At 36.3% G+C, this 269,057-nt stretch overlaps 12 protein-coding genes and 2 long non-coding RNA genes across 31 annotated transcripts; 6 read left to right on the top strand and 8 right to left on the bottom strand.

Annotated features, from left to right (window-relative positions):
* Positions 1-7,109: 7,109 nt before the first annotated feature.
* On the top strand, positions 7,110-21,286 carry lmbrd2a (LMBR1 domain containing 2a). The gene is made up of 18 exons (XM_051894785.1): positions 7,110-7,276; positions 8,567-8,812; positions 9,354-9,457; positions 9,629-9,727; positions 11,152-11,319; positions 11,437-11,647; positions 11,733-11,807; positions 11,886-11,999; positions 12,079-12,262; positions 14,470-14,651; positions 15,995-16,128; positions 16,225-16,330; positions 17,226-17,323; positions 17,425-17,528; positions 17,637-17,683; positions 17,810-17,918; positions 18,017-18,116; positions 18,911-21,286. Exons 2-18 carry the CDS (start codon positions 8,639-8,641, stop codon positions 18,972-18,974), a joined length of 2,073 nt encoding a protein of 690 aa, XP_051750745.1. The 5' UTR covers positions 7,110-7,276; positions 8,567-8,638; the 3' UTR covers positions 18,975-21,286.
* A 950-nt stretch (positions 21,287-22,236) lies between these two features.
* Positions 22,237-38,904, top strand: fam111.1 (family with sequence similarity 111.1). Of its 6 annotated transcripts, none has more exons than XM_051895280.1 (7): positions 22,244-22,430; positions 23,771-23,854; positions 24,032-24,094; positions 24,567-24,623; positions 26,827-26,883; positions 27,129-27,194; positions 36,878-38,904. In XM_051895280.1, the coding sequence occupies exons 2-7, from the start codon at positions 23,822-23,824 to the stop codon at positions 38,672-38,674; spliced, it is 2,073 nt and encodes a 690-aa protein (XP_051751240.1). In that variant the 5' UTR covers positions 22,244-22,430; positions 23,771-23,821; the 3' UTR covers positions 38,675-38,904. The 6 variants fall into 6 exon arrangements, with proteins under 6 accessions (XP_051751243.1, XP_051751242.1, XP_051751240.1 ...); XM_051895281.1 differs by lacking the exon at positions 36,878-38,904 and adding an exon at positions 27,533-30,990 and having other exon boundaries at positions 22,306-22,430; XM_051895283.1 differs by lacking the exon at positions 26,827-26,883 and having other exon boundaries at positions 22,237-22,430.
* Positions 38,905-41,130: 2,226 nt separating this feature from the next.
* LOC127513184 (uncharacterized) lies at positions 41,131-43,316 on the top strand. The gene is made up of 4 exons (XR_007930358.1): positions 41,131-41,365; positions 41,631-41,720; positions 42,335-42,400; positions 42,496-43,316. It is a non-coding gene; the product is annotated as an uncharacterized LOC127513184 (long non-coding RNA).
* A 12,436-nt stretch (positions 43,317-55,752) lies between these two features.
* LOC127513626 (uncharacterized) lies at positions 55,753-60,436 on the top strand. Of its 3 annotated transcripts, none has more exons than XR_007930442.1 (5): positions 55,753-56,826; positions 57,881-58,047; positions 58,149-58,397; positions 59,402-60,152; positions 60,238-60,436. It is a non-coding gene; the product is annotated as an uncharacterized LOC127513626 (long non-coding RNA). The 3 variants fall into 3 exon arrangements; XR_007930440.1 differs by having other exon boundaries at positions 55,753-56,840; XR_007930441.1 differs by having other exon boundaries at positions 55,754-56,840; positions 60,241-60,436.
* Positions 60,437-63,690: 3,254 nt separating this feature from the next.
* On the top strand, positions 63,691-66,044 carry LOC127513570 (serine protease FAM111A). Its single transcript, XM_051895473.1, has 2 exons — positions 63,691-64,120; positions 64,234-66,044. Exons 1-2 carry the CDS (start codon positions 64,061-64,063, stop codon positions 66,040-66,042), a joined length of 1,869 nt encoding a protein of 622 aa, XP_051751433.1. The 5' UTR covers positions 63,691-64,060; the 3' UTR covers positions 66,043-66,044.
* An 885-nt stretch (positions 66,045-66,929) lies between these two features.
* On the bottom strand, positions 66,930-92,197 carry spef2 (sperm flagellar 2). 2 transcript variants are annotated; one of them, XM_051895470.1, is made up of 36 exons: positions 92,027-92,197; positions 91,771-91,873; positions 90,918-91,170; positions 89,754-89,924; positions 89,400-89,540; positions 88,339-88,418; positions 87,978-88,146; positions 87,031-87,219; positions 86,733-86,920; positions 85,132-85,300; positions 84,679-84,898; positions 84,458-84,561; positions 84,166-84,253; positions 83,330-83,382; positions 83,124-83,227; positions 81,868-82,112; positions 81,612-81,750; positions 80,552-80,706; positions 78,520-78,662; positions 76,204-76,331; positions 75,975-76,113; positions 74,967-75,104; positions 74,709-74,866; positions 74,234-74,317; positions 74,026-74,146; positions 72,797-72,920; positions 72,602-72,727; positions 72,313-72,451; positions 71,082-71,311; positions 70,805-70,911; positions 69,679-69,861; positions 69,340-69,432; positions 68,718-68,888; positions 67,900-68,094; positions 67,405-67,527; positions 66,930-67,090 (listed from the first exon to the last, which is right to left on the bottom strand). In XM_051895470.1, exons 1-36 carry the CDS (start codon positions 92,082-92,084, stop codon positions 67,031-67,033), a joined length of 5,091 nt encoding a protein of 1,696 aa, XP_051751430.1. In that variant the 5' UTR covers positions 92,085-92,197; the 3' UTR covers positions 66,930-67,030. The 2 variants fall into 2 exon arrangements, with proteins under 2 accessions (XP_051751430.1, XP_051751432.1); XM_051895472.1 differs by having other exon boundaries at positions 67,900-68,076.
* A 1,344-nt stretch (positions 92,198-93,541) lies between these two features.
* lifra (LIF receptor subunit alpha a) lies at positions 93,542-125,291 on the bottom strand. 2 transcript variants are annotated; one of them, XM_051895801.1, is made up of 18 exons: positions 125,273-125,291; positions 115,184-115,323; positions 113,412-113,554; positions 109,819-109,972; positions 108,981-109,253; positions 107,610-107,739; positions 106,753-106,886; positions 106,481-106,626; positions 104,260-104,413; positions 103,942-104,006; positions 103,598-103,817; positions 102,433-102,615; positions 100,732-100,833; positions 100,093-100,239; positions 99,590-99,727; positions 99,312-99,408; positions 98,911-98,977; positions 93,542-97,291 (listed from the first exon to the last, which is right to left on the bottom strand). In XM_051895801.1, the coding sequence occupies exons 2-18, from the start codon at positions 115,248-115,250 to the stop codon at positions 96,704-96,706; spliced, it is 2,808 nt and encodes a 935-aa protein (XP_051751761.1). In that variant the 5' UTR covers positions 115,251-115,323; positions 125,273-125,291; the 3' UTR covers positions 93,542-96,703. The 2 variants fall into 2 exon arrangements, with proteins under 2 accessions (XP_051751761.1, XP_051751760.1); XM_051895800.1 differs by lacking the exon at positions 125,273-125,291 and adding an exon at positions 124,640-124,847.
* Positions 125,292-125,355: 64 nt separating this feature from the next.
* On the top strand, positions 125,356-142,839 carry osmr (oncostatin M receptor). 4 transcript variants are annotated; one of them, XM_051895803.1, is made up of 18 exons: positions 125,356-125,449; positions 126,178-126,340; positions 126,475-126,620; positions 126,708-126,858; positions 128,812-129,072; positions 129,492-129,618; positions 130,396-130,550; positions 130,847-130,980; positions 131,406-131,556; positions 133,343-133,419; positions 133,640-133,838; positions 133,910-134,092; positions 136,141-136,242; positions 136,438-136,596; positions 137,279-137,431; positions 138,772-138,853; positions 138,939-139,014; positions 140,777-142,839. In XM_051895803.1, exons 2-18 carry the CDS (start codon positions 126,265-126,267, stop codon positions 141,116-141,118), a joined length of 2,574 nt encoding a protein of 857 aa, XP_051751763.1. In that variant the 5' UTR covers positions 125,356-125,449; positions 126,178-126,264; the 3' UTR covers positions 141,119-142,839. The 4 variants fall into 4 exon arrangements, with proteins under 4 accessions (XP_051751763.1, XP_051751764.1, XP_051751766.1 ...); XM_051895804.1 differs by having other exon boundaries at positions 125,435-125,449; positions 126,174-126,340; XM_051895806.1 differs by lacking the exon at positions 125,356-125,449 and having other exon boundaries at positions 126,156-126,340; positions 130,883-130,980.
* A 319-nt stretch (positions 142,840-143,158) lies between these two features.
* Positions 143,159-180,638, bottom strand: rictora (RPTOR independent companion of MTOR, complex 2 a). 2 transcript variants are annotated; one of them, XM_051895798.1, is made up of 38 exons: positions 180,569-180,638; positions 180,385-180,432; positions 179,415-179,512; positions 175,821-175,885; positions 175,547-175,678; positions 175,242-175,305; positions 175,012-175,138; positions 173,748-173,917; positions 173,558-173,625; positions 172,958-173,025; positions 172,790-172,872; positions 171,921-172,008; positions 171,696-171,786; positions 171,547-171,613; positions 171,367-171,447; positions 170,147-170,247; positions 169,870-170,035; positions 167,260-167,361; positions 166,419-166,465; positions 166,173-166,308; positions 164,860-165,059; positions 164,287-164,413; positions 161,136-161,300; positions 160,816-160,892; positions 160,045-160,123; positions 159,834-159,943; positions 159,161-159,248; positions 158,981-159,073; positions 158,762-158,868; positions 157,112-157,341; positions 154,901-155,897; positions 151,388-151,595; positions 150,104-150,188; positions 149,315-149,527; positions 148,912-149,067; positions 147,768-147,891; positions 147,544-147,682; positions 143,159-146,189 (listed from the first exon to the last, which is right to left on the bottom strand). In XM_051895798.1, the coding sequence occupies exons 1-38, from the start codon at positions 180,636-180,638 to the stop codon at positions 146,118-146,120; spliced, it is 5,142 nt and encodes a 1,713-aa protein (XP_051751758.1). In that variant the 3' UTR covers positions 143,159-146,117. The 2 variants fall into 2 exon arrangements, with proteins under 2 accessions (XP_051751758.1, XP_051751759.1); XM_051895799.1 differs by having other exon boundaries at positions 151,388-151,565.
* Positions 180,639-181,233: 595 nt separating this feature from the next.
* On the bottom strand, positions 181,234-202,656 carry LOC127512242 (FYN-binding protein 1). The gene is made up of 17 exons (XM_051892964.1): positions 202,038-202,656; positions 195,612-196,170; positions 194,093-194,240; positions 193,320-193,390; positions 193,046-193,068; positions 192,751-192,791; positions 191,304-191,463; positions 187,243-187,402; positions 186,993-187,094; positions 186,670-186,733; positions 185,300-185,337; positions 184,927-184,993; positions 182,201-182,300; positions 181,951-182,113; positions 181,826-181,856; positions 181,626-181,657; positions 181,234-181,527 (listed from the first exon to the last, which is right to left on the bottom strand). Exons 1-17 carry the CDS (start codon positions 202,038-202,040, stop codon positions 181,505-181,507), a joined length of 1,785 nt encoding a protein of 594 aa, XP_051748924.1. The 5' UTR covers positions 202,041-202,656; the 3' UTR covers positions 181,234-181,504.
* Positions 202,657-203,149: 493 nt separating this feature from the next.
* c5h5orf34 (chromosome 5 C5orf34 homolog) lies at positions 203,150-212,678 on the bottom strand. Of its 5 annotated transcripts, XM_051892960.1 has the most exons (14): positions 212,396-212,678; positions 211,660-211,693; positions 210,375-210,508; positions 210,153-210,242; positions 209,442-210,040; positions 209,192-209,290; positions 207,826-207,946; positions 207,579-207,670; positions 206,684-206,753; positions 206,448-206,606; positions 205,133-205,254; positions 204,926-205,048; positions 204,545-204,585; positions 203,151-203,974 (listed from the first exon to the last, which is right to left on the bottom strand). In XM_051892960.1, the coding sequence occupies exons 3-14, from the start codon at positions 210,465-210,467 to the stop codon at positions 203,805-203,807; spliced, it is 1,779 nt and encodes a 592-aa protein (XP_051748920.1). In that variant the 5' UTR covers positions 210,468-210,508; positions 211,660-211,693; positions 212,396-212,678; the 3' UTR covers positions 203,151-203,804. The 5 variants fall into 5 exon arrangements, with proteins under 5 accessions (XP_051748919.1, XP_051748920.1, XP_051748922.1 ...); XM_051892962.1 differs by lacking the exon at positions 211,660-211,693; XM_051892959.1 differs by lacking the exons at positions 211,660-211,693; positions 212,396-212,678 and having other exon boundaries at positions 203,150-203,974; positions 209,442-210,037; positions 210,375-211,619.
* A 147-nt stretch (positions 212,679-212,825) lies between these two features.
* paip1 (poly(A) binding protein interacting protein 1) lies at positions 212,826-225,886 on the bottom strand. Its single transcript, XM_051892963.1, has 12 exons — positions 225,787-225,886; positions 225,487-225,722; positions 223,780-223,910; positions 222,691-222,888; positions 222,173-222,285; positions 221,372-221,483; positions 219,971-220,096; positions 219,595-219,701; positions 219,120-219,237; positions 218,699-218,753; positions 217,858-217,936; positions 212,826-213,722 (listed from the first exon to the last, which is right to left on the bottom strand). The coding sequence occupies exons 2-12, from the start codon at positions 225,620-225,622 to the stop codon at positions 213,638-213,640; spliced, it is 1,260 nt and encodes a 419-aa protein (XP_051748923.1). The 5' UTR covers positions 225,623-225,722; positions 225,787-225,886; the 3' UTR covers positions 212,826-213,637.
* A 2,063-nt stretch (positions 225,887-227,949) lies between these two features.
* mybbp1a (MYB binding protein (P160) 1a) lies at positions 227,950-246,899 on the bottom strand. The gene is made up of 26 exons (XM_051892956.1): positions 246,641-246,899; positions 245,085-245,180; positions 244,739-244,996; positions 244,492-244,599; positions 243,242-243,432; positions 242,869-243,036; positions 242,423-242,540; positions 240,750-241,039; positions 239,287-239,397; positions 239,068-239,193; positions 238,284-238,490; positions 237,208-237,316; positions 236,339-236,426; positions 235,993-236,156; positions 234,854-234,970; positions 234,599-234,748; positions 234,112-234,285; positions 233,133-233,290; positions 232,527-232,661; positions 232,328-232,400; positions 232,115-232,246; positions 231,821-231,889; positions 230,807-230,920; positions 230,154-230,252; positions 229,936-230,060; positions 227,950-228,568 (listed from the first exon to the last, which is right to left on the bottom strand). The coding sequence occupies exons 1-26, from the start codon at positions 246,833-246,835 to the stop codon at positions 228,238-228,240; spliced, it is 3,906 nt and encodes a 1,301-aa protein (XP_051748916.1). The 5' UTR covers positions 246,836-246,899; the 3' UTR covers positions 227,950-228,237.
* A 3,732-nt stretch (positions 246,900-250,631) lies between these two features.
* Positions 250,632-267,960, bottom strand: fgf10b (fibroblast growth factor 10b). The gene is made up of 3 exons (XM_051895607.1): positions 267,442-267,960; positions 252,706-252,809; positions 250,632-251,367 (listed from the first exon to the last, which is right to left on the bottom strand). The coding sequence occupies exons 1-3, from the start codon at positions 267,740-267,742 to the stop codon at positions 251,176-251,178; spliced, it is 597 nt and encodes a 198-aa protein (XP_051751567.1). The 5' UTR covers positions 267,743-267,960; the 3' UTR covers positions 250,632-251,175.
* Between the last annotated feature and the right edge of the window lie 1,097 nt (positions 267,961-269,057).

Below are 269,057 nucleotides of genomic sequence, written 5' to 3'. Positions count from 1 at the left end.
CTTCATTTGCTTTACCAAGATGAAAGAAAGTCTTACGGGTTTGGAATGACATGAGAGTGAGTAATTAAAGGGTTAGTTCACCCAAAAATGAAAATAATGTCATTAATGACTCACCCTCGTGTTGTTCTACACCCGTAAGACCTTCTTTCAACTTTGGAACACAAATTAAGATATTTTTGATGAAATCTGATGGCTCAGTGAGGCCTCTATTGAGAGCAAAGCCACTGAACCTCTCAAGATCCATAAAGGTACTAAAAACATATTTAAATCAGTTCATGTGAGTTCAGTGGTTCAACCTTAATATTATAAAGCGACAAGAATACTTTTTGTGCGCCAAAAAAACAAAATAATGACTTTTCAACAATATTTAGTGATGGCCGATTTCAAAACACTGCTTCAGAGCTTTATGAATCGAATCAGTGGTTCAGAGCCCCAAAGTCACATGATTTCAGCAGTTTAGCCATTTGATAGGAGAGCCGAATCACTAATTCGAAACAAAAGATTCGTTAAGCTCAGAAGCAGTGGCCATCAAGAGACATTGTTGAAAAGTCATTATTTTGTTTTTTTGCCTGACAGAAAGTATTCTCGTCGCTTTATAATATTAAGGTTGAACCACTGAACTCACATGAACTGTTTTAAATATGTTTTTAGTACCTTTATGGATCTTGAGAGGTTCAGTGGCTTTGCTCTCAATAGAGGCCTCACTGAGCCATCGGATTTCATCAAAAATATCTTAATTTGTGTTCCGAAGATGAACGAAGGTCTTACAGGTGTAGAACGACATGAGGGTGAGTAATAAATGACACTGTTTTCATTTTTGGGTGAACTATCCCTTTAAATAAACGTGATGATGTGCATCCTGGGATGCTTTTTAAACTCTACTCAAGGAGCAACATGTATGATTCACACTTGTTGGCTGCTTTCTGGAACAAATCATCAATTTCTAATATTGTTATTTAAAGTCTTAGTTTTCTAACGAAATTTATATAAGCACGGTTTATGTTTATCTATAAAGCTAATTTCAAACATTTTGGCATTGACTGTAAATCAGATGTTCGAAGATGATGAGAAACATGAAACTTTGGCCAACCAAACTGACTAGCTGAAGACGTTACTGTAGTTTTACCCATTAATAGACACTGTACTACCATGAAAATATATTCCAGCACAGTGCTACAACAACCATAATGAAATGAGCCTTCACAATAGAGAATGCTTTACAATAAACTCTGTTAGAGAGCTACATATGACAATTTAGCTGTTCAATAAAATACCTTACTCACCTGTTGAGTAATAATAACGCCATCTCCACGTCGCGTTTACAACATCAAATCCCTCAATTTTAGCCATTTGATGTTGATCCAATGTTGATTCTTGTTTTATTACGAGCTCTGTCGTGTTCTCCTTTTGCCAGCAGATTCTCTATTCAGCGTTTTTTTATAAAATTTATTTCCCCGGAGGTTCTAGATTTAGCTGCTCCATTTCAACCTTTCTCGCTTGTTTTGACAGCTAACCTAGGCCACTCCCACACCATGATACAAGCATCAATGTAGGAGCAACTTTTCTCCATTTATGGATATGATTACACAAAACACACGGCGAGTGGTGTATGTAAGCAATTTCCCGCGAAAACCGTCCCGACAGGTCTAAAATATGAAAGGCTTGTTCGAGATGCATCGGCGCTGCGCCGACTGATCGGCGTATTACATCAAAGTACCGCGAGAGCGATTCAAAAGCATAAGGAGTCGTTTGCTCTCCAATCGGTCTCGCGGTACTTTGATGTCACACGCCGATTGGTCTGCGCAGCGCCGATGCATCTCGAACAAGCCTAAACATTCACAACAGGCTTCAGAATCTTTAAAATGAAATGTTGCTTGGCAACTAACTAAGCTGAAGTACGAAAAGTATTAAGTAATGAATAAAAACTAAAACTGAATTAAAAATAAATTACACCTCAATAGTAATATTTAATAAAATAACAAAAACTAATAAAAATGACAAGCTAAATTAAAGTAAATTTGAAATTGTAATTAAAAATTAAAATCTAATTCAAAATATTAATAAAAATGAAAATGAGGAATGTTGCCTTGTCAACTATTTAAGTTGAAGCACTAACTGGAAATAAATAAAAACTAAAAACGGACTAAAACTGAAATAAAGCTAAAATATTTAATATATAACTATATATATTTAATACATAATATAAACTAATAAAAAATGACAAAAAGCACAAAACAAAATAAAAATAAAAAATAAAATAAAACTGAAAATGTATAAATAAAAACTAATTCAAAGTATTATTAAAAGCTATAATAATATAAATAAAACTAAAATAATACTGAACTGAACAATTTGCATGCAAATTCATTTAGAACAGCTGGAGATGTTTATAAGTTAAACTTAATAAGGTCTAAAATAGTTAAAAATAACTTGAGTAAAGCAGTGATCCGGCTGGGTTTGGGTGGTTATTGTGTGGTTTGCTCTACAGCGGTTTATAAGGAACTGCTCAGACTTTGTGATCAGCCTGGCTGGAGCCAAGGGAAGAATAAGGATCGGTTTGCCACAGCTTTTGTGCGCCGCATGTTTTAGGTTTCTCTCTATAACAAGAGTGCAATAGCGGCTTCCTTCATTCTTAAATTATGTGGTTTGACGTATTTAATAAGCCAAGATTAACAATAGCAGTTCATAATGGAGAGAATATAAAAGGCTGCTAGTGTAACAATAGCACTTTATGGATCTTCTCAGGCATCTGATTTCTTTGTCATTCATCAGAGTACAGCATGAGACGGCCTGAAATCCAGCCGTGGGAAGGACAAAACCAACTACATGGGTGATTTGTTTACAAAGTCACTGTTGAGTTTTAACATGAAACAAATTACTTTTTAAAATAAAAACAAACATGCAACTTAATTGAATTGTGCACGTTCAATTGGGACGAGAGCAAAATGCTAAAAGGCGCCACCTGGTGGACAAAGCAGACATTCGCGTCCAAACTTTATCGATGAAATGCAATATTATATTTAGTCCAAATATCGCCGCCTAGTGGATAAAGAACACTGTACCAGCAGAAAAAGTATTTATTATTTGGAATGGTCAAGGAAAATCAGCCAATAAATGTTAATTTCATCCTTCAGTAGTGATTAAAAAGCATTCCAGAATGGACCTCATGAAATGGTTTAAAGAATATTATATATAATGTATAATATATATTATATTATATATAATTAAATAGAATTTATTTAATTTTGTATATATTAAAATATTTAATAAATAAAATGACTATATATAAATAAATTATATATATATTATATATACAAATACATACATACATACATACATACATATATATATATATATATATATATATATATATATATATATATATACAGTTGTGGTCAGAATTATTGGCACCCTTTGTAAATATGATCAAAGATGATTGTAAAAATAAATGGGTGGGGGGAAAATCACATCATGAAATAAATGTTTTTCTCCAAAACACGTTACAATTATTGGCACCCCTAGAATTTTTTATGAGTAAAATATATATATTCCCATTCATATTTACATTTTTTGTTTTTTTTAGCACACCAGGGTGATTATGAACATGAAATTGTCCAGCCATGACTTTCTGTTCCACAGAAGTATAAACATGAGGAAACACAAAGGCCAAATTCCCTTAATCATTCATCACAATGAGTAAAACCAAAAAATATAGTTCTGATGTGCAGCAAAAGATTGTTGAGCTTCACAAAATAGAAAGTGGCTGTAAGAAAATAGCTAAAGCATTTAAATAATAATTAAGAAGTTCCAATCAACTAAAGATGTTACAAAATCATCCTAATGCGCGTTGAGGAGGAAAGTTTGAGTGACCAAAGACTCTCCAAGAATCACAGCTGGAGAACTGCAGAGATTAGCTACTTGAGTCTCAGAAAGCCTAAAAAAAAAGCATATTCAGTTGTCAGACACAACTGGAACTTCAAACGGGACCGGCTTCTATGTTCAAAGAGCTTTTTGGCAGCAAACCCACCAGATGGGTTTGGTGCACACATGGATAAAAAGTACCCCATGCCCACGGTTAAATATACTGCTGGATCTTTAATGTTGTGGGCCTGTTTTTCTGCTGGAGGCCCTGGACATCTTGTTCAGATACATGGCATCATGGATTCTATCAAATACCAACAGATAAAAAATCAAAACCTGACCGTTTCTGCTAGAAATCCAATAATGGGCCGTGGTTGGATCTTCCATCAGAACAATGATCCAAAACAAACATCAAAACCAACACAAAAATGTGTCACTGAGCACAAAATAAAGCTTCTGCCATGGCCGTCCCAGTCCCCTGACCTGAACCCTAAAGAAAATGAGTGGAGTGAACTGAAGAGAAGAAGCACCAACATGGAGCTGGGAATCAGAAGGATCTGGAGAGATTCTGCATGAAGGAATGGTCTCTGATCTCTTGTCAGTGTTCTCCAAACTCATCAGGCATTATAGGTGAAGACTCAGAGCTGTTATCTTGGCAAAAGGAGGTTGCAAAATGTATTGGATAAAAGGGTGCCAATAATTGTGGCCAACGTGTTTTGGAGAAAAACATTTATTTCATGATGTGATTTCTCCCCACTTTCAATTCTTTTCCTTCAGTGAAGGGTTAGATTTTTGCTAATTTTATTAATTAAAGATCAAAAGGATAAACAATGCAGATTTATTTTTACAATCATTTTTGATCATATTTACCAAGGGTGCCAATAATTCTGACCACAACTGTATATATATATATATATATATATATATATATCTGATTACTTTTGGATTACTTCAAGGTCATATATATACATTTTTAAATTTAATTGTAATTATTTCTTCAATTTCTGCAAGTTTTTAAATGTCACACGTTCCATACTTTTGAATGGGTCTCAACAATAAAAATATTTTACAAATCTGATAAATTATCTATTGCAATATTATCATCGTTGTTGTTGTTTAGAGCTTAAAAATATAAAAGTGACATCAGATCATAAACAAACTGAACAAGCTCGGATCAAACATTTCTGTTTATGTTTGTTCTGCTTTACTTTTAATGTTTAGCATTTTGGTTACTTTTAAAACCTATTAAAACTAATCATGTCTCATTTCCACAATTTGGGAATACACAGCCCTGAATATATATATATATGTAAAGGGCTATTCAGACATCTAGTGGCTACAGCATGGTATTGCAGATTATTTTTTAGTCCTTTGAAAAAGAAAGTGTTTTCGTAGCTGGAAGGCAGAGTTTGCACTGTACGACAATGTTGTTTGCATTTTCTTCTTGAAAACAAAATAGCAGCGAAATTTCCGTGAATTAAAAGCGTTTTTCCCCGCGGGCAGCATCGTTTCAACTAGCAGCCGTGATTCAATCTGCGTCTGAGGAGATTGTAGACGGATGTTATTTGCGCGTGCACCAGCGGGTGGCTCACGTGAGTCATCACTGGCAACAGAACCAGGAAATACTGTATAATCAAGCAGCGCTTAATATGTGTTATTATGGCAAAATAATGATTTATTTATTTTTAAATGAAACGATTGTAATCCTGATAGTATCCCTCCTTTTTTCAAAATGTACCTGTAATCTGATTACTACGTTTTTTGACGTAACTGTAACGAATTACAGTTACTGGACTTTTGTATCCTGATTACGTAACGCCGTTACATGTATTCCGTTACTCCCCAACCCTGTATATATATATATATATATATATATATATATATATATAAATTTAAAAAATATATATAAATGTTTTTTATTAAAACATTGTGGTTGTTCATGAGTGGCAACATTTAATATTTTATGTAGGGTGAATTGAGGTTGATTGGGACACTTTTTGCCATTGAGATGACTGGAAAACTGTGTCCCCCTATATATATTATCAATGTTTATTACATAATTTGTGAATTTACTATAATTCTAAATATTAATGCAGGGAAAACAAACTGCAAAATAGATAAAAATGGAAAACAATAAAATGCTGATAATATGCCTTTGCCATATTATATACATCATAATCCAGTAAGCGTTTCCGTGTTAAGGGGTTTAAGTTCAGAGGAGCAGATGGCTTTAGCATCCACACACCTGTTAACTGCGGCCACTGCAAATGCTGATCTGACTCTTTCCTTCCCGCTTGACAGTGCATGGACGTACTGAACATACATTATGAACATGAACGTTCAGGACTGGCTCCGGTCTGCTGACGTGATGGTCTCTCTGCTGCTGGACTCTCTGGGGAATACAGACTATATGGAGGACTGGGATCTGTGTCTGAGATTACTGGAGAACCTGAGTTTGGATCTGATCGGTCAAGTGCAGTGTTTGTTGGAAGATCGAGCAGTGTGTGCTCATTTTCTGGGCTCGCTGTGGGCAGATGATCTCTCGGCCTGGGCTTTTCTCTACATATAGACCTTCAAGTAACTTCTACAAAGCAACGGAGAACAATGTTCTAGAGGATTTCAATGCAGCAAAGCGTTCTGACTGACTCTTCTCTGATATTATCATATTCTGATTAACATCATTCACAAATATGGCCTAAAAGTCTCAAGAAAATTAACTTGTTTGCACTTGGACCATGTAGGCTATTTATTGGCATCTGATCTGATCAACTCTATATATACCATTTTTTTGATTAATGGTGACATTTAAATTTTTCTAACACTGTAATGGTTGTATATTCAATATAAACGCAGTAATATGAAATATAAATGAACTGAGGGACCTTTAATCTTCTCGTGTTTAGGCCTGTTGTTACTAAAACTAAAATACACTTCACAAAAATTGTAAACAAAAAATGTAATTCAGTATAACCGTAATATGAAATACAAATAAACTGAAGAACCTTTAATCGCCATGTTACTAAAACTAAATCTACTTAAAATTATATATAAAAAAGGAGCATATAAATAAACGGGATATTACATTTTCATGTTTCCATGTTATTAAAACAAAAATTTACATCACAAATTTATTTAAAAAAATGTAATTTAATGTAAACACGGTGATATTAAATACAAATAGACGGCGGGATCTAAAATTTACTTCACAAAATTATGTATAAACTTGTGAAAAACTACATTTCCCATGATGCATCACGCGAACAGGAAGCGCATCACTGCTCAGTTACGTGTCACGTCAAGAGGTTCTGTACACAAATATCACGGACAGCTTAATTTCTATCACGAGATGTGATCATTCACTCACAACGGACCTAAGCTCTTTCTTCAGATATCGTCCTGACAGTCTGTTAAACTCGTAAGTTATTGTCCAGGTATTTCTACAATGTTTTATTGACGGTCAGAGAATGAGTTGTGTCGGAAAAGTCCTCCGATAGATGTGACAGAACAGAAGCTCTTTGACTCTGTACTATTAATTGCGCAATGATTACGTGTCATGAAATAAATTTAGGGACCGGTATTTTTCGGTATTCAACCTTAACGAAATAATTTCAAACAAACGATATTACAGCGATAGTAATTTCAATAGTTTGACTCCGTTTTAACTTGTGTTTCTGGATACTTTCTTTTTCTTTGTATTAGCGTTTAGTTATTAATTTAGTGTAAACATTGATTATTATTTATTCATTAAAAGGACTTTTTTTGAATTATTATTCTTATTGTTTATATTATTTTAATAATCCATGTTTAATCATTAAGTTGATTTAACAGCAATAATTTTTATTCCAATACTTAAGTGTGTGTATATATATATATATATATATATATATAATACTTAAATTTTATATATATATATATATATATATATACACAGTCAAACCAAAAATTATTCAGACATTTTTGATATTTTTGATATATTTTTACTGGTGGGACACTATAGTTCATTTATGTAAGTGAGGATAGCAAAATAAAGTAAACTGTGACATATTATTCCCAAAAATTCTTCATACAGTGGACTACCAGTAAAACTGATAAAACTTTGGAACCAAAAATTATTTAGACACTTTGACCTGATCATGTTGTCTGACATAATTAAGATTATTTTTTTCTGACACAGTTTAACTCTGAGATCTTGTCATATTTTATTACCATTTTTTTAAACTATAGTGAATAAACTGAATGAATGAAGTTATGTATTGAAATAACTGATTTTTATTTTATAATTTTAATTTATTTCATATTTTATTTTAGAATATTTCAGTCATATTTCATTTGCTAAAAAGAACATTAATTTATATTCGTAACAATAAAGCATCCTAACTTCCTAATTCTCATTACTGAAATATAGGGTGAATTCAGGTTGATTGGGACACTTTTCCCAAGTCATCTCAATGGCAAAAAGTGTCCCAATCACCCTGAATTCACCCTATAAAAAAGTATGTATTACTATACATTTTAAAATGTAATATTTTATTTTCTTTTTTCTTTTGCTTTGGGGGTAAAATTTATCCTTGGAATTCCTTTGTGAGATTCACCCTGTTTGATTCATTGACAGACACATTCCAGCCATTATGGCTTAGATTAACTTGTTATTAATGTCAATATTAATAGATGTACGAATCTTGATGAAGTTGCTCTATCCAAACAGTGCTTGTGTCAATGGCCTGTCTTGTGCCAGTTTGACGGGTTACATGTGAGAGAGAGAGAGAGAGCAGTCAGGATGAGTGGCGTGGCGCTCGCGCTGGAGGTGGTGGTGGTGTTCTTCCTCGCACTCTTCCTGTTGCACCGCTATGGAGACTTTCGCAAGCAGCATCGGATGGTCCTGTTCGCCACCCTCCTTGCCTGGTTCCTGTGCTTCCTCATCGTCTTCATCCTCCCGCTGGACGTCAGCACGGTGAGAACTCCTGGATGCGTTCCTAAAAAGCAGTTACAGACCGTAGTTAGAGGTGTTGTGGATTAGTAGTTGGCAACTGAAAGGTTGCAGGTCCGTAAACAAAAGAAGTGTTCTCAGTATGTGTGAGCTAAATGCAGTCATGGGAAATCATTTAATTATTTTATTTTATTTATTTATTTTTTTGTGCAATCTTTATAAAATTGTATTAAAAATTATTATGCAGTATAACTGGGAATTTAATGGGAAAGTTATAGTAAATTCTCTTTACAACTCTGTAAATTACACATTTATATTGAGTACAGTTAAAATGGGCAATGATGTTTACATTTATAATTAAGACATTTAACATATGCTCTTATCTAGAGCCATTTACAAAGCATGCTTTAGTGTATGCATGACTGTCATGATCAACAGATGGCAAGCATGCAATTCAGAACATTTCCTGCGGGTAAAAGAAACACTTACTAAACACAATGAACACCTAAATCTGTTGTCTTATTCTCAACCATTGTGATGTTTTGTTTCCCTTGCGCATCTGCAGACCATATATAACCAGTGTGAGATTGATAATCGGGTCCACCTTGTGGCGAGCAACACTTTTATCCGTGATAATTCCTCCAACACTTCGGTATTTCCAACACAAAGGTAAAGAGGTTTGCTTTGGTCTAATGAATAGCTCTAGGAAGAAATAAAGCCTTGAAATTTGTTTAAACACTGTTGTACAAATAGTGCTAAGACTTTTTATGTTTAGTTAACACACTGAATATGGTTATACATTAACTTTATCAACATCACCCCACCTTCTCCTGATTATAGGGTCTCAAAGTCTTGCCATAAGCCTTGGAGTTACATCCCAGATGGAATTCTTCCCGTGTTTTGGAGGGTGGTGTACTGGACGTCACAGTTCCTGACATGGTGAGAGAGAAATTATGTCATTCCTGTGTTTCTTCACAATAAAGTGCAACAGTAGGGTTCTGGAAATAAACATCTTTTTGAGACAGATCTACTATGAGCTCTGATATTGTTAAATGTTTTAAGCTATAATGCAGTATTTTCACTCAAATAATAATAATAAAAAAGCTTAACCCTCTGGTGCTGTTCAGTCATTTTTGACTGAATTTTTGTTTTACGTTTTATTTTTCGTACCATTCCGCTGAATTTTTTTTACTTCAGTGGAATGGTACGAAACTTGGTAAAGGCTTTGGCACTTGCTATGTGAACACATAAAAAAAAAAATCATGGACATTATTCGAAAAGGTTAAATGGTCCTGAAAAAAAATAGTCACACGCATTGTTCATGGTCCAAAACGACTGCATTGGAAATGAATAGGAGGCGAATTTCATCTAGTGGAAGTGTTTGGTTCTGCGCCCAAACAAAATCTTACTGAAAGCTCATTTTTTGAGATATCAACCTCAAATTTGGAACACAGCTTGTTAAGTTTTATTGATGGAAAATATATATTGGAAAAAAAATGGAAAATATATATTTAATATAAAAATTGAAAATGGTATTTTTGTGCATTTTCTTAAAACTTTTTCTCACTTCAGCAGCTTCTGCAAAGTGTCATCTTTAAAAACAGACCAAACTGAAGTCTATACCCAAAGCATTAAAGATTTATGATCATTTAAGTTTGAAATTTAATTTTACGCTCAAAAAGTGAATGAATGGATTATAACTACTACATAAATATAATCCCCCATAACATACAAAATATTAAATAAAAAACATTGAACTAAAATATAGTACAATTATTTAATTGAAATATGCAGTCGAGTATACAACTTAATATATTTAAATATTAAATATAATATTAATAATTAGAATTGTAAAATAATTAATTATAAAATTAATTAATTATTAAATATTTAAATCTGAATAATTGCAAATATTGCAAAAAAAAAAACTTTTTATTTTATTTAATGACTACAGTCATTAATTTGTTTTTTGCAATGCTTCATTGAGTACTTCATGCCCACAAAAAAAAAAAAATATATATATATATATATATATTATTGTTTATTTTCAAGTACTTTGAATTAAAATGATTAATCTATGATTGATCAGCTAGTTAGTTTGGTTTAGAGTTTAGAACTTTTTACAAAAAAATTCTATTAAGAACACAAATGGGGAAAATAGTTCTGGAACTAAGGCTGCTGGAAAAATTGGGTTGCGCTCCATATAACAACCCTACTGACAGACCAGTTACAGTAGCATTAGTGACAATAAATCATTTCTATTTTATGGCACTTGTTTAATCACAAATTCAATGGCAGATTTTGCTCTTACTGAAGTATAAATGATTTGAAAATGTTCTATCGTCTTGTTCCCCTGTGCGCAGGCTCTTGATTCCATTTATGCAGTCGTATGCACGCTCAGGAGGATTCTCCATCTCAGGGAAAATAAAAACAGCCCTGATAGAAAACGCCATTTACTATGGAACATACCTGCTTATCTTCTGCTCCCTGCTCATCTACGTTGCCGTCACACCGAAGTGGCACCTCTCCTGGTCAGTGTTCCACCCTCTTCTTTCACCTTCAACCAATCACAATACTCCTTTCATTTGTAGACCAATGCACATCTCACTTACCTAACTGACATATTTTAACTAAATGCATTTTTAAAGGTCTGACTTGCGAACAATTGGCATTACCGCCGCCAACACCTGGGGGCTGTTCCTGCTGGTGTTGTTGCTCGGATACGGCCTGGTAGAAATCCCACGCTCCTATTGGAGGGCATCGTGCCACGGGCAGCTGCTGGCAAAGACGTACTTTAAAGCAGCAAAACTGATGACGGAAAAAGCAGATGCCGAAGAAAACCTGGAAGATGTTATGGAGGTGAGAGATTGTCATTTCTGTGATCAAAGTTCATGCATTATCTTATAAAAAATAAATGCATACTTAAATGTCCGCTCTTTTACAGGATGTCAGAACAGTTAACGAAACAATCAAATACAATCATCCTCTACGCAAATGCATTGACACTATTCTGAGAAAGGTAAGTTTCATGTAATCTTCATCCTACTGACTGTGCGTATTTAAATATGGAGCCTTAACACCCTCATGTCTTTCCCAGTGTCCTGTAGAATACCAGGAAAAGATGGGCAGAAACATGGATGATTATGAGGACTTTGATGACAAAGGAAACCCTTATCCTAGTAAAAAGAGTTTAGTCAAACTACATAAACAGGTAATAAAAACACTGCAGCTAAATATATATATAAATCTCATGATTGAGACTTATGCACTGTATTAATATTTCCTGTCAGGTGATCTATGCTGTTCAGAGGCATAACCGCACACAAGTTCAGTGGCAGATTCTATTGGACGAGGCTTTTCACTTAGAGGATGTGGCCAAAAATGAGACAAGCTCCACCCACCAGTTCATTCACAGCTTCCCCTCTGCAGAACCGCCTGGATGGATCAGCAAGTACCTGTACACGCCCACTGTGGGTGAGGAAACCTGTGAATACATTCACTCTCTTTTGTAATCGAAAATACCTTTCTGCTCTTACTACAATAACACCTTTATGAGAGATACAGAGATCTGTAATCCTTCAACAGAGTAAAGGCCCTTTCACAATGAGCATGCCTACAAAAAGACTTTAAAACAATGCATTCCTATTGACCTTTTAGCAATTTAAAATGTTTTTCACACTGACAATATATTCAGAAACACATCTGTATTCCAGCAGTTATGCATCATTAGTCATATGCATCTGTGCAACAAAACTAGATCCTGCCTATACTACCCCAAAAACAAATTCTGTGCAAGCATGTGTGAATGCAAACACTTCTTCAATTTCATATGCTGTTCCAAAAAGTAATGCGAAATGCAATTCATGATGTAATGCAAATGCACATTCTCAGTGTTGCCATAAGGGGTGCTATTACAGACTATCTTCTTCTCTTATTATCATGATGTCATTTGCAACATTTGACTTTTCCAGGCCTGTAAATTACAGTTTAGTTTTTCTTAATTTTTCCAGATATTTCATGAACTTTTCCTGAACCAGAGTTCTCATAAACGCATGCACAAACTTACAAACGTTACTAGAGTGATTAAAAAACATGGTTTAGCATTTCCATGTGATAATACAATAAAAAGATGGGACAACGCTTCTCCGCTTCCTTCCACTGTAGAAAAATGAAGCCAAAATATCCCAGTAATGGTGGTTGCTGATTACATTTTTCGGAGCCCGAGTCTGCGGAGTAGTGGAGCCGTGGCATCAAGGTCCCGCCCACACTCCTGCTCCCGCAGACTCAAATACAAGCACAGCTGTCAATCATGATGTTACACCTCGTTTTTATAGCATCAAATAACTAACTAAAACCAAACTTACTGGAAAAATTAACACTTGAACATACGTCTGCGTGATAAGAACTACATAAAATGACAAACGATCTTTGGGGAAAAAAAGTATTTGAAGTGTAATTGGATTTTTTTTAGTTTGGCTTGCGTCCTATTCGATTACATGGAGAGGGTGGGGTTTATGACCAATACTGCCGCCAGCCACGAGGGGGCGATTGAAATGCTTTGGCTTCACCTCAGGAGGACTTCTAAGCTGTCCTAGGTTTAGGAGCTTTAGTCTCAGCCTCAGACGTCACACCCACGGACCGTTGGCTGAACGTCTGATGCATATGGCACACTTATCTGGAAACACTTCAGGAGTTTTGAAGTCGTCATCTGATTGGTTGAATTCTACAGTACGTCAGGGAGACGTGTGTGTCTCATTTTTTTAACGGTCTGCCCAGAAACAAATGCTGTGATGCCAGACCCCCTCATGGAAGAAGAAAGCTGTCATGTTTACAACTGTGACAATAAATGCTTACCAGAATCAACTAAATGCTGGATTTTCAAAAGTATTTGTAATCTGTGGTTCCATTGTTGTGGTTAAACCTGCACAACGTTCTTGAATGAATAATTTATAGATGCTCGCCGGTCTGTTATTGCAGAGACATCGACTTTACATTTTCACACCCCTAAACATGACGTGGAACAAAACAAACTGTGATTACATTGCATTACATGTCAGTCAAACATGCTCTTGGGCCTGCAACTGTGTTTGCTCATCTGTTTCTTCAACGCAAGCTTTACCTGGGTGGTTTCTGCAGCTCTATATTTTAGGATTTCTCATAAAACCAGACTGTTCCACAAAAACACACAAGTTTAGCGAGACTGCAATATTTGCGAAACAGTCTTTTGGCAAATGCTGACAGAAATATCAATAGTTTTCTTATCAAATGTCAAGCTTCTTTGAAAAGACTCTTTATAGTATTTATGTTTGGAATGGTTGGCTCATTTCAGCACAAATATGACTATTGTCATCTACCCGTGACCAGGACAAAGAGAATTTCTGGCTGTTGATATGCGGTTAAGTTGTTCTCAGTGGCTCAGACCCCTTTGTCAATCTCAGGATTTTCGCCTGTTTTGTAATCCAAGTCTGATTGCTTATAGTAACAGAACACCTCTCATCACCATCCGCACAATTTGAGGTCTCATTCATGTCCGAAGCGCAAACATTGCACAGTCAAGTTTTATATTTAGGGTTAAGAATTTGTTTAAATCACTAACCTTAAGTAATGAATGTTATAAGCTATTGATTCAGAGAAGCAGTTTGTATAGGTAATAACCTCATGCATCTCTCTCTGTCCTGTAGAGTGGTACTGGGAGTGTGTTTTCCGGCGCTGGTGTTATCGCGTGCTGGCTGTGCTTTTATGCATGTTCTCTGCGGCAGTGGTCTGGTCTGAATGCACCTTCTTCAGCACACAGCCCGTTCTGTCTCTCTTCGCTGTCTTCATCCAGCTCGCAGAGAGAGACTACAACTATGTTTACATAGAGGTGAGGAACACAAGCACAATTACACAAATAATGGAGAAGGCTGTATACGGCCAATCAGAAAACTGCATACAGGCTCCAGCATGGCTGAGAAAATGAACTTTTTGCCACATGCATCAAATGTTTTGGCTATAAAACCATATTTTGCATTATTTTTATTAAAACAATGTTTGAGCCTATGACAGTGTGATTATTTAGCTGTTTTCAATTTCAAACTGTAACAATATAGAACAAGGTTTACTAAATTTTAGGCATGTACTTTTGATGCTAAATTATCCACTGAGGTAAAAGTTGCAATTATCAATTAATCATCTGATCGTATTTATTTGATTTAGTCGCAATTATTTGAGATAAGCGCAATAAATGCGCAGTTTAATTTTCAATCTCATTTTGCCATCCAAATTTAAGTGCTTAAAGAAATCCTTTCAAATGCATGACATGGGGTCTCCTTTTCCAGTATAGTTGGTCATAATCTGGCAGGGAGTAAAGAATAATGTTTTAAAGTACACAGAGATAGTCAGATGTCTTCCTTACTACGAATTAAAGGCTTGTGGGTTTAATCAGATTGCATTATATTATATTAAATTAGATTATAAATTATTAAATATTAAATAAATTAAATAATATTCATTAATTATAGCATTAAAGTAAATCAAATGGGCCTATTTTATTATAAATTATAAAAAGGATAGTTCTGGTCCTTGATTCTGATTGGTTGAGCCGTGTTTGAAGCCGTTGTAAATTACTCTACAAACATACACCTGTGACCTCATTATATCAGCATTACTTTGCCACTGCGTCTGTTTGTTTGGCAATCATTCCATTTCTGAAGAAGTACATTGGCTGAAGAATAATAGTTTTTATCAATAGCATTACATTTTATGTTTATTTTATGAAACCTTGCCAGGTATGTGGAATAAACTTTCAGTGTCGTGCCTAACAACGCTGTTCTAAATACACTGTAAACCATGGCTTCTTGGGGCTTATTTCTTAATTTTATTATATGTACGATTCCATGAAAAAAGAAAAAAAAAACATTTGGTTTACACTGTAAGTGACATGAACAAAACAGAATTAAATCATTAATCACAATTATTTGAATGACAATTAATTATCAGCACAAAATTCATGATTGTGACAGACAGGTCTACTTGGTGCTTTGCGAATATAAATTTTTGCACTTAAAGTCAAAATAAAATGACATTTGCAAGCCATTTTACTTGCATAATGTGACATTTATAATATGAATTAGAAAAAGAATTAAACAATAAGAAGACTTATTATTGGTGAAAAGTAGTTGGTACAAACTACAACCTGTACATTGTTATTTTGTCTTTGTCCTCTAGATGGCGTGTTTTGTCACCATATTCTTCTTGTGTTACTGCGTGTACTCCACTGTGTTCCGGATCCGAGTCTTTAACTACTATTACCTGGCCCCTCACCACCAGACGGACGCCTACAGCCTGCAGTTCAGCGGCATGTACGAAACACCATGTGACTGTTACAAAAACCATCTTGGGTTGTTTTGATGTGTTGCTGTATCAGTATTCAGTATATAATTCTGATTGATGCACAGGTTGTTTTGTCGTTTGACGCCTCCGCTGTGTCTGAACTTTCTGGGTGTGATTCACATGGATTCCACCATCTCCCATCAGCAGAGAGAGCAGACAGCGTACAATTCAGTGAGTCACACACCACTCACGGGAAAATATGATAACATATCTATACAACTAGCGTGTAAGACTTGGCTGGATTATATTACTATAATAATTATAATATTCATATTTTCATCCTTTTATTTAAAGTATATCTTCATGATTTTGCTGAAATAGCTTAAAATGGTGTTTATAAATGAGAACATAAATTAATAATATTTTTTAGATTAATTTAAATGTATGCATGTACGATACTTGGTAATAAACAACAATATTTACTTTATTTTACTACATTTAAATTAAACTTTAATTTACTAAAAATGCAATATGGTGACTTTGAACTAGAATTCTCAAACCACTATTTTTACTACTGACCTTCAAGTCAGAGACACTATTAAAATATCTTTGTCTTGCAAGTCTAATGTCTATATGTAAATTAATTGGCATATATTATATAAAGCATATTAAAATAACAGCATTCATTTGTGATTAACTTGTGAAATCAATAATAACGAATATTGTTTTTCTCATGCATTTATATGCCGTCGCTGCAAACAATTTATTATACAATGGTGTATGACTTGGAATATGATTATTTGCTAAAAATGCAATATGCAACTTCGTTAGCACTTTTAATTGATGATGCAAACAAAACAGAAAATATTTTGAATTGGAATCAGTATTCCATTATTCATTATTAATGCTTAATTTTGTTACTGTGCTTTAAATCAGAGGCACCATTAAAATATCTTTGTCTATTATGTCTATAGGAAAACTAATTGCCTATATGAAAAGCATATTAAAAAAGCATTAATGATGTTGCTTATGTCATATTTTATATCATATATATTCTGTATATTACCCAGCTGTATTAATATTTATGGCCACATCACTCCAAATTCTTTCTCTCTCTCTGTGATAGATAATGGGATCCATGCAGGTCCTGTCTTTCATCGCTAATGGATTTTATATTTATTATCCTATGCTCATCGTTCTGCTCTGCATTGCAACTTACTTCAGGTGAGATGTAATTCCAACAAAATATTTAGCTTTGAAATATTATAGAGATTGTTGTTGTTGGAAGGCTGTTAGCTCTTTGTTTTTCCTCTTGTTCTTTCTAGTCTGGGCACACGCTGTCTGAATTTGCTGGGCTTCCAGCAGTTTATGGGTGAGAATGATCTGACCTCTGACCTGGTGGATGAGGGGAAAGAACTCATTCGGAGAGGTACTATAGGCCAAATTTGTAAATTATACCAAATAAAAAAATATATATATATGTCCTCTTATAATTTCATTGTCTTTAAAATGCTCTAAAAGTTGCTCTGGTTTTCAGAAAGAAGAAAACGGCAGAGAACAGAGGATGGAGAGAACAGACGGAGAGTAAGTTTATTTCTGCCTCAGCTGCCTCACAATTGATGATGAGGGTACATTCCCTGGTAATCACTGATACTGTACTTGTCTGATTTATCAAACAAGTTTATGCCCTGTTTATCAAATCTCTATCAGGATTGGAGGGAACGCTACAGTGAACAGAGGGAAAGATATGGCGGGAGGAACAGAAGTGTGTACTCAGAGCTGAAGGAGACGGACGGCTCCAGCACAGACTCTGGCAGAGGTGAGGAGGATTCACTCTGTTAGTCTTACTGAAAAATACTTCTGCTTGAGTTCTTGGTCAGATGTGATCAAGAGCATTGGGTTTGTGTGTGTGTGCAGCTCAGTCTCGTAGAGATCGAAACGACAAGGTCGAATTACTACAAGACGTTGAACCGTTGGACTTCACTGGAGAAGAACCGCTGGAAACAGATAACAGGAGGTCTGTGTTACTATCTCACAATATAAACGCATACTGTCAGTTATGGGAACTAATAGCTTGAGAATACTGTTTTTCTCATGCATTTTTATGCTGTCACTCAGAACTCTTTTTTTCAAAAGACAATGCACGGTATATGGCATTGAATATATTTAAATTTAAATGTTTTATATATTTAAGGATTCTTAAATTTTTATTTTTTATACAACACTTTTTACCCATGTAAACCCACCAGTAAATAACCTACAGGAAATGCTTCTTTCTTTTGTTTGACTATTTTTATTTAATAATTCATTGTTTAACAGATCAGACTTTAAAGTTAAAGGTGAGAATATTAAGATAAATATTAATTGTTTATTCAACCATTTTTTTCTATATTTATATGTATATTAAGAGTGTGTGTGTGTGTGTGTAAAAAAAAAATATATAACAAATTATGTACTCATACTTATGTACTATATACTCATGTTTAATATTTAATGCATATTAACTCAGCTAAATACATTTTGTGATTAATTAATTGTGTGATCACGGCATCGTGTAAACGCAGTAGACATCCAGGGATTTCTACAGACATTGCTGATTTACATTTACTCACTGATGCTTTTACAGAAAGTGACTTAAAAATGGTGAACATCTCAAGCTATTTATCATGAGATCAATGATATTTGCTGCACACAATGACAATTTCAAGTATAAGATACAAGAAGAAACTGTTAGGAAATTAAGCATTTAAGTATTTCATTGAAGAACATGGAGTTTTCTCATTGTTAATGAACGTCATTGTCTCTCTGTAGGTACGCTGGAGGACATTACCTCTCGACCTCTGCATCTCGTAGCCGCATCTTTGATGATGTATGAGAACAAGGAAAACAATAAAGGGAAACTGTTTGCACTTTTTAATCTACACACTCTTCCTGAAGTGTCCAGTGAGGGACTGCAGCTTTAACACTTCTGTGTGTCTCTTTGTATGCGTTTTCTGTGTGTGTGTGTGTGTGTGTGTGTGTGTGTGTTGCTGTTACATCCCATTGTCCCTTTACTTCCAGATGAAGCCAAAATAGCAACAAACTGTAATGCACTGAAGGTACAGCATCTTCACAGCAGTGACGGTTGCTTTTCATGCAGAGGAACATTTAATATGTGGCTGAAAAGGGAAGAAAAAGTCTCACGTTTGTTCTCTATAGAATCTTAGTTTGAAGTTTAAAGATTCAGTTTTGACCTCTGACCTTTCACCATCAGGATGAGAACTTGTTTGACCAGTAAATGACCTACAGGCAGAGATGGGCACAAATACATCAAAAAGTATTTAGTTACAAATTATAAATACTTATTCATCAAATGTATTTAAATAAAATACAAAATACTGCTGTGAAAAAATTTATTTAATTAAAGTAATTTGTAATTTGAAAATACAAAAATACAAACAAAATTTACATGCAATCATTTGAAGTGAGAGATTAACAGTTGAGTTAGATACACGTAAGAGAGAGTTGCTCTCAGTTGTTATGTATAGCCAAAGCATTCAAAAAGCACTAACAACTATTTAACAGTAGAATTAAAGTAAGAAATTCACCCGCGGATATAACTGCGATCCGCGCATCACTAGACAGCGCACGTTATGCTTTAGCTAGCAAGTCAATTCATAAGTTCTAGCCATTTGCGTTAATCTTCTGTCCTATAATGACATTTAGTGAATAATATCTGATAGTATATTTTACTAGATACTTTACCTTAAAGCAGTTTGACTGAGCACAAAAGCAGCTTCTTTACCTGCTTCTGACCTTGCTATGCAAAGTAAGACAGACGTCGGTCATGAGCTCCGTAACTGAAACAGCAGCCGCCTTTTACGTTGCATTCACGCAGGCCGTCGGCGCTAATGCTTTTCTTTTACTTTGAATAGGTGATGTCATGTGTTGCCGAACTGAATTGTGGGTCGCTTGACTCACGTTGCTCGCGGCTGAAGTTGAAAATTTCTTAACTTTTCAAGCGCCAACGCAGGCGTCAGCCAATCAGATTGCCTTATGCAAATACCCTAGCACAGACGCTTGCCAATTGCATTCATGCAACACCGGAAAGTAATGCGATTGGCTGTTGTCACAATGACGGTTGCGTCAGCACCAAGCTTCAGACACACCCTCCATCAAGCATTGACGCCAATGCCCGTGTGAATGCACTGTTATAGTTCCTCCTGAACCAAAACAATGAGCTTATGCAGCGTTCATGCCGTAACTACCCGTGACGTTGTACTTGGGGTGGTTCGTGACTGCGTTTCAATGGCAACACTATCAATGCCGAAATGAATCTGCAGCAGTCAGGTGGTACAGGTCAGAGCTCTTTAAGTTGTTTATGTTCATTATTATTGTAATGTTATGTGCTTTGAGACGTAAGGTAGTTTAACACAGTCTCTCGTAATGCTTTTTTCCCCTGTTGTAAGCATTCATGTGTTTTGGAGGAGGCGTGGCTTTGGAGACGCTCTGAAGGGAGGGTGGGATTCTTATGCTTTCAAAGCTAGCTCGCTATTGCTAGCTTCTCCGAAAATGACCTACCCTACCCTTAAACACGGTGATGAAAGTTATTGTATGCAAGAATAAAATAATATATTTGAATGTATTTTAAATACAAAATACTTTCTCTCAAAGTATTTAATTACAAATTAAATTAGATTTTTTTCTTTTTTAAGGAAAATACAAATTACAAAATACTCAAAAGTAATTAAATGCGCATTTTAAATACATTTAATTAAAATACTGCCCATCTCTGCCTGCAGGAAATGCTTCTGTCTTTTGTTTGAGTATTTTGTTTAATAGTTCATTATTTAACAGATCACACTTTAAAGTTACTGATAAAAAATATGAAGAAAATATCTCATTTTGGTTATTCAGCTCATGTTTTGTACTGTAAACTTCAAATCTGTTTCATCAAAGAGTGAATGCATATAACAAGAATGCTGTTTTACTTTTTCAATTATGTTCTATTTATTATAAATGTCTCTGAATTAATATTAAATAACTGCTCAGAGCTACTGACATTTTGAAGGACAATTTGTGCTTTTTCTTTTTTTGATGTCACAAATCTGTATAGCAGCTATGTTTTGATTATTTTCTTTCTTTTATTTGTGTTCTTGTTTGTTTGCATTTCATCAATACCTCAAATAAATATTCCAGAGATCTTAATTACCTTTCTGTACAATTGTGTATAACTGAATGAGGAAAAAATGTCTTGATATTTTAATGCTGCTCAATGGAAGGTTTGAGTGTTTTTAAAGAACACAATAAATCTATGGTATCATCAGTCAGCTTGCACACACCATAATTCAGAGTCTGAGCTAAAAAGCATAGTTTTTTTTTTTTTTTTGCCATTTCTGTTTTTGTACTGCCTCTGCCTATAAAGTAGGCCTACTTGATAATTTGAATGTCATTCACACAAGACTGTAGCAAAATCCCTTTACCACCACATAGATCTTGTGTAAAATATTCAGATATAAAGCAATATATGGGTATTTATCTCATGTGTTATTTAGTCAACTGAATATGTTTCTCTACATGATCTATTATGAGCTCAACAAAACCTGACTACAGAAACCATTTACTCTTTTTGTTTTTATGTTTTTCATAAAATCAAAGTGGACTGTATTTATATATTGCCAGTCATCAACAAAAAAATATATTTCTTTGTTAAACAAAACGCATGTGAAGCATCTAGCATCCATTTTAATTACTATATTTCTGCTATATTTTATTCTATAAGGCCTGTACAAAAACAGATCTTAGTATTTTCATTCAAAATCGTTTGCATGTGTCTCATTGTTTCTGAGTTGTGAACTGCAATAAATAAAAATTAGCTTAAATTCTGCTGGATACCAGCACATATAGAGATGCAAGGAAATGGAATAGACAAAATAATAAAATATAGCATTGAAATAGAATTAAAAAATAGAGATTCCTCTTGGGAAAATGAAGGTAAATCACTAATTAAAAGCAACTTAGACAAAGAGGCAAAATAATCGAGGATAAAGGTAGAGAATAATACAATATATTTAAAAATCTATTAAAATTAAAACCTTTATAGGTAGAAATAGATGATTATTTCTACGTGAAACGGGTCTAGAGATCAATGAAGCGATGAAATTACCAAAGACTGTTCTTTGATTTTACTCACTCCAATATAGTAGATGGCGGTATGTAGCTTTTGCAATGGTCTGTAACCCGCGAAAACACAAGAAAAATTTGAAATCTTTTGCGCGCGCTCAGATCACGCACGCAAAGGAAAACAGACGACACTTTCTGCTGCTTCATTTAAACTGTTAACTCACATAAGGTAACTTTTTACAACAAAATATCATATTCAACAAAATATAATACTATTACACCAGGTGTTTACTACAACTTTTTATACATTTCTAGCATGAATGTTTTCTCGAATGATTTCAATTATCGCAATAATTTAAACCTAAATCACCTGCAAACACCTATAATATGTTTTCACTGATAATAAAACAAGCAAACGCTGTAAAGGATAAAATGCGCGTGTTGTGGCTTATTAGTGAAAGCTTACAATCCAAAAAGACTTACATTGTATATATGAACATAAAAGGTGTTTGGATTAGTGCTGTTTCATTCGTGAACAAATCGTAACAAATCAATATCATGGTCGTCTCTGTTGTGAGGAGCTTTTCCCCGCTGCTTTCAAAGACTGTGGGCCTCGAAGGGGAATATTAGTGGTTGGACTTTAATGAATGCGTCCTTCACCGAACAATGGGAAGCGGAGCGGAATGGCTTTGGTGAACGAGGATTTTCTGGACGAGACAAACGTGTCCTCAATCAAATGCCTACTAAATACTGTGTAGGCTTTGATTTGCCTCTTATTTTAAAAAATAGTAAGTGCAAACAGTAGGCACTAATCCAAAAGTACTTTTGTTACATAATCTCCTCGCGTTGCTTGATAATTCAGCAAATAATCCCGTTATCATCCCGGAAATAAATTTTTTTTTCTTGCGATCTAGTTGTGTGGAAAATGTGCATTTTATGCATAAATACACCAAATATATAAACTGGTGCATTATACATACTTCAAGGGTTAGTTCACCCAAAAATGAAAATTCTGTCATTTATTACTCACCCTCGTGCCGTTCCACACCCGTAAGACCTTTGTTGATCTTCGGAACACAAATTAAGATATTTTTGTTTAAATCCGATGGCTCTGTGAGGCCTACATAGGGAGCAATGTCATTTCCTCTCGACACGCTGATTCATAACGCTCCGAATCTTCCTGAAGCAGTGTTTTGAAATCGGCCATCACTAAATAAGTCGCTATTTTGTTTTTGTTGGCGCACCAAAAATATTCTCGTCGCTTTATAATATTAATATTGAGCCACTGTACTCACATGAACTGATTTAAATATGTTTTTAGTACCTTTATGGATCTTGAGAGAGGAAATGTCATTGCTCCATATGTAGGCCTCACGGAGCCATCGGATTTAAACAAAAATATCTTAATTTGTGTTCCGAAGATTAACGAAGGTCTTACGGGTGTGGAACGGCATGAGGGTGAGTAATAAATGACAGAATTTTCATTTTTGGTTGAACTAACCCTTTCAGTAATGTAGTATAATAGATTTCTTTGAGATAATTTGAGCTCATCATTTGTACTTTTCACAGAAACGCTGAATTGCCAACATCACCCTTTCTTGATCAATACCAGAGAAGAAAATGAGTAACAGAAGCATTCTGGATTTTTTTGCGGTGACAAAATGCTAAATATTATGCATCATATATCTGATTTATACATGATTTTCACATTTCTAAACTTGGCTATTGTCATTCTTTATGTTTTGTATTGAGCTAAACATTTCATTGTATTGAAATGTTTAGCCTAATTCTAAATGCTTACAGTGAAGATTGTGGAATGTCTATTTTTAGAAAAAGCAGACTGACAGCAACAGTGGAGCCAGAAGGGCATCCCAAACTGGTGAAAATGCACAGGTAAGATTATGATGATGATGATAATGATTCAGGTCTAAGAAATAAAGCTCCCTATCTTGCAGTCACGTTCGACATTATGTTGATGGCTGACAAATGTGGACTCACTTGGGAGCCCCAATCACCTCTGAATTTTATAAAAACGGCCAATGGAATTGGTGAGTAGAATTTGCATGCCAAGCCACTCCTCGGTACATACGGGTATATAAAGGGGCTTTCACACCAGAGGAACCATTTGAAATCAAATCAAATCAAAATAGGTCACCTACGAGATTCGCTGTCTACTTTCTCTGTATAACAGTTCTATCAGGACTGTTAGACAGATCATAAACTAATGAAGATGGAGAATAGGAGCGCTGTGTGCTCAGCAATATCATAACATTCAATGTATTTTGGTAATGTCCTAAATTCAACTGTGTTCAGTTATTTATAATAATAATATGCTATTTTATTGTTGCTTGTGAATTTTTTCTAGGAAAGAATAAATCTTAAGAGCAAGAAAAAAGGAAATAATGGCCATGATCCTCTAAAGGTTTGTTGCATAGTGACATATCTGTATCATTGGATGAAGATTATTTAAGGGTCTTGTGAAAAATTGTGTGTGGAATTTCTCTAGACAAAACATTTTGAAAAAACAAAGCATGATAGCTGCTTTAAAAAAATCCATATCTTTTTACAGTGATCATTTTTTGCATTGCTTATAATTTACAATTTGATAGTAAACCCATGTGCACTAGTGGACTCACTAACAATGTTGACATTTACTCAGGAAAGGACAAACAAATTTGTCAAGGACACGGAAGACAGGCTCTAGCTTTCTCAGCGCAGTCAAAATAAAAGTCACAACAACAAGCATGGATTATGTCACTTCAGAGTTTACTACTGGCAGTGCTAATGTAACCAGGAAAATGGCCCTAGAGGAACATTTAGTTCTCAGGGAACCACCCTTGTGGATAGTTCCTATAACTAAGTTCCTAGAACTGCCCGGTGTGAAAGCCCCTTAAGATGGCGGCTCGCATCCACTCGTTGAGAAATTTGCTTCAGAGCCAAGTGATCACTCTTCCAGCGATCACTCTTTCAGCTTGGAAAAGAGTTGCAGTGTGGGAATCTCTCTGGACTGGTGAAGAGGGCACATTCAGTGGTGTTTTGCCAGTGCGCTGATAAGTGCAGCGATTCTCCCCTGGGTGCTTCAGTCAAAAAGCGCATTTTTTTTTCCTAAAAGAGCAAATCAGATGACAAGCATCTTTTTAAAGATCCCTTTCTGTCAATGTGTTTCTGGTTGTAGTAGTTTCTTGTCTTCATCTGACGGCCACGATCACGGTCTCACATGCCTGGTCCGAGAGCATACTGAGACAGCATTCGTGGACGGTTTATGTCCCCATTGTGTGAATATGACCATGTCGACACTGGTCGAGACTCATCTTCCTCGTAAAGGAACAAATCCCTTCTGCTGTTACCCAGAATGCTGCCTCTGCACAATGCAGAGCCACAGGCATGGTTAAAGGTGCAATGCGTAAGTTTTAGGAGGATCTATTGACAGAAATGCAATATAACTACTGTATGTTTTCAGTGGTGTATAAAGACCTTACATAATGAACAGTTATGTTTTTATTACCTTAGAATGAGCCATTTCTATCTACATACACCGCGGGTCCCCTTACATGTTAAGTCACCATTTTGCGCCGGCATGTTTCGACAGTAGCCCTAACCGGACAAACTGCTCTACAGAGTGCGTTTGATTGACTAGCTACTCTCTGCTGTCTCAGACGACGACATCTTTGTCCTGTGTTGGTCACCGTAGCTTCTCTATATTGCAATTGCCACCCTTACTGCTAGGTGCCGCTAAAATGTACACACTGCACCTTTAACACTTTGGGAGACCTGAGGGTTACAGTGGGAGAGCTTCCGCCAGGCCAGCCCCCACTGACCTCCCACTCCTCTACCATTTCATGTGCCATTGAACTGCCAGGTCCTTCTCATGGGGGACCCAGCATGTCATTCGGTGCTCCGGATGAAGATCGATGGCTGCATTGGAGAGCGGGCTAATGTCCTCTACAGAAGTTGATGCTGAGCTTCCCCCTTTCGGGTGAGTTCGCTCATGCTGAGTCAGATGCAGAAGTGACGGAGACCATCAAGCAAATCCTGCCCGGCGTGACACCTCTGCCACCAGGCCGCTGCGGGCTGCCCCCCAGTCTGCTCATTGTTGAGGGCATCCCCCTGCAGTGTCTACACCTGCTCCAGAGGGGCCGCAACGTTAAGCATCCTGCAGGAAGGCAACGCAGCCCTTCCCTCACACCGCTGCTAAGACTTCCAAGCATCCATCTAAGCGGCCTTGAGACGGGCAGCCCAGAGATGAGGGAAGCTGCTCTACAGGAGACATGAGAGCACGGCTCCTTTCCCTGGAGGAGGGCCGTATGGAAAATCTTTTGTTATCTCTAAAAGAGACAACTTCTGTCCCGCCTACTTTCACAATAAAAAAAGCAATTTCCTCATTGCATATCAGGTGCAGTTTGGCAGTGAGTGACGCTATGCTTCCTCACTCTCAGCCCCACCGTCCACATTCGCCACGTGCCAAAAAGTCACGGACTGAGGATGCATTGCTTCTCTGATTAATTTTGTGTAGCAATATCATAACATTCAATGTATTTTGGTAATGTCCTAAATTGTATTCAATTGTGTTCAGTTATTTATAATAATAATATGCTATTTTATTGTTGCTTGTGAATTTTTTCTAGGAAAGAATAAATCTTAAGAGCAAGAAAAAAGGAAATAATGGCCATGATCCTCTAAAGGTTTGTTGCATAGTGACATATCTGTATCATTGGATGAAGATTATTTAAGGGTCTTGTGAAAAAGTGTGTGTGGAATTTCTCTAGACAAAACATTTTGAAAAAACAAAGCATGATAGCTGCTTTAAAAAAATCCATATCTTTTTACAGTGATCATTTTTTGCATTGCTTATAATTTACAATTTGATAGTAAACCCATGTGCACTAGTGAACTCATTAACAATGCAGTTTTGTTGACATTTACTCAGGAAAGGACAAACAAATTTGTCAAGGAGAAAGTTAAAGAGGGTCCATCAAAAAGCCATGTGCAGCAGGTATGTGAATTTTAATGGTACTTGGTGCTTATCAACTGAAATGCCTTTACCTGTATTGATCCTCTTGTCCTGCAGATCACTGTTGAATCAGTGGGCTAGTCTTCTACTTCATGAAAAATACACCTAAATTAAAGAATTTTCAAAAAAAAAGTGCACATTATCAACTGTTGTGATCAGTGACTTGTGAGTCCAAATTAAATCTGGAAAATTGTGCAGATACGCATCCCTGCTATATATTATTTGTATATATTTTAATATTATGCAATATTGCTAATCATTTTATCGAAATCTTTTATTCATAAATGTTTTTTGTATTTTTGTACTTCTGAATTTAACAGTGCGATGAAGGGCAAAGCCACACTTTCAATTTCCGCTACAAATTCAAGAAACATGCCGTGGCGTGTGATACATCCAAGACTGTGCTTGATGCTCTTAATACAAACAAGATTTTCAAGAAGATTAAAAAAGAAAACATGGATAAAGAAATAGTCATCAAGAGATCCAAAGGAGAAGTTCCTAGAGCTGCTGTGAAGACGGATTTCCCCTGCCGTCTTATTGAAAAAGATGAGCTCTTAGATATATCCTTCATCAAAAATACTGGAAATGTTGATACAAAGAAAAAAACAACTGGAAGGCTTTCGTTCTCCAACGAATCAGAAAACTTGGTAATCTTTTACATTAAAACAAAAGGAGGAGTGAAAGTGAAACGCTTAACAAAAAACAATGAGCTGAGGAAGAAAGTTGACGATGTTTGTGTGTACGCGTTCAAAGAAGACAAACTGAAGGCTGCTCTTCAGCGTGACGGACGATTCATCAACGTCATATTCAAGAAACAGTGTGCACTCCGTGAGTTTGGGAGCGAGATAAACCATGTAATGTCAAGCACTGTAGAGCATCTTGATCGAAAGCATTTTGAGATCATTGTTATCAGTGACAAAAACCAGCCAGACAGCCAAGATGACTTCTTGAGTGATGTCAGCCCTGAAATGAATGAAGCTTCAGCTGCTGATTTGAAAGAAAATGTTGATCCTAACCAGCATCCCGTCAACAGTGAACAAGAAGAAACCAAAAAGGGAAACACAATGAAATCCACAAATACTTCAGCTAAATACTCTAAAGTAATTGACTCTGAAGAAATTCTGGGAATTCTGCGTTCTCAGTATAAAGATTTACTGGAGACGTTAAAGCAGCGAGAGAACCTAAAGAACAAGTCTCAGGTCCAAACATTCTTCAGAGCAGAATATGACAAAAGTGTTCAGAGTTTCTCTGAGGTGTATAAAATAAAGCAGCTCATGAGACTCTCTGACTCTGTGTGTCAGATTCGAGTGGAGGGATCCGCTAGAGGAACTGGTTTCCTACTCTTTGGGCAATTTATTCTCACTAATGCACATGTTGTTAGGGAATTTCTCGAGTCTCCAGACAAGTTTTATTCTACAAAGTCTTTAGAAGCCGCATTTGATTTTGAACGTCTGGACTCAAAAGTGAAGCTGGTGCCGTTCAAGAAACAGATTGCTGCTTACTGTTACATAACAGATACCAATAAAAGCCATCTTGACTTTGCTCTCCTTGAACTGGATGCTGTTGATGAAATCACAGACCGTCCTGAGTTGCTCAGACGTTTTAGTTCTGGCCCCCTTCCTAGTGGTGGGATCTGCATTGTGGGACATCCAGATGGTGGAATTAAGAAAATGGACCCCTGCTTCATCATTGAGAAAACAAAACTACAAGAGGCTGCAGATAAACACATATCTGAGAATATCAATTTCATTAATGTGATTACACAGAGGAGTTTTGAAGATAAATGGGACATTTATGAAAACCAGATTAATTATAATTCTTGTTTCTTTCACGGATCTTCTGGCTCTCCAGTTTTTGATGAAGACTGCTATCTGATTGGTGTGCACACTGGTGGATATGTGTACAAAGGAGAAAGAGGTAAAACTAGAAGCATTGTGGAATACGCCTATTCCATGCAGCCCATTCTGGATATGATCAGAGCACAGGCTAGGATAAAAGGTTTACATGAGATTGTCAATATCTTAGAAGCCTACAGCGATAAAAGCTATGAGTATGAAACTGCAGATCAAGAGAATCAGACTGACATTGAGATGGAAGATTGTGATTGAAGACATCCACACATCTCCATTTCTTTGGGAAAACATGACAACAAGCCTTCAATTCTGAGACATTATTCACTGTCATTATGGGGTTTCACTTTTCATATAATTCTTAGTGATGATTGTGTTCAAAAGCAGAAGTTACGCTTGGTTTCTCTTATTTTTGACAAGTATAAAGTCATGTATCTCACCTGCAGGTGATTGTGGGTCTGACTTGTGCAAAGACAGCAGAACAGTGAACATTATTCATTTGGCAGAGACTAAAATTACAGTTATTTTTTTTCTTTACAGTTTCTTTACATTGTTATTAATACAGACTTGTGTATTCATGTATCAATACATACTTATTTCACTCGTACAACAAATCATTCACTCATATATCTTTATATGCATTTTTCTTATATTCTTTTTACTTTTTATGTCTGTTGATGTATTATAGGGATTTTATATTGATTTATCTGAATGTTTTGTCTTTGTTGTAAGGGATCATGTTCAAGCTTTAACAGTCCTCTCTGAATCACAGATACACCAAATTAATTGATTTCACAATTGCTGTAATAAGAGACAACAATACACTATCAAATGTATCTCCACTAAAATAAATACATTTAGAATAACATCTTTGAGGGTTGAAATCAGGACTCATACAGCAAAACCTCAGATCATTTTATACCTACTTGATTAATGTAGATGTCAATTACAACAAATAAAACCATTTAATATAACAAATACAGCATTAATGATTATTCCACTTACATTTATTACGTGTACGTGTTGTTTTGATTGCTGGTCATGTTGAGAAGCTTTTTAGGATCTTCAGTTTGCTGGGTCTGAAAATAAGAAATAGGAAAGCATTGAATCTTTATAAATAATCTTGCTATTCAAACACTGAATGAATTGTAAAACAAATCATTTAATTTGTATTACACATAAAATACAATAAAAAAGCTTGATGAGCAGTTTTCTGTCTTGTGTTGATCTATTTCACAGTAAAACAGGAAGTTTTTCGATATATTGAAAGTTAATTAAAAATCATTCAACTTTGAGGAGTACACTAATATTTAAATGCATAGATTTAAAAAAAATTCCAGCATCTGGAGGTTTTTCCTGAAGACTATATTGAGCAGTTTAACTGCTCAGGATAAACAAGGAACTTACTATCAAAAAACATAAAACAGTTTTTAATCATCCAGGTAACAACACATCACGTTTGTTCTCTATAGAATCTTAATTTAAAGTTTAAAGATTCTGTTTTGACCTCTGACCTTTCACCACCAGGATGAAACACTTCTGTCTTTTGTTTGAGTATTTTGTTTTTATCGTTCATTATTTAACAGATAACACTTTAAAGTTACGGATAAAAAATATAAAGAAAATATCTCATTTTGGTTACTCAGATCTTGTTTTGTACTGTAAACTTAAAATTTCTTTGTGAATGCATATAACAGGAATGCTGTTTTACTTTTTCAATTATGTTCTATTTATTATAAATGTCTCTGAATTCATATTAAATAACTGCTCAGAGCTACTGACATTTTGAAGGAGAGTTTGTGCTTTTTCTTTTTTTGATGTCACAAATCTGTATAGCAGCTATGTTTTGATTATTTTCTTTCTTTTATTTGTGTTTTTGTTTGTTTGCATTTCATCAATACCTCAAATAAATATTCCTGAGATCTTAATTATCTTTCTGTACAATTATGTATAACTGAATGAGGAAAAAATGTCTTGACATTTTAATGCTGCTCATTGGCAGATTTGAGCGTTTTTAAAAAAACACAATAAATATATGGTCATCTATGGTGTCATCATGCAGCTCGCGCCCACCACAATATACCCTTTTCATGGACTGTAATGACGCATTTTAACGGTCATCAATATCGTAAATCCTGCAAAGTTTTTTATATTTTCATTTTTAAAAAAAAAACGTATGTATATTTAAAGAGTTTGGTTCCAAAACACTATAACTCCATTTTGATTAATTTGAGTAAAAAGGTGTTTTCTTTACCAAGAAAGTGGCAAGATGAAAACCACTATTTTCTGTTTCAAACTTTCACATAGCATAGGGAGCAATGACATTTCCTCTCTCAAGATCCATTAATGTACTAAAAACATATTTAAATCAGTTCATGTGAGTACAGTGGTTCAATATTAATATTATAAAGCGACGAGAATATTTTTGGTGCGCCAAAAAAAACAAAATAACGACTTATATAGTGATGGCTGATTTCAAAACACTGCTTCATGAAGCTTCGGAGCGTTATGAATCAGTGTATCAAATCATGATTCGGATCGCGTGTCAAACCGAACAGCTGATTCGACACGCTGATTCATAACGCTCCGAAGCTTCCTGAAGCAGTCTTTTGAAATCGGCCATCAATAAATAAGTCGTTATTCTGTTTTTTTTGGCACACCAAAAATATTCTCGTCGCTTTATAATATTAATATTGAACCACTATACTCACATGAACTGATTTAAATATGTTTTTAGTACATTAATTGATCTTGAGAGAGGAAATGTCATTGCTGGTTATGCAGGCCTCACTGAGCCATCGGTTTTCAACAAAAATATCTTAATTTGCGTTCCGAAGATTATTATTATTATTAAATGACATTATTTTCATTTTTGGGTGAACTAACCCTTTAAGCGATCTTGCGTCCTTGTGATCTCGCTCTACATCATCATCAACCGTTGAAGTTCAGTTCCAATACTCAAAGATCCGTTGAAGTTCAGTTCCAATACTCAAAGAACAGACTCGCGCTTTAGGACTGCACATGCGCATTGGCTCATCTAGCCTGAAAAATAAGCTTTTTAATGCTATTTGAGCACAAGAAACAACATTTATGGGACAGTCCATGTCAGATTTTGTTGCTGATTTGAAATATGTTATTTAATTGTGAGTTCGCCGAGCAGTTTTTGAGATGTCAGGATTCCACCATTCAAATAGATAGGACTTGTGCTGTATTCGAAATCGCCCCCTATACCCTCATTCACTATTCCCTACATTACTCCACTAATATAGTCCACTTGAAGGAGTGAATGAAACGAGTTAGTGAATTCGGACACTGAGTGAACCGGAAGGGCTGCCGATTTTGCATAGTTTGTGCTGCTGTTTAATAATCTTTTGAAATGTAGCAAACTGTGAGCTCCAGTAGTAATGAATATGTATGTTGAACTAGCATATTCAAACCTTTTAAATGATTTAATGATTAAGTAAAAAGGGATTTATACCTGTATGATAATGCTGGACCAGCGCGGTTTGGAAAACGAATGGATGATTGATTTAACTGCGGGCGCGAGGCGCGGGAATTCATTCAGCGCGCGACTCTCACAGTGCATTATGGGTATTCTCTAGCCGTTGAGCGTGCATCGGTTGTACACTCGTTATTGCGGTGCATTGTGGGATTGAATGAGTGCACTCAACATCGTCCACTATGGTTTCGGACACCACTACAAATGGCTGTCCCCTCAAATAGTGCCCTATTTAAGGGTATAGGGGGCGATTTCGGACACAGCCTTGGTCTTGGATGCCCGAAATAGCTGCTCGGAGGCGTTGCAAATATGGCCGCCGAGCTGACAGACTTTCCTTGAAAGGGACGTTGCATTTACTCACTCCAATATAGTAGGTGGCGGTAAGCAGCTTTTACAATGGTCTGTAACCCTCGAAAACACTAAAAGAAGAATTCGAAATCTTTTGCGCGCTGCATGAGATCAGATTACACTTCACACTTCACACACACAAAGGAAAGCAGATGATACGCACCTTCTCCTGCTTCATTTAAACTATTTTAACTCACATAAGGTAACTTTATAAAACAAAATATATTAAACGAAATATAATGTTACCCTAGAGGTTTACTACAACTTCTAAAAATACATTTTTCGCATGAATGATTTAGGTTATCTCAATAATATAAACCTAAATCACTGCAAACGCCTACTTCTCTGTTTTCACTGGTAATACGTGAACGAATCGTGACGGATCAGGCGCTTTGGCGGGGTATTCCCTGCTTTCAAACACTGCGGGCTGCGAAGGGGAATATAATTGGTTGGACTTTAATGAATGAATGCGTCCTTCACCGAACAATGGGAAGCGGAGCGGAATGGCTTTGGTGAACGAGGATTTGCTGGACGATGGACGAACGTGTATGCAAACAAATGCTTACTCAATACTGTGCAGTACAGGCTTTAATTTGCTTACTGTTTTCAAAAAAAATTAAGTGCAAACAGTAGGCACTAATCCAAAGGTAGTTTTCGTTATCATCTCAGAAATAAAAATTTGCTTGCAATCCAGTTGTGTGAAAAATGTATTAAAACACATATTGTAATTGTAACATTAGACTGTAAGCAAATTTTTATTTACCAAATATGTAAACTGTACATACTTCAGTAGTGTAGTATTATAGCTTTTTATCAGATTTTTTTTTAGATATCTTGAGCTCATCATTTGTCCTCTTCACAGAAACAATGAATTCCCAACATCACTCTTTGTCAACACTAGCGAAGAAAATGATGAACAGTAGCATTTTGGATTATTTTGAGGAGACAAAATATTATGCATCATAGATTTATAAATATTGATTTTCAAATTTCTAAGCTTGGCTGTTGCCATTCTTTATGTTGAACATTGTATTGAAATGTTTAGCCTTAAGGCCTGTGCACACCGAGTCCGAAACTTTCGTATGTGTTTTTTCGTATTTGTGATCCTAAAAATTCGTCACGCACAGAGACCTTGCACACTGAGTCCGATGCGTATTAATGAATCCGTTGCGAAAAAAAAAAAAAAATTGCAAAACAATACAAAATGGAGTCTTCAAGCAGTGAGTATGATTTAGTTGTCCTCTCTCTTCTTAAAAAGAGAAAAAGAAAGAGGAAATATTGGGTCCATCCAATCCCGAGATTGCGTAGAGAGGAAGGAGAGTTCACCTCATCAAGGAGCTGCGGGATTATCCCGAGCGTTTCAAAGTTTACTTCAGGATGTCAGTGCCTCAGTTTGATGCTTTGTTAGCGATACTGGCATGATCTGTCTTTATATTGTGTCTCTTTGTATTCCGCACTTTGTTTGTCATACAGTGCTACTGCTTTGTGCTGTAGACGATGTGGATCAACTTGTCAGATGGCATTCGGGATTTTGGCGTTCGCTTCAACGGTGGCTCTGAATTGTCAAAACGTCTCTCAAAATGCGTGCCACAGATACGAAAAACGCAGAAAATCGAACCTGATCTGAATTTTATTACGACAGACGAAAGTTTCGGAGGCAGTGTGTAAACATGATTGACACAACGTGAGGTCGTATTTATTTTTAAACGTGCGAAAATTTCAGACGCGAATTTCTGACTCAAGGCCTTTGCACACAGTCCGAAATGTTCGTATGCGTTTTTTCGTATTCGTGATCCTAAAACGCACACCTTCGTCACGCACAGAGACTTTGCACACTGAGTCCGATGCGTATTAATGAATCCGTTGCGAAACAATGAGCAAAATAATACAAAATGAAGTCTTCAAGCAGTGAGCATGATTTAGTTGTCCTCTCTCTTCTTAAAAAGACAAAAAGAAAGAGAAAATATTGGGTCCATCCGATCCTGAGATTGCGTAGAGAGGAAGGAGAGTTCCACCTCATCAAGGAGCTGCGGGATTATCCCGAGCGTTTCTACTTCACAGTGTCAGTGCCTCAGTTTGATGCTTTGCTAGCGATACTGGCACACTCTATCTTTATATTCTGTCTCTTTCCACACTTTGTTTGTCATACAGTGCTACTGCTTTGTGCTGTAGATGACGTGGATCAACTTGTCAGATGGCATTGGGGATTTTAGCGTTCGCGTACGGTGGCTCTGAATTGTCAAAACGTCTCTCAAAATGCATGCCACGGATGCGAAAAACGCAGAAAATCGAACCTGATCCGAATTTTTTTATGACTGACAAAAGTTTCGGAGGCAGTGTGCAAACGTGATTGACATAACGTGAGGTTGTATTTATTTTTTAACGTGCGAAAATTTCGGACTCAGTGTGCAAAGGCCTTCAGTGTGCGAAGACCTTTAGTCTAAATGGTTATGGTGAAGATTGTGGAATGTCTATTTCAGACTGACAGCAACAGTGGAGCCAGAAGGATGTCACAAACTGGTGAAAAGGTACAGGTAAATTCTTGATATCTCAATAATAAATATAGCTGCAAGCAGCGATGACGGGCCCAAGCCCCAGGTAAGGTCATGATATTTCATTAATTATAATGATTCAGGTCTAAGAAATAAAGTTTTAGGTCATTGCTTTGTCTCAGCCAATGAAGACATCAAGGTCAAGTGAATAATCAAGTGCAAATGAACCATACATTTGTAATTTATTAAAAAAATAAAAATGCTTTTTAAAGACCCATGTCTTTAATCATTAACACTGAGTTGCTCATAAAATAGCACCATAAAAGTAGTCTATATAGCTTGTGCACTATATTTCCAGGCTTCTGGATCTGTCACATGTGAGGAACAGACCAAAAAACGCCTTTATTCAAATAATTTTTTCAAATGATGATGTTTTTCCTTAGACTATTTTTGCTCCACATTTGTTTCTGGATATATTCAAAGAAAACAAATAAATACATTTTGGTCAGTTCCTTGAACAAAGCTACTCTATGGCTTTAGAAGGCTTGCAATATAGAAAGTTTTTAATGACCTACTCTTCTTCCCACTTTAAGATTTCATATTTTTAAATGGTGCACGTTAAAGAAACTAACAATCTTACATAATTTGAGTGCACTTTTCATTAATTCATGTGGCAATAACATAATTCAATCTAATTTTGGTAATGTCCTAAATTGTATTGGATTCAAATGTGTTCAATTAATAATATATACTATTTTTAATGTTGCTTATGCCATTGTTCTAGAAAAGAATAAATCTTTCAAGCAATAATAAAGGAAATAATGTCCATGATACTCTAAAGGTTTGTTGCATACTGACATATCTATATCATTGGATGAAGATTATTTAAGTCTTCTGAAAAAGTGTGTGTGGAATTTCTCTAGTCAAAACACTTTGGAAAGATGAAGCTTCTTGATAGCTGCTTTAAAAATCCATACCTTTTGAGAGTGACAATTTATTGCATTGCTTATGATTTACTATATGATGGTAAAACCATGTACACTGGTGAAGTTATATTAACAGTACTGTTGTGTTGACATTCACTCAGGAAAGGATGAACAATTCTTTAAAGAAGGAAGTTAAAGAGGGTCCATCAAAAAGCCATGTGCAGCAGGTATGTGAATTTTAATGGTACTTGGTGCTTATCAACTGAAATGCCTTTACCTGTATTGATCCTCTTGTTCTGCAGATCACTGTTGAATCAGTGGCTGATTTTCTACTTCATGAGTAATACAACTAAATTAAAGAATTAAAAAAAGGTGCGCATTATGAACTGTGATCAGTGACTTGTGGATCCAAATTAAATGTGAAAAATTGTGTGGATACCCATCCCTGCTATTTCTATAATATTAAGCAATATTGCTAAGCATTTTATGGAAATCTTTTATTCATACATGTTTAATGCTTTTTGTATTATTGTTCTTCTGAATTTAACAGTGCGATGAAGGGCAAAGCCACACTTTCAATTTCCGCTACAAATTCAACAAACATGCAGTGGCGTGTGATACATCCAAGACTGTGCTTGATGCTCTTAATACAAACCAGATTTTCAAAAAGATTAAAAAAGAAAACATGGATAAAGAAATAGTCATCAAGAGATCCAAAGCAGAAGTTTATAGACCTGCTGTGAAGACCGATTTCCCCTGCTGTCTTATTGAAAAAGATGAGCTCTTAGATATATCCTTCATCAAAAATACTGGAAATGTTGATACAAAGAAAAAAACAACTGGAAGGCTTTCGTTCTCCAACGAATCAGAAAACTTAGTAATCTTTTACATTAAAACAAAAGGAGGGGAGAAAGTGAAACACTTGATGAAAAACAATGAGCTGAGGAAGAAAGTTGACGATGTTTGTGTGTACGCGTTCAAAGAAGACAAACTGAAGGCTGCTCTTCAGCGTGACGGACGATTCATCAGCGTCATATTCAAGAAACAGTGTGCACTCCGTGAGTTTGGGAGTGAGATAAACCATGTAATGTCAAGCACTGTAGAGCATCTTGATCGAAAGCATTTTGAGATCATTGTTATCAGTGACAAAAACCAGCCAGACAGCCAAGATGACTTCTTGAGTGATGTCAGCCCTGAAATGAATGAAGCTTCAGCTGCTGATTTGGAAGAAAATGTTGATCCTAACCAGCATCCCGTCAACAGTGAACAAGAAGAAACCAAAAAGGGAAACACAATGAAATACAAAAATTCTTTAACTAATTTGTTTAAAATAATTCCTGACTCTGAAGAGATTTTGAGAATTCTGCGTGCTCAGTTTCCGTTTTTACTGGATATATTATTAAAGCGGCAAGAAAAACCGAGGAAAAAATCTGAGGCCCAAAGAGTCTGCAGAGCAGAATATGACAAAAGTGTTCAGAGTTTCTCTGAGGTGTATAAAATAAAGCAGCTCATGAGACTCTCTGACTCTGTGTGTCAGATTCGAGTGGAGGGATCCGCTAGAGGAACTGGTTTCCTACTCTTTGAGCAATTTATTCTCACTAACGCACATGTTGTTATGGAACTTCTCGAGTCTCCAGACAAGCTTTCTTCTACAAAGTCTTTAGAAGCCGCATTTGATTTTGAACGTCTGGACTCAAAGGTGAAGCTGGTGCCGTTCAAGAAACAGATTACTGCTTACTGTTACATAACAGATACCAATAAAAGCCGTCTTGACTTTGCTCTTCTTGAACTGGATGCTATTGATGAAATCACAGACTGTCCTGAGTTGCTCAGATATTACAGTCCTGGCCCCCCACCAAGCCGTGGTGGGATCTGCATTGTGGGACATCCAGAAGGTGGGATTAAGAGAACAGATCCCTGCTTCATCATTGGGAAAAATAAAACACAAGAGGCTGCAGATAAACACATATCTGAGAATATCAATTTCATTCATGTGATTACACAGAGGAGTTTGGAAGATAGATGGGACTTTTATGAAAACCAGATTAATTATAATTCTTGTTTCTTTCACGGATCTTCTGGCTCTCCAGTTTTTGATGAACACTGCAAACTGATTGGTGTGCACACTGGTGGATATGTCTACCCAGGAGAAAAGGGTAAAACTAGAAGCATTGTGGAATACGCCTATTCCATTCAGCCCATTCTGGATATGATCAGAGCACAGGCTAGGATAAGAGGTTTGCATGAGATTGTCAATATCTTAGAAGCCTACAGTGATAAAAGCTATGAGTATGAAACTGCAGATCAAGAGAATCAGACCGACATTGAGATGGAAGATTGTGATTGAAGACATCCACACATCTCCATTTCTTTGGGAAAACATGACAACAAGCCTTCAATTCTGAGACATTATTCACTGTCATTATGGGGTTTCACTTTTCATATAATTCTTAGTGATGATTGTGTTCAAAAGCAGAAGTTACGCTTGGTTTCTCTTATTTTTGACAAGTATAAAGTCATGTATCTCACCTGCAGGTGATTGTGGGTCTGACTTGTGCAAAGACAGCAGAACAGTGAACATTAAAATTACAGTTATTTTTTTCCTTTACATTGTTTTTCATACAGACTTGTGTATTCATGTATCCATTCATACTCATTTCACTCATACAACAAATTGTTCACTCATATATCTTTAAATGCATTTTTCTTTTAGTTTATATGTCTGTTGATGTATTAGGGATTTTACATTGATTTATCTGAATGTTTTGTCTTTGTTGTAAGGGATCATGTTCAAGCTTTAACAGTAACCCTCTGAATCACAAATACATCAAATTAATTGATTTGACAACTGGTAAAATAAGAGACAACAATACACTATCAAATGTAAATACATTTAGAATGACATCTTTGAGGGTTAAAATCAGGACTCATACAGCAAAACCTCAGATCACTGTTCTTTATACCTACTCAATGAATCTAGATGTCAATTACAACAAATAAAACCATTTAATATAATAAATACAGCATTAATGTTTATACTTTCATGTATTTTAGCGTGTACCTTGTGTGATTCATGTTGTTTTGATTGCTCATGTTGGGAAGCTTTTAGGATCTTCAGTTTGGGTCTGAAAAATGTTTTGAATGTCTTGTAAATATAAAATAAAATGAAAACGTTGAATTTAATAAATAATCTTGCTATTCATAAATAATATGAATAGCAATAAATAATCTTGCTATTCAAACACGAATGAATTGTAAAACAAAACATTTAATTTGTATTACACATTTTCTAAAAAATAAAAAACATGAAAAGGCTTGATGAGCAGTTTTCTGTCTTGTGTTGATCTATTTCCCAGTAAAACAGGAAGTTTAGGACATATTGAAAGTTAATGTTTTAAAAAAGTTATTTCATTCAACTTTGAGGAGTACACTAGAGCACGAAAGTTGTTCGGCCCAATGAGGTCTATATGTGTACCGAGTTTCATACAAATACGTGCAAGCGTGTTTGATATATGGACCGAGTTTTTAGACACCGTTCCAGGGGGCGCTGTCGAGCCCCACTGCCACGCCCGGGTACCAGCTTCAGCCCGGCTTGAGTTACTACAACTTAATGTTTCACTTAGCCAAGTGTTGCATGATTTAACGTGTTTCTAGTATGTTTGGTACTTTATTGAATATGTACATATACAAATACATATTGAATTGTGTTTCTGGGAGTGAATTAAAGTGTAAAGCATGCCATTTCCTGTTGCCAGCAGGTGGCACTATGACTAACTGAATATTGGCATATAGATGTCTTCAGGCCAGGACTCTTATCACACATGTGAAGTTTGGGGCAGATCGGACATTGTATGCCTGACTTACAACAGCTTCCTCTTTTATGGCGAAACATCAGACAGGCCGCCACGGAGTCATTTCAAAGTGCCACACTTCGCCCTTTGTGCTTGGGCCCTGATTAATTTGCATGCACTGCTATAAAGAGAGCCCACAATACAGGGTGAATTTACCTATTGGAAAAAACACATACCCTCAGAGACTGACCTGAGTGCCCTATATAGCCTATGACTAACGAGTAGAAAAGAAATTTCCACTTAAATACAGAGGACAGCCCTGCTCATGTATGATCGTCATACAGAGTACCCTGCTCCAGCACACCTGCCTGGAATTCTCAAATAATCCACCTTGGTTTGGTGGTTCAGGTGTGTTTGATCAGGGTTGGTGCTAACTTCCACTGAATTTGTGGATTCTCAGAATACATGGTTATATCTATTGACATGCATAGGTTTTGGAGTTTTTGTTGTTGTTTGTTCTATTCTATGGCAGTATGAGGAATTATGTTAGGCAAAAAGGGTGGGAAAAAAAAAACAGGTGAAATAAAATGTATAATAATGATAATAATAATAGGCTACATTATTTCCTTATTTCATTATGAATGTTTATTTATTTAAGCCTGTATTATTTAAGAATTTATTATTTAACTTTAAAAAATGTTATAATTGTAATAATTATGTCTAGAATAGATTATCTAAATCTGAATCCCTGTTAGGCCTACTTATGATGATCATGATCTTAACGGCGCCCATCCCTGTCACATAGTGGAGGTAAAAAGCGAGTGTTTCATAAAAATGTTTAATACTTTCGATTCCCGGTACTGGGCGTGGAATTACCAGAACGTCCCGTGATATCAGAATGATTTATTTACCAGGGCGTGAACCAGGCAGATTCTCTTTTGACTTGGAGAAGGTAGGCTACCTTTCCTGGTTTCCATTTTTTAACGTGAAGGTGAAGGATATCACTGTTTGGAATATAACTGTCTCTGACTCTGACTATACATTTGGCTACTAATTTATTTTTTATCTACGTAAATAAATTCTTGGCTTTGATAGTAAATCCAGCTTGTACACCATTAACCCTGGCACATTTCGCAGGTCTTCAGTGAGTTTCGATTCCCGGGCGTGGACGGATTAACGGATTGACAAGAGAAAGAAGTAAACTACGTACAAACACAGATTTATTTAATCGTGTAACAATAAACAAGGTAATCCTTTTCACAAACAATATAAAATATTATATTATCTATCGTTTTTGTCAGAAAATTACTTTTAAGACTCACCAAAGTAAAAATAAAGTGCAAATGATTTGACAGAAACAATTCATGTTAGCACGAGACAGTTTTAAGGTAATACTAATTTTAAGAATAATAGATGACTATCACTATTTTTAAGGTTACATTGCTAAAATAACGACCAAGTTATGAAAGTTAAAAATCTTTCTCAGCTCATTATCATTTGTCCTATTCAAAGATACACGGAACGGCCAAAAACATGCCTAATGTACCACCCAGTAAAAAACTGAAGCAGACGGACCTTTTGAGTTCCTTTCAACAGAGTCGTGTGGGTGACTGTTGTCTTTCTCATTCTCTCTGCTTAGGCTCCGTTTACACTAGTGCGTTTTCGTTTTAAAACGCATAACTTTTGCTACGGTTACGCCTGTCGTTTACACTACGCCGGCGTTTACGAACCTCGAAAACTGAGGCTTTCGAAAACGCTGCAGACGCCGTTTTAGTGTGAAAACGCCGGGGTTGCGTTTTAGTGTAAACGTACCCAAAACGGAGACTTTTAAAAACGATGGCGTGGCTTCCCCCGTTCGCTTTGAGTATCCTTGACGACCGTGTAAACAATAACATGTTTGCTGGCTTTGTTGTCATTTTTAGCAGCCATTGTGCAGTTAAACTCTGCATATTTTTAATACTGCAGTTGTCTACATGCGCAAGAGGCAATTATTTACACTTGTACGTGCATTAACAGTCATGTGACATGCGTCTTCGGCCGTGTAGTGTAGACGGAGATCGTTTCTGAAACGCTGTGGAAACACCAGTGTAGACGAGGATCGTTTTCGTTTTAAAACGCCGTTTTATAATGAAAACGCACTAGTGTAAACGGGGCCTTATTAGACACTGCATTGAGTTTAGGCTTCGTTCTAATGGAACTGTCGTCATCTCTTTCAGAAAAAGCAGACTACAACCAGAGACAGTGAATCTGGGGAGACGTCACAAGCTAGAGACAATGTTCAGGTAAGGTCATGATATTTCATATTTGATTTATAATGTTTTAGGCCCACTAAACAATAAGCTTTAGATAACTTATCACAATTTACTTTGTACTATAGTGCCTGAGGGCTATCAACATTCCAATATGAAATCACCAATTACTTACTAAAAATGTCACCAAATGTAACCAAATGTCACCATATGAAAGATTTTTGAAATTCTCAAAGCCACAAATAAAGAAAAAAGCCACATTATCTAGAGCACTTTAATGTCTTTTGTACAACAGCAAAATAATATAACAATGGCACAGTTTTAGCTTACAACAGGAAATAATGGTGGAATTGCAAAAATTTTTTTTTGTTTGTTTGTTTTTCAGCAGTGGCAATGACATCGAATTCGTTTTTTGATTTAATATTGAATTCGGAAAATGAAAAAACGGCACCTTTTTCGTTTTTCATTTTTTTCTAACAAAACGAAAAACAAGAATTTGGCTTGATTTTTCGTTCAGGGGTAGAAAATGAATAAACAACTTGAATATTTGATCTCAACATGTGGGCGGGAATGAAACACCCCTTTCCGCTGATTGGTCAACCAAACATTAAACGGTGCCGTCATCAGTTCTTCCGCAGTTCAGCGCAGCAGAATAACAGTCCTCCACTGCTATGGACTGCAACGTTTATTGCAACAGCATATAATCTCTTTTAAATTTACATTTAATCTTAATCTCTATCTCTTTCTCATCAAACAGCCAGACTAACGAATGACTTGACACATATGCTACCATATCGAGGCAGAGCCTAGAGGTTTTTCTTCTGTGTGTCTATAAATTCGGCAACTTACGCGTGTTTATCTCAGAAATATTATTATCATTATACTAGTTTATCTCAGAAATAACAATTTACTTAGCACCTGCTCTCACAACTACCTAATAGCCAACACCTTTGGCACACTGCCTGTTTTATTATTGCTGACCACCTATCAAAATCTGTGTGGCAATGCTGCGCGACTCACGGGACAGACAGAGATATAGTGAAGCCCAGACCAGTATCAATTTAAATCATCATACACAGAATTCATAACTTAATTCATAAATATTGTTTTAGGCAATACGCTGAGATTATTTAATTAATATTAAGTATTGGCCGGCTAACTGATGGCATACAGAACGGTTATTTTTTTCTGCCAACTAAACTTCCAAAGCAAATAAAGTCACAGAACCGTTGAGCGACTGACTCGCAGTTGGCACACAGAGTTGTTTCATTCCTGAATGAATAAGAATCTTTGAAGAACCCATTAATATAGACGATGATTCAATAACTAATTAATATAGACAGCCACTCGATTTTATTCCTGAATGAATCAGCGTTTTGAACGAATCGACAAATGAATAAATGACTCCTTCCTTAACACAATGATTACTTTCATAATCCAAGTATCATTTCATTTTGTCATTTCATATTTCTGAATAAAAATGTTGTTTAAAATATTAATCTCATTATATTATACAGTTATTGTGTAAATGTATTTACTGTAAGTAGCTACATCTGAAAGCAGTTGGTTGATACTGATTTAATTGATAACAGCCTATAGTGTCATATTATTGTAATTTATTTGACTACATTTAAGAATGTAACATTATAGATAGCATACGTATTTAATAAGATTAGGAAAGAAATGATACATAAAGGTAAAAAAAAAAAATACCCCTGAAAATCATTTGTCCCATATGGCAAAGTTAATTTCTGACACTGGTAGATGGCATTAAATATGAAAACACTTCATCTCTGGTTTATTGTACAAAGTCTTATTTCAGGTTCCATTCATATAACTCAAACAAGTTCACCTTAAATCATTATGTCAAATTCATATTTCACTAAAGTCAATCACTGAAACATTCTGTGGGATAACGGCATTATGATATCCATCTGTTGTATGAATAAAAATCATAATAGAACTATAATATATATATATATATATATATATATATATATATATATATATATATATAATATATGCTGTGAACATAAACTACGATACGATGTCATTTCATTTCATATCTGTCATATTATTTCAAGTTCCTCCATTATCCAAATCTCAAGAGTATTGCCTTAAAAAAAGTTATGAATTCTGTGTATGATGATTTAAATTGATACTGGTCTGGGCTTCACTATATCTCTGTCTGTCCCGTGAGTCGCGCAGCATTGCCACACAGATTTTGATAGGTGGTCAGCAATAATAAAACAGGCAGTGTGCCAAAGGTGTTGGCTATTAGGTAGTTGTGAGAGCAGGTGCTAAGTAAATTGTTATTTCTGAGATAAACTAGTATAATGATAATAATATTTCTGAGATAAACACGCATAAGTTGCCGAATTTATGGACAAGCCTTGTCTAGGCTCTGCCTCGATTTGTGTCTCAAGCCATTCATTAGTCTGGCTGTTTGATGAGAAAGAGATTAAATGTAACTGTTAGTTGCAATAAACGCGTTAAGAATCCATAGCAGTGGAGGACTGTTATTCTGCTGCACTGAACTGCGGAAGAACTGATGACGGCACCGTTTAATGTTTGGTTGACCAATCAGAGGAAAGGGGTGTTTCATTCCCGCCCACATGTTGAGATCAAATATTCAAGTTATTTATTCATTTTCTACCCCTGAACGAAAAATCAAGCCGAAATCTTGTTTTTCGTTTTGTTAGAAAAAAATTAAATACGAAAAAGATGCCGTTTTTTCATTTTCTGATTTCAATATTAAATCAAAAAACGAATGACCAAAAGATACACGGACCCTAACGCTTCATAATTCAGTTTTCAGACTGTACAATGCAAATGCAAAAATTTAAAATTGAAACCAGGCATTCATTTTTCTTGTTTTTCGGTTACATCGTCAATGGATATTTGACTTTAGAAACAATCATTTGAATAAATGAAATCTAACCGATTTTCTATTTTTCCATTTTTAGGGCCCGAGCACCGATGGTGTGAGGACCCTATTGTAATTGCTCGGTCAGTTATACTTCTTCTCTGAAATGAATCACATTTTTGAGGGCCTAAACATACTCAAACTGATGAAACTTTGCACATGCGTCAGAAGTAGTGAAAATTTACGTCTGATATGGGTTTTAGAATTAGGTGTGGCAAAATGGCTCGATAGCGCCACCTACAAAATTTCAATTAAGCGCCCTTTGCGCTACGTTACACGTACAGGTATGAAATTCAATAGACACATGTAACAGCCCAATATATACAAAAAAGTCCCTGGGTGCAAAATCTGTAAACCCAACAGGAAGTGAGATATTTTGAGTTTTCTCTGCAAAATATTTGCAGTTTTTGCCATTTCCAGACGTCGTACCTTAACGAACTCCTCCTAGAGCTTTAATCAGATCAACATCATATTTGGTCAGTCTAATCTAAAGGCCTTTGAGACGTTAAATTGCGAAGATCTTGAGTTTTCGCTGAAGGGCATGTCCGTGGTGGCCTGACAAATTCTGATGTTTCGCCACGAAAAAGGAAGTTGTTGTAACTCGGGCATACAATGTCCGATCTGCACCAAACTTCACATGTTGTATTAGAGTCCTGGCATTAAGACATCAACATGGCAATATTCAGTTACAGTCATAGCGCCACCTGCGGGCAACAGGAAATGTCATGTTTTACACTGTGATTAACTCCTCATAAACATTTAAACAGAACCACATCATATTTGGTCAGTCTAATCTTAAGGCCTTGTCGATGATAAATATCAAAGATCTTGAGTTTTCATTGAAGGGTGTGTCCGTGGCGGCCTGACAAAGTCTGATGTTTCGCCATTAAAGAGGAAGCTGTTGTAAGTCAGGTATACAATGTCCGATCAGCCCCAAACTTCACATGTGTGATAAGAGTCCTGGCCTGAAGACATCTACATGCCAATATTCAGTTAGTCATAGCGCCACCTGCTGGCAACAGGAAATGGCATGCTTTACACTGTAATTCACTCCCACGAAGTACCAAACATGCTAGAAGTAGTTTGAAGTAGTACTTTGCCAAAATTTTCCTGTATTTACTCACTTACATGCATGTCGCCCACTGTTCACTGTTTTCTTAAGGCCAACGGGTGGCGATGAGCCCGGGTGCGAGGGCCCTTTCATCGCTGCTTGTAGCTTTAATCTGTCTTGTAGTTTGCGCCGTGGGCTGTACCATTAGCACGAGGGTGTGGCCGTTGACTACTATCATTTCATTGATATAACTGGTTTATTTACACTGCATGCACGTTGAGGAGTAGTTTAAAAGACTGAACACAGAGGATGACCTTTTTCACCCGACCTTTTTCACGCTATGCTATCATTTTTATTATTAATATAATAACTGCTAAATATAAGGCAGTCTCGGACTGGCCATCGCGAGCAGCCGGGTAAAGTGAAATCCCGGTGGCCTGGCTGATTTGGCACATTGCCCAGCTTGTTTGTATTTATCTACTTATTCGTTATTACTTTATTTTATTAATATACTCTTGGTCAGGGGGATGCAGCCCAATTCATTTTCAGTGGGATAGGCAGCAGCAGACGGAGGGCAGCTCTGCCAAGATCCTTCACGTCAATATAGCATGAAAGATAAAAATACTACCAAGCGAAAATATACAAAAAATTAAAATTTTAAAATTAAAAAAAAAAAAAAAGTTAGGTTTTTAGCTCTCGTTTGTAGTAGCCTACAATATTTCATATAGCTACTTGCGCTACAAGTCAAAAGCACTATACGATTTATTTCGGTTCGTTATCGAATGTTGAATTCCCGCAGTAATCATTTGAGTACACTACAGGCATGGAATTAAATAAAGTAATAATGAATAAGTCAATAAATAACTACAAACAAGATGGGCAATGTGCCAAATCAAAGTAGGCCTATTTGTATTTATTTATTGAAATTAATAATTGAAAATAAATAATTCATAGTGCTCTTGACTTCCAGCACTTTAGATGTATCAGATTCGCCTCATCTCCTGCGAACCGCTTCTACTGTAATGAACAGAGTTAATAACTGTGCTAGATTTCTCCAATAGAATCTGTCTGTGGACTTCAAGAGGGGCGTAACAGAAAGGGGGCTTAACTTGTTGCAGGGGGCGTAACTTTAAGTTGTCAAAAATCAGACAGAACCACAGACGTCGTCAAAACGTGATGATATCGGCAAGACAAATCGTCACCATATGAGGGAGTATGACTGACTGACAACTCTTGAATCAGAATTGTACTACTTATAATTGTTTATCTTACATTATTTGTCTTACCGTGGTCAGTACCACCATATGTCGGCGTGACGTATTGCGATCTTCACTCCAATCCTATTGGCCGGCGACAGCCTATGACGTAATCATGGCGCGAACCCGGAAGTATAAAGGGGGTGCCCGAGGAAGCAGTCAACACCTACTCATCTTGAGGGACTGTCCAGCAGGCAGTCCGAAGCATGGCATGGCAACGCAGAGTCTCGTTCCCTGTTCTCAGGGAACCATGGTTACATACGTAACCTGAGACGTTCCCTTTCAAAAAGGAACTCAACTCTGTGTTTACCGCTATGGGGAACGATATACCCATGCCGCCATGCTAAGGAGAGTGCATGCCAAATGACTAGACAAACGTCCAGCAGTTTCCAGAGAAACGCCGGGAGCAACTCCCCCTCGGGTCACGCAAGGCTGTCAGTGACAGCATTCCCTACGGCCAACAGCCCAAGCTGAGCCTAAAAGAGGCCTTCCACAGAAAGCCTTCCAAGGCTGCTCAGGGCATCTGGGACCAGCATTCCATGGAAAGTGGTCCCTTAAAGGGAATGTGGCCAGGAAACCAAAGGGAACCCCAGCCAGTCACTAGAGGGGAACAAAGACACCCTCGACGCCACCAGGGAAGCCGTACTAACTTGGCAAAGGCCAAATTTAGTTTGGGCTAGGCCTGTCTGTTACACAGAATCTCCATAGCGCATTCTTCAGAGAAGAGAGCAAGTAAGAGTGACTGCGAGAGAGCAGTAAGCAACTCATACCCACGCGCAGAGATGGGCATCCCGGAGAGGAGAACTCAGCTGAGTGCTATAAACCGTTGTATTGAGGGGAGTAGAAACCCGCTCATCTTGGGATCTACTCAGTGTCTGACAAATGCACCTGAGGAGGCTGTGTGCTAGAGCACAAACCAGCCTGGGGGCTGGTCTCAGCGGGAGACTTCATAGAAGTCTACAACCAATGACCAGCTTAGGGAGCTAAGCACAATTACAAAGTCAACCCAAAGGGAAGTACGAAGCTCAACCTAACAGATAGACCATACTGTAGGCACATAATTATGGAGGCCGGAAGAAGAGCCTACAACATAACTGAAGTTCTAAAGAAGAACTAGAATCACACCAGAGACATAAATCGGATGGTGGTATTTCAGGGTGGCAAAGAAGCCACTCGCCTAAAACAAACGTGCTGCAGCGCACGACCAACCCTGCAATAAAGCTACTGTGGGTGCCCACAAACAGTCCATCCCAACACAATCCAGCGAGCAGTGTACTCAGTAAAGAACCTTTTACTCTTTAAGCAAGAGGAGTATAGCGTACGCCACCATGCGCTAAAGAAGGCCCCATGGGCCTATAACCTCAGCAGACACGTGGCATCAGCTCGTGGCAGTGTTATCAAGCTCCAGGCAAAACAAACCAACTACAAAGGAGGTTAATGAGTCAGCCGGAGCCCTGGCCAGCCAGTGACATAAATCCCTTTTACTGTTTTCAGTAAAAATATTAAAGAAAACAAAAAAAGGTATAAGCCAGCATGTTCCTAAAGGAGGCCCCGAGGGCCTCCCCGTCACACGCGGTGTCAGCTAGCGGCCACTAAAGTTCTAGGAGCAAAAATAGAACCAAGTAAACAACAAGGTAACTACTTAGCTCTACTAGAGCTAAAGGAGACCAAACTCAAGAAAGTAAATGCATAAAACCACACAAATAGCTGGTTTTAAAACAAGAACTTACCCTGAGAGGCAAGCCACTCAGAAAAAGTACTCAGTAAAAGCACCTTTTACTCTCTAAGCGAGAGGAGTACATAGCCAAGCTCCAACATGATACATAGGAGGCCTAAAAAGGCCTACGACTCGTAAACACGTGGCGTCAGCTAGTGGCAATCAAGACCCATCCATGGTGATGAGTCAAATAGAAACCAATGCAAACTGAGCCAACATGCAAAAAGGGAGGCCCTACTGGGGCCTACAACCTTATGAACACATTGAACCAGCCAATGGTAACTTAGTGACTAAACCAGCCAGCAGGCCAAGTACTCGCAAACAAATAAGACTTGGAAGAGTACACACACACAGCACTTAAGAGAGGCCCGACCTAGGGCCTACTCTTACAGAGGTGGGCGTGGCCGATGGTGGTGTAAGTCAGAAAAAATCAAGACTCAACCATGGAATGAGTGCAAACATAACCAACTCAACCGTGCCAACATGAAGATTAAAAAGGAGACCTGGAAGGGCCTACTACTTTTAACACCATGTGGCGCCAGCCAGTGGTCATAAATAGGGACCAAGCTCAAAGGGGACCAGCTCTAGACCCAACAAGCTAGTTGTGGGTAACTAGCTACACAACCTAAGCCTAAGCTAAGCCTACACATTCCAACAGGCGAAAGTACATGGTACAAAAAACATATGCTACCATGGTTTAAGGGAGGCCCACAAGGCCTACCACCTTAAACGACATGCGCATAAGCCTGAGGCAGTGCTAAGATACGTGAGCAAACTCGTGATCGTACTTGGAAGAGAGGCTACTAACAAAAGAGCTAACAATCTACAGAAAATGTAAAACAGTTGCTGTGGTCAGGATCAATCGGGAGTGAACAAAGACCATATCTATTCTAAGCAGAATAAGACTGTCTACACTCAACCTGAGTGTGCAATCCAACAGGTGATGCACTCAGTGAAGCACAAACCCTAACCGGGGAGTACAATAAACACCACGCACTTAGATAGAGGCTAACCCAAGCCTACAATCCAGAGACAGGTGATAACCTGTGGCAGCACTAAAGTAAGCTCACATAATCGAAGATATGTAGGGCTGCGGCTTAGAACCCAAAGCAAAAAACATGCTTTGCAATACATGCCATCCAACAGGATAAATGTTTCACAGCCTTAAACAACAGAACTAAGATCTGTGATGAACCCTTGAGAACGAGAGCTAAAATCATTTAGCATCGTACACACAACTTGAATACAATATCAAGGGGCTCATGCGGAAACATATAAGCATGACAGGTTCTAAAAGTGGGGCCTAGCAACACTGCATAACTACCACCTGGGGGAACAACACCAGGAAGGCTAACAACAGCCTATAACCTTAGCTGTTAACCCTAGCCATAGCCTACATATATTGAAGGGGAAATGGGCATATGGCCAACATCTCCCTCGGGAGGCGGCCAGAACTAGGAATTATACACCCTGAAAAAAGGGGGTAACAAAATAAGGGTGATGTAACAAACAAACACCTAACCTAGCTCTAGCCTAGCTACTAGCTAAGGCCTAGCAGGCTTGTGCTTCACTTTGCAACCTTCAAATATGAAGGGAAAAATGAAGCACTACAAGCCAACAGTGTCAGGCGGCCGAAACAGGCCGACCTGCATACATATAACTGAAATAATGAGTGCAAACTCAAACAAGACTATAATATAGCTGAGAAGCTGCACTTAACACAGGGGGCTAAACCTAGCGGCCAAAACACGGCCTGCAAGAAACTAGCCAGCCTAGTGATTCAGTTACTTTTGCCCAAAATAACCCCTTCACATTTACTGACTATATGCTCAGGAAAACTATACAGGAAAATAAGTTCTAAACTTTTTGAAATATAAAAATTAGACCCATCTTACCTCCTGCGGCTCGTGGAACGAAGATTTCCCTTCCTTTCTTTGTATGAAGAAGGATAAAATCCAAAGTTCTTTTAAGCCTAAAAGTACTTTTCACTATCAAGCCAGAAGGCGGGCCTTCAGAAAAATATTCATCATGGGCCCGACCGTCAGCCTGACTGTCAAAAGCCTGAGCACATAGATGTTTAAAATGCTCCCGGGAGGTGGAGGAAGAAGAAAGAGCGAGGGCAAGCAAAAATGCCCCACTGCTGGCGCCTACGATCGATCACCTCCCTCAGGTCCTGCTTCTTCCTCCTAGCATCCCGCCGTCTCTGCAACTTACTCCGAGGAGGAGGAGGCGCACGATCGGCGACACTGGATTTCTGGGCCTGTCTCTGAGCCTCGACTTGAGACGGGCCCGGACCTCCCGGCTGTTTGGGCCCAGAGCTGGATCTGAGCGGGATACAAGATCTAAATGCTGCAGAGCGCGCCCTCGCCTCCCTGAACTTTTCAACCACCGCCTCGACGGAGGTACCGAAAAGCTCAGTAGGCGATACCGGGGCACAGAGGAGAAAGTTCTTCTCTTTCTCCCCGATGTCCGCACAGTTCAACCACAGATGTCGCTCTGTAGCCACCATGGCCGCCATCGACCTGCCGATCGAGGTGGCCGTCTGCTTGGTGGCCCTCAGAGCAAGATCCGTGGTGCTGCGCAGCTCTGCCACCGCCTCAGGGGACAGACCCTGCCCCTGGTCCAGATCCTTAAGCAGGTCAGCCTGGTAGGCTTGCAGCACTGCCATCGTGTGCAATGCAGCCTGACCCGCAGCGGCGTAAGCCCTGCCATTCAAGCGTGATGTCATTTTCAGCACTTTGGATAGTTTGCAAACGTCTCATCAACAGGTGGCATCAACACGTACCCATGCTGGCCCAATCCCTCAACATCAGCGAAACTAGCCCGCTGATATCGATGAATTCGGGCCGAGTGCGGGTTCTTCTATGCCTTCTCGATCTCAGAATGTAGATCGGGAAGGAATGGAAGGCTCACTGGAGTTATAGGGTTATGGTCCGAAAGGAACCGTTCGTCAAGCCTGCCGCGAACAGGCTCCTTCCTAACGCGCTCCCAAGGCAGCTGCAGCCTGCCCGAGGCGCGCTCCATAACCTCCAATAACTCCATATATGCCGGGCAGGGCGGCCTGGAGGGAGCCGCGGGCTCGCCCGCTTCTTCCTCCTCGGCCATCTCCTGCTCTCTGGGGCTTGCAGCCAGAAGAGCACTCGCTCCTGGATCCGATGACGTCAAAGACAAGACGTCATCGTCATCCAGGAGCGCGTCCCGTCAGCCGCTTCGGATTGAGAAGGTTTACGCCCTTCTCAAATTTCTCAGCGAGCTCCACCTGTGAGCCCCATGATTTCAGCCGCCGCTCAGCCTCAGCACGAGCAGGGCCAGAACCACCGGGCAAAGGTGCCGACGCCTCTTCCCTCGAGAAGAGGGCCAGACAAAAACGGAGCATCCTCATTGGCAGACGCTCACAAGTAACGCAGACAGTGCCCTTGAGCACTGTCCGCGCATGCTCCTCGCCCAAACAAAAAACGCACAGGTCGTGTGAGTCCTCCGGTGTTAGAAACCTGGGACAGGGATCAGCACACTTCCTGAAACGTTTGTCAGACATGTTGCAGAGTAGGTCCTTACCGGAGATGAAAGCAATGGCATAGACAAGACAGTCCCGAAAGACGAGAAGATGTTGACTGCTTCCTCGGGCGCCCCCTTTATACTTCCGGGTTCGCGCCATGATTACGTCATAGGCTGTCGCCAGCCAATAGGATTGGAGTGGTGTGATTCTTTGGCATTTCAGACACCTGTCATGAGTGACCGTTCCCCATAGCGGTAAACGCAGAGTTGAGTTCCCTTTTGAAAGGGAAACATGTTCAAATATATTAGTCTGTATATAAACAAACATTAAACAATATATGCTGTAAAATTGACAGTTCATGTTAACTAATAAATTAACTATTGTTCATAAATGTCTCCTTATTCTAAGGCAGAGATGGGCAACTCTTTTCCTGGAGGGCTGATGCAGATTTTAGTCCAAACCTAATCAAAGAACAGCGAACAGAGTTGCCCAGCCCTGTTCTAAAAGTGTTACCAAAAACATGCAACAGTAAAACAGTAGGCCCTAACAATCAATTGTACAATGTTTACAAGTAGCTTAAAGTCCCCCTGTGGTGAAAATCAAGCTTTTTTAAAAGAGTCTCAAATCCGCGGTTTGAAATCTCTGGTGTTTCTGACATCACAAACTACCTTGTAACCAATTATGTCAACATGCCGGTGAGCTTTAGCATTTCATTAACAGGGGAGTCTCAAGAGGAGTCTCTATTTTTCTGTTGATATGAAAAATCAGGTACATTTAGTAATATATTAGTTGAATTATTATGTATTTGATGTTATGATGAACTATATGCCTTTCTCCACTGACGTTCTGAGTTAAAGCATTTGTAAGGATGCTGATTGTTAGAAGGCAGCGGTCTGACTCTGAGATGGCGTAAGGGAACATGGTGTGTGTAACATTAGCAACACATTATTGGCTGTTTGATAGCGTAGTCAAGCAAAAGGCCAATCATATTAATTACAGTTATGTGTGACTTTGTAAAAAGATGATAGTCTTAACCTCACCCTCAGACAGATGTTCGCAGCTCCATTATTGCAGTAAACTTGTGATTGTGATTGTGAACAAGAAAAATATCAAGATACATATTCAAAGAATTCTCTCATCAAAAAATACAGATGTAACAGCAAATCACCATCTTCCATCCCAATGCATAGACTGTAATAAGGGCATTTTTGCTGTTGGAAGAACTTCTGGATTTGGAAACAGACGCTGGAGGGTGCACAGACGCTGGAGGGTGCACAGACGCTGACGCTGGACGGTGAACAGACGCTGAAGCTGGAGGGTGCACAGACGCTGGAGGGTGCACAGACGCTGACACTGGAGGGTGAACAGACGTTGACGCTGGAGGGTGCACAGACGCTGACACTGGAGGGTGCACAGGCACTGAAGCTGGAGGGTGCACAGGCTCTGAAGCTGGAGGGTGCACAGGCGCTGAAGCTGGAGAGTGCACAGGTGCTGAAGCTGGAGGGTACACAGGCTCTGAAGCTGGAGGGTGCACAGGCGCTGAAGCTGGAGGGTGCACAGGCTCTGAAGCTGGAGGGTGCACAGACGCTGGAGGATGCACAGACGCTGACGCTGGAGGGTGAACAGACAATGACGCTGGAGGGTGCACAGACGCTGACGCTGGAGGGTGCACAGGCGCTGAAGCTGGAGGGTGCACAGGCTCTGAAGCTGGAGGGTGCACAGACGCTGACGCTGGAGGATGCACAGACGCTGACGCTGGAGGGTGAACAGACGTTGACGCTGGAGGGTGCACAGACGCTGACGCTGGAGGGTGCACAGGCGCTGAAGCTGGAGGGTGCACAGGCTCTGAAGCTGGAGGGTGCACAGGCGCTGAAGCTGGAGAGTGCACAGGCGCTGACGCTTGAGGGTGCACAGACGCTGACGCTGGAGGGTGCACAGGTGCTGAAGCTGGAGGGTGCACAGACGCTGACGCTGGAGGGTGCACAGGCGCTGACGCTGGAGGGTGCACAGGCGCTGAAGCTGGAGGGTGCACAGACGCTGAAGCTGGAGGGTGCACAGGCGCTGAAGCTGGAGGGTGCACAGGCGCTGAAGCTGGAGGGTGCACATACGCTGAAGCTGGAGGGTGCACAGGCTCTGAAGCTGGAGGGTGCACAGGCGCTGAAGCTGGAGGGTGCACAGACGCTGACGCTGGAGGGTGCACAGGCTCTGACGCTGGAGGGTGCACAGGCGCTGAAGCTGGAGAGTGCACAGGCGCTGAAGCTGGAGAGTGCACAGGCGCTGAAGCTGGAGAGTGCACAGGCGCTGACGCTTGAGGGTGCACAGACGCTGGAGGGTGCACAGACGCTGACGCTGGAGGGTGCACAGGCTCTGACGCTGGAGGGTGCACAGACGCTGACGCTGGAGGGTGTACAGACGCTGGAGGGTGCACAGACGCTGACGCTTAAGGGTGCACAGACGCTGACGCTGGAGGGTGCACAGGCACTGAAGCTGGAGGGTGCACAGACGCTGATGCTGGAGGGTGCACAGGCACTGAAGCTGGAGGGTGCACAGACGCTGACGCTTGAGGGTGCACAGACGCTGGAAGGTGCACAGACACTGACGCTGGAGGGTGCACAGACGCTGACGCTGGAGGGTGCACAGACGCTGACGCTGGAGGGTGCACAGGCACTGAAGCTGGAGGGTGCACAGACGCTGATGCTGGAGGGTGCACAGGCACTGAAGCTGGAGGTTGCACAGGCTCTGAAGCTGTAGAGTGCACAGATGCTGGTGGCTGCGGAGACACAGGTGGACACAGGTTCAAAAATAAATTTTGCTGAGTTATAATCCTTGCACAATGGCAGCAGTGATAATGATGGCTTTTTAAACATCCACCGTGGCATCTGTACATTTTATACAAAGAGAAATTCAGGTTTACAAAATACTCATACATACTTTAATTTTTAAAACTGTAGACAAATTAACATTGGAATAAATTGCATAACATTACTAGTGGATCTGCATAAGATCTGCAACATTTATTGAAACCTTTATTTATTGACAAATACCTCCGTGTTTAACAGCTGTCTTCTCATGGGTTTGCATATGTGCCACAACATATGTATACACTTGCTACAGAACTCACATTTGTAGTTTGGGCCTTCATAAATTGGATTTTGCAATATTCCTTCCCTAAAAACTGTTGGAAGCAAATTAATTAAGAATTTTATTATTTACACACATCAACATTTAATCAAAAACACTTTACAACACTTTCCAAAAGAGTCATGTTCTCTAAAGGTGTATTACACCCACATCATTTCAGTAAGCTCATTAAGTTCTCTATTCAGGCTGAAGTTGAAGAGTAAAACGGAGAAAAATTAATTCAATTTATATTAATTTAAATAAAGATGCATTTTCACATTTGTCTGGATTAATGTGGAAATGGCCTAAATTAACACGTCCAACAACGCAAACATTTTCATTATTTATGTGTGGGATATGTGGGGAAAAAGAATAATGTTACAAATTGCACGTTACAGATAGGGCTCCCAAATTATCCTATTGTTAATTAACCTTAACGTTAATTAATACGCCATATTGTAAACCTCAGTTCAGCCAGCCACTTATATTATTTCATCAGCTAACGCTAAACTAATTTATTCTACATTTCAGTTCGACATATATAAGTAAGCAAAGTTATTACCCCGCCAGAACGTAAAAATATTGCTTACTTAACAATGCTAAGAGAGGAAGTTTAAGTTTTAATAGATTATCAACTCCAGTAAACAATACCAATATGTCTTACTACTGTATGAAAATGATTTTTACACTTCAATTTAAACAGTTATCTCTGGAAAATATACGTACCGTTGTCTCTATGAGTAGCATCTGTCTGCACAACCGGAGGCTGCATTTTCAGGACCGCAGTTCTAGTACCGCATTTCTAGGACCTTAGATGTTTAGTGACAACGCCACCTACCGAATTACAGGACCAGTGACCACATGCTTTTCGGAAGAGATGGACGACATTCAGAGTTGAGTATCAAATGTAAATCAATTTTTATTTGTTTAACATTAAAAACTATTGTGATGCATTTAATTGCAAAGTGAAGTGATCGTGAGTTGCTAAATAGTCTTGAATGCACTTTATAGCCATCATATATTAGCTTCTAATGCTGTAAAACTAATTGTTAGCATATTCGTTTAATAAAACTGTAGCACGACTGGCAAGTGACTATGGTATGATTAATAATCCTAGGCAGTACAATAAACTGTAGCACTTCGTTGTAAAATCTTGTTAGTTACTCAATGTTTTTCCATTTTAAGTAAGTTAAAATAATCTTAATGTTTTAACTGTCACGTGCGTGCTCACTGTCAGCCTGCCCAGGTCAAAAAAATACTATAGTAAATACTATAGTGTTTTTGAACCATACTATAGTAAATTGTAGTAACTTATTACTGTATAAATAATAGTATTTACAACACTTTGTTAATGAATCCTTCAGCATACTGTAGTATACAGTGAACTGATAAATTGTAATAAATACTGTAGTATATTTTTTTACTACAGTAAACTGTAGTGTATTGTATATACCCTATAGTTGTAGAAAAGTACAGTATTGGGTAAAATAATTTGATTATATTACTATAGTTGTTATGTTACCACAGCAACTATAGAATTACCACAACAAATTAATTCAAGTACTTTACTATAGTATGGGTAAAAAAAACTATAGTATTTACTATAAATTACTATAGTATTTTTTTTTTACCTGGGCATGTTTACCCTACAATACATGTTATGAGCATGTCTCTTCATTTTGACATTGTTTTTGTAATGTTGATTGAGGCATTTGACAATTTTAATAGTCAGACATAGCAGAGAGGCCATCATAATAATAATACCACGTGTTAGATTGTGTCATGTACTGTGTACTCTATAAGTGATTTCAGTGCAGGCAATATATGACAAAAGAATAATAAATAAATTGGTCAAGTACTAGGCTTAGGCCTAATTCATGTCTATTTATTTATATGAAATGAACTTAAAATTTTTTATTTGACCAATTGGACTCTCTCTTTTTCAAGAAACACACAATCCAAGAAGGAAGATCCTTTCCTGGACTTAAGAGATGCACCACATGCTGCAAGGAGTTCCTCTGCCCGTTCTGCAGTTCTGCTTTGTTTCACCCAACAAAGTGGAGCAAAGTGAAATCCCATTTGGAGAGCCATTTCAAACGCAGTTCTCCATGAAGGTAACGTTTGCAAACATTCTTTTGGGAGATGCAATGTTATGATTAATTCAATTTGACCTCAATTCCTGTGTATATTTCAATGAACATTTTTCTTTTGATAGACCATCATATATGGCCTGGCTGGGCTGCAGAATTTCTCTGTGGGATGTTGAGAAGGCCTTCTTCTCTGGTCCGGATTATCATCACAGGCAGAGCCGTTGAAAAACAGAGTTGCGACACTCCCATAGACCTCCATAGGAACTTTGGAATGCGGAAGTAACGCGTGTCGTGGAGCAGCCGATAGTTCCAAACACTGATAGTTCCAGCACTGAACCCCATTCATTTTCAGTGACTCTGAAGTTCGCTCGCTGGTAAGTTGATGAAATTACTGCATTTTTGACATTTGAACGCATTACCTGACCTCATGAATCTAGTCAATAGTTGTATTTTATGTAACCAGCTTTAGTTAATGTTTATTGGAAGATAATAACGTTTGTTAGACTCTAATTGCAGCTAGCTTAAGTGACCAACACTTCACTAACTTTAGCTACCATAACCTGAAGTCAGTTGGGCTACATTCCTACGTACCTTTACAAGTTCGTTGTCAAACAACGTTTATCTTCGGTTATTAGATTTGTTGTTAATGTTAGCAACACTTAGTTGCCAGTTCATTAAAGTACCAGAGAATAACACCGTAAGAAGGCTGCATACACTTAGTGGCCACTATATTAGGAACACCTTTACAATCTAATGTAATTCAATACAACAGCTCTGCCAGGAATTCTACTTTAATGTTTATAATCAGCCAGAAATGTGTAAATTCAAAACTGAGGTCATAGTTAAAGGTGATGTTGCTCTACATTGTGTTCAGATGGGTTTCTTATTTACATACATGAGGTGGCCAGAATATTAAACACATCTGGATATGAAGCAACAAGTGCAAAAACACCCCCACAAACTATGACCTCAATGCTAAATCACCATTAAATTTACACCTCTATGACAGCATAAAAAAATTTATCTTTTCCCTTATTTGCATAACTTCTTGGATTAGCTAAATAATCACCCAGCTTCTTCCATAATGTTATTGTGTGGAAGAATAAATTGAATAACAATAGTGGTTTGTATATAGTTATATATATATATATATAGTTTTTTTTTTTTTTTTCTCATTTAATTTCAAAATCTGTACTGAAGTACAGAGCCAAAATAACAGAAATCATGACAAATGTCCAAATAGTTATGGACCTAACTGTAGGTGTGTGCTCTCACTTCTGTAATGTCAACCTCATGAAAATGTTTGGGAAAAGTGTATTTAATCTGTTCTTCAATGTATTAACCTTAATACTGTTTCCTCTTTCTTTACAACTCCCAGGTCTGTCCAGCAGCAACAGGCTTGACTCAACTCCAGACCCGGCCTCCTCTGGGCTCTGACACAGGCTGTTTCCACCTGAAGTTAACATGCATTTTGGTCGATCGGATCATAAGTGGACGACGGAGACACATACATGTTTACACCTGGTGTTTTAATCCATCTGTTTTGTCCTCTTTCAACCACTTCTGTCCTGATTTCTTTGAGGGGGTGGGTAAATGTATGGGTTTTTACAGATCTTTCAATCTAATGGACAAAATAAGCTTAAGCAGTTTACATATGAACGCACCCAGAGATGACAGGAAAACATATTGAGAGCATCAGTGTTCGCTTCTGCTCTGACAGCCGTGAGACCAGCCGAACGCTGTGAGTGTGTGTTAGAAATCAGGAATGGTGAGAGAACATTGTGCTTGGTACGTTTTTCATCTTTGAACCAAACTTTGGTCTTCAGCCAACAAAGTTTAAATCCTGTCTGGCTCGAGTGCTTCCCATAATGTTTACACATTAGGTCAGTAGATGGAGAGTAGAGTAAACATGAGCGTTTACACTACGAAAGCAGTCCGGTCGAATGCATTTGAGTCTGCTTCTGGAAGTGGTTGAAAGTGGATAAACTTAAACCGTTTTAGACCCTGTTTACACCTGTATTTAATGTTGTCCACTTGTGATCCGATCAGCCAAAACGCATCTTAATACCAGGTGGAAACAGGCCCACAGTCTGCTTCTGGCAGTGGAATGCTCTCACCCAAAAATTCAAGTATATAGCATTACTATAGTGTGGAGTTTGAATGCTTTTGTTATCAATGTATGGATAAGCATTTGACTGATTCTCAATTCACCAGCAGGTCTCCAGATCATCCTACAGCTGCGCTGGAAGAATGTAATGGATATTGTGAACACTTATATTCCTTTTCTGGCCTGCTTTCTGCCATCTTTCTCTCCCTGTAGGAAGTCAAATGAGTTTCTTTGAAGACAGAACATTCAAGGAAAATTTACCTACCCTCTCCCTGGATATAATATATAATTAAATGTTTTGTTGAATGCAATTGTTTGCCTTGTATATTTTTCACTGTTGACCAAACTTCTTTCTTGACTTAAACTGAGCAGCTTCATTCATTGATATTCACTTGTTGTGCATGTTCATTTGAATGTATCTTAACATAACACATTAGGATGTTAGTAATTATGACCTTAGAAGCACGAGAAAAATATATACAGTACATGCGGTAAATGTATACCTTATGGGAGCAGCCCCCCTTCCCTCTAAAATTAAACAAAAAATTAATTCAATTCAAAGGGCTTTATTTGCATGAGATATAAAACATACATACAAATGGTTTAGCCTATAGGGAAGGTCAGGATGAAGGGGTACATTAGCCATACTGAAATGAATCCAGTTAACAGAAATGTTAATGTTATGGATCGTATTTAGGAACATTGTTAATTCACTAAGTAACCATCTCTCCAGTTACCTGTACATTTTAACAGACCACACTGTTAACGATAATGCCGTCTCTCTATCACTCTCCAGATACAATACGCTACTGTAAGTGTACACAATGTAGTAATCAATTTTATTCAATATTTAATCAATATTATGCGTTAATATTTACCGAAAAAAATGCTACAAATACAAGTAGTTGCTGTATTTTACGTTATGGGAGCAGCCCCTCTTCCCTTCAAAATTAAACACAAAAACTGATTAATGCTGTGTTTCCGCCACTCCCCAGGAAAAAAAAGGCTATTATAGGTATGTAGTAAGTGTCAACGTAATAATCAATGTATATTATGCGTCAATATTTACCGATAATTGCTGCAAATATAGCTACAGCTGTCTGTCCCGCTTAAAACCCTTCAAACTGGTTGACAGCGCGGATTTGTTTGGAACTATTGAGAGCTACACGAACCACGTGACAGCGTTGCGGCGAGATCAAAGTGTGTCGCAACTCTCATATTTAACGGCTCTGATCACAGGTAAGAGTAGAAAATGTAATTTATTTTACACAGTGTCCAATGTATCATTTTTTAAGCATTAACAGTATTTATGTTAACCCAGCAGTGATTATGTTCTCCATTTACTATTTTAGTGAAGTGGAAGAAAAGAGGGGAGAGCATCCATTGGTAGGTAGTGCTGCTGCATACTTCACAATCTGTGCTTTAAATATTTAAAGGTCAGGAAAAGTCATGTCAATAACATGTTATTTCTATTCAGATTTCTTGCATCTCCCTCTATTATTATTATCTATAATGTGTGTGCTCTGTGGTCACTAAGATCTTTTAAATATGACATTTAAAATTAGAGAGTTGAACATGAGAGTTGTTCCTTATTTCATTCACTTCTCTCTCTCTCTCTCAGAAGTCAGTGAGGACGTTGTCGCTGAAGTTCTTTCTGTGTGGTTCACGTCATGAACAAATTTGTTTTTGTGTGTTCAACTGTTGTATTATTTTATAAAATATACACAATCTTAAATCTACCCCCAGAGTCATCCTTGTGTTTCCCCTCTGTACTTGGAAATGTGGTTCATGTAATGACTGAAAAGCTATACCATTGGGTGTTATAAACCTTTAAAAACCTCTAAAACTCTTAAGTAGTTAGAATTGGGCGGAAATACTGCCTTGGTGGCACTTTTTTCGGTCCTCCTAAACTAGGGTCCTGGAAACGCGGTCCTGGCACTGCGGTTCTCCGATTCGCTAGGTGGCACTGTCACAAAAAACTAGGGTCCTGGGAATGCGGTCCTGAAAGTGCAGCCTCCGGTTTTGCAGACGGATAATACTGGTCTCTATACGAGCTGCCATCTTGACGTTTTGACTTCTCAAGTGGTTCTGTGTGATTTGGAAAACTTCAAGTTATGCCCCCTGCAACAAGTTACGCCCCTTTCTTGTTACGCCCCTCTCTTGCAGCCCGCAGACAGACCCTTCTCGATTTAAGGGCATTTTAAGCGAACGAGAAGCGCGTGAGTGCGGAAGCTCAAGCGGATGCCGTGGTAACGAACAATGCCCGCTAGAGAAAACATCTGCATCTTTACTGTTAAATATTGTATTACAAACGAGAGCTAAAAACCTAACAAAATTAAAAAACAATTATGCTCAATTTTTTTGTATATTTTCGCTTGGTAGTCTTTTTATCTTTCATGCTAGATTTACGTGAAGGATCTTAGCAAGCGCTGCTGCTCGCGAGCCGCCCTTCCGAAAATGAACTGGGATCTCATGGTTGTACTGTACCGCGTAAATGCATCCCCCTGACCATAAGGTATATAAATAAAATAAAGTAATAATGAATAAGTAGGTAAATACAAACCAGCTGGGCAGGCCACTGGGATTTCACTTTACCCGGCTGCTTGCGATAGTCAGTCCGAGACTGCCTTATATTTAGCAGTTATTATATTAATAATAAAAATCTAAGGGTGAAAAAGGTCATCCTCTGTGTTCAGTCTTTTAAACTCCTCAACATGCATGCAGTGTAAATAAACCAGTTACATCAATGAAATGATAGTAGTCCACGGCCTACAGCCCACGGCGCAAATTACAAGACAAAAAAATGGAAAAATAGAAAATCGGTTAGATTTCATTTATTCAAATGATTGTTTCTAAAGTCATGATTTAGCAAAAGTATCTATTAAAGAAGTACACGAAAAATAAAAATGAACGTCTGGTTTCAATTTTTCATTTGCATTGTATGGTCTGCATCAAGTGATTTGAGCAGTGCTGTTGTGAGAAAGGTGTCATTTGATCTGAAGCAAGGTGCTCGTCTAAAAAAGCTGTGATCGAGAAGCGTCCCATGCTGCCTTAGAGTACAAGCTGCTCTAGATCAGGTGTTCTTAAACCTTCCATGTCCAGGAACCAAATATGTAATTCTGGATGCATCTGAAATTGCATACTATATACTAGGTACTACAATTGGCTTGAAAATTAATATGCGACCGTTAAAAAATTATGTACTTTATAGTGTGAATGTGTGGTATGAATGAAATTTGAACATACTACATCCGCCATATTGTCATTGTCATGTGACTTACACCATCAGTTACATTGCTTCACTTCAATTCACAAATCCTCTCCTGTGGCCTCATGGGATAGTAAAGTGTCCATCGAATGCACACTGCAGAATGTCACTAGAAGTAGTAGGTCATCCGGATACTATTCGCCTACTGTTATGAATACTATGAATTTGGACATACTACTTGGCTCACACACTATTTTTCACCTACTATATTGTATGGAAGTACATACAATTTACCTGGGACACACAGAAAAAATCATGCACTATACTATATCTGTTAATTTCTTAGGTTTTTATGACTAAATTTTTGATATTTTTATAAAAGTCTGTCTTCTATAAGAATAATTGTTCAACTCTCATTGTAGATATAAAGAAAAAAGTCACAGATGGAATGGTAACAAATCAATAATATTCCCTTTGAACTGTAATAAAATATCACTGATTCCGACTTAGAATGTTTGAATGTTCTGTAAACTGTTTTTGTTTTTATTTAGTTTTTTTTTTTTAGGTATATATTTGTTTCCCTCTCAGGGTGAAGACATTTGTTTTGCTGCATCATGTTTGGTGTGATAGGGTCGTAGCAGCGCACTTACCTGTCCTTTTCATTAATTAAATTATGGTAGAAAGATGTAGACATTGGAAAGCCTGCATTAATTTCCCAGAAAATGATGGCTCATTCATTTCAGAAAGAAGCTGAAGAGGAACCCTCAAAAGATCTGCAGCAGGTAGATCACTTACTGTAACACATATGTATAATAAATTATTCATTACAAACATTTCTTCAGTGGAATTCACTTGAATGTTTGTGTACATAAATAGTTTTTTCCAATTTTAACAGGAAATCGAAGAGAAAAAACATGCTTTCAAGTATTGTATAAACTCTAAGACATTTTCAGTGGCATGTAAAACATCCATGACTGTGCTTGAGGCTCTTAATACAAGCAAAAAATTCAGGAATGAAAAAAACAAAAAGAACACACAGAAAGAAATACTCATCCAGAGATCCAAAGGAGAACATCATGGAGCTGCTGTGAAGACAGATTTCCCCTGCTGTCTTATTGAAAAAGATGAAACCTTAGATATAACCTTCATTCAAAAGGATAGAAATAGTTCTACAAATCAACAAACAACTGCAGATCCTTCACTCCTCAGTAAAAGAAGTAAACCTGAAGCATTAGTCACCTTTTGGGTTAAAAAAGAAGGAGGACCAGGAGTGACATGTTTACTGAAGAGCAAAGCACTGAGGAAAAGGGTTCACTATGTTTGTGTGTTTGCATTCAAAGGAGATGAAGCCGAAACTGCTCTTAAACGTGATGGACGATTCAGCGATGTCATTTTCAGGAAACAATGTGGACTTTGTGAGATTGGTACAGAGACAATACATGAACTGTCAATACCAGTGGAGGATCTTGACAGAAAGCCTTTCCATGTAGTTGTTATCAGTGAGGATAATCTGCCAGACAGACAGGATGATGTGACTCATGTCAAAACTGAGCCTAATGTAGCTTCAGATGCGGCAGAAAATGCCAGCCCAAGCCAGAATCCCATCAACATTAAGCAAGAAAAAAAACAAGATGTAAACACAACAAAGTCAACCAATCCTTCAACTAAGCGGTATGTAGTTAAACCCATAGACAACTCTGAAGAGATTCTGGGAATTCTGCGTGATCAGTTTAAAGATTTACTGGAGACGTTAAAGCAGCGAGAGAACCTAAAGACCACGTCTGAGGTCCAAACGTTCCTCAGAGCAGAATATCATAAAAGTGTTGAGAATTTCTTGGAGGTGAAGAAAGTGAAGGAGCTCATGAGACTCTCTAACTCTGTGTGTCAGATTCGATTCAGGGGGTCTGCCATAGGAACCGGCTTCTTACTCTTCGATAAATTCATCCTCACTAATGCTCATGTTATTGGTAAATCGATTGACCTTACGACAGTTAACTTTGCAGAGTTCACCGCTGTATTTGATTATGAAGACCTGGATTCACAGATCAAGCGCATACCAGTTAAACAACACGCAGCTTACTCTTATGGGAATATTGAGAGTGGTAGGCATCTTGACTATGCTCTTCTTGAATTGGATGCTGTTGATGAAATTCCAGAGTATCCTGAATTGCTCAGTTGTTGCAGTCCAAACCATCTTATTAACAGTGGTCAGATCTGCATTGTGGGACATCCACATGAAGGAGTCAAGAAAATGGATCCGTGCTTCATCATTGAGAAAGAGAAACGACTGGAGGCTGAAAAAAAACATAAATCTGAGAATGACCATTTAATTCAAGTTATGACACAAAAGTCTGTGGAAGAGAAATGGGGCTTTTTTGACAACCAGATTACTTATGACTCTTGTTTCTTTCATGGATCTTCTGGCTCTCCAGTTTTTGATGTAGACTGCAATCTGATTGGCATCCACACTGGTGGCTATGAGTACAAAAAAACAAAAAAAACAACTTGGAGCGTTATGGAATATGGCTTTACTATGCAGCCCATCCTAGATCACATCAAAGCACAGGCTAAGATAAAAGGTTTGCATGATATTGTCAATATCTTAGAACCCTACACCAATAAAAGCAACATGTCTGGGGCTGCAGAGCAAGAGAATCAGACCGACTCTGTGATGGACGATGCCGAAGAGCCTGAAGAGTCTTGAATGAATCTGTCCACACGTCTATGCTGTTTTGTTTTGTTTTAGGAGGGCTGCAAAGTCTTCTATTCTGAGAGACCTAAAAATCAGACTGAAATTATTTACTGTCATTATGGGGTTTCACTTTTCATATCATTTTTAGAGATGATTGTGTTCTAAAGCATAAGTTACACCGTTTTCATTATTTTTGACAAATGTCATGTCATGTATCTCAGTGGTTCCCAAGCTTTTTTACGCCAAGGCCCCCCTCCTCTCCGAATCAATACTGCATGGCCCACCTCCCTCTTTTTTAATGTAACGTATTAATAATTAAATTAATGAATTATATTAATATATTTAAATTAATTTTAAGTTATCTCGCGGCCCCCTTGGAGGATCACTGAGGACCTCTAGTGGGCCGCGGCCCACAGGTTGAAAACCACTGATGTATCTCACCTGAAGGTGATTCTGTGTCCGACTTGTGCAAAGAGAGCAGAAAAGTGAACATTATTCATTTGGCAGAGACTAAAGATACATTTATAGTTCATTCTTTATTAGATTTTCTTTACATATTCATACATACTTGTGTATTTATATGCATTCATTAACATACATATAACAAATCTTTCACTTATATGTTCTATATATCTACTTTTTTATATTAATTTTTACTTTGCATTTGTGTTGAGGTTTTATGCTGATTTTACATTGATTTATCTGATTATTTTTCTTTTGTTGTAAGCGATCATGTTCAAGCTTCCACATCAGTCATCTCTGAATCACAAATACACCAGATTATTTGATTTGACAGAATCGCTGTAATATGAGACAGGAATACACAGCTACAATCAAATGTGTATCTCCACTACAGTAAATACATTTAGAAACATTTAGAAAACATTTTTAAAAAACATTTATTAAAGTGTAATTTCAGCAGATCACTGTTCTTCATGCTTTCATGATGAATTTAGCATTAGCATGTACCTTGTGTGATTCATGTGTTGGTGTGTGTTGATCATGTTGAGAAGCTTTGAGGATCTTCAGTTTGTTGGGTCTGGAAAATTCTGTGAATGTCCTATAAAGACATATAATCACAATTAATTAAAACACATTTATGTTTTAGTGAAAAAACTTGATGAGTGCATTTTTTCTGTCCAGTGTTGATGTATTTCCTATTGAAACAAAGTTTGCATGAAACATGGAATAAAAGTCACAAAACTTGCTTAAAATGTTTCAAATAGATGAATCCATTTAGTGCCTGAAATCTTTATGTTGAGATCATTCAATCACTAAAATAACATTTTTATATCTTAATTTGAACAGTATTTAGCTCTCACCACTGAGCTTTGCTGTAGTGTGTGTGAGATCACATGTTGGTGTGTTACTCACAGGAAGCAGATACTGTGAGGATCCTTCCATTAGATCCTGCAGAATGGGATGCTGGGAAAGTGTGGAGAAAGCAATCTTCTCCTCAGCCTTAAAACCCAACTCCATAAACACCTTCAGCAGCTCCTGAACACACAATAACACATTAAATACAATCCTGTAGAGACTCTGGATCATCTGCTGATCTACAGAACCACAGATTATGTTGCTCAAAATCTATTGAGATACTTTCCAGTGAACATCTACTGGACTCACAAAGATTTCACAAAATAGCTCTGACAATTATGAGAGTGACTAACACATGCACATTGTTGGTTATGGTTAATAATTGTTAGCTATGTTTATGATTTGTTAAGTATTTTTGTCATCTTGCTTGCTGTTTTAAATCCAAAAGTTTCTCATTTGTTTATATTTTAAATTAAAATAGCTCACATGAAATGGGGATGAGGTTGGGCTGATGGATCTTTTAAGTTTTGGATCAGAGCTGTTATATTGTACCTCTCTGAATTCATCTCTGCTCCTGCGGTTCGGCTGGAAGCGGTTCAGATGTGAAGAGACGTGATCATCTCCACGACTCAGAACTCTGAGCACATCATCAACTGACACGCCCTCTTCATCAGACTCCACCCCTCTCTCTTCTTCATCAGCAGCGTCACACTCCTCAACTCCAGCGCCCTCCATATACGGCACAGACTACAACAGAAACACAGCGGTTTGAACCAATACAGATAGATTATTTTTGCACATTACAGTAATGACAAGTAAAAAAACAATAAGCAAGAATAATATGCTTAATTGTCATTAAAATGTTATGATGCAAAAAGTCTTAATTGTCCTGAAAAGATGTAATTTTCTTTCTTTTGATATTGGTGTAAAATATGACCCCAACAAGTCAGGTTTTGTGAAATTCACCCACAAACTCAGCTCAGAAGAGTCTATTAAGTGTGCCATACTGTCTGTGTGTGTGTGTGTGTGTGTGTGTGTGTGTGTGTGTGTGTGTGCGCATGTTTTTGTGACACAAATTTGCATAATGACATAGGTATGACATAGGTATTACAAGGAGAGGGTGACTTACGAGGACATTACCCCATATCCCCATTTTTCAAAAGGCTTATAAATCATACAGAATGAGGTTTTTTTTGAGAAAGTAAAAATGTGCACCGTTTCCTGTGATGGGCAGGTTTAGGGGTAGGGTTGGTGTAGGGCGATGTGGTTTGTACAGAATAAAATGGTTTGTACAGTATAAACACCATTACGCCTATGGAATGTCCACACAATTCACAAAAACAAACGTGTGTGTGTGTGTGTGTGTGTACCTGTGTGAGGGGGCCGGTGCGTTTGAGGTGCAGTGTGTGTCCGATCACGAGGCCCAGCGCTCTGGTGAAGCCCTGAGACGGTTCAGGATGGCAGCAGAAATACAGCAGCATTCTCAGATAGTCCAGCATCAGCGGGGATGAGTGTGAGCTCACAAACAGACTGAAGAAAAACTATACATATAAAGAAGGAAAAAACATATGCATGTTCATACACAGATTATATGATCAGAACATCAGAGAAACATTAGAGTCTCAAAGTTTCAAAGCCATCAATATTAATGCATTTACTGTATTCAGTGATGTTTTACTGCTCAAAGCATTAAATGGGTCAAATCATGAGAAATCAACCTTCAGAACTTCAGAAGTGTTCTCCTCAAAAAGGCCATTTATTGAAACTGATCAGCAAAAATAACTCTTTCTGATCTTCAGCACTTCAGAAAGGTCCTAATGTTAGAAAGTCTATTTTAACAAGTTTATAACAGTTTGAGAGGCACATCAGTGGAGATTATTTTGTGAATTTTTCAATGCAATGTAAAAAATGCACAAAAAAGACAGTAAAAATAATAATATTAATAATAATATGACCCCCTTTTAAAGTTGTGAATCCTTCAGGTTTCATTACCTTCTTAAGGTTGGCTAGTCTGTCGTAGGGCAGAGGTTCAGATGGGTCATCCGGGACAGGAAGATCTCTTTCACTGGGAAACCACAATTCAACCTGATCACAGAACAAAACAGATGATAAACTGAACTGATGGACACATAGAAATGAAGAACAGTAATATATTTGAGGTTTGTTTTAATTAATTTTAATTGTAGAATAAAATGAACTGTGGAACCATATTTTCATTATAAAAAGGCAGTAAAAGTGAAATAATATGAACATTTTGTGTTTACAGATCCGATGTTGTTTAATATGACTATCGCAGTGATGTTCTGTGAAATGTGTGTGAGTGCAACAGACCTGTGTGTATTGTTGTTGTGTGATGAGTCCAGTTCCTGCAGTGTCGACGGCTCTGAAGCGCTGGAGGGTTTTTAACAGCTGAATCTGAGAGGGAAACGGCCACGGCAGAGCAGCACTGAGCAGGAACTGACGCCAGTCCAGCATCTCAGAGTCCTGAGCTAACACACACACCAGCTCTTCAACCTACACACACACATACACACACACACACACACAAAATAGCACATACATTATCATGTGAGTGCAAACAGGCTAGTCTGTCATTTGACATGATTTGTTTTTGTCAATTACGATGTCTTAACATTGGTGATCTCAAAATTGTGTATTCTTCACGTTTTGTCTTAGCTTGAAGCTCCACCAAACTAATTTTGAATTTATATTTTATCTTTAATTAACAATTTTCTGTGTATCATATTTGATAAATATATTGTGGATATTAGTAACTATAATTTGACATTTATCGTTATAATCAGATGAGATTAAGTCTAATTTATAGACCCTATGGAATTGCTTGACAAGCACAGTTTTTCTGTTTGGATGCATTTCCTATTGAAGCAGGAAGTTGAGGTGAAAAACATTAAAATAAGGCCCTTTTCACTTTTTTATATACCAAGCCAAAGCAATGAAAATACTTTCAAAATGAATAAATTCCAGCCACTTCCTTCTTAAAGTCACCATGTAAGCAAAACGCACAATTCATATTTTTTATGGAATATTGCAGAATTTATTATAAATTATTTATCTGTGCACATCATTTTTTAAATTCATGTGCCCTTATAATCTTTCTCTTGCAGCGACATCTCTTCTCTGATGATGTGTTTACTGGCATGAGGGCGGGGCAACCTGTCACTCACATTAGATCCACCAATAGCAAACCACAACCATTCAATAAATTCCTGATGAACAAAATTAATTTCCGCCCTACATATTTTTCTTGTTGGAGAAGCTGTTTCACTCAGATACACATTAGGGAAGAAAAGACGATCGCAACTTCTGTTTCGTGTCGACTTTAAGCAATGGTTCATTGGGAAAGATAATTAAGTATGAGTGTTTGCAACCAAAGACACACAACAAACCATAATTTGCTCTGCTAGTCAGAGACGGAGGTGTTTGAGTGAAGATGTACCTGTGAGGGAGTAATGTGCATCCAGGGCTCAGGTAGGACGTCACTACCCATGTGAGGAGAGGTTAATTCATGAAGAATTTCAGTCAACTCATTACTGCACAGCAGACCTAAACACACACAATAAAGTTACTAACTTCAACTCAAACATATTCAATTCATTTCAGTTCTGCTTAGTTATGTTTATCTCTCATTCTGTTCATTCAGTTTAGCACACAATATTAAGGGAATTGTTCACTCAAAAAATGACTAATGACAGAAATGTAATGCTGATTCTGACCAGTAGGGGCGGTCTTGCGCAGCTGAGCGCAGAGGATGTGCAGCTGTTGGACTGTGAGAGTGCTGTTCTTGGGCTTCTCCAGCAGGGATCGGCGTGGAGCGGATGCTGGACTCGCCACGACACATGTGTCTCCGTCCACACAGAAATCAGCGCTCTGCAGAACGAGCTCATGATGGATCTGAACTCCATTCTCAATGTGCTTCCGCACAAACTCTGTCAGCTGGTTGATACTGGAAACACATGCAAACATTTTATGCACGTATACATGTATACAGTATGATGAGAAGGACATATGGTATTTTGGGGTAAACAAAAGAATATGTCCGAGTAATATTTTTATAAAGAGTCAACTTATTTTGAACTGAATCAATCAATCAATCAATCAATCTGTCTGTCTGTCTGTCTGTCTGTCTGTCAAATATTTTTTAAGTGTTTCAATGAACAAAAGAAAATATATTTAAAATATTAAAAATACACTACTGGTCAAAAGTTGAATTAAATGTTTTTTAAAAGAAGTCTGGCTTCATTTAATGTATCAAAAATGAGTAAAACAGAAATATAGTGAAATATTACAATTTCTATTTTTTCTATATATATTTTAAATGTAATTTTCAGTGTCACATGATCCTTCAGAAATCATTCTAATATGCTGATTCGCTGCAGAAGAAACATTTCTTATAAAAGATCAGGTGACACTGAAGACTGGACTAATGGCTGCTTAAATTACATTTTAAAATATATTAAAATAGAAAAATTTGAATAAAATGACAATATTACTAATATTAATATTGTGATAAAAATCACAATATTACTGTTTTTACTGCATTTTTGATTAAATAAATGCAGACTTGGTGAGCATTAGAGACTTCTTGCAAAAACAAAAATAAAATAAAATAAAAAAGTATATTTAAAATAAGTTGCCTAAGAATTTATATTGCAAAACAAGATTTTATTCATTATAGTATTTGTTGTACTGAATTAATTTTATGCTAATCTTAATTTTAAAAAAATTGCAGTCAATTTATTTAGCAAAATATCATTTTTTGCTTTATATTGTGGTTTCGGGAGTGACATATGACCTGGCTATTTCTGATATTCAGCCTTTTAGAAGTATATTTATCATTTACATTCATCTCTGGAGCTAAATGGATTACAATCAAGAAAGTAGAGACAGCGTTCTCTTCCTCTCCTGATCTGCTGTCACGCGTCCGTCTCCCTCCTCTCCTCTCACCTGTTCATCTCAGACAGGAAGCGAGCTCCCAGCCACTCCTCCATGTTCCTGTAGCCCTGCTCCGCTCTCTGCTGCAGACTGCTCACGGTTCTCAGCGCATGAGCCTTCACCAGCTCCAGACGCAGCTTCACCGCATGTTCTGCACACGAACGCAGCACATTCTTACTGTTTATACATCTCACACACACACACAAACATCCTGAAGCTCTGCACTGTTTACACAATGATATACAACAGCACAATATAACAAGCACTATTAGACAATGTCAGACAAGAGCTCACGGCGTACCTTCACGTTTCAGTGCGGCTGTGAACTCCTGTTTGATTCTCTTCTTCTCTGCTCTCCTCTTGATCTCCTCGGGGTTCTTCACCACTGTGGGCAGAGGACTGGGCTCCTGAGGAGGGGTGGGAGCACCTAAAACACACAGACCCTTATGTCAACACATAACAGAGCTGAAACTCACACATGTGATTGAGTCTTCACCTTTCTTTTTCCCTGCTTTCTTATTGTCCGTAGCAGAGTTTGAAGTCTGCACTCTCTGTGTCTCCAACGGCTTCTGTTCTTCATCACCTTCCTCTTCTTCTCGCTGCTGCGTCTCTGCCAACACCTGACACACAGTTGTGTGCAAACACACGTGAAGACAGATGTGCCGGCACAGGGGAGTATTTCACCATTTTACAACTCATAGCTCATCCAAACAGAATTTTGAGTAGAAACTATCGTTTTTGTTAAAGAAATTATGAAATGTCTAAACATGGATAAAAAGATAAAAGAACCAACATTACAATGAAACATTAATGAAAAATACATTATCGTTCAGAAGTTTGGGACTGATTTTTTAATGTTTTTGAAAGAGTCTCTTCTGCTCACTAAGGCTGCATTTATTTGATCAAAAATACAGTAAAACAATATGTTTTGAAACATTATTGAACTTTAAAATAACTGTTTTCTATTTTAATATATATTTTAAAGTGTAAATTGTTCCTGTGATTTTCAGCATCATTAATCAAGTCTTCAGTGTCACATGATTCTTCAGAAATCATTCAAATATGCTGATTTGCTGCTCAAGAAACATTTCTGATTATTATCAATGTTGAAAATAGTTGTGCTGCTTCATATTTTTGTGGAAACCATCATCAGGATTCTTTGATGAATAGAAAGTTTAAAAGAACAGCATTTATCTGAAATATATATAAATTTTACTGACCCCAAACTTTTAAACGGTAGTGTTAATGAATAATTAATTCAAATTAGTAACCAACATTACAGAAAATACAAAATTAAAAATAGCTGTTTTTAATATGTGATTATGAAGTCATTGATGCAATTTTAATTTTCAAATTTTTAATTTGTCTTCTCTTTTACAGCATAATGTATGTATAAACCAATTTACACGGCATAAACTACTTTTTTTAATCAAATTATAGGTTATCTATTCATCTGCATTTTGACTCGATTTCTAAATCTTTACAGATTTGTTAATTGATTTCAGTTCCCAATAAGGGCATTTCAAGAATTTCCGTCTACAATGACACTACTTGAACATGATGTCGTTCAGAGGAATATTTCTTAACTGAAAGATGCTGCAAGTTTTTTAAAATAAAATTGCATTTGTGTATCAGTAACAGCAAATATGGCCCATATTTTTAAGCTAAACAACAAAAATGTTATTATACATTTCTTATAGCCAACACACAGATATAAACACACACCATGCTCCTGACGGTGGTGAGTGCTGTCTGGAAGAACTCCTGCAGTAGTTTCTCATCAGGATGGTGCAGAATCTGTCTGAGGAGCTCAGAAGTGGGAGATCTGCAGGAAACCAAAGGAAACCTGACAGCACAAACATATCCAGTTATTCAACAAACTTGCTCATCATTGTTATACACAACCAAAGACAAAAATTAAAAGCACACGTACACTTTAGTTTTCTTCTTATCCTCCATTTCAGATTCTTTTTCTTCAGCACTCTTTGCAGGTTTTTCTAACAGTGCAGGGCCAGAGCTGAAACATTAATGTATAATTTAACACATCAAACATCAAGAATCTCACTGTCTATCTAAACAACCGTCTATCTAAACAACCAGGTACTGTATCACCTCTGAAATCAAACTCTTGGCAGTATGATAAAAATGTTCATTCAGTTCATTTGTCACACTGGAAACTGAAGGAAAATAAGCGTACACTGCATACAATATTCCATACAATGACATATTGGCAAATAGGTGAAAATTTGCATGCAGACTGCAAAACTAGTATATGCCATTCTGAACACAGCCAAAGTCATACATTATGAGACATGCAGATGGACAACTACAGTAGCTCAGGAGAAGGTCTACAGTCCTGTAATGTCTGTGACACGATGATAAATCATGATATGTAATGCTTTTTTTACATTTTTGACTCCTCTTGCTCGACATGCTCATCTGCAGTGATGTCAAGCAATGGGATGCGAGTGAAGCCACGTGTGGATTCAGGAAATGCAGTTTTACACATCGCTGAATAGTAATCTCTTAGCAGACACAGGGAGTCTTGAAAGCGGCCCACTTCAATCTGTACACACACACACAAACAGAACCATTAGACTTCAAACTCATCCCAGGCGGTTTTGTGATGTGTAGGAGGAGTGTGTGTGTGTGTGTGTGTGTGTTACCTGCATTAATGCAGAATAATGGTTGATTAGTACAGCAGTGTGATCGTCTAACCAGCCATCATCAATGACACCCGCTCTCTCCTGCTCCGCCTCTTCCTTGCGCTTATCACAGATGTCCCACAGACGCTCACGCAAGTCCTGCACAAAATAAACACACACTGATTGGAATGAAAGTTTGAACACATAGTTTATTGCGAAATTTATTTATTTGTGGATAATTTGTGATAAACCTGCAGGAAAAAAAATGCTCACTAAAAATTGTTTTTAAAGAAATTGCACCAAAACTTTCGCAAATTTTTGACTTTTTTTTTTTTTTTTTTTTTTAAATCAAATTTTTATTGGGTTTTAACAATAAATAAAATGTAACATCAAAATTACTGAAATACTTGAAAAACATGAAACTCACACAGAAAAATAAATAAATAAATAAACATTTTATGCATTTCCTTGCTTTATTGCAAATATACTGCAAATATGTTTTAAGACCTTCTCCTAGTTTTTATTAATTTTTTGTCTTTTTGAAGTTAATAAACATTTAAAAATATCACACAAAACTAATTTGTTGTTTTGTGCATCTGTGTTTTCTGTGCTGAAATACAGCATGTTTTTGCCTGTAAAAATACAAACTTGCAGAAAGGTCTTACATTAGTTACACTACAAAAATGATTTTCTTACTCAGTATTTTAGTCTCGTCTTTCAGTGCACATTCTTAAATCAAGATACATTGACTTGATAATGGGTCTTCTGAAATATGTATCAAAATTAAGTGATTTTATACTCAATATGAGAAAGCATATCTGTCAATAGGGTAAAAAATAAATGTAATTCAAAGGGAAAACATGTTTATTTTTCTTACCTCACTTGTTTTAAACAAAGTCTTTATATCTGATGTCATTTTTCTTTTCAAATAAATGTATCTTGATTTAAGAATGTTTAGATATTTGTACTGAAAAACCCTAACCAATACTACAGAAAAAAATAATTTTTTGCAGTTCAGGTGTTTCTCACATCCAGCCTTTGATGGAGCTCTCCTTTAGTCTCCTCATCCTCTCTGATGTTGTCAGGAACGCTGTTGTAATCGCGCTGCCACACGCTTACAAACTCCTGCTTCAGATCCGGCTTCTGTAGGTACTGCCTGAAGTTCTCCCTGAAACATACAAACACACACATACGTTATACACTCACACACAGATTCACAGGCCCTCGCGTCACACACAGACGAGCGCTGTTCTCTCACCGGATGTTGTAGAGGTGGTGAATGATAAGCTCGCGTTCACTGCGGAGGTTCTGCATCACTGTTTTGACGTTAGTCACATATGAATTACAGACGTTCTCCCAGTACGGAACAAGATACTCTGGGATCTCCTGCAAAAAGATGAACATTAGAGAAAAACAAAAAAACTGACATGATATAAATGGATCATATAATACTTTTTTAATTGTATAAAAAACAATTGTGCCAAAAACCATTTTAGTTTAGTTGTTCACAACTATTTTATGCCCTTTTATGCATACAGTCTTATATGTTCTATATTCATTTTCTGTTTAAAATAAATGCTGTTTTTTTTTTTTAAAGTTCTATTTATCAAAGAATCCTGAAATAAATGTATCATGGTTTCTTCAAAAATATTAAGCAGCACAACTGTCTTCAAAATTGATAACAATAAAAAATGGTTCTTGAGCAGCAAATCAGCATATCAGAAGGATCATGTGACACTGAGACTGGAGTAATGATGCTGTAAATTCAGCTTTGATCACAGGAATATATATACATTTTAAAATATATTTCAATAGAAAACAGCTATTTTAAATTCACAATATTACTGTTTTTACTGTATTTTTCAAAAGCATTAAAAAACACTCCAAACTTTTGAACGGTAGTGTGCATCTGTTTGATATCAGAAAAGCAGTACAATTTTTTTTCTATCCTTAATTGCAATAAATTCTCTTTTTTGAATGTGGAGGATGTTTTGATGTCTGAAAGTTACTTTGTTGGTTTTGGTAGTGTGAACTACAGCAACATATGTTTTCATAGTACATCATACTCTTTTAAGATATTGTTTACTTTATAAGATAACTCCTTTATGAGCGGAAAAGGATTAGGGCCAAGCAAAAATAAAAAATTAAAACCATCTCGAGATCAAAGTCATTATAATGCGAGAAAAAAATGAAAATTCAGAGGAAAAAAAAACAAATACAATGTTGAGAATAAAATCATTACATTTCGAGAATTTTGTTTTGAGAAAAAAACATGTTAAATTTCAAGAAAAATGGCTAAATAAAATGTTGAGAATAAACTCTTTAAATTTTGAAAATAAAGTCGTAGTGTTTCGATAAAAAACTTGTTAAATTTAAAGGAAAAAAGCCTAAAATATAGCTTGTCTAAGTGATCTAACTCTGCCATGTCTTCTATTATGATGCAATGAACACTGATCGAATGCGTGTTTATTCTCGACATTTTATTTCGACTTTTTTCTCTAAATTTACCGAATTTTTTTCTCAAAACAGTGACTTTATTCTCGACATTTTATTTAGATTTTTTTCTCAAAATTTAACGAGTTTAATCTCGCATTATAATGACTTTTATCTCAAGATGGTTTTATTTTTTTACTATTACTTGGCCCTAATCCTCTCCCGTATTTAAGAGACATTAAGGGCCTTATTTTAATGATCTAAGCACATGGTCTGAAGCTCATGGCGCAGGTGCACTTAGGGCGTGTCCGAATCCACTTTTGCTAGTTTAACGATGCAAAAAATGGTTGGCGTGGTCCAAAAGGGTTGTACCTAGTCTCTTAATGATTCATGGGTGTGTTTTAAGCATAACGTGCAATAAACCAATCAGAGTGTCATCTCCCATTCCCTTTAAAAGCCAGGCGCACTTGCACCATGGTGGAATTTGCAAGTGGAAAGACTGAACACTTCTCCAGAGAGGAAACGGCTCTGCTTGTGAGCTATGTTAAAGTGTTGTAATCCTTTTAATTTTAATATTTGGCATGTTGTGTGCTGCTGGGCATCCCTGTGTGTGTAACAAGCAGAGTATACGCACGCGCGTTGCGCACCTGCCTATAGGCGCATATTACTAACACACCCTTTAAATAACAAAAAAAAAAAACTGCATTGACTTTAGACCAGGTTTTTGTTGGTCAATGGCGCAGTCGTTTTCAGTTGCCTCAAAATAGCAACACGCCACCAATGCGCCTGAACAAACCTCGTTTTCAGACCAGCACGCCCAAGGGCGAACAGATGGGCACGAGTGTATTTGCTATTTAAACAACGTGGTGCTGGACGTGAAAGTGATAACTGCGTCGGGCTGAAACGAGCAAAAAACACATGCGTCACGCCTGGCGTCGCATATGATAGAGCCCTAAGAGTCTTTGACATATAAATCTCATACCACCCTGAGTATCAAACTGATTAAAAAACAAACTAGATAAGTGTAATGGCTCTCCATCTCATATTCCAAATCACACAGACTCTTTGAACATCATTTTTCCATGTTTAATGGAAGCATCTGCCAGTCTTCTAAGAGAAGGTGTGTTGTGTGTGTATGTGCCTTGGGTAAGGGTTCATCTACGTAGACCCTTCCAGCAGATTTTGGGGTCGCTGGTGAAGACTTAGCAGAGCTGGCACTTTCTGGACGGCTGTATTCAGGTGAGGAGGATGTAGACATTTTCCTGGAGTGACCCAGAGCTGCTTCTGAGGGTCAGGACAGAGAGCACATTTCACCAGACAATATAGGTGCAAATGGACAATGTTAAAGTTGTAGGTAGAAAAATGGGAGATTATCAAACTTTCAAGTCTACAAATTGTTTGAATGAGTCAAGTTGAATTACACTTAGAACAGTAATTAGGTAGGCCTTTTAGTCTTATTATCTTAAGACATATTATTGAGAGATATAGAGTGACAACTGATATTTACATGTATTTTATGTAAGTAATCTGCTATACTGCTATAAAGATCTCACGTATCAAATACTTTACTCAACAAACACACACACACACACACACACACACACACACACACACATATATACAGGTGCTGGTCATATAATTAGAATATCGTGAACAAGTTCATTTTTTTATTGTAAATTATTTTAAAAAATGAAACTTTCATATATTCTAGATTCCCTACATGTAAAGTAAACATTTCAAAAGTTTTTTTTTTTAATTTGTTGATTAGAGCGTACAGCTAATGAAAGTCCAAAATCCAGTATCTCAAAATATTAGAATATTTACATTTGAGTTTCATTAAATGACCATCCCTACAGTATAAATTCCGGGTATCTCTTGTTCTTTGAAACCACACTAATGGGGAAGACTGCTGACTTGGCAATGGTCCAGGAGACAATCATTGACACCCTCCACAAAGAGAGTAAGTCACAGAAGGTCATTACTGAATGGGGTGGCTGTTTACAGAGTGATGTATCAAAGCATATTAAATGCAAAGTTGACTGGAAGGAAGAAATTGGGTAGGCAAAGGTGCACAAGCAACAGGGATGACCGCAAGCTTGAGAATACTGTCAAGTAAAGCCGATTCAAACACTTGGGAGAGCTTCACAATGAGTAGAATGAAGCTGGAGTCAGCGCATCAAGAGTCACCACATTCAGACATCTTCAGGAAAAGGACTACCAAGCCACTTCTGAACCAGAGACAACGTCAGAAGCATCTTACCTGGGCTAAGGAGAAAAAGAACTGGACAGTGAACAGTGGTCGAAAATCCTCTTTTCAGATAAAAGTAAATTTTGCATTTCATGTTGAAATCATGGTCCCAGAGTCTGAAGGAAGACTGGAGAGGCACAGAATCCAAGCTGCTTGAAGTCTAGTGTGAAGTTTCTGAAGTCAGTAATGATTTGGGGGGGCCGTGACGTCTGCTGGTGTTGGTCCATTGTGTTTTATCAAGTGCAAAGTCAATGCAGCCATCTTCCAGGAGATTTTGGAGCACTTTATGCTTCCATCTGCTGACAAGCTTTATGGAGATGCTGATTTCCTTTTCCAGCAGGACTTTAGCATCTGCCCACAGTGCAAAAACCACTTCCAAGTGATTTGCTGACCATGATATTACTGTGCTTTATTGGCCAGCCAATATGCCTGACCTGAATCTATGGGATATTTTCAAGAGAAAGATGAGAAACAGTCGATCCAACAATATACAGATGATCTGAAGGCTCAATAGTGCCTCAGCAGTGCCACAGGCTGATCACTTCCAGGCCACACTTCACTGATGCAGTAATTTGTGCTAGGAGCAAGTCATTTGCTGTAATATGTCCTGCCGATCAAGTATTGAGTGCACAAAAGAACATACTTTAAAGAACTTGAACTTTTCTGTTTTGCAAATCCATTTTTTGATTGATCTTAGGAAATATTCTAATATTTTGAAATACTGGATTTTGGACTTTCATGAGCTGTACGCTCTAATCATCAAAATTCAAAAAAAAAAAACTTTTGAAATGTTTTACTTTACATGTGGGGAATCTAGAATATATGAAAGTTTCATTTTTAAAAATAATTTATAATAAAAAAATGAACTTTTTGATGATATTCTAATTATATGACCAGCACCTGTATATGAAGCAAGTCGATGTACCTTTTTCAACAGAGTCCATAGTGTCCACCAGAACCATCTCCACATTTTTAAAGAGAGTTTCCTCATCTACATCTGCTGTGACTTTCACAAGAATATTCTGCCGATTACCAAACCATTTCTCCAGTTTTGGCCATGTGTCATGGAACCCACTGATTCTATTAAAGAAACCATAACACAGAAGACTATATTATATGGAGGCTTGTTTCCTCCATGGATTAAAAAAAAACAATTGCGACTTCTTATCTCACAATTCTGACTTTTTTTCGTCCAATTCTTTTTTTCTCAGAATTGCGTGGTATAAAGTCACAATTGCGAGATATAATGTCAGAATTGCGAGATATACAGTGGCAAGAAAAAGTATGTGAACCACTTGCAGAATCTGTGAAAATGTTAATAATTTTAACAAAATAAGGGAGATAATACAAAATGCATGTTATTTTTTATTTAGTACTGTCCTACTGTGAGATTTTTTCTGAAGAACAGAGCTCAGTTTAACTGTTCAGGACAAACAAGAGACTCATGAACAACCATCACAAAGCAAATGTCGTAACAGTCGTAGATCATCCAGGTAATGACACACAGTATTAAGAATCAATGGTTCACAAACTTTTGAACTGGGTCATTTTAATAAATTCAGCTATTTTTTTGTCTTATGGATTATATGTAAACATCTTTTATGTAAAATATCTTACTCAGGACAGTACTAAATAAAAAATAACATGCATTTTGTATGATCTCTCTTATTTTGTTAAAATTTTGCACATTTTCACAGATTCTGCAAGTGGTTCACATACTTTTTCTTGCCCTGTAAACTCGCAAATATGACTTTTCTTGCAATTGCAAGTTTATATCTCTCAATTCTGACTTCTTTTCTCAGAATTGTGACATATAAACTCACAATTGTGAGTTATAAAGTCCAATTCTGAGGGAAAAAAAAGACAATTTTGAGTTTATATCATGCATTTCTAAAAAAAAAAGTCAGAATTGAGAGATAAAATGTCGCAATTATATAATCATATGTCCCGTGTACTGAAAACAACCACCATATGTTTTCACACACCTGTGCTGTATCTGTTTAGTCCCCAGGCTTTTGTCATCAGACAAAGATGCTGGATCTTGTGTGTCCAGATCTGTCATACTCATCTTTTCGTCTGGAGCATCGCTGCCTTCTCTCTCCTGGTCTCTGCTCTCCCCGTCCACTAATAAGTGAAGATAACAGCTTATTTCATACTAATAACAACAATGCCTGTCATGTTGGTAAGAGTAACTGAAGTTAAAGTTAATAATGTCTAGCATTTCAATCTGCATAAACTCACCAGCCTGGTGAGCGGCTCGCTCCAGAACCTGCTCATCTGAAATGTCTAACAGCACCACTACATCCAGTGCAGGAGATGGAGGACGTAGATCTTTAGGCGTGTTTTTGTCTGTCGATAAGTTGCTTTGTGTTTTTGTCTCAGTCTCATCAGGTTCTGTCCCATTCAGAGCTTTCTCCAGCATCTGAGCTTGACTGATGTCCACTGGGAACCCGTCAAGAATCCAGCCACTATCAGCAGGGATGTTCCTGAAGAACACAGCAGGAGGAAATCAAACTGGAACTAGACTATCTACAAGTCAAGTGAAGTCAAATTTATTTAAATAGCACTTTTCATAAATGGCCGTAGGATAGAGCAAAACAAAACACCGGTCACGAATTAGAAGTCTAAAACAAGAATTTTTAAAGAGAAATGTCGGAGGATTTCGATATAAGAGAAGAGAAGCTTGAGTTTGTTGCACAGCCCTATTTGTTTGAACCGCAAGAGGAGTCTAAGCTCACGCTACTCCTACATCTACGTCATTCATCATGTCAGAGGTTACTCTTTCACTGTAAATTGATCTGTAAGGAAGCTAGTTATTGTAGTTTATAAAGTTTTAAATATGGATATAAATATGGCCGTTAAAAAAAAAAAAACCCATCGCTTCACTTCAGAAGACCTTTATTAACCCACTGGAGTCGTATGGATTACTTTTATGATGGATGGATGCGTTTTTGGGCTTCAAAATTGCACGCCACCCTTCACTACCATTATAAAGCTTCAAAGAGCCAGGATATTTTTTAATATATCTCCGATTGTGTTTGTCTGAAAATAGATAGCTATATACACCTAGGATTGCTTGAGGGTGAGTAAATCATGGGATAATTTTCATTTTTGGGTGAACTATCCCTTTAATTATTAATTTGTTAATTAATTCACCAAAGGAAATAAGAAAACAAAACTAAAATGTTTTCATGTGCACTTACATGAGATAATACTATCTACATAAGTACAGTCACCGCCATGATCACATGACCAGCTGAACAGTACTCAATTTATATCAGTTAACCCCCTAATACGGGACATTTGAAATGTTTTGTAGAACCTCCAGAAAACAATGTGATTCAGAATTCTGGAATTGACGAGTCAGAATCAAATATTCCAGATAGCGTTGAGTAGTAATGTAATATACAGTAAATTAAACATTTTAACTGTGCAAAAAACAAACTGTGAAGTCAGAAAATAAGCATTATTTATAAATAAGCATTCCGGCTCTTTACCTGATTGCATCCATTATAATGTCAACCAGAAGTTGATCAGGAACAGCTTTGCCTGTCCTAAGAGCCTTCTCTACCGCTGCACCACACTGCGCTCGCAACGACCACTGCAGAACACAGCATTGTGTGCGTCACGAACCATATCAAAGAGCTCAATGCTGCTAAATACAGAGAGTTTGTGTGGAGAGTGGCTGTGTGTTTGCTCTTACTTTTTCTTTGTCCTCTTTTTCGTGAAGTCCAGATGTTTCATGAGGCTGCGGTCCTGATGTGAGACATACGGAAGAGTTGATCACTATTGGAACTTGAGTGAGCATTTCCATAGTAAATAATATCACACGTTTTTAATCTTATCTTTATTGGGTTTTTGGGTTTGGAATACAGCATTTATAGAGAACCAAATACGAGGGAAAAAATAATTAATATGCAGTTAAATTAAAGAAAGAAAAAAATGGAAATAAATTTACATGATAACTACAGAAATAAATTCAAGAATAAGTGTAATCAATTTTTACAGAAATTAATAAAAGTAAATAAAAACCATTTAATTAAATAATAGGACTGTGAAATATCGTTAAATATTGTTATATTATTACAATTTAAAATATCTGTTTTTTTAATTAAATATATTTTATAACGTAATTTATTCCTGTGATCAAAGCTGAATTTTCAGCATCATTACTCCAATCTTTAGTGTCACATGATCCTTCAGAAATCATTCTAATATGCTGAATTGATGCTCAAGAAACCTTTCTTATTGTCAATGTTGAAAACAGTTGTGCTGCTTCATATTTTTGTGGAAACCGTGACACTTTTTTGTTTTCCTCAGGATTCTTTGTTGAATATAAAGTTCAAAAGAACAGCATTTATTTGAAATCTAAATCTTTTGTAACATTATAAATGTCTTTACTGTCACTTTTGATCAACTAAATGCATCCTTGATGAATAAAAGTATTATTTTCTTTCCAAAAACATCTTACAGACCCAAAACTTTTTAATGGCGTGAAAATAATGTCAGTTTTAGAAGTTGTCTAATATTCTCACAAACCTGATTCTATAGGGGAGGATGTCTCCTCTTCATCTCTCTGAGGCTGCTCAATAGCTTCTGTTGGAGAACCATTTCTCTCCAGGTTCTTCTGAGCATGGCAAATGCATGGTCAGCCCCAACAGGGGAATTAAACAGTGTAAATAATGTAGTAAATAAAATGTTTGAACAGACAACAGTACAGTAAAACAGATCACAAACTGTTCTAATAAAGGTTTTGATTAAAAATATGATCAGATCTGTTGGTTTTCTACCTCAAGAAACTTACATAATACTAAGAGTAAGTTTTCCTGACCTGTGACACTTCTTGGCTTTCACTCGCAGCCTGTTTTTCCTTCCGATAGGCTGATAGAGCATCCTGGATCAAAGCGTTGGCTGAGAGCACATGGATGCCAAGGACTGATTCCCAGAGATTAACAAACAGCATGTCCGGAAATTTAGTTAATATAGTTCTGCTGTGTCATAGCACTTTTCATTCCAGTACAGCTCTTACTATGATGAAGCATCAACTCCTACCGTTGCTGATCCTGGCGAGGCAGGAGGTTTTGCCCGAGTGGGTTTTTCCCAGCATGCAAGCTCTGATGGTGAAATGGGGAAACAGAGGAGGAGGAGTGCTGCCACTCGGTCGGACTATCATGCTCTGTAGACGACTCAACACATGATCCAGAATATCATTATTCACTGGTGAGGCTTGACTCGCACCCTCTTCGTGCAAAACCCACTCACCCATCATGGCCTGAAGTGAACAGACAGAAAGATGCACATACATAATACATGCACAGACATATGACTGTTATTTCATAGGAAACAATAAAAATTTTTTCAAGCGAATGAATGATCAGAGATTATGTGCTTCAGTGAGAAACATGTCATTTATTTCACTCAAGATTCAGAGGTGAACATACCATCACTAAAACTTCACATCAGTAAATCTACAATACCTCAAAATACTCAACATACTGTCCTTACCACATACTCATTGTAGTCTTGATTATTGAGTATATGGAGCTTCTCCAGCTCAATGATCTGTTCTGGTGTGGGGTCAGTAGGTGTGGGCTGCACACTGGCCACTTCATACAGCGGCTTACCACTGAAAAACAGCTCCATCCACTCCTGCATCATCTTCACTGGTATCAGACTGCGAAAGAGTCAAGATGGCCATTTTATCTTTTTTTATACCATTTTTTACCTTCCATATTATTTCCTCACACACACTACCATTACAAAGTCTGGGGTCAGTAAGATTTTTTTTATTTTTTTTTTATTTTGCAAGTTTGCATTTGATCAAAAGTAAGACATGTAAGCAGAACTATTTTCGACATTAAAAATAATAACTGATGTTGAGCAGCAAATCAGCATGATTTTTGAAGGGTCATGTGACACTGAAGACTCGAGTAATGATGCTGAAAATTCAGCTTTGCATCACAGGAATGAATTCGTTTTTAAAATATATTCTTATAGAAAACTATGGAAGCTTGTTTCCTTTTTTTTCCTCAGAATTAAAATAAAGTTGCAATTGTGAGTTATAATGTCAAAATTGCAAGATATAAACTCATAATTGTGAGTTATAAAGTTATATAAACTCGCAATTGCAAGAAATAAAGTCAGAATTGTGAGATATAAACTTTTTTCTTGCAATTGCGAGTTTATATCTTGCAATTTACTTTTTTCTCAGAATTCTGACTTTTATTTCTGGCAATAATTGTGAGAAAAAAAGCCAGAAGTGAGATATAAACTTATAATTGCTTGTTATAAAGTCAGAATATAAATTCACAATTCTGACTTTATAACTCACAACTGCGACTTTATATCGCGCAATTCTGACTTTATAACAGGCATTTGTGACTATATCACGCAATTCTGAGAAAAAAAGTTAGAATTGCGAGGTGCAAAGTCGCAATTGCGAGTTGTAAAGTCAGAATTGTGAGATATAAACTCTAAATTATGACTTTTTTCTTGCAATTGCAAGTTTATATCTTGCAATTCTGACTTTTTCTTGCTATTCTGACTTTTTCTCAGAATTGTGAGTTTTTATCTTACAGTTCTGACTATATACAGTAACACGCAACTGTGAGTTTATATCTTACAATTCTGAGCAAAAGTCAGAATTGTGAAATATAAACTCACAATTGCACATTATATAGTCAGAACTGCAAGATAGAAACTCGCAATTCTGAGGAAAAAAGTCAGAATTGCGAGTTTATATCTCTCAATTCTGACTGTATACGCAATTGCAACTTTATATCAAGCAAATTCCGACTTTATATCACGAAATTCTGAGAAAAAAAAATGTAAAAAAAAAAACAGTCTTGGTGAACATAAGAGACTTCTTTCAAAAACTAACAATCTTACTGACTCCACACTTTTATACAGTAGCGTCTTTATAAAAAAAAATGCAGCAAAATGCACTATATATTATATTTTTATTATAATGCACTATAAAGTTATTTTACATAGCACACTGCACTTTTTTTTTAATTTCAAATAGCAAGAAATGTTTTATTTTTCATCATATGAGCTTTTTAATCTCCATGACTGCTGTTTAGTAGAGTGATCAGGAACATAAATACTTGGATGTGAGAAGCCGATATTCTCCAGCTTTGGTAGCCAGATCGACAATCTGTCCCAGAATTCCTCTGCAGATGTCAAAGTGCTTGCGATAGCGAGCCTGAGCGCGCTCGGCGACTAGCTGTTTGTGAAGCTCATGCTCCATCCTGATCTGTTCACTGCGCTCGAGACGTTCCTGTTGGGCGAGAACCTGGACAGCGGCGATGATGGGACAATCACAATCAGAACCACTCAAAACCCTTTTCTGAAATCTTATGGGTTGTTTTGTTTGTACATGTGTGTGCATGTATGTTCTCTCACAGCTTCTCTATCCAAGGCCTCTTGGAAGTCTCGAAGGCGGCGTTCCTGGTATTGTCTCTCTTGGAAGATCCGGTTCTGTCGAAGTACCTCTTTCTGCTGCTTTATTTGCATCAGCTGCACGGCGATCCTCTTCTCCTGCTGCGTCTGTCGCATCAATCGACTGACCATCTGTTCCTCTCGCAATACCTCCTGCAGGAAGAATATCAATGCAAGAACCAGATATGATCGAGACTTACACTGCTGGCCAAAAGTTTGACACTTCACATGACATTCATACATTTTTAAGTGTGATTTAAGTGTGATATTTATATGAACAAAAAAGTAAAATTAAATTCTGATAGTCTGTAATGTAAATCAATGAGATCTTTATAACAGCATACCAGACTACTTGCATAAAATGCATATAAATATCAGTTGTAACTCTATATCTCACAACAATATGTCCTAGTAAGATGATATTTAAATGCTTAGTTTTATGATCAAAGCTCTGTAGCTTTTAAACATGTAATGCAATACAATGATAACTGAGAGATGAACAAATAAACCTTCCTCAAAAGTATGATGGATCATATTTGATACTCAAAAGTTAACATTTTTCTAAAAAAATGATACTTAGAAAATCAAGTAATCCTAAATTGCTTCAGTCCAGTCAATGTTCATCCTGAAATATTACTAACAACATTAAAGTTTATAAAAATTGTTAAAGATTTTACAGCAGACAGACACATGGACCACGAGCGGAAGGGGACGTTTTTACAATTATACTAAAAGGCCTTTTTCTTGCTAAAAAAGTATAGACTATCAATCAGATGACAGAAGGCATGTAGTAGATTGTGTTCAACAGCTTTTCCAGCAAAGCTTTGATCATGTTGATAATTTAGAAGCCTTAGAAATGTGCGTAGCAAATATGATGCAGTAGTCTTTATAAGGTTGAAATAAGCGGTCACCTGCTGAGCCTCATGGGCTTGGAGTTGTTCCATCAGCGCACGTCGTCTCCGCATCTCTCTCTGTTCCCGGGCAGTAGAGTCTTCCTCCAGGCGCTGACGGATGTTCTCGATATACTCCTTGTTCCACTGTTCTTTGTCGCCTGTACTCATAGGCTGGGTCACACGACCACTGTAAATCCAGGTAAAGTTACATGTTACATCCCAGAGCTCACCTAATGAAGAAAATATTTTCCAGTTTTGTGTGCAATAAGACTTAGATGGTCAGTGAAGGAAATGTGAACGGTATGTCAGCCTGCTGCCTGTAGCTTCTGTGTGGTTTTTTGGTTTGTATTCCTAAATTCTCAGCATTATGCAAACATACCTGTAGAGTAAGGCTTCACCGCCAGCAGGAGAAATCTTCTTCTGGTACTTCTCAAATTGTTCTATCTCACGATGAACATGCTGAAAATCATACTTCATCTTAAAGGGTCACAATCACACAATCAAATCCTGTCAAAACAACCTTTGACAATTCGTAATGTTTTTCCATATGGACCGTTTTTCTTCCAAAAAAAGACTGTTTTCTTGTCACAACATGTGTGTCATTTTTAATTTCAAAATCAAAAAGAAACAAGAAATCATCTTATGGTGCAGTAATTCTCATTACTGTAATTCAAAAAAAGATATACAGTATTTATGCATCATAGTGCTGTGCTGCAAGGTTATTTTAGTATTATTTATACTTACATATATTAAACTTTTATTTTTATATTTTCAGTTTTCATTTTAGAAGTTGTGTTTTTTTATATTTACATTCATCTTTTTTATGTTTTAGTTTTAGTAATTCTTAAACTTAAAAATTAGAAATGTTGCCTTTCAGCAACTTACTAAAAGAAGTTTTTTAATTTGTTTGATCTAATATTCATATTTTATTTTATTTCAGCTTTATTTCAATTACTGAAAACATTTTTTGGTAACACTTTACAATAAGGCCTCATTCGTTAACATTATTTCATGTATTAACTAACATGAACTAACAATGAGCAATACAGTACATTTGTTACAGTATTTATTAAATCTTCGTTAATATTAGTTAATAAAAATACAGTTCTTCACTGTTTTTTCATGTTAGTTCACAGTGCTTTAACTAATGTTAACAAATACATCTTATTATTTTAATAAAGTATTAGTAAATGCTGAAATTAACATTAACTAAGATTAATAAATGCTGTAGATGTATTGTTCATTGTTAGTTCATGTTAATTAATGAAACCTTAGTGTAAAGTGTTTCCCAATTTTTTATTTAGTTAGTTATTAGTTTAGTTTTAGTTTAGTTATTAGTTTTAACAATAACATCACTGCTATACTATATTCCAATAATGAGTACTTATGGGGCTAAATGTGCATTATTATCATGAAAAAGATGTCAAAAGTGTTGTTCACCTGAGCCTCTTGCTTTTTCCGAAACTGATGGTGTTTCTCGGAAGCTCTTGATGTGCGAGTGTGTGGAGGCTTTGGGATCTGGACTACAGCTGACTGAATTTGAATCATGATCTCATTCTGTTTTCTGCGTGCCTGCCGGTGCTGACAAACAACAAATCATATTGTCAATCTCAGTCAACACTATTAAATGCTGATTCACAGTAAAACACATTCATGAAAATTCAGTGGGGGAAACAGAACTGTTTTAACATGCAAGGTTCATGCCTGTTTGATGCTAGTGAATAAATAAAAGTTAAAGATTATATATTTATCGCAGGGAAACGTTAGCTGTGGTTTAGCTCTAGAGAAGCAGACCTTTTCAATGTCCCTCAGCCTCCTCTCCTCCTGCCTTTTGAGCCGGTCCTCTTCCTTCAGGAGTTCAGTCATGACCGAGCGGTTGTACATTTCCTGCCCTCTTTTATGGAAGCGTTTTGCGATCTTCTGCATCTTCAGATCCGCCTCACGCTTTACCACCGTCTTCAAGCGCTGTGAGACAAACAGCCTGAAATGAGACTCTTTTCTTTGGTCCCAAGATTGCAGTATTGGTGAAGCTAATCAAAACATGAAACTAACTAACCCCCATGTCATCCAAAATGATTATTTCTTTCTTTCTTCAGTTGAAAAGAAATTAGGGTTTTTCAGAAAAACATTTTTCTCCATATAGTGGACTTCAACAGGGTTCAACGGATTGAAGGTCCAAATTGCAGTTTCAGTGCAGCTTCAAAGGGCTCTACATGATCCCAGACGAGGAATAAAAGTATTTTCTAGCGAAACAATCAAACTGTCATTTTCTAAAAAAATAAAAAAAATACAAGTTTATACACCTTTTAACCACAAATGCTCATCTTGCACTAGCTCTGCGATGCGCCACGCATTACATAATCATGTTGGAAAGGTCACGCTCATTCATTGTTTTAGCTTATTTTTTGTAAAGGCCATCTAACTTAGTCTTTGCACGTTCACTTTGTAGACACTGGATTGGTACTTTCACCTACGTCACGCGTGACCTTTCCAACGTGATTACGTAATGAGTAGCGCATCGCAGAGCAGTGCAAGACGAGCATTTGTGGTTAAAAAGTATATAATTTTTTTTTTTTTTTTTTAGAAAATGACAGATTGTTTTCACTAGATAAGACTCTTATTCCTCGTCTGGGATCATGTAGAGCCCTTTGAAGCTGCACTGAAACTGCAATTTGGACCTTCAACCCATTGAACCCCAGGGAAGTCCACTATATGGAGAAAAATCCTGGAATGTTTTCCTCAAAAATTTCTTTTCAACTGAAGAAAGAAAGACATAAACATCTTGGATAACATGGGGGTGAGTAAATTATGAATTTGAATTCTGAAGTGAAGTAATCGTTTAATATACTTCCAGGCAATAAGTTATCCCAACTTGCCAAATAACCAGAACATTATAACCACCTCTGAGAGAGGAGGAGGAAAGAAATGAATTTATTTGACCCTATACTAATGGATCACCTCAGTATAGATGCTGTTCTCAATGCGGTGTAGACGGGCCGTGGCCGCAGGCTGCATGACCTCCATGGCTGTGGCAGTGAGGCCTGATTTCTTCTTCTTCTGCAGCAGGATGTAGAGCTGGTAGAGCAGATGTGTGGCCGCCCCCTGTCTGCCCTGCATCACCGCTTTGGCCATGGCCAGGTCAAAGGGCACACCTAGCAGCTGCAGCGTGGGCTCAATACGAGTGAAGTTATTCAGCTTTGCATTCGCCGTGCTGAGGAATAACACAAATACTGATAATTAAGACATTTTATCAATGGCTGTTACAAACACATATAACATTAAAATATAATTTCCTTCATGGAAGTATCTGTCTGGATGAATCTTACAAAAACGCCACACTTCACCCCAAACACAAAATATAATTTTTACATTATCTATCCGTTTGTCTATCTATCTATCTGTTTGTCTATCTATCTACTGTATATATCTATCTATCTATCTAGGCCACCACCCGTCCATCTATAATAATAATAATAATATATTCATCAATATAGCCTATTGCTTTTATAGGTCATGTTATATGGTATGAGCATCTATCCATAAAAGGATGAATACATATAAAAATATATATTTATTAATAATAATAATAATAACAATAACGTATCTATATTTCTATACGTTTACCGATTCAACAAATCAATCCATCCATCCAGTCATCTATACCTGTTTTACCTATCTATCCATCCATCCATCCATCCAACTGTCTATCCATCTATATCTATTCATTCACCGATCCGGTTTTTTAATGGACAGATATTAAAAATGTATATAAAATACAAACATAAAAATATGTATGTCTATCCATCTATACCTTTGTTTGGAGAACAGGTGAAAGTCGCCCTGCAGCTCATATCTGTACAGGATCTCTCCTATCAAATAACCGTTGGCAAAATCCCTGGCGAAGGAATACGGCTCTGCAATAGATTCATAAGTCATTCAGAAGAAAAAAAAAAAAAGAGGCAAAATTATTACTGATAGATTAGCTGTTAAATTTAGGTATAAATACATACGTTTATCGAAGGATCGTGCTCGTTAACTCGTTTGCTAACGGCTATTTCGTAACTTACCAACGACTTTTGACAGCCGGAGCTCTGAATTCAGCCACTGACAGATTATGTCAGACATTCTGAACGCTTAATTTTCTGAAGGAAATTCAATAATGTTTATATATACTAAGATGTAAGGATAATCTAGGCATCTGTGTAGTTTATGGATGACATTGTTTTGGGGAGTGTCTCGTTTTGGCGTGGTGTTGCCACAGTAACCAAACTGGCTGAGCACAAAGGTCCAACTAAAACTCCCTGAATGGGATTCATATCAGAGTGGATGTGCCTTGTGACCTAAATAGACCCTTTTCACAGACGGTTTTTTAACGGATAAGGGTTTAAGTTTTATATATATATATATATATATATATATATATATATATATATATATATATATATATATATATATATATATATATATATATATATATATATATTCATTAAAAAAAAAAAAAAAAAAATGTATGTACATTTATAACACTATATTTAGTATTATTATTACATTTGCATAAAATTACCGTTATCAGTCGCTCTCTATTTTTTCCGTCTTTTTGAAAGTTGTGAAAACACTATTGTGGAGTTCTTCTTTTGCTATTTGAGCAAATGAAAACACAAAAAATATACTTAATGTAGTCTCTCATTCACCACTATATGTGTCGCAAAGTTCTGTTAATAATAATAATAATAATAGTAATAATAAATTGTACATACAGTATACAGTATATATATATATATATATATATATATATATATATATATTACATACATACATGTAACTTTTTATTAATATTTCTAAAAATCAACTGAATATCCATTTGAAAATTCTGTAAAAATAAATTGTTAAACAATTAATTTGATTCTTAAAATTATTTCAGTTGCGATCCTTTAGCTTTGTCTCCAAATGATGATCTCAGATAATCTTGTACACATTTCTAAAAGACTTATTTTATTTAATTATTAAATAATGAACATGAATAAAAATATCTGTATTTTCAAAAAGTTATATAGCTCTTATTGCTGCTTGTTTGAAAATGCATCAATTATCTTTTAAATTTTACAATCACAGCAACGGAAATATTAAATTGTGTGTTTTATTTGTAAAGGAGAAAGTCCATCATATCCATATATAATATATATATATATATATATATATATATATATATATATATATAATACAAGGACAGAACTGATGCATGTCAGAGCACCAATAAAACAAGAGAAGGCTGAAAGTTGTGGTGGGTTTATAGAGGTGAAAATGAGGACAACTGACCTACATCAGATGTTCCTCTGAATGTCTTCCTTCTTTTTACGAGCACTGCTGCCATCCTGTCTGGAGAAAACAAAAGCATTCTGCACATAATGACGATCAGGCCCATTTCAGACTGGAATAAGGGTAAAATGGAGAAAATATCACCAGGGGATTTACTGACAAAGCAAAATATTACTGCATTTTCCTGCACACAGCTTTCTCAATGCTATTACAGAAACAAAAACATGCAATGCAACGTCCAAAGGAAAATAATCACAGAAAAACAGTGTGGTTTATCTGGATTTATTGTCTATAATAATACAGAGTGCACAATATTAGTGTATTAGCAGAGTATAAAGAGCTCAGACGTCTGGATACAACCTTATTTTTTCTTACAAGTACGTGTTTACACACACTTATATAGTGTTTCTAATGATATTATTCCATATTTCTCATTCAAAGTTTATCTTTCCCCTCTCTGAACACTGAATGTGGAATCGGTCATGCATGCAAAGGCAACAACATTGTAATATTAATTAGTAAATATTAATTGGTACAATATTCCCAATGTGATGATGTTCATGCTCAAGAGAAAAGCTTATTTACATTAGTGTTAACATGATATTTACATTAACGCCTCATGCTTGTAGTGACATCCCATTGTGATCTCATCTTGATCACATATCGAAGTTGCTCAAATCTGATATATATCAGATTTCTCTCACTTTCTCCCTGTAGTGTAGCCTTTGAGATGATTTTGACAGCATATTTATCATTAGATCATTTAATGACACACTAATAAAGCTCATCTGGGCTATAAAATCCACAACTAAGGCTTTCTATGCATATTCTATAACAGTTTAAAAAAAACATTACATAGATAATGACATTTGTGCATTTCACATTCATACAAGCAAATAAAAAAATAAACATTAGTAGGCTTCTTTAAAAGATATCTACGTAGAACTGCAAAAATGACATATTAGTAACTACTTATTCCAACATAAAATCTTTCACAGTAGTGTTTAAAGCTTGAGCAACAGTAGATGCTGACCTATCCCATAATATTTCATAATCTTTCTCCTAATGACGTTCATCTAATGCCCTTTCAATCACATGCCACATTAGGAGTGTAATGACTGCTATCTGATGCTCTTCAAAGTCGACAAGAAATTGCATCGCAACCCATTTTACTTCCATTCTATGATGTCCCAGAGGAAAACAAGATATTCAACATGCAAAAAAATGTAAGGTGGGGCTTGATTTTATCTATCAGACATCGATTAGATGGTGAAAGTGGGTATTTCATGGAAGAATAGAACCAGACATGAATTAAACTATTGTTTAACAAGAACAGGTTAGTTTCAGAGGTGGAGCAACCTTATTAAAATTTGAAAAAAAAAAAAAGTCACAACAGCACACAGGAATGTGTATTAATAAAGTAAACAGGGTCGCTTTTGATTTCATGTCGACTTTTACCATTCAGGCTCAGTGTAGCGACATCATGTTGTCCTAAAGCGACGTATCTGTTGTTCTGACTGCTGCACAAGAATTTGGAGGACTAGCGATATGCACAGTGCTCAGGAAAAGGCCTTCACAGTAACGTTAAACACATAGCTCCCATATATCTGTATGTTAGAATAACAGGTTCCTCTGATGTCGGTAAGGCCAGTTGAAGTGATTTACCCTGTGGTCCATCCTAATGATGGGGAAACTGCTCTGAGAGAAGGTGCTGTTCTTTGGATATAATATAACTAAGCTCCCGAGGCACTGTGGTCATTTAAAACCCCATGATAAACTATGGAAACAAGCAGGGGTACACATACAAGCATCCTGGACAGACGCATCTAGGACTAGACATACGATAACACTTAGTTGAGTTTATACTGGGTGGTGCTATGCATGTGTGAGAGTTGAAGAGAGTCCCATATTCAAGGACTTTTAGGTGTGAAATACAAAGACGCATTCATAAAACTGAAAGGGTGCTTCACATATTGTACGGATAATGCCAATTTAAAATGTTACTGACCTTTGGAAAGCAAAAATGAAAAGACTAGAAAACACGGACTATATCCTGCAATCTGGATTATTAGACCAACAGCCATGTTAGACCATTTTTAGAGAATAGGGCTGCAATATTAATCGAAAGTAAACCAAATATGGCCTAGTGTGATTATCAAATTGCAAAGGCTGACCATGTGGTTTTCCACCAAAATAAAAGGTTGTTGGTTTAAAGTTTGAAAATAAAGAACTTAAGACAGCCATAACTATTAGTATTGTAATTTTACAGTTGTACTCTAAAATAAAACAATTCTAAAATTATTATAATCTTAATTGATGTTTTTATTTTACCGTGAAATATTACAATAGTAAAATTTCTTATTTTATTTAGTAGTATTAGTAGTAGCAGTAATAATAATAGTTATTATTTATTATTATTATTATTCAATAAAACGAATACTATTATTAGTCACATTGCTATACAATTACAAAATGTATGGCCAAATTGTGCAGCCCTACAAACAAGCACAGCAAATCTGGATTTTTTTTTTTTAAATCACATTTTAAAAATCGCAATCACAATTTTTCTTTAACCCACCCCTCTCCGAATTGTGAAGCCCTAGCCGAATGTATGTTTCAATATGATACTGATTGAGCATCAACCTCTAAACAAAAATACACAAAACTAGCTGCATAACATCCTTAAGTAACACTGAGTGTGTTTACATTCATTTTACACAGATGAAGCCGGAAACGAAAGATCATGTCAACACTTCAACAACTGTGTTTCTTAAACAGGGAAATGTCATAAAGGGTTTAAGCAAAACCCGAGATGCACGTTTCCCCATTCTGCTTTTCCTTTTGTTCTGTCAGCTTATTCAACGTGAACGTATCCGTTTACATTTACACCGAGACTGGAGAAAAAGTTGCTTGAGGCTACATAATAATTTTTAAAATCACCTGAAAATGGCGCAGACTTTGAGTACAAACCCTCAATGCATTGGTTTTGATCTTCTGAAATGCAAATCAGCATGTTTTACAGGATCTCCTACATTTGACTGCTACAAAACCGTTAAATTAAGAATGAAAAAAGAGCAGTGAAATGTTGGGCACAATATATTGCCATAAGGGTGTAGATTTACTGCGATCACTACAAAAACGCTGCAGAAAGAGGCACGAACACTGTTGTATGAACAAAAGTGGCGTTCCTAGGGGTAAACGTCATTATGCTCCGAGCGAGCAGAAGAAGATACGGCCACCTTCAGCTCTTCAGTAGTACTTCACCTCTCTGGCCAGTAACACAAGTCCTTGAGAAACAGTAGTGATGTTGATTATGCAATTGTGATCGATTTCCAGTAAGGGCACAAAGCCTAAAATGAACCGAAAACATCCTCATAAAAGGTGAATGGCACAAACTAACGTGAAAACATATGTGAAGTAGTGCGTTCTCAGGATTTTCCGGAGAGAAAACTGTGGAACCAGGTGCTGGAAGACTGTGGTTTCTCCTCAGAGGATTCTGGAATAAGGAACTGGGATGATGTGACCGACGTAGGGCTGCCAAGGGAACCACTAAAGTTTTCCGCCTCTGGAGAATCCAGCTGCCAGGAACACTGAGGTTTATAGCCTGTATTCAAGCCATCGTCTTGGAAGTCAGCATCGAATTCATCTTGCGGCTCGGCTGGATCCACGGCGGACTGCATTTGAGGCCTGTAACCTCCGCCGCCAGACGCCCCCTGTGAAGAGGTTGGGCTCTGGATGCCCGCGTAGGTGATTTCAGTCTGTGTGGAGCCCACTGAGGCGGTTGAGGAACCGGAGGAGTCTGAAACGTGGTTACTGTGGGAGCCGTCACCGACAACCTGATTGTAATATCTCAGGAGGGCCGGTTCATCGGAGTCTGTGTCTACCTCGATGTTGTCATTCTCAAACTCCTCCTCTTCCTCTGGTACCGGGACCAGACCCTTCTTACAGAAATCCCACTCTGGACTCTCCACAATGTGGACCAGACTGTGAGGAGAGGGCTTCACATCCAGAGGACCCTAAACACAAACAACAGAAATGCAATTTGAGGAATCATTCATGTTTGTAGCACAAAGTTATTAATAGTAATTAGTGTTGTCAAAAAATATCGATATTTCGATATGTATCGATACTGAAATATCTGAAACAGTTCCAATACTCCTCTTATGTCGTATCGATACATCAATACCAGCTGTGCGTTCTCACTCTCTTTTCTCTCCGACGGTGAATTGACACACACCCGCCTCCTCTAACTCATCTCATTCGCTTTGGTTGAATAGTGCTTGTATTGCGCATAATTTTAGTAATTCCAGCAGTGTTTGCGCTCACATCAAAAGCACACAAACCACAGATCTTTTTTAAGTGTTGTTCTCATAAAGCCGGCTCTCAAACAGCTAGCGAGTGCCAAATTGACTTCTTTTTCGTGGCTTAATGTGCTTAAACAGTCAAATACCCACAAAATTATGTCAAAATGTCCTTCTTGCCAAGTATTCATGTAAATACAGTCTGTTAACAGTTGTTGTGTAAAAGTATATTGGATCCGTGCAGCTCTTAAAGTGACAGCAGCCTAATAAACCTGCTGCCGTCTGTCATGTTAATCAAAAAACAAAAGACAAAGAGAAAATCACTCGCTGCTCTTGACTGAATAACTTTAACTTAAAAGCTGTGTGTCCACCACCTGTGGGTGCTTAAGAGCGCTTCAGCAGTGCTTCCCTTGCCATGATACAGAATATTCATGGGGGGTGTTATTCACATATAGTTTGTTTCTGTACTGTTTCTATATAAAAATGTCAATACAATTTAAAGTATTTGCTTTGGCTCTTGTTTTGAATGATTTTGTTCCGTTATTATGCTTCTTGTTGTTATCTGTTGACAATGTACAAGCAGAATGTGGTGGTTGGTCGGTGTTGTATTTGTCCTGTCCCTCCTCCACTGTGATTGGACGGCTGGGTACAAAGTGACAATGATGAGCGCTGCATTTTACCCAAAGTTGAACATTCTTTAACTCTCGGCGACCGGTAAAAAACGGCGAGCGCTCAGCACTTCAGCGTGAAATAGATGCTCAGCGCCTCAATACGCTCCTGCTGTTTTAAAAACACGACGCTCCCATTGAAAACAATTGGAAAAATACACTAGCCACGGGAAAAAAATGCTTTGGTGGACACAGGGCCTAATTGTAAGCATTAATCTGTTAAAATGAAAACTATCCAGTGTTATTTTACATTTGATTACTTTCATTTCTGTAGTATTTCTGACCTAAACACTACTGTTAGACCCACCTGAAAAACTTAAAGCCATGTTTATTTCATTTGTGTCTTTATTCTATTGTATTTATTTGTGCTATCGTTTGCAATTTATTTGCTCTTATTTTATTACTGTTTACTTGCCATTCGTTTATTATATGACTGTTTACTTGTCTTTTTTTTTTTTTTTTTTTGAAAATGTAATTCAACGATTCAAATAAAGCCTCCCTGGGCTGTGTGTAAGCTATTACAACAAAATGACTGAAATGATCAAAAAATTAAGAAATAATAACAAATCTGTATGGTGGTATATATGGCAGTTTTCCCCGTAGTATCGAAAATGGTATCAAATATCAATATTTTTCAAGGCATCGTATCACCATTAAAGGTTTTACCTGTGGGGACGACCAGTCTCCAGGTACTTTCGGTCCAGGAATTTCAGGATAGAAAGCTTTCTTTACCCTGGAATTAATTAAATAATACAAAACCATCAAGAAAACACTTTAATAACTGTTTTACATCAGTGTTGTTTTCATTAAAAACACAACAAAATTACTAAAACTGACTAAAATTTAAATGATTTGAAAATATAAGAATAAAAACTAATCCAAACATTCATATGCACTATTTTAGTATATTAACAATAACAAAATAACACTGATTGATCAGTAAGACTGAAAGAACACTGTCTGTTGTAGCACACATACTTTAAGCCATTTACTGTAGGTCAAAAGGATTTGATTAAGTGGCTTTTTAAATTATTTAACTTATTAAAAACACTTTAATAAAGTCCTACCACTCTCTCTTCTTGTAGCAGCAGATGCTGATGAGGATGAGACAGCAGAACATGGCTGCCAACGGCACAAGAATCCCAACAAACAACATGTCGGCTGCTGGATGAACAGAGAAAAGGAGAAGTTTAGGAGAAAGACATAATCTAATATGTTATCTGCAATATGAGAATTTACTAGTAGTTCTATTCAAGCAGTTAAAAAATAAAAACAAATGTTGACATTGATAGTAACCACTACAGATCAATGGCAGAATCTCTGAATTAGCATCACAATGTCTTACTGTCCATCTCAATTTTAATGGTAACAGTCGTCCCCATGTCTTCCCCAGCTGAAGTGTAGGCCTTCACTATGAACTTATACGAGCTCAGAGACAAACCCTTCACCCTGTATGACCGCACCTCAGGATCAGTGATGTTAGCTTGGAAAACAACCACAAGAGACAAGTATTAAAATATATAACAAAAGATAAAAGTTTTAGTAACACTTTACTATATAATGCATTATAAAGTAATTTAAATGGTCTCATGAATAATTGTAACCACAGTTATAATACACTATGTAATACTTATCTATTCATTGTTAAAACTTTAGAAAGTATAATGCATTAAAACTAGGGGTGTAACGGTACATGTATTCGTCCCAAACCGAACGGTACAGACGTCATTTCAGACGTGGATTCATTGATCAGTTAGTCATTTTGCTTGTACTAAAATGCAATAATAAAGCATTTCTGTTCTTATCAGCAGATGTTTTTTCTACTCACAAATGTGTGAAAGTGCTTACCAACAAGATCCAGACGTGCAGCATTTGCCAGGTAGATGGTGTATCCACGTATGAATCCTCGTTGGTGTTCCATCGCGGTGGCTTTCCAAGACAACAGCACATCCGAGCCAGTTTGATTGGCTGATAAATCAACTGACTGTGCAGGAACTACAGAAGATCAAACGAAAGAAGCCAAAATTATTTTGTGTAACTGTTTTTCAGATATTAGTAAGCAACAAAACGTAAAGCCATGGGCTCTTTTATATGTCCTGCCCCACCTTCCTGAAGGTAAACCTGTGTTTGTCTAACCGTTTCATGGGTTATTTAAACCAGTGGTTAACCAAAAAAATGACCAGATGCCAATTTTGCCTCAGTAAAAAAAGTCAAAAGCCATTTCACACAAACTTCCCATAAAATTGGTGAATTAACGTTTCCAGTAAAGGCGTAAATATGTTATTCACGCAAGTATTGGATGTCTGCGTTTTATATCATTTACATAATGCTCTCATTCACATGCCTCCACAAAATGATTAATGACTTGCCAGCATTTTATCAACAAGTCTTGCAGGACTTCTAAGTGGAAAAATGTTGTCGAATTTACAGCAAAGGCTGTATGTGTGAAAGCGCCTTATTAGCGGCGAACAGCAGTGGTTCTCTTACTCATTTCCTGTGAGTATCCCTGCCATCTCTGCAGAAGCGTTGCAGCGCCGGTTGAGAGAACATACACGGATATGGTGTACCTCACTCCTTCCTCCAGAGAGTCTGAAATCAGCAGAGACTGATCAATCAACAAGGCGCATGGAAAAAACATTCAGTTGTGGTGTAAACAAAGCATGAAGAAATTCATTGCCATTGCATCGGAAATAACAAAATATCAAACCAACTGTCATGTATGTTGAAGAAAGACAGCACAAGGACATTTTTCAATCAAAACATTTGACAAAAAGATGTTTGTTAGGTTTTTAAATTAAGTACTTGTGTAACTGTGCTTAGTGGAACAGTTACAGTAGTTATTATTATGCTAATTTAAAGTATTGCAATTTTGTTTTGGAGTCTCCTACAATAGATTCACATGCATTCAAGGACAAAGAACCCTTTTCTCATAATATTCATTGCAGCAGCATCACCTCTTTTCCCACAGTGTCTGAAACAGTTCGATAAAGGATTCAGTCACTCTGAACCCCTCCTTTCTGAGAGCCTGCTCTGCTCTGATTGGTCAGATGGCCCAGTCTGTTGTGATTGGTCTACAGTGCGTGTCTAAACGAAACTAAACGCCCATTACCATACATGAATTTCAGCTCCAGAGGCTTACTCAGCACTTGTAAACAGTGATACGAACTGTATCGACGCCAGTGGGCGCTCTTGTGCAGAAACTCCAAATATGCCCTGCCGCAGAAGTAGATAACACGCGTCATATCACTGAAACTGAATAAACAGAAGATTAAAACGTTTTGATTGATTAAACATGACTAATAAACACATGACTGCCTTATTCTGTGTAAGAAGCCACATCATTTCACAGAAGGATGCTCAACTGTCGTTATTAAGTGAGTTTGGAGTAAAAACATGTTATTAAATGTTGTCTTTTGTTGGACAAGATGTTAATAAATGCTTCTCATGTCTGGAAAGATGTTTGACGCGTGTTGCTTTTTCAAATGTACATTATAAGCGATTCAAACTCGAAATGCTTTCAGATGGATTAGCATTTGGAGCCATAGTTCATTGACAAGCTGTGCATAAAAAAAAATAAATAAATAAATCGCAGCCTTTGCGATTTCATAATCGCACTAAGAATCACGTTTAAACGATAATCGCGTTTAAGTTCAATGTTATTTTTCGTATTGTGCGATAAATCGTGCAGCCCTAGTGGCCATTATGCAAATTTGTTACAAACCTACATGGGTTTGAGCAGGAAGTAAGGCTGGAATTACTAACGACTCATTTCAGGCTGTTCAGAATTGTTTCTTTCTTTTGGAAGACAATAACTTATCTGCAGACCTTTTACACACTACATGAAAGGTAATATCTGAAAAAGAAAAAAAAACATACTAGGGGACATTAATGTTATGAGCACTAAACCTGTGGTTCCTCTGCTCAGACACCTGTGTGAACTTGAGAGGAACTTCATACATCCACTAAAAATCACCAAAAACACCAGCTGATTCAAAGACATTGAGTCAGTGAAGAGAAAAGATCTTACAGCATTAGAGAACAGATGGTTTGGTATTTTATTATCTAATGCAATGGAATTCAGACATTTTTATGTGACCAAATACTTTTAGGGTTTTTAATAAAAGAACAGGAAATTTAAAAAAAAATTCCAATAGATAAGTCACTTGTAGATGAATTTAAAGGACCCACCTGGCTTCACAGTGAAGCTGCTTTCTTTTTCTGGAACTTTCTCCCAGTTAACAGGGCACAGCCCACTGCAGCTGGTCGGGACCCACTCCACCACATACCCTCTGCTTGCACTGGCATTTGGCTGCCAGGAGAGGTTAAATGTTCCATTTGTGCCAAGCAGTTTAGACGCAGACAGCGGGGAATCTACAGGAAAAATGACCAAATACAAAACACATGTAGTTTAACACTAGTCTGTCTTTTTGTTTATTATAACTGTCAACGGATTAAAACAGTTAATTGCAATACATAGCATTGAGTGCCAAAGTGCGACTCGAAAAAACTTAATTACTTAGAATTAATTTGATACGGAGCCCTGGACATGACATTCAGGAAAAAAATATTTCTTGGCCATGAATTAACAATTCATTCCCACGACTTATTAATACGTCAGAATGTTTTATTCCCTCATTTTAAGTAAATCGTGAGCACAATATAATAATTCATATTCTTGATTTACTAAATCATGGCCACGTTGTAATTATTTGTTCTCTTGTTTTAGTTAAATCAAAATGAGGGAATGAATTAGTTCAACAAGGCCACAATGTACTAAAACGAGGGAATGAATTATTATATTGTGCGCATGATTTACTTAAATCCTGGGAACGAATTCTTAAAAGGCCATGATTTAGCTAAAACAAGTGAACAATTTAGGAAATTGCCATGATTTACTAAAATGAGAGAATTAATTCTTAATTTGTGGTCACAATATAATATATATATTTTCTTGACATGTCATGTGTATATTTGTATTCATGTTATCTATCAACATTATGTACAGCGTCCTTGGGTTCTTTAAAGGCGCTATATAAATAAAACATATTATTATTATTATTATGTGCTGGGGCTCCGTAATCTGAAGTTTAGTTATTTGAATGCAATTTTTACATAAAATAGCCATAAAGAAGGTCTTTTTTTCTAATCTACTGAGTTTCAACAATTCTGATCAATCAGAAATCACACAGAATAGACTGAAATAGTTTTAATGTCAAAGTAGCCATGTTCACTGATATATAATTTATATATATATATATATATATATATATATATATATATGGTAAACTCAAATATGATGCACAAAACACTTTAGCAGTCTGGTAGCTGAGGAAATGTCCCATACTCAATCTACCTGCTCTGTATGCTGGTGTGGTCACAGTGGAAGGCTGAGAGAGACCAGCTGGGTTTTGTGCTGCCACGGCAACGGTGATGTCACTGCTGTTGTTAAGGATGATGGGATAGTTAAATCTCTCAGGAGGAAGAGAAACTGTCGTCCACCCATCTTCCTCTGCTGAGCTCTGAGAAACCTTGTAGCCGACTAATGCACCGTGACTTTTTCTCACAGACAGCGGCTGAATGAAAAGAGGCAGATTGCACCATGTTTACTTAAAACAATAAAATGTCATTCAGTTTTATGACATAAGCTGTGTTTCATATTCTAGATTATGGCAAATGTAAAACAATGGTTGTTCCTACTTTCCAAAGAACAAGTCCTGTGTTACTGCTGTTCATCCAGACCCAGACATCAAGAGCATCAGGACCTGAAAATGCACAGACTTTGTTATAGATCTTTAGAAACCTGATATATCTTAATAAATAATAAACATAAAAATAACAGGAAATGATGTAGAAATCAGGGTAAACAATTAAGAAATGACACAGTGTTTAAGAGCATGTGCGTGATTGAACATAATACATCTGACCTGTCATATGTGGTGACTAAGTAACAGACAAAGTAGACTAAATCATTTTAGATTTATTATTAATTTCCTGCAAGTTATTTTAATCACTCACGGTCCATTTTTGTGTGGATCCTGTAGGGGGCGCTCTCATCCCCCCACTTCCAGAAACCATGCTTAGACCCGCATCGCACAGTCACAGTGAAGTCCACATCTGGCCACAAGCCCTCCAGCATCACAGATGTCAGACCTGTTTCACTGTAGTTACGCTAAAGACACACAGAGAAATATCAGCACATCGGTTAGAAATCAGTAGCCATTTTTAAATATTATGTAACAGACCTACATGGAATAGGTTAAATAACCATTTTGATTGGATAAACTGATTTACAAAACATCATTGCTAATAGTTTAAAGTGTGCATCAAAAATAAATACAAATGATGCATCAAAAACAGGATTAAAAAAAGAATGAAGAAAACATTGCAATAAAAGGAAAAGTAACTCGTCATTTATTCCACCATCATATCATTTTAAACTTGTACAGTCTTCTTTCAAACACAATTTTGTTTTCAATATTTTGCAGAGCATATTGAAAAGCATGAATAACAATAACCAGAGCTTGACATTAACACCCGCCAGCCCACCAAAAGCGGGTGGATTTGAGCAGCGGAGTAAAATGCAGTCACTCCTACTAGCTACTTTGGAGGGTTGACATTTTTAATATTTACATTTTTCAGTTGTAGTCTTTTAAAAAGGTACCTGAAATAATAAACTAAGTGCAACGTAGTGTTGTCAAAAATATAGATTTTTCGATTACAATGAAATATTCAGGGATGCAAACAGGTAAGGGGTAAAAAAGGTGAGAACATTGCGTGGGGCGGGGGCATGCTCCGCACAGATTTTTTTTTTTGCTTTATGATATCTGCTTTACATGTTCATTTGTAGTTACTTTAAGGGATTTTTTTATTTATTTTTTATTACCTTATATGTCCAAAACTAATTTTTCACAGAAAAAAAAAAAAAAAAAAAAAAAAATTTATACATTTGGTCAAAATCTCATGTTATCAAAGATGAAGTGCTATGCAGGCTATTTAAGGCAATATGGGCTGATTAGACGGCAATACTGAGCTGAACTGCAAACTGTTCTCTCTTACCCTCTCTCTCTTCACAGTTCCCACATCTCAGACCTCAAATACATAAAATATTACCCTTTATAGACAGTTTTAAAGTAAAGACTAAAGGAAGCACTGTACAGTACTTTCTGAAACCAGTTCTTTATTTCTTTATTTATTCCCCCCCATGCAAATGGATCTATGCAAATCCCATAGGTGAACTATTTTGATCTCAAAAAGGTGAGTTGCCACAGAAAGGTGAAAAGTTTGAATATCTGAAACGCTTCCAATACTCATTTTCCTCAGAATAGATACATGATACCAGCTGCGCTTTCTTTCTCTCTCCCATCTCTCAGACAGCGAGTTGACACACAAACCCGCCTCCCCTCACTCACTCGTTTTTCGTTATGTGCACATAAAGCCGCCTCTCAGAACTAAATTGAGTTCTTTTTCAAACAGTCAAATACAAAAAACAACAACAAAAAAAGTCAAAATGCTGCTCCTGCCGAGTATTCACGTAAACAGTGTTTTAAATGAATGTAAACAGTTGAGAAAGAAAACGCATGTGTAACAGTACAATGGATCCATGCGTCAGGTCTTAAAGTGACAGCAGCCTAATATACCTGCTGCCAAATTATGAGATAATATCAAAAATATCTATATGGCAGTTTTTCCCCATTGTATTAATGTCAAAATTGTGGCCAGTGAAAATGCTGAGTGGCTAGTAACTTTGGAAAACCACCAGTCACAGAGCTGGTGAGCAAAAAAGCTAATGTCAAGCCCTGACGATAACAATACGCACCACAAACATTTCCTGAAGCCGTACAATAGGTTTATGTGAGGAACAAACTGAAATTAAATCATTATTCACTGACAATTGTTCATTAAAAAAAATGCACTTGTGCAAATTAAATTTGAGAGCTATGGCTGAGGGGAAGATTTTCAGCGAATGATTAAAATGTACAAAGCTATTATACGACTTTAGACAACTTGTACAAAAGTTAAACAGACTACTTTTATGGTGTTTTATTGCATTTTTTGAGGATAAGCATTATGCACCTTGCATTTTTGTTTTGTCTTAATTTTCTCAAAATAAAAGTTGGTGTTTTCTTGAGTAAATGATGTCAAAATTTTATTTTTTGGGTGAACTACCCCTTTAACTCCAAGACCAAACAAAAAGCATGCAGGGTTCTGGGAGCTGAAAGCTGAGCAGTGAACTTACTGTTCTGGAAAGTTCATGGCCGATGAGCTGCAGCTGGCAGACCATCTCCAGCTTTTTATACGCCGCCACAGGCCAACTCCACTGCAGTGTGGCGTTCCACGCCTTGACTTTGACCGCTGTCACATTTGCTGGAGCCAACAGATGTACTGGAAGAGAGACAAAACCGTCAGAGAAAAGTTCTCACTCATAAGAACATTAAGACACAGTCACTCTGACTCTATTTATAATGTTGATATACTCAATTAAAAGGAGAACGTATTGAAATGTGGTACCGCGGTCAGTGAGTTGGGCGGAGTCAGTAAGCCGAACTGTTCCAAGAGTATTTCGAGCCACCAGAGTCCAGTTGTCCTCCCAGACCTTCGAACTACACCAAGAGGTATTCCCATCATTAGTCACCAAACAGTCCCTGCGGACAGAAATAGGGCTTATAAAACCTAGACGTTCATTCATTTCGAGAGGAAATGGTCCAATAATCACATTAAGTTAATAATAAGTTGATAATAATAAGAAATGTTTCTTGAGCAGCAAATCAGCATATTAGAATGATTTCTGAAGGATCATATGACACTGAAGACTGGAGTAATGATGCTGAAAATTCAGCTTTGAATTGCAGGAATAAATTACATTTTATAATATATTACAATAGAAAACAAGTTATTTTAAATTGAAATAATATTTCACAATATTACTGATTTTACTGTATTTTTGATCAAATAAATGCAGCCTTGGTGAGCAGAAGAGACTCTTTCAAAAACATCACATAATCAGACTGAATGAATTGACCCTAAACTTTTGTATGGTTGTGTATGAAACATTTATTATTACAACTTATTATTATAATAAATAATTATTAAATAATTGATATGCATTTATAAATATTCATATAAATTTACATGAATACTACTCACTGCTGTCACATCAGACAAGAAATGGCACATTAATTAGATTAGAACATTAATGGAATTCTTGGATTAGCAGTAAAAATAAACATGACAGAAGTATCCTTTTCCATCTCATTTAATGTGGTTTGCTGTTTGGTGATCTTTTTATGTACCAAGGACATTACGGTCCTGAGCGCCAAATGCTATAGTGTATGTGGTCAGTGGTTCCTGTGTAGTGTGTTTCTTGCCTTCCATTAAGGGTGTAGTTAGTGCGGTTGATCTTTCTTTTCAAGTGAGTGTCACGTCCTTTCCTCCAAGAACATTTTGCGGATGCCAGGTCCCGCGTCTCGCAGACCAACCCTTCATCTCCCGGCGGATCTACAGCAATTAAAGCCACATGCAAGTTGCTCTTTAACACTGCACAGCAATCATCTACTGCCAGTCATTATGCTAAAAATGAACACTCAAATTTTCCTGTTTTCTGAAGTTGTATGTGCATTTTACAGTGGTGGATTTACGTTTATAGAGCTTATATATCATAATATTTTGGCAAACCACTTGTAAAGATAAATTGAAGGGTTAGTTCACCCAAAAATGAAAATTCTGTCATTAATTACTTACCCTCATGTCGTTCCAAACCCGTAAGACCTTCAATCATCTTCGGAACACAAATGAACATATTTTTGTTGAAATCCGAGAGCTGACTCCTCCATAGACAGCCATATAATTACCACTGTCAAGGCCCAGAAAGGTACTAAAGACATCGTTAAAATAGTTCATGTGACAACTGTGGTTCAACCTTAATGTTATGAAGCGACGAGAATACTTTTTGTGCGCTAAAACAAAACAAAAATAATTTTTTTTTTATTCAACGATCTCTTTTCTTCCATGTCATTCTCCTATGCTGTTGACGTAGGTGAACACAGTGCAGAGCTTCTTTGTTTACATCCAAACGCCGATTCAGTATTGGCAGATGCTATACATGTGAGCAGCACGATGCATGCGTGTGATGCTGACGCAGGAGCCGGCCAATAATGAGTCGGCATTCTGACGTAAACACAAAAGCTCTGCACTGTGTTCACTATGTCAACAGCATAGGAGACTGACATGGAAGAGAAGAGATTGTCGAATAAAGTCGTTATTTTTTGCCGCACAAAAAGTATTCTCGTTACTTCATAACATTAAGGTTGAACCTCTGTAGTCACGTTGACTATTTTAACAATGCCTTTACTACTTTTCTAGACCTTGAATGTGGTAATTTTGTTGCTTTCTATGGGAAACCTCACAAATTTTATCAAAAATATCTTAATTTGTGTTCTGAAGATGAACGAAGGTCTTACGGGTTTGGAACAACATGAGGGTGAGTAATTAATGACAGAATTTCATTTTTGAGTGAACGAACCCTTTAAATTGTAAAAGTATTTCAAAATATTACTATTTTTACTGTATTTTTGATCAAATTTGGTGAGCAGAAGATTCGTCTTTTAAAAACATTAACCCTAACCTAGACTTCTGAATGGTAGTGTATATAATTATAAATATTTAATACACATTTCTTCATATTTCTTATATTTAGCATAATATATATTTAGATATAAATTGATATGAATTATACTCACAGCCTACAAACACCACAGCTCCTGTGAGGGTAAACACTGGGGAACAGCAGACCACGTTGGTGCCCGTGTTGCCAGATGCTGGCTGGTTGGTTACTGTGATGGCATAAGTTCTTCTGCTCAGACGTGTGGCGCTCATCTGCTGACCCATGTACATGATATCTTTGAAATCAACCTTCTCCTTAACAATACAGCAGAAGGTCATGTTACTGCCCACAGGAACCACCTTATCCTGGGGATACATGTAAGAATCAGACTTCTCAGGAATATCCGACCCTAGAGACAAAAGAATGAGGGTGAGATAGCAAGAATTTGGTAAATGGTTTAAATAACTTAAAGTTTTCTTTAAAGAAGATTTTTTTTCTAGTGTATCCAAAGAGCAACATCAAAACAGAAAATGTCCTTTTATAGCTTTCAAAACAGCTCCAAGCGTCGAAACAAAACTATCTGGTACAAAATTAGATCACTGCCGTTATAATCAACGGATGTGTCTACGTTTAAAAATGGCAGTTCCTAATTTTGTCTCACTGCACAGCTACTACAGCAACTTTATTTATCATGTCTGTCTGAAATAAAACATCTTTAGATCATAAATATCATATTTGTTAAATAATTAACAAATAAAACTATAAATTGAAATAACTTTTGACTGTCACAGTAGAGCCAGCTTAAGCTCATGAAAGGATACAGACAGTGAATTAAATGACTTTGGATGCTAAAATAAACAAGGACCACAAAGTGCTATGTTTGTTTGTGAGCTGATTTTAAGAAAGGTTTGCAGATGCCCAGGCCGCGCACCGGTTTCAAGCCCAGCACCATTTTGGAAGTGTTTTTTTAGTACCTGGAATGGTCTGAGGGGGGCTCCACTGGCTGACCGACTGCTGGTTTCGTGCTCTGATTTGCACTGAATGAGAAGTGCACTCCAAGGGTAACGACGAGTGCCAGATCCAAACACGCTGTCCTGTTACAGGATCTGCTTTAACTGCCACCGTCTCCTACAAATTAAAACAGAAAATTTGCATTCATACATTTGGATGCAGTGATTTACACTGCACTCACATTTTATTAGTTCATGCATTCCCTGAGAATCAACAAAGAACTATGCTCTACATTATGAAAGTGAAAAAGCAGTTTTGACCCCTCACATCTTAACGTCAGCATTAGCAACTCGATTCAATTCCATAATGTGATTCTGAGTGAAACAACACTTAGTGACAACTGTAGGGTAAGACTTGATTTAAACCATCTGCATTTGACTGGAATGGTAAAAGTCAGAATAGTGTGTAACCGTTGGGTTCCAGAAACAAAAATATCATTAATTTTTTTCCATAATTGATTTTTAACAATAACTTATAAACCTTTAAAGACAGACCTACAATGAGCTCAGAGGTTGTTGATCGATGATATAAGCTTTTGTTGAAGCCTTCATTTTTGGGTCATAGTTGGTACCTTCATGGTCAAAAGTGACAGAAGCCTTGAAAGGTAACTTTTTTTTTTTTCTTTAGGAAAATCAATGTAATTTTTGTTCAATAAAATTTTTTGATTTTCATTTAGAATTTTGGGGTGATTTTATGATACTATGCAATATTTATACAATTTATACAAAAGCTATTTTTTTCATTAAAATTAACATTAAAAAAAAGTAATTATTTTTCAATAAATCCAATATTTCAGATTAACATATCTGAATCATGTCCACGATTTTTTTCTGTGTTCACATATCTAATGCGACAAAAGTCTCCAAGTGTCATCCCATTCTGATGAAGCAAAAAACATTTTTTCCATTAATTTCCTAAGTTGGTCATTTTTGACCGCAAATGTACAAAGTGTTACTTTTTATTTTTCGACCCTTTAACATATCCGAACCATATTTTTTTTGTGTTCACATAGCTAATGCGACAAAAGTCACCAAGTGTCATCCCACTTCGATGAAGCAAAAAAAAAAAAAAAAAAAATTAAACTTTTTTTGGTCAAAAATGTTTTGGTTAGTTCTGACCAAAGAGGCCCAGAGGGTTTTAAAAGAATAGTGTTGTAACAGCAGAATGGTGAAAAACTCATTTACCCATAATTCTGCAAAAAAAAAACAATCTTAAGCTGTGTGCACACTATACGATTTATAGTAGTCCTTTACGATTGTTGTTTGTCAGACTGTACGAACATGATCCTCATGTCACACTGTGGGATCTCAGCTGTCCTATATGTCAGACTGCACGACAGTCAAGACGCGTTAAAAACGGATGTGCGCATGAAAACTTGTCCAGAGTTTTACATCATCAACCCACACACATTCGGTGACAGTGAGCTGCATTACACGCGGGACTGAAATGGTGGCTAACAAAGACATCTCTAGCGTTAATTTTGATCATAGGAATCTTTTAAGATTCTCAAAATTTGTCTCAGACGACCAAATCGTGGCCAAAATCACACAGTGTGCACCTGCCTTGTGCGAGTTTGGCCACAATTTGGTCATCTGAGACAAATTTCGAGAATCCTAAAAGATTTCTATAATCCTAGGCTAAAATCTGTAGTTTTTGATCGCTAGTTTGACATGTTCACAGACAGCCGATTAATGACCGTTGCGATCAAATTTTACCTCCGACGAAATTCTGGCAGTGTCAGAAGATTTGGCACACAGTCCTGCAGTGTGACTTCTCCTACGACGAATGTCAAATTGCCTTCGTTTTTCAAGACAAGCCATGATCAAAATTAACACTAGAGATGTCTTTGTTAGCCACCATTTCAGTCCCGCGTGTAATGCAGCTCACTGTCACCGAACGTGTATGGGTTGATGATGTAATACTCTGGACAACTTTTCATGCGCACATCCATTTTTAACAAGTCTTGACTGTCGTACAGTCTGATATACAGGACAGCAGAGATCCCACAGTGTGACATGAGGATCATGAACGTACAGTCTGACAAGCAACAATCGTAAAGGACTATTATAAATTGTACAGTGTGCACCCGGCTTAAGAATCGTGACAACTAAGCAAATGTTGCCAAAAGAAGTCTTTAGCTCCCTTGAAGCACAGCAAATGATGCAATAGTCAGTCATAAACTACTTTAATATCTGTATATATATTTTGCAATGAATGTAAAAGCATATATATATATATATATATATATATATAAAAATGTACGTAACATATAATCAAATTTAAACAAATTGTATATCACTGTCAACGCTTCATAGAATTGTAGTTCTTTCCCTCATTAAAGCTGTTAAGTCCACAGTATTATACCTTTTTGTCTGATTTTCAAACACTTTTGTGCTTCAAATCAAAGTTTGTGATGCTGTGATTCATCTTGTGGCAGGTTGGTTTGGTTCATGTCATTGCTTATAACTCTTAAACAAAGACTTTTTTTAAAATCCTTATAGAAAAAAAAAAATGAATGGAAAATTCTTCCAGAACTAAGGTCGCTGAAAAAGTGGGCGGGCACTAACAGACTCTATGGAGCTGAATGAGAGTTTGCATTGGATTGTGGGTGAGCTACTCCCTTCCACTTTTAACAGGGACGTGGATGATGAAGATCAAATTCACTCTCCAAAGCATCTCAAAATATCCCGTAATGCTTTTTATTATTATTTGCTATTATCACTGGAAACTGTATGGCTGTAATTTCCTGTTAACTATCAGCAATATTTTAGAAAGGCATTATTTTCCCTCTAGCCAAAAAACATCAGCCCAAATAGAAAGGCGTTTTAAAAGGGTTTTTTTCCCCCCTGTTTTTGATGAAAAATATGGAATAACGTGCACTGATGAATTGTACACAATAAGACCAAGAACTCAAACTATGAAAGTAAACACATACAATCTGATTTCATGCTGACTTCAAGGCAAATACATCAGATCTATCGACAGGGTCTGTGGCATGCCGTCGATTACCACAGGAAGTCATTTCGACTCAACCCTCAGTTAAAAAGGAACAGTAATGCAATTACAATGAAAGGCCAGCAGATATTGTTTTCTGTGGTAATCAACAGTGTGCCGACAGAGTTGCATTCAGCCTTTAAGATTGCTTTATGGGCACAGATGGAATAATAATACATCCAAATAAGCAAAATATATTTTGCAATATGCGCAGACTAACATTGACCAATCAATTCCAAAACAAGTCAGACATGAATGGAATCACTATCATAACATGTAGCTCTAATCTCAAAGTCCCAGTCGGTGACTCATATGAGATAGGAAACACTGAGCGAAGAAACTGGTTTGAGTGTATTTGCATTTAATCCCTTGTTATTGAACTAAAGGTGGAACTGTATTGTTGTAGGGTTAGGTTAGGTTAGGTTAGGGTTAGGAATGATTTTCCAGTAATATTTCCCAGTGATTTATGGCACACACCCAATTGCATACTTCAACACTAACCAACTAAAACACAGATTAACAGTCGACATGACATCAACGGAAGAGATGTAAGAGTGCTTACATTTAACACCACATTCATGAACTCGGTGTGGAAAATCTCGATGTCAAAAAGCGATGAGTCACTCTGCCATGTCAATGTAAGAGTCTGTGCAGGTAAATCAGGCTGTAGTGTTAAACCATGGGGCACAGGAAGTTCACCCAGACCTGTAACATTACAAAAAGAGAGAAGAAATGACTTGGACATTCATTTCAGTTGGTGTAAACCTGTAATGAATTAAACCTTCTATAATTTATGACTGTATAACAGTACAATCACTGTTTTCAACATTGATTACACTACCGGTCAAAAGTTTGGACACATTACTATTTTTAATGTTTTTGAACGAAGTCTCTTATGCTCATTAAGGCTGCATTTATTTCATAATAAATACAGAAAAAACAATAATATTGTGAAATATTATTACAATTTAAAATTATGGTTTTCTGTTTTAATATACTTTAAAATATAATTAATTTCTATGATGCAAAGCTGAATTGTCAGCATCATTACTCCAGTCTTCAGTGTCCTTCAGAAATCATTGTAATATGCTGATTTATTATCAATGTTGGAAACAGTTGTGCTGCTTAATATTATTTTATAACCTGTGATACGTTTTCAGGATTCTTTAATGAATAAAAAGTTAAAAAATATCAGCATTTATTTAAAATAGAAATCTTTTGTAACAATATACACTACTGTTCAAAAGTTTGGGGTCAATCATTTTTTTTCTTTCTTTTTTTTTTGAAAGAAATTAATACTTTTATTCAGCACAGATGTGTTATATTGATAAAAAGTGATAGTAAAGATATATTATATTGTTAGAAAAGATTTATATTTTGAATAAATGCTGTTCTTTTTAACCTTTTATTAATCGATGAATCCTGAAAAAAGTGTCACAGGTTCCAAAAAAATATTAAGCAACACAACTGTTTTCAACATTGATAATAACTGAGTATCAAATCAGCAAATTAGAATGATTTCTGAAGGATCATGTGACACTGAAGACTGGAGTAATGATGCTGAAAATTCAGCTTTGCATCACAGAAATAAATTATATTTTAAAGTATATTAAAATAGAAAACCATAATTTTAAATTGTAATAATATTTCACAATATTATTGTTTTTTCTGTATTTATTATGAAATAAATGCAGCCTTAATGAGCATAAGAGACTTCGTTCAAAAACATTAAAAATAGTAATGTTTCCAAACTTTTGACCGGTAGTGTATAATAAGAAATGTTTCTTGAGCAGCAAATCCGCATATTAGAATGATTTCTGAAGGATCATGTGACACTGAAGACTGGAGTAATGATGCTGAAAATTCAGCTTTGAAAACAGGAATAAATTACATTTAAAAGGTATTCAAATAGAAAACAGTTATTTGAAGTTGAAAAAATATTTCACAATATTACTGCTTTTACTGTATATTTGATCAAGTAATTGCAGCCTTGGTGAACAGTCAAAAACATTTAAAAAAAAAAAGTACTGACCGCAAAAATTTGAATGATAGTCTAAATGTCAGAGAATTTTGAAATATTATGACATTATATTACAGTTAGAGTTAGGTTACTTCTTTCAAAAACATTTAAAAAAATCTTAACCTCAAAATTTTGAATGGAATAAAATGTATTGATACATTTTATTTTCTAGGTGTCAAAATTACACTAACACTAAATTTAATCAGGATTACAACATGTTTCATTAATGTCATTTATTAATGTAATCCGAGTTAAACCTGGGGTGACTAGACAGAATTCTCTAACAATCTGGCTAGGAATTTGATGACACTCACCATTCTGCGCTTGAGAGCGTAAGACCCCGAGGCTCAGCAACAGAGCCAGAATCACCCAGCCCTGCATACTGACCAAACCAGATACCGCTTATTAAAGAAAGAGCAGAACACAGCCGAGACCTGGAGGTCAGAACCCACACCTACAACAAAACACAAAAAAATAGAGGTTAAAGGTTGAAATCAGTTTCAGGATGTAAATAAATTCTTTTATTTGTGAAAAAGTTCTGATCTGGAGGGCTAAACATAATCTGGAAAACAAAATTAATAACAGCTTGCAATTGTGATACTGAATCAACGTATTGATGCATTGAACATCATTTTTCTACATTTCCATCATTATCAACTTTTTTGAATTGCACTAACTTTTAGCATAAATCTCACAAAAACATGCCGGTTTCAAACTTCGCAAAACCAAAAAGTAAAATAGGAAATCATACTACATTATATTTTCATTCTCAGGACCATTAACACATTTTTCCTCACATCTAATCTGTACTATAATGTGTCTGAACATTTTTTGTATTTTACATTATTCTCAATGGTATCATCATTACTGTAATACATTGTCGTGAAAATAACGTAAATGCATTTACAGACATTTATATATTGTTATATGATGTGTACTTCAATCTTAACTCCTTTAACTTTATTATTCATTATTTTCTGGTTAGGTAAAGTAAGTCAAATCTGACCTAAATCATACGCATTCAATTGATAAAGAGTCCTTTGCAGTCAGTCCTTGCTTGTGGAACTGTATTCCACTCCAAGTTACTTAAAGTGCCCCTATTATGCTTTTTCGTATATCACCTTTCATGCAGTGTGTAATATAGCTGTTTAAAAAATTTGCATAATGCCAGTCTATGGTTTTCATTGGCTGTCTGCGAACAACATCTACTTTGACCCGCCCTCAAACACTGTAGTTGTAGTGGAGACTGGAAGAGTTTATTTCGTGTTGTTGACAATAGGCATTTCGTTTTCCGACATGTGGTGTGAGCAGTAGACTAATCACAACAGACTGGGCCATCTGACCAATCAGAGCTTCAGAGACTGAATCCTTTTGTCGAACTGTTTCAGACACTGTGAGAAAAGAGCTGATGCTGCAATGTATATTATGAGAAAGTTAAAGTGTTTTTTGACCTTGAATGCACGCAAACCTATCGTAGCAGACCTCCGAAACTAAATTAGGAACCTTTAAAATAGCATAATGGGGCACTTTAATAAAAATATATATAAATACCACAGTTTAACTGTTTTCTTCACACACACACACACACACACACACACATACGGCGCAGTCGTGGCCTAATGTTTAGAGAGTCAGACTGGTAACCCGAAGGTCGCAGGTTCAATTTTTAATACCAGCAGGAAATGACTAAGGTGCCCAATCGTTCCCTGGGCCTCACAGCAAAATGGCTGCCCACTGCTCCTTGTGTGTGTCCACAGCGTGTTCGCTACTCACTGCTCCTAATGTGTGTGGGTGGGTTAAATGCAGAGGACAAATTCTGAGCATGGGTCACCATACTTGGCCTTCACATGGCACTTTCACTTTCACAGTAAGTAAAGAAGGCTGGAAAGACAAGACATCTTAACATGGGCAAGTACGCACGCACATTACTGATTACAGCACTTCTTGTGTTTCGTATACACACAAATATATAATAGCAGCAGCAGTTAGTATCATTTTTGTACATAGTTTCTCTTTTCAGTATTCCATAATTTCTATATATTTTTATGCATCATTACTACTTGGATTAAATAAAGGTACAAAGCATATAAAAAAAAAAGTAATTGCATAATAATCACCATATTTATCAACAATATTATATAACATTCTTTTTATTTTTTCCTTATCCTAAGATAATTATAAAGCTTGATGCAATGTAAATCAGAATTAATCACAATATTCAATGTTTTTTCTGAAAGCAGTAACAAACCTTATCACACTACCCCCATTTACTTCAATTTCCCAGCTAGCCTATTTATTCCCTGAAAATCCAGAATTTCCAGTCCTCACCTGCTTTTATCCTGCACAAATCAGAAACAAAACACCAAACTGAGATTTAGGAATGCAAATCTGATCAAACAAGCCCTCTCTTGTGTACATACAACATGTTCAGTTGTTTTTAATGGCATTCATACAGCAGTTCATTTGACAGTTCAATCAAAATTGAGGACTGAGGCAAAGAAAATGTTGGTACGCATCATGAGCATCTTATCAGCGCTGGACATTCCAAAGTGAATAAACAAGGGCACAAATACGGAGTGCATCACATTCCAATGAAAGATTAAATTAGCGCAATGCTGCATCTCCTACCTCATTTAATCAAAGAAACTTCTGGATCAAGGACGAAAAAAGTAACACATATGAAAACAGTAACTAAATAACTAGATTTTTACATTTTTACAAGAATGCTAGACGTTGTGGTTGGTAGGGCAGCGCTGTGCAATCAAGGTCTAAAGTCTTCTGAGCAGCTTTTAGCAAATTTCCATGTGGATTCTAGGTAGTTACAGGTCTCAATAAAGCACGTTTGAGGAATCATTTACGCCTGTAGCACAAACGTTGCGTGACGAGTTACACACCAATGCTTCAGGACAAGGACCACTGACTACCAAGCTAACGGATTCAGCAATCCACACCAGACAAGGTATTATTTAGACAACAATAAGCAAAATGGATCATGAACAAACATGAAGTAGCAGGTTATGAGACAGTTCTGGCCTCGGGTACCGATGCCAAATACAAGTTTAAACAAGCCTCCAAACTCAGTCCCTCCCGCATGTGAATCCCCAAACACCACCTCATACTGAAACTGAAGCCATTTCACTTTTCCAGTAAACTGAAGCCTGAAAAAAAAAAAAAACATTTCAAGCAAAAAAAGAAACAGTTTAGAATCCAAGAAAGAAGAAGAAGAAGAAGAAAATAAATATTTTTAGAAGAAAAGCACATTTTGGCTATCCAAAAAAACCTAGTTTCTGCCAGAATAACCGATAAACATATTTAGCGGTGATTTTTGCCTTAGCAAACATTTCAAACTTTGAGCAATAATGTAATCAAACCCCTAAACCCAAGAATGTATTTATCTTCAGCATGTACCAAGCCCAGCACTATTCTAAACAACAGGACTCTGAAAGACAGACCCAATGCATATCTAAAGACTTTCCGTCAGCAAGCAACCACTAAGGGCACCCTAGCAACCACATAGCAGCACCCGAACACCGTGTGTGTCTACACCAAGGTGGACTTTCAGTCTGCGCAGAATGGAGAACTGATATCAAGGTACCACCCACACTTCCACAGAATCGGTTAATACTGCAGTTCTGGAAATGCAGAAATTAAAGTTAAAGCTCCAATTTTGTCATTTTAGGCAGTTTTTTATTCACGCTATTGTTATTTAAAGATTGTAGACTTAACTAAGTTTGTTATTTAAAGAACATACACCTTAACTAACATCAGCGTGATAAAAAAACTGCCTAAAATGACTGAAACCATCTTTGGAAAAAAATTCTTGAATTGTAATTTGACTGTTTAGTTTCTCTCATGTCCCATTACATTACATGGAGAGGGCGGGGTTTATGAACTATACTGCATCCAACCACCTGGGGGCGATCGAGACGCTTTGGCTTCACTTTTTAGGACTCGTGTGGCACGCTTGGTCTACACTGGTCACGACCATTGTCGCTTGCGTCGCAACAGCTAAAAGCTGTCTACACTGGGCGCGACAAAGCCAGTGTAGACAACATCACTGATTATAATGGGCTCTATTGTCTTTTGTCGCGTCGCTTGCATCCGGTGTAGACACGGTGTAAGAATCGCATAGCAACGCCTGGGCAACCACCCACAACCATAGATATATATACATAGATGCATCATTAGTGCATCATTAACGCTCGAGAGGAAGCTCAGCTGTGCATCTGAAACCTGGTTATTCACATGTATGAATATCTATATCTGCAATAGACATTAGCAGATGATTTTCATTTTTCACAGCATTTAGTTTATCATTAATGTGATAATTCTGCAAATGGATATTGCATATTGAGTTCCATTAATGTGATAATTCTGCAAATGGATATTGAATATTGAGTTATACATAAAAAAAAAACAAACCAGCACATTCTCACCTCTGAAAGGTTTGCCTGGATTTTATAGCTTGGTGGTTTTTACAGCCATAGGCTGCACAATGCTATGACATTTTCAATGAAAAATCATTGATTTGTTAGTGTGAGTGATGAACAGTGTCATGCTAACTGTTCCAAGATGGCGGACAAGTCGATGTGTCTGGAGTGGCTGAATGTATACAATGCCCAGAACACTCGAGCATAGTGCTAATCAGTTTTGCATCAGCAGTCACTATTTACATTTTCTTCAGAAAACAGAAAAATCTTGTTTTGGGGGAAAAACATGGCAACACATTACTATAGTAAATGCTACATGTATTTATAATAGTAATAACAGTAAATTATGCATAATTACAAGTAACTAACCTCAAACCAAACCCTAACCATAATTCTATAATAAGTACATGTAGTTAATTAATATTACTCAGTACTTATTTGAGTAATTACAATGTAACTGTCACCTTAAAATAAAGTGTAACCAAAAACTTTAATTAGACAGCTTGCGCTTTAAATGTAGCTTTCCATATCCCTAATAGACTACTTGTCATTTATTATTTATTACGGCAAAAAGTACATCTAGCTTGTTTTGAAATAACAAATATCCTTTAGGAACAGGATTCTCAATATTGACTTCATATTAGGTCAGTGATCTATGTCCTACAGAGTTACGGTAAAATAAAACATCACGTGTGTTTGCAGACCTTGTTTGCGGTTTTGTTTGAGAGCTCACAATGGTCTTGCTGACAGATCTCTTTAATATTCCACCGGGCGTGAACTGCCAGAGGGCAAAGAACAGGAAAACAGACACTGTTTTTTTTACTGAAACAAGGACTGGAAAACAATTCCATGGATCACTGCCAACTTGTTTCCTTGCATCACCAACATAAAGTCATGATTAGAAGTCATCTGAGATATGTTTACGGACTTTGAAAGGTTACCATATTTTTCATAGATTCATCATTTCTCTCTAATCATCCAAATATAACAACCCACACATACCCAAACCTCGGCAGGGCACTGGAATCCAGTGTTTGTGTTGGCTGTCTGTGCGGTGGGTCTTCCGCGAAGTGTGAAACTCTGTTTGGTTAGAGACAAGACTCTGAAACATACCAGCTACAAGCTACTCCTCACAATTTTTAGTTAAACTACAGTCAAGCTACTATTACAAAAAGTAGTTAGTGATGCAAAAAAGTTACTAAAACAAATATATTGATATTGATATTTATGGGGACAATAGCTTTTACAAAAAAAGAAAAAACCGTGAACTTGATTATGGTGACTCAAGGCAGCAAATTAAATGGTTGTAAATATATTATTCAACCATCTACTGTACAAGACCTTAAATTTGATTTAGTCACAGCCCATTTGAACACAAATGTGCACTATTCAGGATTATTTTCCATTAACTAAAACTAAAAACATGGGGAAAAAAAGGTTAATTGAGAGAAAAAAAAAAAAAAAAAAAGTTGAAGCACTAACCGGAAATAAATAAAAACTAAATTGATCTTAAATGACATTTTAAAAAACTAATAAAAATGACTTAACCACAAAACAAAATGACTTAAAATTAAAATGAAAACTGAGAATTACAGAGCCCCTAAAGGGACATGGTGAAGTAGAAAAAAAATGAGATGGGAAGAAAATTATTTTGCAATGCTTTTGCGTTCACTCGCAAAGTTTCTCGGGGGAACGCAAAACTTTTGCGAGAGAACGCAAATGCACTGCCAAATAATTTTTCCTCCAATCTCTTTTTTTTTTTCCCCACCATGTTCCCTTAGGGGCTCCGTAAAAAATAAAAAAGCTAAATCAAAATGTTAATAAAAACTGTAATTGTATAATCAATGATAAAATAACATTGGCACTAAATAGGCTATAACAAATAAAACTAAAACATCAGTATATAAATAAAGGTTGTGCTACAAAAAAAGAACAAATAAAATGGCAATAAATTTAAGTTTAACATAAACATGTGTCTACTTTGAAGCTGGAAAAACTGAGGAGGAGAATAATTTGCAGCAGAGTTTCCAATATTTTACAGGAACTACAGAGTTTGAGCCGAGAACATTTCTCTGGAATCCAGTTCTTACAAGACATCATCACTTTCGTTTATTTTTTCTGAGCCATGAATAGATACAAATTCCTCTCTTTCCCACCCAACACATTTACACATGCTGAGAACAATGACAATCTGTCCAGAGCAGTGTGCTATAATGGCTTCCTTCCACTTACATCACACAAAACTACTCACAAAACAGTCTCACTGACTCATAAGACATCTAAACCTCTAGGAAAAAAGTTGCAGTTTCACGTTTTACTAGGGCTGGGTAAAAAAAATATCGATTTTTCTCTATTTAATCGGTTCTCATTTTTACGAACCGATATTGATTCTTAAATCCCAAGAATCGATTAGTCTAGTCTGTTTTCAGTTGATGAATGAACAGAACATGTAGCGTGCCTCTTACCAATAAATCACAACAATCTTTGTGCTTTGTTACTTTTGATATGAAGTCTCAGATTTCAAATGACGTCCATCTTATTATGAGATTCAAAAAATAAACACCGTTTTGGCGCTGTTTAATGTGACGTGACAGATCACTGTAGGCTAGCGCCTCAGTTAAAGAGAAGCGGCAGCACTGAGCGCGTGTGAACATCCTCTCCTCCGCTTTAATACCATGAATAAACATCTGAAGGTATGTTAAAAGATACAGTACAACTTGCCGAAATCCGTATCATGTCTCGTGTAATAGCTCAATCAGTGTTTCAACCTCGGAAAGACGTCAATAAAACAGCTTGTAAACAATGTCACGTAACATCACATTTACCTCAGAAAAACCATATTCATTGAGTGACTATAAACTCGTTAGTCAGCTAGAAAATGAACTCTAGAGAGCAGCATTCTGATAAATATATGCACCGTTACATATTTATTATAATGTTCTTCAATATTTAATGCATGTTTGAATAAATGAGTTATGACAGCCACGATTTAAATGTTCAAAAAAAAAAAAAACGAATTGGAATAGAAACATGATTATGTAATTCTAAACTTTATTTATTATAAAAAAACATCATTAAGTGTAATTTAAGTGTTCGTATATGAATAAGTTAATTTTAACCTTCATTATTATAGTGATGTAGCACCGCTGACTCCCATGTGTAGTTTACAGCATTAGTGGAGATATTTTTTTCCTCTAGAAAACGTCATGTACTGTATCTGATATACTACATCCAAAATAATCGATATCGAATCGAAACAAAATCGGAAGCAAATCAAATCGCAAGCATGTGAATAGAAATCTAATCGAATCGTGAAAAATGTGTCAATACCCAGCCCTACGTTTTACCACAGTTTACCTGAAACAGACACATTTACAAACTGCAAATAAGGGTGACCATGTGTTAACTAAAACTAATAGAAATAGTTTTTGTCAATTGAAATGAAGTTGAAATAAAATAAACTACAAATATTAGATGGAAAACCTAAACAACGGCAGAAAGATAGTAAAAACTTCATTAAAATAATCCATGTGACTCCAGCGGTTTAACCTCAATTTTATGAAGCGATGCCAAAAAAAAAAAAACTCAATACAACACACATGCGCCGTGGTGCTCTTGTGATCGCGCGTTGGGGATTAATATTATATAAATAAAGTAGTAAATTATGTTTTTTGCTCAAACAAAGCACTCACATTGCTTCATAAAATTAATTTTAAACCACTGGAGTCACATGGATTAATTTAATGATGTCTTTACTACCTTTCTGGGACTTGAAAGTGGCAGTTGCATAGACTGTTGAATATGGAGGGACAGAAAGCTCTTAGATTTAATTAAAAAGATCTTAATTTGTGTTCCGAAGATGAACAAAAGTCTTTGGAACGACATGAGGCTGAGTAATTAATTACAGAATTTTTCATTTTTGGGTGAACGAACCCTTTAAAGTGAAAATATAAAAATAAAAACTAGTACAAAATATTTATAAATACTATAACAGTATATAAATAATACTAAAATAACACTGAGGGTGACCAAAATTCTGAGGGTCACCTAACCCAACATGAAGTAAATATTAAATATACACGAGTGAGTATAATAAATATATGTGTGCTAAAATAAGACCCACTCAATTTGTTGTGAGACCGTGACTCAACAGATCTGGGACACGGAGATCTTGTCAGACATGACATTAATACAGGGACTGTCCACACTAAATAAAATCCTGTCATCGTTCACATGTCATTCAAAAAATATTAGGCATAATGACAGCTTCAGTCACCATTCAAATCATTGTATAGGAAAAAAAAAAAAAAGATGCAATGAAAGTGAATGGTGACTGAGATTGTCAGTCGATAACATTCTGCCTAACATCTCCATCTTCCTCAGTAAACGATGAAAGAATATTTAGGTCTCATGGTCAAGACCGCAAGATCAAGTCTCCAATTCTGCTAATTATGGGCTGCTGGCTCTGTTTACTTATAGTTCAAAGCACCTCATATGTAGGAAATTGTTGTGTAATAACTTACTCACTGATTCATACAGACAACACAAGAAATGGTACAAGGTGTATCATTAGTGGAAATTGTCCTGTAATTGTTAACTTACAATATAACCTTCCATTGTACGGTCACATTCACATCAATGCTATCAAATTAATCACACGGTACTGTTGACCATATAGCATTTAAAAAGTGAAGATGCACTACTAACAAATACCAAGGTACTACTAAAAACCGCGATATTGGTATTCTTCGAAGTACCTTGTAGTAACTCATTCAATACCATGGTACATGTCAATGTAACATGGTGTTACATCTGATAATTTATTTCCAAATGCTTAAAAATACTCATTGTTATTGTTCATATTTGATCAATTAATGATAGTAACATGTACTTTTAGTAACATGGACGATGCAAAGTTTTCTGGGTTAAAATATAAACTGATAAAGAAACGCCCCAAAAGACTGTTTACAATAAACCATTCACCAAAACGGCCCAGGAAAGAAAACAACACGAAACTACATAGCCACTTTAACCAGTCAAACGAATAGATTTACTTTAATTCACCTCATTTGGTTATTAAAAGTAACAACAACAAAAAAGGCAAAATTCAAATGCATTAAAAGGAATGGTATTGTCGAGAATTACCAAAATTACTCTAACTAATCTTATTAATATCGTTACGTTATGAATTTCACAGCGAAACATTTCGATATGTCAGTAGGACTTTTATTATAACTCGTTATATTATTCATAAAACAAACACGCAAACGTCACAAGATAATACAGATAAACCTGGGGATTTCTAACGTTAAAAAAACATACACGTTCCCGAACTGTTACCTTGATGTTTTTAGTATCCTTATGTCTTCGAAATCACCCGGTTATATCCATAAAAATAACGGCTGCTATCCGATCTAGTGTGTTTGGGTTAATGGCAGCGCATGGCCTTCCAGACGGATGTCGATTGTCGAAACTGGGGGGACCGAACCGGATTGGAATGGATTCCCAAACCCAAATGGCTGGCTCCTGGATGATTCTGAAATAGATGGGATCGTTCTACTAAGCGTTCATTGTGCGACAAAAACTCCAGGGGGCGTCTGTCGGCTCAAGGCCGCGTTCTGCGCATTCAAATCTAAGCATGTTTTTGTCTTTTGTTCATGATAGAGAATATAATCGTTTAAATCTAGTAATTCCGCGGATTAGTGACTTTCACATACATTGATATTCATATAGGTAATCTCTGTAAAATTATTAAATAAAACATTACTCTTGACAATCACAAGCGACTGTGATTAGTCCATCTCAACCAGCGCTGAGAAACGTAACAGGTACCATGTGACAAATCTAGCGGTGTGTTCCTTCAGCGGCGTTTTCGTCTTAAAGCGTGATACAGAGAAAAATTAGTAGCCACTAAATTGAAAATACACAGTAAAGAGGTAAATTTGGAGATTTATTATTAAGGCCCCTACACACCTGACCAATCAGAGGCAGCGTTCTGTTCTCCATGCCACGCCCATTCTGCTCCTTTATCAGTTGTGCTGCAGCAGTTGCACCAGCTTCTTTTTCTAGGGATGTATTCAGCAAAGCTGCTGGACGGAGGGGGATTGGAGATGGGACGGACCACGGCGAAAGCGTGGGCGGCTTCGTGACGTGAGTGAAGAACCTTTGAACAAACACCAAAATTTACGACCGACAAAACTATAGTGAACATTTACTATTACCACAGCTTGTACTTATACAGAAATATATATATATTATATTAGGTCTAACCAAAATAAACGAGGTCAAGTAAAAACAGGTACATGTTTTTGTTTGTTTGTTTTTTTAATAGAAAGGGACAAGGTAAAAAAAAAAGAGAAAAAAAGTTGTAATTAGATGGGAAAAAAAATTCAAATGAACAAAAATAGATGTAGGCCTATAAATTAGCTACACATTTATAATCTAGTAAATATTTATTAAATATTTAATAAATGTTATTGTTAAATATATGAATATATTTTATGTATTAAATATTTATTAACGTTTAATAAAAATAACTCTACACAAAACACTAAAACACAAGAATATTACATCCTATGAATTACAGATCCTAAATATAGGCAAAATAAATGTTTTAATAAAAGCATTTCTATCCTGTAGGTGGAGCTCTGTGCTTATACAACGAATACATAGTTTGATTAAACTTCATGATTTTTAGTATAACAACCATGACACATATATGGTTTATCATCAGTGTACCTTTCTCCACCTTTCATTACAATTTCTGAACCTGTATGTAATTAAAAATAACACCAAAGCATATATTTCATCTTGACTTTATGACTCTGCAGGCAATAAATCTATGTCTCATTATTTCTTTAACCTCAAACGGAAGGCAGCAGTAGGAGGAGAACTTTAACGGTTCATAACACCTCCTACACAGAATCACACAGCAGAATGCTGAAGGACTTTACATCTACAAAAAAATGATTTTTCATTGGAGAAAGATGCTTTTAATTTTCATCCTGTTTGAAAATGCTGAAGGCTGGGATTCTTCTTCAGGTCAGAAATAAATCATGATAAGTTTTGCCTCTATACTCAAATTCATTGGTCACACTTCGCAGTGTTCTTTTTCTGTAATGTATGCGTGCATTTCTCCTAGAGGTTTACTATATCTATAAATAATTTTACCACAGATACTGTGCCGAACATTATTAAACTTCAGGCCATGGACATGTGGAGACTGGAGATGGCGTGGACTATGAATCAGAAAAAAGAACACAGAAATCAAACGTATGAAATACAAGTTGGACGCTCAGCAAACATGGATATTGTCGACAGCGTGCGTGAAACATAAAATTCCTCAGCTCCTATCACATTATGATCTGATTTTTGTGTTTTGCACTAATTGTTTACCATCTATTCACAGATGAATGTAAGCAGAGGGCCACTGGACACAGTTCACACAATGGTTTGGACCTCACAGCTCCCACTGAACTGTGTAGATCACTCTGTCAGAATAAGACTCATCTCTGATGCTTCACCATCCAGCTCTTGGAGTTTATGGAAAACCAACTATGGTAGGCATTTAAAGCTCATTTCAAGTGCATTATCAAGAAGTGGTGGATCAATGTAGTGGGGTCCAAAAGTCTAGGACAACATAAGATCTGCTGCCAATTACGCAAAAGAGACACAAACCAAATATTGAGACATTCGCACATTCATTTCATTTTTCTATTCAACGTTTCAGCGAAATTGCAAATTCTAAAATTCAGCAAGACCAAACCAGAAGAACCACTGAACCACCATATTTTTATCCCACTCACTGTAGAAAACACAAATATATTTCTATAAATTATATATATATATATATATATATATATATATATATATATATATATATATATTATATATATATATTAAATTGTGATATATAATATTGGAATGCTCTTTGACATAAAGGTCACCATGAAATCAAAATGGAAATTCTTATTTTTTTATGGAATATTACAGTATTTATTATAAATTATTTATCTGTGCACATCATTATTTTATTTGTTTAATTCATGTGTCTTCATAATCTTGCGGGTAAATGATATAAGCATTTGATCTTCCTCTGCTGCTCTTTCACATTTATGAGATCATTCCTTGTGGCATTTTCTCTGTAAAGTATCATTGTACCAAATGTTTTAAGTGGTTGTTTAAGTTGGTCTGGTATAGTTGTTGAGGCTGGTTGACCAACATGCTCTCAGAAGTGCACACTCATCAGTGACAGTTGAGAGGCACATAACAGGCATGTTCGAAGTCAGGACAGTCATGGGTTAAAAGAGGAAGTTAAAGGGATAGTTCACCCAACAATTAAAATTCTGTCATCATTTACTCACCCTCATGCCGTTCCGTAAGTCTTTAGTTCATCTTCGGAACACAGATGAAGATATTTTTGATGAAATCTGAGAGCTTTCTGTCCCTCCATAGACAGCTATGCAACTACCACTTTGACGCTTCAAAAAGTTAATAAAGAGATTGTAAAACTATATCAATATGAATTGAACAGTTTAGTACAAATTTTCTGAAGAGACACGATTGCTTTAACAGATTTATTTAGGCTTTCATTCACATATAAACATTGATCAGTGAACATAAACAGAAGCTCAAACGAACCTGCTTGACACACGAGAACAAACCTCACTGGTTCTTGCTGAAGCTCAAACGTGCTGTGTAACACAAGAATGAACCTCATTGGTTCTTGCTGAAGCTCAAACGTGCTGCGTAACACGAGAACGAACCTCATTGGTTCTTGTGGAAGCTCAAATGTGCTGTGTAACACAAGAATGAACCTCATCGGTTCTTGCTGAAGCTCAAACGTGCTGCGTAACACTCGAGAATGACTTTACATCTACAAAAACTTTACATGAATGAACCTTATTAGTTCTTATTAGTTCTTGCTAAAGCTCAAACGTGCTGCGTAACACGAGAACGAACCTCATTGGTTCTTGCGGAAGCTCAAATGTGCTGCGTAACACACGAGAATGAACCTCAATGGTTCTTGTGGAAGCTCAAATGTGCTGCGTAACACTCGAATGAACCTCATTAGTTCTTGCTGAAGCTCAAACGTGCTGCGTAACACACGAGAATGAACCTCATTGGTTCTTGCGGAAGCTCAAATGTGCTGCGTAACACTCGAATGAACCTCATTAGTTCTTGTGGAAACTCAAACACGGTGCGTAACATACGAGAATTGAACCTCATTGGTTCTTGCGGAAGCTCAAACGTGGTGCGTAACACAAGAATAAACCTCACTGGTTCTTGCAGAAGCTCAAACATGTTGCGTAACACGAGAATAAACCTCATTAGTTCTTGCGGAAGCTCAAACGTAAAAACGTAAATAAAACAAAAACACCTTAGCAATGCCTTGACAACAAATCACATGGCCATAGCATTGTGGTGACAATTTCTGAACATGTTTAAATTTGTGGAGTGGTTGGATGGTTCTATAAACATATTAATTCATATATTTACTCATTTTCTTGTAGGGGAGATGAACTTGGCTCATGATGAAATCCGAATGTTCCCAGAAGATGAGGTGTTACGGGAGGGCTCCACAGTGATGTTCTGCTGCATTTATTCCACAGAGACAAACATCACCTCTATGTTTTTCAACAACACAGAGTACAAAGTCATCAACATAAGCCCACAGGTCAAAGCCATTAGAGTGGAAAACATCAAAGCCACAAATACATACGGTGTCAACTTCTACTGCAGGATGGACAGTATAGTTGTGAACTCTGTCATCTGTGAGTTCAACTGTCCAATACAATTTTCAAATAGTCCCATATACAGTACAGGCTAAAATGCTTCTTACACTATTTCTGCAGTAATTATGACAAAGATGCTAGTAGATCCTAACTTTTTTAAATTATTTATTACATTTATATTATTTATTACTTAGTCATAATATTTATTACTACTTAATTCACCTCAGTATATTACTTGAAAGTATAATATAAAAATATATTTTGAAATAAATATTTTTCCACTAAATAGACAAAAGACAACTGGAACATTGAAACAAGCTGCTTTGAAACAATGTTTTGTGAAAAAAAAAAAAAAAAAAAAAATGCGATAGTGATCCATTACAAACCGAAACATTTTCTTCTAAGCATGATGGGAGATTTCTGATTAGATATTTTAATTTCTGCTAAACCTTGTTCAGTTCCTCCTGATAAACCTCAGGACTTCAGATGTGAGACCGAAGACATGCGAAACATCAACTGCTCATGGAAAATAAAAGCTCCTAATCTACAGGGTCAGCAGGGAAGGAAGTACACATTACTAATCAGGTTAGTCTGATTTTATCACTACTAAAGTTCACAGTGTTTTATCTCTGTCCTTGTAAGGTTATCTGGTGATTTCCAGGGGAAATTAATCAGTAGCATATTTCAAAGCGTAACTGAAACACGTGCCAAATAAGGCTTTAAAAAAGAACATGCAAAAGACAGAAAAGACAAAATAGACACATTACAAGAAATTCATTTATGAATATTAATCAGTGATCAGAAAGTCTGACATCATTAACTCACCCTAATATCATTCCAAACTGGTGCTCTCTTAAAAAATGAAGGGATTTTTTTTTTTTTTTTTTTTTTTGTGCAGCGATGCCATTGAAGAACCATTTTTGGCTCCCCAAAGAACCTTTCAGTGAACAACTTTCTTAACCGTTATTTTCTTAGTGTGAAGAAAATTTTGATAATCTAAAGAAGTTTTTTCCACTATAAAGAACCTTTTATGCAATGGAAAAGTTCCATGAATGCTAAAAGTTCTTAATGGAACCATCGATGCCAATAAAGAATCTTTATTTTCAAGAGTGCATTACTTCAACATATTTTGAAGAGCGTTTGGGGTCCAAACAACACTGAACCCCATTGACTTTCATTTTAAGGACAGATCAAAATATCTTCTTTTGCGTTCATAAGAAAGTCATAAAGGTTTGAAATGACACAAGTGTGAGTAAATGATTTTTGATCCCTTTAACTGTGTTCACCAGGGCCAAATTCACACTTATTTTAGTTTTGACTCATTACAATTTGAATAAAACTGCATTTTCTCCTTGTGTTCAGTGACTCCAGGAATGTCAGCTGTAATCCTAAATCAAATTCTGCATCCTGCAGTTTTGAAGTCATCCCACATCAGATCAACTACAAAATCACCTTACTCGTGACAAACAGTTTGGGGCAAGAGAGCGAGACCTACATATTCAATATCACAGACAGAGGTGAATATGGACCATTTCAAGTGAAGACTTAAATTCATACAGCAGAGTCTGAAGCATTGAGGGATCATGTAGCTCAGTGATGTGGACAAGCTTAAAGATCTGGGCCAGATAAACAAAAGGTTGTAAGTTGAAACCTCATATGAACTATCACCATTGTACTCTAGATCAAGATGCTTTACCTCAGGTTGCAGAGGGAGTGAGCTTATAATAAGTGAATTTCACATTGCTTTGAGAGGGAATAATGACAACATTTTGGGAGAACTCTTTAATTTCTTAACTATTCAATCTCGCATTAGTTTTTCCAGTCCCTGAGCGTCTTGACGTGACTGCAGGTGTGTTGGATTCAGTGGTGGTCTTACAGCTGAATGGGAGTTTCAAAGGACTTCTTTTGGTTTGCCAGATTGAACTTGAACCAGGAGGGACAATACAGGTAATGCACCACATTAAAGGGATATTTGACCTTAAAATGAAAATTCTGTCATCATTTACTCACCCTCATGTCGTTCCAAAAACCCATAAGACTTTTGTTCATCTTCAGAACACAAATAAAGATATTTTTAATGAAATCTGAGAGAGTTCTGTCTATTCACCCAAAACTCTGATGCATTCAAAAAGAGATCGTGAAAGAAATCCATATGAATTGTGCAACATTTTTGGGTGAACTATCACTTTAAAGTGTTTTTCTTCCTGTTGCACAACATGTTTTTGTTTCATGTTTCCAAATAATGTTGTGGCCTCTGAAATACGACAAGAGTTATCATGAAAACACTCGCCACATCAGATAAACTAAATGAACTTAACAGAAATGCTGAGGCATGTCCTGTGTTTGAGAACGTGTGTGTTGTTGTCTTACAGGAATTAGATAAGGATGGATCTGACTCAGTGCAGCATTACACATTTAGACTACAGCACCTGAACCACAGCACGCGGTACTCCACTAGGGGGCGCTGTGCAGTACAGGGGAATGACTGGGGCCGATGGACACCACCAAGGCTATTCACTACAGGTAAGGTCATGGAAAAATAATCACCAATAATAGATAGAGAACTAAGGGGTTTTCACACTATGGTCCACGGAAAATTTCATATATATATACACCGATCAGGCATAACATTATGATCACTGACAGGTGAAGTGAATAACACTAATTATCTCTTCATCACGGCACCTGTTAGTGGGTGGGATATATTAGGCAGCAAGTGAACATTTTGTCCTCAAAGTTGATGTGTTAGAAGCAGGAAAAATGGGCAAGCGTAAGGATTTGACCGAGTTTGACAAGGGCCAAATTGTGATGACTAGACAACTGGGTTAGAGCATTTCCAAAACTGCAGCTCTTGTGGGGTGTTCCCGGACTGCAGTGGTCAGTATCTATCAAAAGTGGTCCAAGGAAGGAACAATGGTGAACCGGCGACAGGGTCATGGCTCACGTGGGGAGCGAAGGCTGGCCCGTGTAGTCCGATCCAACAGATGAGCTACTGTAGCTCAGATTGCTCAAGAAGTTAATGCTGATTCTGATAGAAAGGGGTGTCAGAATACACAATGCAACACAGTTTGTTGCGTATGGAGCTGCATAGCTGCAGACCAGTCAGGGTGCCCATGCTGACCCCTGTCCACCGCCGAAAGCGCCAACAGCAGACACGTGATCATCAGAACTGGACCACGGGGCAATGGAAGAAGGTGGCCTGGTCTGATGAATCACGTTTTCTTTTACATCATGTGGATGGCCGGGTGCGCGTGCGTCACTTACCTGGGGAACACATGGCACCAGGATGCACTATGGGAAGAAGGCAAGCCGGCGGAGGGAGTGTGATGCTTTGGGCAATGTTCTGCTGGGAAACCTTGGGTCCTGCCATCCATGTGGATGTTACTTTGACACATACCACCTACCTAAGCACTGTTGCAGACCATGTACACCCTTTCATGGAAACGGTATTCCCTGGTGGCTGTGGCCTCTTTCAGCAGGATAATGTGCCTTGCCACAAAGCCAAAATGGTTCAGGAATGGTTTGAGGAGCACAACAACGACTTTGAGGTGTTGACTTGGCCTCCAAATTCCCCAGATCTCAATCCAATCAAGCATCTGTGGGATGTGCTGAACAAACAAGTCTGATCCATGGAGGCTCCACCTCGCAACTTACAGGACTTAAAGGATCTGCTGCTGACATCTTGGTGCCAGATACCACAGCACACCTTCAGGGGTCTAGTGGAGTCCATGCCTCCAGGGGTCAGGGCTGTTTGGCAGCAAAAGTGAGACCAACACAATATTAGGAAGGTGGTTATAATGTTATGCCTGATAAATATATATATATATATATATATATATATATATATATTATTTTAAAATAAACATGTTGTAGAAAGGGGGTACTTTTCAAGAGAATCATCATATTCGGGGGTTTGTTATCAGAAAGTTTGATTTGAAAAACCTCGATCTAAGTAATACTGTATTTACTTGACTATTTCTGTTGCTCACACCGAAGGTTAGACATTTTTCAGAAATTTAATACTTAGAAATTTGGCACATAATTCATCCCACACTGTTTGTGGTGCAGACCAATGATCCCTCACAATAACATCAGAAAATCAAAGAGGTGCTTTTGACTTGGGAAAGTAAGTAAGCACCTAGCAACCACCCAGAATGCCTTAGAAAGCACAGCAACACACTAAAAAGACTAAGAACACCTTAGCAACTGAACAGCAATGCTGTAGCAACCACTCACAACACCATAGCACCGTGGCAGTGAATTCTGGACAGCGAGAAAATGCAAAAAGTTATGTTATTTTGTTCTGCAGAGCCTCTAGTGAGCATAGATCTGTGGAGACAAATCAGGGACAATCCCAATCGCACCGTCACACTTGTGTGGACCCCTGTAAGTTTACATATTCAATATTATTCAGACTTATTAAGAAATGTCACCATGCATGGTACTTTATATCATGTTTGGTACAGTTATTGTTATTGGCTTAAGTGCATTGCAGCTATATTAGCAATATATTTTTGTATATTTTGAAATGTATTTAAAAATATATCAGTTTTTTTTTTTTTTCTGTAAAAAGCAGTGTGTGTCAACACGGTTCACTCTTCCTCAGGTCGGCAATGTCTCATATATTAAAGCCTATGAAGTGTGTGTGAGCAACATAAATCCACAAGGGAGCGTGTGCATGAATGTCACGCAGACGGAAGTGGAACTACCGTTAGATATCCATATGTGTGACATCACCGTGAGGGCCGTCATTCAGTCTGGCTTATCTATACCATCCCACATCACTATTCCTTCAGCATACACAGGTGACAAGCTTAATGCTCAATGTTAAAGGGGCTTCTGTATAACGTGAGATAACTGACTGTTACTACTGCAGCAGGCATACTGAAGAAGAAGAGGATTCAAGGGAATGAAAAGGGATTTCAGCTCACCTGGACGAGGGACTCAGCCACCACATGTGATTACGTCGTAGAGTGGTGCATGCTGGGTAGTGCGCCCCCCTGCATCTTGCAGTGGAGAAAAGTCCCAGCTAATCAGACCTCCTTAAACCTGAACACAGGTATAAAGCTGTACATACAAGTAACATCAAAATAAAATAGTACCGTTAATGTGTTGATATGTGACAGCATTACTGTATACTGTATATAAAAGCTCTGTTCTAAAACATAGTGAGCCTAGGCAGCATTTGATGCTTTTTCATAATTATGATTTTGCATTTTTTACACACAATTTCTAGCCGCACATTATTTTAGCGCTTGGCACAACTACACTGTAAAAAAATTATAATGATTTTAATGGTAAAAGACTGTAAAAATGTTAGAGTTGACGGTAAGTTCACTTACTACTGTATATACGGTTAAAACAATTTACAAATGATTATAATTAATGAGCTTTGATTGTGTTTTTTGGTGGTTGTCAGTAGGAATCGGGCCGATACCAAGCTCATGTACTTGTACCTATGACTTGTACTCGTACTGGTAAAAATACCCCCGATACCAAAGACCGATACCTCACGTGACCTAACTGACAGAATTTTCCGTGCACAGAGACACCGGCGGCAGCAGCAGAAACAATGTCAGCCTCGAGGGAGTGGAAATACTTCAAATTAATGATGACAACACACACATTGCGAACTGCATGCTTTCAGTCACAATTCGTTATCGATTAGTGAAGGCGGGATAGGCGGAATCGCGCTGAATGACACACACCAGAAGCGTTCCCTCTCGCGCGCTCTCTCTCTCTTTCTTGCGCGCGATCCCAGTTCTCTAGCGCGCGATCAGTTCTCCTCGCGCCTGAATGGTCAAATGCACACATAGTTGTCAAAATGTCCATCGTGTGGAGTATCTCACGTAAATACAGTCGGTTATGGCTTAAGTGGACGTAAACATTTGGGTGAAAACGGGATATGGGTCAGTATCCATGGATTCGGTCTTAAAGGGACCGTAGCCTATATTTGTCATTAATGTTAATAAAACAACAAAATATGTTAAATAAATGTATACATGGTAAATAAACCTACTGTATCTGAAAAACAAGTTTATTTAATTTGTATCTCTATAGTATTTATTGTTTGTAATTTGTTTGTAAATTTCTTATTATATAACAACAATTACATGTAATTATGCCCTTTGAACTTTATTGGACACTGAAATTTTTGTTCTTTAAGTTTGTGACAAGCACATAAAAATTATTACTTTTTTCATTAGACTAATAATAAAGACGCTGTCCTATATTCATTAGTCTCACTGTGTTGTGCTTGGAAAACTGCAACATCACCAAAAAAAAAAGAGAGAGAGAGAAATTAATAAATGTATAGACATCGGTATTGGTATCGGCGAGTACTAGAAAAAAAGTATTGGTACTCGTACTCGGTCCTTAAAACTTGGTATCGGTGCATCCCTAGTTGTCAGTATATTATAAAGGTGCGAAACAGATTTTAGCACTTCAGTAGGTTGGTATATTAACATTATTGGCCTTGCCAAGTTTAAAAAGCACTAAACAAATGACAAAAGCACTAAAACTAAAGTGTAATGAAAACTGAAAATATAAACATAAAAGCTAATTCAAATTATTAAAAAACAAATCATTATCTAATTATATTTCAGCATAAACAACATAATTGATAGACGGGTAATGAACATAATCTAGCTACCATTTATAATTAATTTATGGCTGAAATGTTGCAGGTATATGTAACAATCAAAGTATGTATCATATATATTGGTACTGTATATTAACATTATATCAGTTAATGGAATATATACAGTATATTGTTGTTAAGTTCAATCTGTAAAACCAAAATGTTGCTACTATATTTTTTACAGTGTAGATATAAAAATGCCCATGGATTTGATTAATTTACATGACTGTGCCAGTTCTAGAAATCACACTTTTGAAATTAGGCTATCCCGTATATCCTGGTTCTTCAAAAACAAACAAACAAACAGTTGTTTGGTGGTGAATACAGTTTTTGATTTTTTGTTGTTTATTTGTATGCTTGTTTTGTCTTATTTTAAATCATTTTAAGTCATCTTTAGAAATTTAGAAATGTTGAATTATTGTTTAAAATCACTTTAATTTTTTTTTTTTTTTTTTTTTTTTTTACAGGGGGTTTTACAGCAGGAGTTCAATACACATTTACAGTCTACAACTGTAACTCAGAGGGACACCGACCTCATGAGAAACAGATCGGATACTCAAAAGAACAGGGTAAGAGTGCACACACACACTTCACCTGCAATATATCTATAGGACATTAAGCAAAAAAAACAGGTGCTTATACTGTTCAGTAGGCGCTATATTGCATCAAAACGGCATCTTCAATTTGAGAAATTTGGAAATCAACCATTTTCACATCTGCATTGTGCAATATCACATATAAATAGTATTTTTTGTGTTCTGAAGAGCCCACGCAGTACCCTAAACTGGACTCTAACCCAAACATAACTTGGTCATCTGTAAACCTGAAATGGAGTTTCAATGAGGAGGATCCGAGTCACGCTGGATTCATCAAAGAATATGTGATTAAGGTACAAGAAGATTCAGAGGCCGGCTACGATCTCAGTAAGTGTTATGTTGTGCTTAAATCAGAATGAAAATATCCAATAAAGTTTCTGTAACATGTAGCTCTTTCACCCTGTAAAATCTGACAAGAAATAATAGTCAGGCAAATCTTTTTTTTTTTTTCCTTTCTTTTTTTTTAAATCTTAGACATGAAATTCTGATAGCTTTTAATGTAAATCAACAAGATCCTTATAGCAGTATAGCAGACTACTTACATAAAATGCATATAAATATCAGTTGTCACTCTCCCAATAATATGTCTAAGTAAGATGATATTTAAATGCTTAGTTTTAAGATCAAAGCTCAATGATGATTAAGAGATGAACAAATAAGAGTTATTCTTAAAATTATTTTATAAAAAATCAGTAAAGATTTCACAGTAAAAAGACATGCGAACCACGATCTGAAGGGGGACATTTTTACAATTATATTTAAGGCCTTTCACTTGCTTAAAAACTATAAACCATCAATCGGATGATTGTACAACAGGTTTTTCAGCAAAGTTTTGGCCGCAGAAATTTACGCTCTATAGGGTTAAGCAGCTATTTTTTTTTTTTTCCAAAATACTGGAATTGAATAGCATGACAAAATACATTTTAATCTCGCATTATATTACTAACCCGTTCGTTACACTCCCCTCGCTACTGTAGATTACATGCATCCTTCCTGTTTGTTCTGGCAGGTTCCTTCAAACAGTACTTCGCCGATCCACACAGCAAGTCTTTCACAGTCAGCGGTCTTGAGGAGGACCAGCCGTACACATTTCACCTGGCAGCATGTACGATTGCAGGCTGTGGACCAGAGACCACCGCCACCTTCAGAACCAGAAAGAACTGTGAGTCCAGATACTGATTCAAACGCTATCAGATCACATTCACACTAGCAGAAACGAGTCTGAGTCTGGTTTTATAATATAACAGTGTTTTTAAGTTATAAACTACACTGTTGTACATCTATCTTAAAGGGATAGTTCACCCAAAAAAAAATGAAAATTGTGTCATCATTTACTCACCCTCATGTCGTTCCAAAACCTGTGTGGCTTACTTTCTTCTGTGGAACATAAAAGAAGATATATATATATATGTGTGTGTGTGTGTGTGTAATTAATATTTTTTACAGCATTTAATAATTTAGGTTCATGTTGATTTATAAATATACTAATGTTAATTTATATAACTTAAAATGTAAAAATGTACACTACTGTTCAAAAGTTTGGACAGTTTTTTGAAGGAAGTTGTTTGTGTTCACCAAGGCTGCATTTATTTGATAAAAAAAATACAGTAAAAACAGTAATATTGTGAAATATTATTCCAATTTAAAACAACTGTTTTCTATTTGAATATATTTTAAAATATAATTTATTTCTGTGATTTAAAGCTCAGTGAGGCCACTATTGAGAGCAAAGCCACTGAACCTCTCAAGGTCCATAAAGGTACTAAAAACATATTTAAAACAGTTCATGTGAGTTCAGTGGTTCTACCTTAATATTACAAAGCAACGAGAATACTTTTTGTGCACCAAAAAAATCAAAATAAGGACTTTTCAACAATATCTAGTGATGGCCAATTTTAAAACACTGCTTCAGAGCTTTACGAATCAAATCAGTGGTTTGGAGTGCCAAAGTCACGTGATTTCAGCAGTTTAGCCATTTGATAGGAGATCTGAATCACTAATTCGAAACAAAAGATTCGTAAAGCTCAGAAGCAGTGTTTTGAAATCGGCCATCGCGAGATATTGTTGAAAAGTCGTTATTTTGTTTTTTGGTGCACAAAAAGTATTCTCGTTTCTTTATAACATTAAGGTTGAACCACTGAACTCACATGACCTGCTTTAAATATGTTTTTAGTAAATCTTTTGTAAAATCTTTTCTAAACAAAATCTGCCTTCTGCTTATAATAGAGAAGACAGAAAAGCACAGGATGCTGATAAAAACTTTCTAATGCTAAAAAATAAAACTAAACACCTAATCTGACTCAATATTAATTCAATATTTGACAAATGTTATACAAAAGCAAAGTTACAAAACTACTTTAACCTTTGAAGTGTAAATAGCTCCATAGAAACACATTATTTCTATACAAAATGTATATTCACAGTGAATATTAACTATATTTTGTGTGGACAGGCCATTTCATAATGTTAAACTATAATAGGAGATAATAATTCTCTCCACAGTTTACCTGCTGATGGCCAAGATTTCAATTCCTCTCCTAGTTTTGGTCGGTTGTTGCGTTTGTCTGTGGTCGTACAGAAGCATGTAAGTCTTATAATATTAGCTGTGAGATGATGGACTACAGTTCATATCTGTGACATTCTGATGACTTCTTTCCAACCGCTTCCAGGCTAAGAGGATTTCCAAAAGAAACGTTCGGCTTTCTGCACATAAAAGCACTGGACCTGGATGAAGATCTTTATGAAGTAATTAATTACATTGATGCTGTACAATACTGTAACTGCAGTGCCTCTATTCATTTTGACAGCATAAAAGTTGGTTTGATGGTATTTTATGGCCTGGCCATGCTTGTTTTTTTGTTTTGTTTTGTTTTGGGTTTTTTGGCTGGTTTTAGATGGGTTTTGGCCAATTTTCAGCATGTGACCTAAACCAGCAGATAACAGGCTTGAAAATCCGCTTAAACCAAGCAAACCATCTTAGGCTAGTTAAGCTGTTTTTATGAGCAGGTTACATAACAGATCAAAGTGATGTTCTAGTTGAGCCCTTTTACTCACAAAAGTGTGAAAATCATCCAAGATGGTGGACAAATTAAGAGAAAAAAATAGATCATTCAATACAAAAAAGTAGCCTAAATATCTATAATTTACTTGAATTTTGGTAACACTTTACAATAAGGTCTCATTTGTTAACATTAATGTATTAACTAACATGAACTAACAGAGAGCAACATATTTTTTTTACAGCATTTAATAATCTTTGTCAGTGTTATTTTAAGATTTGCTTTATTGGCATTGATGATTCCATGAAGAACCTTTAACATTCATGGAATCTTTTCATTCCACAAAAGGTTCTTTATAGTGGAAAAAGGTTCTTTAGCTTTTTAAAATGGCGTTCACACTAAGGGGCCGTTTACACAACACCGTTTTCAAAACTTTTTTTGTTTTGGCCATCCATTTACACCACAATGGAGTTTTGGGGGCCTGAAAACGCAAACTTTTGAAAAAGGGTTTCTCAGGGTACGTTTACATGACAACAATGTACTTTTGAATGCATTTTCCTTTGCATTTTTCACATACAGACAACAAGAAAACGATTAAAAACGCTGCATTCTGCTGCCAGGCCAGTAGTTGGCGATGTCACCTATAGACTGAATACATAGTACGTATGCGCATGACGTCGCTGTTTTCAGAGATTCGTATTTTTGTAGTTTACACGGAGACGATAACAGTTTTCAAAAACTCGCACTTTGAAACTCGATTTCAAAAGTTTGTTTTCAAGCCCCCAAAATGCTGTTTTCGTGTAAATGAAGCTTATCTGCTTGTTAAGTCGTGACGTAAGCAACGCCGTTTCTGGGTCCAAGCCTCGAGTTGTTTCACTTGAGAATGGCATGTCGACAGCCGTTTATGAACGCTATTTATTCATATTAAACATTTAACATTTTAAAATTCTTTTAAAATACTTACAGTCTCTGTGCTCACAGCGTCACAGACATTAATATTTTAACGATTTATAAAAGATGAACCACTGTCTGGCTGGCCATCCAGGATTTTGGTATGGAGATAAAGGTTATGATTATAATTCTTTGGTAGTATTACACCACATTGTGTGTGTATATTAGCACCGTTTGTTGTTTTCTTGTGGTATGAGATAGAGCGTTTGGACCCGGAAGCGCTGCCGCGTGACGTCAGACTTAACCAAATAGATAACAGTAAGACTAACATATTCATACTAAAAGCCAAAAAACATTTTGATTTCATGGGGACTTTAATAGTTAGTCACTGTGTGAACTAATAGTTAGTTCACACAGTGCATTAACTAATATTAACAAATACAACTTTTTATTTTGAAAAAATTTGTAAATGTAAAACTTAACATTAAGACTAAAAAATGCTTTCGAAGTAGGCTGCTGTTCATTGTTAGTTCATGTTAACTAATGTGGTAAAGTTTTACCCAAATTTTTTACCCAGTATTTTTTCGACTTCTTGACAGTTTTCTGTTCTTTTCAAGGCGAGTGAAAAGATCCATTCTCTGAGGATAGAGGACTGCACATGGTGTGACGTCGAGATTTTAGACATGCCACCCACCGTGGCAGAGAAGACATGGTTGGCGAGCGCAGAGGATCTGAGTTGTTCGTTCATTAGCCCTAAAGTCACGCTGCCCTCTTTCCTAACACCATCCTGCCATCTCGCCGCAGACATATGTGCAGCCACAGGTCTCACAAACATGACTTACATGTCCTGTGTGCAGCAAAACGTGTCTTCAGAGGTGCTGGAGACCCCTGAGACAAAAGCCACAAGACAAGAGTTCTCAGGCTTTTCAAGTGATTATGTCACTTCTGTTGCCACATAAGTCATGGAAATTCAGTTATGTGATATTTTATACACACCAAAGTAAGCAAGCCAGCACTGTTGGTCTTATCACAAAAATGTTCAGTAAGATCATGACATCAGGGCCCCTCTTCCTTCTGCAAAACAGCCTTTACTGACAAGAAGTGTTGTGAAATGCGATTTTGCAATATTTGACCCTTGAGATTTTGTAAGGTACTTTAACTTTGTTTTGCATGTTTTGGTAGACCTTTCTGGTCAAAAAGTGTAAAATGGTCTCTCTTGAGAGAATGGGTGTTAATGGGTAACACTTTAGAATTAGGTTAACATTATTTAATGCATTATGTTTCATGAACTAACAATGAATGTCTCTTTATGCTCACCATGGCTGCATTTATTAGACCTGAAAATAGAGTAAAAACCGTAATATTGTGAAATATTATTACTAGTGCTGTCAACGTTAACGCATGTGATTTTTTTCATTTTAAAGGTGTGGTCACACTGCACTTTTCGTTTGTAATTTCGCTGCTTTCCAAAGTTCACGTTTGGTGAACTCTGACCTGCAAATTCGCATCACGTGAAGATGTGCGACCAGTAGAAGGTCGATTCGTCACGGCATGACCTCTTGGCTGAATTAAAAGAATGATTTTTTTTGCATTAATGTTGAGTAGGTTGTATATTTTTTTACATTTTGAATGTATTACTATATGTTGAATTCATGCTTATAAAAAAGACGCTGTAGATCGTGATGTCATATCATGATCGTTGCCGCATCCGATGACATTCGCACATTTACCCCCGGTTTCACAGACAAGGCTTAAGCTAGTCCTAGACTAAAATGCATGTTTGAGCTGTTTTAACTGAATGTAACTTGCAATGACGTATCTTAAAATATGTCAGAGCCATTATTTTGTCTTTAGAAAAAAACATTACTGGTGAACATCTTGAGTATGTTTATAAAAGCTACTTAAAGCTTTTCAACCCTAATTGAAATAAGGCCTAATCCTGGCTTAAGCTGGGTGCACACTGTGCGATTTATAATAGTCCTTTATGATTCGTAAAGCTCAGAAGCTTCATGAAGCAGTGTTTTGAAATCGGCCATCACTAGATATTGTTGCAAAGTCGTTATTTTGTTTTTTTGGCACACAAAAAGTATTCTTGTCGCTTTATAATATTGAGGTAGAACCACTGTAGTCACATGACCTGCTTTAAATATGTTTTTAGTACCTTTATGGATCTTGAGAGGTTCAGTGGCTTTGGCCTCACTGAGCCATCGGATTTCATCAAAAATATCTTAATTTGTGTTCCGAAGATGAACGAAGGTCTTACGGGTGTGGAACGACATGAGGGTGTGTAATTAATGACAGAATTTTAATTTTTGGGTGAACGAACCCTTTCATGTTAATCAAAGAACAAAGGTAACAGAGAAAATTACTCACTGCTCTTGACTAAAGAAGTTTTGTAGCTTTAATAAGGATTAATTTATATTTATAATTTATGCAGTGCAGACTGGTTGATAACTTCAATTTCTGTATATTTCCAACCTGTTAGACATCATTCTACTATTCTGATTTGCTGATTTGAAACATTTCTTATTATCAATGTTGAAAACAGTTCTATGATGAATAGATAGAACAGTATTTCAAGCAGAAATCTTTTGTAACATTATAAATGTCTTTTACTGTCAATTTTGATCAATTTAATGCATCCTTGCTGAATAAAAGCATTAATATCTTTAAAAAAAAACTCTCTGACCCCAAACTTTTACACAGTAGTGTGTAGAAATTAACCAGGATTAATAAATGTTGTTTAATGCATATAATAATGCTGTTCAAATGCATTGTTCGTGATGCATGAACTAATGTTACCAAATTATTTCTGGTAAAAAAAAATATACTGCTTCAGGGCAATGTACATTCTGCTAAACATCTTGGCTTTACATTTGAAATCAATGATTCTACTGATATTGGTATAATCTAGTACTAATATACACCTACAGAACTACAGAAGAGGTAAAATGCCTCCACATACTCAACATGCGCTCAAACGACACAGATGCACTCCATGAGTTTTCCTCTTTAATTATACATCCCTTTGATAAGACTGAAGAAGTGCCCAAAAACACACTGTACACACTTTACAAGGGAAACCACAATTCAGGCAAAAACAAAAACAACTCCTTTAAATTACACAGTCTTTTGCAATGTCATCTTTTAGGAAAAATATAAATATATATTTTTTTCATTACTTTTCTGTCTCACGCCACTACGGTACAGATCCATAGCACAGGCAAATGCCAAAGCCATGGCACACTCTCTTCAGCCAATCAAATCGCAGTCAGTTGAAGGCAGTAGCAGCAGCGCTGAGACAGAACGTGGATGTGACGGTACACGCATTTTAACAAAAGGTCTTGCAGTTAATAAATAAGCAACTGGATTTGTCTCAATTCAACATGCAATCTAAACATCATTTTGGGAGAACAGGAAAGATGGATCCGTTCAGAGCTTTGTGCGAACATCAGGAACATGTCGAGAACATCAATAAAAAAGACAAATGTAAAAACTGCAGCTTACTACGAGACTACTACGAAATTGGTCGAACATTTGAATAGCTCTGTCTGTGCCAGTGTTTTAACGTGTCAAACGGTTCAGTGCAGGTTTGGCTTGCTCAGAGTTGAAGTGATAAATCAGGTGCACGTTCAAAGGAAACACACTGGGATTCGATGCATTTAAAAGGTGCAATGTGAAGGGAAACACTACCAGTATATAGACAACACATCAAGCTAATACTTATACACTTCCTTAAGCGGTGCTTTGGCAGCTTAAAGGATTCCTGGTTCGACACTTTCATGTATCGCATTGGTGGCATGTTGTCGATTACACCAGAAAATCATTTTGACTAGTCCATCAGTTTGAATAACAAACAAATAAATAAAAAAAAAAGTATAGTATTACTTTGCATTGACATTGATATGACAATTAAGCACTTTTTGCTGCCAGAAAAAAAAAAAATCCCAATGAAATTCCCAGTACTTTATATATATATATATATATATATATATGTTTTTTTAAATTAAATCAGCACCAAGGCATTACAACAAATACTACTACTATGTATTTTACAAATATTTTTTGTCACATTACAATCCTGAAAATTTGGAAGGGAAATGTGCTTAAAAAAAACAAACAAGAAAAAATAAAAGTATATTTTACATAAAGAAAATGAAGCCTGTTTTAAGGACTATTATTTTGTATTGCGACATTATTGTCATGACAATTGAGCATATTTTGCTTCCAGAAAGATTTAAATCCCATTGAAAATACAATTACTCTTATTCCTGTAATACATATATATATATTTTAAATTAAATCAGCATCAAGGCAGTACAGAAACACTACTATGATGTGTATAAATATTTTACCAATTAAGTTATCACATTACAGTTGTGAATTTGGAAGGGAAATGTGCTTACTTGTCATGAAAATTTCAGAATGCAAAAACAAGCAAACAAAAAATAAAAAAAGTACATATTTTACATAAAGTAAATTAAACCCGTTTTAGGACTATTAATTTGCGTTGTGACATTGTCATGACAATTAAACACATTTTGCTCCCCCAAAAAATCTAATCCTATTGAAATTTCCATTATTCTTAAATGGTTTTCATATATGTAATATAAAAAGTTTTTTTTTTTTTTTTTTAATTGAATTAAATCAGCATCAAGGCAGTACAACAAATACTACATTAATGTGCATAAATATTTTACAATTTTATTTTTTTCACATCACAATCAGAATTTGTAAAGGAGATGTGCTTAATTGTCTAACAAAAAAACATTAGTAGTCCTAAAATGGTGTTAATTTTTTTTTTTTAATGCAAAAGTGTGAAATATAATACAGGCATGACAAGAGATTCACCGGTTTGTACAAAAGCACACTTATAATGGAAGTCAATGTAGCTGAACTGTTCACACAGTCAAAATGATTCACTGTTGTAATCAACATTATGCCAAAGATCTGGTGCATCGCACAAATCTTGTACTGAACTCCGAATATTCCTTCAAAGGTACTTGATGATCACTTTTATTAAATGTATGGCAATTAAACTATACCATGCATGATTACGTTTATCCGGCTTCATTTCCTGTAGGTCAGAGTCAAACTAATCGCCACCGTATCACCAATCACCATCAGATCAGACCACAGCACCGAACCTTGACAGCTTTCATGAGATTCACCCTGGAGGTGGTGAAAACATCCTCTGTGATTGAGTATGTGTGTGTGTATCAGTGCTCACACGCTCTTTGTCTGCGCTGGGTTTTTTGGTTTTTTTTGAGAATTTCCTGCAAGAGTATTTCTGAGAATTGCGGACGACAGATATCCAACAAAAGATGCGTGACACTAAGGTTCGAATGTCCCACACTACGTTTTTTCCCCAAAACACTGAATTCTGATTGTCTGGAGGTAATAAAAAATCCAAACACACATACAAAAGAAAAGAAATTAATAAATAGTACAAATGTAATCAACGTTTCGCCCATTCTCTCACTTCTGGAAGTCTTAAATTCCTAGTCAAAGCATTTGCACTGAATCCAAAGCAGTCACAGAATTCTTTGTAGTGTTTACGTGATATTCTGAAACATTGGCATGGGGGGAATATGTACACACACCAGTGCAGAGAACCGTTTATCTCGTCTGTGCATCCAGCGCTCTTAAAGTGTCAACAGCTTTTTTTTCTTTTTTAAAATAGAGTCTTTGTGATTTTTTTTTGTGAACAAGGATGTGTTCCGGTTCACCTGTTTCACAGTCTGAAGACGTTATTTGGTAAACTGCTCCTCTTTCAGAAACACCGTCTGAAGTCCAGGGGCTCGTTTCAGTATTCCTGTAATCGCTTCCTCCATCCGCAGCCTGCTTTCCCCCTCCTCCATTTTCAATTAACTGTGTGTCTCTGTGCCGTATGGGAGGTGAGGTGATGGAGGGATGGGGGATAATGGCGATGAGGTGTTCAGGAAGCTGACGGAGTTATCAAGACTCTGCAGTCTCCATCGGAACAGGTTGCGATGGTTTAGTCAACACAGCTTCAGCTTCATCATACAGCTGGAGACAGAAACACAGTCAACATCACAGACACACTATTAAACCCTAGTGGTGGACCGATATCACATGTTCAACATAACATTTTATTCAAAATTCACAGATAAATATTTATATTTTGGTTTGTGGTTGGTAAGATGTTTTAATGTTTTTGAAAAAAAAAGTCTCTTATGCTCATCAAGGCTGCATTTTTGATTTTCTTTTGACTTTTGATATTCACTGGCACACCCCTGTCCTGGTTTATATCATATCTCTCTGGTCGCACTCAGTTCGTTCAACACATTTTCGATCGAGAACATCTACAGTTACTACCGGTGTTCCTCAGGGTTCTGTTTTTGGCCCGCTTCTATTCATTATCTACTTACCCCTTCTTGGTCACATTTTCAGGAAATATGGTATTCACTTTCACTGCTACACTGATGAAACCCAGCTCTACCGGTCTTCCAAACCCCCTGGCTCTTTTCCACCAGCTTTTTTGTCCAGCTGTTCAGCTGAAATTAAAGACTGGCTTTCAGCTAACTTTTTAAAACTCAATAGCGATAAAACTGAGATCCTACTTGTAGGCACAAGATCTACTCTTACCAAATTTGACTGTTTTTCTGTGGATATTGATCAACACACAATTTTTTCCTCCCCGCAGGTTAAGAGTCTGGGTGTTATTCTGGATAGCTCCATTTTTGATTTTCTTTTGACTTTTGATATTCACTGGCACCCCCCTGTCCTGGTTTATATCATATCTCTCTGTTCACACTCAGTTCGTCCAACTTACACATTTTTGATCAAAATCATCTACAGTTACTACCGGTGTTCCTCAGGGATCTGTTTTGGGCCCGCTTCTATTTATTATCTACTTACTCCCTCTTGATCACATTTTCAGGAAATATGGTATTCACTTTCACTGCTAGGCTGATGAAACCCAGCTCTACCTGTCTTCCAAACACCCTGGCTCTTTTCCACCAGCTTTTTTGTCCAGCTGTTCAGCTGAAATTAAAGACTGGCTTTCAGCTAACTTTTTAAAACTAAATAGCGATAAAACTGAGATCCACTTTTGATCAATTTAATGCTTCTGTGCTGAATAAAAGCTAAATAAAATTAAATATAGACATATGTGTGTGCGTGTGTGCTAATTTGTGATTTTAATGACAGTCATACAATGAAGAAAAATTAATTTTTAATATATGATATATTAATATTTTAATTTTTAATAATTTTAGCCAAGTATGGCTGTGAGTCTGTAATCAAATGTAGAAGCTACAAACCTTTCTGAGCACTATGAACTCAGATACCTTTAGTTTAGGTGCTGTAAAATTATTTTGGTGGAGATTTATTATAGAGACGTTTCAGAGTGATGTCGTACCGGAATGAACTGCACATCCTGGAAGAGCTCTTGGATGAAGCGGCGTGAAGCCAGACGGAACATGCAGTTGGCCAGCAGGAAAGAAACCTCAGAGTACAGGCAGATGTCATCGAAAGCGTACGGAAACTTCTCCTTTATCCTGCAGAGGGCAGCAGACCATTACACAGGAGTGAGATCAGAACACACACACTCATGCTTGCACAGTATTTCTTGGTTGACCTTACGTGAGTAATCCGGTTTCGTGTCCTTTGGTACCGACTGAAGAGCTGAGGTTGATGACGAGTCGCAGAACCTCTTTCCTCAGGAGAACTCTGCAGGCTGGACCGTCCTCAGATATCGCCTTCCCACCTACACACATACACACGTTGGGTTTTATGTTTTATGGGGACTTTCCATAGACATAATGATTTTTATACTGTACACACTGTATATAATATCCCCTAACCCTTACCCTACACAACACAGAAAATTTTCTGTATTTTTACATTTTCAAAAAACATCACTTAGTATGATTTATACGCTGTTTTCCTCATGGGGACCAAAAACTGTCCCCACAAGGACAAGGATTTTGGATATTGCCATCTATGTGGGGACATTTTGTCTCCATAATGTTGGGTCTAAATGAACCACACACACACACATCATCAATCGATCTTCTATTATTTTTTATACTGAACTAGTGATATTTTCTATCTCCTTAACCTCATAACACAAACTTCTCCTCATTTTTACATATAGACATTATGTGTTAATGCACAATACATCTGTGACCGTATCTATATTGGACAATTTCAATATTTTCTTACGTTATTTTGATACTGGAAGCCAATAATATCAAGTTCTTTTTTAACAGTTCATTATTTACCCTACACATTTATATATTATTAGTTCTGCTTTCCCTGAGAATCAAACCCATGACCTTGGCACGGCTAGTGCCATGCTGTACTGTACTATTATTATTATTATTATTATTTTAACTTAATTGTTATATATGTTGGTATGGGAAAGCTGTAACTGTTATGTATTTTGTCTTATTCCTTTAAAATAATCTAACAAAATGTAATTAAAAAAAAATAAATAGTAGAAACTAAAAAAACAAGTTCACTCTTTACTTAGACAAGATTTCAAAAGAAATTTGTCAGGATAAATGTCATTATTAATTTGATGCTAACAAAAACATTCAATATTGTATATCACTGTGTACCTTGATGTTCACTGATATCCCAGTAAAACATCCACATATTTCCAGCAAATGAAAAACTCCAGAAAAATGGTTGTGAAAAGTGTAGGTTGTGTCTTAGTATGGTTTTTCGGAATCTCAGAGGTCAAACAGAACTAGTCTTGTGCATTGATGGGATCTGATCTCACCCAGTATGATCTCTGCGCTGGGAGTGCTGCTGGACGATCCCTGACTGACGGCCGCATCGCTGCAGCCCGAGATTCCTGAGAACTTGGACTGGGCGACCACCTCCAGGTGATTATGGGAAGGCTGGCTGTGCCACTGAGAGAAACCATCAGACAGATCTGCCGGAACATAAGACTAAATTACTCATTTTCACACAAATCTGCAGACTTTAGGACTGACATTGGGGTTTGAACCTACAACCTTTCCAGTTACCACATCCCAGACATGTGCCCACTAACCTACACCAACATTCCCAGGCAGAAAGCGGCAGTATCATACATTTACAAAACAATATAAAGAGGAAGATGTTTTATGAAGATTAAAATGCTTGAATTTGTGACTCTGGCACTATGTGTGTTTGCTCACCTGTGCGAGTGTGTGTGTTGTTCAGGTGGCTGTGTGTGTGTGAGCCGAGGGTCGTGAGAGCGCTGCAGTAGAGGCAGTTCTGCTCTGTGTGCTCCTGTAAGCCTGTCGTCTCATCAGCACCCAGCAGGTGGTGCTGCTCCGACCGGCTGCTGTTTAACAGCTCCGTTATGCTCACTTGAGTCTTCAGAGGACCACGACACGAATCTAAGAAACCTACAAACACAGACAGGCAAAACACACAGATTCATACTAAGATGTAGTGTTACTAAGATGTATTACTATTTCTACTGTTTGGGGGTCAGTCAAATAAATTAATACTTTTATTGAGCAAGGATACATAACTTGATCAAAAGTGACAGTAAAGACATTATAATGTTACAAAAAGTGTTTTTTTTTTTTTTTTACTGTCTGTTCAAAGAATCCTGAAAATATATGAAGCAGCACAACTGTTTTCAACATTGATAATAGTCAGAAATGTTTCTTGAGAATAAATCAGAAAATTAAAATGATTTCTGAAGGATCATGTGACACTGAAGACTGGAGTAATGATGCTGAAAATTCAGCTTTGATCGCAGGAATAAATTACATTTTAAAATATATTCAAAAAGAAAACATTTATTTTAAATTGTAATACTTCACAATGTCACTATTTTTACTGTATATCTGATAAGCCTTGGTGAGCAGAAGAAATCTAACCCCAAACTTTTGAACGGTAGTGTATTTCTCTTTAATAATTATTAATGATACTAGAAATACAGAAAAATAAGGTGATGCTACAAGCAGTCATACCATTAGATTCTCCAAAAAGAAATTTGGATGATTTTTCTCCAGCAGGAGGGCTTGTTCTCTTCTGGAAATACGAAGTTTCTTTAATCTAAAAATAAAATAAAATAAAATCTCAAATGAAAGTAAACATTTACACTCAACACAATTAAAAGACTTACAGGGAAATCAAGAAGTTTTTCCTAATTTGGAAAAAAAAAAGGTTTTCTACAAAAAAAAGCAGAGAACTATGGAAGCTTGTTTCCGCCACTGAATAAATAAAAAGGTAATTGCAACATTTTATCTCACAATTCTGACTTTTTTTTTTTTTTCAGAATTGTGAGATATAATCTCGCAATTCTGAGAAAAAAAGTCAGTCTTGCAAGAAAAGAAGTCAGAATTGCATGATATAAACTCGCAATTGTGAGAAAAAAGTCAGAATTGTGAGAAAAAAAGTCAGAATTAGGAGATATAAACTCGAAATTGTGAGAAAAGTCAGAATTGCGAGAAAAGAAGTAAATTGTGAGATATAAACTCGCAATTTGAAGAAAAGGGTCAGAATTGAGAGAAAAGAAGTCAGAATTGTGAGATATAAACGTAATTGGGAGAAAAAGGTAAATTATGAGATATTAAACTCGCAATTCTGAGAAAAAGTCAGTCTTGCGAGAAAGGAAGTCAGTATTGCGAGATATAAACTCGAAATCGTGAGAAAAAAAGTCAAAATTGCGAGGAGAAAAAGTCAGAATTGCGAGATATAAACTCGCCATTGTAAAAGAAAAGTCAGAATTGCGAGAAAAGTAAACTGCAAGATATAAACTCGCAATTTGAAGAAAAAGGTCAGAACTGAGAGAAAAGAAGTCAGAATTGTGAGATATAAACATAACTGGGAGAAAAAAGTCAGAACTGCAAGGAGAAAAAGTCAGAATTGCAAGATATAAACACGCAATTGTGAGGAAAAAAAGTCAGAATTGTGAGTTAAAAAGTCGCAATAATCTCCTAAACTGTTTAATTCCCTGGCGGAAACAAGCTTCCACAGAGAACAGTGGTCGCTACGGCTAAGCTCACTGCATTACTGCAAGTCTACTGGGATATTTTTAAGTCATTTTGTCATCAAAAGTCTGATCCACTCAGTGAAGTGACAGCATCCTTCTCCTAAATAAGCCACGCAATCAGAATTAAGTAGTGGGGAGCAAAAAAGTTAAAATACTGCACCTTCAAATGAATCAACACTCATGAAAATTGAATCAAATTCGCATAAACCTCTATATACTCCACATACATATTATTAAAAGTACACAACACAAAATGTACCTGAAACATTTGGTTGATGTCCAGGGGTAGCGCGAGGCCGATGTAGTCCTCACTGCAGCCAAAGGTGGCGCTAGAGACCATAGAGCGCATGGAAGAGGAGCGCTGCAGTGTGGAGTGATTGATCGGACTCAGCAAGTCCTCCTTATCCAGAGACGCAAAACTCAGAGCTTTCAAAAACCTGAGAGGAGAGCAAACACAAGCACACGCACTGCAAAACATTAGCTCTAATCGCTTTTATTACAATGGTCTACGAACTGTCAACAAATGTTCGAACGACTCGTAAAAACAGCTACTAATCAAAACCTTTACGACTGACACAACTAAAAACATTTTATACCTACTCCTGGACATCCACCTTACTTCAGCAAATAATTTTAATCGTGACACAAAATACCTGCCTGTAATTTTAAAGGGTTAGTTCACCCAAAAATGAAAATAATGTCATTTATTACTCACCCTCATGTTGTTCTACAGCCGTAAGACCTTCGTTCTTCTTCCGAACACAAATTAAGATATTGTTGATGAAATCTGATGGCTCAGTGAGGCCTCCATTGAGAGCAAAGCCATTAAAACTCTCAAGGTCCATAAAGGTACTAAAAACATATTTGAAACAGTTCATGCGAGTTCAGTGGTTTTATCTTAATATTATAAAGTGACAAGAATACTTTTTGTGCGGCAAAAAAACAAAATAAAGACTTTTCAACAATATCTATATGGGCCGATTTCAAAACACTGCTTCGGAGCTTTACGAATCGAATCAGTGAATCGGAGCGCCAAAGTCACATGATTTCAGCAGTTTAGCCGTTTGATAGGAGATCCGAATCACTAATGTGAAACAAAAGATTCATAAAGCTCAGAAGCTTCATGAAGCAGTGTTTTGAAATCAGCCCATATAGATATTGTTGAAAAGTCGTTATTTTTAGTTTTTTTGCCACACAAAAAGTATTCTTGACGCTTTACAATATTAAGATAGAACCACTGAACTCACATGAACTGTTTTAAATATGTTTTTAGTACCTTTATGGACCTTGAGAATTTGAATGGCTTTGCTCTCAATAGAGGCCTCACTGAGCCATCGGATTTCATCAACAATATCTTAATTTGTGTTCCGAAGATGAACAAAGGTCTTACGGGTGTAGAACGACATGAGGGCGAGTAATTAATGACATTATTTTCATTTTTGGCTGAACGAACCCTTTAAGTAAACAAAAAGGCTGTTTCCCAGTACACCAAATTAATAGTATGCAATAGTATGCAGATAGTATGCCAAGTCTTCTAAACATATTTCGAGTTTTTATTGGATCTGCAGGAGTAGATCAAACATCCCAGGTCAGCACCACATTAACAAGGTTTGTGGTTTTCCCAAAGGACTGTTTCCACAAGCATCTGACCGAGTCTTTGACGTGTATTAGTATCCAGTCACTCACTCATCACAAAATGTGAATGAATGAGTGAAAGATGGAGAAATTATTTGGGGGAAATGACTGGAAATGTAGTCGCATGGGACGGGATGTTGCCTTGTACTCTACAGTGTTTCTATGATGGAAACTCTACAGTGGTCCGAGCTAATGAGGGGATCCTACACTTGAGCTGCTCTACCCACCATGGCACAAGAGTTCTGGACACTCTGCGTTGGGAGCTGAACGGCCCAGAATAGCTTTTATAAGAACACCTGAAGACCAGCAAAAAACACCCTGAACTTTAATTTCACTTTCATATATGAGTGAAAGTCACAAACTTGACAAGAACATAAGTCCAAAGTCATATTTCAACTCAATATATTATATATTATATATATATACACACACACACACATTTATATATATTAAGCGTGTAACGGTACATGTATTCGTCTCGAACTGTATGGTACAGATGTCTCAGTTCATGCAGTTAGACAACGAATACAATCAGTCACGGGTGATCCACACTCCAATCCAGAAGTGGGCGCACACGGTAATACAACGCTGTTTGATAACTGCCACAACAGGAAGAAGAACAGCGCATACGCGAATGACTTGAGCGCTTGAAAACAAAGTCCACTAGATAGTGCGCATGTATCAAATGCGTCTTTTTGCGCTCATGGACAAAGGAAACAACACTTTGAAAGGCCCGCGCACTCAACTGTGCGTGAAACTCAGCGGAACATTGAAAATTAAGTATAGGAAAGTTGGGCTCAAGCTTTGAATGTTTAAATATATTTTAAGTGGAGCAAACTGTAACACTCCTAATGCACAAGTTTATTTTTCATTATTCTATTTATTTTGTACTTTTATAACATGAGAAGCTTTTCAGATTGTGACCAAATACCTTTTGTTTTTTTTATCAGCCCTGCAAAAAATATGACCTATGCAAGAGTGCATCTGTTTACTGCTTAGTGCTTACTACACTGTAGGAGGCTGTACTGAACCAACTAGGGGACTAAATGAAGATAGGGTGGAACAAACAATGATTTGCACTACTGTCTCTTCAAAATAAAATAAAAGAAACCTAGCATTGTGGATTTGTTACTTTGTCCGGTAACACTTTAGTTTAGGGTCCAGTTTTCACTATTAACTAGTTGCTTATTAGCATATTACTAGGATATTGGCTGTTTATCAGTACTTATAAAGCATATATTATTAAGCAGATAGTACTTATAAAGCAGATATTATTCTGTATGATCATATTCTACATCGCATAATCCTACCCCAATAACTAATAATTAGTTATTAGTTATAATTAACTAATAATAAGCAGTCATTTGGGGTTTATGAGGCAAAAGTCATAGTTATTAATAGTTAGTTAATAGTTACTTAATAGTGAGAATTGGACCCTAAAATGTGACCATTTTTCCTATTGTGCCGAACTGTGACCCCAAAATCGAGGTACGTACTGAACCCTGATTTCTATGTATCGTTACACCCCTAATAAATATATATATATATATAGCTACTTTTCAGATTCCCATTCATGTAATTAAAATAATGTACATTACAGTTATTTTTTCTACCATAAATTACCATAATTTCTATAATTAATTAATTATCAGACAGTACAAAACAATTACAGGGATCGATAAAAACTTTTTATTAAATTATTCAATTTTATACAGACATAGATACACATGTATGTATGTATGTATGCATGTAAATATATATATATATATATATATATATATATATATATATATATATATATATATATATATATATATATATATATATATATAAAATAAATGTTCTTGGGAAAATGTGTTTATATATTGGAAATAATGGCTCATTGAAAAAAAAGAAAAAACTGTCCTAGGTTTTATTTTCTTTTATTATAATTAGACCTTTTTCCTTCTGATTTTGGGGTAAACTTTGACCTGGACATGTTCTTGACAAGTTTAGTGAGATTAACTCATATATATATATATATATATATATATATATATGTGAGAGAGAGAGAGAACTAAAAATAATTATGTGATGAATTTGGATAAAAATAAGTAGTAGTTAAATGAAAGCTGAAAAAATATTAATGACTGAGTACCTGCGTGGGGTGAGCCGTGAGTCGAGGCTCCGTGTTTTCATGGTGATTGTGTCTGTAAACAGTACATCTTTAGCGGGAGACGCCAGCGCTTCGCTGTGTGACAGAGACGGGTGGATCCTTTGCTGCTGCAGGCGTTTGAGCGTGGCGTATCCCAGCGCATCACGGGGGCTTGTGTAGATGTAGCTGCAGTCCACCAGGCTCTTGATGGTGGCCACAGAGGGAGATTTCAGCGACTGCGCCCTGCGCGGCAAAGTGTGCGCTGACCCGGGAGGAACCAGCGAAGTGGAATTGGACTTGGACAACAGGATGTGGTTATGATTGGACTGAGGACTAAGCGAGTGTTGCATTTTCACAGTTTTGGCGCTGACCACCGTGTTGAGGCTGGCGCAGTCCGTATCCATGGCCACGGCAGAGGGGGGCTCTCGGGAAGGGGAGGAGCTCATGGAGCTGATGCCACTAGTTGTAGTATCCGTGTTGAAGCTCTGACTGCGGCTCTTAAATGTGCCGCCTCCCGGCAGAACGGAGGCGCCGTCGCAGGTCAAACGCTCCCTGCTGCTCCGTTCGCGCTTATGTTGACCTCTGCCCTCTGAATCCGAGCTCCCCTCTGTGGCGTACGGCTCTGCTAGTGCTTTTATGCCTACAAATGAGGTCTCAAGGCTAACCGTCGGGCTGCGGGGTATGCGACTGCCATTATAAAAGACCTCGCTCTGCCCCGAGTGGCCTGGAGAAAAGTTTGATGGTTCGGTTACGGTCCGGTTACGCCTCATGAGCTGGAGCTCCTCTGGTGATTTTCCAGCATTGATTGTGCCTTTAGTGTCAGTGGGGCTTCGCCCCTTCTTACTGGGAAGAGACAAGGAGTTGAGAAAGCGGTTTCTGAGATGTGAGGGGGTGAGGATAGTGAAAGGGCTTCTGTCCTTTGAGGTTTTTGTGTGTATAGAGAGAGAAGAGTCCTCGTACATGTCCAAACCCTCGCGGTCGTCATCCATGAAATACAAATCTGAAAGCGACACATGCAATATTACAACAGACATAAAATTCAAAACAACAGATTGCAATGATTATTTATGCATACAATGTTTGTTGTACATGTGTGGATACTACAATCTGTTACTGTTAACTAAAAAAAAAAAACTACAGTAATAATAATAATAGTTTTCATTAATTGAAATAAAGCTCAAATATTAGAACAAAAACTTAAATGAAAATTAGAAATGCTGCTTTGGCACTTAACTGAAATAAGATTAAGTTGAAGTACTAAAATAACTAACTAAAATTGAAATAAATATAAATTAAAGCTAAATAAAAGAAACTAATAAAAATTACATAAAAACATAAAATTACTTAGTTACACTAAAATTAAAATGAAAGCTTTTATTCTTTAAATTTTCAGTTAATTCAAAATATTAATAAATACTATAATAGTATATAAATAATACTAAAATAACACTGACTACGATCAACATGAAATACTATTTACATAACCCAATTTACTTCCATAATCTGACATATTAGTGATTGAAACAAGATATACAATTTAATCATGCACAAAAGTAAAAAAAAAAAAAAAAAAAAATGCATTTTTTCCCTAAATTAGTGCTTTGTCTTGAAATGAAGTGGAAAAAATAAAATATTTTTCTAAACATCCTTTAAACAATCTCAATTTACTAAATAAATTGATATTAAATAATTATATTAAATAAATAAGATAAACTAAAGAAGGATTAAAAAAGTTTTAATTTCTTTCATTTATCTTGAAATAGATATTAAAAAAAAAACCTTACTCCATTGGCATATTTAGAGAATTTAGAGATGAAAAATAATGTAATAAAAATATTATGCAACTGTGAAATATAATGCAGTTATGCAACTGCTATAATAGTAAATCTATCTAGTGTAATGATGTTTAAACATTTAGACCAAAAAACTGATTAAGCCCCTTCACACCAAGAACAATAACTATATTATACTATATTTGTTCTGCTGTACACAAATAAAGATATTTCGAAGAATGGAAGTCAGTGGGGTCCATCAACTGTTTGGTTACCCATATTCTCCAAAATATCTTCTTTTGTGTTCAGCAGAAGAAAGAAACTCAAACAGGTTTGGAACAACATGAGGGTGAGTAAATGATGACAGAATGTTCATTTTTTGGGTGAACTATCCTTTTAAGAAAAGTTTTCAGGTTGACGTGAACCGTGTGCATTGACTCACTGGGTTGACTTTCACTTTCGCTGTTGTGGCGTGAGCTGGTGGACTCAGAGTTGAGACTGAGCGTGCTGGGCACAGATGACAGTTCGCTGGGCAGCGGAGCGTCCACTTCTTCAGGGACGACAGGCCACTGCTGCCTGCGGCTGTGCCGTACAGAGTCCCATCCCAAAGCCTTCAGCACATCGCTGCCCTGCCGCGTGCGGCTGATCACGCCCAGCACATACACACACGTACTGCACAGACAGAGCTATTCGTTACTTACTGGACATATGCTGCAAGGTTATTTTAACTCTTTCCCTGCCATTTTTTTTTTTTTTTTTTTTAAATAAAGTTGCCAGCCACCGCCATTTTGAACAAAAAAGCTTTTTTAAAGACTACAATGAGCATAAGCAATGCTTTTATCACTTGTTTCTGCTCCTTTTTTGCCTGTGTTTGGATCCGGAGATTCTGTACTCTTTCAGAAGTTGTGTAATAGCGCCCCCTACCATATAACAGTGAAAACATGGAAAGCCTGAAATGGCGGGGAAAGAGTTAACTGTATTTTACACTATTACTATTTTTAGTAAATCTTATATTGTCCAGAGCCACAATACTTTGAAACACTTTGGAAAAACAGACATTGAGAGTGTCAAGAAAAGAAATGTTCACATTTGTAAAATATGAAAATATGTTCTACACTACAGTTCAGTTTGGAGTCTGCAAGATTTTCAAACATTTTTTGAAAGAAGTTTCTTCAGCTCACCAAGACTGCATTTATTTGATCAAAAATACAGTGATAACAGTAATACTGTGAAATATTATTACAATTTAAAATAACTGTTTTCTATTTTATTATATTTTAGATATTTGACAGCTATATTTACTCCAGTCCAGTGTCACATGACCCTTCAGAAATCATTTTAATATGTTGATTTGCTGCTCAAGAAACATTTATTATTTTCAATGTTGAAAACAGATATTTTAACATTTTTGTGGAAATGTCTTAACTGTTACTTTTATTCAATTTAATGCATCTCTGACAAATGAAAAAATCAATTTCTTTAAAAGAAACCTTTCTGACCCCAAACTGCATGTAAACATTGCTTTACAGTAGTTATGTCAAACTACCAGGCTTACTTTTTTGCTGGTCATGACATTAAAAGATCGGGTCTAAAGGCCCATTCAAACCAAGGACGATAACTATAATGATAACTATAACGATAAATACATTAGCATCCACACCAATGCACAATATCATTCTGTTTATTTTAAGTGCACGCTGCAGTTGTCTGCCTGCCGCTTTAAGTGCATAAGCTCTTTAAAGTCAGGTGGATTATGATTGGCTGTCAATCTATTAATCATTCATCAGCAGGAAAAAAAACTGTTGTGAAAGTTATCAACAATATCGTTTCTCTGTGTCGTTATAGTTGCGGTGTGGACTTTCCTATTTTCACAGAATTAGAACAATTATTAAAATTATTATATCTTTATCGTTTATGTTACAGTTATTGTCCTTGGTGTAAATGGGCCTTATCTTGTGCAGAATGAATATATATTGGATAGGACTGTTACGCATCGGCCTCTTGGTTTCCGACAGATGCCGTCTATGGGCATTAAGTTGCAAATAGCCAAGTATGTTCCTATATTAGGCAGTTTTTTCTCAATCACCCTTACCCACGTATGGACAGAACCTCACAGTGCTGAGCCAGAGCAATAATATCTGGAATCACATTCTCCTCCTGTAGGAGGTTCAAACCCCAGTTTGAGCTGCCAATGTTGCCCTGGAACATTTCAAATGTTAAACATTAAAACCATAAACACCAACGAAACTAGAGACATTTAAGGACATCCTTAGCTACTCAACACATACAGTAAGTAAAAACCATCACTGACCAGAGCCCATAGCGCAGCCTTCAGCTGTTTAACACCTTCCCATTTATCCAACACTGGAGATCGAACTGTGTAGCTAAGATCCGGGATAACACCCTAACAAATACATAGATTAACAAATAAATCCACAAAAACACACAAAGCTATAGAGTGACAGCAAGCAGCATGTGCATAATCAGGTACCTGAGCTTCCAGCAGCAGGCAGCCGGTTTTATCATGGACCAACTGCCCATATAAATGCACAGGGAGAAAGACATTTGGCCTCTGTAACCTTCAACATGAGAGCGAGAGATATATACTGCAGTTAAAAAACAAAACAAACAAAAAGAGTATGCTCCATATTCATATATTTTAGCATTATTTATATACTATTATAGTATTTACTAATATTTTGAATGAGCTTTTATGGTAACACTTTACAATAAGGTTTCATTTGTTAATATTAGTTAACATGAACTAACAACATAACAGGACAATCTCACGCACCAAAAATGTCAGAAAGGGCATTCATGTGCATGTCCTTCAAAAATTAAATTTAGCCATGATGTCCTCAGTGACTCAGATAGCGGGAGTCTATGGAGACTCTTATGTTGGTACATCCCAAAACACAACATTTGTAATGCCTCAGTGGCTAAGACATCGTAAAACTCCAGCTGCTACAGCGAGGATACAGAAACAGCAGACTCTGTGCTTCTCACTCAGGGTTGTGTCTATGCTAATAGGGCAGTTCATCACCGGATGTGGGTGAGGTTTCTCCCCAACCTTAAGTATGTGCAATAGTAGTGGTAATTTGCTAATATATTAAGAACTGACTTCTTCATATACAAGATATTTACAAGATAAGCAGTGCTTAGACCTTTGGTTGCTGCGCCGGACGTAGTTGTCTCCGTCGACAGGTTTGCGGTATGTTGTGAGAGCTTCATTCAACTGCTCTTCAATCATGTCCACATACTTCAGATTATACTCCTGCAAAAACACACACGGCTTAACACTTCTGCATTCAAGAGGAACAAACAGACACAGGCGTGAAACAGACTGAGACAGAGTTATTGCTTTGATGCTTTCACCTTCTGCCATTTTTCTAGCTGTTTGTTGACATAACCTCTTTCGTTGAGGTAAGAGAAGCCCTTTGGGATGGACAGAAACCTACAGAGGAAAACAAAGAGACATTTAACATATTATATTTATTCATTTACCAAACAACTTACAAATGAGGAGTACAACAGCTTATGAACTTATTTAAATATTTAATTTTACACAATTAACAGATTCAGATATTATCTTTATATATGACTGTTAAATAACGTGACCAAACATCATTAAATAAAAATAAATGGCATAACTGGATATTCAGTATTTATCAGTAAATGATGGAGAAAGCTCTATGATGGTAAATTTTTTAAATAAAAAAAATCTCATGGACTTATCAAAAACTATTTGCATTTTTTTTTAAAAACATTAATAAAATGTAGATTATTGCAGCACCAATAAAACATCTTTGCATATTACATGCATATTTCATTTAAAAGGTAAGTAGCATTAAAATTTGAAAGAAAATATGAATATATATATAAGGCAATTTATATTTTTATTAAATATCAAAGTAACTCCAAGCAAAAGAGAAATTTGAGATTAAATTATGATGAACTGAAAATTAATTAATTTCAATAATCGATTTAACTGTGTTAGGACCAAAATGATAATTCTATATCACAGTAACAGTATATATATATGCATACTGTATAACAAAATAGTTATTTTTTGCTGGAAAAGATTTCTTTTTAAGCAATGCATTTATGTAGTAAGCATACAGCAACTAAAAACCAAGACTGTTTTACCTCAACAGCAGCAGAAGGCCTTTCTCTCCCAGGTGAGACAGAGCAGGTTTCATGTGGATCAGAGCATGCAGGTTGGCCTGGAGTAAGCACAACACATCAGAAATAAAAAGCATCGAAGTTGCTGTAAGAAACACATTTAACTAATACAAACCAATCAGCATCCTGGCTAACACTTTATAACTTCAAAATACAGTATTACATTATTTAATGCTTAGCAGATCATTACCTAAATATTTAAGACATTTTCACACTAATTTCTGAAACTACGTAAAAAAATGACCTGCATTAAATCAACTTCCTGTAGCTGTGATGCTGATTACCTTGTCTTCACAAGCTTCGTCCAGGATGTCCAGCGCCTCCATGGAGACGGTTTTGTTGTGGTCATGCAGCTGGGTGACTAGCAACTCCATCCCCCAGTTACTGAAGAACTCAACATTAGCGCGCAGCAGCACACGCAGGTGTTTGGTGGCATACAGACGGCAGTTCTGTAGCAGGACACACAGGGAGAATCACTCAATCACTCCTTCACATCAATCTGAATTCAAATATACAGTCAGAATCCACTTGAAAGGGTTTTTTTTTTTTACATGAATCGTATACGATGGATATAACAGTTATCTGACATATTACAAATCTTGTGTTTCATTAAAGAACATGAACGAAATGCGGATTACTACAGAATCAGTAAAACACCTTTACATTGTTGTATTTATTGCTATTTACTGGTTAAAAAAAAAAAAAGTTATTTGCTTTCTTTTAAATGCCCCTTTCACAAGATGTAATATAAGTCTCTGGTGTCCCCAGAATGTATCTGTGAAGTTTCAGCTCAAAATACCCCACAGATCATTCATTATAGCTTGTCAAATTTGCCCCTATTTGGGTGTGAGCAAAAACACGCCGTTTTTGTGTGTGTCCCTTTAAATGCAAATGAGCTGCTGCTCCCGGCCACCTTTCCAAAAGGGGGTGGAACTTTAACAGCTCGCGCTTCGGTTGCTCAACAACAACAAAGCTGGAGAATCTCACACAGCCAAAATGAGGATTGTCAGTAACGGTGTTCAGCCTTACATTGTTCAAACCGGAGTCGGACACTGATGGAGAGACTCAGGAAGAAGTTACAATGTTTAAAATGCAACTGGATGTTTCTGAATGGTAAGTGGAGAAATTTATGGAGTTGCTATGGAGTTGATTCAACTCATGGTTAATCTTTTGTGCAAATCCAGCGTTGAATTGACCCTCGTTTGTGAAGCAGTCTGGCGTAAAATGACGGCATGGCAACAACACTCAAAGTTCAATGCCCTTTGCATTGAACTTTGAGCTTCTTAACTTTGCAGATGTTGTTTATTCTTAAACAGCAACATTACACACTTACTAAAGTAAAAAAAAAAGTGACATCATAATCAAGTTAATGGCATATATAGGTGTTTGAATGCCATGTGCTTGAAAAGTAACTGCAATACCTAAAATGATATTGATGTAGAACAGGATGAAATGAGCAAAAGCTGTAAAAAAATAAATTCATGAACAATGTTTGCAACTAACCACAAAGGTTAACGAGAGAGAGCACGGGGGTGAAGAGAAAGTTTTAAAACCACAAGCGGAGATGAAAGTGAAAAAGAGGAAGAGTGCACTAAAAATGACAAATATCGTAGGAGGCGGCGGAAGGACATCCAGCTATTGGACATAAGTGACAGAAATAGATATTCCTACAACAGTAAGACTGGATCAATGAAACGGAATTGGAATTCCCCAAAAAGAAGTATAAAAAGAAGCAGATGCTGCCTGAAGGACACCTGATACACTACCAAGGGTAACTTAAAATCTTAGCTGATTTTAAGTTTGAATTTTTGCATTAACTGCTTTGTATTGTAACCAATAAAAGAAGTGTTTTTATTGTTATGATTGCCTCCTGTGAGACTTTACTTATAACTACAAACTGAGCCACAAAAAGAAAGAAACCACAAGAAAGTCTTCTACATCATTCCTGAAGAACTTCAACCTGCTGGTGGGTGAGTACTTTATGGTGTAGGCTAGATTTGACTATCCTTACCCAACCTGAATAATCATAGGGTTAAAGGTGTAAGATATAAAGACACACCATATAACAACATATTACATGCATATTATTCTGTTTTATTTAAAAGGCAAGTTGCACTACATAGTGAAAGGAAATATAGCGAGAATCACTCTAAAATGCATCAGAGATCTAAATTCAAGCTATCCAGCCATCTGTATCTCCATCCATCCATCCATCTATCCTTCATTCTGTCCCTCCCCCCCTCTGTCTGTCCATCCATCCATCCATCCATCATTCTGTCTATCCATCCATCCGTCCGTCCCTCATTCTGTCCATCCTTCTGTCATCATCCATCCATCATTCTGTCCATTCTTCCATCATTCTATCTATCCAACCATCCATCAATCCATCCGTCCCTCATCCTGTCCATCCTTCTGTCATCCATCCATCCATCCATCATTCTGTCCATTCTTCCATCATTCTGTCCATCCATCCATCCGTCCCTCCCTCCATCATTCTGTCCACCCTTCCATCATTCTGTCCATCCATCCGTCCCTCCCTCCATCATTCTGTCCATCCTTCCATCCTTCTGTTTGTCCGTCCATCTATCCATCCATCCATCAATCTGTCCAGCCTTCCATCATTTTGTCCATCCTTCCATCCATCCATCCATCCATCATTCGTCCACCCAACCATCCATCCATCTGTCCATCCTTCCATCCATCCAACATTTGCCATCCAACCATCCATCCATCCATCATTCTGTCCATTCTTCCATCATTCTGTCCATCCATCCACCCAACCGTCCAAAAATATCCAAAAACCACAAGGCCAGTATAATATATTTTGTTCACTTGAGTACTTACAATATCCCAAATGTTTCCAACTATTTGTAAATCGTGAGAAAATTGCAATTTTAACCAAGGCTCCGGGACGTGTAAGGAGTCGCCTCAGCCTGTCAATTGCGTCATACCCGCATTATCCTCAGTTTCCGGTTTTATTTTGTAGAAACCATGGAAACACCAAAGACGCTTCAATATATTACATGTTTTAATAGACAAGGGAACAGCTGTTTGGTTACATTTATAGACAGAAAACTAATTATTGTTATATAGCTCATGTTTAGTCTTATTGTTTAAATCTAATTTTCTTGATTTTTTGCAAGTACCATGCTTTACCCTGCCTCAGAGAAAAAACACTATTTTGTCAAGCGGCTAACATAGCAAAATCAGAAAATCAAATACATATATATATATATATATATATATATATATATATATATATATATATATATATATATATATATATATATGTATATATATATATATATTTGATTTTATTTCAGGTAACGTTTAATTTATTTCACATAACTAAAATGTTTTTGTATGGTTTTAGTTTTAGTAAAGTAAAATAACCCAGCTCAAAACACAGAAATGCCGTGATGAGCGTGATCTTACGTCAGTGGCCGCCGTGAGGATCTTGGACAGAATGACTCGAGCGAGTCCGTCTCTGCTGTAGTCCAGAGTGGAGACCGTTAGTTTCAGCAGGTGATCCTGGTTTTTCATTGAGCACAAGTTCAGCAGACTGTACAAAACAAATCAGAACCAAACATAGTTAATCATACTGTCTGCTACCAAGGCACCATAGTATTAACATGATTGGAAATACTTTTTTTGTGCATATTTACAGTTTATTTGTGACAAATTTTCAGTAATGTTCAAGGTTTGCAGGAACACTAAATATTTGTAAGGTATTGTTTTTTCCTGAACATAGTACTATGGTAATACCACAGTTAAATGGAGCAACATGATACCACCATGACATTTTTACAGTAAGTATCCTAGAGTAACAAGTAAGGACTGGTGTATATGAATATGGTAATAATTCAGTACCATGACACCTATATTTGAATGTACCATTCATTACCATTACTGTAATATGGTACCACCACAGTACTTTCACTTTTTCATATAGCAGGAATAATAAAGTTCATCAGGACAATAAACATATTAAATTGTGTGTGTTCTCACCACTGAAATGCACCACATTTCTCCAGCATTTTGACTCCGTTTGGCTGTGAAGACAGAGTACCCAGAAACAGGAAGTAGTGCTGACTGAGGGTGCTAAGGAGGCCATTGCTATGGAGACTGCGTTCAGGTTTAAGCCCAGAAGAGGATGTGAGCCATTGGACAATATCTTTCACAAACTCTTCTAAATACCCCTGGCCATCCTACAAAAACAAAAGACAATAAACCAAGTTGACTGCTACTAGTTCTGCATGATTTGGGGGTAAAAACGAACTGTGATTTAAAATGTGATTAAAAACAACAGGCTTGCTGTGCTTGATTGTAGGGTTGCACAATTTGGCCAAAATGTTGTGATTATATATCAATATGGCTATAAAATAGTAATAATTAACATAATCATTATTGTTACTAAATAAAAATATACAAATTACTAAATAAAAAACTTTTCTGACTTTTATTTTGAAGGAACACCACAGGGAGCCCTTAAAGTTTCTCTTTTGTTGATGAGTGCTTCACATTACACAGGGTTTCTGCAGGTTTTATAAAGGTATATTTAAGACTTTTTAAAGACCTTTTTAAGACCAAGTAAAGAAAATTTAAGGATAAAATTAAAGGGAAAACAATATGTTTTGTAAATGTAAATATCTTGTGAGAAACACAGGGAGTTGTATTAGCAACACTTCCGAGTTTGATGATACAACTTACAACAGATATCCATTACTTTTTGATTCATTTTTACAAAAAAAAATGAGCTTGAATCGCTCTAGAATCAGTAGAATATGGAAATATCTTTTATTGTACCTTCTGATCACACTGCAAAAAAATGATGTTCTTATTTTATGCCTTATTTTCCAGTCCAAATGTCTTAATTTTCTTGAATTTTATAAATTTTAAAGTCTTGTTTTCTGTGAAATCGATCAACCACAGTTTTTTCCTGCTTTTTCAGGACTTCATTTTACATTTGCCTCTCAAGTAAATGTATCTCGATTTAAAGATGTTTTAAATATTTGTATTGGAAAACAGAACAAAAATACTGGGCAAGATATTCAATTTTTGCAATGCATGCAACATTTAACGCCATGATTTTATTAATTTCAGACTTTCGTCTCTGATTTCAGACCTTTTTAAGGCCTTAATTTGTGTAAGGGTGAAGTAAGACCTTTTTAAGACCCGCAGTCTTTGTGATTTGATAATTGCACTAAGCCATAACACTATTTTGGTTTTATTTCCATTAATGGTACAGCCCTAACTGCTACTGTGCTTCTTATGGAGTAATTTAACAAAGGTTCAGGGGTCTAATTTTTTTGCCTTCTCACCTCTTCTGAATCCAAGAGGAACTGGTTGAACTGGCAGCCTGCTACCGTCAGCTGTCTGGCTTTGCCGTGATCCAGCTCCAGAGCCGAGTACAGCTTACTGCTGGGCTTATAGAAATACAGTAAGCGCCTTACAAATCTGCACACAAACACACATACGTTAGGGATGTAGTCTGTGGTTAGTGCTTTGCAAGAAAATGCAGCACATGTCTGATGTCATGATGTGTGCACAACACTTGCTGGTCTTACTTGTGCATCTGCTCGTCCTTGTTGTTTCTGAGGTTAACGTTTGGCCACTAGAAAAGAAAAACAACAACACACAAAGCAGGGGCGGTAAGATTTTGTAATGTTTGTTAAAGAAACCTCTTCTGCTCACCAAATCATGTGTTTATTTGACCAAAAATACAGTAATAAAACTAATACTGTGAAATATGATTACACTTTAAAATAACTCTTTTCTATTTGCACATATTTTAAAATGTAATTTATTCCTGTGATGCAAAGCTGAATTTTCAGCATCATTGTGACATGATCCTTCAGAAATCATTCTAATATGCTGACTTGTTCCTCAAGAAACATTTCTTTATTTTATTCATTTATATGCCAGTTATTATCTAATGCAATGAGAATGACACATTTAAAAGTGAGACTAAAGTGTAAAAGGTCACTGTATAGCACACTATCATACTATATGCAATTTATGAAATATGCATCATGTACAGCATGTGAATTTTCTGTATGCATGGGATACTCAGATCACCATCTTGACTCACTATTTAATAGAACTGCTAAAAAGTTGAGACATTTGACAGAATTCTTGAATTAAACACTCAATGTAGTAACAATTTAGCATTCTACACTGAGAAAAATAATCAATTGTTTATCATAACTGTTTCACATACTATTTTTCAAAATTAGTAGTCAAGTCAAGTCAAGTCACCTTTATTTATAAAGTGCTTTTTACAATGCAGATTGTGTCAAAGCAGCTTTACAGTGATAACTGGTAGGCAGTAGACAGTAGATAGTATACTGTACAGTATGCAGTAAGCATTACACTTGAATTCTATCCAAACATGGCTTTAGGTTTTACCTTCAGTATAGTGATGATCAGAATCCAGTTCCAGTCCAGGTTCTGTTTGTGATTGAGGACCTGACTGTCCCTCAAGTTCATCATCAGCGCCTCTTCAGTGTCCTACACCACACAAACAACAAACGACTCAGAAACAAAGTCTTCTGTTGAAGTATCTTATTATATTAATCAATATATACATTGTGTGAATTTCATAAAACCATGTCCAAGTCACTCCAACATGCCAAAATTGAAAGGAAAAAAAATATTTTGCAAAAAGAAATTAAGCCTATCTTTAGGATCATAAAAGGATCACTTTTTTTTTACATTGTGACATTATTATGTCAAATAAGCACATTTTGACCCTCAAATTCTTAATACCATAATGCATCTGAACGTTTTTAATTCCAATTATTCTCAATGGTGATTAGTATTCATGTAATTAATGTTATTTAGTGTTATTAAATGTTAATGTACTATATATACATACACACACACATACATATACATACATATATTATATATACACACACACACTGTGGTCTGAATTCTTTTTACAATAATTCATTGTAAATTCATTCAGATTTTAGTTTTTCAAAAAAAGTGTTTGTTTTATTTCTCATATCTTTTTAGATAACTGTATCAATCTCAAACAGGTTTAAGTAGTTTGCCAGGTCTTAGGTAAATGGAAACCCTACTTAAAGGTCCACTGAAGTGACGATTCAGCGTCTGTTTATAGTGTAGGAGGGGCGGGACTTCAGATTCTAGAGAGCATTTGATTGGACAGAAGATTTGATGAGAAGCTGAAGTCTGCAGTGATGTCATGAAAATCTGTGATGCATTTTAGCGGAAGTGAGAGACTGTAAGTTTTAAATGCTTAAATCTCCTAAATGTGAATTTTGGCATTGTTTTGGAACACACCAGCTTATTCATAACCTTAAGGCTAACATTTTCATACTAAAAGCTAAAAACTTAAATTTTGATTTCAGGGGTACTTTAAAGAGGTTGTCAACCCTCTACATTATGAGTAAATCATTCGCATATGCGAGCAAATTTCATGCTAGGCGATTAAAAAATGTTTTTAATTAGCCAATGGCTAGTAACTTGTACAATTTCAGTCACCTGTGATTGAGTTCGAGGCAAAAAAATAAGTTTAGCGTGGATATAATTATTGCCTGCTGAGCTTTATGCACAGTCACTTGACTTCAAGCGCCCTCTGTCACTTTCTCTCACACACGCATTCACAGTGAGAGAAAGAGAGCAGCTTTTACACATGCCACGTAAAGAGAATGCTAGATCTAAATGCAGGGCTTGACAGGACTGCCTGATGGACAAGAGTTGACAGAACTGTCACTCCTCCGATCGGGCCAGTGCTGCATTGTCATGAAAGTTTATCATTTGCACATGTTTTTTTAGCAAGAAGACGCGTGCAAGTTATCTTTCGAATACTGAATTGAGCACTTCTTGCACTTGAACTGACAATTTCACACTAAATTATGTCTTGGCTAGTATCCTATTAAACATAGTCGGTTATCTTAAGTGAACGTAAACAACAGTTAAAAAAGAAAACACATATGTAACAATATCAGTCTATCCCGGCATTAAGCCTTAAAGTGACAGCAGCCAAATATTCCTGCTGCTTGTCTTGAATAGTGTTTGAAAATTATATTTTATATTTATATTTTATATTAGATTTTTTTTCTTTTGCATTGTTCTTGCATGCCATGTAAAAAATCTGGCAAGTAAAATAAAAAATGTCTAGCTAATGGCGACTTAAGCTTCAGTGTGTCCGTAGAGGGTTGTTGTTCCACATTATTAAGCAAGTCACAGTTCTCATGCAATATAGGGAGGAATAAAGATCTTTCTGATGATGAAAAGCATGAAATGGTGCAATGTCTTGCAAAAGGCATGAAAACAACTAACATTTTGCAAAAACTGAATAGAGGTTATCGAACTGTCAAAAGATTTGTATGTGATTTAGAGCACAGAAGAACTCAGATAAAGGCTTATTAAGGAAAGGTTCTGTCAAACAAATCAATTGTTTTAAAAGGGCAGCTATAAAAAAAAAAAGCCAGGTATTTGAAGCTGTTGGTATCTCTGAAGTCTCAAGAACCTCTCTATGCAGGCTGGCAGTTGTGCAAAAATGCAAATTGGCTTTCACAGTGCAGAAAACAGCGTCTACTCGACATGTCAGCAGCATGAGCCAAACTCTTCCAGTCTCAGCTACAACTACAGTGTTTGAGGGTGGGTCAAAGTAGACGTTGTTCGCGGGCAAATTCGTTACAAACCTACGCAGATTTGAGCAGGAAGTGAGTCTGGAATTACTGACGACTCGTTTCAGGCAGTTCAGAATCAGTTCTTTCTTCTGAGAGACGATAAGTCTCAATTAATCTTTGAAGATTTGCAGACCTTTTACATTCACAAACAGCTATAATACACACTACATGAAAGGTAATATCCGAAAAAGCATAATAGGGGCGCTTTGATGGTTCTAAAAGAAGGTGCCATTTTCTTTAAGTAAAAACTAATTTCTTATTTCTTTCTATTGATTTTGGGGTGAAATGATCCAGACATGTACTTGACAGGTCTATTTGACATTCAACAGGCACAGCAATGATATAGAGTGTGTACCTTCACAATATAGATGTCCTTGTGCGGACGCTGGTGCTGGTCTTTCTTGTGAGTGGAGGGGGACGTCCTGTACAGGATGTGATCCAGGTAAAGACTGTAAGGTTTGGGACCACGTCGTTTCTTTTCGTGGAATCGCTTCAGGTGGTTCACGGCTGCGCTGGCACGCCTGGAGAAAACAAGATTCAGAAGCAAAAACTAACTACCCATTACTGGAGAACACTGTTGGACACATGCTTGTGGATTATTGTTGAGTGTGTGTTTTCATTGTTGCACTCACAGACGTTTCTCCTGAGAGATGTCAAAGGAAGCAGCCATGTTGATTAGCGTGGGCAGACAGTGCAGATGATGACTATGAGAGTGAGGAAGAATCGTATTGGCCTGGAAGAGAGAAGAATCAAGATGTAGGTGAACTAAGCATTTTAGGTTGAAAAATAAAGGCTAATGGGGAAATTAAACAGCAGTCCATATGTGTGTGCAGACAGAGTGTAACATTTACACGCGTCAAGTGACATATACAAGTAAATAACATTTTTTACAAATTGTAAAATTATATACATTTTAAATAGCAATGTAAAACAAAATGTAAAACAAATGGTTGATTAAATAACAGATCAGTCACTATGTATGGCGCATCGTCCGACAACTTTACCCTTTTTTTTTAAAACCTAATCCATTTTAATTTATGATCAAAAGTTCATCTAAGAAAGAAGCTTTAGAATTATTTAAGATTATTTGCATTGTTATTATTATGACAACTAAGAGCATTTTGACATCCAAATTCTCCATTTCACGAGTATAAATTTATTTCCGTTTTTTTATATGTATATATATATATATATTTTTTTTTTTTCCCTTTCACTGCAATACAGTGTTATTTTAGTATTATTTATATCCTATTGTAGTATTATTTTCACTATTTTAAATAAGCTTTTCAGTTTTTCATTTTAATTTTAGTTTTGTAATTTTGTTATGTGCTGTTGTCATTTTTATTAATAAAAAAAATTCTATTTTGCTTTAATTTATTTTTATTTCAGTTTTAGTATTTTTAATACTTCAACATTTTTCAACTTTTTTTTCAGTTGGTTAAAAAAACATTTTTTTAATTTATTTTTTATTTCAATTACCAAAAACAAATTTTTAATAATTTTTGTTTCAGTTAATAAAAACAATGAGTCTAAATTTATTTCCAATTTATATACATATCTTCTTATGAATGATTAAAAGTTTGTCTAAGAAAGCTTTTTTTCCCTTTCACTGCCATACAGTGCTATTTTAGTATTATTTATATACTTATTTGTATTTTATTTCAATTACAAAAAAAAAAATATGAAATAGTTTTTGTTTTAGTTAACAATAAAAACACTGTTGCCATAGGGAAAATTAATCAATTTTGATCAATAGCGCCACCAAAATGAGAATAAAAAACTTATTACATTGAAAAAATTATTACAAAATTATTATAAATAGTTAATGTTGGGCCCTGTTGTAGTGTAGTACCATGTGCAGAAGTTCTCCGAGCAGTAAGGTGGCTCTCACTGATATCTGTCCATCACTGCTGGTCACGACCTCCACCAGACCCTGAGTAAACAAAAACATTATCAATAAAAACATCACAGGTCTGTTACATTAAAGTTAAAGAAAATCAAGGATCCATCAAGTGATCTTGTGATTATGTACCTCCAGTAGTCCACTGTTGATAAAGGCGGACAGCAGTAGTGCCAGGTAGTTGTCCATGAGGTCTGGTCTGGTGATGGAAAACAGAAGAACATGAATACAACATTTAACCCAGAAGATTCCCAGCATATGTGATGTTGGACGGGTCTCACCTGGATCTTGCTCTGTGAGGCAATATGACTTTGGCTTCTGCAGCTACAAACCCATCAGCTAGTCTCCAGCTGTCCTGAAACCTGCTGGGGTCTGAATGACACAAACATCAGCATGAAACACACATCCCAAACAGAAAGAGTAACATGCAAATCAAAGAGTTTACAGCAGTCAGTGAGGCTTTTTTGAACAGATGAAACGCGTTTATGAATCGAGGTGCTTCTTACCCACACTGTGCAGGGCTTCCTCAAAATCTCCTGTCACTAAAGGAACAGGCAATCTGAAGATCTCATACATGACTTCTAATAAGGCTTTCTGTAGACAAAAACATAAATGGACAGATCTGACTTTAAAATTGATTCATTGCTGTGAATCAGTTCTTTAGAACTGACCTTTTCGGTGAATAATGGAATTTAATGCACTTTATAATGTTTTAGTTAACATATATGTAGGTAAATATTGCAGTTTATGCCCATGTATGCCCAAAAGTTTATATTTGTTTTTGAAGGACTTTTACAGTCTCTCATGCTCACCAAGGCTGTATTTATTTAATCAAAAAAACAGTAATATTGTGAGAAATGATTAAAATTTAAACTAAGTGTTAAAATGTAATTTATTCCTGTGATGCAAAGCTGAATTTTCAGCATCATTACTCTAGTCTTCAGTGTCACATGATCCTTCTAAAGGATTTAAAAGAAATCATTCCAATATGCTGATTTGCTACTGAAGAAACATTTCTTACAGTCAAATTTGAAAACCGTTGTGCTGCTTAATATTTTTGTGGAAATCGTGATAAACTTTGTCAGGATTATTTGAATAGGAAGTTCAAAAGAACAGCATTTATTTGAAATAGAAATAATTTGTAACACTATAAACGTATTTACTGTCACTTTTGATCAATCCTTACAGAATAAAAATATTTACTTCTTTAAAAAAAAAAAAGTCTTACTGATCCCAAACGTATGAATGGTAGTATATATTGAATAAAAATGCTGGGGGAAAAATGTATTATCTATTTTGTCCAGCATTTCTGGTAAGATACAGCAGAGAGTTGATAACACAGATTAGTCTAAACAAATGGAAAAAAAAGGCTCACCCTGACATCCATGTTTGGTATACAGAGCAGGCCTATCAAAGACTGGACCCCTGAGTTCCCTGATTTACACAGGTTTATAATACCTGTAAGAGAACAGCAGGAGAAAAGGATGAAGAGCAGAATCTGGGCGTTCCTCTTTTCTACTCATGGATGAAAGAGATTTCATACCTGACCAAGAACGGAACGCTGCCACGATAGCCATTTTACTGGCTAAAAAACGAGCTTCTCTATCCTCCCTGTGGAGCACAACGATTCATTAAACTATGATTTTAGAAATGCAGTGCATTGCAGATAAATAAAGAATTGGCACAGAAACATGCACAAAAGCATCATACAGCATCACCAACCTACACAAAAATATAAAAATTAGGTCACACTTTAGTTTAGGGTCCAATTCTCACTATTAACTACAACTTTTGCCTCAATAAACTCATAATTACTGCTTATTAATAGTTAGCAAAGTAGATGTTATGTTTAGGTATTGGGTAGGATTGAGGGATGTAGAATATGGTCATGCATTAATATGTGCTTTATAAGTATTAATAAACAGCCAATATCCTAGTAATATGCATGCTAATAAGCAAATAGTTAATAGTGAGAATTGGACCCTAAACTAAAGTGTTACCAAAAATTATACCATGGAACTATGGATTATTTTTATATTTATTTTATATTGTTTTGAGATTGATGCTGTCTAATGAAATGATACTTTAACAATTTAATCAATCATTTACAATGTAACGAAATTAATAAAATAAGAGGGCTCACTTGACTTGTGCCTCTGCTGTGTCAGGGTTGTGTCTGTAGTGAAAGTCTGTGTAAGGTGCAAGGATTTGCTGAAAAAAAAAAAAAAAAAAAAAGAAAAAAAAGAACATATACTACTGTCAGACATTTTTACTTCATTTAATTTAAGAATGAGCATGTGCACTACCCAGTATGCCGCTGCACATATGCATACCTCCAGTTCAACATCAGGGCGTATGTACTGGCGCGTGTGCGGGTGATTGAGCAGGTGCAGTATGGTGGTGATCAGGGCCTCGTTGATGCGGCTCAGCTGACAGTCGATGACGTTCTTCAGGATGGTGCTCAGACCGCCCCGCTGGGCCACCACCTCTGGGTTCTTCAGTGCTGAATGACAAGAGAGATATATATTGTTGATATATATGCAAAATACCAACAGTACATGGTTTAAACTCTACATATAACACAGGGCTAGGAGATAAATCGATATTGATATTTATTGAAATAAATTAAATATTTAATAAAATAAATCCACAATATCGATAATGGAATTTAAGTAATTTTCGATATTTAGCCTACATCCAAAGTCTGCATGTAAGTTTTCATATTTTCTCTGTAGTAATAATAACAACAACAATAATAAAGAAATGTATTAAAACATTACCATTAATTAATATTATTATTATTATTATGGAAAAATCATACAAACCAGATATTTTTTCATCCATGTTTTAATTAATACAGTACACTAGTTCTGTTGTTCAGTTCCTTATTTGATAAAAAATAAAAATGCTATGTTTTGCAGAAAATGATTTGTTATATTTAAAATAGATTACATTTTAAATGATTTATTTAACTGTTAATGTTTTCTGCATTCATTTCACTAAACAACATTTTGGATAATAACCTTTATTGTATTAAATCATAAAACACAGAATCCAAAAAAGATAAAATAAAAAACACAGAATTTTAATAAGATTAAAGTAGATTAAAATAAAAGAGATTCTTTAAGTTTCTGTAAGTTTCTCATAAAACTACATTAAAATATTCAATTATAAAAAAATACATCTGTCAAATTAACATTTGATGAAAACCCTATGATAAAACAAAACTTGTAAAAAATGTTGCCTAGAATATATATTACCTTCATATCAGCCTATAATAGAATTGGCATTAAAGGGATAGTTCACCCAAAAATGAAAATTCTGTCATACTCACCTGTTTTAAACCTGTATGAGTTTTTTTTGTTCTGTTGAACACAAAAGAAACTCATACAGGCTTGGAACAACTTGAGGGTGAGTAAAGAACCCATGGCTTTTCCCTTTAAGAACCCATGGCTGTGCACACAAAGGCACTTTTTCACCTGTTCATTCACTAAAATAAGTGTTACCACTCCTCAACGGGCAGCAAGATTTGACGGTGTGGTATGTGCCACAGAATACTAATAGTGATCACTGACTTAAACACCACTAATAACTCACCAAGTTCACAAATGATGGCGATGCAGGCTCGAACCATGCGATCTCTCTCCTGCAGCCCGTCGTTGCCCACTGCGATCAGAGAGTTCGTCACAGAGCTGGGAAAGAGCTGTGCGTTCACTGTTATCATCTGAACGGGCAAAATAACAGATTGAGATCAGATTCACCCAACACAAAAACATAAACAGGTTATACTGAGTTCAACAGTGCCAGTAAGAGGTTGGAGGTCGTACCTTTCTGACCAGTCTGAGGGCTTGAGTTCTCTCCACCTCATTACTCTGCTGAATGTCAATACACCTGAACACAAATCAACAGGTTTGAAGATAAACATTCAAACTTCTCATCTGAGGCTTTCTGACCAGGACACGGAGACTGAAAGTCAAGTTCACCCACCAGAGCACTGGTAATAATTTCACAATTTAGTTTTACAATGAAAAGACAAGCAAATTATTTCACTAATCTCAGACAAAAACACGACATAAGACATTATCTCTTTGTTTTGTGAAGACAAGGAATTTAAGCAGGTGTGCGAGCTCACCTGGAGATCAGGTAATCCACCTGCAGCTGAAGAACTTTCTGGAGGATGCTGCTGTCACAGATCAGATACCTCAGCGCTCTCAAACCTGCAGCCCGAACCTCCTTCACCTCATTCAGCAATGCCACACGCAGACTAAACCGATAAAGACAGAATGAGAAACACAAGACGAGCGCTTCAAATCATTCATCTGTGAGATTCCTTGATGGATGCTGTCTATGTAGTCAGTGACCAGCTATTGGAACAGAATAAGAGAAAGTTGTACTGTTGAACTTACCAAATGATGATTTCCTCATGTGTAAATCCTAATTTCTCTTCACAGTGACTTACACTGTTCAGGAGCTGAGAGAGAAAGATATATATATATATTTTATAAAATATATTTAAATATAAAGCTATAGAAGCTTGTTTTTGGCACTAAATAAAAAAAAATAAAGGTAATTGCGACTTTTTCCTCACAATTCTGACTTTTTTTCTCAGAACTGCAAGATTTAAACTCGCAATTGCAAGTTAAAAAGTCAGAAGTGATATAAAGTCGAGTTGTCATCACGCAATTATGACTTTTTTTCCCTCAGAATTGCATGATATAAACTCACAATTGCGTCTTATAAAGTCAGAATTGCGATATAAACTCGCAATTCTGACTTTTTTCTCAGAATTTCGAGTTATATTAAACGTCAGTCTTTTTTCCTCTCACAATTGGACATTGTAACACACAATTGTGAGTTTATATCTCACAATTCTGACTTTATAACTCGGGATTCAGAAAAAAAGTCAGAATTGTGAGGTAAAAAGTCGCAATTACCTTTTTTATTTTTTATTTCATGGCGGAAACAAGCTTCCATATAAAACAGCTATTTTAAATTGTAATAATATTTCGCAATATTACTGTTTTTACTGTATTTTTAATCAAATAAATGCAGCCTTGGTAAGCAGAAAAAAATTCTTTCAAAAACATTCAAAAAACTGACCGACCACAAACTTATGTACAATACGCAATTACGCATGCATAATAATATTCTTTAAAAGTGAAAAAAGTCATTCCTTAAAATCTCTCAAAGCTGTTTTGAATATGAACAAAGATTCAAAACATCATCTGGTAATGATGAGATTCATAAACTGAACCCAAAAATAAAACGTAAGACAGACACATCAACAATTGCACTAAGATGACTTACAGTGTAAAATTAGTGCGCTGTGTCTACTAAACATGTTTGTGTGTGTTACTGTGGAGTGAGATGACCTTGGCAGGCTGTGCATGCATATGTATGTGTTTATGATGATGTCAGAGCTCAGGCAGTCAGAAGGGGCCGTGTGACCCTCGGAGAGGATTACATCTCCTCTATCTCAGCATCCTTAAAAGGCCACACACGGTATTCATGCACACACACACCGCCGGAGTTATTATTCCCCAAAGCTGAGAAAATCCCACTTAAACACGCACACAAAACAGTTAAACACATGAAAAACTGCACACATACTTCTGTACTAACAGTCTTGAGTTTTAACCTCAGTCACACTGAGATGAAACACATAAAACAAATTCTCTCAGAAAGAAACTGAAAGTGAGAGGAGGGCGCTGAAGATAAACAACCCGACAACACACACACACACAAACACACTGCCTGCTGCTGTTTACCATGTTACAAATCTGTTTACAGGACCAGGCCAAAAAACACTGCACTATTATTTGCATTACATAAAAACTGCATTATTAACTCATTCGAAAACAGTGTATATCAACCTTAGTGTTCAAGTTATGAGCCGAAATGTAATACTTTTGACTTAAGGCAAGACACTATAGGTAAAACCATTATTTTTCATGCACTGGTTAATTTGCTTCTATAACATGTTTTCTTTCCACTAGTCTGAAAGAAGACATCTAAAATATACCTTTAAGTGTTTATTTTATTACATTTTATCTATTTGCATTTGTATGTTTCACTTACAATGCTTACTGTATCTTTAAAGGTGCACTATATAAGCCTTTTTTTTGTTCAAAATTAACAATTTAAATAATGAATAAATACACCATCAATCCAAAATGTGTTTTTGTCTTACCCTAATTTACTATGGTAAGCCCATTATAAGGGTTTATATTTTAGACCGAGCAGGAAGTTTTTCGCAAGAAATTGCATACATGCATCACTAGAGTGTGTCTCAACATATCCGTAAATAGAGAAAAGCTGCTCCGGCTACTTTGATGCATGTCTGGTGTGGGAGTGTCATAGTTAGTTGTCACAATGAGTGAGAAAGATTGACATGGAGCAGCTAAATCTTCAACCTCCGGGGAATCACCCATTTGGAGGGAAAAAAAAAAAAAAATCTGCTGGCAAAAAGATAATGCGACAGAGTTTGTAATAAAACAAGAATCAACATTGGCTTGGCTTTTCAGAGATGGGAAGGACTAAAGGATTTGAAATGTTGTAAAAGTAAAGCGGAGATGGCGTTTTTATTGCTCAGATTAAGGTATTCATCAACACAGTCATGCAGGGAAGAAGTACAATCAAAACAATGTTCTTCTGCAAAATACATGCAGTTTTGTTTAGTTTTTTTCCCCTGGCTATTGACAGTATGGGAAAAATGGGCACTTCTCCCTGATAAGCGTTCGCACACGCATCACCCAGAGCAAAAGCAAGAGCACACCCATCAACGCGATTCATTCGGGTTATGGAAGCAGAGAGAATTTTCAACAATGGCTGTGTCCCAATTCAGGGGCTGCACCTTTGAAGGCCACATTTGAAGGCTGCATACATCATCGAGGCAGTGTCATTTAAGAAAAATACCCATTAGATTGCAAAGTAAGAAAGAAATTACAGTATTTTACACCTCACAATGAATAGTCAATTTTATTACGGTTACTTTTCTTAAATAAGACATCCTTGATGACGTATGCAGCCTTCAAATGCGACCTCCGAAGGACGCAGCCTCCGAAATGAGACGCAGCTCCTGTCAACAAAGGAGTATTCTTGGTTGTTAGGGAAAGATTAACTTTTTCAGCTTCCCAAAGAACCCAGCTTTAAGGGAACAGTGGATGAAGTTTGTTTTTCCGGGGCAGCAATGGAGCTGTTTGTTTGTTTCCAGAAATTTCGGTAATGAATGCTTTGTAAACAAGTCCAAGTTCGTCGCTGGATTTGCAGATCGCGGGCGGTGAGTAACTGCATCAAATGTCTGTGTTTTGTTGCCAATCGGAATGTCAAATGTAAACAACACAAACGTTTTTGTTCCCTTTTTATTTATAATGATGTCGCAGCTTGCAGACGATCTCTACACAAAAGCTGCACGCGCTCCTGACCCTTTAGCTCTGCCCACGGCAGGCACGCCTCCAGGAGCTTGGCTTTTTTCGGAAAGACTCTGTACAGCATATGTATCTTTTATAAATATGACAAAACTAAAGACATTTCAGAGATATGAAGGATGCAATACTAATCTACAGGTACTCGAGATTAACATGAGATTGGCAGAAACTGTGGGTTACCTACCCTTTAAAAAAAAAAAACTTGCAATGAAAAGCAACTCAACTGGGGAAAGTATGGTGATATTTACTACTTGAAATGTTTACCCTATTTACCTGTGATGTGTTGCCTTAAAAGCTTTTGCAATACAAATATGAGCCCATGCAGTTCAGATCATGATCAGGGCCTACAGAACTCAAAGAGAGATTGCAAGTACTTTTGCGAAATTTGCTTTCAGCAATTAGTAAGAGTGTAATATTTTCAGCTTCATTTAACACATTCTACTGTGTTTACATTTACAACACAAAAGAATGTGAAAAGAAGTCTTCAATTCCATCCAGACCTGGTCATGATCTTCTCTCATTGCTGAAATCATACACAAGAGCAACAACCAGCATAAATTAAAGTTGCACTACCTTAACAAAATTGTTCAGGTGGCCGAGTTTCCTCATGTTGGACACCCCGTGAGATTTGGCAATGTTCTGCAGGATCTCACGCATGTTATCTGAGGGTTCTGTGGAAAGCAAAAACAAAATTAAAATCTTTAAAAACACAATAAGGTTAATAGTGCAACTGATAGATATTTTAGTGCAACTGGAACGCTGCAAAGCAAAAATATGTTTATAATATGTTTAAAATCTCTTAAAATTAAAATCACATAGTTTAGAACATAATGCAAATACATAATCACATAGTTTATCACCATATACAATGAAGCATAATTTCCCCTGTGCAGAACTAAAATAAAACCTCCCGGGATCTTGTATGAGAATGACTTTTTGCATATACAAGATATTATGATCTACATTTAGCAATTGCAATTAAAGTCTTTATTTAGCACATTTCTCAAGAGAGATGTCACAGCAAGTTTCATCAAGATAAGGCTCCTCAAAGACTTTCTGCATTTAATACCAACCAGCTTACATGAATTACAGACTGAAACCTTAAATACACAGATTTATTAGGCAGCATAAAAAGATATGAAGGCATCAAGATGCTTTAAGCTATTGACTGTTTGTTTACTGACAGCCTAACAGGGCTAAATGCACTGCAGTTATTCTACTGACATGCAGACGTTTACTAGAAAACACAAACTGATGGGGCTGTGCATTACAGATTAAAACAACACTTGGGTCACAAATCTTAGTGAGCTGCCTAGCTAGACAGCATATTTGGGGCATCACAGGAGCAAAAAAACGCAGTCTATTTAGGAAACCCATTAGGTTTTGAGACAAACAACATCTTATTCACCCTAATTCTCCTGTCTGCAAGGCCAGATAGAGGAGATGAGAAATTATTAATAGCAATTTCTTGAATTTAGTCATTGCTTGGTTATTATTACAGAGAAGCACTATTAAGATGTTCCTTATGATCTCTGACTCTCACCCCGCGTAAGATCCAGCGGTACATTCTCCTCTCCGCTGTCATTCCGACCTGTCAAACACAAAAAAACGAAACAATAAAGACATCGTAAGTCCTTATCCGAGGCTTAACGGAAACTGCACAAGCGGAGGGTTTTAAACAGCGCCGACTGCGCATGGTGACGGGGGTGTGAGTGCCGCTAACTTGCCTCTCATCCGTACACTCCGGGTCGGACGGCCGCGGATGCTGACCGCCATGTTGGCAGGGACGTTCATCATCACAACACCGGAACTCTCGTAAACTCTCGCGAGGTTTATCTTTTCTTTCAATATCTTCGGCGTCAGACGTTATAAAAGCTAACATAGTAACACTTTTTTTTTTTGGCCTCGATACCAGCATGCATTCTTGCTGCCATTGTTTTTATGTACTTTTCCACAGTCTCTGTTGTTATTGACTTCCAAATAGTTTCTAGTTGTTCCCAAAGACTTGCTTTGTGCAATCTATCTTTGAATCCATTAAATCCCAACAATAATTATATTTTTGCATTAGAAAAACTACTGTGACTCAAGAGTTTACACACACTGGCATGGATTTACTATTATAGAAACGTGAAATATGGTGATTTTGGTCAAATAATTTTGGTAATCACCAATACTGTTTAGGGCAGTGCACTATATTTAATTATAAATTATAAAGGTTTGTGGTTTAAGATTCGAATATTGTAACACTATTATATATTATATCTCTATTAATTTTATATTTTTTTCCCCATTCAGACAGAAACATGCCTCAAGTGCACAGGTTTTGATTTTTGCACTAGGATGTCATGTGGAACATTTTATTTTAATTGTACATTTTAATTAATTTTAATTGTACATTTTAATTCCAATGCTGCTTCACTGGTGTATATTTTTTACATTTTATTTGTTAGAGCAAAACATTCAATTCATAAAAGAAAAGACATGTTCAGTTTTTTTAACACATGACTTTATTTCTACAGAGGTCACTATATATACAATGTATAATATTCACTTTATATAATTCTCAAACAATGGAAAAAAAACATGTTTTTTTCTGAAAGGATCAATGACAAATAAAGATGTTCAAAGTGATGAAAACACATGCTAGATGAGTTGATCCACGCTTAGTCGTTGTCGTAGATGCACTCTGTAACATACAAGAGAAAGTAGAAAAATATAACTGCAGTAAAAGGATGTAAACTAAATACATATTCATCATCTGCGCCTGTGGAAGTTAAACCTTACCATCACCAACATCATCATAAACAGATCCGTCCCTTAGAGAGGAGGGGAAGTGAAACAGAAAAATATGAAGTTGTGGTCAACTGGTCAGCCAATGTATATGTTATCAAGAGCTATTCACAGGTGCGATAGAAACATACATTTTTACTTGCAAAAATATGCACCAGAATAGAAATAGAACTGAACAGGAAGACTGTACTTACTGCTCCAAATTAGCAGTAGACACATAGCCAACTGAAACAAAGAGAGAATCTTTTTAATAACAGTTTCCTCTTCTGCTGTAATGTGCATGTGCACGGCACAGGTATTATTTCCTCAACCAACTCACATTTCCCTTCGCTGTTACGGCCGATGATTTTGTCATCTACTGGGTGAACTATCACGTCAATCATTTCTCCGGGTTTTATCGGCAGGTCTTTACTACCAAACTTCTTTATAGACAGTGACTGGAGGATAGTAGCTTGATAAAGCACTTTGATTTCTGCATTATACTGTAAGAAGAGGCAAAAAAGGGTTAGCATACAGAGTCATTTCACTGACGGCTTCCACACCAGCAGTCAAAATAGCGTGTGTCTTACTTTAAACTTCTTCCTAAACTCCTTCTCCTCCTTCTCAAACTTTTTCTTTTTCTTTGGGTCCATCTCGTTTGTCTTGCTTGTTGAGCTGTACACTGGAATACTGCAGTAAACAAGAAAGAAGACAAACACAATTTTTTTACAAATGAGTGGAGCAAAACTCACTGACATCATTTTGAAGTTGGAAGGAAGCTGTTCAGAAAGGTTGCTAGGGCATTTTTGCTATTTTTATTGTTTAACGGGTGAAAATCTTAAGTCAGATAACTTAAAGTGATAGTCCCCCAAAAATGAAAATTCTGTCATCATTTACTCACCCTCAAGTTGTTCCAAACCTGTATGAATTTCTTTCTTCTGCTGAACCCAAAAGAAGGTATTTTGAAGAATTTGAGTAACCTAACAGTTGATGAGCCCCATTGACTTTCATGGTATGGAAAAAAAAAAAAAAAAAATACTATGGAAGTCAACTGCTTGGTTACCAACTTCAAAATATCTTCTTTTATGTTAAAGGGTTAGTTCACCCAAAACTGAAAATTCTGTCATTAATTACTCACCCTCATGTCGTTCTACACCCGTAAGACCTTGTTTCGAAGCAGTGGTTCGGAGCGTGTATCAAACTGCCAAAGTCACGTGAACTATTGAAATTTCGAAACGTTTCGAAACACTTATGACGTAATGAAGCCTCATTTACTGAAATCACGTGACTTTGGCAGTTTGATACACGCTCCAAACCACTGATTCGAAACAAAAGATTTGTAAAGCTTCGAAGCTTCATGAAGCAGTGTTTTGAAATCGCCCATCATTAGATATTGTTGAATAAAGTCGCTATTTTGTTTTTTTTGGCACACAAAAAGTATTCTCGTTGCTTCGTAACATTAAAGGGTTAGTTCACCCAAAAATGAAAATTCTGTCATTTATTACTCACCCTCATGTCGTTGCACACCCCTAAGCCCTTCATTCATCTTCGGAACACAAATTAAGATATTTTTGTTGAAATCCGATGGCTCAGTGAGGCCTGCATTCACAGCAATGACATTTCCTCTCTCAAGATCCATTGAGAGAATGGGGTTTGGAATGACATGAGGGTGAGTAATAAATGACATTATTTTCATTTTTGGATGAACTAACCACTTAAAGGAACACTACACTTTTTTTTGAAAATAGGCTCATTTTCCAACTCCCCTAGAGTTAAACAGTTGAGTTTTACCGTTTTCGAATCCATTCAGCCGATCTCCGGATCTGGTGGTACCACTTTTAGCATAGCTTAGCATAGTTCATTAAATCTGATTAGACCGTTAGCATCTCGTTAAAAAATGACCAAAGAGTTTCAATATTTTTCGATTTTCTAGGCCGATATGACTAGGAACTATACTGTCATTTCGGCGTAATGATCAAGGAACTTTGCTGCCGTACCATGGGTGCAGCAGGCGCAATGATATTACGTAGCGTCTGTGACCCCCTGCTTGCACAGGGAGCGTGCCTTGCAACCATGAAGACATGGTTGCGTAATATCATCAAAGTTCCTTGATTATTACGCTGGAATGACAGTATAGTTCCTAGTCATATCAGCCTAGAAAATCGCAACTTTTAATTTTCCTTTGGTCTTAGTACACGATGTAACTACAGAAGAGTCAAGTTTTAAATAGGAAAAATATTGAAACTCTTTGGTCATTTTTTAACGAGATGCTAACGGTCTAATCAGATTCAATGAACTATGCTAAGCTATGCTAAAAGTGGTACCGCCAGACCCAGAGATTGACTGAATGGATTCGAAAACGGTAAAACTCAACTGTTTAACTCTAGGGGAGTCGGAAAATGAGCCTATTTTCAAAAAAAGTGGAGTGTTCCTTTAAGGTTGGGCATTTGAAAGTGTTAATTATCTTGCTGTCAATAGAGGCCTCACTGAGCCATTGTTATTTTTTATTTTTTTCCAAAAATATCTTAATTTGTGTTCCGAAGATGATCGAAGGTCTTGCGGGTGTGAAACGAATGAGGGTGAGTAATGAATGAAAAATTTAAAGCAAAAGAGAGAAACTGGAAAAATAGCGTGTTCAAGTCATGTCGGAAAGAACGTATTTATGAGTTGTACTCACATGAACGCCACCACAAAGTCATAATTGCGAGTCGGAAGCTCGGGATTTTCTTTAAGTCCCAATGTTTACGAGTTGGGGATGTGTCAATGAGAAACATGGCAGACAAATACTTAGGTATTTAGAAGTGACATTGTCAGATTTCTTTTATTTACAACAAAATAAGCTACAGTAATTGCCTGCACAAAATGTGATAGCATTGCAATACAACTATAATATGCAACGCTAAAGTTTATAGTGGCTGGTTTCATAAATTAATTGAAAACATAAAAGCGCAAACACACCTGAGGCACATTCTTTGTTCTTCTTTTGGAATGAATGGAATGTATTTTTGTGTAGTTAATTCAGAGAAGGTACGCCGCCATCTTGCTTCGACAACAATGACTTGAACGCACATGACGTTTTATTTACAAGTTCCCAACTCATAAATATGGACTTCCTAAGAGGACTTGAATACACCAAAACTCAAAGATTCAGTGAAAATACGAATTTAAATTCTAGACCATGCAGGTCTTGAGGTAAAAGCCAAAGTGCAAAGTGTAAAGTCATTATCTTAAAGTGACCTTGCTGCCATTTCTCCTAAAATAACGTCGATGAAAATTTGTGTCCGCTGTTCTTCAGTTGTAACATGTATGAACTAACCTGTCAGGAGGAGGAGGTGGAGGGAAGTCTGTTGGATTCACATCATCATACGTATCATCAGTGGCATCTGATGGGCATAAACCAAAAACATCTTAGGGGTTTTTATCAAAAGTGAATTATAATGCATTCAAGACATACTTTTTTCGTACTTGCTTTGTTCATAGGTTTGTTCAGGGAATCAAACCTATGTTCTACTGTTTGAGCTACAGTATAGGGACACTCAATCATTATATGCAGTAGGAGTGAGCAATCGTTAAATTTGATACATTTCTAAATGTTAAATGGAATACAGTGCTATTAGATTATAAATATGTCTGTGTTTACACTAAATTAATATTATATTAATGTACAGTTAAAGTGAAGTATTACTCACCCACACCATTAAATTCAAGGGGGGGTGGAGGGGGGAAGCTGCAAAATGACAGAAAACTGGCAGTAAATCCACTACATATGTGACCCTGGACCACAAAACCAGTCATTAGTCACACGGGTATATTTGTAGCAATAGCCAACAATACACTGTATGGGTCAAAATTATCAATTTTTCTTTTTATGCCAAAAATCATTAGGATATTAAGTAAAGATCATGGTTCATGAAGATATTTTGTACATTTTCTACAATAAATATATCAAAAATGTATTTTTGTGAGTGGATATGCATTGCCAAGGACTTCATTTGGACAACTTTAAAGGCGATTTTCTCAATATTTTGATTTTTTTGCACCCTCAGATTCCAGATTTTCATATAGTTGTATCTCTGCCAAATATTGTCCTATCCTAACAAACCATACATCAATGGAAAGCTCCTTTATTCAGATGATGTATAAATCTCAATTTAAAAAAATTGATCCTTATGACTGGTTTTGTGGTCCAGAGTCACATATGCGCTTCATAAAGGTTAAAGGTGCTTTAAAATTTAAATTATATTTGTTTTATAAAAAAAGGACTTTAGACTGTCACCTATAAAAGTGAAAGCTGCACAGATTAGTTTTCTAATATAAAACAATTTACTCTTTTACTATAAATATAAATGACTATTCTTTTTTATTTTTACATTTATATAATACATCAACATTTATATACAAATATAGTATGTATAATATACATTTTAAACATTATTCAATATAAATTAAAAAAAAAAAAAAACATTTATTTATTATACATGCTCAAATCCCCAAATTCAGAAATACATACTGATTACATTAATTTACTTAATTTGGTTAATAATACTTTTATTCAGCAAGGATGCATTAAAATGATCAAAAGTGGCAGTAAATACATTTATAACGTTATAAAAGATTTCAAATAAATGCTCGATCAAATAATCCTGAAACAATTATTTAAAAATAATTCACAATATTACTGTTTTACTGAATTCTTGATCAAATTAATGCATAATATATATATACACAAACCAAATCAGTTTTTTATTTTCTTATTAAACTGATATTTATTACTAAATTTAGGGGTTTTCAATATGTAATCCATGAACATAATAACTGAACTGTAAAGGTCACATCTCATGTGAAGATGCACATATATAAACCTGTCAAGTCCACTCTATAGGTGCTATCAGGCAATTAAAATGTACCCTTGGTGCCCATTTAAGCACTATAAAAGTACTACAAAAGAGTATCAAAGTTAATTAAAAGAAAACTGAAAATTGCTGTCATTAACTGCTTAGATGCATATCACAGTTTTTGTCAAGTATTAAGTGCTTTTGAACATGAAAAATTAAATTACCTGAAATCAGCTTGAGTATCTTCTGCACACTCATAAATATCTTCATCACATTCAAATGCTGTCAGTAGTCACATGGCAAAATTGTGAACAAGGGGAAACATAAAAAAAAAAAAAGTCCTTTTACGCTTCCTTCACTTGACACTCAGTAAATGATTGCAATGTTATTTTCATTTATATTTATTAAATGTATAATGCAATTGCTTACCGTCTGGTAGACTGAAAAAAACAAAAAAACAGATGTTTTTTAGTTAAATATAAATCATAAATGAACCTCAAGTAATGTTAATAATCTGAATCAGTGTACTAGTTACTCTCTTACTTATTGACTTCATCACCTCCGCCCACATCATCGTACACCTCCTGTCCATCCTGTGTGTGTCTCACTTCACCACACACATCTAGAGTGTCAGGCTTCACAAAACCATCTACATGAAAAACACACCAACACAATAATAGCAGCTGAGACAAAGCAGGATGCCTCAGTCTAATACAGACTGAACATGTTCGGTTAAACAGGACATATCAGCATATACTTTGTATGTAAATCCAGTGCAGTGTAGCAGATTAACTCACAGTGGCCTTCAGTGTTCCTGGCAAGCCAATAGTCCTTTGGGTTGTCTGTTTTGCGCACAATTTCAATGGTCTCTCCCTGCTTCAGTGGAAGTTTGTTCTTCCCACCCTTGTGGTCCACTGTGGCCTTCACCGTGTCAACTACCTCAATCGTACCCTTGATCTATCAAAGCAGTAATGATGGAAAAGAGGTGCATCAATTTATGGCCAAGATCTTGTGCTGACAATGCAAGAGGTGAGCACTCTGTAAAGTCCCCTCCAGCACATCCCAAAGACTTTCAATGAATTTAAGGTTTGGACTCATGCCAATTCATGTGTAAAAATGATTTTTTATGCTCCTCACAACCATTCTTTCGCAATTTGAGCCTGATGAATCTTGGCTTTGTCATCCTGGAATATGGCCATGATGCGTCTTCCTACATGGTTGTTTAAGAAATGAAAAGCTACACAGAAGAACTGTTGCCAAACATTTATATACACATATACACTGCTCAAAAAAAATTAAAGGAACACTTTTTAATCAGAGAATAGCATCAAGTCAGTTAAACTCCTGGGATATTGATCTGGTCAGTTAAGTAGCAGAGGGGGTTGTTAATCAGTTTCAGCTGCTTTGGTATTAATGAAATTAACAACAGGTGCACTAGATGGGCAACAATGAGCCAACCCCCAAAACAGAAATGGTTTTACAGGTGGAGGCCACTGACATTTTTTTTCCCCTACTCATCTTTTCTGACCGTTTTTCACTAGTTTTGCATTTGGCTAGGGTCAGTGTCACTACATCAATATGTGCCATTGCCAGAAGGTTTGTTGTGTCTCCCAGCACAGTCTCAAGAGCATGGAGGAGATTACAGGCAGTTACTCTAGGAGAGCTGGACAGGGCCGTAGAATGTCCTTAACCCATCAGCAGGACCGGTATCTGCTCCTTTGTGCAAGGAGGAACAGGATGAGCACTGCCAGAGCCCTACAAAATGACCTCCAGCAGGCCACTGGTGTGAATGTCTCTGACCAAACAATCAGAAACAGACTTCATGAGGGTGGCCTGAGGGCTCGACATCCTCTAGTGGGTCCTGTGCTCACTGCCCGGCACCGTGGAGCTCGATTGGCATTTGCCATTGAACACCAGAATGGGCAGGTCCGCTACTGGCACCCTGTGCTTTTCACAGATGAGAGCAGGTTCACCCTGAGCATGTGACAGACGTGAAAGGGTCTGGAGAAGCCGTGGAGAACGTTATGCTGCCTGTAACATCGTTCAGCATGACCGGTTTGGTGGTGGGTCAGTGATGGTCTGGGGAGGCATGTCCATGGATGGAAGCACAGATCTCTACAGGCTAGACAATGGCACACTGACAGCTATTAGGTATCGGGATGAAATCCTTGGACCCATTGTCAGACCCCACGCTGGTGCAGTGGGTCCTGGGTTCCTCCTGATGCACGACAATGCCTGGCCTCATATGGTGAGAGCATGCAAGCAGTTCCTGGAGGATGAAGGAATTGATACCATTGAATGGCCCCCACACTCGCCTGACCTAAATCCAATAAAACACCTCTGGGACATTATGTTTTGGTCCATCCTAAGCTGCCAGGTTGCACCTCAGACGGTCCAGGAGCTCAGTGATGCCCTGGTCCAGATCTGGGAGGAAATACCCCAGGACACCATCTGTTGTCTCATTAGGAGCTGCCCCGACGTTGTCAGGCATGCATACAAGCACGTGGGGGCCATACAAACTACTGAGTACCATTTTGAGTTGCTGCAATGAAATTTCAGCAAAATGGACTAGTCCGCTGCATCATTTTTTCACTTTGATTTTCGGGGTGTCTTTAAATTCAGTCCTCTGTAGGTTGATAATTTTCATTTCCATCAAACGATGTGGCATCCTTTCGTTCCTAACACATTACCCAGTCCATATCAGTATAGATATCCAGCATGATATTTTTCCCCATTGAGATCTGATGTGTTTTCAAAGTGTTCCTTTAATTTTTTTGAGCAGTGTATATACATTCATGTGATCCTTGGCAGGTCATACAATATGGAAAATAAAACCTCAGATGAACTACATGTGACATATCACACCGTGTTATTATATATTTAAAAAAAAAAACTAGGCTAAAATGGAAAAGCCATGGGTGACAAACTAAGGACACCCTTATTGTTTCCATAGGAATTAAGAGGGTAAGTAGCAGTCAGGCACTGCTAATCAAAGACCTTTAAATAATCAATCATCAGCAAGTGTGATCACCTCTATAAAAGCTGAAGTTCTGGCAGTTTGCTGAGAGAAGCAATTGTTGATGCCATCAATCTGAGAAAGGTTATACGGCCATTTCCAAACAATTTGCACTCTGTCATTATACAGTGTAGAAGATTATTCAAAAGTGGAAGACATTCAAAACAGACACCAATCTGCTGTACATCCCAGCAAATTCACCCAAGGATCAGACCGTGTAATGCTCAGAGAATTTGCAGACAAAACAAGAACTACACCTACAGGCCACAGTTAACATGTTAAATGTTAAAGTTCATGAGAGTATGATTAGAAAGACGGGACAAGTATGGCATGTTTGGAAGAGTTGCCAGGAGAAAGCCTCTTATCTCTATAAAGAACATGGCAGCACGGCTTAGGTTTGCAAAGTTGCATCTCAATAAACCACAAGATTTCTGGAACAATGTCCTTTGGATAGATGAGACCAAAGTGGAGATGTTTGGCCATAATGCACAGTGCCAAGTTAGGCAATGACTAAACACAGCATATCCGAAAAAAACACCTTGTCAAAAAAGTCAAGCATGCTGGCTGATGATTTGGGCTTGTTTTGTAACAACAGAATGGCTGAAAAAGAAAAGAATAAACATGTTTCATTGGCCCAGTGAAAGTCCAGACCACATCCTGACTGAAATGCTGTGGCAAGAGCTGTGCGTAGACAAATTCACACAAACCTCAATGAACTGGAGCAACATTGTAAAGAAGAATGGGCCAAAATTACACCAGAATGATGTGAGAGACTAATAAAATCATACAGAAAATGATTACTTCAAGTTATTGCTGCTAAAAGTGGATCTACAAGCAATTGAATCATAGGGTGTCCTCAGTTTGTCACCCATGGCTTTTCAATCTTGGCTTTATTTATTTATTATCCTGCTGAAAGAGGCCACAGCCACAAGGGAATACTGTTTCCATGAAAGGGTGTACATGGTCTGCAACAGTGCTTAGGTACGTGGTACATGTCAAAGTAACATCCACATAGATGGTAGGACCCAAGGTTTCCCAGCAGAACACTGCCCAAAGCATCACACTGCTTCTGCCAGCTTGCCTTCTTCCCATAATGCATCCTGGTGCCATGTGTTCCCCAGGTAAGTGACACACACACCAGGCCATCCACGTGATGTAAAAGAAAATGTGATTCATCAGACCAGGCCACCTGCTCCGTGGTCCAGTTCTGATGCTCACGTGCCCACTGTTGGCCTTTCGGCGGTGGACAAGGGTCAGCATGGGCACCCTGACTGGTCTGCAGCTATGCAGCCCCATACGCAACAAACTGTGATGCACTGTGTATTCTGACACCTTTCTATCAGAACCAGCATTAACTTCTTGAGCAATTTGAGCTACAGTAGCTCGTCTGTTGGATCGGACCACACGGGCCAGCCTTCGCTCCCCACGTGCATCAATGAGCCTTGGCCGCCCATTGGCCGCCAGTTCACCATTGTTCCTTCCTTGGACCACTTTTGACAGATACTGACCACTGCAGACCGGGAACACCCCACAAGAGCTGCACCTGTCAGTGGTCATAATGGTATGCCTGATTGGTGTTTGTGTGTGTGTATATCTATATATATATAATGTATATTCATGACAATTAAGCACAATTTCCATCGACAAATTCTAATTTCTGTAATATAACGATATTTGATTTTTTTAAATCAGCATGAACCAAATTATTTATATCATCAGCAAATACTCCTATGATCATGGAGAAAGGTTTTGAGATTCATGAAAATGAAATGAAAATAAAAACCCCTAACTGCAACATAATATCAAAACAGAGATATTCAGCATTAAGCTGTTTGTAATCACTTTAAACTTTTTCCTGGCCTCCTGCTGCCTTTTCTCTCTCTCTTTCTTCTCTTTCTTCTCCTGCTCCAAGCGTTTCTTCTCTTCTTTTTCAAGCTTTTTCTTGAGTTCTTTTGATTCTTTTGTCGTCTTTTCCTCCTTCGTTTCTTTGTTGTTTTCTGGCCTGTGTAGAGGAGAGTTTTCCATTAGCAGAGTTTTGAGCAAGTATTTTTTTCTTTTATCTTTTTTGGTAATCATATTAAAATTTAAGAGCAACTGATTTGCAGCCTTTGCAAAAGACTAACTACATTTCCTGAAGAAAATGTGAGTGGCATTTGCCTGTGCAGAACTTGCTATTATGATGGGTGCTGGTTCACAAGTTAGTTGAAAATTACTCAGTAAAGTAACGGTGAAGGACGAGCAAAGTTTAAAATCAATGTGAAATAAACACTTACAATTCTTATTTGTAATGAAATATCACAGTATTTATTATAAATGGTTTATCCCTGCACATCGTTTTTTTAATCCATGTGTCCTTGTAATCTTTAATCAAAATATCTTCCCCTCCCTCTTGCAGCGACATCTCTTCTTTTCTCTGATGACGCGTTTACTGGTACGAGGGTGGGACAACCTGTCACTCACATGAGATCCACCAATAGCAAACCACAACCATCCAATCAATTCCCCATGGACAAAATCAAGTTCCGTCCTACATTTTTTCTTGTTCGAGAAACCATTTCACTTGGATATACGTCAAAATAGGGAAGACAAACTTCCATTTCATGCTGTTTTTAAAGAGGACTTATTATGCTATTTTACATTTTACAACTTTCTTTAATGTGTAATGTTGCTGTTTGAGTGTGAAAAAGGTCTGCAAAGTTACAAAGCACAAAGTTCCTCCAGCAGGAGTTATTCTCTATATCAGTAAAAACTGATTCTGAACTCCCTGAAATGCCTCTATTATAGCCTTGAGTTTTCTCCCAGGAACGAACACGACAATATTCCTCATTTAAATAATTGCCGCTCAAGGCATAGGCAAAATAAAGGGGTGGAGCCTGGTTGAATTAGTAGTGTGTTGAAATTCCTGGTTATGGTAAGGGGCGTGACTTGACTTGCTCAAAGTGGTTGACCAATCACAAAACACTGGTCCAGCTGACCAATCAGAGCACAATGCGCTTTGCTGAAGGAGGGGCTTCATAGAGACAGGAACTAAACAGAGCGTTACTGACAGACTGGAAAAAGAGGTGCTGCAACTATGTAAGAAATGTGAAAAATAATGTGTTTTTTGAACATTCAAGCATGAAAACCTATTCTAGCAGACCCTAAAAACAAAATCAAGACTTTGTACAATGGCATATTATGAACTAAAGTCTTTAATACTTTGGTTCAGGGGTTTGCTCAAATCGCTAATTCTAAGTTTGAGTAATAATAATTATTGTCTTAGCAAGCACAATTAAATAAGAGCTCTCACCAGTTGTGGTCAAGATCCTCGTACATCTCCTCATCCGACTCCTACACAAGAAACAAACAGCAACAGTAAAAGTTACTGCATGACCACAGAAATGAACTAATCTTAAAAATTCAGTGTTTTATGTTCACTATCATTTTCTTCAGTCTGATATGTCTCGTCTTGTTAATGCCCCATTTCCTTTTGCAGACTATTTTTACCAAGTGTTTTAGAAGCGCTATGTTGATGTGCTATTTAAAACAGCTCTATAAGAGATGTCAGCTTGTTCAAGCAAACACAATGAACATTTCATCTTTACCTCAGGGTCATTGCTGCTTTTACCTAAAACAGAAAAAAGAAGTTTATACAGACTTATACAGACAATTGGCATTAATAATGGAGTAAGTATAATTGCATGTGATCTTTCTTTAAAATAAGGTCAATATCTTTGATATTTTGTAATCTAATGCAGACATTAATTCAGACATTAAGTAGCCAAACATTACTTGGGGTCACTGTATGTATCAAGCTATAATTTGAAACTCATTTATATAACTTCTCTGTAAACAGCAGGTATAATGACATATGAAGACCTAGTGAAGTCTGTGTCCTGTTCATCACGGTGTCCGTATCGTCATAATAATCCTCCTGAAGAGTCGGATCCCTGTTCACAACAGAACAAACACAGTAGTAAATACAAGCTTACTTTTGAATTGCTGCTTCACATCTTTGTCTTAATGATAATACATGCAATTGCACTATTGCATTCCCTCACAAAGAGTACTGTGGTGGTACCATGAAAATACAATGAAATATGAACTCTAACTATGAGTCCATAACTACCATTTTCATGTATCAGTATTTAAATGCCAAGGAAACACACACACAACAAATTGGTGTAGGATTTACTTTGAAACAATTTTCAACTCAGAAATTGCTAGTAAATTTCACAAATAACTACAAACAAGTAAGAGTGAATTAAATGTGAAATTTTGAAGTAGAAAGACTGAAATAGTACTTTCTAGTAAAACATACTCCAATAAGCTTTGTTTTATTTACAACTTTGAAAAATCCTTTTTTACAGTGTACTTCACTACTAAACCCCCATGGTATTACTATAGTACAATGTCCCAAGTAATTAATTAATTAATTAATTAATTAATTAATATGTTAAATTAGGGCTGTCAAATCGATTAATTGCGATTAATTGCATCTAACATAAAAGTTTGTGTTTATATAAACTTTTATGTTAGATGTGATTAATTGATTTTTTTTTTTTCTTGTGTACATTAAAATTCACTTTATTTTTATTGTATTGTGATGTAGTATGTATTTCCAGAATAGTTTTTGATATTTCAGCACTCACATCAAAGGGGGAGCTGGTGGAAATGTGATGTCTGGCGGTGGGGGTGGAGGCATAGATGTGTTCAACAGGCGTTCAGGTGGCGGTGGGGGTGGGAGGGGGAAAACTTCAGGATCAACCTCAGGATTGTTGGTGTTGGATACTGATGAACCTGCAGATGGAAACAAAACATGAAATGACAAAAGCGAAACAGTTAGACACTTAATCGTGCACAAGTGTGTAAATGTAATCACTTTTTTTTTTTTAAACTAAAAATTATAATTCACAGTTCAGGGAAATGGGTTTTGGATGTTTAGACAAGAATATGGTAGGCCCAAAAAGTATTGGAACACTTAATTCACACTTTATGAATCCATTATATTTGACGACAACACGGTCACCGTGATTTTGCCAAGACATGTTTCTGGGTCAACATATTTTGTTGATGCTGGAACAACATTCCTGTCCAAAAATTTTGTCCTAACCCTATCCCTCCCCCTAAACCTAACCCAACCCATAAGTTATCCCTAAAATCAGAGGGAAATGATAGGTGAATAACACTGATGTAGAAGCACCTAACCCTGGATTTAAGCCTAAACTTGACAGAAACTGTAAACTTGTCCCTCAAATCTGATTGGTTGATTTGAATGTTGTTCCAGAATCAACAAAGATGTTGATCCAGCAACTTGTTATACTTAGTGAAATCACGTTAACCATAATGACACATAAAACAACAATAACTAGGAAAAATGTGCCTAAAAATCCTGAATGGTCCTACTAAAGGATTCAATTTCAAGTTGTTTATTTTTATTTATTATTATTATTATTATAGCATCTTAAAATAATTTTAAACTTTTTTGTGGAATGTATTATTTTTTTGACACTTGTTTTAAAATTTTACGCAATGATATTTAGACATTTTTACGTGATTTGAACTAAAGTTCAAGATTTTGGGGTCAGTACATTTTTTCTTCTTTTATTCTGCAAGAAACACAATAAATTGATCAAAAGTGACAGCAAAGACTTTTATAATGTTACATATGATTTCTATTTCAAATAAATGCTGTTCTTTTGTACTTTCTTAAGACTCCTGATAAAAAAATGTATCAACATTGATAATAATAAGAAATGTTTCTTGAGCAGCAAATCAGCATATTAGAATGATTTCTGAAGGATCATGTGACACTGAAGACGGAGTAATGATTCAGATTTGTGTAACAGGAATAAAGTAATTTTTTAAAAATATATTCAAATAGAATCGTTCTTTTTAATTGTAATATTTCACAATATAACTGTTTTTACAGTAATTTTATTTGAATAAATGAAGTCTTGATGACAAACATAAGAGACTTTTCACAAAACATTAAAAAAATCTTACTGACCCCAAACTCTTCAAGAGTTGTGCCCAAAATCTTATTGACACCACTGTATTTTGGTTGTGTACTCACATAATTCCAGACATTTAAAAAGAATGAACCCATACATGGTGAATGTGAATGAAAACACCCCAGATTAAGCTTTATCATGGACATCCATGTCTTACCATTCCCTCTGAACTTGTTGAGGTTAACATGTGGAGGTCTCTTTGGTTTGGCAGGACACTTTCCTAAAGCAAACACACTGGGGAGAAGCTTCTTTTTCGGCACTGACAAATCATCAGTAGCAGTTCCAGGTGCTGCAGAGATGTCTTTATGGAGAACAGGTTTCTGCATAACAGGTGGTTTGGCAGGACTCCAGGGTTTGGCTCCGGCAGTGGGAGCTTGTGTATACGAGTTCTCCTGTTGTCCTCTACTGGGCAGCTTCGCTCCAACAGCATCACTTCTCGAGTCAACATTGGCCTTGTTGTTAGAAAGTGGAGGATTGATTCTAGTCTCCAAAGAGTTGACTGTGAAGTTGGGTTTGACCATGAGTGGTTTAGGAGTAGGCCTGGAGCCTGCGCCCTTATTCATGACCACAGGTCTGAGTTTCACCGCCAACAGTGGATTCTGGTCATCAGTCCTGCTGCTGCTGAACTGATTGCTCTGATTAGGTTGGGAAAACATACCTTCACCAACCGGTGAGTTAAAGTGAGACATCAGAGCTTGTACATTAGTGGCAGTGGCCTAAAAAAAGTCAAATAGAAAAGAAACATTGGTAACACTGTACAATAAGGTCTCATTTGTTAACATTAGTTAAAGGGGTCATATAAATGTCACTTTTACAAGATTTAAAATAAGTCTCTGATGTCCCCAGAGTGTGTATGTGAAGCGTTAGCTCAAAATACCCCAAAGATCATTTTTTATAGCATGTTAAATTTGTCACTTTTTGAGGGTGAGCAAAAACGCTCCGTTTGTGTGTGTGTGTGTGTCCCTTTAAATGCAAATGAGCTTCTGCTCTCAAGAAGAGGGCGGAGTTTCAAGAGCTCCTGTTAGCAGCGCCGATTACCTCATGCAGACTCACTGAAAATGTCAGAAACTGTTTCAAACCGGAGTCGAACAATGATGGAGAGACTCAAGAAGAAGTGACAACATGTAGAATATAACAGGGCATTTCTGAATGGTTAGTTGATGAATTTATGTAGCTGATGTGGAGTTAACTATCTTAAAGTCGTTAATTAGCATATTCTGTCATGATAATCTATAAATCGCTCGTGTGGGAACTGTTGTAAGATCCTACAGAGTCAGAGAATATATGGCTGCATGAAGATAGAACAGGTATAGTTTAGTTTAATTACGGTTATAACTTATGTTGTCATCTTGCTTTTATGACATCCTATTGCATTTGTGTTACGTTCTGTATTAAAATAACATGTCCTCACCTTTTTGTTGCTGTTCTCGGGGGCAGGGTTTATGTAAATTTTAGGGTTAGTGATGTCACTAACCCGAGTTGTAGTCCTTAACGAATTCTTTAAAAGAAAATATCTCCCTTTGCATTGAACTTTGAGCGTTGTAAATTTGCATATGTAGATAACTAACATGTTAATGTCACAGTGCATTAATGTTAAATATAACTACTTATTTTAAATATTAGTAAATGTAGAAATTAACATTAAAACTAATAAATGCTGTAGAAGTATTGTTTATAGTTAAAGTAACTTTTCTAAAGTGACCTAAAAAAAAAAAAAGTCAAATACAAAACAAAGACTAGCAACACCTTACAATAAGGTCTCGTTATTAGTTAACAGGAACTAACATCGAGCAATTTATTTTTACAGCATTTATTATCAACTTACGGAAAAAAATGTAACTGGCGCTGCGTTCGTTCCGTAAGTTGAATAGGGAAGGCGTAGGACATACAGCGTAAGCTTTTTGGAGAATACAGAAATGCGGTTTTGGCGGAGGCACTTAGAAGGCGAACGTTTGATTATATAAAGCATATACAGTTGTATTTTTTTTCGAAAATGACCGATCGTTTCGCTAGATAAGACCCTTATTCATCGTCTGGTATCGTTTAAAGCCCTTTGAAGCTGCAATGAAACTGTCATTTGGACCTTGAACCGTTTGGTGTCCATTGAAGTCCATTATATGGAGAAAAATCCTGGAATGTTTTCATCAAAAACCTTAATTTTTTTCGACTGAAGAAAGAAAGACATGGACATCTTGGATGACATGAGGGGTGAGTAAATTATCAGCAAAAGTTTATTTAAAAGTGAAATAATCCTTTAATAAAATTATGATGGTTCATTGTTCATGTTAGTCCGCAGTGCATTAACTAATGTTAACAGATAATTAACTAAGATTAATAAATGCTGTAAAAGTATTGTTTATCGTTAAAGCAACTTTTCTAAAGTGACCTAAAAGAAGTCAAATATAAAAGAGAAATATGTAACACTTTACAATAAGGTTTCATTTGTTAACATTACTTAATGCAACACAAACTAACACAAAATACATTCTCAGAAAAAAAAAGGTACAATAGCTGTGACTGGGGCAGTACCCTTTCAAAAGGTACACCTTTGCACCTTATTTACCCCTAAATGGTGCATATTAGTATCATAAAGTGACATATTAGTACCTAAATGGTACACAGGGCCTCTGCGATTTCAACCAAGGGGGACACCTATGGAAACCTGATTCTTTCTCAAAACAAACAATAATTTTAGGTAAAAAGGTAATTTTGAGATTAAATTAAAATATGTAAATGCTGCAATTGTGAGATAAAAAGTAAAAACTGTGTGAGAATTATGAGATAAAGTCTCAGTTGTAAGAAATAGTGTTGCAATTGTAAGAAACAGCCATACATATTTATTTATTGATATTTTTCACTCAGAGGTCAAAACAGGCTTCCATAGGGACCCGAGGGATAAGAGAACAGTGACCAGTTGCATAGACTAGTCATAGACTAGTCTTACAAGTTAATTATCTGTTTTCTTTAAGACCAGTCATACTGTAACTTTGGGTCTACACCTGGTCACTTGGCACATAAATGCGTCTCCACAAAATCCGATCTTCAATTCCTGCGCTATATGCAAATTTAGCGGAGTTAAAATTGACGAAAGCAAGAGATATGCACTGCATTTTATTTATCATCAGTTAATTTCAGTATCGAAGACCGCAATAGGAGAGAGAGCAGCATCAGCACTGGTAAGATAATTTAGTCTCAATAATTTTAATGAAGATTGTTGTATGATAAGCATCTGCGACACCAACTTTCCATTTCATTTGTGGCGGTCTGTGTGTCTGGTAGCTGAAGAGATACTCAGCTCGTCTGTGACGATGCTGCAATAGCACCGTCATATCTGGCCATAATGTCATATAACATGCTCTCACACATTTATTTTTTTACTATTTTGGGAGGAGTAAAATGTGGTTTCAACAACCAGATGCATTCACACTTATCCAGTTTTGGTAGTATTGCGTCTCAAACCACCTCCTGAAGGCATGTATCTTTTCACAATCCGATAGCTATTCGATCAGAGAAAATGCATGAAGTGACTAGGTGTAAACAGGCCCTTTAAGTCAGATACATAAAAAAGTAGATCAGTCTAATTTGAATCCCACCCAACACTCTTAAAAATAAAGGTTTCAAAAGGGGGTTTTCACAGTGGTGTCATGGAAGAACCATGTTTGTTTCCCCAAAGAACCTTTCAGTGGGCTGGATTCACAAAACATACTTAAAGGGACAGTTCACCCAAAAATTAAAATTCTGTCATCATTTACTCACCCTCATGTTGTTCCAAACCTGTAAGACCTTCATCCATCTTCAGAACACAAATTAAGATCTTTTTGATGAAATCTGAGAACTTTCTGTCCTTCCACTGACAGCTACACAACTACCACCTTTGACGCTTCAAAAAGCTCATAAAGAGATCGTAAAACGAATCCATATGAATTGAGCGGTTTAGTCCAAATTTTCTAAAGAGACTTGATCGCTTTTTATGATGAACAGATATAAACATTCATCAACTCACACATCAATTGTGGTAAACGGAAGCTCAAGCATGTTTGCTTGACGTGCGAGAACCAATGAGGTTAATTCTTGAGTGTTACACGTCACGTTTGAGCTCCGCAAGAACCAATGAGGTTCATTCTCGTGTTACGCAGCACGTTTGAGCTTCAGCAAGAACCAATGAGGTTCATTCTCATGTTACACAGCACGTTTGAGCTTCAGCAAGAACCAATGAGATTCATTCTCATGTTACGCAGCACGTTTGAGCTTCAGCAAGAACCAATGAGGTTCATTCTCGAGTGTTACGCAGCACGTTTGAGCTTCAGCAAGAACCAATGAGGTTCATTCTCATGTTACGCAGCACGTTTAAAGGAACACTCCACTTTTTTTGAAGATAGGCTCATTTTCCAACTCCCCTAGAGTTAAACAGTTGAGTTTTGCCGTTTTCGAATCCATTCAGCCGATCTCCGGGTCTGGCGGTACCACTTTTAGCATAGCTTAGCATAGTTCATTGAATCTGATTAGACCGTTAGCATCTCGTTAAAAAATGACCAAAGAGTTTCAATATTTTTCCTATTTAAAACTTGACTCTTCTGTAGTTACATCGTGTACTAATACCGACGGAAAATGAAAAGTTGTGATTTTCTAGGCCGATATGACTAGGAACTATACTCTCATTCCGGCGTAATGATCAAGGAACTTTGCTGCCGTACCATGGCTGCAGCAGGCTCAATGATATTACGCAGCGTCTGTGACCCCCTGCTTGCACAGGGAGCGTGCCTTGCAACCATGGAGACATTTGTGAGAGACGCTGCGTAATATCATTGCGCCTGCTGTAGCCATGGTACGGCAGCAAAGTTCCTACAGAACTACAGAAGTGTCAAGTTTTAAATAGGAAAAATATTGAAACTCTTTAGACCAATAGCATCTCGTTAAAAAATGACCAATCAGATTCAATGAACTATGCTAAGCTATGCTAAAAGTGGTACCGCCAGACCCGGAGATCGGCTAAATGGATTCGAGAACGGTAAAACTCAACTGTTTAACTCTAGGGGAGTTGGAAAATGAGCCTATTTTCAAAAAAAGTTGAGTGTTCCTTTAAGCTTCTGCAAGAACCAATGAGGTTCATTCTCGTGTGTTACGTTTGAACTTCGTTAAGAACCAATGAGGTTTGTTCTCACATGTCAAGCAGGTTCGGTTGAGCTTCTGTTTATGTTTGCTGATCAATGTTTAATGTGAATATAAAAAAAAAAAAAAAAAAATCATTTAAAGTGATCGAGTCTCTTCAGAAAATTTGGACTAAACTGCTCAATTCATATGGATTAATTTTACGATCTTTTTATGAACTTTTTAAAAAGTGTCAAAGTGGTAATTGTGTAGCTGTCTATGGAGGGACAGAAAGCTCTCAGATTTCAGCAAAAACATCTTAATTTGTGTTGCGAAGATGAATGAAGGTCTTACGGGTTCGGAACGAAATTAGTGTGAGTAATTAATGACAGAATTTTCATTTTTGGGTGAACTATCCCTTTAAGAAAAAAAGTTTTGAATTTTTCTTACCATCGTTCTTAAGACAAAACTTAAGTTTTCAAATTCTTGAAAAGAATGTTATAAACAATTATTTGTAAATAACTTCTTAAAGTTATATCTTAAGAATGTTCTTAACTTCATTCTAAAGAAGATTTTATAAGGAAAAAATTGTTTTTTTAAGAACTGGGACAACATCCTAGCATTGTGATAGCGAGTTCTGCAAAGTCGACAACTCATTTTCTCCAGAAAATAATAAAATGTATTTATTACAATAATCACTAATATTATAATTAATGCAGCAATATGCAAACCTCCTTAAGCAGGCTACAGTTAAAAACTTTCTTAACATTTAAAAAAGCTGTGAAAACAACTGTAAATTCACACCTTTCGGGTCCCGCCTTTACACTAGTCACTCTTTACATTCACAAGCGTGAAAAACACTGAGTTTTTTCAGAACTCCATCTGCTTCTTCAAAATGCAGCTACATGATCAATACTATTGTATTCTTATCATAAAACTAGTAATCAATTGTAATAAGAAACATAACAAAATCCTCAAGCATAAAGGCATCTGCTCTAATCTGCTGCATTAACACAAATATAATCAAGATAATCAAGACCTAAACTGAAAAATCAAAATAAAAGACACTCATTTAAATGAAGCAGCGATATTTCTCTGCAAACTCACCTAGCCAGCACATAAGTGTGTGTAGGAGTGCAGTGGCTCCGAAACTAGTGAGAATCACAAATGCACCCAAAGGAAATGCACATTTATATTACTTTAATAAGGAAGAGGTGTAACCAGGGTTTCGCTATCAAGCATCACAGCCCTGATCTGGGGTCAGGTTTAATATTGTCTCAAAACCACAGTTTCATTCATTGGACAGACATTTAGAGCGAAAAAAACAAAACAAACTCTGGTCAGTTAAATGTCAAATGATATGATCACTGTTCTAATACGAGCATAAATAATAACATTAATAGTCTTTAGGCGAGCAGCAGGTCAGCCGTCTAATTCAAAAAGCCACACAAGTGTTTCACAAATATCACTGTTAGAGTAAACAAGTAGGACTCACCATAATGATGACTGGAACAACTACCACTAGGTTATTAGTTTGTCTGTAGAGTCTTCTTAAGGAGTGTGGTTGAAAATACAGGAGAAGAACTGATGACTAAACAAACTTTTGCCACAACTTTTTTTCTTCCTCCTAAATGGCTTAAACGTTTGAGCAAAACACTAAATCACTGAGAGAGAAACATGTATTTATAGGGCAAAAAGAACTTCAATAATTTAATGTCACTTCAGTTACAATCAGATATAACAATGCATAATATAAACGTTAAACAAAACCTTAAAAAATGTCATTTAACTGTGATACTGAATAAGGAAGAGGAGTGCGTGTATGAAACAGTCAATGGAAACAAAACAAAGGAAAATGAATATGTAATCAGTGGCCTTAAAGGTATAGTTCACCCAGAAATGAAAATTATTTAAATGAATTTAAATGAAATTTACTCACCCTTAAGCCATCCTATGTGTATATGACTATCTTCTTTCAGCCAAACACAATCAGAGTTATATTAAAAAATATCCTGGCTCTTCCAAGCTTTATAATGGGAGTGAATGGCACTCAAGATTTTGAAGCCCCAAAAAGTGCATTCATCCATCATAAAAGTAATCCATACGGCTCCAGAGGGTTAATAAAGGCCTTCTGGAGCGAAGCCATGCGTTTTTGTAAGAAAAATATCCTTATTTATAACTTAATCACTGGCTTCTGGTTCATCCATGCATTCAAGAGAGGGACGAGTTCCAGTGTATAATGTAGGATGCAGGAGTAGCGTAAGCTTAGGTGAGAGTAGACACCTCTTGCGGTTCAAACAAATAGGGCTGGGCAACAAACTCAAGCATCTCCGACATTTCTCTTTATAAATCCTCATTGTAGACTTCTAATTCGTGACAGAATCTTTATTTGCTTCCGCGTTCGTTAATACACCATGTGTCGGGTCAAAGGTCACACTTCCACCGGAACTGGACTTGCGATCATTACCGGAAGCCAATTGTTATAGTTTATAAAGATTTAAATATGGATATTTTTCTTACAAAAGCCCATCGCTTCGCTTCAGAAGGCCTTTATTAACCCCCTGGAGTTGTATGGATTACTTTTATGATGGATGGATGCGCTTTTTTGGGCTTCAAAAAAAAAAAATATGGTGCCATTCACTACCATTATAAAGCTTGGAAGAGCCAGGATATTTTTTAATATAACTCTGATTGTGTTTGAGGGTGAGTAAATCATGGGATAATTTTTATTTTTGGGTGAACTATCCCTTTAAGGGGTGAATCTTGCTAAAACATATCTAGGTTACATTTCACCTCAAAATTAAAGAAAAATAACATTATATAATATAAATTATAAAATAAAATATAAATTATATTTTGCATGAAAATGAAGCCTCCTTTTCTTTGAGACATTAATATCATAACAATTATGCACATTTTTCCATATTTTCTTAAAAGTTATAAAGGCAACAAATACTACCATAATGTATAGATTCCTTCAAATGTAATAAAATAATAGATTTTTTTAGTATTAGAATAATTGAAATTGAAGGTAAATGTGCTTACAGTTCTTTAAAAAAAAAAAAAAAAAAAAGGCTTTATTTTATTTCATTTACAATAAAATTGATTTTGGGGTAAAATATGAGCCAGACATGTTCTTGACAATTTCATTGAGATCCATATTTGTCCTATACAGCCTCATTTTCATTTCCCTGAAAAAGATCCATAAAACCAGACAATTTTTGGGAAGCTCTTCTGGAACTGTATGTGTCTGCATACAAGCCTACGGTCTGTCCGATAAGAGTGCGTCGATGTCCTGTATGGCTCTGGAGGTTTTCTGCAGAGCCTCAGAGATGCAGTTCTCTGTGAGATTGATCTCAGACAGATCAGGAGAACGCTCACAGCTCAAAGATCTCGCTGTAGAACGCAGGACAGGGCTGTTCTCCAACAAAACTGATGCTTTGTGTTAAAGAAATATCTACCCATATGCATCCTGCTCTCAATAATCAATTTCTGCATCAACACAGTCATATACGCTAATTTTATACTTAAATATTTGAATTATATTCAAATTTAAAAGGCATAATTTTAGTTCGGGGAGAAAAGCATTTGGCTTGTCTCCTGAGGCCACAAGAGGGCGCAAAGAGCAAAATATTAATGCACCACATTAAAGAGTTTATTCAAAGCAATGAAATAACATGACTATCTGTACAAAAAAAAAAATAAAAAGTGCATAACGTTTAACTGACGTTTATAAATCAAATATAATTATAAACAATTATGAACAAAACAGCATCATGTATTTATGCATAGTTTAATACAAAGAGCCAAACCGCCGATCACGGAGTACTTTTTGCATTTAAAAACATGCCGTGGAATGGGGGAAAAAAACCCACAAAGTGTCGAGATTTAATTTTTAAACTTCTTTTAACTTTACATGGCAAGACAAAAGTGCAATGGTCAAATATGTCCGTTTAGTACAATGGAAAAGCATACACATATAATGTCACCAAAAAAAGATACAGTTAAACCTCTTGATCTTTTCCAGCTCTGAAACAACAGACCTGTAGGGGTGTAAGAAATCAGGATGACGATGGGATAGTTCACCCAAAAATTTAAAATTCTGTTCGCCATGTTTTTTTCTTCTCCTCATTTTTCATTTTACACTTTGAAATGCATTAAACTTTGTAAACAGACAAACAAGTTTGTTGTTGCAATCCTCTATTCAATTTCACTACATAGAAAAGCAATTATTCTGAATAACTATATTTTAAAATTCCCTGGAAAGACATAGTGAGCAGATGTCTGGGTGAACTATCCCTTTAAGTGTCATTGATATGCATTGTCCATGTGATGTGAATGACTATAATAAAGATAATACAGGCAATAAGAGTTCCTTAATACCTGCATGTTATTGGCTGAGGTGTGTCAGAATGGGTGGAGTCTGAGAGAGCCGCACCCACTGCGCTCATGCTCTGTTCTGTCTGTTTTACCCAGTCACACCACTGCACTACTGCGGACACATACCTGAGACAGAGAGAGAGAGATAAAATGGGAATCTGTGTATTTATGCAAGTAATTGGTGTATTGAATTTTTCATAATCTCTTTACCTTTGAAAAGTTTTGTCTGTCTCAATTTGGACAAGAGTTTGGTGCCCATCTGGCAGATTGAGCTGGCACCACCTGTGAGATGGTCTGCTTTCTGTCCTGAGTCTCTGCTCCATTTCTCCACACTGCCATCACAAATACATCAAAAAACATTTATCTAAAAATCATGAAATCATAACCTTTAAAAAAAATACTGGATTTGAAACTTTATTATTGACATGGTTCCAATGTAATTTAATTTACGCTCTATTGAGCATCTGGCATACTGATTAGAACTGGGCCAAAAAGCTAAAACAATACATATGACAAAATTAATATATACATTAATGTGCATGCATCTTTATACAAATAAAATAGGAAAAAAAGGTTTTAAAAAAGTTAAATATTAAAAAAAAAAAATGGTATAATCCAGGGTTATAATAAAACTGAAACTAAAACCATAAAAAATATTTTCGTTACTTGACATAAAATAAATGTAATAAACTAAAATATATATATGTATATATATATATATATATATATATATATATATATGTATGTATATATATATATATATACACACACACGTTTTTTTTATTTCAGCTATTTGCCAAGGCAACATTTCTCATTTTAATTTAGTTTAATTAAAACAACAAACTAAAACTGAAATAAAAATGAATAAAACACAACAAAATTACTAAAACTTTATCTAATATTAAAATGAAAATGGAAAATATAAAAATGAAAACATTTAAAATATTATTGAAAAGAATCTCAATGATACTAAAATAACACTGGCATATTCACTGTTTTTCACTAAATAAACACAGAGGAAAATTATATGAAATTTTTATTTAAATACACCAATATAATCATACTTAGTAATTAATTAGCAATATTTAATATATATAATTAATATATTATATTACTATACATAATATTAATATTAAAAATAGGGACCCGGGATGCAAATTAGCTCATGCTATACTCTCGATGTACAATACATATTTGTTGACTGGAATCATGTTTTTTGTACTGTCCCTATTCAAATAAACTTATAAATAAATAAATAAATAATAGTTTACTAATATTTTTAATTTACGAAAAATACCATGCAGCATTGCGCAACTGTGTTTGATCGATGATGCAAACAAATTGTTAAGTTTGAATTCCCCTAAATTATAAAAACTTAGCATGTGAATGGTTGTAAGCATATTGCATAAACAAATTGTTTCAACTTATTAATTAATGAAAAGCTGATTAAATGTAGAAGTAAACAAGCAGTTTGGTGAGATGATTGATGATCAGCTAATGAAATGCATACAGTATGTTTATGTACCTGTGCAGGTGTACATGTGTCAGTCTTCGACATCATCTGAGCCCTAACTCCATCCAGGAACAAGACCTCGACAGTCCCGTCTGAGAGCGCTTTGAAATATCCTGTACCTGCCACTGTCACCTCCTGAACTACACGTACAGGATCACACACCGCAGCCTGCTGAAGACAGAGCCGTCATACACACCCGTATACACCGGACACTGAGTGAGTCTCCATCAGAGTGATATCACACACACCTCCTTCCAGCAGTAAAAAGAGAGCGGGGCCCTCAGGGAGCTTCTGGCCTGGATGAAACATTTCAGAATCCTAACAAAACACAGACAAAAATATTCTTTCTTTGTTTTCATGTAATGTAGTGTGGAATACACAAACTAATGTTTGTGTATTCCACAAAAAATGTTTTTGAAGTAAGTCTCTTATTCTCAACAAGGCTATTTGATTTAAAAAAAAAAAAAAAAAAAAAAAACAGTAATTTTGAGAAATATTATTACAATTAAAAATAACTGCTTTCTATTTGAATATATTTTAAAATGTAATTTATTACTGTGATCAAAACTGAATTTTCAGCATCATTACTCCAGTCTTCAGTGTCACATGATCCTTCAGAAATCATTCTAATATGCTGATTTGCTGCTCTAGAAACATGTCTTGTTATTGTCAGTGTTGAATATTGAATAATTTTTGTGCAAACCATAATACAGTTTTTTTATGATTCTCTGATGAATAGAAAGTTAAAACATTTATTTAAAATAGAAATCTTTTGTAACATAAATATCTTTACTGTGACTTTTGATTGATTGTATTAATGCATCAATTTCTTAAAAAAAAAAATATATATATATATACAGTATATATCACAAAACAGTGATGTCTGACTTAGCAAACACAATTATATATTTGTGTCTCATTATCACCCCCTAGTGACTGAACTACAAATTAATTTAGTAAATCATGGCTCAGGGTTGATGTTCTGTTGACAAGTGGTGGAAGAAACTATTGCACCAAAAGAACAGATGGGATATTCAAAGTTTTAGTAAGATTATGACATCAGTTATCCTGGAATCCTGTCTTTTGTAACTTGATTTTGGGTTTTAATGTGAGCCGTGTATTCTGGTAAACCTCTCATCTCACCTGCTGGCCCGTGTGACAACAGACTGGACAGAATACAGCTGACCCGGAACATCAGGTGGGAGACCACACAGGTAATACACACACTCCACTGCCTGAAAACACACATATATCAACTCATCTTCTGAATCATACATCTACATACATTAATTCATGTAATGGTCTCTGTATCAGTACAACATCAGCCTCTCTTGAGAGACCTTTAATTCTACTGACTTAATAGTGAGCACACTTCAGAGAGCTGTCTTACATCTCTGTAAACAGCTCCAGCTTTGTAATGTGTGAAGTAATTGGCTAGAACTCCATTGGATCTGATGACTGAACCATCACCAGGTGAGATCTCTACCATCGGTATCACTCCATCTACTATACTAAAGGAGACAAAACACATGAAAACATTATCAGTGTTTAGGTTTCATACTTGATTTGTTTGGCACATAGTAAAGGGACAGTTCACCCCAAAAAATTACAATGCTGTCATCATGCTCATGTCATTCCCAACCTTTCCAAATTACTTTCTTTCTTGTGTGGAACACAAAAGAAGATATTTTGAAGAATGCTGGGAACCAAACAACATTGGACCTCTTCAACACTCATTGTACGGACAAAAATAACAGACATTTATCAAAATATCTTTTATGTTTCATAGAAGAAAGTCATACTGGTTTTGGGAAAACATGAGGGTGAGTAAATGATGACAGAATTTTGTTTTTTTGTGTAAACTATCCCTTTAAAGGGTTAGTTCAACCAAAAATGAAAATAATGTTATTAATTACTCACCCTCATGCCGTTTCACACCTGCAAGACCTTCATTCATCTTCGGAACGCAATTTAAGATATTTTTGTTGAAATCCGATGGCTCAGTGAGGCCTCCATAGCCAGCAATGACATTTCTTCTCTCAAGATCCAATAATGTACTAAAAACATATTTAAATCAGTTCATGTGAGTACAGTGGTTCAATATTAATATTATAAAGCGACGAGAATATTTTTGGTGCGCCAAAAAAACAAAATAACGACTTATATAGTGATGGCTGATTTCAAAACACTGCTTCATGAAGCTTCGGAGCGTTATGAAGCAGTGTTTTGAAATCGGAAATGAGATAGGAAATGTCATTGATGGCTATGCAGGCCTCACTGAGCCATCGGATTTCAACAAAAATATCTTAATTTGTGTTCCAAAGATGAATGAAGGTCTTACAGGTGTGGAACGACATGAGGGTGAATAATAAATGACATTATTTTCTTTTTTGGGTGAACTAACCCTTTATGGACTGTGTGTAACTCATGAATCAATGAAAAATCTTAAAGTAAATACATTGGATTTTGTTTCATACAATTTATAAGCAATCCTAAAGAATAACGATCAGATCCTAATTAGATAAAATCCACTTTTAATTAAAAGTAATATGGAAAAACATAAAATATATATATATATATATTATATTATATATATATTATACACACACATCTCTAACATAAAATAATAACAAACTACTGAAAAAATGAAATATTATATATAAAATATTGAGTTTTTGGCCTTGTAATGGTCTTTAAGATGGTGTATTGGGTAAAGGTGCTTATGTACAAACATGAAATGAATCAGTAATAATCACCGGTATATAATGCCTTTGCACCAGACCACTTTCACCAGCTCAGCTGTGACTTCCTCGTCGTGTTCCAGCAAATCAGGATTCACAGCGTTATATCTCCACCTGAACATCACATAGTCGATATTGGGGATGACATACTTATTTGGGGGTGAAATATTACCTGTTCTTGATAGGTCGAGATTCATCCATATATAAACCCAAAAAGAGAGAGATGAGATGAGACTGTATGTTGTGTTTATTTGGCGTTCCTCACCTGTGCTGATGAGGAGAGGGACATTTTAAAGGCAAAGGTTTGGGAAGATGGGTCTTCAGCCCTGTTTGAGATGTTTGTTGATCTTCTCTGTCTGTTAGACCTTTTATGTCTTGCTCATTGTCAGTATTTATTTGAGTTTTTTGTGATTCCCAATGCTTGACAGCCAATGACAGAGGATGGCACCACATCTGTGGGTAAAGCACTCGGGAATACTGCTGGATCACTCTGGTGTACACATGCACCTTTTCAGACTTCGAGCTTGTTGATTCCAGTCTTTCCATATTGGGGGCTTTTCCGGCCGACTCAGGATGGTTCATCCGAGCACCCGCTGAGGCTTCCGAGAGGTTTAAACCCTTTAATGACAAGCCACTTAATAAACACGTACTTTTGTGTTGGTGACCTTGAAGCTGCAAATATTGCGACTCTTCTTCATTTTGGCTGGACCGACAGATAAACTCCACTGTGAACTCTTCTCCAGAAGAGGAAAGAACCAGTTCAGCATGTCCATCTGCAGAGCAGACTGTGATCTCTCCATGTGACCCAGTGGTGCAAGAGTCAGACCCAGGCCACTCCACTTCAGTTATGGCACTGCTGAACTTCTGAAAATGAGCATTTGGTTAAGCAAATAACCATAAATGAGAAATTAAGCTGGATTTACATGATTTCAGTAATAAAAAGTAAACCTTTATTACAGCTTTAGGACAGTCTAACCTTGTTGAATTCCACTGTTATGAGCTCTTCAGGCAAATATGGATGAGTTGCATACTTGTTTCTGAATGCCAAAGCATTCAACACCAATGCCTAAACAAGACAAACAAATAAGTGATTTATTTTTATACTGTGCATCCATATTAACCGCAGTAAAATACTTTAGACAAACAACAGAAAGATAAACAGACTAGATATATATACAGATGAGAAGGTGATATGTACCTTATACTCGCTGATGGCGAATCTTGTTCTCTGTCTGACTCTCTCTTTGGACTGTAGCGGGTGTGCAGAGGGTGACAAGTGTTTCTCTATCATGAATTCAGATCCGCAGGGTGAGAGCTGAAGTCTGTGCCCGTCTGCGTAATACACATCCACAGACTCATCCATATACATGACCATAAACCTAACTGAACACATGGCTCACTTAACATGACATTGAAGGCGCTACGGTTAGAACTCAAAACAATTACATAATCATTTCACTGCGACTGTCTAAACTTAATCATTAAAAATCACTGAAGCGACACAAACAAACTCCACAATCACGTCAAATTGTTGCTGTTGTTGCTATATGCGCTGTCCGATTCGTAAATGGATCGTTCTTGCGAATCGGATCTTTTGAATGAATCGACTGAACCGATTTACAACATAGACATTTTATTATGTCTATGGATTACAAAACCGGGAGTGAAGAGAGGATTTGAGTTATGGGACGAAAAATAAGTTTAGTAAAAAGCCGAATAGCAGAAATGTTACAAATAAAACGGACTGGAAAATTGGATTTGATTGTATGACTCGATTTGTTTTTTTTTTTAAATAAACAGCATTACATCAAAATGTGGAAGTCAAGCTTTTTTAATGTAGATTGTAATGATTTTTATAAGCTAAATTAAACTGAACTTGGACACGAAATTACAATAAACACCTTTATTAATTAAACTTACTCGAAAAAACATCATAAACAGCATTGCGTGCCTAGATAAGACTTTAGTGCAACTTCAGAATGTCAAGGACCAAATAATCACCGAATCGTTTTTTGATTCGTTCAAAAGACTGTTCAAAAGAACCGATTTGCAGAAATGAATCTATCACTAGTTGCCATGTAAATTTTCGCGGTTGATGAAGAGAATGACGCTGATTGGATGAACCACTTCTTCTACAGTACTCATAAATCTCTGCGCTCTGTTGTCGCCCCCTTGCTGCAAAGATTCAACCTGAACTAATGTGAACATAGATCAAGATTCTATTTAGATATATTATTTGCTATCTTTTTATTATTTTAGGGTGAAATATTCACCCCTTCTTTTACTCTTAATTGCATATAAATTAATGTTCGCATACAAAGATGCTTACTGAATATCAGAAGTGCCACTGATAAGTTTCATTTGTTTTTTTTGCTTTGTAAATCCCAATTTAATTTTGACTATGGTCAGTGTCAGTTTTACAAAAGCCAAATTAAGGGTCATAGTTAATGATATATTGTATATTACATTGGCCTAAAATATACCTTAGTTCACTGGGGTTCAATGGGGACGCCATGTCTGAAACGGTTAACAGATTGCAAAACAAGTTGGTCAGCATCTCATATAACAGTCCATTAAAGGTGCAATATGTAAGATTTTTGCAGTAAAATATCCAAAAACCACTAGGCCAGTGTTATATATTTTGTTCACTTAAGTACTTAGAATATCCCAAATGTTTCCATCTATTTGTAAATCGTGAGAAAATTGCAATTTTAACCAAGGCTCCGGGACGTGTGAGGAGTCGCCTTTCAATTGCGTCATACCCGCGTTACCCTCGGTTTTTACATGTTTTAATAGACAAAGGAACAACTGTTTTGATATATTTATATACAGAAAACTAATTATTGTTATATAGCTCAACACGTTTAGTCTTATTGTTTAAATCTAATTTTCTTGATTTTTTGTGAGTACCGTGCTTTACCATGCCTCAGAGAAAAACACTATTTTGTCAAGTAGCTAATATAGCATAATCAGATGCAGCTTTATTTTTAGTAACAGTAGTACAGCATTTTCTCCATCATACAATACGTTTTAAAATTAATTGCATGCCATTTATCAACACAAGCCATCCAGCATTTAACATGATATTCTAATAGCAATCTAGTTTACTTCAGTGTGTCAACAAGTGTCTCACAGCAGCCGCCGAGCAAACACACAGAGTAACGTTATAACATTTTCAACACACTCAAATGTATCTAATATGATAAACAGCTGCGTTACCTCATACTCATGACCGGAAAAGCGGAAGCAGTGCCGGCGACTGTGGCATAATAAAAGTTCCGCTGCTCGTGAGGCGTGTTGCGCAATCGCTCCAGCGGTCTCGTTCAGCTCCCACAACACTCGGTCCTGCTCTGCTTCATACTACAGTAATGTTAATAATCTCATCCATGAACATGATTTATTCCCGAGTCCTATCCCAATTGTTTTCCACCGGCTGTGAGGTGAAGACGACATGTCCCAAGATTCCGCGCTCAAACTTGGCTTCATCAAGCTACGCCTTTGTTTTGAATAGGCCTCTAGCGACCTCTAGTGGACAGAAAATCTTACATATTGCACCTTTAACGGAAAAAAAAAAAATCAGGACTAAAGCTGAAATCTGAAATCTGATCAACAGGTCACTTGGATTTCTATGAAAAGCAAAGAGACAGTGTATTAATAAAGATTTATTGCAGGCAAACAATGCAGCAAATAATATTTACAGCTATATTAAAATAAACATTCCTTTATCTGGGATCCATGAGATGTTGGTGATGAGAAAACTTCAGTAAATCACAGTGGCGGATGAATCTGTGTAACCCCCAAACCTGTACTGAGCTTTTCCTCTGATTTGACACACTTAACATTTGTGGAAAATGTATTCCTGCATTCAAAAAAAACCAAACAGACTTTAAAGTTGGGGTTCCTATCTTCCTCAAACATGTGCATAAATTGAAAGTAAAACTCAAAAAGGTTCAAGGAGAATCTGATAAAGGAAGAACAGTAGAATTTTGTTTTCTTAAAACTTTGTCTTATTCCCTTTGCTCCGTAACTGTAAAAGGCAAAGCCTTGAGGAGTAAAACACAAACTGATGTGTCCTGCCTCATTTCTCCTACGTTTACTGAGCAGTTAGTTTGCAAACAAACCACACATACACTTGATGATGCTACTCTTCGGCTCATATTAAAATCTCACTGCAAACTTTTTTTTTTTTGGGATGTTTGATAAACCAGAACACGCATAAAATAAACCTCACAACCCAAATGCCAAACCAATGGCTACTGACAATTTGATGGCCTGACGGACTTGCAAATTATACTGCGTTTCAACTAAACAATAATCCCAGCCATAAATCCAGTGACATTGTAGCCAAGAAGTGCTTGTTGAGAAATTAAATGAAAATCAACCAAAATGTTCTTGGTTCCGCCCACCCTGAAACATTCCAGCTGGTCGGGTAATGTGTTCACATGACAATCTCACAGTCTCTCATTTCTTTCTTCTTGCATCCGACTCCATGCAAAACCTCTCGAATGCCTCCTCGATCTCTGGATCCATTTCTTCTTCATCATCGCTGAAACAGAAGTAACAGTGAAAGCTTATATATTTACATGGACTCTTCCTTAAAGTCACCAACCATTCTTATTTTTAATGAATATTTATTATAAGTGATTTATCTGTGCACATAATTTTTTTTAATTCATGTGTCCTCATAATCTTTACACAAAATAAATTTCCCTCCCTTTCGCAGGAACATCTGCTCTCTTCTCTGATGATGAGTTTACTGGCATGAGGGCGGGGCAACCTGTCATTCACATGAATTCCACCAGTAGCAAACCACAAACATCCAATCAATTCCCTATGAACAAAATCAAGTCCCGCCTAATTTTTTCTTGCTCAAGAAGCCGGTTCAATTGGATATACGTCACAACAGGGAAGAAAAGGCTGTCGCAACTTTCATTCCAACTTTACAATAAATGTGTGCACTTGTCTAAATCATAAATATAAGGTTGGATTACTGCACTATGAACTATTAATTTTTGATTATGTTCATTCTTTACTTCATTATAAGTGCCTTACTGCAACTGTGTAGTTAAAAAAAAAAGTATTTTCTATCATAATGCATGGGGGTAGAATATGCAGGGACTTTTAATAAAATGTAAATTCATCCCCCGCACTTTTTTTCGGGCAAGTGTGTTGTTAACTAAAGGTTTTCATCAATGTGAATAAATTCAAAGAGACACTATACTCTTAACTATGCATAACCTGACAATTTATTCTTATCCAAAACAAGGCAATATATCCATTATGTTTCATACACGAAGCCAGAGGGCGCTGTCTTGCAGAAAGTCCAAAACAGACTCATAGAAGTAATAACTTATGACGTTCCAGGAAATCCCTTATATGGACAATGGCATTCAGAGTTAGCAGTGGCTGAATAAAAAGGAGAAACGCTTTGATGAAATGTGCTTAGTAGCCCTTTATTTAAGCAATTAGTCGACTAATCGCATGTGTACATTAATAAGCCATTTAAATCATAATAATGAGCCTTTAATTGCCTTTATAAAACGGTTAGTTCCCGTCCTTGATTCTGACTGGTCAATAGCTGTGTTTTATTCACGATAAAACAGGGTTATGACTGCTTCACCCAACGGTTTTGTGTATCACTACACAACACCCTTAGCAACCACTCTTAGCAACGTAAACTGTATGTTCTCAATTGATATTGTTCATTGAAGCTTACTGTATTATGTAGAAGAGTATTGTGAGAAAGAGATCGAGTGAGCGAGTTTATTACCTGCATTCAGATTTAGCATTTTCCTTCAGGACAGTCCTGTGTCCTTTTAACAGTTAAGGGGTTTTCCCATGACTGACAGCGCTAGTCAAAGCATTTGTCAGTTGCGTCTTGTTCCGTGTTCACAACAATTCAGTCTTTTTAATGTAAAAGTCTTGACTGACTACTGACTGACACACTCATAAAGACAATCTTTGCCGCCATCTAATGGCGTAATAATGTAACTTCTGTTGCTGTTCACGGTCAGGGACTATTTTTTCTGGTGGAAGGAATGCTTTAGTGAAAGTTTACTTCATGAAAGTTGCATTTATACATATATTTGGTCTTAATATTTGTATTGTGTGGTAACCATTTTATAAAAGCAATAAGGTGCTCGAGGCTAGTGCTGTATCGTGAATAAGTCACGGCTGAAGGGGTTGCAGGCACTCCGCTTCATGTCGTACCTAACAACGCCCTTCAGCTGTGACTTATTCACGATAAAGCACAGCCTCTAGTACCTTATTGCTTACATATATAATATATAGCCTAATCAGCGCTCAAGCATAAAGCTTGCCAAAAGTAATGAACATGAATGTGTCATGAAAAAACAGCAAGGACACTGTCTAAACATTTTAATATTTTATTGATAATGTTTTCTGTGTTTTCGGCTGCAGAGATTAAGTCGACGATGCCGACTCGTCATCTCCGCAGTAGTGCATGGTCCTATATGCACATTTCATATGGATTACATAATCTGAGAAAATTTGTTTGCCACTTGAATTAGTTGACAATCGTTTGACACTTCAAGCTTTCTATAAATATATTTCTCATGACTGTGAGGCAAGTACATTTACACAACAACGATGTACTAAAAACGAAAACGTTTTTCTTTGTACAGATGGCGTTATCAAAACAATCCCAGTTCACACGGATCCGCGAAAATGACTAAAAACGCTCTATTACGCATGCCAGACAAGTAGTTGGTGATGTCACTTTGTAAAGGCAGATTACGCGTCTGCGCATACGCATTCTTATACAGAGCACTCGCACCAAACACGCATGCCTATCCACCTTGTTTTATAGCTTACGGCACTTTGATATTCTTCTCATTATTTCCCTATAGTGGCTAATAAATAGGAAGTCTCGCACATTCACAGAAATACCTCAATTCCACCTTGACAAATAAGGTGGATAGACTGAACGCATGCCGTCACCGTTTTCACAGATTTGCATTTTTGCAGTTTACACGGAAATGACAACGGTATCATTTTCAAAAACTTGCACTTTGAAACGGTTTTCAAAAGTTTGCGTTTTCAGGCCACCAAAACGCCATTGTCATGTAAATGAATGGCCAAAACACTTTAGATGAAAGTGGTGTCGTGTAAACAGCCCCTGAGTTTTGGTTTATTTTTTTGACGCGCTCAAGTTCCCAGAGACCGAGATGGCAGAAAGCGCATCCTGTTTGTTTTCTTTATTTTACAAAAGTACCTTTTGTTGTTATTATGGGTGCACACAAATAAAAGTAGACTTTACAGTTGCGAATGATGTATTACTCTTATCTGTATTACCAAAAATGACTGAGTATTTTAAGTTGTTTCCGCTGTTATCAGGAAAAAAAAAAACACAAGTGATGACACCAGCGCCTCCATGTCTTGCAGTAAGCGTACTATACTTCAGCTTCCACACTCCGCAAAAAACACTTGGATAAGCGCATAATAATAGCGCATATTTATCTAGGTTAACTTTAGAGCGAGCAGTCATGTAAAGTTGCTACTACTTGCATGTATCAAATGAGAAGACATATTTGAGGCTGATGGATGATAGGCGAACCTTTGGATTTCCTGCCCAACATACTGTAATTACCACAAGGACCCAACATTAATGCTCTGACTCTCACGGATTGCGTGACTTCGCCACAAGTTTTTTGTTTGTTTGTTTTTTGCTACTAACCAACTAATAGAATTTTTGGTCGACTAAGCCTCTAATTGACTAATATTAGTTGAATATTAGGGGGCAGCCCTAATAAAATCCATGTTGACTTAATGCAAAAGTGTTGGTAGTACATGGACCAATCATACAATTGTCATTAGGAAAATATAGGAAATATTATTATAGAACACAACTTATTGGTTATTGTTCCACAGTGTATTTGATTTCTTAGCCAGTTAAAAGCAAGAGATAAGAAAAACTAAAACCTGTCAAATAGACAACGGTCAGAAAAAATTTATTACAATTGACATTTCTGTCCCCTTCACTTCTGAAATGATGGCTATACCCCTCTCATGTATTGCACAAAGGATGTTCTTTTAAAACTCATTACAAGAATGACAGACTCCACCTGTTGGCTGGTTTTTGTTAAAGATCCTAAAGGGCACATGCGCATCTGTTCATGGCCCATCCAATAGGCTGAAGACTATGCTGAATAAGACTGGCAGGTCTAGCTAAGCCCCCCTCTCTCCCTGGACTGCTGACTTTACTAAAATGCGCTCTTTGACTCCACCCAGTGTCATTGTGATGAGGACAATTACTGGAGTTTGAGCAGAGGGCATGGTCACACCAGGGTTATTATAGTTACTAAAACTAAAACCTAAAAAACCTTTTGTTACTTGAAATTAAATTAACTTTAACTGAAATAAATAAATAAATAATATTTAATAAATATAAAAAAGTAAAAAATTTTAATTCCAGCTATTTGCCAAAAAACATTTCTGGCTTTCATTTAGCTTAACTTGACTAAAATAACTAAAACTAAATATAAATAAAAACTACATAGACATCTTAAAAATAAATCTCAATGATACTAAAAAATAACACTAGGCCACTAACAGCTGCTGCTGGCCTCACTATCCTCTTAGTTTTACTATATTACTAAGTTGTGCAGTAAACAGACGCTATACTGGATATTCTGCACACAAATTTACAAACATCTACTCACGATTCGTTTCCATTCTCTTCGTATGCATCAGGGAAGTAGTCTTCTCTGTCTAGAATCTCCTGATATTTGTCTGAGTATTCTGTGGTGGAAAGAAAAGAGAGGACAAATTACACTTTAATGTGCTCATTGTTTATTGTAAAAAATAAATGTGAATCGAATTGGATGTGAACAAATTAGTAGAATTCTGTCAAGAACATCCATGTCATATTTTAAACCAAATTTAAAAAAAAAAAAAAAAAAAAGTCACTTAAAGAAACCCGTTTTATGAGAATTGTGACATTTTTCATAACCTAAATACATTTCTCATTACCATAATGCAAATAAAAAAGCTTAAGTATTTAGGATGCATTAAACTGATCATGGCTGCTGAAAATTCAGTTTTGATCACAGGAATAAATTACATTTTTAAATATATTCAAATACAAATCAGCTATTTTAAACTGTAATATTTTTTCAGAATATTTCAGTTTTTACTGAATTTTTATATAATAAATGCAGCCTTGATGAGCAGGAGATACTTTTGAAAATGAGCAATCAAATCTTAATTTTAGTGATAGATAGATGCAGAGGATAAAGGATAAAAAAAAAAAAAAAAAAAGATTAAAACAAAAAATACAGTAATTATCATTAATCTAAAAAACTCAAAAAAAAAAAAAAGTTCTGACATGTTATGGTAATGAGAATTTGGTAAAAAAAATATTTTAAAACATACTAATTATTATGAGGCTTAATTTTCTCTGCAATATTTGTTTTTTGGATTCGAACATGGTTTTCTGATATCTATCCACTTATAAAAGTCAGTACATGGGTCATTCCAGCAGACTAAAGACTCAGTACTCACCAGGATCTGCTGCTGTGAAAGGCGTTCCATCAGCTGTATAGAAGGTTGGTTCATTCTGAGGAACATAAACATGAGATAAACACAGTAAGAGAGGGTACCGTGACACTGTCAAAGAGTACTTTTTTTAAGAAATTAATACTTTTATTCAGCAAAGATGCATTAAACTGATTATGGCAGCTGAACATTCAGCTTTGCCATCAGAGAAATAAATTACATTTTAAAATATATTCAAAAGGAAAACGGTTATTTTAAATTGTAATATATCACAATATTGTAGTTTTCACTGTATTTTTGATCAAACAGATGCAGCCTTGGTGAATAGAAGAGACTTCTACTCACCAAGTATAACAGATTACATATTTTACTCTAAAACCTCATTGTGTGCATCTGAATGAATTTAATTTCTTCTGCATATGCGCACCATAAAGTAGTTGGGGTCATTGTAAGGTGTAGCGTCACTGGACACAGCGGCTGTGTGAACTCGCCCCCAGTTACTGGACCGTAACTCCACCAGTTTCAATAGCATCTGTCTGACATCTCTACAAAAGCACAGATACAATAGACATCTCAATAATGCAGCTGTATTGCTCTCATCAATATAAGGCCAACTACAGGTTTTATTTTACCATGCAAAAAAAAAAGAAGAAAAATTAGAAGTTCACAGTTCATAATTTCTTTGTATGACAGCTTGGCCAAAAATTATGTCGGCACAATTTGGCATGTTTCATTGCGGTATCACAAATAAAACAATTCACTCCAAGCACAACTATACAGTATACTCCACAAAACTTCCAATATTTAAATAAAGGGTGAAGATGTCAATTTTGCTAGGCCGAACATGACTTTTGGCCACTACTGTATATACTAAACAATCGAATGTTGCCCGACTCACTCACCGGCCGCATTTGGCGTCCAACAAAATGTCTTCAATCTTCTTGATGATCTCATCCATGTCTGACTGCCCTTTCTCCTTCCATGTGTCATCCAGAATGGAACCGCTCAGCTTGTCAGATCAGTACAGTAAAACAATGCAAGTCAACACCAATAGCATAGTAGTGCATTATTATCTGTGGATTGATTAAAGTAAAGGTATTATTTCATTTCAGTGTTTTGGGTTGTCTGGCAATTTCAAGGTCTTTGTTTACATCAGAATTACTATCACTAATGATCTTAAGTTGAGTTCTGAGGTCAACTTCTGCAGAGTATTTGCTCTGAAAAACCATCTCACCATTTTCTGCAATTGCCCTGTATAAGAACAGGAATATTTCAAACCTTGAGTAATTTGACAGCACACATTAGATTTGGGTCATCTGGGTGAGAGAATAATGTGTTCAAAAGTTCCTTTAGCGCTCCCAGTAGGACATTAGCTCGTCCCGGTGTGCCTTTTCCACTTTTCAACTGAAAGACATTAAATAATTAAAATTTAAAACAGAATAAATGCATAGCTACAGTTAAATAACCAGCTACAAATCTGAAAGCATTTTTTGCATTTCCAACTATAATGTAAACATTCTGACATTTGAATTCATGCAGATATGACAGGTTTTATATACTAGGTTATGCAAAGGAATAGACAAAGGGTTTTAATTGGTTTAGGTTTTAGCATTACATAATTTACTCAGATGAAGCAGGTCAAGACTGCGCTGGGCTTTATTTAGTAATGATGAGTGGCTGATTGTACCAGGGTTAGTTAAAATTAAATTAAATTAACTAAATTTAACTAAACTAAAACAATTTTTTGTTAACTGAAATAAAACTGAAATAAAATAAAACTTAAATATGAGATGTAAAAATTTAACTGAAAATTAGAAAAGTTGGAAAATTGGAATAAGTTTAAGTTTAAAAAAAACTAACTGGAAATAAATAAAAATTTCAAAAAATACAAGAGTTGCATAAATACAATAAAATACAGTAGTTAAAATTATACAAGATGTTTTACATTTACATATAATAAAAATTTTAAATTTTTTCAGGGATATCTTAAGTGAGCTTACTTCATAAAATGTTGTCTACTTGCATTAAAAGCGGGACAGTCTAATAAAATGTTTAATGGAAAGGGTGGTCTTGCAGAACATACATAAAGTTGGGTCTGTGTCTTTAAGCAGAAATGCATGAGTCAATCCTGTATGACCTATATGACATCTAGTGAACTATATAGTAAATTATTGATTTCTATGGACCCTTTTCACATTTCCGGGGTTCTAGAAGCAGAAGTCATTATAGTTGGGTAGACTTCTATAGTGATGAATGGCAGACAACTGCAAATATAAGTTTTGTATTTACATTTGCTTCAATAAGAAAAGTTTCCACGAATTTTCAAAAAGTAGGGGAAAATATAGTAAGATTGATTACATTGGTCAGAAGAGAGAAAGTTGTTAAATTGCCATCACTCCCTTAGCCATTGTATTAGAAACACCCTCGCCGCAGTGGTAATTCATTTTTTGTCATTTCCAGAAAAGGTAATAAAACACAATATATAACATTCTAAATGTATATTACATTTTTAAAAATGAAAATATGAAAAATTACTAGATTTGCAATGTTGATAACTGTGGAAATCCATAATCAGAGTCTGTGAAAAGGGTCCATTAGTTATTAGACAGTATTCCAGAGAGCTGTGTAATTTTGTAATATTTTGTGGTAAGAAGTGAAAAGCACTGGTTATGAACTGACCTCCAGGTTAAGGTAAAGCTCCCCCAGAAACAGCACATATGAGTGAAACTTTTTCTGGGTCTCTGGATCTCCTCTCACGGCCTGCTCCCTCTGTTCAAACTCTTTTTGACACCTACACAAACACCACAGAATGGAGTTTACAGATAAATGAAACTTACAAAAATGAGAGTAAACAAAACTGAAAGTAAAGGCTAAGATGGAAAAGGGAAGAAATTGTTGACTTTGGAAATTGGAACAAAATGTCAAGCCACTTTTGTGAAACACCCAGTAAACTCTTACTTAGGCATCAACTGTGTGCTATGTAACTTTTTTTTTTTCAAAATGAACAAAACTTAAATGAATCAATAAACCATCAATTCTTCCTCCAAGACGTGTTTTTGTCTTACTCTGATTCACTATGGTAAGCATATTATACATTGTTTATATTTTAGACCTGTCAGGATGGTTTTTGCAGGAAATTGCGTACATACGTCACTCCCCCGTGCGTGTCTCATGATATTCGTAAATAGAGCTACTTCTACGCGTGTGCGGTGTGGGAGTGGCATAAGTTAGTTGTCACAATGAACGAGAAAGGTTGACATGGTGCAGCTAAATCTCAAACCTCCACTCAAATCACTCGTTTAAAAAAAAAAAAAGAAAAAAAAAAAGCACCAAACAGAGGAGAGTTGGCAAAAAAAGAATGTGACAGAGCTCGTAATAAAACAAGAATCAACATTGGCTTGACTACATGTAGTTTTGTTTTTTAACCCCTAGAGGACCAAAAGTTATGTACAGTTTAAGGAGGCTTTTTTGATGGTTTACCTCTGCAGCAGCAGCTGTCGGAAGTTACCACTGGATGGAGTGAGACGGATGTGATGAGACAGATGGTTACAGAGCCGCGCTCCAGTGTAGGCGAAGTTAGGTATAGCCGTGGACTGTGGAAAGCAAATACAGCACTGATGTATGGTTTGAGATTTACCAATTACAAAATTTAATAACTGATTATCCATAATATAAAAATACCCAAGTTGTTACAGAGGCCATCTCAGGTTACATGCATGCTTTTTCAACAGAACAGACAATGAGCATGCAAAACTAAATTAAAAAAGACAATTTAGAGTAAATTTCATGCAGCTTTCTGTCATTATTCATATTATTCACATTTGTGAATCGTGATTGAAATTGAAAATTGTGTCAAAACTTACGAAACAACATGAGGGTTAGTAAATAATGCTGAAAAATTAATTTTCTGGTGAACTATTCATATAAATAGGATGTGCACTTTGCATTTTGACAGGTTACCACACAGATCCATAATCAGAAAGTCATCACAAGCACACCTGCACGTAGATGAGCTCTACAAGCTCCTGCAGTATCTCCTCTGTAGTGACCCAGCTGTTCAGCGTGTCTGTGATATACTCAATTTCTGATTCAAAGGACCCCGGAGACGAGTTCAGATGGCTTACAAAATCCTGAACTAAATCAGCCAGTGAGGCCTCAGCGTAGTATCCTTCAGATTCATCCGAATACACATCATCCTATAGAGAGAGAATATTAGACTAACATCAAGGTCAAGAATAAATGTTAAAGGGGTCATATAATGCCACTTTTACAAGATGTAAAATAAGTCTCTGATGTCCCCAGAGTGTGTATGTGAAGTTTTAGCTCAAAATACCCCACGGATCATTTTTTAATAGCATGTTAAATTTGTCACTTTTTGAGGGTGAGCAAAAACGTTCCGTTTGTGTGTGTGTCCCTTTAAATGCAAACGAGCTGCTGCTCTCAAGAAGAGGGCGGAGTTTCAAGAGTTTCAATCCGGAGTCGGACAATTATGGAGAGACTAAAGAAGAAGTGACAACATGTAGAATGCAACAGGATGTTTCTGAATGGTTAGTTGATTAATATATGTAGCTGATGTGGAGTTAACTATCTTAAAGTCATTGATTAGCATATTCTGTCATGATAATCTATAAATCGCTCATGTGTGAACTGTTGTAAGATCCTACAGAGTCAGCGAATATATGCTGCATGAAGATAGAACAGGTAATAGTTTAGTATAATTACGGTTATAACTTATGTTGTCATCTTGCTTTTATGACATGCTATTGCATTTGTGTTGCGTACTGTATTGCAATAACATGGCCTCACCCCTTTGTTGCGTGTTCTCGGGGGCAGGGTTTATGTAAATTTTAGGGTTAGTGATGTCACCAACCCGGGAAGAAGCTCGTTGTAGTCCCTACCAGCCGTTTGTTGTAGTCCTTAAACAGAGAATTCTTTAAAAGAAAATATCTCCCTTTGCTTTGAACTTTGAATGTTGTAACTTTGCAGATGTTGTTTGTGCTCTAACAGCAACATTACACACTAACTAAAGTTAAAAAAGTGAACTCACAATCAACCACCCCTTTAAAAAAAGAGCCACGTAGACTTACCTGGAATGATGCATAACATCCTGGGACAAACTCAGGTGCGGCAGCAGACAGTTTGGAGTTCTTCACCAGTGCATCTGCAGCATTGACGCTATTGTGTCCTGAATTTAAAAGCACGGGGGATCCTCTGCTATCTGGAAGATGAAGCAATGAAGACCTTTATTAATCCATTTAACATTTTTAGTCACAACATAATTCCCATCTGTGTTATTTCATAGTTTTGATGAGTATTCTAAAACAATGGAAACAATAATAATAAAGACTTGTAGTGTAGATGCAGAAGCAACCCCATAAATAGTAACTCCATAAAGACAACTTGACTTCTCCACTCAGGTCACATGACAGATTTGGCCAGATTAACAATCTCGTCCACTAACTGCTGGTGACCATTTAACCAGCTTTATTTCGAAGGCCACACTAATCTTCATCACACAACATCAAGCGTGTCTTTGCAAGTGTGTAAGACTTTTAATCAGAAAGATCACAAATCAGGTGAACAGAATAGAATATCACAATTCAACTAAAGATAAAGTGACCAGATGTGGTGAAAACTATGGTTACAATGGTTAATGTATGTACCTTGTACTGTTCATATCACTAATTCACATAAAGTACCACTATATTAATCACCTCAGTTATTATGCTAACTGTATTATAGTATCTATCTATCTATCTGTCTGTCTATCTATCTGTCTTATCCATCCATCTTCTATCCATCGAGTTTCCATCGAATTATGCATCCTTCATCTGTGTATCTATCTATGCATATATATATTCATCCATCTATGAATCTATCCATCCATCTATCGTCCATCCATATGCGTTCGTTTATCCATCTATCTTCTGTCCACCAAATTTATCTAATTATGCATTTTTCATCTGTTTCTATGCATCCATCCATCCATCCATCTGTCCGTCCATCATATCTATTTATGCGTACATTTTTCCATCTATCTTCTATCCATCAAATTTATTTAATTATGTATCCTTCATCTATCCATCCATCCATCTATATATCCACGTATCTATCTATCGATCATGTCTATGTATATATCCATCTATGCATATACCCATCCATCTATCTATATATCCATGAATTTATCCATCCATTTATCTATGCATCTATCATCCATCTGATTGTCTATCTATCCATCCATCTATTTGACTGTCTATCTATCTATCTATCTATCTATCTGATTGTCTATCTATCTATCTATCTGATTGTCTGGCTCTAGCTGTATCTATAGGCAACTCTTAGTAACTTAACATTAGTAACTTAACTTCACACAGTCACACAAACACGGACTGTGCATATTCAGGTATCTCTACTGGCATTGTAATAATAAAAAAGAAGCTTTGTACTACCAAAGCATTGGTCGATATCTCTTTATTATATGCCTACATACAAACATATTTACACTCATATAAATATAAATACATATATCAGTCTGTATACAAGTCAAATCATGATCATTTTTTTCTAAACAGTGATTAGCATTAACTGCCATCGACTCAAGTCACTCCTCCACAGGCTAATTAAGCCACATGTTCCGCTTATTATAACCGAGGCTGTCTCAAATTAAGGACTAAACAAAAAGACAAAGAAATTTGCATATATATTTCCCTCAAAAGCCTCTGACACAATTAGCTACTTCAGAGAGGAGGTTATTAGCGGACTAGCATGTCAGCTAGCAGTGAACTTTACTTCACCTGAGCTGCCGTCCGACACCGGAGGAGTAGTGCGCGGCTGTCTGAGCGGCTCTCCCGGGTTAAACAGCGAACTTCTGACATCTCCAGCCTCGGATGAGGAGGAGGATGATGGTGTGCTGTTGTTGTTGTTGTACATGATCTTCTCCTCGCTGAACTTCCCGTTCCCGTTCCCGTTCAACTGTCTGGCGTCAGACACGAATAAACACACGGATCAGATCTCAGGAGGCCGTTGAACACTACAGAGACAGACAGCGTCAATCTACAGTCTGCTTCTCACTTTCATGTTTACTATTTCTGTACCTGGCATCTGGCCCTCTGTAGAGAAATAATCACTTCCTCAGTCATTCTCCAGAAATACTTGCTGATCAGAGGAGCACTGCCATCTATTGGTAATATAAATCATCCTAGTGATGAAATGTTGCAGTAAATCATGTCTTTTCAAATAGATATTGGACATTTTAAGCTTTACTTTTACAGAAATTAAGCATGGTAACTACACTTTCCGACGAAAATACCACCATACTACATTATGTACTTTCATAAATATGATACAAAATACGTCCTAAAACTTTTTTTTAATAAAGCATTTTTTAACAACTGAACAGTGAAAAAAAAAAAAAAAAGAAAGTTTATTTATAGAATGGTTATCATTTTTACAGCTTGTTAACAAAATGTGGGACATAACTTAAAACAATTTTAAACAAAAGATTATAAAACTAGAACTGCAGATTATCTAGACTACCATTCAGCTAGCTTGGCACAAAATATTTTTTTCAAGTATTATTTATATACTATTATATTTATTAATATTTTGAATTAGCTTTCATTTTTATTTTCAGTTTTCATTTTAATTTTTGTGTTTCTGTCTTTTTTTATTATTTTTTTTTTAAAGTTCTATTTAGCTTTATTTTTATTTCAGTGTTGGTTTTAATAATTATTTAATGTTATTTCAGGTAGTTTCCAAGGCAACATTTATAATTTTCTTTTTTTCATCTAATATTTATATTTTATTTCAGATCCATTTCAGTTACAGAATTTTTTTTGAATAGTTTTAGTTAAGCATGTCAAAAATTTATCGAATGGAATAAATTATTCCCATCATGCTTTATGTAAGGAATAAGGTACGAGAGGCTGTGCTGTATCGTGAATAATTCATGACGCAAAGCGGAGTGCCTGAATCCCCTTCGGCCGTTATAACACCATTAGATGGCGGTAAAGTCTTTTATGAGCGAGTCAGTCAGTAGCGAAGACTTTTATATTGAAAAGACTGAATTGTTGTGAACACGGAACAAGACGCAACTGGCAAATGCTTTGACTAGCGCTGTCAGTCATGGGAAAACCCCATAAATGTTAAAAGGACAAGATAATACATCGGACATTTAAACTTTTTTTTTTATTATGAACACAGGACTGACCTGAAGGAAAATGCTGAATCTGAATGCAGGTAATAAACTCGCTCAATCGATCTCTTTCTCACAATACTCTTCTACATAATACAGTAAGCTTCTCAACTGAGAACAGTTTACGTTGCTAAGAGTGGTTGCTAAGGGTGTTGTGTAGTGATACACAGAACTGTTGGGTGAAGCGGTCATAGCCGTGTTTTATCGTGAATAAAACAGCTATTGACCAATCAGAATCAAGCACAGGTACTAACCGTTTTATAAAGTCCAAATAATGTAATCTCTTGGGTGTGACAATTTTAATGAAAGTTGCACACAAAATGTTGGATGCAGCTAAATATCACATTGTTGGTCATTAAGATAATTTTTAATTTTAATTATTATTTTTTAAAGATCTTTTTACTACAATGAACTGAACGTCAATTGAAAATGTTACTGTTACAGTCAAGAAGGACAAGGCCATTTTAAGGAGCAGTAAAACAAATATTTGAGGTTTAAAAACAACTTTTCAGGCTACATAGGGGACATCAAAATGTTTGATCTGTCCATCCATACATAGGGAATTTATGGTGGTTTGGACCTAAAAACTTACATTCTGGCTGTTATTAAGCCTCTCATTAAAACACCACAGCTTGATCCAAGAGAATTAGTTAACTACAGACCGATCTCAAATCTCCCTTTTCTGTAAAAATACTAGAAAAAGCAGTATAGGAATAGGCTCAAACATTACGTTGGCATTAGTGGAATTGCATTGGCATGGTTCAAATCATACTTATCCGATTGTCATCAATTTGTAGCAGTAAATGAAGAGATAACATATCGACCACAAGTTCAGTATGGAGTACCACAAGGCTCAGTACTAGGACCGTTGCTCTTCATCCTGTATCTATCCATCCATTCAGCCAACCTCTATATCTAACTATTGCATCTATTTACACTCATCTGTTTTAGTCACTACTGTACAGTAATTACCATTTAATTTATTAGTATAACTAAAACACAACACATCAAATCATTTTCAATTACTGCCACACACATACAGTAAAAACAATGAAACCACATATAAAGAACAAAATACCTTTTAGTATTTCATGTATTGCTTTTACAAAACTTATCATGCAAGTAATCACAAACAGGCAAATAATACAGATAACTGAAACAATAACAGTTTCTCTCTTCACACTGGCTGATTTCTCTGAACAGAACATCCGATCTCGAGCTGTTCATTAAATGAACTGAAATATGATCAGGCCCAAAGTTTGGGGCTGCATAGGACAAACGGCAACCATCTACAGAATAACTTCTGTAATCAGTCCTGTATTCATCACAGTTACATCACTTTATTGTCCAATTAATTCCCATCATCTCCCTGCTGCCCTCCTTTTTTTTTCTTCTTTTGTTGCGGTTGTGTTTTGGTTTTCTTAGTGGCCGGCTGATCTTGTGTTTCTTCTCCTCCTTGATGTTTCCTTTTCTTGTTTTTCTTCTTCTTCTTCTTTCCCACCTCTCCTGACGCTCCTTCAGGGGTTTTTGTGGAGGCTGGCGTCTCTTGTCCCTCCAGCACCGTGGGCTTCTTGCGGTTCTTGCGTTTCTTCGTCTCAGGAAGGAAGCCCTTCTTCTTCTTTGTGGTCTCTTCTGTCTGCTTTGCCTCTACAACTTTCTTCACCTTTTCAATCTGTGGTTTTCTACATAAAGCGAAGGAACAGAGACATTGAATACAGATTCATTATCAGATGGGCGGTACTATCAATATAGTTAAATTTGCTGGAAATTCTTTAAAGGGTTAGTTCACCCCAAAAATGAAAATTCTGTCATTAATTACTCACCCTTATGTCGTTTCAAGCCAGTATGACCTTAATCTTCAGAACACAAATGAAGTAGTTTTTAATGAAATCTGAGAGCTTTCTGTCCCTCCATAGAGATCCAATGGAACTACCACTTTCAAGGTCCAGAAAGGTAGTAAAGACATTGTTAAAGTAATCCATGTGACTCCAGTGGTTTAACCTCAATTTTATGAAGCGATGTGAGTGCTTTGTTTGTGCAAAACAAACATAACACCATTTTATTTATGAAAATATTGATCTGAAACGCGTGTTCATGGGAGCACCATGACGCATGCGTTTTGTGTTCTCGCAAGAGCTGACTTTGTTGCGAGAACACTTTGGATAATATTTTGTAAATAAAGTGAAAAATTATGTTTTTTTGCGCAAGCAAAGTACTCACATCGCTTCATAAAATTGAAGTTAAAACCACTGGAGTCACATGGATTACTTAAATGATGTCTTTACTACCTTTCTGGTAGTGCTGTCAAACGATTAATCACGATTAATTGCATCCAAAATAAAAGTGTGTGTTTACATATATTTATAATATATATATTATATATATATATATATATATATATATACACACACGCACATGTACTGTATATATTTAAGAAATATTTACATGTATACTTGTGTGTTATATAATTTATATTATATATATAAATCTAAATATTTTATATATAAATATACTATATTTTTGTTAAATATCAGTCCACTAAGTGGTAGTTTCGTTGGATCTCTATGGAGGGACAGAAACCTCTCGGATTTCATTAAAAATATCTTAATTCGTGTTCTGAAGATGAACAAAAGTCTTACGGATGTGAGTAATTAATGATAGAATTTTCATTTTTGGGTGAACTAACCCTTTAAATACTTATTTAAAATCTTATTTGAAAAGTACTCCACCTATTTGATTATTATCTATTTTTATTTGTAATATGGACACAAACCAAGAGATGATTATTCATGCCAAACAAATGATGAGTCTCGCATAATAAAACAATTTACACTACCATTTAAAAGTTTAGGATCAGTACGATTTTTTTCGAAAGAAATTAATACTTTTATTCAGCAAGGATGCATTAAATTGATGAAACCTGACAGTGAAGACATTTATGTTTCGTAGTTTAAATAAATACTGTTCTTTTGAACTTTATATTCATCAGAGAATCATAAATATTATACATGCTCAAATCACTAATATACATGCTCAAAATGTGACTCACAGAACGCCAAATAATTTCATCACGCTCCAGTAAGTGTCCTCCAGCCTTCCTGGTTTCTGCAGGGTTCCTTCCGCGTTCATGGACTTGAGAATATTCTGAAGGAGCTCCAAGTTAACTTGCATTTTCTGCCCAGAAAGAAACAAAAGTCCCTTTTTCACACTTACAACTGAATTGACGTGAACAAGCACAAGGTTTAGTAAAAAACAGCGATTCATTACCTGACTGTGAACTGTTTTAACAAGGTACTGACAGAGCTCCAGCGCCTTCACCATCTTGTCATGAACCGTTTTGTTCTTACACTGCACATTTTCAAAACTCTGGAAGAAAAGGATTATTTATTAGGGATCTGCACATGTTCCCTAAAGAGCACTCAAGGAAAGCAGTCAAATTCACTTCTTAATCAAAATGTTAAATATTTATTTAATATGAATAAACAACTTGTCTAGATATAACTTGTCTTGAAGATATATTTGAATTTGTTGTAAAATAACTGATACAAGCCATTAATGTATTAATTATTTAAACATTAATTTTAATAATGTTTAAATAAATAATGCTTGTTATATCATTCAGTAAAGAATCATTATATTGATCAAAAATGACAGTAAACACTTTCACATTGTTTATGAAGATGATGATAAATAAAAAAAAAATATATTGATCATTAAATCAGCATGTAATGATTTCTGAATGATCATGTGACACTGAAGACTAATAAGTAATAATAATGCTAAAGAGTAATAATGCTGAAAATTCAGCTTTGCATCACAGGAATTACAAATTACATTTTAAAATATATTCAAATAGAGAACAGTTATTTCTAAACGTTAAAATTATTTTTAACTGTTCAAAAGAGCTCAAGGAAGTCTACCTTTGTGAGCTGATCCACAACTTTCTGATGCAGCTCAGTTCTCTGAACATCAGACATCAGGCTCTTCACATCTTTAGACTGCAGGGCCTTAAGCACCATGGCACATGCCTGACCCTGAAAAAAAAAAAAAAAAAAAAAACAACAACAACATTGAACATATAACAATAAATAATAATTCAGTTACAGGGCTCGACAATAAGGACTGCCCGATGGCCCGGGGCCAGTGTTTTTCTCCAAATATCAGCATGATTACAAATGTGATGTTGATTTTATAGAGCGTACAGTTTAATGAACAAGAACTTAATATCAAGTGACTTACATTTTAGACACCAAATCGCCTGTTTCGCTCCATTTAACAGGGACTTGCTGCCACCTACTAGTGGGTTTAATTTCACGTTTAAAGTGTCTTTTCATTTTTAAAATGATTTTAAATAACAGTATATAACGTTTTATATTTTCAACATTTCAAAACATTATTTATGCATCTGTAACTGCTCTTGACTGATTAAAGTTTAATCTATAGTTATATAGTTATACATTAGATTACAATTTCTATACCTGAAAATCTCCTGTTTAAACCTATATGAAAAACTTGAAAAGCACCGTTTATTTCATTTAGTTTGTTCGGTTGTATTTATTTTTGCTATTACTTATAATTTGATTATTTGTTACTCTTTTATTACTTACTGTTTATTTGTCTAACAATATTTAAAATTTAAGTTAATCAATCTAGTAGCTTTTGGTGTCATAACCCTAAGGTTACGTGTATCAAAAACAACAAAAACAATAACTAGGCTTATTTTGTAGGCCCATTTTCTTTTCTTTTACTTTATTTAATTTTTTGTTGTGGGGCAAGTGAAAATTTTGGCAGGGCAAGTAAAAATTTGAACCACTGGCCCAAACGGGCCAGTAGAAAACATCCTTAGCATTGAGCCCTGAGTTATCTAGTAAATGATTATACATCAATATAACATAACCATATGCCACAACATAGATGGATCAGCTTCTTTTTACCTGCTGATGTTCCCTCCGTCCTCCTGTGATGTTCTCCACAGCTGTGTCCAACAGGTTCACACAAAACACCTTCAAACGCACCACAAATTAATCACTTATGGCCCGTTAAGAGTTTTCATGAGATAGAAACTATATTTTTATTAAATTTACTTAAATTTGAGTTTTCCAGTGCAAGATGTCCAATCAACATTTAATTCTTTGACCAATTGTTTTTTCTTTTTCTTTGACCAGCTAGATTCCCCCCCAAATTAAGCATACAACTGATATTTACAAATTGAAGCTGTTCAGACTCACAGGGAACCTGCTGAAGAGGTCAATGAACATGGCTCCAGTGAGAGGGCTTTTCCTTCTTGTCATGAAAGACGTCAGTGCGTCCCTGAAGCAAGTTGTGACTCTCTCAACATCCACTTTACCCATAAGCTTTGCCTGTGATTAGCACAAAGTCATTTCATCAACCTCAGTACTTGGAGATTAGCAACGGTGTGTCAATTTGAGATTGTAGATTACCTCTGAGGGTGCGTTTGCAGAGTCCTGTTCGTTCACAGCGCCTTTTAACACCTTCAGCATGTAGAGAGCAGCACTACAAAACAATTATGTCATTTAGACACAAACAGATTCACAATGAACATAAATGAGAGTTTGTATAGTACAGGTAGAAGTTTCTCCTGCAACATCTGATTAAGCATCAATATCCAGAAGTCCTCACCTGAAGTAGTACAGAGACAAAGACGAGTCTGGCAGTTTCTGGGCTCGACCAATCAGACGCTCAAACATTTCATGAAGCTCTGCCTCTCGTCCATCAACTTCCCTGCAGTAATACTTGCCGCGACAGAGCCGGTTCCTGCCAATCAGAGACAGAGCGACAAACTATAAGAATTGTATGTAATTAAATCAACAGAACTATCTTTTGTCATGAAGAAAATAAGCAGAATGTTTTCTGTGAGCTAAAGCAATCGAATCTCAAACTCGCATTCATTAAGCGAGTAAGAGCTCTGCAAGTTATTTATATTCATTATTATTGTAATGCTTTGAGACATGAGGTAATTTAACGCCGTCTCTCTCGTGGTGCTTTGCAAACTCTGCTCTGGCTGTGCGTGTTCATGTGTTTTGAAGGAGGCGTGGCTTTGGAGACGCTCTGAAGTGAGGGTGGGATCTCATGCTTTCAAAGCTAGCTTGCTATTGCTAGCCTCTCCGAATTGCCTACCCTACCTTTAAACTAAAAGTTTAAATGAAAATTGAAAATATAAAAATAAAAGCTAATTCAAAATATTAATAAATAGTATATAAATAATACTAAAATATCACTGCTCACTTGAAGATGTCTGCGGCCTTGCGCAGGTAGTCCTGTTCCTGTTGGCTGGTTTCAGAGCTCATCCCGTTCTCGATCACACTAAGCAGCGGCTCCACCATCCCAAGAACCAAAGCACTGTTCCCCTGTTTGTTCAAGAACATCTCCACCATGTCCAGTACCTGAAAATAACACACCAAATGACTTAAATTAGTCACTGAGAGAAAAAAACTGCATATTTTAACTACGTATTTTTTCAAAATCAACTAGTCATTGATCAGTCTTAAGGAAACCCTGAATGATTGGGCTTGTTTCAGATTCACCTGACCCCAATCGGACACGTTTACAGAATGATTTTTAAAAGTTGAATTATTTTTTACAAAAAACTTGTTCAAAAAACAAACAAAAAAAACACTCAAAAAACTGCAAGACGCAACAAAACAGCCAAAGTCGTCCATATGACTGTATATGGCTGCAGCGGCGGAGCGTTTTACAGTGCAAACTGTCAAATAGCACACATATATATATATATATATATATATATATACAAAAAAATAATTTAAAATAAGAATTAAATAAGAATTAAAATATAAATAATAAATAAATACAATATAAAATAAAAAAATAAATAAGTAAAATAAATAATAAAGAAAGAAAAATAAAGAAAAGGTATAGTTAAAATAATAGTCTAAAAAGAAAAAACAAATGATATATATATGTGTGTGTGTTTGTATGTGTGGTCAGAAATAAATAAATGTATGTATATATATATATATATATATAAAATATTTTATTATATATATATATATATATATATATATATATATATATATATATATATATAAAATATTTTATTATATATATATATATATATATATATATATAAGCAGAGAAGAACTTCTACTAAAAAACAAAACAACTCTTCAAGATTTATAGATAAAAATAGATAAAAATAATCCAGTATATATTTATAAATGAGACACAGCCCATGGGAAACACATACTTTAATCTTGAAGTCCCGCACAAGGACTTTTTCCTTGCTGATTCTGTTCTTCTCGTCTTTCTTGGCCTGAATCCTTTTCTTCTGCTCCAGAAAGAGAGAAGCCAGGCTTCCGTCTAGCTTCATCATAGCCGCATCATCAAGCTCCTCTTCATCACTGCCATCCTCTTTAGTGGCCTAAACAAAAACAGAACATCTGCTACTGTTGCTCCACACATGAATAGTTATTTTTGTTTAAATTGTGAATGGGTTAGAAAACAGAAAGTAGCAAGAGCGCTCCCTTTATAATAACTGACTAAGCTTTTCATATTTGCAGACACTCGCTTTATGATCAATGAAGTTGCCTACACTGTGCAATGAATCTTATTTACATTGTGTTTACGTGTTGTTAGTTATAATGAAAGGATTTGCAGGTGTGAAGAACACAGTAAGTGAGTGTGTAAAGTGGTGTGAGTGTGTGAGTAGTGTAAAATCATTTATTCATTCATACCAAAGCATTCTGACCCTGCAGAACCTTCATCAACTCCAAACGGAATTTCTGATCAACCTCTCCTCCTTCCTCCATGGCTTCATCCTCCTCCTCCTCCTCATCATCATCATCATCATCATCATCATCTGAGGAATCAGAACCCTCTTCATCCTGATATAATTAAAGAAAGAGAGAAGAGAAAAATTTTATATTTTCACAATTTGAAAAAACAAGTTTGGGTTTCATGCCATAAATATTCATGATGATCAGTCTCACCTCCTCATCCTCTTCTTCATCATCTTGCTCTTCCTCCTCTTTTTGTTTTGTCTTTTTCTCCTTCTCATCAGTCACCATAACACCACTTTCATCTTCATCCTTGTTGGGGTCCAGAACCTAAAAATATATAAGAATTCAAAACAGACCCCATTAACTTTCTTGATTAATGATCAGTGCACAAATAATCACATATATGTTATTCATTATTAAACTGCAACTACTTTCTCTGATTTAACCACACCCACGTGAACCGGGAAATGTAGAATTAACCAATAATAATCACAGCCTAACATCCACGATCCAATCAAATCCTGATAAAGCCCCGCTTGAAATGCATCACATTCTGTTAGTTAAGTGCATTGTGGGTAAAATTAAAGGTGTAAAGTTATGAAAACAAGAACTGTCTGTTTATTATAAATTACACTAACTAGCAAAGATAATGAAGAAGCTCTTTTAAAACTCAAATTGGCAGAATCTGTAAGTAAACTACAATAAAAAAAATAACCATTTTGCAAATTGAAGTAAAGATGAAATAAAATATAAATATTAAATGAAAAACTATAAAAAAAATATTACCTTGGCAACTAGCTTAAAGGGATAGTTCACTCAAAAATGAAAATTTGATGTTTATCTGTTTACCCCCAGGGCATACAAGATGTAGGTGACTTTGTTTCTTCAGTAGAACACTAATGATGACCCCCACTATGTCCAACTGCCTTGCGCTTCCGGTTGTGCATGTTTTTTTGACTCTTATAGATGGAGTTACCATTGACAAGCATTATACGACTGACAGACCGCAACGGTTGGAGTTAAAAATCATCATTTGTGTTCTACTGAAGAAACAAAGTCACCTACATCTTGGACGCCCTAGGGGAAAGCAGATAAACATCAAATTTTCATTTTTGGGTGAACTATCCCTTTAAATAAAATAAGCTGAAGTACTGAAATTACTAAAACTGAAATAAATATAAATTAAAGCTAAATAGAAATATAAAAAACTAATAAAAATGACAAAAGCACATAAAAACTAAAATTAAAATTAAAATAAAAAGCTAGCCCAAAATATTAATAAATACTACACGAGTATATAAATTATACTACAGTAAAAAAGCACTGTTAATTAGTCAACAGTCTCTTACGTTCAGGATGGAGCCGAGAGCTGCTTGAGTGAGATGAGGGCAGATACGGCCAAACACAGTGTTACACACACTACGAATGAGTCGACTGGGCTGAGACAGGAGCGATAACAGGATCTCAACAACTACCTCCACCCAGTGCGGCTCCTCATCTGAGCTCTTGCCAGCTGTAACACACACACACACACACACACACACCATTAGTGCATAAACAACAGATAGTCCTGTTCAACAACAGGTGGAATAAACACACACAGCAGGAATTATGGATCACAAGTCAATAACAGAAGCCAAAACAATGGTCATATTTCATTAAATCCATCAACTGCATTGAACCGCTCCAACTTACTCGCTTTCTTCTTTTTGGATTTTTTAGCTTCAGCTTTCTCCATGCAAGTCCGCAAATCATTCAACAGTTCCAAACTTTCTTCTGGAGCCTGGAGCGAGGAAAGAACATCAACACTTCTGTCAAGATCACAAAAAACAGGCAGTAAAACAGTCTTGAGCACTTTCTGAAATCAGTCCACAATCATTCTGTTTTTTTTTTTATCTGGAAGAGGAATGTAAAGCACATTATCTTTTACTGTACTGAATATCCAATAATTTTTAAATAGCAAAATGAATATGTATTAACACAAAGACCTTCCCATGCACAACAAGGATATAGAAAAAACATATTAGATGCATAAACAAATAAGACATGGCCGCTTAAAAAGTTTCAGTTATGTAGACTGTCAATGGAGGGACAGAAAGCTCTCAGATTTCATTGTGTTTCGAAGATGAACAGATCTCTTAAGGGTTCGGAATGACATGAGGGAGAGTAATTAATGACAGAAATTTCATTTTTGGGTGAACTATCCCTTTAATACTACTGCATTTGATCACAGATATAGACAAATGCTTTGTGTTTTTATATAATGCATATATATATATAAAAAATGCATATATAATTAGGGTTCGTGAGTTGTTGTTTATTTAGTTGATCTAAATAAAATCACTTACTAAAAAAAGAAAAAATATTTTATTTGTTTACCTGCATGTTATGTGCACATTAACTGACATCAAAGAGACCAAAAACCACAAATGTGTTAAATTAAATTATTGAAATTTTGACTTAAAATCTCAGTGGAACTTCAAGAAAATATTATACATCAAGGGGGTTTGGTTGACAAAAAAGTTTGGAAATTTCTGATCTAATGCAGCCAGGAAGATTCCAACCTTGAACATCTGAATCCCAACGAGAAGAAAGAGGTGCTGGAACGCTGTGTGTTTAGGTGAAGACGACTTCTTTGCTTTTTTCCTCAAGGCCTCCACTGATTCCAGCATACTGAACACACACACAACACAAAATCACTAAAAGCATTTAAAGGGTTTGTTCACCCAAAAATGACAATTCAGTCATTAATTACTCACCCTCATGTCGTTCCACACCCGTAAGACCTTCGTTCATCTTCAGAACACAAATTAAGATATTTTCGATGAAATCCGACAGCTTAGTGAGGCCTTCATTGCCAGCAAGATAATTAACACTTTCAGATGCCCAGAAAGCTGCTAAAAACATATTTAAAACAGTTCATGTGACTACAGTGGTTTAACCTTTATATTACAAAGCGATGAGAATACTTTTTGTGCACCAAAAAAACAAAATAACGACTTTAACAATATCTAGTGATGGCTGATTTCAAAACACTGCTTCAATGAAGCTTTACGAATCTTTTGTTTCAAATCGGTGGTTTGGAGCGTGTATCAAAATGCCAAAGTCACATGATTTCAGTAAACGAGGCTTCGTTACATCATAAAGGTTTCGAAACGTTTCAAAATTTCAATGGTTCATGGTACTTTGGCAGTTTGATACATGCTCCGAACCACTGATTCGAAACAAAAGATTCGTAAAGCTTCGAAGCTTCATGAAGCAGTGTTTTGAAATCGCCCATCACTAGATATTGTTGAATAAAGTCATTATTTTGTTTTTTTTGGAGCACAAAAAGTATTCTCGTCACTTCGTAACATTAAGGTTGGGCATTGAAAGTGTTAATTATCTTGCTGTCAATGGACGCCTCACTGAGCCATCGGATTTTATCAAAAATATCTTAATTTGTGTTCTGAAGATGAACGAAGGTCTTACGGGTGTGGAACGACATGAGGGTGAGTAATTAATGACAGAATTATCATTTTTGGATGAACTAACCCTTTAAGCTGCAGTCCATTTTTCTACTGATGGAAAACAGCTTTTTTTCTTGCTCTTCAATGTATTATGACTGACATTATAAGTAGTGTTTTGTAGGATACGTCACCTGTCCCAGCCCTGTCTCTGCTCTGAACTGAAGGTCTGAATGCTCTGAACGCATTTGCTCTGGTTGAGCAGCATGGCGGCGTACTGCACCAGACAGTAAATCCACATGGTTCCGTCAGCTTTAACACCCAGAATCCTCCTGGAGTTCACCCCCTCCTCCTCAGGTGAATCTCCTAAAACAGTCATTGTGTTCAGGCCCTGCAGAAGACTGGAGGAGATGAAGTATATATTTATTAATTAAATTTAAAAGTGAATTATGTAATATTGACAACTAGTGGTTGAACTGGATACTGCAGTCCAAATTCAAAATATTGGAGAGAGTGGTTTCCCGGCCCCCTCCTCATACTCAAAGCTCACGTCGTTTGCAAGATTGAGAACATGCAACAGGAACGAGCACAATTGACAATGGAAGGCGACGATTACTGCAACTTGATCAGTTGATGTATCAGCGTTTTAACACACCTCTGGTCATAGAGCTTTTTAGATGGATAGCAAGGATTTTTAGTCGAGTAGAATCTGTGATCTCTGACCCAGTTCATTTGCTGGCTTCCAAGCTCTTTATTTTGACAAGTTTCTAGCGTTTTATTTTTAATTTCCAAAATCATATTTAATTCTAATATTGGCCATTTGTTGGTTATTGGCCATAATTACTGGCATCAGCGAATCACTAGTTGGGAACAAAACTAACACAGCCAGTGATACACAATATGGGAATAGTTCTAAGACAATTAAAAGGATTATAATAAAACATGTATGGTGTGGAGGTGAAGAACATAAAATCAGACCCATAGAAGGCTCCAGTGAGGGTGGCTCGTGTTTGTTGATCTATGGGCACTGAGAGAGCTTGCGCAGTCTCAGGGATTTCTGGAGTGGGTTTCTTGACATTAAAGAAGCCGTGGAAGAAAATAAACCTACAGGAGAAAGACAAAACATCACAATACCATCCATTCATATCAGTATAGATGCCATGTTGAGACCATTGATGAAATATCAAGAGGGGTTACCTAGCCACTTTCATGACGAGATCCTCCTGCTTCTTAATCTGATGGTTTTCCACAATGAAAGTGAGGCGTGGAATGATCCATTTACGAAACCTGGCAACACAGCTGTCACTCCTACAGCATCAAATAAAAAAAGAATAAATATGAAACTGACATAAGGAAAATGCCTGAGTGGTGACAAAAAAAAATATAATAATTTTGTTGAATTGAAAAATAACATTGATACAAAAAATTATCAAACAAATAATTGTATTAATTATTAACTTAATAATTATAATAAATAATATATGCTATTTTTAACAAATAAAAACTATTATTATTGTTACTTTTAATTAATTATAATATTTTCATTTGATAAAATAAAAATATTACTATTATTAACAATTGTTAACAAATATGTGAAAAATTATTTAAATAAAATAAAATAGAATAAAATAAAAAATAATTAGATAAAAACATTAGAAATGTTGCCTTGGCAAGTAACTGAAAATAAAATAAGCTGAAGTACTAAAATTACTAAACCTAAAATTTAAATCAATTAAATCTAAATAGAAAAAAAATAATAATTTAAAAAAAAAAAAAAAATGAAAAAAGCTTTGTTCTGCTTTGTATAAGTTTATACTTTCCCCCCCAAAACCTCTAATCTTAAAGGGTTAGTTCACCCAAAAATGAAAATAATGTCATTTATTACTCACCCTCATGCCGTTCCACACCTGTAAGACCCGTAACACAAATTAAGATATTTTTGTTGAAATCCGATGGCTCAGTGAGGCCTGCATAGCCAGCAATGATATTTCCTCTCTCAAGATCCATAAAGGTACTAAAAACATATTTAAATTAGTTCATGTGAGTACAGTGGTTCAATATTAATATTATAAAGCAACAAGAATATTTTTGGTGCGCCAAAAAATAAAATAACGACTTATTTAGTGATGGCCGATTTCAAAACACTGCTTCAGGAAGCTTCGGAGCGTAATGAATCAGCGTGTCGAATCATGATTCGGATCGCTTGTCAAACCGCCAAACTGCTGAAATCACGTGACTTTGGCGCTCCGAACCACTGATTCAACACGCTGATTCATTATGCTCAGAAGCTTCAATGAAGTAGTGTTTTGAAATCGGCCATCACTATATAAGTCGTTATTTTGTTTTTTGGCGCACCAAAAATATTCTCGTCGCTGTATAATATTAATATTGAACCACTGTACTCACATGAACTGATTTAAATATGTTTTTAGTACATTAATGAATCTTGAGAGAGGAAATGTCATTGCTGGCTATGCAGGCCTCACTGAGCCATCGGATTTCATCAAAAATATCTCAATTTGCATTCCAAAGATGAACGAAGGTCTTACGGGTGTGGAATGGCATGAGGGTGAGTAATAAATGACAGAATTTTCATTTTTGGGTGAACCCTTTAATGATTTTACAACAGTCAATTCTTGGAAAATAAAGCGTAAACTCACTCTAGTCTAGAATCTTGGTTTCCTTTCTGTCTGCGGGTGCTGAAGTCCAGACAGTTCTCCAGCTGTGGCTTGCAGAACGCCTCCATCAGCCAGTCCACGTACTGCTGCAGCGCAGACGGAACCATGTGATCCAGAACCCTCCAGTAGGACGGGACCACAGGGTAGCCCTGGTTAGTGAGCTGGGTGAAGCTGAGCACAACGGTGAGCTGTTTGTCAGCGTCAGAGCAGCCCTGCATGAACTCGCTCACCATCTTCTCCATTTCCGGAGCAAACCTGAATCGGTCTGGCGACTGTAAGGAGAGACGCACAATAAACATACAATCTGATGACACAAGCTACATTCGGCATGGAATAAAAGCTTATTGTAGAGATGCACGATTAATCATTTAAAAATCGCAATCTCGATCCAAACACCCTCATTATCTTATTCCTAAATGACAAGGATTCTGCTATTAAATCTTTGACCAGTACAATCACACCTGAACATTCAAATCTGATCTGGTGTTGTTGTCGAGCCAGAGAGCAGTTGTCATGTACAGGTATGAAACAGCTTGACAAATAGTCTTTTCAACACATAGTATCATTATTTCTGTGTTACAATAATTCAAATTATCACACAAGGACTGGGATAAAAGTTTTTATTTCTGATATAAACACTGATGTCTACTGTAATGATCAAAGTAAATCATCTTTTGAACGTAACTTGATGCTTCAAATTAAGAGGCTGTTTACACGACACAAAAAAAACAAAACTTTTTATGTGTTTTGGCCGTTCATTTACACAACAACTGCGTTTTGGGGGCATGAAAACGGGTTTCAAAGTGCAAGTTTTTAAAAATTATACCGTTATCGTCTCTGTGTAAACTACATAACGGCGTTATGTGCATGCGTATCATATGTTCAGTCTATAGGCGTGTAGTGTTTCTTTACAAAGTGACATCGCCAACTACTGGCCTGGTAGCAGAATGCAGTGTTTTTAGTTGTTTTTACAGATAGGTGTGAACAGGGATCGTTTTGACAATGGTGTCATCTGTCCGTTTTTAGTACACTGTTGTCGTGTAAACATTCCCTAAGATTGTCTCAATTACATTGTTATACCAGTAGGTAGCGACACTTAACTGTTTAAAAAAATGTATTTGTCATTGAATCATTCATTCAAGAGATTTGTTCAAAAATGCTGATTCACCTAGTAATGAAACAAGTGAAGTCTTTATGAGTGAGTCATTGAATCATTCATTCAACTGATTTTTTGAAAAATAACTCAAATTCATTTTAGATTTTTTAAATAGACTGCAGCAAGTAACATTTTGTCTGAACCTCTAGTAAATTACATGTTATTTTGTTTAGTTGCCTATTCAGAGTCGTAGGAGAATTGTGATCTCTATTTTAAACAAAACAAATTTGATTCTCAATTTATCTAGAATCGTGCAGGTCTAGATTGGTGCATAAGAATGTACTTATCAATGTTATAAATGTATGAATGTTACAAACAGCATGCTAGATTTTTGTAGCATACTACTGTTCGCAAATAAATGCTGTTTGCAAACAACTGCTACAAACACTGCTCGGGTTTGTTTTAAATGAATGATTTTCCTCTTTAAAGTAAACATAATGGATGCTAACATTGTCATTCATCACATGAAACACATACATAACCAAAAATAAAGACAGACCTGTGCAGACAGCATGTGTTCACCGTAATGTCTCATCACATCACCGGACAGCACAAACTCAAGCTGAGGGACTGACAGCAGCGGCAAAGAAGCTCCCAGCAACCGGAAACTCAAATAACTGAGAGAGAGAGAGAGAGAGACAGTTTCTACATGTATTTTGGTCATCACGTAAAAAAAAAAAAAAAAATTCCCAAACAATACAAAAATGTTCATTATTGTGCAGTTGGTTAATTTGATAAACACAATCAACACCAACCCAGATGAATGCTTTCTGCTGACAAGATCTTGAAAACATTCTACATAGTTACATTAAAAAAGGATGTATGTGCAATATGTGTCAATTTTATGCAAAATAACCTTTCATCACATGAGACGTTTCCATATCTGGGTGCATATTAGACACTTAAACTAGCAGGTTAAGATTTGACTACACATGTAAAACTCACTGAGTGGGTCCAGGCATCTCTGACATCATGCCTTTGATGATGGCTTCAGTCCAGAACATCTCGAAGTTCTCCTCTCGCAGAGACGCCTGCAGCAAGTCCAACGCGACTGGGGGCAGAATGTTCTCCTTCTTCACAGAGCGAGCGGCCATCTTTAAAACATCCACTAACCTGGGGAAAAAATATATTAATAAAACAATAAAGCACACAAAATACAAGCATGTTTTCAACCTACCATGTATAAAACAACATTTTAGCTCTTTCAAATAAAATCAACACAAAAAACACAAATAAATAAATAATTATTAATCAATCAATAATATTATAAAACAGCGCATATGGAGAAAGAAAGCAAAAAGGAGAGTTCAACACTCACTTCGGCATGTTCTCTTTAGTAATGACTGTTGTGGTTCCCAATAATTTCTTCAGTTTTTTGGGTTTGAGGACCGAGGGAAACTTCTGTAGGGCCACTAGGAGGAGCTCCAGCTGCTCGGGGGTGTTGAGGGCGGAGGTCAGGTCTGACTTCAGGGCGCTGAAAAGCACCTCTTCAAACACATCTGTCGATGTCTATACAACAATACACAATGCAAATAACACATTACAGGGTATAATATATACATTAATATATAAATAATATTATTATTGTATTTATTGTATATATTAATAATAATAATCAACATTTATATTAATTTATATGATAATAATTATGATTATTATTGTTGTTGTTAAATATAACAAATTAATATATACATACTAATGTCATTCTTATTAATATATTAAAATATTATTATTTTGTTTATTGCATGTAATAATACTAATTAATATTAGTATTAATATTTAATTTATATAATAATAATATTACTGTTGCTATTAATACTATAATATGTATATATTAATTTATAGTATTATTAATAACAGTAATAAATAATAATATATATATTATATTAATATATTATTAAATAAATAAAATATTAATACTATTATTAATTAGTATTATTACATGCAATAATAATACACAATAACTTTTTAATATATTAATAAGAATGACAATAGTATGAATATATTAATTTATGTTATATATAACAACAATAATTGTAATTATTATTATGTAAATGAATATATACATATTATTAATATCATAAATATTATTTGTACTGCTATTAGGGCGCTCAAAAGCACTTCAAACACCTCTTTCAATAACCACAACAAAACAATGCAAATAACATTACACATAATATATAACTTAATATATCAATATTATTATTATTGTGTTTAATGTATATAATAATACTAATTAGTCATATTTGTAATAACATTATTATTATTATTGCTATTAATATTAATAGTATATAAAAGAATATTTGTGTGTTCATGTTATTAGGCTATTAGGGAGCTACATGACAATATATAAATTAATCTAGAGATTTTATTGTTGTTTTTACTGTATAAAATAATACTTATTAAAAATAATATTAGTATTAATATTTATATATTAATTTATGTAATATGTTAATAGTTATTACTACTATTATTGGGGATGCTCTAATCCATCGGCCGCAGATCTGTATCGGCTGATAATCACATTCTATGACTCGATCGGGAGTCACTAAATTTAATAATAATCACCTCTGACAGGATGTCAACCATGGTTTTTCTGGGCAGGTCTTTCAGGTGTTCTCTGTACTGGGACAGACTCTGTAGGAGCTGGATACACTCCAGCATGACCTGCGGCTCCTGAGAGGTGATGTGGTGATAAATGAGAGAGATAGAAAAAGATCACGAACACAAATTAGTGTTTATATGCATCCCAAATGCCATCCTAAAAAAATATGCAAAATAAGAATTAGTGATGTATATGATGTACATGTCTTACCTTATGCAGACGTGTGGACTGAGACAGGGAGAGCACCCCGAAGAAATTCCCAAAAGCTACATTCTGATTAATTTCTGTTAAAAGAATCGAAGCACGATAAAAGATAAGAACAATGATCATGATTATGACAGATTGATGATAAAGATGATAAAATATGGACATAAAAAAACTCACCTTTTTGGCTGTCTGAAGGTTGTGCTTTTCCTTGATGCTGTCTAGTGTGGATTTCAGTGAGATCTCCTCAAATACACTCAGCAGCTTCATATAGAAACAATAACAGTCAATTACATAACTAATGACTGCTATAAGGAAAAACGTGAAGATAAAATTGAATGGCTAAAAATACCTGAGCGAGAGCCACACTGTATCCTGATCGAGAGTCTTCTCTTGTGTGAGAAAGACCATCCACTAGTCTCTTCAGTGAATACTTCAACTCATCTTCCTGGATGAAAGTACAGAACACAAACAAACACTGAGGAAAAACGCATACACCATCATCTAGAATACACTGAATTATCATACAAGGTCATCTGATCTGCTTTGCCATATTCTTCAATTAGGGGCATTTTTGAAAACAGATATATAGATATATAAACAGGCGGCTGAATGGACGGACGGACGGATGGATGGACAGACAGAAAAAATGATGGATGGATGGACGATGGGTGGAGAGAATGATGGATAGATGGATACATTTTAGATGGATGGATGGATGGATGGATGGATGGATGAACAGTCAAAATGATGGATGGATGGATAGATGGATGGATGCATTTAAGATAGATGGATGGCTGGATGGATGGATGGATACATTTAAGCTAGATGGACAGACGGAATGATGGATGGACAGATTAATGGATAGATAGATAGATAGATAGATGGATGGACGGACAGATTAATGGATGGATTAATGGGCAGTTAAGATAGATAGATAGATGGATGGACAGAATAATGGATGAATAAATGAATGGACAGAATAATGGATGGATAGATAGATAGATAGATAGATAAATTTAAGAGATAGATAGATAGATAGATAGATAGATGAATGGACGGATGGATGGATAAATTTAAGATATAGATAGATAGATAGATAGATAGAATAATGGATGGAATAATGGACAATTAAGGTAGATAGATGGATGGACAGAATAATGGATGAATAGATGAATGGACAGAATAATGGATAGATAGATAGATAGATAGATAGATAGATAGATAGAATAATGGATGGAATAATGGACAATTAAGGTAGATAGATGGATGGACAGAATAATGGATGAATAGATGAATGGACAGAATAATGGATAGATAGATAGATAGATAGATAGATAGATAGATAGATAGATGAATGGACAGATAAATTTAAGTTAAAAATAGATAGATAGATAGATAGATAGATAGATAGAATACTGGATGGATTAATGAGCAGTTAAGATAGATAGATAGATAGATAGATAGATAGACAGAATACTGGATGAATAGATGAATGGACAGAATAATAGATAGATAGAATAATGGATGGATTAATGAGCAGTTAAGATAGATAGATAGACAGAATACTGGATGAATAGATGAATGGACAGAATAATAGATAGATAGATAACAGAATAGAAAAATGTAATAATTTTTTAATAAATTAAAACTGTTAAACTCGAATGTTTTCCTCTCTTTAAATCATCTTGTGTGGAGTGTGTGAACATTTTCATATGAAGAATCACTCATGTACAACAGCCGCATGAAACCCACGTGTTTGCACCAACAACCAAACCCGATCACATTCAGGTAATGACAGCTTATTACATCAGGTGACACAAGTTAAAACAGCAATAACAACAAACTCTAGCTGAGAACAATATTGATCGACAGAGATGAGCCAATATCAGAAGTGACACTTCATACCTTCTCGCTCTGCTTCAGGTGTTCAATCAAATCCTCTATCGCTTTGAGGCGGATGTCTCGCTCGGGTTTCGCGATGTCCCAGAAATAATCCAGGAACTGTCGGTTCTGTTTGAGAATGCCTTTAGCATCGGTAACTTTGGGTCGCACGGTGGTATTCTCCATCTCTCCCATGTTTGTCTGCATCACTACAACCATGAGAGTGTGGCGCACACGTGGGGGGAGGTCGCGACTCTCGAAGACGTTTTCTTCCAGGGCTACTTCCGCGCAGTGAATTCAAAATAAAAGTCTCAAACCATAAACTGAACTGTAAAAGCTTTATTCACCAAAAATAATAATAAAGGTCAGAAATTGGAAACTTTTTGTTATAAATAATTTAATTCTTTATAACGTTATTCTTTATTATTTTATTTCTAATTTAAGAATAGCTTACTTAAAATATCACTACAAACGCATGTATTTAAAACAGAGCTTTTATAGTATAAATTGTATGTTTTTTTTCTGTTTTATGTAATATAACCACTTAAAAAGCATTATAGCCTATTGGGCCTAACTTATTCCCTCTTTAAATGTCCATTAATGGCTGCTGACAGATGATCACCCTTTTTTAACTGGAATGTCAAGACACATTTAGGTCTGATGTCTGATGACAGCAGCAGTGAATCAGAGAACCTCATGCACACTCTGAAACTCTTAATAGAAATGCTTAGACTGAACCAGCATGACAGTCACTAATAAGGAAGGGCCCCTATAAACCAGGCCTGACCCCCCCATAAGGCTTCAATGGGCCACGGCAGCCTCCCTACCCCAGTCACTGGGAAGAAGCCATTAACAACCTGTGTGTCAGAGTCGGCCCCTCCAAATAAGCATTCATTAGAAGACTTGCCCGAAGTCTTTTTCCACTTGTTTCTTCAAGCTGGATCACATTATTTGAGTGAGCGCCTTTTGCTCCCCCAATTTTCTAGAACTATTTAGATAAAAGATAGCAGGATGTAGTTCCCGTTACTGAATGTTTTTTGTCCCAAAATGACTGAGTGTAAAGGAAATGGAACAACTACTTTTGCAAGTGGATGCAATAGGTGTGAAACTAAACAAATGATTTGATGGAGTCAAGGAGCGAGTGGAAAATTTAATGAGGACGACGAAATCGCTGTTTTGTACGAGTGAGTTTGTGAGGGTGTCAGTTCAGCCAAACTACTCTTTCAGTTCACAATCATTTTGGGCTGTTGTAAGTGTTGTTGTAACCAAAAAGCATCCACAACGGTAATGATTTCCAAGTGTAACGGGTTGTGGGAAGTTCATATCATCCCACTGGGATACATTAGTATAATGCAAAAATAAAACAAAATCCCTCACTCTCATTCATAAGTTGCAGATTTCTTATATTATGCCAAGGGATTCTTTGACTAAATTTCAGGAAGCAGCAAAAATGGCTAGAGCAAATTATTTTTCTGAAATTATTGTAAAATATTCTCACCAGCCTTGTGTGCTTTTTAATACTATTAACTCCATTTTAGAGCCTTTAGTCACGGTTTGTCTTCAGTTGCAAATTGTGAGAGATTTTTTTTTTTTAATTTTTATAGATAAAATAGATGGTATTCGCTCTGCAATTGCACCAATGAAGTTAGATTTTGGAGTTGTTGCTGCTCCCTTTGGCTCCTTTAGAGCCTTTAAGATGATGTCACTTTCGGAAATCACTGAGATCATGGGTATATTAAAGGTCACTTCATCTAGAACTGATGTAATCCCAACAAGTCTCTTGTTGGAAGTTTTTGATACTAATGGTCCATACATTTTATCAATCATAAACAAAAGTCTGGCTTAGGGTCGTGTGCCACCGAGTTTGAAACATGCGGTAGTGGAGCCCTTGTTAAAGAAACCCGGCCTAGATCCATCTATAATTTTCGTCCAGTTTCTAAACTTCCTTTTATTGCAAAAATCCTAGAAAAGGTTGTATTTTGTCAGTTTTCTTCTTTTTTAGCAGAGATGAACATAATGGTTAAGTTTCAGTCAGGGTTCACAACTGGTCTTAGTACTGAATCTGCCCTTATTAGGGTATTAAACAATATTTTATTGGAAGTTGACAATGGAAATTGTGTTGGTCTTGTCTTGTTAGACCTGAGCGTGGCCTTTACACTGGATCATACCATTTTGTTAGAGTGCCTTGAGTGGTGTGTTGAGATAAGTGGAGTGGCTTTACGTTGATTCTATTCTTACCTGGAGGGTAGAACTTTCACTGTAAAGAATGGGAATAATTGTTCTTCTGCTGCTCCTGTAAGTTATGGGGTACCTCAGGGCTCTATTTTAGGGCCGTTGCTTTTTACTCTATACATGATTCCAGTGGGCTTTTCATAGTGGCATTTCATATCATAGTTATGCTGATGACATGCAGTTGTACCTGCCTTTCAAAGTAGGAAATAATGCAGCTGAAAATTCTTTGTTAAATTGCCTTGAGGAGGAGAAATTTTGGATGAACTCAATTTTTTTTTCTTAATGTTAAAAGATAAAAAGACTACAATTGTGCTTTTTGGGGGAAAAAAGCACACTGTAAACCCTAACACTCAAAAAATGTTTATTGTTTTGAGTAGGACAAACTTAAATTAAACAAATTATTTCAGTCAAATTAACTTTTGTGAGTATTTAGCACTTTCTTTTTCTTTCAAGTTCACAGAACTGATACATTTTAAGTAAACTGAACTGTTTCATTCTTTTGAGTTTTATGAACTAATTTCTTTTAATTTAGACAAACTTAAGTTTAACTGAAACTGGGCTGGGACTTCGATTTCCTAGAATGCTTTGCCCATGGCACTCGAAAGGGAGAGTAAATGTTAAAATTAAGTATTTTCTATACATATATATACAAGATTATACAAGATATATACAAGATTAAGGTCAAGTGGGAGATTTAGTAGTGATTAATGTTTCATTATGCTAATTTAGAAGAGTTTATGTTAATGTTGGTTTTTGGCGAGTTACCATCATGGTGACAAATGGTGTATGCGGCTTGTTTTGAGAAGAAGTCGGTCTGGCGGAAGCCTTTATTAACCCCTCAGAGCTGCATGGAATATGTGTATAATGGATGGATGTGGATGGAGACACTTTCTTCAGCTCATTTTCGTTGATCCCGCTCACTGTCATTATAAAGCTCGGATGCGTCAGGATATTTATTAATATATCTCAGATTGTGTTCATCAGAAAGAAAAAAGTCATATACACCTAGAATGGCTTGAGGGTGAGTAAAGTTTGGGGTAATTTTCATTTGAAAGTAAACTAATCCTTTAAGGTTCCACGTACACGTCTTAAGTGTAGAGGTGATCGAGCATTTTCAGTTGTGGCCCCTGATCTTCCTTTTTCTGTGTGTTCTTCGACCTCTCTGCAGATGTTCAAATCACATCTTAAGACCTATTTGTACTTACAGGCGTTTGATGTGTAGTTCTATAGGTATTCATTTATGTATTTTAATTAATTGCTATTTTTTTAACAAGTTAATTTTCATTTTTTGTGTTTGAAATGATTTTCTTGTACAGCACTTTGGTATGCTTTTATGTTTTTTTTTAAAGTGCTTTATAAATGATTGATTGATTGCTGTATATGATTTAAATGTAAAATATTTATCGATTGCATTGTTATTTTAGTATTATTTATATACTATTTTAGTTTTTTGGCTTTTATTTTTATATTTTCAGGTTTCTATTAATTTATGTCATTTATTACTTCATGTGATTTTTATTTGTCATTTTTAGGTTTAATTTTAACAATTATAATACTTTTAATTTTAGTTTTTATATATTTCCACTTTTTTGTGCTATTCATTTTAGTGCCTCAACTTGAAAAATGGCCGGACCTTAAAATATGCTGTATTTACTCTTGCAAAAATGTCTAATTTTTTTTTTCTTTTGATTTTGGGCTGACCTGAACATTTTATGAGATTCACCCACATTTCTGCTTCTTATTCCTCCAGTCTGGTGAACATGAAACACGACACAAGCTGCTCTGCAGGAGGATAACAAAATAGATTTTATTTCACAGGAGTCAGAGGTTATCCATTTTATATGCTTTTAATATGTTTTTTAGAGTATTTTATTTAAATACAATACAAATAAATAATTTATTTATTTCAAAGCAGTCCAAAAGTTTTTAGAAGATACAAATACATCCCCATATATCTTTCTCTGTGCGACGCATGCAGCCTTAGAGCCGCTCCTATAAGATGTTCATGTCCATTAGAAATAAATGTAAGACGTTCTTATATTGAAAAGAGCTTGAAGAAAACTCTTGCACACATAATCCACAATTATAGATCACTTGAATAATGCACAATGGAAATGAAAGCCTTCATTCATGAACTTTGCTCTTTTGAGAATGTTTACCACTGAATATCAGCTGGCATGAGCATAAAGTTGTAATGAGTGCCTTGAACCAAAGAGCAATAAAGGAGCAAGCAAACACTGAACCGCAGCCGCTACAAAGAGTTGCGTGTGGACAAAATCTTTATCTTCGGTCTCTCTCTCCATCCCGTCAGCATTATACAACAAAAGTCACACCATTATAGGTAAGAAGTGTGTAGCTGTGTTCTTCCTGCGGGTTTTTCTCCCACGCAGAGGCCTTCCGTGAGCGCTCAGACCTACAAACATCTGTCGTTTCTTGTTCTTCCACTCCGCGGATGCGTATGTGTTATACCCGTTCTCCTCGATGCGCTCCTTCAGACGGCAGTTTATACCATAGACTCTCTGAAATGCATGAAACAAAGAGTTTATTACATTTCCTGCCAGGAAAACCAGGTCATACCTGTCATGCTGGTTTTGAAACATGTTGGTCCAACATGGTCTGGTCTACCAGCTCTAACTAGACCTAAAACACCGCTTTGACCAGAATAACCATTTAAATCTCAGATTTACAATCTAGAATCACTAATCGCTTTATCACATCTGGTTAGGGCACAATGTTAAAGGATTAGTTACCTAACTTCACTTCAGAATTAAAATTTCCTGATAATTTACTCACCCTCATGTCATCCAAGAAGTTCATGTCTTTCTTTCTTCAGTTGAAAAGAAATTATGGTTTTTGAGGAAAACATTTCAGGATTTTTCTCCATATAGTGGACTTCACTGGGGTTCAGCGGGTTGAAGGTCCAAATTACAGTTTCAGTGCAGCTTCAAAGGGCCACACACAATCCCAGACGAGGAATAAGGGTCTTATCTAGCGAAACGATCTGTCATTTTATAAAAAAAAATTAAAAATGATATACTTTTTAACCACAATTGCTCGTCTTGACATTTGGATCTTCAACCCATTGAACCCCAGTGAAGTCCACTATATGGAGAAAAATCCTGGAATGTTTTCCTCAAAAACCTTAATTTCTTTTTGACTGAAGAAAGAAAGATGTAAACATCTTGGATGACATGGGGGTGAGTAAATTATCAGGAAATTTTAATTCTGAAGTGAACTAATCATTTAAAGGTGATGTGTAAATTGTATTAAATTCTAAAATAATTGAGCTATTTGTACATTTTTTGACTGTGCACTAAGAATCGCAACCAGTCTGACACAGCAACACTGACTCAACCAATGGCGTGAGTTTGGGGCGGGGCTACGTGTTTGTTTGACCAATGACAGACAGTGCTGCAGGAATTACACACATCACCTTTTTTCAGGAAGTATAGCCTAAAACAAACTCCCAGATATGAAGATTCCTTTGTAGAACTCCTAAAATATAAGCTATATATTTTCATGTATAAAGCCATATTTATACTGTGAAAAATAACAATAATATAAATATGTCTAAATGTTATATTTCTATGAAGTAACAGAAACATCAACTATGTAAATAAACCAGGTCTGAAAATATAATAAAATAATTTAATAATGATTAATACATTATAATAACTTAATTATTAAAATAATGTTTTGTTTTATTTTATTTTATTTTATTTTATTTTATTTTATATTTTATTTTATTTTACAACAGCACCCCCTTGTGGCTCCCTAAAGATCCCCATAACCCCAGTTTTAAAAAACCCCTGGACTAAAATACAGGTGTAGGTGGATGTTTGGTGCAGGACACTCACCGCTCCATACAGTTCTCCCCTCTTACTGATAGCCAGGTAAAGGTTACTGCTGAGACCTCTGACAGCAACGATCCCAACATCCACTGATGTGATCTCCAAAATACCTGAAATACACAACACAATTACAATTAATGGAAAAATACAAAGGCTTTCATTTGAAACAGAGCGAAGCCTGCTTAAATTAGCTTTTATATATTACTATTTAGGTTTAATTTGAACAATTTTAACTTTTAATTTCAGTTTTAGTTCAGTGTTAGCTTGAAACCACCCTATAATCGAGGCGGTGGATTTTGCATGAGCAAACACTTCTCACATTTTCTTCAGCAATTGTAAAAACATTTACACTTTTCCCGTTCCTCAATAAGGAATAACATTTTTGGGGAACAAAACAAACAATGTGTGCATTTCTGTGAAGAGGTCAGAGGTGAAATTGCAGTTTTGTTTGACCTTTGCTCACTTGCAGGTTTTAATTCAGTTCTCAATGCAACACACACACACACACACACACTCTCTCTCTCTCTCACATGGGAGCATGTGACGCCTGGTTATCAGACTCTGATAACCCCAGTGGCTGCGGGTGTGAACCCTGGGGCTGGAGTTGCGGGGGGTTTGCTGCGGCTGGCCTTTGATCAGCGTCAAAGTGTCGAAAGATGCTTCTATCATGACAGCTAAGGTTGCTGCTCAAAACAGTTCTGCTGCTCCCCAACGAAGAGGAAGACTGGATGTGCACAGGATAAATGCTTCCTCAGTACAACTACCCACAGATCTGTGATTACTAAAACACTCCTGTTCACTGTGGCTACTTTATAGTCTGTGTGGCACTGGGTTATGTTATATGTGTTGGTGTTATTTTATATGTGATACTGTATATCAGTGAGCGCATCATCACTATCAGTCGATATTTGTGTTTTTATTAATTATCGGTATCAGTTTGATAATGGAGGCAGATCATCAGCCCAGAGGAAAATCAACTATGTCTCAAATGTTTCTCCTGCATTTTTTAAATGAGAAAGACATTTGATAAGAGGTTTGTTTATATACATATAAATATATGAAAGTATATTAACAAAATTATATTATTAAATGAATATTGAATAATTATTATTAAATAATATTGAATTAATGATTAATGATTATGAAGATAAAATAATTACTGAATATACATTATTTTATCTTTCATATATAAATGACAGATGAATATTGAATATTATAAATGTGTATATATACAGAGAGTATATACACGCATATACACATATATTAAACTTTTATGTTAGATGCGACTAATCACGATTAATCGATTTGACAGCACTACGTATATATATGTACAAAAGTTTGTAAATATATGTAACAAAAGTTTGTAAATGTGTACATGTGTGTATATATGTATATACACACACATACATAGCTGATAATTGCATCTAACAAAATTTTGTAAATATATAATATGTCTATATGTGTGTGTGTATGTGTATACACATATTATATATTTAAAAACATTTGTTAGATGTTTAATCGTTTAATTGTTTAATTGATTTGACAGCACACACGCACGCACACACACACACACACACACACACACACACACACACACACACACACACATATATATAGATGCATGACAGTGTTTAAATGAAAATAATATACTTTAATAATATAATTTTTCTTTTATATAATATAATATAATGCCATTGTCATAACTTAATGATAATTGGTTGGACAAATTGTTGTCCCTTTCTCATCTTTATGAGAAACAATTAAGATATTAAAGAGAACTCATTTGTGATTATTTTCCCCCAATTCAAATCTCTTTTTTTAATTTTAAGTTTCAAAAGTACTAAGTACTAAGCAGTTATCCATTTTCAACTGTACTTATCTAATTTCACTTGTGTATTTCCCTTGTTGTTCACACGTAAAATTCTAAAACTTTTGTGTGTTTAAGACAATTTGTCTTAAAATTGGCAATCAAATGGCTTTCTGGTCATAACACAAAAAATTCAGACAACATTTTGCATGTGCAAATGTGTCCGCAGGTAGTGTCAGTGTGTGCACTCATCTATCTGTGTACGTGTGTGTGTGTGTGTGTGCGTGCATGTGTGTGTGTGTGTGTGAGCGCGTGTGAAGTGGCTCCATTGGGGTCTCGGGTTGCAGGTATCAAGTGAGACGGTAAAACTATCTGAGTGCTCTGTGTCCTCTCAGCGCTGGGATGAAAGCATGAAAGGAAGGAACGACACAGACAGGATGACAGTGAGACGGATTAGAGAAGCTTCAATGATCAGTGATCAAAGATGAGAGCGACACCAGGCTGAAGCCTACTGCAAAAAGCTGAATGAAGCGCTCACACACACACATTCAGACTCAAACTACCAACAAGTTCATGTGAAATTAAGCATGCATGTCAGCCTACCATATGTTTGTACCACACACACACACACACACACACACACACACACACAAACCAGAATCAATCAATTAATAAAATAGCAAAAATAGTAAAATGCTATTTGGCATTTGGTAATTGTTTTAACCCAATGAATGGATTGTTTTAACCCAGCGAATGGATTGTTTAACCCAACGAATGGATTGTTTTAACCCAGCGAATGGGTTGTTTTAACCCAGCGAATGGATTGTTTAACCCAACGAATGGGTTGTTTAACCCAGCGAATGGATTGTTTAACCCAGCGAATGGATTGTTTAACCCAACGAATGGGTTGTTTAACCCAGCGAATGGATTGTTTAACCCAACGAATGGGTTGTTTAACCCAGCGAATGGATTGTTTAACCCAGCGAATGGATTGTTTAACCCAACGAATGGGTTGTTTTAACCCAGCGAATGGATTGTTTAACCCAGCGAATGGATTGTTTAACCCAGCGAATGGATTGTTTAACCCAGCGAATGGATTGTTTAACCCAACGAATGGGTTGTTTAACCCAGCGAATGGGTTGTTTTAACCAAGCGAATGGGTTGTTTAACCCAACAAATGGGTTGTTTTAACCAAGCGAATGGGTTGTTTAACCCAGCAATTGGGTTGTTTTAACCCAGCGAATGGGTTGTTTTAACCCAGCAATTGGGTTGTTTAACCCAGCGAATGAATTGTTTAACCCAGCAAATGGATTGTTTAACCCAACGAATGGATTGTTTTAACCCAGTGAATGGGTTGTTTGCCCAACCTGCTGGATAGTTTTATTTCATTTTAAGCCAGTCATTTAGTCATTTTTAATCAATAGTTGAGTTAAATAAAACTACCCAGCAGGTTGGGCAAACATTTAACCTAACCGCTGGGTTTGTCCATTTTTAACTTGGGGTGTTTTTGACCCAGCATTTCTAGAGTGTATATGTTTAAGAAGCATCCCAAGATGCACCTCATAAAGTTGTCTGATGAATGTCCAGAGCTGGCCTCTAGACAAAGAAGAAGCTCATATATAACAGTTTTTGCATGTTTTGGTCACTATATATTTCCCATACTTCCATTTGTGTTATTTCACAGTTTTGATGACTTTCCTATTTCACAGTTTTGATGAGTTTTACTGAAATGACAAAAACAGCACTAATTTCTACACAGAGCCTCACTTTGAAGTTCCATGTCAGTGAGGCCACACTTAACTAACCACAAAAGAGAGCTGGGTGAACAAGCCAAGCCATTACAGTAAATGTGTTTGTAATCCCACCTCCATTTAAAGCATACAAGCCAAACACCTGCGAGAGCGACCGAAACGGAGAAAAACCTCAGCAGATGTCGAGCAGCGCATCAGGAGGTCAAGTTTAAACTGAGCCTTATTTGCCCGGTTTTTCTTTGCGCGCTGTTGTTTTCCGAGCGTGTCATGCTCTGCTGCACGTTACTAAACGTTGCGTCTTTGGCTTGCAGTTGTTTGCGCAGACGTGCATTTTCCATAGCGCTCTGCCAAAACTGGCCGTGCTTTTTGTGCTGGCATGATGATGTCTGGTGCCTAAAAAAACCTAAATAAACAGTCGTATTTTCTGAGATTACAAAACAGCATTGCACCAGTCATTGCATCATGCCTATTTGTCAGCGATATCGAGGCGCTTGCGTTGATTTTATTGTGTTGGTGGAGTTGTGAAGCATCTGTGGCACACATGGCAGCGATCTCACACCGTACTGGTGGTCTCCTGCACGTCCGGCTCATGCCTGAAGCGTCCTGACTGCTTCCTGCGACAACTACAAAGAGGATGTTTGAAGACATGATAGTAGACTATGGTTTAGACGCAACAAATAAACCATTCTGTCGTCGCTGATATTTAGTCTTTCCTTGCATATAAAGGAATACACAAATGGGCTAAATAAGTACTTCAAAGAAAGCCAGTATCCAAAAAAACATGTACATGTTAAAAATATATGATTTACCATAGTATATGTTAAAAAAAAAAAAGGGTATTTCTATGCTTCTCCAATGCATTTAAAAAAAAATACCATGCTAGAACACTGTAAAAAATGATTTTTCAAAGTTGTGAATAAGATTACTGGAGTTTGTTTTATAAGACAAAACTATTTCAGTCTTTCTACTTCATTTATTTCAATTTTATACTTAATAGAGTGCTGCAGGGATGACGTGAAAACCCGGAAGACTAATTCGCCACTGGTTCCTTTCAAGATTTTACTATGGGGTTTTATAATTGTTTTTTTAAATGGTAGCTTTAATTTTCTAAAATTAAAAAAAAAAGTGACTTTTTTCTCAGAATTGCGAGTTTATATCTCACAATTCTGACTTTATAACTCCCAGTTGCGACTTTATATCACGCAATTCTGACTTTACATCTCGCAATTTGTAACCCGTAATTGCGAGTTTATATCATGCAATTGTGAGAAAAAAGTCGCAATTACCTTTTTTTATTTTTTATTCAGTGGTGGAAACAAGCTTCCATAGTTTTTCGATTTATGTGTAAAATAAAGCCTGTAGTAAACATAAATTGACTATACTTTGACGTTTTGTTCTGCAATTTAAATCACACCATAGCGAAAATGTGATTTTTAAGCAGTTATGTTCATTTTTGAAAACGTCCAAATGTGTTCGTCTGTTCTGTTTATGCATTTTTTCTTTGACTACCTTGTGAATCGGCACCCCCAAGGCACGGTTGCCACCTTGTGGATAAACGAATTGCTGTAAAAAAAAATGAAATGCACATGTGCGACCTCCAAGTACAAGTACACGCGGTTACAAAAATCTGGCGGTGCTTGTACAGTAGACGCATACTCTTCTAAAGACGAAATTCACATCACTCACACTGTAAGCTGACCCTCGCGTATGCATAAAAAGTGAAGTATACTTTGGGCTTCAGTTGTTGAGCAAAACGTCAAAGCATCGTCAAGTTATGTTTACCACAGTCTTTATTGTACTCATAAACTGAAAACCCCCTCTATAAAACCCCACTGGAAAATCGTCATACCTGCACCACTCTATTAATTACGAAAAGGTTATCTCAAATGTTCTTCCAGTAACATTGATAGAACGTTTGTTCAAAGTTATCCAGTCAATATTATCAAAACATTAGCACAATAATGTTATTTATACAACATTTATGGAATGTTTTTCTGAAACATTTTAGTTGGACGTTAGTCTAATGTTTTGATAACATTACTACTACACTCACACTTACTACACTACATACTTTTTTAGATGGTTCAGAGAACATTCAAAAGTCACTTTATATTGCTGTTCCCCTTTAGACATTCTGTCGGCTGTAAGTAACGTAGCACCAATGCATGCCAACTGACTCTCATTAGAGTATTAGTAGACTGTCTGCTTAATATCTGCTAACACTTTATTTTGATGCTTCTCAACAGACTATAATCCAGCAAGCAATTTTGCGTTTAAAAGATGTCTAATAGCTGTCCAAACACAGCCCTGATGTCTATGTCTAAAACAAGGCAAAATTTTGTCTGTCAGTGAAAATTTAATAGGTTTCTAACCATAGCCCAAGAGTCATGTCAAAGAAATAAAACCAAACACCTTGTAATCACTGTTGAATTTGCTTACATGATGGAATATCATACATCTCGCAAGTTCAAGGTTATTTTGGCTAAAAGTGGGCTACTCATAGCCGGACCATATCAGGTCTAGAGTTGACCAAGACGGTGAAATGACGGCTATTGCTTGAAATGTCAACTTATTCTACTAACCCTCACCCCTTATTCTACTAAACCTAACCATACAGTCTACGAATACTTAACTAATACTCTAATGAGAGTTAGTTGACATGTAGGTGCAATGTTACTTATATAGTCAACAGAATGTCTAAAGGGGACCATCAAAATAAAGTGTAACCATGTTTTTAAAACTGTACGTTTTGAACATTTAGAAATAGTGCTTTCATAATTTCTTAATGGGAATGTTAGCAAAATGTTCTTGGAACAAATTTTTGTTCAAGCCTAAATTTTTACCCAAGTGACATAATCCGATGCACAATTATTCAGTAAACATCACTGTCTGTTTGTTTTGCTAATTGGTCTTTTTAGAGTGTTTTAGTTAGCATGGGCCCTTATTAGCATCAAACACTGTTCCAGTCAGACAGAGAGCAGACTTCTGCTTTATCAAACAGGATCAGGATACACGTGGGACAGCTTTACACTGGAATCCCCATAAAAGCTCATAAATCTGTTGGAGTCTCTCACAAGGACAGACCAGACGCTGAGTTAAACACCCCCACTGCGCTATAATCATTAGTCGGATTCAATTCCCCAAGACTTTTACATACAATTCAATTTGCCATACTCAGTGTAGGACACCAGCAAAGTTGTAGTTTTCATATTAAACTTTTCATTTCAATGTACACATACTGCTGAATATTTTGGGGTTGGTTGTTAATGTTATTTTAATGAAAGAAGTTACAATTCAATTACAATTCAAAAGAACTGTTTTCTATTTGAATATATTTTCAAATATATTAATAAATAATTTATTCATGTGATGCAAAGCTGAATTTTCAGTCTTCAGTGCTCATAGAAACATTTCTTATTGTTATCAATGTTGAAAACTGCTTAAAGGGTTAGTTCACCCAAAAATGAAAATAATGTCATTTATTACTCACCCTCATGCCGTTCCACACCCGTAAGACCTTCGTTCATCTTCGAAACACAAATTAAGATATTTTTGATGAAATCCGATGGCTCAGTGAGGCCTCCATAGCCAGCAATGACATTTCCTCTCTCAAGATCCATTAATGTACTAAAAACATATTTAAATCAGTTCATGTGAGTACAGTGGTTCAATATTAATATTATAAAGCGACGAGAATATTTTTGGTGCACCAAAAAAACGAAGTAACGAATTATATAGTGATGGCCGATTTCAAAACACTTTCAACGTTATGAATCAGCGTGTCGATTCAGCGGTTCGGAGCGCCAAAGTCACGTGATTTCAGCAGTTTGGCGGTTTGACACGCGATCCGAATCATGATTCGACACGCTGATTCATAACGCTCCGAAGCTTCATGAAGCAGTGTTTTGAAATCGGCCATCACTATATAAGTCGTTATTTTGTTTTTTTGGCACACCAAATATTTTCTTGTCGCTTTATAATATTAATATTGAACCACTGTACTCACATGAACTGATTTAAAAATGTTTTTAGTACATTAATGGATCTTGAGAGAGGAAATGTCATTGCTGGCTATGGAGGCCTCACTGAGCCGTCGGATTTCAACAAAAATATCTTAATTTGTGTTCCGAAGATGAACGAAGGTCTTACGGGTGTGGAACGGCATGAGGGTGAGTAATTAATGACATTATTTTCATTTTTGGGTGAACTAACCCTTTAATATTTTGTGGAAACTGTGACACTTTTTTTCAGGATTCTTTGATGAATGGAAAGCTTAAAAGAACAGCATCTATTTGAAATAGAAATATTTTGTAACAAATGTCTTTACTGTCACTTTTGAACAATTTAACGAGTCCTTGCTGAATAAAAGTATTCATTTCTTTTGAAAAATCATACTGACCCCAAACATTTGAACGGCGGTATACATAAAGCATGTTTTTTTTTTCACTACTGTAAAGATAATACACTTTTGTAGTGATATTTCTTTTAGAATTACATTAAACTAATGATCTGCAACTAACATTATCCAAATTGTACATTTTTTGACATGAGCTGTTGAAGTTCAGCATCATAGTCATCAGAATGATGTCACACCCCTCACAGACCCATTGTTTCTGTTTTTCCCATCTAACGGATGTCTTTTCAAACGCGTGACATCATTCAGGAGCACCTCAAAGTTTCCCAAATCATGTCTTGCCTAAGGACAGCATCACTACTGCAGTATCCATTTCCACGAACACTGGATCTGTGCTATAAAGACTAGTGTAATTTCACCCGCTGAGGATTATTCTTTTGTCAGAGCCCATTGCTGAATGTGAAAGACGCTCACCTTTGATGTGTCGCTGGTGATATTCACATCACGCCATTCATGAAACTCTGCCTGCAGACTATCAGTAGCCACTCTGTTTCTCAATCGGATGTATCCGTAATGTTGCAAATCACGCTCAGGATGTGATGCACTACATGTGTGTTCAAAATATGTCACAATGTAAAATGCTGTCATTCGATTTTAAAAAATTAACTAATTAATCGCACATTTTTCTGTAATTAATCACGATTAATCGCATATAACATTAAAGTTTTTAATATATTTTTATATTGTAATACTTTCACATTGGATCTCCAAGTTAATATATAAGTCGCTATTTTATATTAATCGTCGTATATTGATGTTTCTATTAAAAAAAATTTTTTCTCAATTTTAGCCATTAATTAGACTTTAGTCATTCAACTTTACAGTATAATTGAAAGCTATCAATTTTAACATTTAATAGGCTTTAATATAGATGAATCCTTATTAAAGCGACAAAAGTCATTCAGTCAAGAGCAGTGAGTGATTTTCTGCTTGTTCTTTGATTAACATTAATGACAGACGTCAGGTTTATTAGGCTGCTGTCACTTTAAGACCTGCCGCACATGACGCGGATCTGACAACTATTTTCTCACAACTCTTTTCTTTCATTTAACACTTTTTAACCCATTTAAGACTGTACTTATGAGCAAAGGGGCATTTTGAAATCATTTTGTGTGTTTTTGTCCGTTCAAGTAGCTATATTGATTGAAAATGCTTTGGTCAAAATTGTTGCACTTTATAGAGACATTCCATAGGCAAGAAAATCACCAATGAAATCTCTTCAGTATCTCAATTGTTTTTCATATAGACAGAATTTAGAGGTTAAATTGAGGTTGGCATCAATAAGATTTTTTGTTTTGAAAGAAATGAATAGTTTCATTTACCAAAGACGCATTAAATTGATCAAAAGTGAACATAATGGTACAAAAGATTTATATTTCAATTAAATGCTGTTACTTTGAACTTTCTATTCATCAAAGAACTTTCTATTCATTATGGTTTCTGCAGAAATATTAAGCAGCACAACTGTTTTCAACATTGATAGCAATAAGAAATGTTTTGAAATTAAATGAATAATTTCTGAAGGATCATGTGACACTGAAGACTGGAGTAATGATGCTGAAAATGTAGCTTTGCATCACAGGAATAAATTACATTTTAAAATATATTAAAATAGAAAACTTGTTTTAAATTGTAATAATATTTCTAGTGCTGTCAAATCAATTAATCGCGATTAATCGCATCTAACATAAAAGTTTGTGAGTGTATATATATATATATATATATATATTGCGATTAATTGATTTGACAGCGCTAAATATTTCACAATATTACTGTTTTTACTGTATTTTTGATCAAATAAATGCAGCCTTGAGCATGAGTCTTCTTTGAAAACATTAAAAATATTACCGAACCCAAACATTTATAGTGTACAATGAAGTTTCCTGCTTCTCAAACAGTTCACCCTTGTGTTTCAACAGTGACTCAAACTGTTTTTCTGATCAGATTTGCTCAAGATACTGAACCTGAAATGAAAAGTCAGAGATCTCAATATGAATTCAAATTCAGCCGAGAGCAAATGATCTGAACTGCTCCACATTCATTGTACAACTCTGTGCTCTTACTCTGTGTCAACAATTGTTTCATTTGTGTCTATTTTTACTTCTAGGATAAACATCTGAGATGAAGTCGATATCTCCGAGCAGTAACACTTTCCTCTGGGATTACATGTTGATCACTGTCACATTTGTTTTGCTCGTTCTCACCATCAAGAAATTTTAACCAAATGTGACGTTTCAGCCTCTCATGAGGCTCTTTAGGGCTAGTTAAAGTTGAGAGCAGTTAAGTGAGAACATGTGTATTACTGCTGCTGTTCCCAATACATGTATACACACAGAGAGAGAGAGAGAGAGAGAGAGAGAGACGCACACATATTCTTGTACATCTATCTTTGTGAGGACATTCATTGTCACAATGCAAGCCCTTACCCTAACACTACCCATAACTTATAATTAAAAACAGAGGGAAATGATAGGTGAATAACACTGATGTAGAAGCACCTAACCCTGGTTGTAAGCCTATATGTGACATAAACTGTAAACTTGTCCCTCAAATCTGATTGGTAGATCCAGGAACATGTTGTACTTGGTAAAATCACATTCACCCACAACTAAGTGCCAAACCCAAACCCTTACCCTAAACCTACCTTATACCTAATTATAATAGGTATGCACGATATATCGGCCACAATATCGGTATCGGCTGATATATGTTAATTTTTAATGTTATTGTTATCGGCCTGATAAGAAAATTTGGCCAATATATTAAAGCTGATAAATAATGGATTATATCTTTCAGATGCGCACTGTTCGCCATGATGGTTTTGAATTGCTTGAAATACGATTGAAATCACTTCAATGAGGAAAATACAGTTAAGTGCAACATGTACAGCGCATATAAGCTACATAAAATTATAATGCGAACATTATAATTGTGTGCTTGGGACATGGCTTTTAATGGTGAAACTTTTGTCTTTGTAATCAGGTGCTCAAAAATTATAAAAATTTGGATTTAGATTTATCGTCCAATATATCGGCTTTCAAATATACAGAATTATCGGTTGTTGGTATTGGCCAAAATGTTAATATCGGTGCATCCCTAAATTATAACCTTAAAACTAAGTCTTGACTCTCAAACAGGCCTTCAAAGGGCTCTCAGAAAGTGAGGACCGGCCAAAATGTCCTCACTTTACCCTCTTTGTCCTCGCTCTGATGGTCTAAAACTCAAACTGTTGTACACTGCTTAAGTTAGCTACTCGCTTGTGAATAAATGTGAATCATTTAAAAAGACAAAGTTAAAATGGCACACGGCTTTGGAGAGGTTATGTATACTTTTAGTTTAACACTAAAATGCTTTTTCTAAGGCATATTTGCTGATAAAAACACATAAAACTAGAGCTTACTCAGGCAAAACACACTTGACAGTGCATTTGTGATTGCTGGGATGTTATGAGTGGTAGGTGGTTGCAATTTTGTTCTGAGTGGTTGCTAGGGTGTTTTGTGTCTGTTGTTTTATCACAGATGAGGCTATCAGAAGGAAACTGACACGTGCACACACACACACACACACACACACACACAGAGATCTGACAGACATTTCCTCTCAACGCCTGATCACCTCTGAGGGCTTGATTACATGTTTACACAGTCAGATGTCACAGTGATGTCTGACGCTACACAAACACACATTGCCCCCTAACAGAGACAACTCGAGCACTCGGTACATTTCCATGCTGATCTCCAATGACCTAACATTACATGACAATCAAAGTGTGCACCTTCTTAAATGTTTAAAAATGTTTTCAAAGTATTTTTTTACTGAAGAAGCTAAGGAGGTTCAGATCAAACTTTTATTTCTCAGAGGTTGCTCCTTTATAGCTCAAGAGACTTTCCAATATGTTTCATTTAAAGGGGTGGTTGATTATGATTTCACTTTTTAAACTTCAGTTAGTGTGTAATGTTGCTGTTTGAGCATAAACAACATCTGCAAAGTTACGACGCTCAAAGTTCAATGTAAAGGGAGATATTTTCTTTTACAGAAATCGCTTTTTAAGGACTACAACAAACGGCTGGTAGGGACTACAACAAGCTTCTTCCCGGGTTGGTGACATTACAAACCCCAAAATTTACATAAACCCCGCCCCCAATAACATGCAACAGAGGGGTGAGGCCATGTTGGGCTGCTTTAGAGAAGAGGAAGAGTTGTTGTAGTAGAGTGTTGTTGCCATGCCGTCATTTTACGCCAGACTGCTTCACAAACGAGGGTTGATTCAACATCTGATGAGTTGAATCAACTCCACAGCAACTACATAAATTTATCCACTAACCATTCAGAAACGTCCAGTTGCATTTCTAAAAAAAAATGTAACTTCTTCATGAGTCTCTTTATCAGTGTCCGACTCCGGTTTGAACAATGTAAGGCTGAACACCGTTACTGACAATCCTCATTTTGGCTATGTGAGATTCTCCAGCTTTGTTGTTGTTGAGCAACTGAAGCACGAGCTGTTAAAGCTCCACCCCCTTCTGGAAAGGGGGTCGGGAGCAGCAGCTCATTTGCATTTAAAGGGACACACACAAAAATGGCATGTTTTTGTTCACACCCAACTAGGGGCAAATTTGACAAGCTATAATAAATGATCTGTGGGGTATTTTGAGCTGAAACTTCACAGACACATTTTGGGGATGCCAGACACTTATATTACATCTTATAAAAAGGGGCATAATAGGTCTCCTTTAAGACTCAGATTTTTCTCCTAAAAGAAGAATAGTAAAAGTAAAAAGTATAGAGCTGTAAAATGAATGTGGAGCAGCTCATGAAGGAATTTGATGAGAAATCTCTGACTTTTGATTGCAGTCTTTGGTATTTCGGACACTTTGAGACATTGTTGATATCTCTTCTGAAACTCAAGAGGAGACACGTGTGAGATTACTGTCAGGAGAACAATTTAAGAAGCAGCAGACATCTCACTGCTTTATATATGAGAAACAACTGAGACATTAAAAAGAAAGTTTGATTATAAAAGCACCCGACACAAACAAACAAACAAAAAAAAAGCTTTTTGAATCAAGATGCCCCATGGCCTTGAAAAGGAAGGGATGTCAGTGTGAGACACCAGACAAACACAAACACACACAAGCAGAGGAAACAGGAAGACCCTTATCTGCACATGGGCTCCATATGAGCAATGGCTAATTAACTTGTTCTGTGTAAAACACCGAAAACACATTGTGCATTTCACTGATGGGCTCATAATACATGAAAACAAACCAAACACTATCTAATAACAGATACTTGACTCCGTTAGGGATATATAGCCATTGAAAGCACAAGCGTAACCCTTGATCATGTTATAAAGGATGTGTTTCCTTTGCTGCGTCAGGGGAAACATTTACAGCAATATGTGGGTTAATTGCTCTCAGATTTCTGGGTGTCAGCAGGACACAATTATGCATTTAAAAGGATATTACAGCCAATAGCACCATTCCTTAACGGCCCATTAATTTTTTTTTTTTTTTTAGAACAGCTAATTTCATTTATGGGGTTTAAATATTAGTATTATTATTCTTGCGTGGTTCATTAAGACAGAACAGCCTGCACCCTGAATTCACATCAGGTGTTTTGCTTAGAAATCATTTAAAGTCTACTGACATAATTTGCTAACAATTTCAATGAGGCATTAACAAATACTGCATCCTATAATGATTCAGCATTCAAATAGAAATGTCATAACTTTTAATTCATATGTGAATGCACATGAGGCAATCTAAAATTGATCTAATTTAATGATAAACGTATTTATAATGTGTTATAATATTCCTAAATTGATTATAAAACAATTATTCAATGTTGATTATATAAACATTATTCAATATTTTTACCCAATGACTCAATCAATTTAGGAACATAATTACACATTATAAATACTTTTATCATTAAATTAGGTCATTTTTATCTCATGTGCAGATATATTAGTGCTGTCAAATCGATTAATCGTGTTTGTGTGTGTGTATATATATATATATAAACACACATATATTTACAAACTTTTATGTTAGATGCATTAATCATGATTAATCGATTTCACAGCACTACCTATACCTATATATATATATATATATATATATATAGGCTATATAGGGTGAATTCAGGGTGATTGGGAGTCATTTCCAAGTCATTTCAATAGTAAAAAGTGTCCCACTCATATCTATATATTATATATATATATATATATATATATACACACACAAACACACACACAATTAAAAGAGCACTAAAGTAGGCTACTTTCAAACCATTAGAAACCTCGTTAAACTTTAGATATTTTCATATATATTCTTTGTTGTTTTTTTTAAGTACATCCACTACTGATCTAAAGGCTACATGTAGCCTATGTTAGGCAATTAATTGAGTTATTCTAAATGGGTTTAAATTTAATTATATCAAATGAATATAATTCTCATTATTATTATTATTCACAACAGAATTGCTTTTAAACATGTAACTTCCATAATATGATTGTATAGATGATTAGTACCGGTAAGTGTAGCCTACATTCGAACATTTTAAGTGTACATTTTAATCAGAGTTAATAAAACTATAAACTATGCTTTTAAACATAATTAATAGCAAAATTTTCAGACAGATTAGTTGATTTACACGTGATAATGTTCACGGAGACGCGCGAAATTAAACTTCACAACACGATGTTTTTGTTTGGCCATTATTAACCGACGTGATTCTGAATAAACTGAACGTTTTATGAGGTAACTCACTGTAGGGATCGTCTTTTCTCTTGGTGCCGTTGACTCTCCCGTCTTTCCCGATCCTAAGGAAGAACTTCTGGAAGGAGAAGAGTTTCCGCTGGCGCACGTCTCCCTGGAGGTGCACGTAGCTGCGCACATGCCGGCCGGAGGTGGAGGTCGAGGCGGATGAGGAGTTGTCGACCCTGAGCGCCCGCTGCACGGGACATGCGCTGCCACAGGTGACGGAGACGACGAGAAGATAGACGACACACACCGACCAACATACAGACACACTGTTACTCACTGTCCATCTCCTCATGGTACTCCTCATGGAACATGCTGCTCAGTGAATGTGCATGGATGCCTCTCGCTCCAGAGAACTCCACATAAGACCAGTGAAGAAACCATGAAGTTGTGCAATTAGGCTGAGGAGCAAGTCTGTGAAGCTTCAGATGGTGAGATAGAGCGCTTTATTAATCCCATTTGGGAACCATTATCATAACAACAACGTTTCCAGGGAATGCATGTCAAAACGACCCTGTTCCTGGCATCCTGTCTCCTGATGTGATCTCCAACCTCCAGGATGGTCACAGAAATGCTGCTGTCTCTCTCTCAGTTCCTCACCCCTCCCTACTCCTGTCTGTCATTCTACGTCCCTGCCTCCATTCTCACATTCGTGAGGGGCAGCGTTTGCCCCTCCTCGCTGTGAATTCCCTAGGTGCAGGGTTTGTCTGATAGGGCTTTTGTGAATGGCTGTTATCTGGAGCTCTTTGATAGTGGACTAGGAAAAGAGCACAGACGCTTGAAAAGATGAACAAACCTAACCAGAGGCCACTCTAGATTGGTCCCATCTGATGATAAGAAGCTTTTGGTTTGATAATGTTTCGGAATCATCATGTTTTGTCTTTTCTTTTCGTCGTGGATCATGTCTCTTTCACCTTGTATAATATCCTGAGGTCTAAAGACATTGGTTTTGTCTGTTACACATTACATGTCATTATTATTCTGTGGAATGGGTTTATGAATTTATTACTTTATCAGAGCCACAGGCATTTAACTAGGAATCAAAAGCAAGCAATCTATTTCAAAAAGTCACAAAACTTCTAAATTGTCGTCTAATCAAGAAATTTAAATTACAGAAAGATTCTAAAAGCTTCTTAAGAAGATTCACTCTAAGAAGATTCCGTAAAAATAAGGCTCAATGTACTGTGTTAATATGAAGGAATTTTCTGTGTTGATTTTTCACAGGTGTTGTATTTTACCTCTAAACCTAACCCTACCCATAACTTACCCCTAAAATCATAGGGAAATGATAGGTGATTAACACTGACATAGAAGCACCTAACACTGGTTGTACACCTAAACTTGACATAAACTGTAAATTTGTCCCTCAAATCTGATTGGTTGATTGGAATGTTGTTGCAGATGTTGATCCAGGAACATGTTGTACTTGGTAAAATCATGTTCACCATACTGTTTTCATATGATTTTACAGTTATAAAAACATACATTTCAAGGGACAGTTCACCCAAAAAGAAAAACTTGTCATCATTTACTCAACCTCTTGTTGCTCCAAACCACTTTCGTTCTTCAGTTGAATGCAAAACAAGATGTTTTGAAGAATAATTATGCAGCTCTTGTCCATA

This window comes from Ctenopharyngodon idella, chromosome 5 (genome assembly GCF_019924925.1).
Source record: "Ctenopharyngodon idella isolate HZGC_01 chromosome 5, HZGC01, whole genome shotgun sequence".
Taxonomy (NCBI): Eukaryota; Metazoa; Chordata; class Actinopteri; order Cypriniformes; family Xenocyprididae; genus Ctenopharyngodon; species Ctenopharyngodon idella.
The sequence above is the reverse complement of the archived record's forward strand: the minus strand, read 5'-3'. Positions and strand labels throughout refer to the sequence as shown.

Excerpts from the sequence above, each read along its gene's own strand:
- lmbrd2a (XM_051894785.1), top strand. The coding sequence starts at position 8,639 with ATGAGTGGCGTGGCGCTCGCGCTGGAGGTGGTGGTGGTGTTCTTCCTC. Across the intron at positions 11,320-11,436 it reads CCGAAGTGGCACCTCTCCTG|GTCTGACTTGCGAACAATTG; the intron begins GTCAGTGTTCCA and ends GCATTTTTAAAG. Across the intron at positions 17,529-17,636 it reads GAAAGAACTCATTCGGAGAG|AAAGAAGAAAACGGCAGAGA; the intron begins GTACTATAGGCC and ends TCTGGTTTTCAG.
- fam111.1 (XM_051895280.1), top strand. The coding sequence starts at position 23,822 with ATGAGTAACAGAAGCATTCTGGATTTTTTTGCG. Across the intron at positions 23,855-24,031 it reads GCATTCTGGATTTTTTTGCG|AAAAAGCAGACTGACAGCAA; the intron begins GTGACAAAATGC and ends GTCTATTTTTAG. Across the intron at positions 24,624-26,826 it reads ATGGCCATGATCCTCTAAAG|GAAAGAATAAATCTTAAGAG; the intron begins GTTTGTTGCATA and ends AATTTTTTCTAG.
- LOC127513570 (XM_051895473.1), top strand. The coding sequence starts at position 64,061 with ATGATGGCTCATTCATTTCAGAAAGAAGCTGAAGAGGAACCCTCAAAA. Across the intron at positions 64,121-64,233 it reads CCTCAAAAGATCTGCAGCAG|GAAATCGAAGAGAAAAAACA; the intron begins GTAGATCACTTA and ends CAATTTTAACAG.
- spef2 (XM_051895470.1), bottom strand. The coding sequence starts at position 92,084 with ATGTCTGACATAATCTGTCAGTGGCTGAATTCAGAGCTCCGGCTGTCA. Across the intron at positions 89,925-90,917 it reads AGAACAGCATCTATACTGAG|CGCTTGAAGACGGTGGTAAA; the intron begins GTGATCCATTAG and ends TTTGTCTCACAG. Across the intron at positions 87,220-87,977 it reads AAGCCCATGAGGCTCAGCAG|GAGGTATTGCGAGAGGAACA; the intron begins GTGACCGCTTAT and ends TTCTTCCTGCAG.
- lifra (XM_051895801.1), bottom strand. The coding sequence starts at position 115,250 with ATGCAGGGCTGGGTGATTCTGGCTCTGTTGCTGAGCCTCGGGGTCTTA. Across the intron at positions 102,616-103,597 it reads CACACCAGCATACAGAGCAG|ATTCCCCGCTGTCTGCGTCT; the intron begins GTAGATTGAGTA and ends TTTTTCCTGTAG. Across the intron at positions 100,834-102,432 it reads CAGCTTCACTGTGAAGCCAG|ACTCTCTGGAGGAAGGAGTG; the intron begins GTGGGTCCTTTA and ends TGCTGATTTCAG.
- osmr (XM_051895803.1), top strand. The coding sequence starts at position 126,265 with ATGATTTTTCATTGGAGAAAGATGCTTTTAATTTTCATCCTGTTTGAA. Across the intron at positions 133,420-133,639 it reads TCACACTTGTGTGGACCCCT|GTCGGCAATGTCTCATATAT; the intron begins GTAAGTTTACAT and ends ACTCTTCCTCAG. Across the intron at positions 136,597-137,278 it reads AGAGGCCGGCTACGATCTCA|GTTCCTTCAAACAGTACTTC; the intron begins GTAAGTGTTATG and ends TTGTTCTGGCAG.
- rictora (XM_051895798.1), bottom strand. The coding sequence starts at position 180,638 with ATGATGAACGTCCCTGCCAACATGGCGGTCAGCATCCGCGGCCGTCCG. Across the intron at positions 180,433-180,568 it reads CCGGAGTGTACGGATGAGAG|GTCGGAATGACAGCGGAGAG; the intron begins GCAAGTTAGCGG and ends TGTGTTTGACAG. Across the intron at positions 149,068-149,314 it reads CAACACACACACTCGCACAG|ATCTGTCTGATGGTTTCTCT; the intron begins GTGAGCAAACAC and ends ATGTTCCGGCAG.
- LOC127512242 (XM_051892964.1), bottom strand. Across the intron at positions 194,241-195,611 it reads CAACAAGTTCAGAGGGAATG|GTTCATCAGTATCCAACACC; the intron begins GTAAGACATGGA and ends TTCCATCTGCAG. Across the intron at positions 193,391-194,092 it reads CCACCAGCTCCCCCTTTGAT|GGATCCGACTCTTCAGGAGG; the intron begins GTGAGTGCTGAA and ends TGTTGTGAACAG.
- c5h5orf34 (XM_051892957.1), bottom strand. The coding sequence starts at position 210,569 with ATGTGTTCAGTTAGGTTTATGGTCATGTATATGGATGAGTCTGTGGAT. Across the intron at positions 209,291-209,441 it reads CCCTCTCCTCATCAGCACAG|GTGGAGATATAACGCTGTGA; the intron begins GTGAGGAACGCC and ends TGTGATGTTCAG. Across the intron at positions 205,255-206,447 it reads ACACATGTACACCTGCACAG|TGTGGAGAAATGGAGCAGAG; the intron begins GTACATAAACAT and ends TTGTGATGGCAG.
- paip1 (XM_051892963.1), bottom strand. The coding sequence starts at position 225,622 with ATGTACAACAACAACAACAGCACACCATCATCCTCCTCCTCATCCGAG. Across the intron at positions 222,286-222,690 it reads TAGAGCTCATCTACGTGCAG|TCCACGGCTATACCTAACTT; the intron begins GTGTGCTTGTGA and ends TGCTTTCCACAG. Across the intron at positions 219,238-219,594 it reads TTGGACGCCAAATGCGGCCG|AGATGTCAGACAGATGCTAT; the intron begins GTGAGTGAGTCG and ends GTGCTTTTGTAG.
- mybbp1a (XM_051892956.1), bottom strand. The coding sequence starts at position 246,835 with ATGGTTGTAGTGATGCAGACAAACATGGGAGAGATGGAGAATACCACC. Across the intron at positions 231,890-232,114 it reads ACCTCTTCAGCAGGTTCCCT|GTGTTTTGTGTGAACCTGTT; the intron begins GTGAGTCTGAAC and ends GTGCGTTTGAAG. Across the intron at positions 230,061-230,153 it reads TTAAAACAGTTCACAGTCAG|AAAATGCAAGTTAACTTGGA; the intron begins GTAATGAATCGC and ends CTTTCTGGGCAG.
- fgf10b (XM_051895607.1), bottom strand. The coding sequence starts at position 267,742 with ATGAGGAGTACCATGAGGAGATGGACAGTGAGTAACAGTGTGTCTGTA. Across the intron at positions 252,810-267,441 it reads GAGAAAAGACGATCCCTACA|GTATTTTGGAGATCACATCA; the intron begins GTGAGTTACCTC and ends TGTGTATTTCAG. Across the intron at positions 251,368-252,705 it reads GGGGAGAACTGTATGGAGCG|AGAGTCTATGGTATAAACTG; the intron begins GTGAGTGTCCTG and ends CATGCATTTCAG.